Source organism: Tauraco erythrolophus, chromosome 1, assembly GCF_009769465.1.
Source record: "Tauraco erythrolophus isolate bTauEry1 chromosome 1, bTauEry1.pri, whole genome shotgun sequence".
Lineage (NCBI taxonomy): Eukaryota > Metazoa > Chordata > Aves > Musophagiformes > Musophagidae > Tauraco > Tauraco erythrolophus.
The window spans coordinates 134,854,009-135,141,134 of record NC_141465.1 but is presented as its reverse complement, the minus strand read 5'-3'; the positions used below and the strand labels follow the sequence as shown (position 1 = coordinate 135,141,134).

Genomic DNA, 287,126 nt, shown 5'->3' with positions numbered 1-287,126 from the left:
TCTGTAACGAAAATCACTGGTGTAACACAGCCAGATCTCAGAAGAAGTGATTTTGCAACAGGTAGAAGAGGAAGTAAAACCTGAAAGACTGCATTTTGAAAGAATTTGCATTAAAAAAAATAGCAGCAGGCAGAAGTGGGCTTCTGACATATCCTTGCTCTTACCCAGACCTGGGAATGGACAAAGATCAAGCTTGGTGCAATGGTATCACAAGTTTGGTGCAATGGGAAGATCCTCACCAGGGAGGACCTCACAGGGGAGATATATATATACACACTTACTGCTGGTGGAGTGATGAAACTCAGAGAAACCACTGGACAACAACCAAAAATACACCTTCAGTTTCCTTCTGATAATTTTGCCCACTGGAGGGCATATTAGGTTGGTGGGAAGCTCTAGGAGTACATCTGAATGACTGAAAGGCTTTAGAGGAAAAAAAGGGGGTTGTCTATGATTAGAAGAGAGGAGCAGTGATGTGGAGAGAGCTTCTAGCTCGTCTGCTGGGGCACTAAGTCCCATAGGGTCTATGTGTGGTGAAGCTTCAAGAAGGGACTCAACAAGGAGCCATGACCAGCTTCTTCTAGCAGGGCAGAGCAGGACAACTATGCAGTGTCCTGGCTTCCCCAGCATGTCACTGCGTTTCCCTTTGCATGTGTCCCTTCAGGTCCTGAGTTTTAGGCTTTCTCAGCCCTAATCCTGCAGTGTGGCCGGGTCTCCATGTCCTACCTGCTCCGCTCGTGAAGTCTTGAGGGAACACCCCACCACGCTGACTTGCAAAGCTTGGTGACTTACAAAGCCTGCAGCTCAGTGACTCAGGGCTTTATGGGTTCCTCCTTGTACTCAGAGATGGACATTGATCAACTGAGTTGAAAGGGTTTGTAGTCAGAGGTGGACATTGATCAACTGAGTCACAAGGGCCACTGATAAAGGGATTACAGAGGAAGACCTATTGAAGGACTAACGGAATTTAATGGTCCCAGACTAAATGCAATCCGTAGGAGATCAGATAAATGACTGTAAATACCTGAGAAGGGAAAATCCAAGGAGAACATAGTTGGAGGTGTATCACGAGCCACGTATGTGTGAAAGCCTGAGTGTGTTAGCATATAAGGAGCAATGGTAAGAAACTTACAAAAAATGGAGAAAAATGAGGTTTAAAAGCCGTGGAGGTGAGAATTAAGCTATAAGGGTAAATTGAACATCAGCAACATTTCCCAGGAGGTGTTAACATGGGACTTGCAGGGATTACTACATGGCAAATGCGGGTGATAGTCAAAAAAAGGTGCATCCATCAGCTCTAGCACTGCTTTGCAGATAGGTCTTGGTCTCATCGTGGCCAACCTCATCCTTACTAAAGCATCTTGCTACCATTGGAATATCTTTCACAACTCTTATGGGATCATTTTTGAGAACTCAAAGGAAGTATAACCAAAATCAAAAAACAGCCTCATGATGGAGCTAGGCTGATATAAAACCCATCAGGTTAAAACAGAAAGAAAGACTTCAGCTTTAGAGTGACTTCACACTGGTCTTGGCTGGAAATGGAGAGGTGAAGAGTCATCCTGTTGCATCCTGGGGGGACAAACACACCCAGTAATCCCTGGGTAGTGGGTAGGTCCTGCCATGGAGAGGTTCATCTAAGGGCCAGTGAAGTTTTCTCCACTGTTATCATTGCTCTCGAATAGCAAATCATCATCCATGTCCAGACAGGGAGAGATTGAATGACTTGCTGAGAGTTACACAGAAAGTCTGGGAATAAATCTGTATCTTCTTATTTCTTAGTAGAAGTCCTTCCCATCCCATACAATCACTTTCCCCAGAGCAGGAAAGATGGAGATTGTGATAAAACAAGGATAGATGTGATATAAAATCACAGTGTGGCTCCGTTCTAGAAGGACACTGCAAGGTGTATTGGTCCCCCCAGGATGCAACAGGATGACTCTTCACCTCTCCATTTCCAGCCTAGACCAGTGTGAAGTCACTCTAAAGCTGAAGTCTTTCTTTCTGTTTTAACCTGATGGGTTTTATATCAGCCTAGCTCCATCATGAGGTTGTTTTTTGATTTTGGTTATATTTCCTTTCAGTTCTCAAAAATGATCCCATAAGAGTTGTGAAAGATATTCCAATGGTAGCAAGACGCTTTAGTAAGGATGAGGTTGGTCACGATGAGACCGAGACCTGTCTGCAAAGCAGTGCTAGAGCTGATGGATGCACCTTTTTTTGACTATCACCCACAGTTGCCATTCCCCTGCCAGACTTTAGACAGTGGCAGGAAGAGAAAGGAAGAGGAATGGAGAAGAGCAGGACAATGTGTCTGGCAAAGAGCAAGGTGAGACCTTCAGAGATGGCTTCCTGCAGAGAAACGAGTGTGTGTCTGAGGCTTGAGTGCAGTCTGAGGTGCTAAGCTGGGCCAAAACAGGCCTTTTAAGGTCCTACCCCTCAACCCCTGCTGCTAGGTTAAAGTCTTCCTTGGAGAGGTCCCAACGCTTGCAATTTGCCTCATTCTGAGTTAAACAGCTATAATAAGTTAGATAATTCACTGTGAAGGTTTGTGTCCCCTGCTGTGGCTCTACAGGGATCCTCGGCTCCGTATCTTGGACTTCAGCATCCTACATTGAGATGCCAGAAGCCGGGTGAGATCATAGAGCGAGTTTGGTTGGAAGGGGTCTGGATCTCTGCTCCAAGCCTCTGCTCAAAGCAGGGCCAACAAGATTAGGTTGCTCATGGCCATGACCAGGTGAGGTCTGACTGTCTCCAAGGATGGAGATTCCCCCCTTGCCCTCAGAATCCTTTTCCAGGGTTTGATCACCTTGATAGGGAAAAACATCCTTCCTTCTGTCTTAGAGGAATTTCTTTTGTCCCAGTTTGGGCAGTCATCTCTTGCCCCATCACTTGGCACTTCCGAGGAGAGCCCATCTCTGTCTTCTCTGCATCATTCCAGCAGAGAGCTGCAGAGAGCTGTATAAACCCTCTTTGCCATCACTCCCGCTGCACCTTGACCTATCACTACATGACCCTGTCCAAAGCCCCTCTCCAGCTTTCTTATAGACCCTTTAGGTACTGGAAGGTGCTGGAAGGTCTCCCAGAGCCTTCTCTTCTCCAGGCTGAACAGCTCCAACTCTCTCAGCCTGTCTCCAGAGCAGAGGTGCTCCAGCCCTCGGATCATCTCCATGGCCTCCTCTGGACCTGCTCCAGCAGCTCCATGTCCTTCTTGTGTTGGGGACCCCAGAGCTGAACGCAGCACTGCAGGCGGGGGGGTCTCACGAGAGCAGAGAATCACCATCATCTCTGGACCAGGGATGTCCCTACAAGGACTTTCCCCTCCTTGATCCCACCATGCACCTCCCTGACCGTGCTGGGGCTTGCACAGCCCAGGAAGACCGAGAGCCCTGGACCTGCAGATCTCCCCACAGCATTTTGGAAATTGCTGGTGGTTTCTCACCAGGAAACATCTCGTCTCCAGGCAACAGAGTGGAAAGAGTTAAAAGCCTCCTTTGCTTCCTCAAAGTAGACAGGGCACAGACACCTGCAGCAGGAGACAAAGGATGGGGAGAGATCTGAGGGAGATCTAAGCCAGTTTCAGCTCAATTAAAGCAACCAGTGCCTTTAGGAAAGAGCCCTTGAGGTTTCACCAGAGCCGCATTGTTTCCAGTGACTCCGGAAAATGGAGTCTAACAGATGTAAATTCCTCATAGCCCCGGCATCTTCCTAGGGCCTGACAAAGAGGAGGGATTATTTTTCAGCTAACACCTCTGATTTGCTTTTCCCAGGGTTTCTTTTTTGTAGTTTAATTCTGTAATTCTTGGCCAAGCGGTGAGCTGGGGGTTTGAAATGCCCCTTTGACAAGCAGGCGCCGTTCCGCAGTGGATTGGTTTATTGTTTAATTCACTCTGTTAGGGGTATTATTCTGTATCCTGGTTACGACCAGACCCTTGGTTTTCTCAGGCCTCTCACAAGATGATTTCTTTGTTTACCTGAGCGGCTTGTCAGTTCCCTGAGGAATTTTATTTTTTTTTCCTAAAATCTCTGAATTATTTTCCATCTGGTAGATTGCAGCTCTTTGCGTGTGACTAGGCAGAGGTTCAGACCGTTCACCTGCTTGGAGGTAGAAATGCAAAAGGGAGTTAGTATTTCCTTTCTCCTACACCCACATAAATGCATGCAAGGATGCACATGGACACTTGTCTGCTCCGTCCATCCATCCATCCATCCATCCATCCATCCATCCATCCATCCGTCTCCTGGCAGAGGCATGAGGTTGCTCATGTACCCCCATGCTCAGCAGTGAACACTCTTGTGTTGTTTTCCCATCTCCTCATAGAATCATAGAATCACAGAATGGTTTGGGTTGGAAGGGACCTCAAAGATCACCCAGTTCCAACCCCCTGCCATGGGCAGCAACACCCTCCGCTACACCAGGTTATCATAGAATCATAGAATGGTTAGGGCTGGAAGGGACCTTCAAAGGTCATCTAGTCCAACCCCCCTGCAAGGAACAGGGATATCTCCAACTAGATCAGGTTGCTCAGGGCCTTGTCCAACCTGGCCTTGAACGTCTCCAGGGATGGAGCATCCACCACCTCTCCGGGCAACCTGTTCCAGTGTTCTACCACTCTCATAGTAAAAAATTTTTTCCTAATATCCAACCTGAACCTACCTCCCTCTATTTTAAAACCATTACCCCTTGTCCTATCATAACTGGCCCTCCTGAACAGCCTCTCCTCATCTTTCCTGTAGGCCCCCTTGAGGTACTGGAAGACCGCTTATGGTCACCCCGGAGCCTCCTCTTCTCCAGGCTGAACAGCCCCAACAAGGTTGCCCAAAGCCTCATCCAACCTGGCCTTGAACATTTCCATGGATGGGGCAAACCCATCTCCTTGGTTGAGACAAACCCATCTGCACCATATCACTTGCAAATACAAGCTACCTGCCCGTGTTTGTCCCTTTTGCTTGTCCCTACCTGCCGTGCACAGGATGGTTTGTAGGGGAACGGGGGAGATAAAACCTTGCTCACATGCATAAATGCCTCATCCTCTCTGAGAACATCCAAATATTGCAAAATTGGAAAGAGGCAGGCACTTGAAGGCAAGATTGGGTCCTTAAGGGAGCTTAATTCCCAGATTTGAGGGGTAAAAGCATGAAATCCTCATCGTTTAACCACGTGGTGAGTCACGTTGGCATAAAGCCAGTGACACCTCCTGGCACCCCTCCCTCTCCTCCCCATAAGGGAGGTTGGCTGCGGGCAGCCACCACCGCCACTGTAGGTTGCACAATCCCCTCTACTGTAAGACTGGGTAAATACTGACGGGTGACTTTGCACTTTGCAGTCGCCACTTGCGGAGCTTCCTTCTCCTTCCCAGACGCTCGTGCGGAGCCCAAGATGAAGATCGAGTTTGCTCCGCTCTCCGTGCCCCTGCAGAGGAGGCTTCAGACGGCGTCGGTGGTTCAATGGGTCTTCAGCTTCCTAGCTCTAGGTAAGAGACATCTCCTTGTCCTTCTCTGAGAAGCCAGAGCAGCTTTTGCCCCAACCCATTCTCTCCCCAGCCCCAAGGAAGACCTGAAGGTCTGGGACCGAAGGAAAGTGGCATTAAAGGCATCTTCTGGGAGCCTGCAGTGAATCCCAGTCCATGTTAGGACAAGTGATTAGCAGCAGATGTTGCACTTGCATGTCTCTCTTTGTCTCACTGTCTGAAGAGCAGTGTGGGAGGCTCTGTATCACTAAAGCAGAGGGTTTTTTAAAGTTTTTGGTGTTTTTTAGGGGGGTTTTATTTGTTTGTTTCTTCTTGCCGCTCAGTCTGAGCACAGATGTGTTACCTGTGCACAGGAACATTGACATGTCTTACTCAGCAGCTAAACCCATGTGGGGTTTCAGCTGCTCCTTACTCTTCAGGTGTAGTGTTTTCCTGGTCTAAGGGTCTGCCCTGCCTGGTTAGTCACTAGAAATGGTTTTCCCATGCCTGAGGAATGGTACAACGGGAAGAGCCTGAGGGACCCCACTTTGCAACCCTAGAAACAGGCACTTCACTTTATACCGATGCCCCTGCATGACACAAAAGGGTGTTTTTCCAGGAAAACCCGAGCAGGTTGGAGAAGAGACACATTAGCAAACTGGGACCCTGACAAACTCAGTACTGTGCTGATGGAAATGAGACACGTGCAGTTTTGCATAGGATGGACTAGGGAATAAGGAGATAGGAGACCCGGAGCCAGGTTATCAGAGAGCCCAGACTGTCTGGGGTGATTTACAGCCCATCAGGAGCCAAGCTGGATGGTGAGCCTGCCATTGTCATGCCAATTCTTAATCTCAGATGGGATCTATGTAAAGCTCCTGCCTTTCCCAAGGCAGGATAGTTGTTGACCAGCCCCAGTACACAGAGGGAGGGGATCTTTGTGCAGGTATGACTCCTGACACACAAGCACCTCCAAAACAAGACTGCAAAGAAAGCATAGGCTATGCTTCAAAGCCTCCTTAAGTTTCTGAGATGGCTCCATCCAAACTCTGCTGCAGATCTGAGGCTGAGTGGTCACCTCTGCTCCAGAATCGGGTGGACTGGAACACTGGGCCGTAGTGGTCCAGATGGTGTAGCTGTTTCCGTGCTTCTTGGTATAGGTTATAAGTAGCACTGTGCCAAATTATATGTTGGCATGGTCTGGGCAATGGCAGAGGCCAGGGACCATTGCTGGTAACCAGGATGTTTAAGGTTGTCCTTTATTGGAAGAGAATTAGCATCATGGACATGAATGGGATATGCTGCACATCCACTGGATAAGTAAACAGGCTTTTGATGAGTTACTTTGGAGAGTGGTAACCAGTGTGGCACCTTGGATTGCTCTGGGACAAGCTGGAGGACTTGCCTCTCCAGATGCAGGGGAAATCCGTGTGTGGCAGGGGAGGCACAGCCAGCTGAGCTGCTGCAAAGCACAGCTGTGGCATGGCAGAGTGCAGGGCACTTGCTGCCATCCTGTACTTCATCACAGAACAGTTTGGGTTGGAAGGGACCTCAAAGATCATGTAGTTCCAACCCCACTGCCACGGGCAGGGACACCGTCCACTACACCAGGTTGCCCAAAGCCTCATCCAACCTGGCCTTGAACACTTCCACGGATGGGGCAGCCACAACTGGTCCAGTGTTTCACCACCAAAGTTGTTTTCCAGTAAAAAAACTTGCACTGTAGGTTTGGCCCTTCTTGGTATCAGGTTCAAGCTGACACTTGACTTTTCAGTGGTGGAAATGACTGCTGGAGCCAGCAGAAAGCCAGAAAAAGGGCAGGAGAGAGGAAACCTCCACAGTCAGAGAGTAACATGGAGCTGCTTGAAATGCAGGATCTACCTCCTGCAGGGAAATACAGCTTACTCTGAATGAGGATGAGACCCAAATCACACCTCTTCCATGTCCAGCCTTCCACAGATCTGTTTTTCCCTGGAACAGTTTTACTTGGGTTTTTTTTGTTTGTTGGTTTGTTTTTTTGTGATACAATCTGAAACCAAAACCAGTTAAGAAACGCTATAAGAGAGGCATTAGAAAAGTGATAACTAAAGCTTGCGGAGCAATTCCAGCTGATTTGATTCATTTTACAAAGTTTCTTTAAGCCTGAAGCTTTCCAGCCAAAACCTCCTAGTTTAACAACTGAAAAAGCTTGATGCTAAGGGATACCCTTAATTCCATCCCACGAGCTGCCAAACACCCCGTGCCGCACTCAGCTATAACCCTCAGGCACAGAGATCAGACCTCGTGGGCAGGATTTGGCCACCAGCTGCTCCATTCTCTCTGAGAGTGGCTCGTGCTTCTGCTGCCAGAAAAGGGCTCCCGAAAACACACGGTCAGCCCCTGCCAAACGTTTGCACAGCCCTTTGGCTGGAGATCCCAGCAGCCACCGCTCGGCAGCGCTGGCTGCAGGCAGCTGTTGCTATGGTTAGAATCATAGAATCATAGAATGGTTAGGGCTGGAAGGGACCTTCAAAGGTCATCTAGTCCAACCCCCCTGCAAGGAACAGGGATATCTCCAACTAGATCAGGTTGCTCAGGGCCTCGTCCAACCTGGCCTTGAACGTCTCCAGGGATGGTTGTGCAAATGCATCCCCCCCGAGAAGCCAAGCACGAGGCGAGGGGGCTCATTGATTCTCCGAGGGGCTCATCCATTCTCCATGGGGCTCTGGATGAGTGCAGCAGCTTGAGCTGGTGCTGGCAGGGAGCTCTGCTGCGGCAGCGCTCGCAACAGGCAGGCGTTGTCCCCGCTGCCGGTTTTCTGGAGGGCGCTCCTGGCAGGGGCACAGACACAAAAGGTGGCATTTGCTTCGGATGCTGACAGCTGCTGGAAGGAGAGCACGCGGTGCAAGGATGGGATTTCTCCTGTGAAGACAGGCTGAGAGAGTTGGGGCTGTTCAGCCTGGAGAAGAGCAGGCTCCGGGGTGATCTTATAGCAGCTTTCCAGTGCCTAAAGGGGCTACAAGAAAGCTGGAGAGGGGCTTTGGACAATGATGCGTAGGGATAGGACACGGGGCAATGGCTTTAAACTGACAGAGGGGAGATTTAGATATAAGATTTTGGATGTAAGGAAGAAATTTTTTAAAATGAGGGTACTGAAACACTGGCACAGGTTGCCCAGAGAAGCTGTGGCTGCCCCACCCCTGGAAGTGTTCAAGGCCAGGTTGGATGGGGCTTTGGGCAGCCTGGTGTAGTGGAAGGTGTCCCTGCCCATGGCAAAGAGGTCGGACTACATGATCTTGAAGATCCCTTCCAACTCAAACCCTTCTATGATTCCATGATTGCAGGGCACAGCGTGGGGATCCCATTGCCTTCCCTTTGCAGGATCCCAGTACTGACCAGTGCCCCCTCCAAACGCATCAAAGTCAGGCTTCTGTAAGGCACCGAAACCAGTGGGCTGGTGCCCAGACCTGCTGCCCCGCTTCCCACCGCCTCTCTCATTCCTGCTCTCCATGGACTCGGGCACGGGCATCCATCCAGACGCATCACGCGGAAGCGTTAGCGTAGGGCCGAACCCATGCAAACAAACCTGTCGCAGGGGCAGGAGACCCAGTTCTGCAGATCCAGCCACGGCACCCAGCCTTTGAACCCTTCCAGTCAGCAGGGCTGGCTCAAAGGGCGTGCGGTACCAGGGTGAGTCAGGTCCCCCTGACAACTGAGCGTAGTCCACAGGCTGGCACAGCATGGCTGGGCTGCCAGGCTTGGCTGTGTCCAGAGGTACAGGATCTGTGTGGGCTGTCACTGTCAGGGTTGGCACTGGGGACCTTGGCCATGTGCATCTGGCAAACCCTCCTGATAACCGCCACGTGAGCAGCTCTGGGGCTGCTGCAATGCTGGAAATCTCTTTCCGTTGGCTGCTGTTTTCCCAATTTCAGCTGGAATGAGCAAATGCTGGGTTGCAGCAACGTTGAGCCCAGCAGCACTTTGGTGGGACATGGTCCCTGTTTTGACTTGACCAGAAAAGTCCTCCATGGACGTCTAGCCTGTGGCTCACTTGGAACCTGTCGCATATACAAGTGTGTTGTCCGTGATATGCCCATGTTTTCATCCAAGGAAGGACTTGCAGCTCACCACAAAACTACTTAACACAAGATACCCACCACCGAAGACTTTGTTTCGGCTCTGAGCTTCTTTGAGGGAGCCCAGCCCAGGAAACTGTGAAGGGATCTAAGAAAGCCATCGCATCCACACGGATGTGTTTTCTATCTGCTGACTCCCACGGAGATGTGAGATGCTGTATCTCAGATCATGAAGATCTGCTTCAGAAGCACCCCTGGTCTACAGACTGGGTACAGACCTTAACGATCCTGCAGTCCAGGAACTTTCTACAACTGCTTCATGCAGGGCCACACCTCACCACGGACAACTGCAGACAAACCTCCTGGCATCTGGTCTGAAAAGAAAGTGCAAGATTTAGAGTTGATATGGTGCTTCCCTTCTTGTCAAGGGCCCTTTGTTTTTTGTTTTAGTTTGAAGGAGTTTGGCGATGTAGAGTGTACAGCAGCTAATCTCAGCCCAATCTGAGATTCTTTGGCCATTCTCAGATAAGTGAGCTGATGCGATTGCAAAGACTTTCATGACGCCCTTAGACCTCCTCTTGAAGCCCATGGTGATGTTTGCCTTGAAAGGCCTTTGTGTAAGGTCTTAAGCCATTTTATAAGAACTAAGCTCTCACCAGTGAGCTTACTCCCATGAAGAACTTGTCCAAGCTGGGTGTTGGAACTAGTTGGTCTTTAAGATCCCTTCCAACCCAAACCTTTCTATGATTCTAAGCTGGAGATCTTGTCTGGCTTTGCAGAGCCCTGGTAGCAGATGGGGTTCAAAGGTGGGTTTGGAGAACCCACTGGAGACTTGCAGGTTTTCCCCTGCCAACATCATGATGCAGACTGACGTCTCTTCCAGTGGCATTTCCAAGACCAAATAGCCCTTTGTGGATTGCTTTGTGGGCAGAGTGTGTTGTACGTGGGCTGGAGTTTGGCCCCAGAAGGCAGATATCTGCTGAGGTTCCCTGGCCAAGAGCCTAATGCCATGTTTGTGATATCCTTTAGAGTGTTCACCTGGCAGGTAGCCCAGAAAATGACAGTTGTTTGTAGGAAAGGAGATGCTGAGGGAAACATGGCTCTCATATGGGAAGCTCTGAAGTGGTCCCCAGTCCAGGGACAGACAGGCAAGGAACTCTTGGCTTTCCTCATTTTCCTCTTAGGATTTTTCTCAAGGGAAGAAATCAATGATTATGGGGAACAGCCTCTCAACAAGCAAATATTCCTGCATGTCACTCATCCCTTCTGCCCTGTCCTGCAGAAAAGAAGGGGCAAGGAGGTGGCTTTAGGTTGTCCTTGCTGCTCTGCTTCTGGGAGATGACCTGTGGAGGAAGGGCAGTGTGTGTTCCTCTCCAGCATGGATTCAGGAAAGACTCAGGACTTGCAGGAATAGAAATAGATTTCGATTCCTGGTGCATAGTTCCTCCTTCTAGCCCTTAGCTCAAATGGACGCAGGATTTGGCCCTTTCTTGTGTGGGATGTCATTTTTCAGCGGCTTAGAGAACGAGGAGACTCTGAGATGACAAGAGTCACCTGTATAACCTAAAAGAGGCTGGTCTGTGCCTGGTGAAGGGACTCTGGAGCCAGGCTGAAGAGCATGAAGTCTTAGGCAGTGGGGCTGGCGGTGGACCCGGCCTGGGGACCTGACATGGTTTTCAGGAAGAAGCAATACAGCTCTGTGGAAAATATCTTGCCACTGGTGATCCAGAAATTCTTGGTGTCCAACCCATGGGATCGCACTGCATCTGCTATGTTTTCCCTGAAGAGCTTGAGGACGTGACACACGGATACCTGTGGGAAAGTTGGAAGGGGGACGGCAATCTCCCTTGATTCAAGCAGCCATGGTGACTACACCCAGCACACCAGGCAGTGGTACAGAGGACCACCTCCTCGCCAAAATACAGCCCATAAATAATCATGTGTCTGCCTAAGGCTGCGACAGGTTTGGATGCAAACAGTACGATTTAATTGGGTGTTTTCTGGAACTTTCCTGTCTCTTTGTTCCCATCCACAGCAACTTTCAGACTGACGATCCACGCGAGGACACAAATGTGCTCCTTTCCCCCAGCAATCAGGACGCTGTAAGATTTTACAAGCACAAAATACCAAACAATCTTAACACTGAGGGAAGGTCACTGGGTGCAAATTCTGTCCTGAAAAAAAAAAAAAAAAAAAAAAAAAAAGAGTTGAGCTGCAAACAAATCTAAGGATAAATTAATAATTATATTATTTCACGATAAAGCCTCACTTGGATGATAAGCACATGGATTTGGACCAGAACAGCTCCTTCATTTTGCAGAACGTACTTCGAGCTTTGCACGGTATGATAACAGGCATAATTTTGCAGATTTAAGATCCTGCTAGATAATTGCTTTTTTTTTTTTTTCCCCCCTCATAGGAATTATCAGTACTATCATGTCAGTGTTTTAAAATGGAGCAGGGATTTGTTTTTCCATGCGGAGCTCTGGGATCAGGGTGACTTACCTAAAAGAAAAGACTACAGACCAGTTCTGCTTATTTATCCTTAAGCAAAAGAGATCAGGAGGTACAAGGAGGTCTCAGATGACAGCATCGTAAACCTCTTGTCTGATAGACCTCAGCTGAGATGGGGTGGAATGGATAGGTGCCAGGCGACTCCCAAAGATGAAAATCCAGGTCTCAGAAGATGAGGATACGGATTCATCTATAGAATCATAGAATCATAGAATGGTTAGGGTTGGAAGGGACCTCAAAGATCATCTAGTTCCAACCCCCCAGCCATGGGCAGGGACACCCTCCACTACACCAGGTTACTCAAAGCCTCATCCAACCTCACCTTCATCCAACCTATCTCACAGCTGAAGCTGAACAGGGCATCTCCATCCTCATGTCTTTCAGCCCTGCGTGTTGGATCTGTGATGAAGACCCAGAGAAGAACAAATAATATAGTCCACCACACATAATGCAACCTATAAGCTGCAGAAGTCAAAGGGCTTGGATGAATGGGGCTTTTTGTAGTGCAGTCTCCCTCTTCTCAGACAACACCAAGGCTTCCAGAGAGGCAGATGGAGAGGCCACAGCTCTGCCCAGGCACTTTTTAGGGCATCTGCTTTACCAAGTGGCAGCTTGATGACCATCAGCACTTCCCAGTCTCTGCAGACAGACGATGTTTGGCTTGGGTGGGATTTGATGTAACAAGGGATGCTTGTTTGCACACAGACTTTTCTTCTCTTGTTCCCGTGCCGAAACACAGGGTATGAGGGAGGTGGGAGGTAGAGGGCAAAGCTGAGCACTGACTGGAAGCAGCTCAGAAAAGTCTTCAATGGCTTGGGCAAGTCCCAAGTCATTGAGGTCTTAGGGAATGAAATAGAGCATTCTTATAAAATCTGTGATGGCACTGAGTTGAAAGGACTGAAAATCCCCTGGAGGTCAGGATTAGAGTTGAGAGTGAACCTGAGAGGCAGAGGAAAAGGTCCAAAATCAATAAGCAAAAATTCAATAAAGAGTAAAATCTTATCTACGGGAAGATAAAAAATTAAAAATCCAAGACACAATTAAAATGGGGAATCGATAGCTCAGGACGAAGCTATCGGAGCCTGTACAGACAGGGCACAGTGCCCCATAGTTTGCAAAATGACAGGTGTTGTCAGGGGATTTTTGGGGTAAAACACAGGCATTATCATTGCAGAGCTCAAACTGACTCCAGAGAAAAGGCAGACAGCAAAGGGACAGAGATCTGATCAACCTGAGATTTTGAGCAAACTGATCTAATGGAAGGTGTCCCTGCCCATGGCAGGAGGGTTGGAACTGGATGATCTTAAAGGTTCCTCCCAACCCAAACCATTCTGTGATTCTCTGATCCATGAGGACCCTCTGGATCAAGTGAGGTCCATCAGTCTTGTGAGAAGAGGGGACACACAGCAACCTTTGGAGAAATAGGTGGTTGCTGCACGGATGGTGCTTGGTGCTCTCCAGGTTCTTGGGGCAGATAGGAGAAAAAACATCTCTTTACACCAAAGTTGCCTTCACGCTGATAAAATAATTCAGCAACAAGCCGAGTGAGGGCTTGGGCTCCATCCCGTGTCCAGACAGACCAATTCCCTTGAAGTGAATCATTCCTCTCCCAAAGTTCATCTAATCCAACTGCCGGCTCACTGTCTGGCTTTTCTCTCAGCACAGTGCTGCGCAGCTGTCTTCATCGCCCTCTTCTTCACCCGTTTTTGGCTGGTCAGTGTCCTCTACGCTGCATGGTGGCTCCTAGACTGGGAAAAACCCAGCAAGGGCGGGAGGCGGGTCCATGCCGTTCGGAACAGCGTCGTCTGGAGGTACATGAGGGACTATTTCCCCATCACGGTAAGTGCCACTGATCCCATCTGCTCTTAGGAGATTCAGGGAATGACTTAGTCCTTGGTGTTTGAAGGAGTCTAGGGCCAGCAGCCGTGGTGTGGGATGCTTGGAGGTCAGTGTTGAAGGCTTGAGGCAGGATTGTCTTCCCAGCTCTCAGATTACTGCAAAACCCACAAAACACATAGACCAGCATTTTCACAACTGCAACCTCTAATCATCTGCCTTTTACCCATCCATTTAATCTCTCTGCATTCCAATCATCTCCCGTTGCCTGTTTCCCATGAGTATATTGAGACACTTCTGCTCTTCAGGTTGCTCAGTGGACACAGGACCAAGTTTTGACCAAAATCCAAGAGTTTCTGGTGCCTTGCAAGATCAGCATCCCCTTCTGCTGGGGAGGAGGCTGGATGGGTAAAGCTGGGTGTGCAGTGGGCAGTCTCATAGAGTTGCTGTTCCACTGAAAGGAACTTCTGTGACTCTTCCAGGTTTACTTTAATGCATGTGACAGGCCTTTGCCCATCCTCTTTATCTGGTATTCCCTTGGCATGGCATAAACGCATGGACCAGCACGAAGTCCTGGCTTAGAGCCATCATAAGTTGGTACAAATCTGAACAATGCAGCAGAAGAGTTCATGGGCCATGCTAGGAACTCAGTTTCTAGGGTAGACCAAGCTACAGGTATTTGTAAGATAATTCCTTTAATGAAACGTTGCCTGTTGAGGGAACTCAGATGGGATATGTGGAGCTGGCCAGAGATAGCCTGGAGTCAGGAGCTGGGTGCTGCAGTCCAGGCAAAACGCAGTCGGGAGCCCAAACAGCCAAAGGACTCATCAGCCCAAAGGAAAAATAAGAGCCCAGCCTGAGCGTCCATCCTGCATAGAGTAGGGTCTGGGATAAGGATTAGGGGCAGCTGGAGCAAAGTGAGGACCAGAGATGATGTGCCCAAGGTCACCCATCAGGTTTGCTGCCCAACCAGAAGAGTCAGCTCTTTCGAATCCCAGCCCTGCACTTCAACAGCAAGACACCAGACTTCCCTCTTCAGCTTGTCAGGGAGAAAAAAACATTCATCTCCAATAAAACACACCCGAAATTTTTGAGGTTCTGGAGTGCAGACTGCAAGATTAGTGTGGAAGGGGATTAATTTAGGACTGAAGTCGAAAGCTTGGTGAAAATTCAGAACATAGGGTCTGTCTGGATCTCTCCCACCATTTCTAAGTGGATCTTACGCATACTTGTGTTATAACAGCTCACATGGGCACATCTGTCTCTCAAATTATGGTGCCTAAAATGTATTCTCTGATGTTGCATCATCCCCTTTCACAGACCACGACTCAGGGCAATATTGACCCCAGTGCTGCAGGTAAAATAGGGGCTTTGCCAAGCCACAACCTGGTTACACAGACAATGTGTCCCAGCAAACGTTGCTCCTTTCCGTCAGATTGGAAACACAGATTGATATCAAGGCAAACTTCATCAGTCCAGAAGAGCAACATCATGGATATACTTAGATCTGCCTGTAAAGCCACTTGCTCCAAAAGCAAATGTTGCACTAGAAAAATCAGGGCTTTTTTATTTCCCCTGATTTCCCCTTTCCTCACTTCAACATTTGCCTCTTCCCCAACATGTCTCTTGGGTTGGTGAAGGTGGAGGAGCAAAATGCAGTGTTGTCTGTGACCTTGTCTGGTTAGTGGCATGTGCAAGCTGAGATTGCCTCTCACAGGACCTGGGTGCAACAGGTAGAGACAGATATGATGAGTTGGACCAGACCATCACCCTCCCTTTCCACTGCTGTGGACAATTCAAGTAAACCCACTTAATTTTGTTCTGGAAGCTGGCATGTGCTAGACAAACTTCCCATGTCTCGGCTGGGTGAACTGCATCTCCAGGTTGCCTCTCTACAAGACCATTCCTCAGAGCATGTTTATCTTGTGTGTGTCCTACTGCCTTTGAGTTTCTTTGCTTAAAGGTGCGGCAGAAAGTGATGCTGAGGACCTGCAGTGAGTCATTTTATGGCTAATCTCTGAGTTTAACTTGTGATTTAAGGGCTTCTGGATGAGCTTCAAAGCACAGCCCCATAAAGGTATATTATAGTCTTCTGGGGAGGAGTGGGAACACATCCCAGGAAAGCTCGTGGTGAGTTTTACCATGAAGCACAGGCAATATTTTACAACGTTTAATAAGAAACACCGAAGGGGCTCCCAATAAACTACTCTCAAGGTTGCCTTAGAGAATGGTAGAAGTGTTATGAGCTATTTATGTGGCTGTCATGTTTATATCCAATATACATATTCTGTAAATTATTTTTGGCCATGAGCTGCTACTTGGGCAGTGTCGGACCAACCTCTCTGCTAAAACATAACTGCCAGCTAAACCCAGCGACACTTCTCCTGTCCCTTTATAAGGTCATGGAAATCTCCTACTGAATGGCACACTGCACTGTCTGTCTGTCCTTCCCACCCTGGGTGCCACTGCCAGGCAGGCAGGAGCTGGCAGGCAGACCAGTAAGACCAGTAGAAGGAGCGTGGCTACTGGGTTTGGCTCACTGGGTGAAGGCAGGGAGGGTTCGATGGAGCTGGTCTGGGAGAAGCCAGATGGGGCTCTGCAAAAGGACAGCGGAAAAGAAAAATATGATAAAAAGGGTATTATATCCCAGCAATCACACAATATTCTTATTTCCTTAAAACATTTTCTCAGTCTTCCACGCTTTGGTTGCTCAAGGACTTTCTAAGCCAGAATATAGGATTTAACAGCCCTCACTGAAGGTATCTGCTGCCTTTTGTTACTCCAAGAGCATGGAAGAACACGTGGCATCCCCAGCATCCCGCAGCAAGGAGCTCCCCAGGTGAACCACACAGTTTGAAGACCTCCCCTCCCTGGCTAACTCATGCAGATCCTGTCCCACATACCCATGCCACTCCTGGTTTTATATTCCATTATTTCCCTCATCTGCCAGCTTTTTTTCCTACCTAAAAACCCCAAATGTGTTTGCTTCCTTCCATGGAAGGTATTTCATTTCATACCCCCGAGCACAAGCTGATTTGTTCCTAGCAACGTGGAAGTTAAGCATCACAAATACTGCTTTTGCCATCCCCTACGCTGCTCTCACGAGGAGCTGAGCTGAGCTTTTGGTCTGAGTAGGCACAACTGGATGCTCCCATGGACCTCCCACTTGCCCAAAGCCCCGGCGAGAACAGAGGCACAAGGGGAGTGGGATTTGGGGAGACAGGCACGGTGGGCACTCACCTCCCTGGGCTGTACTTGTGTGTAGGCTGAGGACTAATCCCTGGAGGATTAGTCATCTGGGAAGATTAAATGCAGCTCCTAATCCTCCCAGATCCCACTGGCAAACTTAGCGTGGCCAAGCATCAGAGGCAGGAAGAGCTGACTGCTATTTTATTTTAGGAAGTGGCTTTAAATGCTGCTTTTAAAGGATCCTTGGGCATGTTTGCTGTCATAGAAGCAAAGAGAGGTCGGGATGAGCATCTGTTTTCCGGGGATCTGGGCAACGTGAATTTGCCCTTTGCTGCAGCGAGCGTCCGGCACATGGGAGCGTGCAGGAGCGGAGCTGTGTTTCCATGGAGCGTGCAAGGAGCACCCTCTGCTGATGCCACATCTGCACAAGTACCACTTTGCCGCTTATATTTTTTTCCCCTTGGACTTGGTGTATTTTATTTAGGGGGTTGGGAGTTATAGGGTCAGGTGGGACCTGAATAAGTTCGGGTGATTTTAAAAGCACTGAGGATCCAAGGGGCTGTCCAGCGCGTTGCCCAGGAAAGTTATTTCTGCCTCATCTCCCTATCTTTTAACCCTCTTCCTGTCTTTCTTTTTTATATGCCCTCATGATAGCCCTGGAATACATGGAGAGCTCAGCCGGGTCATAAAAGTGAGGAAAATATACTGTCATGGTTTAACCCCAGCCAGTAACTCAGCCCTATCCAGTCGCTCACTCACTGCCCACCTCCGGGACTGGGGAGAGAATCGGAAGGGTAAAAGTTGGAAACTCATGGGTTGAGATAAAGACAGTTTCATAGGGAAAGAAAAAGCCATGCACGCAAGCAAAGCAAAACAAGGAATTCATTCACCACTTCCCACCAGCAGGCAGATGTTCAGCCATCTCCAGCAAAGCAGGGCTCCATCACGTGTAGTGGTGACTTGGGAAGACAAATGCCATCACTCCAGAAGTCCTCCCTTTATTGTTCTTCCTTCAGCTTTACATGATGAGCACAATGTAATATGGTATGGGATATCCCTTTGGTCAGTTGGGGTCAGCTGGGGTCAGCTGTCCCAGCTGTGTCCTCTCTCAACTCCTTGTGCACCCCCAGCCTACTCGCTGGTGGGGTGGGGTGAGAAGCAGAAAAGGCTTTGACTCTGTGTGAGCACTGTTCAGCAGTAACGAAAACATCCCTGTGTTATCAACGCTGTTTCCAGCCCAAACCCAAAACACAGCCCCGTGCCAGCAACTATGAACAAAATTAACTCTACCCCAGCCAGAACCAGCACGTATAGAAAAAAGTGCAAAATTAATCTGTTTGGGTCAGGCTATGGTTGAGCAGACATCCAGCGATGCCTGCTATGGGCTGATGTTGTCTCTGGAGAGATTTTGGATGCCTGGAATTGCTCTACCTCTGTTATGTTCAATACGAAGTCAATAATCTGTCTGTGGCTACCAGGTCTCTGCCCAAACCCATATCTCCATTCGCACCATCCCTTTCCCATCATTTATCAGCGTGGCATCTTTATCATGAAGGATCCACCGTGCGTTACAGTAAACCCAAATTTCTCCATCACTTGGCCAAGTGAATGCACCTCTTCACTGCTTCTTCTCCCCAGCCCCATCCCTTTCTGCCGCTGTAAGACTGATGTCACCAACCTCCCTCATACTGCCAAGGTGCTTTGGTAACCTCAGCTGAGGAGCACCATGGAAGTGCAGAAGGTGAGGATAGGGATGAAATGGGCAAAGTGTAAGTTTGACAAGATTCATCTCTCCCATAGTGGTCAAACAGAAGTCACCATCTCTCTTACTGGCAATAAACTGGGGCTGGATGCTTGGCTTAGACAAGACATTTCACCTTTGGATAACACAACCTGGGTTATGAGTTAAATCTAGCAGCAGGAAGCTAAAATTAAGGTCTTTGAGGAACAAATATTGTCTTCAGGTGCTGTCATAATTCAGAGTGATCCCAGTGGACACCATTTTACCAGCTCTATCCAGGGCAGTCTGAAAAGTGCCTGCTGTGTGGAGAAGGTCCTTGTGGTCTTCACAGCACTGTTTTCCCCTTGTGAAGAGCCACAGGACATTTCTTATTAACCTTGGCATTACCTAAGTGCAAGTTGGACTTTATAGCAACTGGCAGAGTCCCAACCTCTGTCATTGTGCTTGGGGACTTGCTGGCCTTACTGATTTGTTTTTTTTGTTAGCATAACTAAAATAAGTTGTTGGAGAATTAGTTGAACCCTAGGACCTGTGATTTGGGATGGCTCCATCCTAGAGCTCATTCATCACACAAACCATGACGGGGTTATTTGGATGTGTCATGGTGCTGGGGAAGTACAAAGGTTTGCAGAGAGGAGGCAGCTCAAGTTCGTGTGAACCAAGCCCTGCCAAGAATGTTTTTTTTCTTTTCGAAGAAAAGTGGCATTATTCACAACTGGGGATTTTGTGTCGTGGCCCATGACGTTAAATATAATTTCTGATTTCGAGCAGTCTTGGCTGTTCACTTTGCTTCTTTTCTTGGCTGGAGGAGAGAAGAAATATTGTTAGTGCGAAAGCAAGACATGGCCAAATGGCCCAAAGCCACCCCTCTCTCCTTTTTTGAGGAACTTCTGTGTCCCATGTCTTGACCCTCTCTTCTCTGCCCTCGGGTGACCTTAAGTAAGACAGAGACCACTGCTGAGGTCAGGTCCACTGACTATGTCCCTCCATCTGCACTGCCAAGAAACATGCTAAGCCACTGGACAAGGGAGGTCCTACAAAGACCCCCAAAGCAGCACCACACAAGAACAAAGGGAAGACTCTGGTGTTTTGGAGCTGCCATCGTTATCCAGCTTTGGGACTGAGGGTGATGAAGTCCCATCCTAACTCAACTTAAACCCACCTGGCTGGTCAGACTCCCCGATACTTGCTGCAAACACAGATCTGATCTGATATTGTGGCACTTGGAGAAAACCCCAGTGCCAAAAGCCCTCTTTCTCCAACTGTCCCTCTCAGACACTTGCCATTGCTGGAACCTAAAGCCCATCTTCCTCAGCAGCTGCTGGTAGTACTCAGATATTTTCCCTTCCTTTGATCTCCCATCCAAATACCCTCGGGTGGGCTACCCGCTTCTCTTTCCCTTGGCACAATTTTTCCTCCTTTGGATCTGGCTGAGTTTCTGGATTTCTCTGCTGTGTTTCATCCCACAGAGAATCTGGTTGCATGTTTCATCCTGCAAGAAATACTCTGGGGAGGTGCTTGGGTGGACAGCAAAGGACCTGAGGATTTGCTTAGGACAAAATTGAAAGGAGGCTTATCCTACTTAAGAGCAGATTAATGAACATAACATCCTTGGAAACGGAGTATGGAGCCAGAGAAGGATAGAAATACAATAGCAATTCGATTTGAGAGACTTTAAATGAAGAAGGCAGAAGCTTGTTGACCAGCTCTCCTGACCACATCCTCCTCTGCTCTGCAAATGGCTGCAGGGGTGATGTCATGCTATTCCTTGTCTCCCACCACATGTTCATCCATCCCTAAGGATGCAATATAATGGTCTGTCAGTGCCCTCCTTGACTACGTGTGCCCCGGCACAGTAAGCACCGTACGGTGCCCATACTTATCTCAACTTGTCTTGATCTAATTCCTCTCTTAAAGCCTTTTTAATCTCTCCAGCCCTGCAAACAAAGCTGGCTGAGGACCTGGGCATCACATCATCTCCAGGATGTGCTGGAGCACCTACACCTCCAACCTGTTGGACTCAGGGAGAATTTTACTTTCCTCAAGCATTAGTGCATCAGCATTACATGAGGAATCGCCCATCTTCCTTCTTCCTGTGGTCTGAGGCAGGACAGTCCATAGGGGACAACCAAGAAACCCCAGCCACATCTCGAGAGGTGAATTAAAGCAACCTTGTTAAACCATTACTGAACTCCTGTGCTGATACAGTCACTCAGAAGCCCTAATTCCAATTAGCTTAATTCCACTTCAAAATGAATTTAAAAACCAAACCAAACCAAGTACCAAACAAAGGCCACTTTAATTCCAGCTAAGAGCATCTACTTGGGATGTTAATACTGTTTAACTAATCCAGTTCAAAATTAATTTGGATTAATTTGCTTGAGAGCCTCGCCGGTACGTGGGCTCTTATAAGAGCTCCTGAAAGTCTGCGTATGTGTTTCCCTAACGTGCTCCATGCACGGCTGATAGTGCATGGAGCAGGTCTCACCATGTCTCTGTGCGAGGTGGGGCAGAGTTTCACCCATATTTTGGACTCACATTTGAGTAGACAGAGTAAAGGGGAGTTTCTGCTACAGAGAAATCACTGTGAGCACTGAAAAACTGTAGCTATCAAGTTATTTCTCCATGAAGGAGAAGCATTAAGTAGACCTCATGCTTCAAAACACAAGTTGAAGTTCATTTGTTGGGAAGGGCGAGATCACACCAGATCTGGGATCTGGAAGGGCTCAGAATACCTTTGACAAAGGGTCATTACTGCCACCAGCAGCCAAGAAACAAGCCAGCATCCCAACCATGCCAAGGAGAAGCTCAGGGAAGCCAGCAAACTGATGGCTCAGTTTTGAGAGCTCAACCCTGAGCTAATAACAGCTCTTTGCCTTTATACCATAGGTCATACACATTAATTTGGCATCCCTCAGACATCTCTGAGATGAGAGGCTACTCTTATCTTACCAAAAAAACTTCAAGTCAAGCACGTGTCTCGCTTAGATGTTTACACACAAACCAGCTTGGCTGGACCCTTGAATCTTTTGACAATCATTAAAGGTTCAACTCACTCAGAAAGACCAGAGCAGCAGATGCCATCCAGTGGGTGTGGAAATGACAATCCAGCCAAGCCAGGAGGGAGAAGACTCCCACCCCTCTGTACCTCAACCTCAGCCCCGTTAAGCAGTTCAGGGCTGGAGCACACGAGAGAACCAGGCTGTGTGGTGTCAGATATTAACTTTCCTGGCAGATTGGGAACAGCCCGTCGTATGGAGATTGACCTCTGGCAGGAGGAGTGGGGAAGGAGCGAATGAGTAATGGGAACAAACCAGACAGGTGGATGGAGTTTCTACATCAAAGAGTTTCCAGAAGGAGAAGGATGGTTCAGAGGCCAGGGGCCTGACCTACGGCATAAGAGACTTTGCCCAAGTCTCTTCTCTGCTACATATATTCTTCTCAGTCTTTTACAAGCTCTGGTTTCTCTGTAAGTTCTGGCCAAATCATAGAATCATCGAATGGTTAGGGCTGGAAGGGACCTTCAAAGGTCATCTAGTCCAACCCCCCTGCAAGGAACAGGGATATCTCCAACTAGATCAGGTTGCTCAGGGCCTCGTCCAACCTGGCCTTGAACGTCTCCAGGGATGGAGCATCCACCACCTCCCTGGGCAACCTGTTCCAGTGTTCAAATGTGAGCAGGCAAGCAGACACTGTGACAAAATGGAGACCTTCTCTCTCCTTCTATGCTTATTTCCTGGAAAGACCCCAGTCCACAAAGCTGAAAAAGGCAAATAACTCCAGTAAGCCACTCCCTCCCTGCTCATTGCACCAAGGCAGCAGCTGGATGTCTCCTAGGGAGGCTTTTTAAGGATGTGTGTTGTCCTAGCACAGGTCACCTCTCTTCTTGAAGCAGTTTGCACGGCTCAGCAGATACCCTGGAGTTGGCTCTTCATTAGCAAGGAGGATGGTGTGACCTTGGGGTGCAGCCAGGCGTTGAGCCTGCTGCCACCGCCAGCCACCCCGCACACACACAGGTGGAGATTTAGTGGTTTCCAACACAGCCCAGCATCTCGCCTCCCTGCCTGTAAGTCACGCGGAGATGAAAGGCTGTTTGGAAGCTGAAGATGAATGCAGGAAACATTGACGCAAGCTGAAATTACTCAAAAATGAGCAAATGGTGGCAGGGGCCTTGGGCACTTAGTCATTCAGCCATCTGCCCCTCTTCCTGCCTAGGCACCTCCGCACCCGGGCAGCGGTGGGACTCTTGTTTGTCCGTTCCCCTCATTAGGAGCAGGCGCTTGAATGGGCACATGGGTACAGTCAACAGTGCCTTAGGACAGATGGAAAATGAGCTGCGATGTGAGGAAGTGAAATGCGTCCTCGTGACTAACCTTCCTGCTTCTAGGAAAACACGTGCACCGTGAGCTGCTCCCCAGGGGTGGATGGGACTGGGGTACTTGGAGGGGCCATGCACTGAAACCCACAGGGCTTTGGTTCTTCTTGTGCACAAGAGCCATTGGGCTGGCTGGAATTTAATGGTGGCTCTGTGGTGGGTAACCTTGGGAAGGTTCATCCTTCCCCGGTGCTGTGAGCATCCTCAGCATCTACAGAAAGGGGCCAGAGGCATCAGCGTTCAGCTTTGGCTGCTTCTGCCAGGGTTAGGCACATGCTGGCTGATGTTGGCATGGCAGGGTCTTTTCGATGGCATAGCTGGAGGGTGGGTTTGTCACACCCAAGTGTAACCCACAGAATCCGAATCCTGGTTGTCCCTTATCTCCTTTTAACTGTCTCCTCTTCTGCTTTGCTGCCCGTTCTCCCACGTAGCATCTCCCAGGCTCCAAACCCACTTTCAGAATGGCCGAATATTTTGGCTGGCTGCTTAGCCGAACCTCAAGGGCTGTCCGTGTGCTGCACTGTATCTGCAATCCACGTTGTCCATCTCTAAAGGCTGGACATGGACATTCTCCATTCCTTCCTCCCGCTAAAATTGCAGCAACCTTGGGCAGACAACCATCGCTCTTTGATGAACTCATGGATTACTTGGTCATCTAACACAGGCACGAGTGACCAAGTTCTTGCAGGCTTTCCCCAATAGAAAGAAAACCATCAGCTTCTTCTCTGGTAGACGTCTGGAAGCTGGGTCTCACCCCATCGTGTACGAAAGCATCCTTGAATCACCTGACATGTACTTCAGGACAGGACAAACCAACCTTGGGTTCACACCGTGATGTTGAGGGACATGTACCTGAGCCAGGCAGCAGCTTTACGTGGATCATTACTGGAGCAGTTCTGCACTCCCTTTGCTGTTCTGGTTGTGGGGAAAAAAATAATCACCCTTTTCTCACTTTTTAGCTTCTTCCCCCATATTAGAAAATGTATTGGAGAACGTTTTAAACAAAGTAGGTTCCCAACAGCACCTAGGCCAGCTCAAGGCAACATGAGAAACTGTGCCATTGGAAATGATATATTGGGTCAATGGGTGGGAGGAGATGGAAATATAGGTGATGAAATATATCTCAGTACCAAATGATTGAGTTCTACCAGTTGATGTTTTCCAACAGAAAGCATGGTAGGTGCCAGGGACTCCCCTCCAGGAATCCCCTATCTGCTCTCCATAGCCAGTGCTCCATCTCCCCAAGGTGACAGTGCTAACTCATGGCCCTGTTTTTGGCTCCATCCCTGTGTCCAGCTGGAGAAGACAGCAGAGCTGGACCCTCGGCGGAACTACCTGATGGGATTTCATCCCCACGGGGTCCTGGCAGCAGGAGCCTTTCTCAATTTCTGCACAGAGGCATCGGGCTTTTCCACGCTCTTCCCAGGCATCACCCCACACTTGATGATGCTCTCCCTGTGGTTTCGTGTCCCTTTCTTCAGAGACTACCTGATGAGCGGAGGTAAGCAGGGTGGCAGCTCAGGTAAGCAGTAGGATGGGTGGGTGAGTCAGATGCTTTTTGGGGGAGCAGAGAGTGAAAACACCAAGGGGGCTCAGGAAGAGGAGTCAAGGGTCTGTTTGTCCTCATCTGTGGCCAATCTGATACCATGCATGGACACAGCTACTGGAGATGGCACCCAAAAACTCTCTGAAGTTAAAAAAAATCACTCTCTTATCTCTGTTGTTCAACATCATAGATGGCCTCTGAGCTCAGGGCATCGCTGTGCCAGGTGCTGTGTAACAGCAAAATGCAGAGCAGATCGTGACCAGAAATGCTGAGACCAGCAGGACGGGGAGTCCTTGGCTTTAAACTGACAGAGGGGAGAATTTGATCAGATCTAAGGAAGAAATTTTTTACATTGAGGGTGGTGAGGCACTGGCACAGGTTGCCCAGAGAAGTTGTGGCTGCCCCATCTCTGAAAGTGTTCAAGGCCGGGTTGGATGGGGCTTTGGGCAACCTGGTGTAGTGGAGGGTGTCCCTGTCCATGGCAGGGGGGTTGGAACTAGATGGTCTTGAAGGTCCCTTCCAACCTAAACCATTCTACAATTCTATGATTTCTTTTTCCATGCAAATAACAGTCAGGCTTGAAATTGTGGTCGCCACTGAAAGAAGGAGAAAACATCTTTCTGAAGCTTGCAGGGAAGCGGCAGCCAGGGAGAGAGGATGCAAACAGCAGCTCATGTTGTTGCAAAACCACACGGCAGGAGAGGAAGAACAAATGAAAAGGAATAGGTAAAAATTAAACAGAGAGAGGGGAAAGAGAGTCCAGAGAGATTTTTGGAGACTGGCAGGAGATGATCTCCATCTCTTACTGGTGGGCTTGGGCAACGGCCCGTTCTCCAGCCAAATGAGCTCCTGTCGTTGGCAGGATTCAATAGACTAAACGTCGGCATCCAGCTCTGTCTGAGATACCCCAGGGCATCCATCACCCTGTTTTCCACACAAACTCTGGCTCCTGCTGCTGAAAAAATATTTACATGGAGAGCGAGGAATCATAACAGCGAGACGTGAGGGAGTTATGACCCAGGTGAAAGAAGCTTTAATCACTGTAATGTGGGAGTTCGGTGCACGGCACATTTTCAGGTCAATTGAATCCATTTGGCAAAGAGATTTTAATTTGCAAATTATTTCAGCCCCTGAAACAAGGATTTTTATTTTTTTTTTTTAAATCTAAACAACGCGGCTTTGTCATTTCTGAATTAAAGATTTCCAACTTTTTCAAGTAAGTAACATCAAGGGGGAAAATTCTGCATTAAATTCCACTTTAAATTAGCAGCATCCTCTGAAATTCGTGTGCGTTTTGACCTAAAGCAAATCTTTCACGGACTCTGGAATGGTTCAGGATTGGACACGGTTTCATTTGACAACAAACTGAAACAGATTTCCCCTCGGGCTTCAGTCCAGCTAGTTCTCAGTGTACTTTTTTCCTGTTTTTTTTCCCCCTTTCTCACTTCTGGGCCAGACAGCAAAGAGGGAATCGTATATTCACACCATGGAGTTGTGCATGAATCCAGCACCTTTCGGGAGAGCTGGGCTGAAGTTGCCAAATTATAAAAAAAACTCTGAAAATTAAGCATTTAGCACCCCTTTGGAGCTGGATAATGGGCAAAAAGGTACAGAGCGAACCACAGCAGGGTGGGTTTTAGAGATGACCATTTTTTCTTCCTCTTTGTCCCCCCCAGGCCTTGTCCCCTCTGACAAGGAGAGCGCATCCTACGTGCTGCAGAAGCCAGAGGGTGGGAACATGCTGGCCATCATCGTTGGTGGGGCTCAGGAGGCCCTGGATGCCCGGCCAGGATCCTGCACCTTGGTGCTGAAGAATAGGAAGGGATTTGTCCGCTTGGCCATCGAGCACGGGTGATGCAGGGGATGGGGTCAAGAGGCGCTTGGGGAGGGATGCTCTGATCTGTGACTGCTTAATGGGGTGTTCCTGCTGGTTTTGGAGAGGGGGAGAAGATTTTTTGAGGTGGACTTTCTAATTGCGCCCCTACATTGGGTTTGGCTTCCCGCAGCACCCCGCTGATCCCCACCTTTTCCTTCGGGGAGAACGACCTCTTCGAGCAGGTGAGAAACCCAAAGGGCTCCTGGCTGCGGCAGCTCCAGTATCGGCTCCAGCAGATCATGGGCTTCTCCCTTCCCCTCTTCCATGCACGAGGCATCTTCCAGTACAGCTTTGGGCTGCTACCTTACCGGCGGCCCATCTGCACCGTGGGTAAGTCCTTCCTCGGCATGCTGGCACGATGCCCGCCACGCTCAGCATGGCCAAAGTGGGGACCAGGGACAGTCCCTGGGTTGTGCCATCCCTCCTGCCTGGCTGGATCACCGTGCCAGAGAGCACAAGTTGTAGTGGGCTAGGGATGTGTTGGCAGAGGAGCACCTCCAACTGCTCACATGTCGTGCTGGTTTGGGACTTTGGCTTGGTCTTAAGACAGAGTCCAGGTCACCTGGGCCATGCTGAGAAAGCCCCAGAGCAAACAAGGCCACCCCATCATCCCTGTGGGACGCAGCCAACCCCAACCCCAGCGCAACCCAGGGGTACAAACCACTACAATAGTGTCGAGTTAAAGCCCATTTCACAAACACAAGTAGGACAAGACCTGCACGGTTTGCAGGTTTGCTCGGTGTCTCGCACAGTCGCAAAGCCCAACCTATTCACGCTGTTTCAACCTGAGACCATGTCCATGGGAGACCAAATCTCAAGAAAGCCTTTGGGTTTTGAAGAATTTTCACCTGGTTTTAACAGTTCCATGCTTGGCCCACCAGCGTGACTGATGCTCTGTGAATTAGTCTAATTAAAACGGCTGTTTGGAAAGGTCAGAGCTCACCCCACTGATTAAGTTTGACAGCTAGCAATTACTCCTAATTGTTTTAGAGCCTGTTTGGATTTTCTCAACGGTTTTATGAGCTGTGCAGTATCACGAGGGCTCTTCATTAGTCCAATGAGGAGCAGCATTACACGGCGATGAAACCCTCTGTCACTTGACAAACACAATTTAAGTAAGAGACCAGAGCAACAGAAGTGTCTCATGGACTTCTCTGTCTCCTGCAGGCACCTGGTCCTGCTGCTGCTGGCTCTGGGAGATGGCAAGGAGCTTCTTCTAGTGCTGGGAATCAAATTATTTAGATTTGCCCTTAAAAAAATCATGATTTTCTAAAGATAAGTGGATACTTGGTTCCTAATAAAAATCAGAGGTTTCACAGAGGCTTTGATCTGAGCAAAGTGGAAGCACCCCAATCACTATCACTATTTAGATATTTAGGTAGCCTTGGGCTCCCCCTTGCCTCAATTTCCCCATTTGCAATGATTTGCAATGCAGATTCCCATGGCCGTGTGGGAACAGCTTGGAAAGCCCAACCCAATACTAGGATGATGTTGTCTTTATCTGCAGCACATCTGAGATGTTAGGAGCTGCTGTAGGAACTGGGTTGAGATGAGGTACTTTTTGTTTCAAAGAGCTACACAGAGGGTCTTCGGCATTAACCAACTTTGCAGATGGGGAAACTGAGGCAAGGAAAGATGTGACCTTGGAGACCAGCAGCAGAGCCAGGATCTGAACCTCCATCTCCCTACCTCCTTGGTTGTTCTGCCTCCCAGACTCCAAGACATGACTGGTCATATTGATCTGTCCACTGCATCCTTGGAGAGGTAGACCTCAGCTCTGTGCTTAGATGTGCGGAGTGTTCAGAGGGACCTGATGCTGGCTCCTTCTAACATCTATACTTATTTTCCAGTTGGGAAGCCAATTCCAGTGCAGAGGAAGCACAGACCCTCCAACGAAGAGGTTGATGAAATCCATCAGAAATACCTAAACGAATTGTACAAGCTCTTTGAGGAGCACAAAGCTAAATATAACATCCCAGAAGACAGACACCTGGAATTTATATAGAGCTTCTCAAGCAAGGTGAAACCATGGAGATCAAGCTTCGAGTTTTCCCCTGTCTCTGGAACTATTTCACAACCTCAACTACAGTTAACCACAGTTAACATATGGTCTGTAGGGTGTAGAGAGAAGGACTTGACTTTCCCAGCATTTGCATGGGAGTAGGGCCAGAGTTTTCATTTTTCCTCCCTGTAGGACATAGAAAAGATATAAAGAAGAAGAAGGGAAAAAAAAAAAAAATCTGATCTGTGATCAGCACTATTGAAACTCCCCAGTAGAAAACTCACACTTCCAGTCTGGCTTGGAGGTCAGTTTTTCAAGATTTTTCCAGGCGGAGATGAATTATTGAACGTTTCCTTTGCATTATTTTCATTCGGAAATGTGATGATGAGCCATAATTTCTGCTGAATGCATATGTTTTTAAAAATAATATTCATCTAGATCAACAAATGATCATTGTTTGCTTGGTGTTCTTCATGTTTTTAGTTGCTCTGGGATCTTTTCTCACCATCAGAAAGCTCATACTCCCAGCACGGTGCTGGGCACTCCCTATAGCAACATAATGCCATACCCCATTGGGGCACAAGAAATAAAACATTTATAAAGGGCAGGGGTTCATCCAGAGGGTTCATCCTATCTGGGCTCCAGGAGTCCTGCTTTTAATTTTATTAATTTAACCCCAGACACCTTTGCACAGGAACATCTCGGATTAGTCATGAATCGTGGCAGCACTGTCACTGTGCATTTCATTTTACAAGCGAGGCTGTTTCCTATGGACAGAGCATGGCCAGGAGACAAGAGAAGGGAGAAGTGATTTGGGACAGGAAATATGGCTTATAAAGCCACATTTGGCAGGTGATCAAGGCTTTAAATAGCTGCTTCTTCTTGCTATCCCGAACTTCATTAAACTCTGCACTTAATGGGATTTCTCAGCGTGGAAGTTTTAGGTGGCAGGAAGCCATCTGTTCAGATCAGCTTTACATTGCCCCTATAGAGCCCTTACACCATCACTTTCTTCCTTCTCCCCCTTTGTTTCTCTTTCTCCTCCCCACGTCCCATTCCCCACCTGCAAGGAGCCACCAAAAATCCTGCAGAGCACGTGCACTTCTTTGCACCCTGGATTTTTGTTACTGCGGCTGCAAGAATTGCATTTAGCAAGAAAAACACACAGAACTGTTTCTGAACTGACAACACCAGGGCAATCATTGTCTTTTGTTTTCTTTTCCCTTTCCACCTGCCCTGATCAAATTACTCCATCGGATTCTTAATCTGAATGACTGGCTGCAAATCCCTCCTGTTCCCAGAAAACAAGCAGCAACAGGGAAGAATTTGGTGGAGCCCTTATTGACATTTTTAAACACTCCTGTAATCCCACACTTAATCCAGTCAAATAAAGCAGGTCACCTGCTATGATTTCTCACTTGCTTTCTATTAACAGACTTTTTCTTTTGTCTTTAATTAAGGACAGAGGTGCCTAAGCAGAAGGAAGATTTATGCACCAGGAAAATAAAAATAATTCTCTCCCACCCTCTTCTTTCGGTGTTTATCAACATCCAAGCTTTACCTTAACTCCAGTTGTTTTTTTCCTATCCTTTCCTCTGCCTTCCCTGCCATGTCACAAGCAGATCCCAGGAACTTTGCTGTGACCTTCCAAACATCTCGATGGGGGTCAGTGCTGGAGGTGAGCGATGGAGATGTTCCCAAGGGCACAGCATGGGGTGTGGTGGGGATGAGAGTGGTTTCCAGGGTCGAGGACAAGGAGCTGAGATATTGCTGTGACAGGAAAAGGAGCAAAGGTGCTGCTGTTGAAGTGGAAATCAGCAGTGTGCAAGAGCAGTGTGGGGAGGTGTCAGATGGATGGTTGGATTTGGTGATCATAGAATCATAGAATGGTTTGGGTTGGAAAGGACCTCAAAGATCATCCAGTTCCAACCCCCCTGCCATGGGCAGGGACACCTTCCACTACACCACGTTGCTGGAAGCCTCATCCAACCTGGCCTTGAACACTTCCAGGGATGGGGCAGCCACAACTTCTCTGGGCAACCTGTGCCAGTGCCTCACCACCCTGAGAGTGAAGAATTTCTTCTTCAGATCTAATCTAAATCTACCCTCTTTCATATTGTGGGGATATAGGAATATAGGTGGTGTTTTGGGGACTTAGGAAATGGGGAAGAAGCAGGATGCAAGGTCCAGTCCCTGTCATGGACAAGGATGGCAAGCATTGGTACAGACAAGAGGGGCTGGATCTGTAGGAGTGACATGACTCTGCCCCAACCTGGTGGAGAAGCCACATTAGAAGGTGTAATCCCCAATTGTCCACAGAGGCTTCAGTTTTCCCCTTTGGGGATCTGACCCAGTGACGCCTCCAATGCCAGAGACACACTTACCTAGGAGGTGGGATGGTCCATCATGTTCCTGACTGGTGATTCCATCCTGGAAGAGAGAAAAGACAGAAAATGGGTGGTCAGGAAAAATATCCTGGGGAGGAATGGGAAGGAGGACGCTGAAGCTGCCTGAAGGTTGATGGGGCAGCCAGGGGCATGCAAGACCTGAAGGCAAAGGAAGACCACAGTGCTGGAGAAGAGGGGTCAGAGGAGTGCGTTGGCTATATATAATTGGCTTCCTTCAAGGTCAGTTTTATCTCAGACTGGAATGTGTCCTTGATCCCTCAGGGACCTACATAACCCGGGAGAGGTCAGTGCCTGGGTTTATTTTAATTGTGACATTAAGAATAATAATTCATAGGCGTCCTTGCAGCCAGGGCTATTCAGGGGGTTCAGCATCATGCAAGGTCTCACCTTTTTGAGAGGCCAGAGCTGTCTCCGAGCAAAACACCGTAAGACAAGAAGCTTTTGTGCTATTTCAGCCTCGTGCAGAGCTGTCTGGAGGATTAAAACTCCTCCGATGCAACACAAGGCAGAAGAAACCTTAAGAATTAAGAGGAGTGCCCGGACCAGCCAGTCAAACCAAACTGCTTTTGGGTTTGGGCTCTGCAGCTCGGGACTGGCTCAGTTGGAGGTGCAGATGTTAGGACTGGGGGATGTCCAAGCTGCCACCTCAAAATAAGGACCATCTAAAGTGAAAACGCCACAGCGTGTTTCCTTCCAGCATGTCCACCCCTTATTTCTGCAACTGGCTTTGATTTAAGAAACGAGACCAAGGACAAGTGATAAATTCATCGCCTCGCTTGCAGAAATTTCAAATTTCAGCCTTTCTGGGACTTCTGTGGAAATTTCAAATTGGAAAATACGGTAAAAAAGAGAAGTGTAGTGACTCGGTATTCCCCTCCTGCCTGCGTCCTCCTCCGATCGCTTCCCTGATGATCCCTGCAGTGTTCCTGTTGCCAGAGGCTGTAATCTGGATTTGCCTTATTTAGCGGGTTCAGATCACGAGGCTCAGAAGAAAACCTCCGAGGACTGATGAATACAAAATACGGACTAATATCCCGAGAGGAGGAATAACAAGCAAAATGCTTTTTTGCCTTTCTGTAGCTCCAGTCCCACAAATCCTTTTACTGCCCCGGGACTGGGGTTAAAAGGTTGGTAGCTGTTGTGGCAAGCAACTAGAAAAATGTGTGGTTTTCTGCTCAGGGAAAGATTTCCTGCTTTTAATTCAATAAAGTCCCAAAATGTGGTATGTTAAACATTCCTCCCTCAAGCCACAGAGTGTTTTTCCTTTTCAAGAAAGGAAATAAAATTGCAAATGCATCTGAAACCCATCACTTTGCTTTCAAAATCATTTAAAGCATTTAAACATCAACCAAAACCACAGGTCTCCCCAGGAATATGGACACTTTTTTTTTTGGGTAATCTTCTAGTTCTCTCTGATTTGAACCCAATGCTTTTCTGCATCTCCCATTACCTGGGCTCACCTCTTGACATAACACTTTCCAGGAGGAACCATCTGTGCATGCACATTACTGGCACAGGTTGCCCAGAGAAGCTGTGGCTGCACCATCCTTGGAAGTGCTCAAGGCCAGGTTGGATGGGGCTTTGAGCAACCTGATGTAGTGGAAGGTGTCCCTGCCTATGGCAGGGGGATTGGGACTAGATGATCTTTGAGGTCCTTTCCAACCTAAACCATTCTGTGATTCTATGATCTTATACAGGATTTTGGCAGACCACTTTGTCCAGGTTATAAAAATCCACCAGCGGAGAAATAACCTGCAATGACCAACGTGCTGCACAAGGCAGGAGGGTTTATATTGGATTTAAGGAAATATAGGGTGTGATTGATCCATTTTTCAAGCTTGTGTCTACTCTTACACCTGCCCATGTCCTGTCCCCAGCCCACTCAGACCTACTAAGCCACGAACTCTGTGCTAGCAACCTACTAAGCCACCACATCTCTGTGGCAGCAAGGTCTCATGTGGTTCAGATAGGATAAGACCTTCAAAATGCAGCATGTATTTATCAGGAAGGGAAAATTTTGTAAAATCAGGTAGTCATGAGCCAGCATTTTTAAGCCAGGCTTAAAAATAATGCCTGTGAGCTAAATGGATTCATAGACTCATAGAATGGTTTGGGTTGGAAGGTACCTTTGCAGGTCATCTAATTCAACCTCCCCCCTGCCATGATGGGGCATCTACCACCTCTCTGGGCAACCTGTGCCAGTGTCTCACCACCTTCATCATAAAAAATTTCTTCCTTAGATCTAGTCTGACTCTCCCCTCTTTGAGTTTAAAGCCATTATTCCTTGTCCTATCACTTCTTAGATCCTATGAGGTCAACAAAAAGCAGCCCAAACACGCTTTTAATAAGCAGCTCAAGATGCACTGAAAATTCCATACAGAAAACACAAGGAAATCACTTGGGTTTATTAAATGCTTGTGGAAAACGCATGCACACAAAATCAGACATGCAGAGAAAAAAAAACGCAGGCACATCACAAAAAAACGCTTGCTCATTAAGAAAAATTAAACACGTACCTAATTCTTGGGGAAGACCATGGTCTGGGTTACTGGGGTGTTCTCATCACTTAAAATTGGAGTGGGACAAATGTCAGCAAGCAGTGCTTTTATCTCCACCACCGTCAGCAAGCACAGAACTTGGTTGCTTATCGTGGACAAACGGTTCATGGCCAAGGGTACGTGTGGATGTCGGAGGAATTCACCTCCACATCACGGTGCACTTTGAACTGGGAGGACAATGCTGCATTGCCAAGAGCACGCAAACTGTGCTGTAGGATTCTTCCACCGAGGAGATGCCGTAAGGTCAGGATTTCCAGAAGTGTTTACGAAGTGCTTAGCTTCTACCTTCTGAAAAGGAGATCCTTTAAGCTGCTGCACGGCGGGATCTCCTAGCAAGGCTAAGCACCTCATTTTGCTCATCAGCAACCCAAAATCTCAATTTGAGAGACTCGGTGTCACTATGTGCTCACTTGCTGGGGTCACAGGGTGTCCCTCAGATGAAGGAATGACCTGGGTTACGGGTTTTTCCATGCTGTATTTTATATCAGTCCCATGACATTACCTACAAATCCCAGGGTGTGCCTTGCTTCCAAGAACTGCCAAGCACTTTACAAGTAGATACGATCCATAATCCTCGGAGAGGTGGAGCGGGAGCTCCTTTAACCCCTTGGTTGATGCTGGGCTGCTGTCAACCTGAGACCATGAGCATCACAGAGCCAGAGAGCAAGAATAAGCATGACCCTGTGGCCCAAATCCCCAGTGCATCTGGACCCAACTGACTGCTGCAGGTCTCTGGAAGCCTGTAGCTAAGCTGAGACCTGAATCCTCCATCCCACGTCCCGGGGTCTTAACCACAGCATTGCCCTTCCTCTTAGAGCCCCCAAGACAAGATTAGGGGCAGGTATCTGACCCATTTCAACCACCAAATGCATCCTTTTAAATGTTCTCTGCTTGATGGTCCTCCTGCCCAACTGCAGCTTTAAGGTCTCATCCTGGCAGCAGCCAGACACCCTGGCTGGCTCCCGTCATTGCCAAAGGATTTGCAGGATTCAGGGGTACCCAAACTGCAAAGCTCTAAGAAATAAAGCAGAGGGATGGGATGGACACTTTTCCAGGTCCTCTGGGTCTCTGGATCTTACCCCTTTACAGGAAGAAGCCCTGAAAGAGACAAAAAGAGGTTTTATCTTCCAAGCACTCAAGCAAGTGATGATGTGTTCCAGCACCAGTCACATTAGCATCGCCAGCTCCTCCAGCTATGAATTATCCATGATCAATGCCAAGAACATCCTGGGTGTTTGTCTGTAGGTGAGGAGTGATGAGTAACCCCTAATTATAACAGGAGCTGATTGAATCAGAGGAACCACACGCTGCTTTTACTCTATCTTCAAATCGTCATCCTATCAGCAAGAAGGGACCTCTCTATAAAAATAGGCCAAACAAGGATTATTTTATACATGAAACCAGCAAATGTCTTGAGTCTTCTTAAGTCATGGTGAGACATCCTGTAGCTTTACAGGCCATGCTTTGTGGTTAAAGATGGGATGGAAATTTAGACCATATCTTCAAATCAGGTTTTGTGTAATTATTCTGAGTAGAGAGAAGATTCCTTACCAAACAATCCTGTGGAGCAAAGTATCCTAGAGGCATTTATGTAAGTCCTATAAAAAGGCAAGTGCTTGGATGTAAAGCTGGTTAGAGCAGGATCAGCAAGTCCTCTTCTCCCATGGGAGCAGCACTGTCTTTCAAGGACATCTTTGCTTCTCACATGGGGACAGTTATTCTGGCCAAGCTCCACTTGACCACTCCAAGTACATGCCCACAGAGGCAGAGCTGGAGGCAGGGAATCTGTAGTGTGCTTCATCCCAGACTGGTTGTAGTAAGCAGGGTCTGATGTTCTCTCTGGGTCATTTTGGTGTTTCAGGGCTTGGTGTCCTCTCCTGGCTCTTTTTTTCTGCCTCATTTTGTCACTGATGTTGGCTTGCTTTTGCTTTAGATTCCAATTTCCAGTCTTAGCTTGAGTTCTGCTTTAAGTCTTGGCTATGGGGCTCTAACCAGCCATTGAGCCAGATGACCATCCAGCCCCAAGACATTGAGAAATCACCTCTCCAGAGCAAAATGATCTCCTTCCATAAAAGCACAATAGAGTGGTGTCTGCACATGGTGCTTGTTCAGCCCTGGAAAGACTGGGTTAATTCACCACCTCTCATCTACAGACAAATCCAGAGGATGCTCCTGGCATTGGGCTTAGGTCAATCAACCATTGCACTACAGATCCTTAGAGGACAGAGACCATCCCACAATTGTATGTTATTGACTAAATGTGAGTCTCAGTCACTTCAAGGTAGCCAGGACAGAGGTTAATTTATGGTAATTCACTGAATAATGGGGCTTTTGTAGTAGGCTGTCCCCTGAGGTGGGAAACGCAGCTGGAGCAGCCTCTACTTCAGCTGTTCTTCACTTTCCCAGCCCTGAAGGAAAGGTTGGGAGAATGGGATGGAAATCGGAGCAAGCTCAGGGCTGTTCTAAGTGAGGGTGGGGAAGGATTTGGCTCACAAACACGCCTGAAGGAAAGAGGCAGAGCAGTACCTCGTGCACTCTCATAACCCTTTCCTGATCACTTCCCGAATCTGCCATCTGCACGTTATGTCTCAGGTCTTTTCAGTGATCTGCACATGAGAAATTTCTTGGCTAAAATGGACCAGTGTTTTGGGGATGCCCTAGAACAAACCAATGGCTTTTGAGGTATAAATGGGAAGAGGGGAAATACTCCTTTCACAGGCCAACTTCCAACAGTGCCTTTATGTTGGAAGCGCTTTCAGACTCATGACAATCTTGATAACCCCATGTTCTCCAACTCCAGAAGGTGAGATGATCATCAAAACACAGATACATGCACAGACATAAATCTGTACGTACACACCAGCACCTGTATTAGCAGAGATGAACATGGAGGTTTTGCTGGATCCAACTGAACAAATTAACATGGTATAGTCTGCAGAACTATGGATTGAGAAGACATGATGCACAAAGACATGAAGACTGATACAGAGAAGGGAATAATCTTGTCTTCATGCCCATACTGGACGCAAAAAAAAGCAATGGGCCTAATTACAGTCAGGAATATTTGGGTTAGGAATAGGTTGGCTGGAAAGGTAACGGCATTTTCAACACAGAAAGTCTTGAAGAGCACTTTAACACCATCACCGTGCCTGGTGTTTAACTGCCCGGTGACACATGACATGGATGGACTGAAAGAGGGCAGATTTAGGTTAGATATAAGAAAGAAATTCTTTACATTGAGGGTGGTGAGATACTGGAACAGGTTGCCCAGAGAAGCTGTGGATGCCCCATCCCTGGAAGTGTTCAAGGCCAGGTTGGATGAGGCTTTGGGCAACCTGGTGTAGTGGAGGGTGTCCCTGCCCATGGCAGGGGGGTTGGAACTAGATGATCTTTGAGGTCCCTTCCAACCCAAACCATTCTATGATTCTATGATTCTATGATTCTATGACTTGATCCTCCCTTGAGATAAAGGGCATGGCCCTGCAGACCTCTTAATATCCCTTCCCAGCCCTATTTCTCTATGACTGCAGTGCTGGGAATGGTAATATCATCTGCATTCTCACCTCCACTGCTCTAAGAGGATTTCCCCCAGGATGTGCCTTAGCTAATAGGCTTTGGCAGATCTTTCATGAGGCCAGCTTTGGTGTGACCTGCTAGGAAGTGATCAATACCTCTTCCTTCTTACTGACACCAGCGTCCAATGTTTTTGCCCAGTACTGGGTTTTGTTGGTTCTACTGCTCTGTGCTGGTTAATATAAAAGAAAATGAGGTGATAGGAGGCCTCTTTACCAAAACAAAGTTTTCAGTGAAGATTAAAAATTTATTTTGCGATTGAGGTCCAGAATCCAGACCCTCAGTGTGGGAGGTGAAGGCAGGTGGCTCCGAGGACTTACCGCTGTCTTCAATGCTCCAGCTCTTGGCCCTAGGATTTGGCTCTGTCTTAGGGCTTTCAAAGTTATGTCCTGGGCTCCAGCTCTCTGAAGACCACAGAGAAAGTGTCTGGGGTCCAGATCTCTTTTCTCCCCACACTGATGAGCTGTAGGTAGGCCACATTGACTCAAACCCTACTTCTCCAGTACACGCAGAGCATATCCAGCTTCAACTCTATCCTCACATATCTCCTCCCAGCCACAGGTTAAGAAGACAGAATAGTTTTATTGGTTCAGAGCAAAGGTCCAGCTACTTCAGTAGCATTTCTCTACTGGTGACTAACAGCAGATGTCCAGGAAGAATGGGATGAGGGCAGCGTAAAGGTCCTCCATAACACTTTCCCAGCTCCCAGTAGTTTGCAGTCTGGATCTTCCTGACCAGGTGATATCTTTGTATCTAACAGTAAATCCCATAAATGTTTTTTGCCCAGTTCCCTTAGAAGATTTTTTTCAAAACCTTTCGTCTTCACAGATGATATTATTTCCAAAGTTAGAAACTTTCACACATCTGGACTTTAAATTTGTTTCACCACATGGGAAAGAGATCTTGGAGTCTTTGTGGGTAGTCCTCTGAAAAGGTTGGCTCTCTCTTAGCACTGGCTAAAAAAAAGCAAATAGGATGATATGAATTATTGGGAAAGGAATAAAAAATGAAAAAGAAAGCATCTCTGTACGACTGAATAAACTAATGATGTGAGTTAATATTCAAACAATGAGTGATATTCTGGTCTGAAGAGGCCAGGTTGGATGAGGCTTTGGGCAACTTGGTGTAGTGGAGGGTGTCCCTGCCCATGGCAGGGGGTTTGGAACTAGATGATCTTTGAGGTCCCTTCCAACCCAAACCATTCTATGATTCTATGAAGAAGACATAAAAGGATACTCAGAGCTCCAAACCTCTTCCATACAAGGAGACACACTATAGGAGACCTCATCCTGGGAAAGAGATGATGGAGGGGATGGCAGCAGCAGTCTGTGAAACTCTGAATCACAGAATGTTAGGGATTGGAAGAGACCTCAAAGGATCATCTAGTCCAATCCCCCAGTGGAGAGGAGAATGGAATGGAGAGGAGAAGGTGATGAAGGAATTGTTTCTTAGCACTCAGGCAATGTGGAATATCCACAGAAATATTTGGGCAGACAGTTTTGGACTAAACCAAAAGAAGTTTTGCTTTGTTTTAACTTTGTTTTCCCTTTTTCCAGAGCACACTGTCAGCAGAACATAGGGTGGACAAAAGCATGCAGGTTCAAAAAGAGTCAGAAAAATCTGTGGAAGATAAGTCCACTGGACTCCTAAATGCAACACCTGAAATGACATATCCTGCTCTCCTGGGAGAAAAAAATTACAGCAACGTCACTCTTCTCACTTTGTAAGCACCCACTGTTGGCCATAAGTAGAGACAGGACATGGGTTGATGGACCATCAGGCTGACCCAAAACCTACATCAGTTCCCATGTCTGTCAAAATACTGAAGCAAACACATCAGCTCCTTACTCAGATCCCACCACCACTTGGCTGCTTGAGCTATGCAGGAATATGTGCCCAGAGAGGTGGTGGATGCTCCATCCCTGGAGACGTTCAAGGCCAGGTTGGACAAGGCCCTGAGCAACCTGATCTAGTTGGAGATATCCCTGTTCCTTGCAGGGGGGTTGGACTAGATGACCTTTGAAGGTCCCTTCCAGCCCTAACCATTCTATGATTCTATGTGAACAAAGAAACATCCATACTTTTGCAGGTTTTAAAAAAATGTAGCTTAAACCGCTTCCCAAGAGCAGTAGATGAAATCAAAGAGAGATGATCTAGCACCAAAACCATCTCTTAGAATTGGGGTGCAGTACGTGCAATCCCTGCACACCTGTATCAGTTTAAATTTTCAGTTTCTAGTCATCCGTCCTCTTTCTTATCCATGCAAGAGCAAACAGCTGCTTCATAGACACATGACCTCCAATAAGTAGCCTGAAATCCTACCCAAATAATGGGAAGTAGAAGAGAAGTAGCAAGTAAAATTTTAGAACCCCAGAGCAGAGCAAAGTGGAAAGAAAGCAGCTGGGCAATATCATGAAATATTGCCTATAATATCGAGAGCAGCCCTGAGGAGAAGGACTTGGGAGTACTGGTGGACGAGAAGCTCAATATGAGCCGGCAATGTGCTCTTGCGGCCCAGAAGGCCAACCGTGTCCTGGGCTGCATCAAGAGGAGCGTGGCCAGCAGGTCGAGAGAGGTGATTCTTCCCCTCTACTCTGCCCTTGTGAGACCTCACCTGGAGTACTGCGTCCAGTTCTGGAGTCCCCAACATAAGAAGGACATGGACCAGTTGGAGAGGGTCCAGAGGAGGGCCACAAAGATGATAAGAGGGCTGGAGCACCTTTCCTATGAGGACAGGCTGAAAGAGTTGGGGCTGTTCAGCCTGGAGAAGAGGAGGCTCCAGGGTGACCTTATAGCGGTCTTCCAGTACCTCAAGGGGGCCTACAGGAAAGATGGGGAGAGGCTATTCAGGAGGGCCAGTTGTGATAGGACAAGGGGTAATGGTTTTAAAATAGAGGGAGGTAGATTCAGATTGGATATTAGGAAAAAATTTTTTACCATGAGAGTTGTAGAACACTGGAACAGGTTGCCCAGAGAGGTGGTGGATGCTCCATCCCTGGAGACGTTCAAGGCCAGGTTGGACAAGGCCCTGAGCAACCTGATCTAGTTGGAGATATCCCTGTTCCTTGCAGGGGGGTTGGACTAGATGACCTTTGAAGGTCCCTTCCAGCCCTAACCATTCGATGATTCTATGAAATCCACAGACTTTATCATCCTCCACATCTCACAAGCCTTTACCTTTCACTCAGTTGTGAAATTTGTGTATTTAAATTGTGTATTTAAACTTATGATGTGCGTTTGTCTCTGAAGACCTTCCAGAAAGATTTGGGAATCCCAGAAGAAAGCTACTTCTTGTGAACTGGATCAAGTGGTTCAATCTATGGCTGGATACTGGTCTAGCAGTCTGCTGAGATCCAGTGGGAAGCAGTGGAAAGCCTTGGGTCAGGCTGGAGAATGTGGCCTTTGGTGGTTACCATGAAGGAGAGCATTTTCTGACTGTGAGGGAGAAGGAAGCCATGGCCAGAGTGAAGAGGGAAGGATCTGGTGGTGGAGAAGAGAATGTTTTCAGCAGAAAAGTCCTTTCTACTGACCCCAGCAGGGACTAGAGCCTGGCTGAGATATATGGGTGGCCACACTCTTCCTTATTTTACTGCTGTGCCACCTCTCCAGCTGCTGCTACAGCCATGCCTAGACCCAAAGTTTGGCAAGGGAGAACCAGCAGCACCTCCTGGCGTCATCAGTGTCGTGTGCCGGGGCAGCAGTGACCTCTGTGCTGCACATAGGCTCTCTAGATGTGAAATCCATCCCATCTCAGTCCTTGGCCAAAGGATGTGGACATCCTGGACACAAGGAGGTTTGATACAACAGGATCACAAATATTTCTACAAGGGAGCTGATGCGAGCTAGACTAGCAGGTGAAGAAGGAAGAGAAGGGGAAACAGAGACTAACAGAGATGGCCACCAAAAGAGAAGATGGAACTGCATGGGGCTAACATAGAGAGGACTCTTGCTTTATCTATGTTATTTACACTTTTCAAGGAAGGGAATAAGTTTTATACTAAATATCTGTCAACTCTGGTCATCACTTCTTTACTTTTCATTTTTAAGTAAAAATTTAGCAATTCTGCTTGCTTGCTTTAAAATAATTGTAATTTCGACTTGTTTGACCTGTTTTTAAAAAGGGAAAAAAGGAAGACCCAGGGAGCTACAGGCCAGTCAGTCTCACATCTGTGTCCAACAAGATCATGGAGCAGATCCTCCTGGAAACTGTGCTAAGGCACATGGGAAAAAAAGAAGTTGATTGGTGACAGCCAACATGGCTTCGCTAGGGGCAAATCCTGCCTGACTAATTTGGTGGCCTTCTATGATGAGGTTACAGCATTGATGGAAAAGGGAAGAGCAACTGACATCGTCTACCTGGACTTGTCCAAAGCATTTGATACTGTCCCACACGACATCCTTGTCTCTAAACTGGAGAGACATGGATTTGATGGATGGACCACTCGGTGGATAAGGAATTGGCTGGATGGTCGCTCTCAAAGAGTTGTGGTCAACAGCTCGACGTCCAAGTGGAGGCCAGTGACGAGTGGTGTTCCTCAGGGGTCAGTACTGGGACCAGTGCTATTTAACATCTTTGTTGGAGACATGGACAGTGGGATCAAGTGCACCCTCAGCAAGTTTGCAGATGACACCAAGTTGTGTGGTGTTGTGGACACGCTGGAGGGAAGGGATGCCATCCAGAGGGACCTTGACAGGCTGGAGAGGTGGGCCTGTGAGAACCTCATGAAGTTCAACAAGGCCAAGGGCAAGGTCCTGCATGTGGGTCGGGGTAATCCCAAGCACAAGTGCAGGCTGGGCGGAGAATGGATTCTCAGGCTCAGCAGCCCTGAGGAGAAGGACTTGGGAGTGCTGGTGGATGAGAAGCTCACCATGAGCCAGCACCGTGTGCTGGCAGCCCAGAAAGCCACCCGTGTCCTGGGCTGCATCCAGAGCAGCGTGGGCAGCAGGGCGAGGGAGGGGATTCTGCCCCTCTGCTCTGCTCTCCTGAGACCCCCCTGCAGTGCTGCCTTCAGCTCTGGGATCCCCAAAACAACAAGGACATGGAGCTGCTGGAGCGGGTCCAGAGGAGGCCACGGAGATGATGTGAGGGCTGGAGCACCTCTGCTCTGGAGACAGGCTGGGAGAGTTGGGGCTGTTCAGCCTGGAGAAGAGAAGGCTCTGGAAGACCTTCTAACAGCCTTCCTAAAGGGGCTACAGGAAAGCTGGGGAGGGACTTTTCACAAGGGCGTGTAGTGAAGGGACACGGGGCAATGGCTTTAAACTGAAAGAGGGCAGATTTAGATTAGATCCAAGGAAGAAATTCTTCACTATGAGGGTGGTGAGGCACTGGCACAGGTTGTGCAAAGGAGTTGTGGCTGCCCCATCCCTGGAAGTGTTCCAGGCCAGGTTGGATGGGGCTTTGAGCAACCTGATGTGGTGACAGGCGTTCCCACCCAAGACAGGGGGGTTGAAATGAGATGATCTTGAAGGTCCATTCCAACCCAAACCTTTCTATGATTCCACGATTTCTTCCTAGATTGATATTCTTCCTTCTCCTTCTCTCTCCCTGCATTTATACGTTTTCACAGAAATCATTCTTAGACACTCCAGCATCTCGAGATGAGATGAAGAACCATTTAAAGACTCTGCAGAGAGTAAAGACAATCTAAGGTGACCAGACTGGGTTTAGTCTTTCAGCTTGTAGATGCTTATTTTGACACCAACAACTACCACCCTTATACTGCATTTCCTGGCCTGATCCTGCAGCTGTGGGTTGCACAGAGACCGTTTGCAGAAAGAGTCTTGCTACAGTCAGAGCAACTCCCTGGGTGAGTAAAAGGTTGCAGGATTGGGTCTGTCTGGTGCCTACAGCCCACGTGCATCTGTGGAACGACTCTGCTGGAACCCGCAGGAGTTGTGAAACAAGGCTGGTACCTTTTCCCTGCAGAATTTGTTAATTCAGAGTTTTACAACCCCCTAAATACATGGCAGAAATGATGTGCTTTTCATAGCACACGAATTGCAAACTATTCTACCACCGAGGGAAGGCTCAGGTGATTGCTCAGGTTGGCTGAGCCAGGAACCTCCTGCGGGATGTCCATAAATCCTTTCTGCTGCACAGCTTGCAGAGTGCTGCGGGGATGGTTTGTTAGCTGACTTCCCGAGGGAAGGAGATGGATTTCTATTCCAAGATCCTTCTTCACTCATCAGGGGGAGGCATCTTCAACCGTGCGTGGATCCTGGAGATGTGCTCTGAAATTCAAGAGCCAATATAAAATATCCAAGCACGCATGAGAGTCAGAATGCCAGAGATAAATGATTTTAGTAGCAGAGCCCTGCCAAGCAGGGTCTTCTGCTGTCTTAGAAATAAATAGAATCATAGAATGGTTAGAGTTGGAAGGGACCTCAAAGATCACCTAGTTCCAACCCCCCTGCCATGGGCAGGGAACCCCCCTAAGGAAGAGCATGAGGAGAACTGTCAGGTAGGTCCCAGGTCTTTGCTCTAGGGATTTTAGGCTTTTCTCTTTGCAGCTGCATTTCCAATTTTGTAATCGAGAACTCAACTCTTCTCCATGCTAAAATAACCCTCAATTTTAATCGGTGCTTACTGTTAATTCACATAAACCTGGTGGCTGGTGAGCACACTTGCTCTAAAACAGCAAGCTGAAACATTGCAAACAACCCCTAAAACTTCCCTTCTGCTATTTCTGTAGTGTAGGGAAGCAAAAACTGCAGATTTTGATAAACAGAGGCACTTCAGAGCAAGAGCATTCGTGTCTTCTCCCAGACCACCAACAGCGATGCTCTCCTGCATCAAGGGTGCAGGATTCAAGGGTGCAAAACTATGTTTGCATGGCATAATCAGCCAGCACGGGTTTGATTGCAGCTTTTCTCAAAGGTAGGTGCTTCTAAGTGAGTATTTTCAGCAGATTTGGGGCCTCTTTTGGGTGTCTTGGTAAATTTAAGATCGTTATTACTCGTTTGTGTTGCAGGAGTTTCTCACTCGTGGTCCGAGGAGTGCCATAGTTAGTTATGAGTCAGTATCACAATCCTGCCTTGAAGCTGGTAGTAGAAGTTGCAGCCAGACTTAGTCTAAGTGGAAAAACCTGTGAAAATACAGAAAAAAAGGTAAAATCTCTGGTAGAAAGGGTGAACTTTGCCATAGTAAAGGAGAGCAAAGCCCTGATGCTCACATGATGATTCTCACACCCAGCCAGACCTCCAGCATGCTTGGTCCTGCATGCAAGAGCATCCTTGGAAAGGAGACTGGCCTGGTCTGAGACCCTCTTGAATTCCTTTTGGTTGGCTCCCAAGCCCTCATCAGCAGAAACCATTTGGCCCGAGATCTCAAGGGGCAGCTTGGACAGACTTACTTGAGCCTCTGAGCTATGCATAAAACACAGGTAGGTGGGTGACAGCATGTCCCTAAGCCTGTGGGCAGACCCATACCCCGTGCAATGGGGAAAATGGTGCAGCAGATGCCAGGTACTTCTCCTTTTGCACCTTTCCCCATCGCAAAGCAGCTCACACAAGCTCTGCTCCCACAGACCAAGTGTCATGGTTTGATGTGGAGGGGGGGGTGGTTCTGGTGGCAGGAGAGGGATTTTGCTCCCTGCGACCTCCCCGGTTTTGGATCCGGGTTAGGCTTAGTTCTGGCCACCGGATCAGACTGCCATCCCCCTCGGGGTTGAGCCAATAGGGCGCCTCTGCGAATTGCCCTATTTAAGTCAGGACAAGGGAACCGGAAAAGGTGCTTCGCCCAGGATCGAGCAGAGAAGGGAGGAGGGCACTGCCCCCGCTCCCTGGCTCCCGGCCGGGCGGCTGCCTGCGTCGGGCCGGCGCCGCCCACGGAGGATGGCGGCGGCGGAGCCAGCTGGGGAACTCGGGGGCACCCCACTCCCAGGGTGCCCACTGGGCTGAGTTCACCTGGAGAGGACTGAGCTCTGAGAGAAACAGCCGCATCGACAGCAGGTCAGTGAGGATGGAGCGGGAGGAGGTGCCGGAGCCGAGTTTCCCCTGCGGCTGATGGTGAGATGGCAGGCGGCCCCCCTGCAACCAGGACGGCCTCGGTGGAGCAGCGACCCACTCGCAGCCCGTGGGGAGAAGATGCCTGAGCCCGAGGATGGTCGTGATGGGGGCACGGCAAGGCAGAAAGGCATCTGGAGTCTTCGTGACGACCCACGCCGGAGCGAGTGGCTACAGCTCCCTAAGTACCCGAGACTGTGGTATAGCCCACACCGGAGCAATCTGTGGGGAAGGATTGTTTCCAGTGGGCTGGACTCACGTTGGAGAAATTTGTGGATTTTTCCTCGTGGGTAGGGGATCCATTGGAGCAGGGGAAAAGGGTGTAAGGACTCCTTCTTCTTTAAGAAAGAAGCAGCAGTAACAGCACGGAATGAACTGACCTGCACTCCCCCAGTCCCTGCCCCCTGTGCTGCTGGGGGGAGGAGGTAGAGCCGGGAGGAAAAGGAAGGTGGGGGGGGGGGGAAGGTGTCGGTTTTAAGATCTGGTTTTGTTTCTTTCTGTCCTCTCAAGTAATCGGTTTTTATTTCCCTTTGTCCTTCTAAGTAATCATTAATAAACTGTTTTGCTTTGAGAAAAGCGCTGCCTGTTTTGCCCAGGACCATGGTTGGTGGGTGCTCCCTCTGTTCTTGCCTCAACCCTCAGTCCTTTTTTTTTTCCTCTCCTCTCTACTTTATTGGAGAAGGAGAGACTGTGTGAGTTTTAGTTGCTGGATCAGCCTAAAACCACGACAGTCCTTTTGGCGCCCAACGTGGGGCTCGAACCCACGACCCTGAGATTAAGAGTCTCATGCTCTACCGACTGAGCTAGCCGGGCTCCTTTGGTTGAGCCCCAAAAGGACTGTCGTGGTTTTAGGCTGATCCAGCAACTAAAACTCACACAGTCTCTCCTTCTCCAATAAAGTAGAGAGGAGAGGAAAAAAAAAAGGACTGAGGGTTGAGGCAAGAACAGAGGGAGCACCCACCAACCATGGTCCTGGGCAAAACAGGCAGCGCTTTTCTCAAAGCAAAACAGTTTATTAATGATTACTTAGAAGGACAAAGGGAAATAAAAACCGATTACTTGAGAGGACAGAAAGAAACAAAACCAGATCTTACAACCGACACCTTCCCCCCCCCCCCACCTTCCTTTTCCTCCCGGCTCTACCTCCTCCCCCCAGCAGCACAGGGGGCAGGGACTGGGGGAGTGCAGGTCAGTTCATTCCGTGCTGTTACTGCTGCTTCTTTCTTAAAGGAGAAGGAGTCCTTACACCCTTTTCCCCTGCTCCAATGGATCCCCTACCCACGAGGAAAAATCCACAAATTTCTCCAACGTGAGTCCAGCCCACTGGAAACAATCCTCCCCACAGATTGCTCCGGTGTGGGCTTTACCACAGTCTCGGGTACTTAGGGAGCTGTAGCCACTCGCTCCGGCGTGGGTCGTCACGAAGACTCCAGATGCCTTTCTGCCTTGCCGTGCCCCCAACACGACCATCCTCGGGCTCAGGCATCTTCTCCCCACGGGCTGTGAGTGGGTCTCTGCTCCACCGAGGCCATCCTGGTTGCAGGGGGGCCGCCTGCCATCTCACCATCAGCCGCAGGGGAAACTCGGCTCCGGCACCTCCTCCCGCTCCATCCTCACTGACCTGCTGTCGATGCGGCTGTTTCTCTCAGATCTCAGTCCTCTCCAGGTGAACTCAGCCCAGTGGGCACCCTGGGAGTGGGGTGCCCCCAAGTTCCCCAGCTGGCTCCGCCGCCGCCATCCTCCGTGGGCGGCGCCGGCCCGACGCAGGCAGCCGCCCGGCTGGGAGCCAGGGAGCGGGGGCAGTGCCCTCCTCCCTTCTCTGGTCGATCCTGGGCGAAGCACCTTTTCCGGTTCCCTTGTCCTGACTTAAATAGGGCAATTCGCAGAGGCGCCCTATTGGCTCAACCCCGAGGGGGATGGCAGTCTGATCCGGTGGCCAGAACTAAGCCTAACCCGGATCCAAAACCGGGGAGGTCGCAGGGAGCAAAATCCCTCTCCTGCCACCAGAACCACCCCCCCCTCCACATCAAACCATGACACCAAGGATGGGCCAGGGCAGCTCAAGCTGGAGGAAATTCCAGCTGCAACATTTTGGGGCTGGGATCTTTGCGCTCCCAGGCACATCATCTCACTCTTTTCCTTTGAAAGCCACATGCTTGAGGTCATCCATGTGCAGTCTTCATCTTGGGCCCTCCTGCCGAGACAAATCCCTGGATATAGATATGTTCATGGTCTTAACACCAAGGCAACTTCCAGACTGACATCTCCCAGTTTGCAATCCTAAGGAGCCCTTTCTTACATCTCAGAAAGATCACAAGCATCCTCACAGTTTCTAAGAAGCATCAGTTTTTCTCCAGCCAAGGGGAGAGACAAGCAGCAGATAACATGAAGAAGAGACCCACCAGCTGGAGGGAGACAGTCTCCAAGGAAACGACCTAAAACCTCTTCTCTTAGAGCAAAGGTACCCAGAATACGTTCTGGCTAAGCCTTGAGGAACCAAACAATCACGCAGCAGTGGTTAACTCACCTCTCTGCCCTGTAGAAAAGTCACCCCTTCTCACCAGGCTACTGTGCAAGGACAGGGTGCATCTTTCCTTCTTCCCTGCTCCCCTAGTAGAAGGCATCCCATGCTCCATGCGGGGCTGAACCCTGGGATCACAGGAGTCTGGGGCAAAGGGAGGATGTCCCCAGCCTCTGCTTTTCCCTGCACATGGATGTTGCTGCCAGATGGTCCCCAAAGGACTTGGGATGATGTCCTATGGTCGGTAAAGGCTTTTGAGGATGGAAAGCACCAGAAATAGGTAAATGTAAATCCCATGAGATGACTATTGGTTACGTCTGTACAAATTGAAGGTGGTTTGTAGGGTCTTTTCTCCTTTTTTCATCCATTTTTTCTCTTGTTGTCTTGGAACTGACGAATCCTGCACAGGAGTTGGGGCTGGAGCTGTCATGCCCAGGGTGGTGGAGAACCCTCGAGAGGTCAGCCCAGCTAGAAGGTCAGGGAGGGACAGACAGCTTGGGCTAATAGCATTACAACCATCCTCACTGGCCCTGGACTAGCCCAGAGGATGGAGAGTGTAAGGGGCTTTCAACAGGGATTCTCCCAGTGTGGGAGCTGGGATGGAGGCAGGGAGGCGAGGAGGAGCGCTTGCCTTGGTCTCGTCAGAAGTGCATGGTCTGGGTTTGGATGGTCCAACTCCTCCAACTCGTGCCTCAGATTCCTGACCTGTGGTTGGAGGTTGGTGCTTTCCCAGGGCTCTCTGGTTTCAAACACAGAGGTCTGAGGAGTTCACGGGGAAGAGTTGAGGAAAATGCAGTCTTCGTCATGCAGGAGAGCTGAAAACGCTCATTTTTTTGAGATTAACATGATACTTCCTAAAAGAACATGGAAGTATCCTACCTTTCAACAAGGGGAAATTATTTTGTCCCCTATTGTATTTAACCAGCTTCCCATGTCTCATTCCCTCACGTCCTTCTTAACACAGGAAGCAAACAAAATTGAGGAAACACACTAAACTCACTTTTTTTTTATGTGTGCCAATTCTTGTTTTGCAAAAACCGTGCTATTGGATTAAAAGTGGAGCTGGTTGACTGTCTATTATTAATTCCCCAGTGCTCATTCAGCACAGGGACCAAAGTTCTTTAGCCATACAGTTAATTTTTAGGTGCTCTAATTTTGGACTGTAGCTAGGCAGCTATACCCTGACTTGCTGCCAGCAGCCAAAATCTGGCTTTGCTCAGTGACTTGCATAAATCTTCCTATCTGCCCTGTGGGGAAAAGTGAGGGTGGGTCTTTTTTTTTTTTTTAAAAAAATATTTATATGTTTTATTTTTTTTCTAATGCCCTCCAGTACAAAGCTCGCTGTGAAGTCTCTCTTGCTGTTTTGGCCTGAACTTTGCTTCCACTTGTGAAAAAAGGAGGTGTAAGTGCAGCTTACAAGACAAGAAATGGCTACGTTTCAAAACCTCTGTAATGTTAAATGACTTTTAACTTCATGAACAAAAAAAAAAAAAAAAAAGCAAACACTATGAAAAGAGCTGAGTCCAGCTTTGGGCTCCAAAGTGGTTGTACCATTAACCAGTGAGTTGCAGAGGACTTGCTCTTTGTCCCAATATTACCAAAAAGAGTTGCTGTGTCTACACTGAGCATGGGATGAGGGTTTGCAGCATTGCTGCTCCTACCCCAGACTGCACCTAATTCACGGTGAGCCATCAGAAAGAACACAAGACCAGCATCCTCCAGGTGGACAGAAGAACTGGTGGGATGCCCACTGGGGTTGGACCGTCTGCTCTTTCCTTCCCTGCACCCACGGGCTGCTCTTCAGTCAAATCCAGATGAATGCAAGCTTTACTGCACCGGCTGACTGCTTGTTCTTTCTTTGCTTCTTTCCTGGGGATGTCCAGATGAAAAAGTCCCAGGGATGAGTGGATGCGTGCCTGAACTGCCCGTACTACACACAGAAATCCCTCTGGAGGAAAGGCTTTGTAAGGCTCCGCCTTGCAACTATCCCCTTCCTAAGCAAATTCTTTGAAGGACAAACCTGATAAATACCTGTGAGATAACAAGGCTGCGTGACACGAGGTCTGGGGAGGGTGTAAAGCAAGATGTAGCTGAAAAGCAAGCTGTGGGTGGGGGCTGGGAGACATCTGGCCGCGATGAGACGGATCCAGCTCCAGATGCAAAAGCCAACCATTGCAATGACCAGGGTGGTGCTCAGACATCTGCAGGCAGCTCTGCTGAGATCTTCCAGAGAGGGAGGCATTGCTCTCTGCTCACTCAGCTCTTTCTGGCTCCGGACATGGTGGTGGATCATAGAATCATAGAATGGTTTGGGTGGAAAGGGACCTCAAAGATCATCTAGTTCCAACCCCCCTGCCATGGGCAGGGACACCTTCCACTACACCAGGTTGCCCAAAGCCTCATCCAACCTGGCCTTGAACACTTCCAGGGATGGGGCATCTACAACTTCTCTGGGCAACCTGTTCCAGTGCCTCACCACCCTCTGAGTGAAAAATTTCTTCTTTATATCTAATCTAAATCTCCCCTCTTTCAGTTTAAAGCCATTGCCCCTTGTCCTATCACTCCATGCCCTTGTCAAAAGCCCCTCTCCAGCTTTCCTGTAGGCCCTTTAAGTACTGGAAGGCTGCAATAAGATCACCCCGGAGCCTTCTCTTCCCCAGGCTGAACAGCCCCAACTCTCAGCCTGTCTTCCTAGCAGAGGTGCTCCAGCCCTCTGATCATCTTCGTGGCCTCCTCTGGACCCGCTCCAGCAGCTCCATGTCCTTCTTGTGCTGGGGACTCCAGAGCTGAACACAGTATTCCAGGTGTGGTCTCACGAGAGCTGAATAGAGGGTGCAAGGCTCTTGAAAGAGCAGAGGGTCCAAACCAGATGTCTTTGCACCTTGGCAAAATACAAGCTGGCATCATTGGACCGTGCAGATGGCCTTGCCCAGAATGACTTTATGTGTGTGTAGTACATTGTCCTGTTATGCTCCAGTCAGGAAGCATATGATCTGTGGTTGTTGATTGTGCAATGAGGGATGGGCCATGAAGAGTCTATTGATGGGTTCAGAGACACCCTGGTCGCCAGTTATTCTGTGTGTTTGAAACGTGGCTGGTTCCTGCCCACATGGAAAAGACTCCTCTGAGGATGGAGCATAGGAAAGGACCAGTCTGGGCTTCTAAAATCACAACACCTAACTCAAAAGCATGGACAGAAAATAGAGTGCAGGCACTGCTGTGTACCCGGGGTGACAAAACGTTTCCCTCTCACACGTTAACGAACAGGATATGCAGGATCCCACCAGAAGCCACAGCCAAGAAGCAGGAGAGGCCAAGAAGTGCTTTGAAGCAGATGAACTCAAGACTAAGGAAAGAGGTGAAGGACCAAGCATGAAATTCCTATAACCACCTAAATCTGCAATGCTTCTTCAGGGGAATATGACAGCTCAGTTCCACAGCAAGCTTGTGCCTCAGTTTCCCTCTCCCTACTCAGGGTTTACACAGCTTTTGGGTTTATTTGAAGGTCAATAGAGAAGCAGGCAATGTGTGGGAATGTGGGAACACATCTCTTCTCCCTTAACTCAAAATTCAGATCCATCACTCGGGCGATGTATGAGCCAACAACACACTTCCATAAATATTACCTTGACTGTGAACTGTTCCTACTGAGGCAGGAAAAAGGATGGAGAGGAAGACAAACCCTTCCATGACTTCCTGCTACCTCCATCCAACATGCTAAAAGTACCCTTGAGGAGGTGATGGATGGACTTTCATCAAGGTGCGTGCAGATGACCGAGCAACGTCTGCTTGTGAGTGCCTCCCAGCTGGCACCTTGAGGCTCAGGCTACATTTTAGGCTCATGTGAACAGTCCCTGGGCTCCCATGGCTCAGTTAACTGGCAAAAGAAGAGGACACAAGGCCTTGGAGGGAGAGCCCCAGAAGTGAGCACCATAGGCGATAAGCAACGCAAAGTAAGCTTGGCAGGTAGGAGTGAGAAAGAGTCTTCTTGTTGTTTTGCCTGCTCAGCAATTTGACAAAGCATTTCTTGCTGGCTGGCTGACCTGGGTTCAAACTCCTCGTTACATCCCAGCTCTTATCATCCAGTTTGTCACTTACATCACTGACGATAAGAATTCCATCATTCTCAGTAAGAGGATGATTATGGCTCAGAGGAAGAAGCAGGGGTGAAAGAAGCGATCTGGAGGTCCACTGGTGGGACCTCTTCGGTGAGGCACAATTTGGCAGCACAAACGTGTGATCGCAAAGTCCTCCTGCTCAATGCAAGGCTTTTCCTTTCCGTGAGGATGCTCCTCATGCACCATGAAGGGTCTGCAATGAGAGCAGACCTTATTTCCAACCTGAATTCATCGTCCTGCAGGCATCCGAAGAAATACACAGTGAGCTGGACCTGATCGCAGTACCTGAGCTACGGTGTCTGCCCCAGTGATGGCCCCATCATGTTCTTAGCAGGCTCAGGAGGAGAAATTGGGAAGAAAAGGTCCTTTTCAGATGTTGTAGTTGCAGTCTGTGCAGACAGAGATGGGTGGATCAATGGACAACCATGGCAGCTGTAAACCCTCTGTGTTTGAAGCTTGTATCAGCCCTGCAAACAAAAAGTCTACTAAAAATAGTACTGCCCGGAAAGAGAAAACTTAAAAATCCATAAACAGAGGGTTAACCACAGGCAGGGAAATGACTCTACGTTTTCAAGTCGGAAAAGGAGAATTACAAAGGCAGATAAGCCCCAGTTGAATGCACGTGTCCCGACATGCCAAATACAGGCAGTTTCACACATGCATCCAAATACCTGGCCCCTGGGTGAAGACACTGAACACTGATGCTTTGAAAATAGGGTATTTTCTGCTGCCAAAGAACTGTACAGAAACAAAGCTACAGAGCTGTACACCAACGGCTGACTCAACGTCCTGCAGACCCGCCCCGCGCCTTACAAACAGTTCTCAAGTCCTTGAATAGAAGCGGGAAGAGAAAAATAGATGTGTCCTCAAAATCTTTATTCAATAGGAATTGTAGAATCATAGAATCATAGAATGGTTTGGGTTGGAAGGGACCTTAAAGATCATCTAGTTCCAACCCCCCTGCCATGGGCAGGGACACCCTCCACTACACCAGGTTGCCCAAACCCTCATCCAACCTGGCCTTGAACACTTCCAGGGATGGGGCAGCCACAGCTTCTCTGGGCACCCTGTGCCAGTGCCTCACCATCCTCAGAGGGAAGAATTTCTTCCTTAGATCTAATCTAAATCTCTCCTCTTTCAGTTTAGTCATTGCCCCTTGTCCTATCACTACACGCCCTTGTAAAAAGTCCCTCTCCAGCTTTCCTGTAGCCCCTTTAGGCACTGGAAGGCTGCAATAAGATCACCCTGGAGCCTTCTCTTCTCCAGGCTGAACAGGCTGAATTGTCAAAAAAAAAAAAAAAGGTGTGACTGCGTAAGGCTGCGGTGCTGCTTCGCTGTGAGATTCAGTTGCTACTAAAAAAAAAAACAGAAAAAAAGGAGTGTAAAACTATTGTGAATTGTTCTTGGCTGCAGAGAGCCAGAAGACTGGCTCCTGCCCATGTTACTGCGTCCACAATCCATGTTTTTCAGGCTCAAGTGAAGCAATTCATAGATTCATAGATTCATAGATTTCTAGGTTGGAAAAGACCTTAGAGATCATCAAGTCCAACCATCCCTAATCCCCATTAAACCATATCGCTAAGTAGATCATCCACCCTATCCTTAAACACATCCAGGGATGGGGACTCAACCACCTCCCTGGGCAGCCTAAATGGTGTTTGAGAGGAAGTTATTGTTCAAGAACAATCGTGCCAGACACGCGGGTTAATAACAGACAGGGTCACGTATCTCCTGAGCCGCCGTGGGCAGCGAGCAAAACAAACCACACACGTTTCCAAAAACATCTACTGAACCCACGGAGCGTGTCTTCTCGGTGGGAAAACATATCCTCGCGGGGAACGGAGCCAAGATCTTTCTAATCTATTATTTGGGACGGTTCTCTGATTTTCAGTGAGCTGAACGAGAGAGGTGGAAAAAAATAACAAAAGAAAGAGAAAGAAAAGTTGCAGGACAAGGAGTGGTGAAACAAGTGAGACGGGAGCTGGGTGGCTGCCAGCTCCCCGTTGCTGCACAGGTCTGGAGAAGGCAGAGGCCATCCCGGGGCTCAGCTGCGTCGTCACGGATCTGGGCTCAACTTTTCCTTCCTCCCAAGAAACGTGATGTCACCATTTGCACCTCCAAGGCACGCGTTGAAGCCCCTCCGGCTGCGGTGGCGGTGGTTTTACTCCTGCAAGTTGCAATAACCCATTAAGCACTGAGGTTTTTTTTTTTTATTATTAATTTTTAAAAATTTATTTCATTCACGCGTCCTTCCAGGCTGAGAGCCCATTGCAGCGTACGGAACAAAGCGATGATCAGGATTCGGAGAATCTGCACTCAAAATGAATGAAAAGTTGGATATAGGTCAAGAGAAAGATGATGGATCTGGGCAGACGACGATCCCAGCACACTAACATTTTTCTACTTACATATTTCATGCTGTCACAACCTGGTAGTAACATTTTTTGCAGGTTTTTATTGCAATTACGACAAGAAAAGCTACCTCAGTCCTTACTTCACTTAGGTCAACAGGGAACACAGGCAGGAGACCATTCCCTTTTCCCTCAGCAGTATTTCAGTGGTTATTTATTTCTGTTCTGGGCTCCTTTTTGGAGGTCTCATCCAAGAGCTGTTGGGCAAGACCCTTTCTTCAGACAGGCTCTTGCAATTTTCCATTTTTATGCATGTTTCAACAGGCCACTACAACTGTTGGAAGACGGCCCTTTGGCCAAACGGGGAGCGGACAAGTCCTGGTGCCAGTTTGACTCAAAAAGATGGGTATGGGAATGTCTCAGAGGACTGAGAAGAAAAAATAAATCACTCTTTCACTGCTGAGTCTCTGATTTAAGCTCTCCACAGCTGAAAATACGACTGGTTTTTTTGCGAAACACACTGGTAGATGCATCTTTCCAGGCCAAAATTGGATGTTGCAGTGGTATCTCCGGGAGCAACAGGAAAAAACTGCTGGCTCAGCAAGGCACAATCCTGCTCCCACTCTAAAAGCCAGGCAAAAGTTGAAGGGGTTTTGGGAGCGTTTCGGTGGTGATTGCTACCTGTCCTCTGCACACGGGGAGTTCTCTGTGCTCGTTGCTTTCAATGGGATTTTCCTTGAGGGATCTCAAAGCGCTTCTCGAATGCAGATTCTTTTTATTTTCTCCAAATTGCAGAAGATGAAACTGAGATTAGGAAAGGAGTAGAGGCCTGATCCTTTGCCCAGGGGTGTAGTAAAATCCATCCTTTAACCACAGGGCCAGATATGACACCACTATAAAGAAACTGGTTTACTTTCATGGGAGCTGGGGCAGACCCATCTGTCCCCATCTGTAAAAATCTATAGAAATCTCTTGGCAAGTGCAGCTACAACAAAACCTTGATGCAAATCTAAATGACACCTCGTTTCTTATCATGGGTAGATCCTTAAACATCTTGTTAGAAGAAGAAAATGAGGCTTGATCAGTGGTTTGGGCATACCTATAGGCTATCTTAATAAATCATAGGGAATGGTTTGGGTTGGAAGGGACCTTCAAGATCATCCAGTTCCAACCCCCCTGCCATGGGCAGAGACACCTTCCACTACACCAGGTTGCTCAAAGCCTCATCCAACCTGGCCTTGAACACTTCCAGGGATGGGGCAGCCACAGCTTCTCTGGGCAGCCTGTGCCAGTGCCTCACCACCCTCACTGTAAAAAAATTCTTCCTTATATCTGATCCAAATCTCCCCTCTTCCAGTTTAAAGCCATTTCCCCTTGTCCTATCAGTGTGTGAAAACGAAACAACAAAACCATTAAAGCTTCTGTCCATAAAATTTCTAAAATTTTCTTTCCCACCTTTTCTCTTCATTTCATGATGCTTTTAGGAACCCAGATCTCCCACGACGAAACTAAAATCAGCCAAGAGTGAGATGGGAGAGCATCTGAGTGAGGAGACCACCACCAAACGCCCATCACTAGTGTGGACTTGTGGGGATTTTCCCCCCACCCCGCCCTGGGGAGAAGGAGAACAGGGAGAGAAACACCTGGTAGAGAGGGTGTGGGGGTGCATCCCCTGCCTTGTCCTCCACCCCCTAAAACCCCATCCCATGCAGTAAGCTGCATCCCCGGAGCTAAGAGCTTCCTCCTCCCCGCGCCGGGCTGACACGTCCTGTCGGGACCGCCCCTCCCCGCCCTCCTCTTCCTCCTCCTCCTCCTCCTCCCCGGGGCTATATAAGGATGCGCAGCCGGTGTTTCTCCCACTCACCGGCCATCCCGGGGTTGCGGAGCTCGTTGCCCTTCTCCATCCCATGGCCCTGGCCGGGACCTGACCACCCCTCCGCAATGAAGACCATCATCGCTGCCTACTCCGGGGTGCTGCGAGGTACCGGGGTGGGGGGTAGAGGAGCCGGGAGGATGCTGCGGTGGGGGACGCAGCATCCCGGGCGGTACAAGGTGCGGGATGGGGTGGTAGCAGCATGGAAAAGCTCCGTTTTATTTATAATATTCCCTTTTTTTCTTACTGCTTTGCAGGAGGGGTTGTTTAAGAGGGGGGAGGAAGGGGGGGGAAGCACTATGGAATGGCGGGGAGGCTGACTGCGGCTTTTTCTCGGGGGGGGAGGAGGATTACAGCTTTCTGCGCAGGTTTTTTTTTTGCTTTTTAGCGAGCTTGGAGGGGTCGGGCTGTGCTCCTGAAGCTGTTGTGAACGGCTGCGGTGTATCTAAGGGAGTTTGTACCCTGGTAAAACGTGGGCGTGTGGTTAAAAATGAGCCTTCCTCCCCCCCCCCCCCCCGCCTTGTGATAGTAGGAGGAAAAGCAGAGTAGCTTTATCAACACCGCATGGCTGGTAAAATTCACTGTTTGCAGCCCTGTGCTGCAATATCGTATTCCCTACAACTACATCAATAAGGGGAAAACTAAAAAAAAAATAAAAATGTTGCTATTTGTTGGTGGTTTATAATGGGGAGTTGAAGACTCGGTGTGAAAGTAAGGGTTTATGTTGGGAAGTACAGTCGAGAGTTTCCTTTTACAGCCCTCCGTGCTGTTGTAAGTCACTTCCTTGGTGAGACGAGTGGGTTGGGTGCTGGTGGCTGACACCCATGGTGGGTAGAGCTGCTGCAGGCACCTAGCGCTTCCTGCTGTAGGCTGGAACACGGCTGTTAAAAGACCTGTTGGAAAAACCATTTGGGAAATCCCAAAGTGCTTGTAGAAGCAGCTCTAGGGATCTCGCAGGAATAAATTCGACAAGTCTAAGTATTTTAATCAGTAGGGCCTCATACCTCTCCTGCCAGGGTGCTTGCCTAGAGAAGGGTCAGGACTTGCAACTAGTGGGGATCTTGCAGGAAACTGTGTTTGGACAACAATTCACCCTGTGCTTTTTGGAGGGTCCTTGAGTGATTGTTCTGTGGGTGTTGCAAAAGGCTTTCTGCCCTGAAAAAGCAAACTGCTAATTCCTCCTGGGGTGAAGAGACCTGTGAAATGGCTTGTTGATTAAGCAAATCATTAGCAGAGCTAAGAGGACCTGAACTGGGTGAATTAACCCCTAAGCTCTTGTTTTTGCACCGTGTCCTGCCCAATCCTGTGTGTAGAGCTGCTGGTGCTCATATCTCTCTGAAAGATGTGGACCTGCCAATATTGGAGATGGATCTGTAGGATCAGTTGTGAATCCATTGGGGAAAAGACCTGCTTGTGTTTCCCATGCTCAGATCTGGTCCTTAAAGTAACTTTGCTTGTTTATGCAACTAGTGAGATGCCAAGTGATGTTTTGGGTTGAGCGAGGTCATTTAAATTAACAGCATGTGACCTGTTAAATTGAGAGTGAACTGCCAGCCAAGTACCCAGAATAAATCATTCAGGAGACCTATAAAATATGTAGGGCTGACCCGAGACCTCAGTGGCCACCTTGTTGGCACCGGGGCGTTAATGATGGATCTGGGACACGTGCATAATTCAAAATGGAGTGTGGTTTAGGGACAGTGATTGGCCTCATCTCTAGATAATCCTGCTTAGGGATGGAAAGCTGCCTTAACTCTCCTCAGGTCAGTTTTCCTCTGAGGCACCTCGTGGGGGTCCTGCAGTGATATTTGTGCTTCCTTGCTCATTTCTTCATGTGCTTTTGCCTGGGGAGACGGGAGATGTTGCCTTGGTGACTGCAGCATCCACCAACGCAACCCGTTACCAGTTCTGTAGCCCGTCATGAGTGACAAAATGCAGGACCTGGTTCAAAACCTGCCTGTTGAAAGCAAAAGCCAGGCGCTTGCCAGAGGAGCTCAGATCAGGCTGGGCTTTGGGGATGATGACCTGGGACCCTAGAGGTGAAAGATGAGCAGAGGTGATGTGCGGCAGCAGTTCATGCATGGGACCTCATGTGCTGCTTAATCATGTTATATAACTTCCCCCCTGCATAGGATATTTTGAACAAACCCACTAAACTTTTTTTTCCTACCCCCCAACCATCTTTTCCAAGTATCTTGCCTGTGCAAAGAGCTGACTTCTGTGTTGAGAGTCCGTCTGGTTCGTACTGTCCTTTAGTCTCCAGTCTTCTTCCTTGCCTGGAATCTAACTTTGTCCTAGGGCTTCTGAATTTGGCTGAAAGTCTGATCCTATTTAAAAACAAGTGAAAAAAGGTACATGCATGTAGTCGTCTGCCTCTCTATCCACCCTAGTGTCTAGGAAGGGGAACTTTCTTGGGTGCTAACCCAATATTGCAAAAATCGGAGCAGACCTTGGACTGGTGCCTAGAGTTGGATGACAGAATCGTGGAATGGTTTGGGTTGTGGGTTGAAAGGGACCTTAAAGATGATCTCGTTCCAAGCACCCTGCCATGGGCAGGGACACTTTCCACTACATCTGGTTGCTGAAAGCCTGGTCCAGCCTGGCCTTGAACACCTTCAGGGATGGGGCATCTACAGCTTCTCTGAGCAACCTGTTCTACTGCTTCACCACCCTCAGAGGGAAGAATTTCTTCCTTAGATCTAACCTAAATCTCCCCTCTTTCAGTTTAAAGCCATTGTTCCTTCTATCACTACACACTCTTGCAAAAAAGCCCCTCTCCAGCTTTCTTGTAGTCCCTTTAGGTACTGCAAGGCTGCTAGAAGGTCTCCCTGGAGCCTTTCTTCTCCAGGCTGAACAACCCCAACTCTCTCAGCCTGTCTCCATAGCAGAGGTGCTCCAGCCCTTGCATTGTCTTCATGGGCTTCCTCTGGACTTGCTCCAACAGCTCCATGCCCTTCTTATGTTAGGGGCCCCAGAGAATGCTTTGAAACACTTTGAGTAGGAGGGATTGTCATCTCCTCATCTTGACCTGACCCACTTTGGCCATAGGCTGTCCAGGTCCTGTTCTCCTTGTGTTTGGCAGAGCAGCAAGGAGGTGCTTGACTCTCCTAAGGAAGGATGTTGGTGTGGCCAGAGCATTTAAAGGCTGTCCTTTGCTGAAATATCTCCTCTTATCTTGTTTCATCTTGCAGAAACTCCTCATCTTCTTTGTTTTGGCTGGATTGTGACTAAAAGCCTTAGGCAATATTGAACTTCAGCAATGTGGAAAAAAAATTGTAGAGTAGTTTGGGGTGAAGAAGATGAGTTCACTCTGGTTTACTTGCAGTTAGTCTTATGCTGCACCTGGGATTGGGCAGACCTAGTTTCTGCTTGGGATAAGACCTGGGGACTCCTCTCTTGGGAGCGTGGTGTCACTGCTAGCTGTGTTGTGGTGTCTTCTCTTGACAAAACTGCCTGGGAGGGTAGAGGTCTGGACTTGTTCATGACTGAGCCTTTCCTTTAGGCCTCCTACACTCTTTCCCTGGCCACACTGATGACATGTCATAGGATGGTTCTCTTTCTCTTGTCTAGAGCTACTAAGTCTTGCTGACTTATATCTAAAATTGGTGGCTGGTCTAGGACAGCTGGGTGTACCCTGATGGTTACCTCACTTTAACCTACGTACAGCTGTGACTGAGACCAAAGGCCAAGTTCAGTGCTGTGGGTAAATGCAGATCTAACACGAGATAATTGTCATAACAAATTTATTTGCTATGCGGAATCGCAGCTCCTTTCTGATGGGGCTGAAACAAATGTTGCTGTCCCATGTCCCTGTAAACGATGTCGTTGACCTCCAGGCGTAGGCATTCTTTGCTGCAGATAGTGAGATCATTAAGTAGTCTCCTGGGGCATGAGTAAACTTCTTGATAGCTGTGGATAGGGCAGGTTAACTATGCCCCATGCTGGCACTCCTGCTCTTGCATGGGAGGCTGGGTCCTCACAAGTATCCTAGTACTGGTCTGTTTGTCTAAAATAGCTTTAACACCTTCAGTGTCAGCTTCTCTGCCAAATAGGTAGCTCAAAATGTCCTTTTGCACCTTATGCTTTGGAGGGGCTCAGCTGTATGACATCCAGTTTGGTTTTCATCTAAAGAAGCTGTGTGATGCAGTATCATTCTTGGCCAAGAATTAATATGCTAATTATCTTGAAAAGGTAGCAGATGAAGCTTGGCTTTAACAAGCTTTCAGTCTATTTTTATCTGTAACACACTTCCTCTCAGCTAGTTTATTTGACTGCTTTTTAATTAAGTGTTGTGGATTGAGTTTTCTGGTCTCCAAATGAGAAGTCCTGTTTACTCTTCTTGAACTCTTGGATCTGACTTCCTGCCTAGGTAAATCATGGTGTTTGAGCACTCTATCTGAAATAAACTGTGCTGGAAGTGTACCAGATGCTGTTCCTTGCTGAGTCTGTTGCTGGTGTCAGTCAGATTCTTGGTCAAACCCTTCGTTGACTCCAGGATCTCCTTGGTAGCATCTCTTGTGCTTGACTCTGATGGCTGTTGAAATTAAATAAGTGTACTAAGCTCATCACTGGTTGGGGGACAGCTGGCTAATGTCACTGAGTTTCCTTGGAAGGCTGCAGGTGGCTGTTACCACTGAGCAGCAGTTAGGTCTCCTGGAGAAGTCATTTTTGGCCATCTTGGCAAGTAGCATGCTTGAGAACCATGCATGGCAGTATCCCACCAATGCTCCAAGGCATGAACTGTGGTGTGAGTTGAGGGGCTCTAGATGTCATCTAAGACCAAGAAAGCTGTTGCTAAGATCTCTACTGTGTAGGCATGGCTTCCTAAGGCTGTGACCCCAAACAGCCAGGCTGTCCAGTTCTGGAACAGGTGCCTGCAGGATTAAAAATATTTCCTTAGGAAAAGACTGATATAATGGATACTGAAGACTGGGGTATACAGTATCCTTTGCCTCAAAATTAATCATAGAAATGTCTAATGGGCCTTATTAAACTTGGTTATTAGGCTAATGTATTCCCTGAAAATTAGAGAAATTCTTTCCTATGCTTAATTCTCCTTTGAGTTTTTAATATGTGAATGATGCTTGGTGTGGGCCCACAGGTGAGCCCTTAAAAGGAAGGATTTTCTTTAAAGAACTGAACCCAAATATCACTGTTGGGTTATTCTGCTGTGGTTGAGTCCCCAAAACACGTTTCTGTTAACTTGTCAAAGCTCTTCTGTTTCTTGTCACTGGCAACCAGCCTGGTTCTCCAGAACATGGAGGATCTTCCCAAAAATGCCTTGTGGCTACTACAGCTGAAGGAGAAAGGAAGCAAAGCTTGTGTGGAGGGTTGAATACACAAGGTGTTCAGTCTGACATGATGAACAGCAAGCCCAGGACAAACTGGAAACAGCTGTCTCAGTGCTAAAATCTATAATTGCCTAGCCTGCAGTTGATGCACTGAGTCCATCTGGAATGTGCAGGTGGTTAGTGCAAAGGTAGATCACGCACAGGTAGATGCATTTGCCAGGTGACACCTCTGCCCATTCCCACAGTCCTTTCTGTTGCCACTGGACTTCCTTTATGTCCTTAACTGGGAATTAAATATTAACATTATTCAGCCCATGGTAACTACTGGCTTGTGTCGTCTTGAGAATCTTGATCTGTGAAGGATGTTTTTGCTTTCAGCAAATAATTGACCTAGGACACCACTTGTCCAAGGGCAGGTGCTCAGCTGCCTGCTCAGAGCTGTCTGCCAAACCCGTGCCTTCCCTCTGTCTGCAGTTGAACGTTGCCACAAAAAGCTTGATATGGCTTGAGAAACAAGTTGGCAGATTGACTTGTGCAACCCAATACTGGTCTATTTACAGGGCTAGCAATGCCTATGATTTGTTAAAGCATCTAGAAAATGCTGAAGTACAAATTCTCATCTGGAGGGGTAAACAGTTGCTCTCTTTGGAGGAAGAGGATAGGGATTTAGGGGATCCAAGGCTGGAGTGTTGGATTCATCAATCCAAAGATGTTTTGGTAGTGTAACTACAGGTGCTAGAAGCATAAATTACACAGGGCTGAGCTCTTATTGTGGATCACAAATCATCTCTAAGACTTTTGGCTTATTTTGAGGTCATAGAATCATAGAATGGGTTGGAAGGGACCTCAAAGATCATCTATTTCCAATCCCCCTGCCATGGGCAGGGTCACCCTCAACTACACCAGGTTGCCCAAAACCTCATCCAACCTGGCCTGGAACACTGCCAGGGATGGGGCAGCCACAGCTTCTCTGGGAAACCTGTGCCAGTGCCTCACCACCTTCTGAGTGAAAAACTTCTTCCTTATGTCTAATTGAAATCTCCCCTCTTTCAGTTTAAATCCATTGCCCCATGTCCTGTCACTACACACCCTTGGAAATAGTCCCTCTCCAGCTTTCCTGTAGGGCCCCTTTAAGTACTGGAAGGCTGCAATAAGATCACCCCAGTGGTGTCACTGGCCATATCTCCATTGCTAAAAGTTTCCTTTAAACCTAGTGCCTAGTAGTCCTCAGGCTACATGTGGTCTGTCCATATGCAATTGTGTAGACCAGGTTTTCAAGACAGCTGCAGTAGAAGCTGCCTCTAGGCTGTGGCCCCTCAGCAGGAATGAGGGATTTTTCTTATCCTTGGGCAGTTGACTCTGACTTTTGTAACAAAGGGGGTGGAGTTTATCACTCACCCCAAATTCAGGCATTTACTGTCAAGTGTGAAAAGCTGCAGCACAGGATTTCTGAATCTTCCTGCTTAGATTACTCTAACGTTTCAAATCAGTGCATGGTGGTGGTTTCACTCATCAACATGTTGCCGTGTCTCATCTCAGAAACTGGAGAGATACTTAAAGTATTAAAAGTGAACTCAGCAAGTGCTATGTTATCTTGCAAAGACCTGCCTTCAACTTGAGCTGCTGCTTCAGACTGGCTTGGTGCTGTAGGCTTCGGTTTACTGCCAGTTGTGGCGACACGGTCTGTCCTTGACCAGCACTTGGTCTGCTTGGAGCAGTTAATGCTCAACCCATCACAAGGGTTGTTCATTCAATGTAGACTCAGCAGAGCCAAGGGCCTAGGCTGGCTGGTTTGGTTCTAGATTTAGGCTGCATGGTCTGATGTGGCTCTGATGTCGTTTACTACTAGAAACACTCAGGAAGGCATGTAGCTGTTGGTCCTAGGGACCATGCTCAGGCTCAACATCAAATGGCATTTAAAAGGGGGAAGCCAAGAAGCCACAAAACTAGTGCAGTTGTTTTGTAGGTGTGGCTACTGTGCATTGATCCCATTTCTTAGACTATAAGCAAGGGCAACAGCAAAGATCGCAGAGATGCTTTGCATATTTAAAGGATGCATTAATGAAACGTGCTTTGTAGAAACCACCAAAACTATAGTACCTTCTCTATGTCTAGAGAAGAGCCTCTTCTCCATCAAACCTTCAGTTGACTAAGCATGACCACTTGCTATGGTGTCACTACTAGCAGCGTCATGTCTTGCCAGCAGCAGCAAGGACTGAGCCCTTCCTATGTATTAGCTGCTTAGCAGCATCGCAGCCCTTCTAATGACAGGTTGGTCCTTAAACAGAAAAGGAGATGTGTAAACACACCTCGTGGTTTGTTCACAGGCCAGCAGCTTGATTTGCATTTTAGCCAGTAATTATGGTGCTTGTGAAATAAAGCAGTGAAGAGAAGTGAAGGAAAACCCACTTGCAAGTGCTTCTTTCTGGAGGTGGCTGAGCGTGTCAGTGAACACCGCAGTGGGTGGTTCCTCCATATAGAAGTCAAGTCTTTCACTTCAGTTTTTTGCTTGGTTTTCTCCCTATTTGAATAGCTTGAGCTTCTAAAAGAGTGGCTTTCAACTCCTTCCTTCCTCATTTACTGCTTTAGAAACACTGATAGTTTTCCGTACCCTTGGAGCTGTAGATCCTTGGGATTGTGGGTTGAGGTCTTGCCCAACCAGCCCTGGAGCTGTGCTGTGTAAGGCTGGAGTGCAGAGCTTTCCTTGAACACGCACAGAGGAGTCGTGCAACAGACCTGGTGAAGAGCAGATGAGCAACAGTTCAGACCACAGCCTGGTGTGTGCTTGCCTGTGGTTGGGGACAGCTGGTCTAAACCTCATGGTGGACTCATGGGTTTCCCTGTTATCAAACACCACTTCCAGGAATTGGCAGTTTGAAGTGAGGGGGTGCGTTAGGACCACGTGTTAACGTCCTCTGTACTTTTATGCTCAAATGACTAGAGGCTTGCTCAGGTGAGAACTGAAGTTACTCATTAATTCCCTCCAACATCCCCAAAACAGATGGATATTTGCAGATGGCAACCCTTCCCCTTCCAGGATGCCTTAACTCCATGGGAAATTGCTCTTAGCTCTTGCATGAACACTGATTAAAACCCTCCTATTTGAAAGGAAAATACTGTTATCTTTGCTCGGTGTGTAAATGCAACTTTATTTCTTTTTTTTTTCCCCTTAGGCACAGGATCAAACATCCTTTCTGCTCTGCAGGATTTGTTCTGGCTATCTAAATCCAAAGTAGAGAAACAACTCCAAATCATCTCTGTGCTGCAATGGGTTCTCACTTTCCTTATCATGGGTAAGTAACACCTTTTGACCGAAAGCAAAGGTTTTTTTCCTTCCTTCTGGAAGACTTTTAATGCAAAAATGTTAACTTTTACATAAGCGTTGATGTGCACTGTGGCGGGACAGTTCCTGGACCGTGAGGATATTGTAGAGCACACTTGCATAGTGTGATATTTTGGCAATAAATGCCTTTACCTGGCTCTAGTGAAACGTAAGAACTATGGAAAGACCTCCTGATGTTGAGCTTGTGTCTGTGTCTACCATACAAATAAGACTGAAGCAGCTGGAAATCTCTCACCTGACTCACTCATGGGAATGCCCATGTAGAAGAAACTTAGAAGCAACTAGTGACGGATGCAACTGATGACAACAGGAGTGCCTTCCTCTTGGCTTGGTCTCCTTCCAAGAGGTACCAGAGATGGGCAAGAAGTGTTTGTGTTAGACCAGTAAAATAGCAAAGACTTTCTCTCTGGGTGCTTCCAATATGTGAGGGCTTAGGCTGTTCTGCTCCGTAGTATTGTTGATAAATAAAACATACAAAGGACATGAACCCCAATGTAAGAAGGACATGGAGCTGCTGGAGCGGGTCCAGAGGAAGTCCACGAAGATGATCTGAGGGCTGGAGCACTTCTGCTCTGGAGACAGGCCGAGAGTTGGGGCCATTCAGCCTGGAGAAGAGAAGGCTCTGGGGAGACCTTCTAGCACTTTCCAGTGCCTAAAGGGGCTACAGGAAAGCTGGAGAGGGGCTTTGGACAAGGGCGTGTAGTGACAGGACACGGGGCAATGGATTTAAACTGAAAGAGGGGAGATTTAGATGAGATGTAAGGAAGAAATTCTTCCCTCTGAGGGTGGTGAGGCACTGGAACAGGTTGCCCAGAGAAGCTGTGGCTGCCTCATCCCTGGAAGTGTCCAAGGCCAGGTTGGATGAGGCTTTGGGCAACCTGGTGTAGTGGAAGGTGTCCCTGCCCATGGCGGTGGGCTTGGAATGAGATCATGCTTCAGGTCTCTTCCAACCCAAACCATTCTGTGATTAAACTGGAGAAAGATGCTGATTGCAGTCGGTCAAGCAAGTCTAGCTGTTTCTTCCCATTTCAGTTTGTGCTAAAACGACAATATCAGTTGTGAGTGGGATGTTGTCACCCTGGTGGGATGGCTGGCTTGGAGGTGGTGTAATGTGTGGAAGATTTGTGTAGCTGTGGAAGAAACCCCCTTGGTGTGGGCCACAAATCTTGATGCTCATGGAGTCTTGCTCTTGCTTGGTGAAGCAGCTGCCCTACCTGGAGATATTATAGAAGAGAGATCTGGAGAAACCATGAAGGGGAGGTTGAGGTACTTCAAAGCAGGTAGCTTTGGAGGAAGCTGTCTCAGTCCTACATAAGGGGTTTTTAGCTAAATCCGATTTGATCGAGGATTAATGACATCAGATTGAGACTAAGACTTCAGCAGGGTCAAAAGGAAAGGGGCTCTTACTGCAAGTGTAAATGCAAACCAAAGCCTGATGCAACCTTGTTTTCTTCTCTTTCTTGGACCTACCCAGGTGTTGCTTGCACTTTAATCCTGATGTACATACTGTGCACAGATTGCTGGGCGATCGCTGCTCTATATTTAGCCTGGCTGGTATTTGACTGGAACACACCAAAGAAAGGTAAATATTGCAGAATAGATCCTTGCTGTTCAAGTGTCCCTGTCCACATATTTAGACAAAGAGGCATTTCCTTATAATGGATGACTTCCCTTCTTAGTGGGGCTTGGCTGAATCACTGACAAAAAGCATCATTCAGTGAAGTAGACAAATGTCAGCCCTTGGCATAAGCAGTGTCTGCAGGTTTTATTGATGCTGAAGGTAGCACAAGGCAATGGTCACCAATATCATGACATTGCTGGCTTTTAGCAACATGTTCGTAAGGCTTAGGTTCTTCCTGTAGGTCAGAAAGATCTACATGAAGATTCAAGATCTTGCTGTCCTCTCCAGCTCTTGCAAGGTTCAGATTATGGTGTGACTATTAAGATGTGGCTCCCCTATGGAGTCGGCGTTGCTGCAAATAAAGCAGAAAACTCTACTTCAGAGAACACCCTGTAAAAACCAGCTCTGAGACCCCACTACAGCAACAGCAACAAGCTATGGCAACTCCTTTCATAGCCACAGTAGCACAGTTCTCCATTGCTTCAAGACCACTGAAGTTGTCCAGGATCTTGACCTTTCCTAATGGACAAATCTGAGGTTAACGTGGAGCTGTTTCTAGCTTGAGTTGTCCATTGCCCAGCTGCAACAGCTTCTTGAGTCAGGTCCTACCCTGAATTTGTAGTCAGGAGAGTACCTTGAAGTCCTGAGCATAGTTGGTTTCCCATGATTTTAGAGAAAGATGCAGTGTCCCACTTTTAGAGGAATTAAATTGTTGGTTTCTCCAGTAAGACAGCAAACTACTTGGAGTCCTGTAGACTTCTTGGTGGGCACTGTGTAGAAAGAGCTTTAAAAACAGGATTTTTTTTTCTCTTCAGGTGGAAGAAGATCCCAATGGGTGAGAAACTGGGCTATATGGAGGTACTTCAGGGATTATTTTCCAATAAGAGTAAGTAATGATTTAACTCTATGCATTGGGATTTAACTGTTTTAGACTGGTTTGTAATAGCCCTCATGGAGATGATGCTGTACCTACACTGGTCTATTCATGACCTTCAACTGTAAGCAGGACATGGCTTACTTACAATTGCCATGCTAATGCTCGGATCAGTGGTGGTATCATGGTTTGTAGAAGATGCTACTTCTGATAGTTTTATCGCCAGACTTCTTGAGGCAATCAGCCCTGCAGCAGTAAGGCTACATCTCTCCAACTTCTCTTCTGTTCTCCAGGAATCCTGCGTTGTGCCTGGCCCTACCTCTGTTCCTTGCTTGTAAATCTAGCTCAGTTCTGGTTTGTTTGCCAGTTACACCCTAGGGCAGGGGTGTAATAGGTAAGAATGCTCAGGAACTCTGTGCACCAAAAGCCCTACCGCTTCACAGGGAGTGGTGAAATCGGCTCTGAAGTCCAGCTGCTTTGGGGAAGAGGGGTTCTGAGCAGTGGGAATAGCTCCAGTTCTCCATCTTGTAACTTACCTTCTGCTTGTATTTTCCCTGCTAGTGCAGACACATGGCAAACAGAGGACAGGGCTGCCAGTTTGCTCTGGGGAACTGCAGAATTAGCTGAAGGGCTTGGAAGGGAGCAGGGGCCAAATTCAGCTAGGAGGGAACTTGATCCTTTTTGGAAGGACACATAGCTGAAAGGACTACTATGTAAGGCAGTTGGCAAGTTCTATTCAGCCTGAGCAAAAGGGAGAGACCTTGCCCCTGGGCTTCTGATGAACCACCCTGCCCTAAGGCAGTCCAGCCTTGGAAGGCAGTAGGGAATCCAATTTCAGTAGGAAGCCAAAGTGCCATAGACAGGTTTTTTCCTTTGCAAAGTCTCTTGAACTCTGAAGGTGTCTGAACATGCTGTTGGTGAACACTCTTGTCATGTTCTTGCTGCTATTAACAGTTAATTCTTGGCAAATGCAGGAGTACAGGGAAAAATACACTCCAGCTGCACAAGCTGCAAGTGACTGGTCAAGCCAGGTCTCGTAGCTAATGGAGAACAGAGCATGCTCTAGTGTTGAAAGGTTTCAAATAGGTTGTCCTCTAGTACCGAGTCCTCAGTACTGCAACAAACCCTGCCTTCTTGATGTTGGTGAAGACTTAAATGGGCTGGCTTCCTCTGGGGACTTGAGTCAAGAGAGTCACCAGTCATGGCTGGTCTCCTTGTTTCACATCTCCTTTGAAGGCCTGTTTGGTCTTCATGGAAATGCACTCTGCACCAGCTATGTGGGTCAGATCCACTGTAGGTGTTATCTTGTCAAACAGCTGGGTTGTTCAAGTAGGTTTGGATACGAGGTTGGGTCAACAAACTGAACTTGTGCAGTTTTAGGTAAATACTTGCTAGTTCACGTGGTCCGTTTGTGGGAACCCTTCATGGCAGAAATTCCTTCGTCGCTAAGAGGGGTAGAGTTGTGCAAGGCTCAGAGCCCACTGGTAAATGGTGTGCAAATGCAGCACATGAGAGTGAGCACTTTCCACATGCTGTGGAGAAACAGCCAGCTGCCTGCATGTTCACCAAAACCTGCTACGGGGATCGTGGGGCTGCGAGGTGCTAGAGCTGGTTGCATGAACGTATCTCTTGTAAGGAGTGGTACCAACCACCAGAATGGCTTGGGTTTGCACTTGCTAAGAGGATGGGAATTCCTTGGATAAACAATTTACCCGTCTTCATTCAAGTGGCAGACTGGTCTACATCTACTTCTTTAAATCTTTTGTTGGCAAAATTCCCCTTGACTGGTTCCTGAATTGTCTGGGTAACAGCTTAGCAGAGCTTGGTGTATCTCCTTGGCTCATGGTTTCTGCAGCTCATCCTGTACCATGAGGGCAGATCGCACTGGTGACGATCTTACTGGTGACACTTGTGATGCTGAACTCAGATTTTGCAAGCTCCTCAGAAGCTGCAGATCTGATGGCCAAGGTTTCCTTGTACCAAGCTGGTGTGAGCTTGATCTTCAGGATGCAGGCTGGATCTAGCCAGACTGAACCACCACTGGTGTTGACCTCTGATAAAGTATGAGTCTTGCTTTATCAGAGGAGCTGCATGAGAAGCAACCTTGACTCTGACTTTTTTTGATAATTATGCTTCATCTCCACCTGAGTCAGCAGTGTCTCCTTCCTGAAACACCAGTAGGACTATTGTGCACGGATCTAGAGAAACCAGGTCATGTTTTATAATTCTAGGTGGATTTGAGAACCAGCCTGAATCTAGCTCAATTCCTCAGCATGAGCAGAGGTTGTCCACATACACTGCAGCTTCATGCAGCTTCTCTGACAGCAATAAGCTATTTTAGGGCACTAGAAGCTTAGGTTTGTCTGCTGCTTAGTGGCTGGCCTTGCAAATAGTGCCTTAAGATAAGTGGTGCATGAAGCAGCTGAGGAAGCTTCCAGTGAGCTAAATCCTGGTGCTGGACCGCCACATAAGACCTGAGCTCTTGCAGGTGTGAGCGTGGTGCTGTGTGCCTGGCTGGATTCAACCCTACTGCTGCAGAGAAAGGTCAGGTCCCAGCAGCTTCCCGAGCCCATCTTGCTGATCTGAGGATGTCATGTGGGGAGTGGCACAATCTAAAGGTCTTGTTTAGGTACAGAAGCCATCACCTGAACATGTGAGCACAGCTACTGCTTATCTCTGTAGGCAATAGCACTTCAGATAGCAATGACTGCAGACCTTTGGCTCATCTTTGTCAAGCAGTGAGCACATCAGCTGTGTGCTGAGACCTTCTTGGCCTCCTGCTGGGATGGGAGAGTTGGCAGAGTGCTGGAGCAGGGGCTGTTGCAAGACACTGACTTTGTTTTGCAGCGTTTGTCTTGCGCTCTGTGGCCTGGCTGGCTTCCCAGCAAAGCCTCTCCTTAGTTGTTGTTGTAGATGACTTACAGAATGGAAGTGGGAGTTTTGGCTTCCTACGTGTGATATAACATAGTGGTAATACAGAGAGCCTGGAGGTGTCTTCAGGTCCTGATCTGCCTTGCTGGGAAGGTGAGAACTTCTGCTGTTGGGTGTGATGCAGTAACACAGGTAATTACAATTGTTTGGTTGTTTTGCAAGACCGTGGTGCTCATGACTGCTGCCTGGAGCTGCAGAATGAGCTCTAACGTTCTGCATGCTTCTGTGGTCACTGTGCTGCTTGGGTATGCTGACCACCCACCTAGACCACTCTCTTTCATCCCGCTCTTTACTGGCTCCTGGTGCTCTGCAGTCCCCCCTATCCATACTCAAATGCACTAATTGCTCATCCTGTTCCTACAAATTAGCAATGCTGTTCTCTGAGTGTATCCAGCACTCATTAACACTAGTTATTTTTTATCATAATTGCCCAGTTTTAGTGCTTCTGTAGGCAGGCTTAGATCTGTTCAAGGAAATCTCTTGCTGCTATAGCAGACGGGTGGACCTTTGCTCCCACTGAAACAGGCTTGGTCGCAGACAGCAGCTGGGAATAAGTGTGTCAGTGCGGTGGGGTGAAGGTCCAGCTTCAGTCCCAGCACTGTAATCGTCTGGCTGGGATGTGGTGTGGACGTGCTGCCTCCGTGTCATCGTGGGAGCACGGAGCCTTCAAGGAGCTGAGGGCTGTGTGGGACTGGAGAAGACCTTGAAGGTGAAAGTAAAAAAAAAACAAAACAACAAACTGTTGGAGGTTCAGAACAGAGTTGCAAAGGTGGTGTTGTCAAAGGACAGCTACAGCAAGTCCTTAGGCCAAGCTGATGAGGCAGCCCAGCAGCTCAGTGTTTGCTTGTCAAGGGCAAAGGTGCAAGAAAACCAGTTGTGAGTGATCAGCCTCCTGAGGAAAGCGTCAGTCTTGCTTGAGACCAGAAATAAGTGTTACAGCACTTCAAAAATTCCTGCTTCTAGATTCAATTTAGGGATCCATGAAGGCCCTGCCTTTGGCGTTGGCAGGTCAGACCCTGGGCTGAGTTTGCATTAGCAGATTTAAGACCTGCACCACTAGCAGATAAGTGCACAAATTTGATGGTTTGGATTGGAAGGGACCTTAGAGATCATCTAGTTCCAAGCCCTCTGTCATGGGCAGGGACACCTTCCACTAGACCAGGTTGCTCAAAGCCTGACAGTCCTTGGTTTCCCTGGCTTGACTTGAGTGGAGGAAGCCAAGTTCACTTTCTGTGAACCCATCTGTTGTGGGACAACCTGTGGAGGACAGCAGCAGCCTGCATGGGACAAACTGGTGGGGAGGGGGGAAAGCACATGTATGTGACTACCAGGCTGACTGTCAGACCTCTAAATCCCTACTGTGAGTGTTTGATTCCCATTGGGTCTCCATTGCTGCTCAGATATTCCCCTTCTACCTCGCCATGGGTGAGCTGGTTCCTTGCACACCCCTTGCCTTGTTCCCACACTACTTGTGCAGGTGGTGTGGGTGAGTGTGGTGGGTAACACCAAGCAGGGGAAGCGTAACGCTGCAGGAGGTCTTGGAAACCAAGCAGAAGGATAGCTTGGCTGGGGCTCACACAAGGTACACAAGCAATGGGCTCCACTGGGAACTGGGTGTCTGTGTGTATGGTGGCGGGGCTGGAGCAGGATGCTTGCCATAGCTGGCAGCAGGAGAACAGCATATCTTCTGTACGAGAGGAGATGTGTGGCTCTGCCAAGCTCAGCTCATGAGTGCCTTGTACTCCAGAGTGACAAGGACAAACCCTTTGTTTCAGCTGGCCTCCTTTTAAAGCAGCTGTGCTTGGTGCAGGTGATGGATGAGGCTTGGAGCCTGGAAATCCTCACCCTGCCCTGACAAGAGCTCCAAGGAGAAGTGTCTGCCACCAGTCCAACCAAGCAGTGTGTGTCTGTAGCCACCAGGCCTTGAGTCTCTCCTACAACTGAGCAAGAGCTGACAGATGGAGGGATTGCTTACGACATAGTTGCTTTTTTAAAATTCCCCTCCAATCTTTCCTGGAGAGTGATTTCCAGTCTGTAGGCTGGGGGCCCTGTTTCACAGAATCACTGCATGTCAGGGATTGGAAGGGACCTCAAAGGATCATCTAGTCCAATCCCCCTGCTGGAGCAGGACCACCTAGATCAGATCACACAAGAACACGTCCAGGTGGGTTTTGAACATCTCCAGAGAAGGAGACTCCACAGCCTCTCTGGGCAGCCTGTTCCAGTGTTCTGTTCCCCTTACTGGGAAGAAGTTCTTCCTCATGTTTAAGCAGAACCTCCTGTGCTCCAGCTTAGATCCATTTCCCCTTGTCCCTTGTTAGTTTGTTCTAACCAGTCAAGGAACAGCCCCCCCACCTTGGGAAGTGAAAGTGAAGTCATCTCCTAATTGAGTGAGAAGAGAAGCAGGGGGTAGAAAGGATGACTTGGTATGACCCAGGCTGTTGGGGTTCTACAGAGCTGCTGCAACAGCAAGCATCCGCACGTGCTTCCTGGAGCCCTACGTGACCTCGGAGCTAGAGGAAAGTGTGGAGGAGGGAGTCAACGTGCTTAACCCGCTCCCGTGTCATGCCTGTAGCGCAGCTGCTGTCTTAAATAGCACAAGTGCCTCATCCAAGGACAGTGGTGGGAATGTGGGGAGGAGGGAATCAAATTTCTGGGCACTCTGCATCAGCGTGTCACAATGGGGCTTCAGCTCCCTGTAGCATGATTCAACAAAATGGACTTGCTTTCTTACTGCCAAAGCTCTTCTTGGCCAAGACAGCAGGGTATGTTCTGCTGATGTGACATCTTGGAAATCTGTAGGTGTTTTTTCCTATAGGAGCTGACACGGGGCGTGACCTTTGCATGTTTAGTTTGAGGGATGGGGTGCAGTCGTTTAGCACCTTGTGCTGAGGGTGCAGCTGGGGCTCGTAGATCCTGCCCCAGTCTGAGAGCTACTGGGGTGCTGCAGTCAGTGAAAACTGGCACCATTGCAGCCTGGAAAAAGTTGAGTCTGAACCCTCCTTCTGTAGGGTGATGCAGCAGTCCTGTTTATGCTTACTCGGACCAGTTGCATACTGCCAGGGAAAGATGTTCTGATGCATGAGGTGCTGCTGCTACTTATAGCATCAAAAAAAAAAATCCTCTGGCACTAGTGGTACCAGGGCATGGGCTGTAAGACAGCTTTGGAGTGGCCATACCGTGCAAACAGATGAGTAAGGGGTTAGGGATATTGCACAACCCCGAACCATGGAGCGCGTCTTGCAGAAACCAGAGCCCTGCTGTGGATGGCTTGAGATGTGTTGTTGGCCTCTTGGCATGTAGGCCAGAGTAAAACCTGAGAGGAGGGATGGTTTCCAGTGGTAAGCCACCCTTCTGCATGTTTTCCCTCTTGGAGGGTGGCCAGCTGGCATACTAAGTGGTTGGGTCTTTTTTCAGGTATTAAGCAAACTTGCTTCTGTTATGGACACTGTTTATTAATTTTTTGGTTTTTTTTCCCCTCATACTGGGATGTGAGCCACTAATGTGCTGAGAGAGGGCCTGGAAGGAGGCGTAGCTGTGGCTATAGGGCTGTGAAGAACTTGGTTGGTTTGGGCAAGAGGCTTGCAAGAATAACTTTGGGAGGAGTGGAGAAATGAAGGGCACAGGCTACTGCAACCCAACCCCTATTCCTGCTTGGCTGGCAGTCGTCTGTGTCTAAGATCAGCCTGTTTGTTCTGCTCCCTCTGCTTGGGGAGCTAAAGTCTAAGTGGCTGTTCTTACCACAGCCTCTGAAATCCAGGATAGCCCACACCCACAGTCCTTAGGCTGTTCTCCCTTGTGGGAAGAGACAAAAGCTGAGGTCTTTGACTTTTTTTCTTCCATTTGTTTCTTACTACGTGGAAATATCTGTCCTCATGTGAGCTCACTCTTTTGTTTCCTAGCTGGTTAAAACCCACAATCTGCTGACCACCAGGAATTACATTTTTGGGTACCATCCACACGGCATCATGGGCTTGGGTGCCTTTTGCAACTTCAGCACAGAGGCCACGGGTGTCGGTCAGAAATTCCCTGGGATTCGACCATACCTTGCTACCCTGGCTGGGAACTTCAGGATGCCCATTCTGAGGGACTACTTAATGTCTGGTGGTAAGTGCAAGAGCCCTTTGTTCCTCTTGCCTTTGAGCTGTCTTCCCCTCTTTCAAGTGAAAAGCTGTGGCAGAAGCTCATGTAACCAATTCTCTCTGGTAGCAACACACAAACATTTTCATATAGTTGTCAGGAGGAAGCTGTGAATAAATACCACTTGCTTGGACTATGGGGACTGTTGTCTGTCTGAGTTCATCCTTAACTCAAGGATACTCTTGTCCAGAGGCATAGTAAAGATATCTGGCATCTCTAGTTGTAGATGAGGAAGATGGAGACACGGGAGCAAGTTGTCCTAGTTATCATTAGGAGCTACTGGTAGATGGAGTCACACCAACTGAAAATATAAAGTATTTGTTAGCCTTCAAAACGTGAATACCATGGGTAGCTCTGCTGCTGGGCTCATTACCACATGAGCTGTCACACATCTAGGTTGTAATGGTGATGACAGATGCCCTCTTCACCCAACCGCATTTTTAGGTGCCTGCCAGGAGCAAAGAGTCTAGAGTATTGCATGGCTTCAGCTGTTCAGAAGAGCCCCCTAGCCTGAAAAGATGGGTCACAGGGAATAGGCAGTGATAAAACTTTGCTGGATGACATTAATGCTCTACCCAATTCCAGTATTTTAATGACAGAGGGCTTGTGGGTTATGACTGGACAGAGGAAGCAGTGTTGACAGCCTCAAGAAACAGTGCTCATGGCCTGAGCTTCCTTTTCAGAGTGAGGATGCCTGTAGAGATGAGGGGATAATGATTAAAGACCATGAACTGAACAATCCAGTGCCCTGTTTGCTGTTCCTGGAACAGATTCACCAACAAATGACTTTAAAGCAGATATCCCAATATAGCGTTTCAGCTGAATCTTGACTCACAGCTGGAAAGACGACAGGAGTAGCTGTGCTTGGCTCTGACTTGCTAGGTTTGACTGTTCCCAAGATGACTGCCCTAACTTGGTGAGGGAGAGGAAAAGTACCTGGATCTGGTGCAGAAAAGGTGTTTGTCCCTGCCTAGGAAGCTCGCTATCTCAAGCAAGCTAGTTTCTATCTTCCTGCATCATGTGGAAGTCGCTGTGTGAAGTGCATAATTCCCATAACTTGGGAATTCTGCAGGACAGCAGTGCATGAGAAGCTGGAATCTGCTTTGCAGTCTATCATGTCTGTAAACTTGGTTCATGTATTGCTTAAGTTTCCACACAGCATCAGCCTTTCTGTATTTAAAAAAAAAAAATGTTCAGTCTGTTCAAGATGAGTGGTAGGCAAATCTTGTGGCCAGCCAGAGCTGCTTCCCTCCTTTTTGGAAGGAAAGTGGGAGCAGACATTAGCAGTGTCACTGCTGACCTGGCTGGCTTGGCTGTCCTTGAGCATTATGGTGGGAAATTCTGCTTCCTCTGTACTTAGGATTTAAGCAAGACTATAGGTGTGATCTCTTGGACGAAGTTAACTTTCTGAAAGCTGTCATTGGTCTTCATTTTTCCTATATTGGAACTTCAGGGTGTCACTACAAAGGCTTTAACATCACTTGGGAAGTGCTGATAGCTCCCTCAATGCTTTGTTTTGTGGATGAACCACTTCAACAAACGTGTACCAATACACATGTTTAACTGGTTTACAACCAACTGTTGCGTATTACAATGTTTTATAGCCTACTAGAGATTAGAGCTACAGCAGGGATCCTCTAAGGCATGAGGAGATGGCTGGAAAATCCTATATACTATGTAGATGTGCTGAAGAGCACAGTTCAGCAATTGCTACTTCTGTGCATGTGTCGTTGCACTTGTCTGGAAGATGGATTTCAATGCTCCGTGCTGTGAGCAGGCGTAATCTTCTCCTGCTAACAAGTGTGGAATGGCTCAGCATAAATCTGTGCTGCCCTGGTAGCCAGGGCTGTGTAGTCAGTGAGCCTTGGTGTGGAGAATGGGAGAAGTACAAAGGCTTCTGTCCATCCTGTGGGGCAGCAAGCATAGCCTGAGCCTTTCAAAGGAAACTTGGTCAGGGAAAGCTGTAGCTGTGCTGAAAGAAATGGGGTTTTCCTCTTCAAAGCCAGCTGATCTATCTCAAGTGAGGTCTGCTCCCCTGCAGTCTGGAGCTAGGATTAGTTGATGACCTTGATATTTCAAGATACTCCTGAAGGCTTGCAGACTTGCCCGGTATAATCCCATGGGACCCATTCATCCTTTAGTTCTTGGTTCAAGTGATGACTGCCATGAGATGTGCAGAATCAGATTCTAAAATTAAGTTGTGTAACACTGCCCTTCCTAGTGCAATGACCTTAAGTACTCAACACAACTCAGACTTGTGTGGATGGGAATGTAAATGATGGCATCTCAGTTCTCCTTGGCTTGCCCCGGCCAAAAATGTGAGGCATGAGTAAGCTCTGACAACAACTAGGATAAAAGCATGAGTTTCAGGAGTAGAGAATCAAACTTCTTAGTGTTTTTAGAGCAATAGAGTAGAAATTAAAGATTCCTTTTTCGCTGGGCTGAATGATTAGATCCCTGGAGTGGAGACTGATGCTGTAGGGCAGGAAATACTCTGTAAGGCTGAAGTGCTGTGACTGGTAGTGCAGTCCTGTCCCTTCCAGTGTGGGATAGAGGGAGAGACCTTCCCAGACACTAATCCCGGTATGGACTTACCTGAGTGCTGTCCCATACATCTCTCCCTTCTCAGGAGAGCAGAGGGTTGTGCCCTTGCCATGCAGGATCTTGAGATGTTAGTTCAGAAAAATGATTTTGAAATTAATCCGTAACAGATCTGTCTCTGGAAGGCTTGCTAGTTTATTCTTTTTGCATCACTAAAGCATCCCCCCCCAAAGGAAAACTTATCCCACTAATTGGTTTTGCTGAGGAAGTGGTCAAATTCAGGCTCTCATGCATCAAAATAACACAATTGTTTTGCTTCCCCCCCCTCTAAGGATAAACCAGCCCCTACTGCAAAGTTGACTCGGAGGGAGGATGTCTTAAACAATTGTCTTTGGCATCATTAAGCGCAGAAGAAAATCTTTGCTGAAGTCTTTTGTGTTAAGGGCAACTTTTTGAGAGCTGCTGTTGGTGGAGCTTGTTTATGACCAAGTCTAGTACTGTCCAGGTCTATTAACTCCTTGTTTAGTTGAGGGTAATATACTCAACCCTCTATGACCATAGGGAAGTTGGATAACTCAACTTGCAAGCAAGGCACAAACTTCTTGCCACAAGTATGGCTGTGTCTTCCGGATCATTTTAATCTTGCAGCTTGACTCTTACGTCTGTCTCTTGGATATGCAGGTATATGTCCTGTGAACCGTGACAGCATAGACTACATCTTATCCAAGAACGGCAGCGGCAACGCCATCATCATTGTGGTCGGAGGGGCAGCGGAGTCGCTGAACTGCACCCCAGGGAAGAACTCTGTGACGCTGAAAAATCGGAAAGGATTTGTGAAACTGGCTCTACGGCATGGGTAAGAGGGAACCTCAATGCTAGAGCAGTACTGAAAGCATATGAAAGGTGCTCTCATCCCCTGAAGCAGCTCATGTCTTGGATGGACTCTTCTTGCTGTGGTCTTGCTGTGTTGTGTAGATGTATACTTAGAGCATTGGACACATGAGCCTGTCCTGTCTTCTGCCCCTGAGCAGGGGACAGGGGTAAAAAGCCACCTAAGATAGCAGGAGGCTTCCAGGGCTATGGAGAGGCAGGTGTCAGTAACCTGCACGGGGCTATTGCCTATGCAGTCCTTGTGATCTCCAGGGATCCCATGTGTCTGAAATGGGATGTCCATCAAAAATCAGAGATGAGAATAGATGGAAGCATATTCAGTGCCTGACAGGGTAGTGTTTCATGGGCCTGTTGCCAGTACAATTCTCTTATTTCATACCTTAAAATATGTGTACTATATCATGTCAAGTCTGGCTGACTTATGTCAGTACCTCATGCTGCAAACAAAGCTCTGGCCAGTAAATTCTGCAAATGTGCAGCCTGAAAAAGTACATAGCAGTGAGTGTGGGTCATAACTCTGAGGTCCCCAACATAAGAAGGACATGGAGCTGTTGGAGCACGTCCAGAGGAGGCCGTGAAGATGATCCAAGGGCTGGAGCACCTCTCTTATGAAGACAGAGTTGGGGCTGTTCAGCCTGGAGAAGAGAATGCTCTGGGGAGACCTTCCAGTACCGAAAGGGCCTACAGGAAAGCTGGAGAGGGGCTTTGGACAAGGGTGTGGAGTGATAGGACAAGGGGCAATGGCTTCAAACTGAAAGAGGGGAGATTTAGATTGGATATAAGGAAGAAATTTTTCACTCAGAGGGTGGTGAGACACTGGAACAGGTTTCCCAGAGAAGCTGTGGCTGCCCCATCCCTGGAAGTGTTCAAGGCCAGGTTGGATGGGGCTTTGGGCAACCTGGTGTAGTGGAGGGTGTCCCTGCCCATGGCAAGAGGGTTGGAACTAGATGATCTTGAAGGTCCCTTCCAACCCAAAATTTTACATGATTCTGTAGCATTGACTGTTGACTTGGGGTGCAGGTTCCTAACAGCTTTCCATCTTTGTAGTGCGGACTTGGTTCCCGTCTACTCCTTTGGTGAGAATGAAGTGTACAAGCAGGTGATCTTCGAAGAGGGTTCCTGGGGAAGATGGGTTCAGAAGAAGTTTCAGAAGCACATTGGCTTTGCTCCATGCATCTTTCATGGCCGTGGCCTCTTCTCCTCCAACACCTGGGGATTGTTACCTTACTCCAAGCCTATCACTACTGTTGGTAAGATCTTAGTATAAACATGCTGTGTGCTTCTCTAGATAATTTGAGTCTGTGCCATACCCCAACTCTAGCTTGGTCTTGAAGTCTTGACTATAAAACTCCATTTTCCCTTCTTTATAAAACATTCCAGCCCAACTGAGAATGAGCTAGGGTAGTTTGCATGGGCTGCAAGCCTCTCATCATGCTCTACTGCCAGCCAGTTTTGCAAGTGAGCTTTATTGGGGGGGTGGTGGAAAAATGCTGTAGCTGTTACCTTCTCTGGTCTGGGATGGCTAAAGTCAGAAGCAGCTTGTCCTCCCATACTCTGAGGACTGGCAGTGTGATGCTGTCTTAAAGCCAACTCTAAAATTTGCCTTTGAGACTTCCAACCCAAAGCAGCAAGGCTTTGAGGGTGAGAAAAAAGTGCTGCTTTGCTTTTGTGGTGTGTATCAGGGAATCACAAGAACTGCAGCTTTTAGTCTTGGTTCCTCTTAATGGAGAAGGTATTTAACACTCTGCTGTGAATAGAAGCAAGTGGGACTTCCCAACCACCTTGCACAGTAGAGGCTCTGCACTGCTGGAGTTTGTGTAGCTAAAATGGATCTGAGTATTGCTGCAGATGTGATGAGGGTCCTGGTGGTGGGACAGCTGTGCCTCAGAGCCTAGCAAAACTGGGAGGAATCAGTCAAACCTCTGCTATAATGGCAAGCTGTGCTATGCCAGGGTGGATGTGCTGAACTACCACAGCTGTGGCCATAGAGGACAAATTTCCAGGCTGTACAGGAGCACTCAACCTAACATGTAGATCTTTCCTTCTTTTTATCAGTTGGCGAACCCATCACCATTCCCAAAATCGATAATCCATCCCAGAGGGAAGTGGACTTCTACCACAGCATATATGTGGACTCCCTGATCAAACTCTTTGACAAATATAAGAGCAAATTTGGCCTGCCAGAGACTGAAGTCTTGGAAGTCAACTGAAGGGACTGGTTCAGCAGCACCTCCTTCTCAGAACCAACGCATCTTCTCCAGGAGTCCAAGCTGTCATCGTGTACTTGAAAGCATGTGTGGGTGTATGTGTCTTTCAAAGAAAGTGTTTAAAGTATTGCTAGACCTCTTTTAAAAATAATTAAAAAAGGGCTTTGCTTTGGATAAATCCCATTACAAACGTCTTTCTGTTCAAAAAAAAGCACAACTCCCCGTTGCTGTGAGGGTTTGGATGGGGAAGTGATTGCCTTTGGAAGCTGCTACATAATGCTGTTGGATTGCCAGCAATGGATTAGAAGCGTTCCTACAGCTTCTGTACCCACTAGCACAAGCTATTTTGGGAGAGTAGGATCCACCTGGTTTTCAGTCAAAAAAAAGCAGCAGGTTGGCTTGTCCGGGATGGCAGTACTACAGGTGTGTTGCACAAGAGCCATGTTGAGATGTGTTTATAGCACAAGGGCATTTCTGCTTTGGAAAAGCCCCTTCTGAAAGCACAAGCAGGCTGCCAAATCCCCTGGTGTGGCACCTACTGTGTGTCATGCAGGAAACCAAAAGATGAACCTGGTGGACCTTGATCAGTATAGTGTGGTGGATACTTTGGTGGCTGTAGCTTCACCGCTTGTACTTTGGAATGTCAGTTTAGAAGGGAGGTCTGTCCCAGGTGCTGCTTGCACAGAGGCATGTAGCTGGGAATGTGGGACTCCTTCACAGCCACAAAACTCCAAGGACAAGTTCTAGGAGAGGTGGGATGGTGCAATCATGTGGCCCCAGTGTTGCAGACCCTGAAGGTAGCCTGTAGGGGTAAATGCAGTGGGACTATTCATGGAAGTGTTTTAGATCCCAAAAGCATTTGGGGAAAGTTAGGAGTAACTTCTGCCCAAAGACTGCTCTTAAATATTCCGTCCAGTGAATGTAAAGGAGTAGCCTTTTCACGCATAGGACCTAAAGTGAGTGACTTTTTAAAGTGTTTATAAAATGTTTACGTGGATGTTAACACTGCTTGTAGTGAGATTTCTTCAGAGTACAGTGTGTTTATGTGTAAACCTGAAACATTGCACTACTTGCATGTCCGACCTGCCTTTTCAACTGTATCTTGAGCTCCAAAATGTGCCTTTCTTCCATGCAAGAGGATGGTACTTCACATTCCTGGAATCTTGCCTCTAAAGACAAATGTGCATCCGTCATATTTGATAGACTATTGTATTACAGAGTATCGATTTTTGTACAAATTTCTAGAAATAAACTTGGGCAAAAATAGTGGGGCTGCTTTGGTCTCTTTGGTGTTGCAGTGCTGTGTGGCTGGGTTCGTGTTGCAGCAATTGGTTGGGTGATTGCAGCTGTGCCTTGGCTTTTCTGGGGAGGAAACTGGTCTGTCTGTCCAAAACAAGACTCACGCTAATCTGTTGCCCCTGTATGGAACACCCAGGATAGGCTAAGGGAATCTTTGTTTTAAGGTGGGTTTTTGCCTGTTAATGTATGAGGAGCTAAGACAGCCTATGTTTATGGACCTCCTTTACTGACCAGGTTCAGAAAGTTCATGCTTTCTTGCTCCTTTCAGCAAATTCCTTGGAGTTTTACTGCTGCCTAGCCCATAAAGAGCTGGATTGCATCCCTGGTCCTCAGCTGAGGTGATCCTTCCAGCTCGTGTTGGAACCCCCTAGCCTTCCATCACTGCAGGTGCAAAGTGCTCCAGAAATAGCCCATGTTGCTGTAAAGTTCACAGGGACTTTTTTAGTAACAAGTAAGGGTTTATTTCATGTGTTGTCTGTTGGGCTGGGGTTGGCCTGTGAGCTGTAGAAGTGGTCTGTCAACACTGGCTGACTTTCACAGGCTGACACTGCTGCTCTTCAAGGTGAAGGCTGAACTTATTCTTTGCCCCTCTGGGGCTTGGGTGATGGACTTTGGAAGCCTCCTAGAAGCTAAACCTGGTGTCTTGCTAACCTCCCCATTTTGCCCCTGGTAAAATTGATTTGGATCTCCAGTGACTTGGTTGGAAACTACCAGCAAGGAAAGCCATGAATGCTCTTTTCTAAGCCTTTGGCACAAACTGGAGGAGATTGGCTCTTGCAGAGCTTTTTTTCCAAGCAATGTGTTCAGTTAATCACGTTTGGTGTCAAAGCACAGCTGTTGCTTGCAAATTCCCCTAAAGCAGAGGAGGCAGGGACTCCTGCCCATCATAGACCAGCTCTGAAAAAGCTGTTCTTATAGTTTGAGATTTTTTCAGAAATGGGCATCTTTGCTTTCCTGTGGATCTGTCTTGCCTTTAGGTCAGCAACCTTTCCTTCCTCTGCTGTTTTTTAGCTCAACCTTAAAGTGCATTTGCACTTCTCCAGAGCTTTAAGACCTCCCTGCCTTTCCCACATTCCTCGTTATACCTGCAAGAGTCCTGATAATCCTGTCCCTTCCCCTGCATAGGGATCTATCAGCCCTTTCTGGTTTCAGTTGTCTTGCACTCTTATACTCTTGTGAGACCGAATCTTCAGTATTATGTTCAGCTCTGGGACCCCCAACATCAGAAGGACGTGGAGCTGTTGGAGTGGGTCCAGAGGAGGGCCACAAAGATGATCAGAAGGCTCAAGCACTTCTGCTCTGGAGACAGGCTGAGAGAGTTGGGGCTGTTCAGCCTGGAGAAGAGAAGGCTCCAGGGAGACCTTCCAGCAGCCTTCAGTACCTAAAGGGGCTACAGGAAAGCTGGAGAGGGGCTTTGGACAAGGCCTGTGTAGTGACAGGACACGGGGCAATGGCTTTAAACTGAAAGAGGGGAGGTTTGGATGACATTTAAGGAAGAACTTCTTGACTGTGAGGGTGGTGAGGCACTGGAAGAGGTTTCCTAGAGAAGCTGTGGCTGCCCCATCCCTGGAAGTGTTCAAGGCCAGGTTGGATGAGGCTTTGGGCAACCTGGTGTAGTGGAAGGTGTCCCTGCCCATGGCAGGGGAGTTGGAACTGGATGATCTTTAAGGCCTCTTCCAACCCAAACCATTCTATGATATTTGCCTCTTCCTGACAGATGCATGTCTCCTGCTTTCTGGCTGGGAGTGGGCTCGCAAGCTTGCCTGTTAAAAAGGGAAGGAAAGTAGCTGAGGGGCTTTCAATGTGGTTGTGTACCTGTTTGTGCCTCCTTATAGGCTGGTAGAGGGGGACTTTCCAATGTCACCTCATGTTCCTCATGCATTTACATAGTGTATGTCCTATATTTTATCCCCTTTGCCTCAAATCAGAGCTCTCCCTCTGGCAAACAGAACTGGAGCAAGAGGGTAGATGACGAAATTTATGCAAAAACCATGGCAGTTGGGTGCAATCCATCTGCAAGGATTTATTCCTTCCTCGACTACCAGCCATAAGGCTTCTGAAGCATATTGTGTGGGTTCACTTAGCTGCTTTTTCCCTATCTGCAAAGCAGGGCAGCAGTATTTTTGATACCACCAGCACATCATGAGGTGGGATGTCACCAGCTTACTTGGAGACCCTCGTTAATTCAAGCAGCATAAGCAGAATAGTCTCATTTGTAGCACATACACAGCTTTTTTTTTTTTTTTTTTTTTTTGATTCGATCTGGAAGCAGAGCAGAGTCTGAAGAAGGAGAGGTGGAAAAAAGAACCAGAGAGGACATGCTGCCCTCATGAGGTGCCTGTCAGTAATTCCATGATAAGAAAAAACAAAAACAATTTTAGGAAATGCCAGGTAGCAATGCCGAGAAACCACTAACCCAGACTGGAACGGCCTTGAACGAGGAGGAGGCACAGAGCAAAAACGGATCGTGACCGTCTGGATAAATATTTTGTCAATTTAGCCCAAGCAGCAGTGCTGCATGGAGTAACAAATGAATTTCTACAGTGGAAACCCTGCTAAGCTTCATGTTGCAAAATGATCCTTGGGAAAAAGGTGGTGTTTGGCAACAGCTCAGTTAAATGAGGTTTTTTCCCTCTAAAAGAAAATCTGGACCATCACAAAAACGTGCCATTTCTTGCCTACTTCTACCAGGGATTTAAGGGACCACCTTTTGCAGATGAAGGGACAGGAAGAAAAATGATGACACAGAGCTTTCTCTACTCTGCTTTGTGCTTATCTTTGCTTCTTCTGGGCTGGAGGACTTGGGGGTGAGGATGTTTTAACAGGCCATAAAAGGCTGTAAGAGAAGCTTTGAACTCCATCCATGGTTTGATCATTTACCAGTTCCTTGGTTTCTCGCAGCTCTGATCCACCCTTGCGAGCTGATCTCGTGTAGGGAGTTTCACCCCAGACAGTTCCTGGCTTTGCTCTGTGATTTCTCTTGAGCGTTGATCGAGGTTACACAGTGCAGGACGGCCCTCCCATCTTGGCTGACTGAGCCAAATATCAGCCTCTTTGCCAAAACCTCATATTCTAATTGTGCGGCATCTCAAAAACACTCTTCTTGTTGGTTTCTTAATACAAACATTACTGTCTCATAAACTTCTCCAAGTCAGGCGTCAGAAAGAACTGGATCGGTATTTATTTCTATTCTTCCACCTTGAGGATGTGAGTTTTGTGGAAAATAGCTCAGTTCTCCAAATGTTAAGTTAGAATCATAGAATCACAGAATGGTTTGGGTTGGAAGGGACCTTAAAGATCATCCTGTTCCAACCCCCCTGCCATGGACAGGGAAACCCTCCACTACACCAGGTTGCCCAAAGCCTCATTCAACCTGGCCTTGAACACCTCCAGGGATGGGGCAGCCACAACTTCTCTGGGCAACCTGTTCCAGTACCTCACCACCCTCAATGTAAAGAATTTCTTCCTTAGATCTAACCTAAATCTTCCCTCTTTCAGTTTAAATCCATTGCCACTTGTCCTATCACTACACACCCTTGTAAAAAGCCCCTCTCCAGCTTTCCTGTAGCCCCTTTAGGTACTGGAAAGCTGCTATAAGATCACCCCGGAGCCTTCTCTTCTCCAGGCTGAACAGCCCCAACTCTCCCAGCCTGTCTTCATAGTAGAGGTGCTCGAGCCCTCGCATCATCTTCGTGGCCTCCTCTGGACCCGTTCCAGCAGCTCCATGTCCTTCTTGTGTTGGGGACTCCAGAGCTGAACTCAGTATTCCAGGTGGGGTCTCAGGAGAGCAGAGCAGAGGGGCAGAATCCCCTCCCTCGCCCTGCTGCCCACGCTGCTCTGGATGCAGCCCAGGACACGGTTGGCTTTCTGGGCTGCCAGCGCACGTTGCCGGCTCATGGTGAGCTTCTCATCCACCAGCACTCCCAAGTCCTTCTCCTCAGGGCTGCTCTCCATCCATTCTCCGCCCAGCCTGTACTTGTGCTTGGGATTGCCCCAACCCACGTGCAGGGCCTTGCACTTGGCATTGTTGAACTTCATGAGGTTCTCACAGGCCCATCTCTGCAGCCTGTCAAGGTCCCTCTGGATGGCATCCCTTCCCTCCAGCGTGTCCACAACACCACACAACTTGGTGTCATCTGCAAACTTGCTGAGGGTGCACTCGATCCCACTGTCCATGTCTCCAACAAAGATGTTAAATAGCACTGGTCCCAGTACCGACCCAAGTTCTCTGATTAGAGTTTGCCATAGACACCAATAGCTCCATCCAGCTATTGCTCATTTTTCTACTGTCAGATGAGCTTTTCCACCTCAAGCCCGCAATGCCAACAGAGCGTGAAGAGCTATCGACCTCCATCCTGACCACAGGTTCATCCCTGACCAAGTGACTGGGCTACTGAATGTTTTGAGAAATGTCTTGTTCAATGAGCTAATGAGAGGGTTAAGAAGTAGTATAGAGCTCTCCTGTGTGACGTGTTGGAGGTAGTAGATGGCCAACATCTTATCCAAATAAGTTGTATAGCAACAGCAACCATACTACTCATCCATTCTTCTTCCTTGTCACATCAGAGGGCCTGGATGTGCCTTCCAACAAATTATTTCTAAATAGATGCACAGGTTTCGTCAGCAAAGAGTCAATTAAAATGTAATGACCTACAAATGGTGCCAAATTAAGTCAAAGATCAAGAAAGTCTTGATGGCCTGATAGAATGGCACTATATTGTTCTGGAGGCACTTATAGCCAATAAGAGTACAAGGTTTTGGTGCAAGTGCTGTCATGAGAGGCTTCACAGTCAGTGGTCTCCCAGCCAACACGTATATTGATTTTTTTTTTTCTCCTTGTCGTGGTTTAACCCAGCTGGCAACTAAATGCCATGCAGCAGCTCACTCACTCTCCCTCACCCCTGGGGAATGGGGAAGAAAATTAAAGGGGAAAAGGAAAGGAGACTTGTGGGTTTAGATAAGAGCAATTTAATAATAATGATAAAATTAAAAGTAATAATGGTAAAATATTAATAATATGCGTGTATGTGTATATATAATGGTAAATATATATACAAACAAGCTCACTACCCAGTGACCAACACCTGTCCCATCCCAGCATGCGATCCTGAAACAGATAAGTCCTGACACCACAATCCCAGATGAGTGAGAGGCCTGAAAAGAGAGTGAGGGAGAGAGAGAGCACTCCTAGAATCCGAAAGAGCACCCTTAGACGAGAATTTCCTACTTCCTGATCAACCCTCATCTATACACTAGGCATGACGTTGCATGATATGGGATACTCCCTTGGCCAATCTGGCCCTCAATTCTAAGTCTAAGTTCAAATCACAAGGGGAGTTTTGGGCCCATCCGTGCTCCCCCCAGCCTGTTGTGCTCCTGCACACTGGCAAAACATGGGAAGTCGAGAGGTCCTTGATGTCTCAGCACCAACTATGAACATCAGTGCACCATCAGCATTCTTCTCATAACAAATCCCAGGCTAAATCCCAAATGCAAAGCTCATCCAGCTGCTGGAAAGAAAGCTAACACTGTCCCACTTGAAACCAGGACACTCCTTATGTATGCCTAGCTCTCACACTCGTCAACAGATCGTCCTGTAGAGGCTTTCCATTCCAATGCCCTTAAAGAGCTCTAAATATTCCACAGAAGGATCTACTTTGCCTGTTGGCAAAATGCAACCACTTCTGGGGTGGAAAGTAGAATCATAGAATCACAGAATGGTTTGGGTTGGAAGAGACCTTAAAGATCATCTAGTTCCAACCCCCCTGCCATGGGCAGGGACACCCTCCACTACACCAGGTTGCCCAAAGCCTCATCCAACCTGGCCTTGAACACTTCCAGGGATGGGGCAGCCACAGCTTCTCTGGGCAACCTGTGCCAGTGCCTCACCACCCTCAGAGGGAAGAATTTCTTCCTTAGATCCCATCGAAATCTCCCCTCTTTCAGTTTAAATCTGTTGCCCCGTGTCCTGTCACTACACGCCCTTGTAAAAAGCCCCTCTCCAGCTTTCCTGTAGCCCCTTTAAGTACTGGAAGGCTGCTAGAACATCACCCCGGAGCCTTCTCTTCTCCAGGCTGAACAGCCCCAACTCTCTCAGCCTGTCTCCAGAGCAGAGGTGCTCCAGCCCTCGCATCATCTCCGTGGCCTCCTCTGGACTTGTTCCAGCAGCTCCATGTCCTTCTTGTGTTGGGGACTCCAGAGCTGAACACAGTATTCCAGGTGGGGTCTCACGAGAGCAGAGCAGATGGGCAGAATCCCCTCCCTCAACCTCCCTCCTAATGCAGACATGTCCCTGAGTAAGCATACTGCAGGCTCAGGGCTTTTTTCCCAAATGTCATTTCCAGTAAACCTTTTAAAACATCTTCATCCCAAACTGTCTTGGCCTGATTCTGCCTCGGTTGTGAAACCTGGGAAGATCACAGCACAACTTCGTGTGGCAGCAATGCTCTTGTACCACACTTATAACCCATCAAGAAATGGCTCGTGTTGTTTCCAAACTGAGAAGCTTTTTGTGAGGTTCTATGAACGTTTATTGGACTTGTTAAACTTCTCCTAGTAAAAACTTTTCTTTATGCCCACAGTGATGAGGCAATAACATCCTTCCGAAGGCAGTTTTTACAACCCCCTGCCACTTGACCCCCCTTGGACAATAAGCTTTTGTTTGGATTTTTCAACAAGCTGATTCAAACGACTTCTAAACTAATTGGCAACCCTCTTGCAGGATTGAACATGCTGAAATGTCTTTTCCAAAGGAAAAAAAAATCAAGTTCACATGCTCAGGTTACACTATAACCAGAGGGTGAGATTCCTGTAGCAAAACTGAGTGTGATATCCTTAAAGTTTGCCAGTATCTTAGATACGTGCATCCATCATTCCTTGAGAATAAGACAAATAACAGCAGATTTTAAAGGCAACAGGAAAAAAACAAGCCAAAAACTATTTACTATTGAAGAAAAACTTTCTAAGAAGGTTGGAACAGATTGACTCCATCACAGGTTGGTGAAAAAGTGTCAGGGTTAATTCAGGTACAACTACTGCTGTGGCATTCATTGCTGAACTGAGTTGCATCATGATGTCTTGGCCATTTGGTAAACCTCATCCCAGGCTGGCATGACTTGATGAGGGGTTTTCTTTTGCCAGCCCTCACCATAAGCTTTGGTTTGCAAACCCTCACCAAAAACACATCAAAGATGCTAAAATTTAATCTGTTGACTTCCATGGATTTGAGATCAGCATATCTTGATCGGATGACTTCAGTCTACCAACATGTTTCTCAAGTTACCCAGAAAACATAGCAAAGCAAACAAGTCCCTTTCCCCCAAACCACCATGTGTTAGTGTATTGAAGCCTTCAAAGAAATAACACACACGTGGTTTTAAAGCCATATCGTTTAAAGCAACCCATGCTTTCCCATATTTTTTATTTTTTATTTTTTATTTCCCATGTTTTGGAATTGTGCTGTGAAGAATCTGACGAGGGAAGAGCTCAGGTGCCAAATGCTGAAGTCCACAAAGCAAAAAACTATTCAGTGCCTAAAGAAACTATCAAAATTACCAATTAATCCTTGTACAACCCAACGGTGTGGGAATAAAGCTGATTTGTACAGGCTCATGTGGGCATCACCTTCTTCTGAGAGAGTTCTGCTGTTCTCCTTCACAGCTCTATCTCATATAATTTTTTTTTCCCTATTTCATAGAATCATAGGATCATAGAATCATAGAACGGTTTGGGTTGGGAGAGACCTCAAAGATCATCCAGTTCCAACCCCCCTGCCATGGCCAGGGACACCCTCCACTACACCAGGCTGCTCAAAGCCTCATCCAACCTGGCTTTGAACACTTCCAGGAATTTCATTTAAAAGGTATACATTTGAGTCTGAGAAGGAAGTTTTTCCAAGAAAATAATAACTCTTCTAAGCACCAGGACAATAATAGATAATCTAAGCATCATTTGCATTCCAAAGTACCAGGAATCCCCTTCTATGTCTTCCATGAAAATTGTCTCCAATGGTTGTGAGCTGACTTGAAGATGTCTTCTACTGAACGAGGATCTCCTCTGTGCACATAATATGACCAGAACAGATTGAGGGTGTGTCAAAACCACCATGAAGTCTCTCTATCTGAGGTAGGGTTTATTTATATTGGGACACTCAGGAAATGAGATAAACTACTTAAATCAACTAAAAAAAAACATTTATACAGCTGACAGAAATGGTGAGGTGCAAATGTTGACCAATTTCCTTGTAAACTAATAAATTTCCCTTGGAGTTTAATATGGTGTAACTTGGGCACACGTTTTCAGTTCTCAGAAATATCACAGAATCATAGAACCATAGAATGGTTTGGGTGGAAGGGACCTCACAGACCATCTAGTTCCAACCCCCCTGCCATGGGCAGGGAAACCCTCCACTACACCAGGTTGCCCAAAGCCTCATCCAACCTGGCCTTGAACACTTCCAGGGATGGGGCAGCCACAGCTTCTCTGGGCAACCTGTTCCAGTGCCTCACCACCCTTTGAATGAAAAAATTCTTCCTTATATCTAATCTAAATCTCCCCTCTTTCAGTTTAAATCCATTGCCCCTTGACCTATCACTACACGCCCGTGTCCAAAGTTCTTCTCCAGCTTTCCTGTAGCCCCTTTAGGTACTGGAAGGCTGCAATAAGATCACCCCAGAGCCTTCTCTTCTCCAGGCTGAACAGCCCCAACTCTCTCAGCCTGTCTCCAGAGCAGAGGTGCTCCAGCCCTTGGATCACCTTCGTGGCCTCCTCTGGACCCGCTCCAACAGCTCCATGTCCTTCTTGTGCTGGGGACCCCAGAGCTGAACTCAGTATTCCAGGTGGGGTCTCAGGAGAGCAGAGCAGAGGGGCAGAATCCCCTCCCTCACCCTGCTGCCCACGCTGCTCTGGATGCAGCCCAGGACACGGTTGGCTTTCTGGGCTGCCAGCGCACGGTGCTGGCTCATGGTGAGCTTCTCACCCACCAGCACTCCCAAGTCCCTTTCCTCAGGGCTGCTCTCAATCCATTCTCCGCCCAGCCTGTCCTTGTGCTTGGGATTGCCCCGACCCATGTGCAGGACCTTGCCCTTGGCCTTGTTGAACTCCATGAGGTTCTCACAGGCCCACCTCTCCAGCCTGTCCAGGTCCCTCTGGATGGCATCCCTTCCCTCCAGCGTGTCCACAACACCACACAGTTGGTGTCATCTGCAAACGTGCTGAGGGTGCACTCAATCCCACTGTCCATGTCTCCAACAAAGATGTTAAATAGCACTGGTCTCAGTACTGACCCCTGAGGAACACCAGTCGTCACTGGCCTCCACTTGGACATTGAACTATTGACCACAACTCTTTGAGTGTGACCATCCAGCCAATTCCTTATCCACCGAGTGGTCCATCCATCAAATCCATGTCTCTCCAATTTACTGACAAGGATGTCATGCCTTTGACGTAAGAGTCCAGGGTTTAGTGCCCACTAAGCCAGTCTCTTATGCTTGAGCTTGATCTCTCCAAAGGCAAAGCTAAGGAAGCTCTTCCAACCACACATCTGTGTCTCTAAATTACATTATTTAATAAGCATTCAGTGGCAAAACTTAAGATTTTTCCTCCTCTTTAAATAGCTCACAAACTTGAAGCATTTTGCTCTGCATTTAGAGTTCTTTCATCCATCACTGAGGCATGTTTGCTTATTTGAATGATTCTGCAATGACCTCATACCCTAATAAGAAGCATATTTGACCTGATCCATGGCAAAAATAGGGATTACCCTTAGCCACAAGGTCATTGCTTCCTTTCCCGAAGCTTCTAGCATGCCAAAACTTCCAATAAAGTCTATTAAATAAACAATCTGTGTAATGACCTGCCTGCAGTATCTCTCCACCACATGTCGTTTGAAAGGACACTAGCCCACGTGTCTCAAATTCAGTGCCACCAAGCAAAAAGAGCACTGATGTAGCGGCGTTTCGAGAAATGGCACTGAAGTTTTTGGATGGCGTTTCTGACAATTCCTGAGTGATATTTCATCCAGCTTTCTCCAGAGGGTTTTCAAAAATATGCTTTATTCTGCAAGACTGTTTACCTTATTTTGTTAAAATTGCTTCTTGAAATTCTGTTAATAATAATTTTAATTATTTTCTGGCTTTGCTTTCCACAAAAAAAAATGTCCAGAAGAGACTGCTTCTGGCTTTTCATAAGGTCAAAGTGAAGAGCTGCTGCTGTGAGTTGAGACCACATGCGGACACAAGACATGCCTAGCGATCAGCTGATGTTTTTGAAAAATTATTTTTTTTTTTATTCCTGTTTGTCTGTTGGATTCACTTGAAGAGAACTGAAGATAATAGAATCATGGAATGGTTTGATTGGAAGGGAACTTGAAGATCATCTAGTTCCAACCCCCCTGCCATGGGCAGGGACACCTTCCACTACACCAGGTTGCCCAAAGCCTCATCCAACCTGGCCTTGAACACTGCCAGGGATGGGGCAGCCACAGCTTCTCTGGGAAACCTCTTCCAGTGCCTCACCACCCTTATAGCGAAGAATGTCTTCACTAGAGTATCAACCATGCCACTTAGCTTGGGCAAATGGGCAGGTCCCGGAGGTGGGAACGCTGCGTGCATCCGTGCACTTGCTGCAGCCATGGGAATTTTCATCTTTTATGATAATCAGCCACAGGAACATCCACCGGGACACAATAAAGGTCACGCTGTGATCTTTAAAACGATGCAGATAGATAACGCCGTCCTTTTTATGTGGTTAAAAAATTCAAATGCCAATTTCCTAAGGCGTCAGTAAATTACATAGGGTCCTGCGTAACGCCACGTATACAGCTGAGACCGGCAGTACTGCTCCAGCATTCCTGCTCCCGGTGTCTGTTCAGAAATCTGGGATAAAAGGAGCCACAGTCCTCCCCAGCTGCAGTTTGCAAATACTCTGATTAAAGTAAGCCACTAATCTCTACTAATTAACTCATTATTTTAAGCCCAAAAGGGATTATTGTTTTGTTGGAAATCAAGCACAATCTGAATTATTAAATGACTCTCATCGTGTCGAATGGTCACTGTGGTGAACTACGCAAGGGGTGGATTTAACCTCTCTGATGGAAATCAAATATAGATATAAAATATAAAGCTGATGAAAATCATAGAATCATAGAATCATAGAATCATAGAATGGTTAGGGCTGGAAGGGACCTTCGAAGGTCATCTAGTCCAACCCCCCTGCAAGGAACAGGGATATCTCCAACTAGATCAGGTTGCTCAGGGCCTCGTCCAACCTGGCCTTGAACGTCTCCAGGGATGGAGCATCCACCACCTCTCTGGGCAACAAAATCAAATATAAAAGTGAAACTTTATCCCCAGAAACCCCTCAACACTGTCATGGAACGGTGTTGCGTGTAACGAGCATCTTACAGCTCCTCGTCCCGCTAAGAGAGCAAAAAGCAAAGATAAATCTGAAATTTAGAATATTAAGCCAAAATCTTAGCTAGCACGAGCTGGAAATCTGCAGGGATTTCTTTGGAGCTATATCAGCTCCACTGCTATAAAATCATTAATAAATTTACATGGGATTTGGGGTCACATTTGAATTTTCCTCTGGGGGAAATTGTGTTTTTTAGTCCCTTAATTATGGGTTAGATCTCTCGATGTACACTAAGCAGCAAATTAAATGCCAGCTCCACGTACGGAGCATGCGAGCAGCTGTGTTAAATGTCAGTATTTTAAGAAAGTTTAGAGATAGTCATCTGCTCCCGTGGAAATGAAGAAAAATAGGAAAATCCTGCTACGGTAGCGCCGTGTGGATTTTAAATCCACCAAATCAGCATTAAGTTGGTCACGGAATAGTCATGTATCATCTGAGGATTGATTTTTTTTTTTTTTTGAAAATCCTTTGATATTTTGGGCAAAAAAGCAGTGACATCTTCACACTGTTTCCATAAACTATTTTTAGTAATTTATCTCAGGAATAACTGTTCTTACAACTGTGATCCTCTCTGATTTTTTGTACACGACGCTGAGCTAGAATCAGTTTTGCTCACTGGAGGAAGCAGATCTAAAGAGTTTCAAGTTCATAAAGCATATCCCAAATCTCTTGGTTTTATGATTATTTTTGTCATTCCAAGTGCGTTTTTCATGACTTGGGGGAAAAAAAACCACCACAAATTTCATCTTAAAAAGCAAGTTTCGATCCTCCAAGGTGAAGATGGGATGTTCAAAAGGAAGGAGCACATGGCTTGTAATGAACCGGAAACCAGGAGGTGAATCAAACTGATACAACGAGTCCCAAATTACTGTGTTTGAACCTCCTGATCTCCACAGCGTGGCTCAGGAGTCTGCATGCTTGAAAATAGTGCACTTTGCTACTGAAAATACTGAAACAGTAGGTTCATCTTCACAAGAAGAAAAATCAGAGATGCACTGGTTCTCAGAAGATCTTCCAAAGAAAGTTCGTTGTGTTGAAATAACTCCAAACCAGAGACAGCAACATCCGGACCTCAAGCATAACTCCAGGCTCATGATGCCTGAAACTTAAGCTCAAGGTATCGAATTTATTGGGCACCCACACGTAGAATCGCACAATTTGGTAAAAAAGGTCCATGGTGACCAGGGCTCCGTGGTGAAATGGGGAATTACCAAGGGGAAGAGTTTGGCAGCTACGTTTTCCCCTCCTAGGCAGTACTTTGGGGAAAGGGAGACCATGGTGAGCGACTGCAAGGGAGGGTGAAGATAGAAGAGGATGGAAGAGGAAGATTTCAGCAAGGATGGCCACCAAACTCCAGAAAACTTGACTTTCCACTCCACTTTTCACTATTCTTCCTCTTTTTTTTTTTTTTTTAATGAGTTCATCGTTGAACACCCAAGACCAAAACGTGTGCTGAAGGCAATGCTGGTACAATGAGCGTCAACGTAGCGTGAATCTTGCAAAACCATGAGTGCTACTGGTGAACGAAGGCTTAGTGGGCTTCCAGCGGGGAAGGTCTCCATGGTGTGGGAGCTGCACAGAGTTGAGAATGGGAGGGCAGGAGGAGAAGAGGAGAGCAGGAGAAGAGGAGAGGAGGACAGGACTTTCCAGCACTGCACGCCACACTCAACCCTTCCAGCGCCGCCCGGCCCAGTGGGAACAGGCATTTCCAGTGCCGCAGCGCGTGCCGGCGACAGGCGTTCCCAGTGCCGCTGCTGGAGCGGTGGGACGGGCATTCCCGGAGGTGCGGGGACAGGTGTTTCGGCACAACCTGTGCTGGTCCACGACAGCGTGATGGGGACGAGCGTTTCCAGCGTGGCTGCCTATGTCGGGCAGGGTGCTGTGGGGATGGGTGGCCCTGACAGGGCACCATGGGGACAGGACTGGCACTCCCAGTGCTGCGTGGTACGTGGGGATGGTCCTCCTGACCAGAGTGGGTGTTAGCTGGGTGGGGTGGGATGGAGGTGGGTGCTGAGGGGATGGCTGTGTCGGGCCTCAGCGTGTGTCAGCATCAGGGTTGGCCTGATGTGGGGTGGGTTGGCACCATGGGGGGCGAGCTGGTGTGGTGCAGGGCGGGTTGGCATGATGTGGGATGGGTGGACATGATGTGGGGTGAGTGGACATGGTGTGGGGTGGGTCAGCATGGTGTAGGGTGGGTTGGAACGATGTGGGGCGGGATGACACGGTGTGGGGTGGGTTGGAGCGATGTCGAGTTTGTTGGCATGACGCAGGGCAGGTTGGTCTGTTGTGGGGCAGGATGGCGTGACGTGGGGCAGGATGGCGCTGTGCGGGGCAGGATGGCGTGGTGCGGGGCAGGATGGTGTGGAAAGGGGCAGGATGGCGCGGTGCAGGGCAGGATGGCGTGGTGCGGGGCAGGATGGTGTGGAAAGGGGCAGGATGGCGTGGTGCAGGGCAGGATGGCGTGGACCGGGGCAGGGTGGCGCGGTGAGGGGCAGGATGGTGCGGTGCGGGGCAGGATGGCACAGTGTGGGGTGCGGTGCGGGGCAGGATGGAGCGGTGTGGGGCAGGATGGCGAGGAGTGGGGCAGGATGGCGCGGTGCGGGACAGGATGGAGTGGTGCGGGGCAGGATGGCGCGGTGCGATGCGGGGCAGGATGGCGCGGAGCGGGGAGTGGTGTGGGGCAGGGTGGCGCGGTGCGGGGCAGGATGGAGCGGTGCAGGGCAGGGTGGAGCCGTGTGGTGCAGGATGGCGAGGAGCGGGGCAGGATGGCGCGGTGCGGTGCGGTGCGGTGCAGGATGGCGCGGAGCGGGGCAGGGTGGCGAGGAGCGGGGCAGGATGGCGCGGAGCGGGGCAGGGTGGCGCGGTGAGGGGCAGAATGGTGCGGTGCGGTGGGCGGCAGGGTGGCGCGGTGAGGGGCAGGATGGTGCGGTGCGGTGGGGGGCAGGGTGGCGCGATGCGGGGCAGGATGGAGCGGTGCGGGGCAGGGTGGAGCGGTGTGGAGCAGGATGGCGCGGTGCGGTGGGGGGCAGGATGGAGCGGTGCGCGGTGCGGTGGGGGGCAGGGTGGCGCGGTGCGGTGCGGGGCAGGATGGCGGGACACGAGGGTCCCGCCGAGGGACCGCCCCCGACGCGGAGCCCCCGCCCGCCCCCGGCGCGGCGCCGCCATCCTCGCAGCACCGCGGCGCCGGGCCGCTCCCCGTTGCCATGGCGACAGCGCCCCCCCCCCCCCCCGGCTGCTCCCGTTGCCGTGACGACAGCGCCCCCCTCCCCTTCGCGCCCCCACCCAGCAACATATTTTCGTCCCACCACGTGATAAAAACAGCTTTCCCCCCCCTCACACGTGACGGAGGACCAGCGACGTCAATCCAAACCGCCTTCCTCCAATCATCTGCCGCTCCTTCAGGCGCCGTCCCGCCTTCCGGAAGTGGGCGCTCCAATCGGCGCCGGCTCCCTTTCCAACGGTTTGACAGACGCCGCGCAGAGGAGCTTTGATTGGCGGCGCTTGCAGCCAGTAGCGTCTCAACGACGCGCCCGGGCTCCTGCCTCGGTGGAGTTGGGACCAATGAGCGAGCGGGACGCTCCTTCCCTCCCGCCCCCCGGCGCCCGCCCCCCAGCACTGCGGTAATATGGCTCCGTAGCCAGCGGCCCGGGCCGGTGCTGCTGCCGCCATTAACCCCTGGGTGCCCGGCGGCGGCGGCGGCGGAGCGGGGGGAGCGGCCCGCGGGGCTCATGCGCAGGCGCTGCAGCCCACCCGTTGCCCCGCCGTGAGGATGAGCTCGGCCACCGGCCCCGCCGCCTTACCCCCGGGCTCCGCCGCCCGGGCCTGGCATGTGGAGCTGCCCTCGCAGCAGGTACGGCGGGCCCGGAGGCCTCACTGAGCTCGGGGGGTGCCCTGAGGTGAAGGAGTGGGTGCTCCCTGGCGTGTGAGGTGCTGTGAGGTGAAAGGGGTGTGCTCCCTGAGGTGGGAGGGTGCTCCCTGAGAAGAGGGGGGATACTCCCTGAGGTGGGGGGGGGTGCTGTGAGGAGAAAGGGACGGGTGCTCCCTGAGGTGGGGGGTGCTGTGAAAAGGGGGTGTTCCCTGAGGTGTAGGGCTGCCCTGAGGTGTAGGGGTGGGTGCTCCCTGAGGAGAAAGGGAAGGATGCTCTCTGAGGTGGGGGGGTGCTGTGGAAGGGGGGTGCTCCCTGAGGTGTAGGGATGCCCTGAGGTGTAGGGGTGCCCTCAGGTGAAGGGGTGAGTGCTCCCTGAGGTGTAAGGAGGGGTTCCTTGAGGTATGGGGATGCCTGAGGCAGGGTCTCTGAGCTGATGGATGGAGGGTCCCGAAGGTGAGGGGTTTTGAGCACCCTCCTCTTGGGCTGGTAGGAAGATGAGAGAGTGAGGTCCCCGTTGCATGGGGGCAGGGGTCTGTGTCCCTCCCCTGCCTGTACTGGAGAGCCAAGGAGGGGGTTCCCTCTCCCTGAGAGGCCGCTCCTGCGCCCACAGAGATACTGGGTGCAAACTGGGGTTTGCAGCAAAGATAACAACCCACATAAATTGGCCTTAAGGTTGGGTGCTTGATGAGGTGGGAGCAGCTGGGGTGCCCTCTCCTGCAGTGTTTCTTAATGGGGTGGGGGGTGAGCATGGATAAAATGTACGGTGTACTCCGAAATGTGGTGAAATGTTCCCTCCCCATCACATCCTTCCTTCAGCTAACTCCGTTTTTCCTGTTTGCCGATAGTTGGCTTTTGGTTTACTGGGCAACCGTCCCATGTTTTAATTTTGGAGAGCGTTAGAAGCAAGGTTAAGTGAGGAAGGCTGGGCTTAGCGTGGGGATTTAGCAATCCGTGTCAGACTAAGTCTGTGCCCTTTCCCCGCTTGCGTGCAGGGGCTTTTTTTGTTTGGGTCCTGTCAGCTGAAGCAGTGGTGGTGGCAGGAGGAATAACTACTTAGCACAGGCAGGCTTTTCTTTAGAAATACTCTAAGATGTGAGGCTGCACTTCAAGTTTTGGTTCATTGCCTCGGTGCAGTCGATGCTATGCAGAAGTAGACACATGATCCAGAGTTGCTTGAGCTACCAGGTGTGAAAACGGAGAGTTGCTGGAGAAAAATCAATAGATGTAAACTTGGAATGAATATACAGCTGCTCCTTGGATAAATGTGATGTACCAGATATCCATTTAGGGGCAAAGAGAGGGAATGGAGATGGTTCTTGGCCTCTGGAGCCGTGCAAATATCGACCCTAATTTGAGAGCAAGTACTTATTCTAAAATGTGGGCCTGTTCTGTGCTAAGGAACATAAACATGAACATTGTTTTGGATGAACTTTACAGGGAGCAGTGGATCGTTCAGGAGATCAAGTATGGCCTTCTGCCTGCTGAATTTATGTGGTTGTTTTTTTTTTTTTCTTTCCTAAGCTTGTGTAAGAACCAAGCTAATGCTGCAGGGAGAAGCCTTAGTTATTAGTCATTGGACGTCATTTGTGAAAGTGAGACCAAAACACAGTCTTTTTTTTCTAGGAGCAGAAAGTTTTGTAGGAGTTTGTAGAAGCAGAAACTGAATCATCAATTATAGGATGTTCCAGTCGAGTAAATATTTAGTTTAGGTTGTGTAGGATGCTTGTATGGGCGTTGAAGAAATGTTAGTGGTAGCAAGTGTAAGTCTGTGACAAAGGCTGAGGTGTTGTTTTGCTGCGTGCTCTGCAAATACACGGGCCATGTGCTGAGGCATCTGTGTGCTGTGCCAGTGCTTGTGAGCAAATCGAGAAGCTCTGCAACTACAGTCGGATATGCTGATAACAAATCCTTCTCTTTAGCTGTATTATCTGAGTTTAGAAGTCTGTCACTCAATTACAAGATATCTTACCTTGAAGGGGGCTGTCACCCTGGAGATACCTTACTGCAGAATCATGGAAAAGTCATTCCAGTCTGTTGTACCACTTCTATAATGCAGAAATTGGGCTGATCTGAGTGTGATGCTACATAACACAAGGTAATTTCCCCAACACAAGAAGGACATGGAGCTGCTGGAGCGGGTCCAGAGGAGGGTCATAAAGATGATCTGAGGCCTGGAGCACCTCTGCTCTGGAGACAGGCTGAGAGAGTTGGGGCTGTTCAGCCTGGAGAAGAGAAGGCTCCGGGGTGATCTTATAGCAGCCTTCCAGTACCTAAAGGGGCTACAAGAAAGCTGGAGAGGAACTTTGGACACGGGTGTGTAGTGATAGGACAAGGGGCAATGACTTTAAACTGAAAGAGGGGAGATTTAGATTAGATATAAGGAAGAATTTTTTCATTCAGAGGGTGGTGAAGCACTGGAAGAGGTTTGCCAGAGAAGCTGTGGCTGCCCCATCCCTGGAAGTGTTCAAGGCCAGGTTGGATGAGGCTTTGGGCAGCCTGGTGTAGTGGAGGGTGTCCCTGCCCATGGCAGGGGGGGTTGGAACAAGATGATCTTCGAGGTCCCTTCCAACCCAAACCATTCTATGATTCTATGATAATTGTTTTCTACCTGCCAGCGCAGAAGTCAGCTCGGTGATTTGTTTTAGTAGGCAGTTTTCTCTAGAACACCCAGTGCTGCATTTTTTGACTATAGGGGTGAGAGTAAGATGGTCTGAGTCACGGCTATAAATCTCTCTAAAGAACAAATTCTCAAATGTGAACTTCAGGTGAGTGCTTTTAATGTTTGAAGTGACTTTTTAATGACCGAAGTGTTGAAGGTGTAGTTTGGGTTTAGTCTAGATTTAGTTTGCCAGTGAAATTCCTACTGATTAGAAACCAAAGCTCCTGCTACTGGCACGTTTGCAGGAGTGAGAAGCCATGTCCAAAACCTTTTGCCAGAGTGACCACAGTTGTGTCAGACTGACTAGCCTATTCTTCAACTTGTTCATTGGTGGCAGGATGACCTGTCCTAGGAATGTCTTTTGCTATTGTATTCCACATTGTTAGTGGGAGAAATAGAGGATATGGCTGTAAAGAAAAATATTTGGTTAAGCATAAAATTCCAATTTGTATCCGTAAGTAGTTGTGCTAGGATGTCGTTCTCTTATGCTGGAAGAGTGGGTCTAACAGAACTGAAAACACGTGGAGGAATAATTAAACTTTGAAAGCAGAGATTCTTTAGCATTCTCTCTTCTTTTCCTTAGTTGCTCAATGCAAGAAAGCCAGGAGTGTCCTGATAACTTAGTGATTTCCAAATGCTCCAAACAAACCTTCTCAGTCCTGTCATCACAAGCAGTTCAAAGCAAGGATAGGTGGGAGAGCCAAACCTTTCAGACTCTTATGTTCTAGATGGAAGGGGATGGATGAAAAACTGCAGTCTTGACATAGAGAGCCAGTCATGCTGCAGTCAACTGATCTGTTTTATGTCATTGTGCTACTCACTGACCAAAACAGATGTCATGTGTGCATGTCTGGAGACAGGAAAGCACATCAGAACCAGTGCCTCCAGCACTTCAGACTTCTCCTTCATGCTGACATTGATAAGCTTTTACCGTCAGCTCCAACATTAGAGAGACTGAAGCTTTTAATGAACTCTGAGATTGTTTGAAGACCTGTAAGCTTCAACTGGAACTGCCTGTGCTGTTGTACAAACAGCTGTAATGGTGCACAGTTTGTAGTGAACGATTAGGGAGTTGTAAGGAAGAGAAAGAACCCATACTTTTTTTTTTTAAACAAGTGATTTCCAGTCAGTCTGTGGTTCAGGCATTCAGTCAGATCCATGTCCCTAGACTAAAGCATCCCTCTTGTCTAGATGGCTAAGCAGGGCTTGAGTAAACTGTAGGTACGATTGACTTGAGATCTTCCAGTACCTCAAGGGGGCCTACAGGAAAGATGGGGAGAGGCTGTTCAGGAGGGCCAGTTGTGATAGGACAAGGGGTAATGGTTTTAAAATAGAGGGAGGTAGATTCAGGTTGGATATTAGGAAAAAATTTTTTACCATGAGAGTTGTAGAACACTGGAACAGGTTGCCCAGAGAGGTGGTGGACGCTCCATCCCTGGAGACGTTCAAGGCCTGGTTGGATGAGGCCCTGAGCAACCTGATCTAGTTGGAGATATCCCTGTTCCTTGCAGGGGGGTTGGACTAGATGACCTTTGAAGGTCCCTTCCAGCCCTAACGATTCTATGATTCTATGACTTTGGTTTTGGGTGGAGCAGAGGAGGATCCCTCATAAATAATGGCTAGAAGCATTTTAGACTGTGACAAAGATGCCCCCTACTACTGTATTGTGACAGATGACAGAGAAACGTGTGGATTCCCCTGTAGTAGGTGAGTAGTAAGTCATACATGTAACATCTTAGCACTCGTGTGGCTTGGCTGATTGTGAAGTATTTCAACAGCTCGTTCCCCAGTGGTGTGACCGTGCACCAACTGCAGGGAAAACGCTCATCGGCTGGTTGTCTCTCTGCCACCAACACTTGCCAGTTGTAAGCTAAAAAGTTTGGTCTGCTCGTATTACTGATTTGCACTGGCTTGATTGATGATCAGCTGCAAGAAGGTTTCTTCTGAAGGTCATCCATGGCTTACTTCCAAATTACATGGGGAAAACAATATGTGATGTTTAGGGTGGTGAGGCACTGGAACAGGTTGCCCAGAGAAGCTGTGGCTGCCTCATCCCTGGCAGTGTTCAAGGCCAGGTTGGATGAGGCTTTGAGCAACCTGGTGTAGTGGAGGGTGTCCCTGCCCATGGCAGGGGGGTTGGAACTGGATGATCTTTGAGGTCGCTTCCCACCCAAACCATTCCATGATTCTGTGACTGTATATAAGGCAGCACTATAATGGGACCACAGGTCACCTCCATCTATAGCTGCTTTTTTCCCCAGGAAACTGTTCAACTCCTGGACCCGTATTATTGATACCTTGATGTAAGCCATTTTCTGCTCACTGGGGTTAGCCTTGGTAATGGGGGGAAAAAACGTAAGTATTATGGATACTGGTGATACACTAGGAGCTGTACACGGAGTTATGTCTTTTCCATCAGAAGTTTTAGTTCAGCGTCGGTTAATCGTGTTTTGGTATGCCCTGTGTAGCAGTGCCCAAGGTGGGTTTCCAAGATGAGGTGCTGGAAGACTTTGGGTGTATTGTGTGGAAGGGTGCATGTGAGGGAGTTAGATATGCTCTGGTGAATGTGGATGTGGTGGTGAGAAGGGAAGGGGTGAACTGAGCCACTGTGCACAGCTGTGAGCATGTTAGACCAAAGTCCAGGTGACCCAATATCTTCTCTGTCTTTCAGTTCATAGGCATCTGTTGTCAGATGGTGAAAGTTTCTGTGGAAAGGAGCAGCAATGAGCTTTCAGCCACAGATGGCAGAAGCAGGTGTTCAGGACAGAGCAAACATTTAGTGAAACTTCCCAAGGACACTCCGTAGCCTCTGTTCGCTTTCAGACTGGGATTTGTGAAGAATGTGTTGGAGTTGATGGATTTTTAGGAGCCTAAGAGCAACGCTTAGCAAACATGTCTCCTGTGGCTTCCATATGAGCTTAACTCTGGGGACAGTTTAACTCACATAAGGCAGGGCAAAGGTTTGAGATGATGAGGACAAGGGACCTGAACTCGTTCTGTGATGAGCCATGTGAGGTTTCTTGCACTCAGAACTTCAGCAAACTGCAGAGCATCACGTTTGTTTATCCTCAGTACTGATACAAACTTGTCAGACCAGATACATGTTGGTTTCATGAAATGCATATTGGTGTTTCCAGGAGTGGGGTAAAAGTATGGTGGGGCCAGGATAGGTTTTCTCCCATCCCTTCACTGCTCAAATGATGGGTTATCCCTGTCCTAAACCTGTTTGGCAGGGTAGGGTCCTTTGTTTTCAATACTGAAGATGAAAATCTTGTTTAGGAATTGAAAAACTTCTTTCAGCCAAACAAAGTTCTGGAGCCAGACCCCTCAGTGGCAGGAAGAAAATTCTCCAAAATCTGCTTTGAACATGAAGCCGTGCTGTAATGTTTACCTTCCATAAACTGTTTGGCTGTGTTAAAGAGATTGAATTCAAAGACCGTGAAGGCCCTTTTCAGGTTTATGCTCGTATTTATTTCAGGGGAAATGGCTTTAAACTGAAAGAGGGCAGATTTAGATGGGATCTAAGGAAGAAATTTTTCACTCTGAGGGTGGTGAGGCACTGGCACAGGTTGCCCAGAGAAGCTGTGGCTGCCCCATCCCTGAAAGTGTTCAAGGCCAGGCTGGATGAGGCTTTGGGCAACCTGGTATAGTGGAGGGTGTCCCTGCCCATGGCAGGGGGGTTGGAACTGGATGGTCTTTGAGATCCCTTCCCACCCAAACCATTCCATGACTCTGTGATTCTAACTTGGGTAACGTGGCAGAAGTGGGTGGTTCAGGGTGTGCTGGCAAATGAGTTTGCAGGATCTGGTGTGTGGGAGGAGAGAAGAAAGCTGCTGTGTGGGCTGACAGCTGCACGTGTGCTAGTTTTTCAAGTAAAACAGTGTGAAAAGAGCATCTTTGGGTTTTTTGAAATAGTTTTATATAGCTACTGTTATATATTCCCCTGAGTAATATGAAAACAAAGACTGACTCTTAAATGTCTGACTTCCTCTTTCCTACTAAATATGCTGGGGGAAATAGGAATAGCAGGTGGAAAGTGTCGCATTTGAATGCTGCTTTCACTTCTCTCTGGCATGAACTGTCTTTAAACACCGAGTGGGGAGGGAAGTGCTGCTCCAGTAAAACACCACAACGTGAGTGTTGACCTAGTGATCTTACACAGTTGTGTCCATGTCCAGCTGTATCAATGTCTAGTGTTTGTTGGAGATAATTGGGAGGAAATAGTTGTTAAAGTTACTGTAAAACCGTAATTGTAGCCCAAAACGTTGGCTGTTAATCTGGGGCTGGAATTTTACTGTCTACAATGTACTTTTTTTTTTTTTAATGAATGCAAGTGTGTTTTGCAGACTGGATGACCTGTCAATAAGTTAGAGAACTGAGTCAGCTGTAGTAAATCAGTTTTGATTCTTTATTCAGGAGATATGTGGGGAGTCAGGGAATATTCTTAAGTGACTGAAGGAAAGGTCTTGGTAGCCGGTAACTAAGAGCAACGAAACTAGTGAAGGGTTTGGAGAACTTGTCCTATGAGGAGCGGCTGAGGGAACTGGGACTGGTCAGTCTGGAGAAGAGGAGGCTCAGGGGGGACCTTACTGCTCTTTACAATTACCTGAAAGGAAGTTGTAGGGAGATGGGGGTCGGTCTCTTCTCCCACGTTAGGAATGACAGGACGAGAGGGAATGGCCTCAAGTTACACCAGGGGAAATTTAGGTTGGATGTCAGGAAAAATTTCTTTCCAGAGAGGGCTGTGAAGTATTGGAACAGGCTGCCCAGGGAGGTGGTGGAGTCCCCATCTCTGGAGGTGTTTAAAAACTGTGTGGATTTGGTGTTGAGGAACATGGTTTAGGGACCCTGACAGTGCAGGGTGAATGGTTGGACTTGATGATCTTGAGGGTCTCTTCCAACCAGATGATTCTATGATTCTATGAACTGAAGAGTCCATTCCTTATTTATGGAGAGAGGCTTACTGGTCTGCCCTTGGTTTGTCATCCAGTAACATGATAAACATCAATATTCTTCTGGTTATTAATCAGCATATGCTGTTTGCTTATGCAACTTGGTGTATACTTAAAATCAAGTAGTTCTTTAAGGTCAGAAGTGCCTTGGCTTTGATTTTCTTGATGCTTTATTCTGTAAGACCCTCTTTACTTTTCGGGTCTTTCGTTCTGAGCATCATCTTGTTTTCCCTAGCTTAATTGGTATTCCCAGGTCATTCCCATAGCTAATATGGACTAATACTCTCTTGCCTAAGGTGATGTTAAGAAGCTTAAGGGACTTCTCTGAACTGCTACAGTGTGTTATTAGTGAGGTGGGACATGCACCCTAATATTCGTTTTTCTACCCCATGGCGTGGTTCCAGTGTGTGTGAAAGAAGCAGTTATGGTTTAAGTCTTTTATCTTTCAATTAGTAAATATTTATTTAGACGAACTCAGAGGAGAACATCAATAAGGAAAGATGATGTTTCTACCTGGTCTTGATTAAACATGGAATGACTGTATATCTAGTTCCTTGTTATTTCAATCTTGTATAAACACCTTGCAAGAGAAGCTTTGTCTGGCCAGGGGTCAGTGCTTGTAAGATTTTCTTACCCTCAGTTCAGAGCAGTTTTTTAGGGTGTGCTGACAGTTTTTATTCTTCAGAGCAGTGGTGTTTGCCAGCTCCTTTGGTCTGTCACTCTTGATGTTGTAGTGACCGTACCCAAACCCAGCTGTTGAAACAATACACAGAAAGAGCTTCATTAGCCCAAGTCCCTGCAAATCGTGGGCTTACAATTTTGCTTTTGAACCCTTCCTACTAACATTACATTGAAGTAAATTCTGGTTTAAGTCTGGTTTTGTCACACCTAACCAGCTATCCTGTTTGTATCCTGAGACTGAGTAGCCGTGTATTCCGTACCTGCCCCTACCTTACGTTTTAAATAACAGGCTGTTCCAGTCTTTGTGCAGATGAGCAAAAATTTTGCATGTGGGAAGAAAGATAAGGATGCAGAGAATTAGTGAAGATTATGAACACTATGGGCTTGCATTGAATACCAGTTTTGGTCTTGGTTGTCTTACTGGTTCTGACCTCTAAAAAAGCGGTGCAGGTTTTCTGTGTATGATTGTGATATGCGAAGAGAGGATTCCTTGCTCCTGCTGAACCATTACCAGCTGTTTACATCGTTGCTCTGAGGTAGAAGTTGAGTTCTGAGTTGCTCCCCAGTGTAAATTCAGTTATTTAGTGAGGAAAGAGTTTAGTGGGCTAGCTAATAAGGGGGGTGCAAGGGAGGATAGACTAAAGGGACTTAGCTACTTTTTGAGAGTAATATATAGCTGTCTTAATTTTTTCACTTACGTAATTGTTTTCTGACACTATATTGCTATTTTAATTGGCACTAAAGGAGCAGGTTTTGCCACAGACTGACATATTTTGTTAGATACAACATTGACTTGGCATGTTGTATTCTTTAACTGAAGGGCTCTTTTGCATTCAAGTAGCTGGAGAATAGTTATACTTCTGAATAGGCCACATCAAATATAGAGATGTTCCTTATTCTTCCTCTTTCACTTTCTCCTAACCTGTCCCAAGGTGGTGAGGCACTGGAACAGATTGCCCAGAGAAGCTGTGGCTGCCCCATCCCTGGAAGTGTTCAAGGCCAGGTTGGATGGGGCTTTGAGCAACCTGGTGCAGTGGAGGGTTTCCCTGCCCATGGCAGGGGGATTGCAACTGGATGATCTTTGAGGTGCCTTCCACCCAAACCATTCTGTGATTCTATGATTCTTTCACTTTCTCCTTATATGAATTAGGGAAGACTCGATGCCTTTTGGACAACGTCTTGCATTTGCTGACTGTCCTTTTCGAAACTCTCAGTACAGCACAGAAGCAGGAGTAGTTGTGGCGGGGTACGGATTATTAGAAACTTGTGTTGAGCCTTGATGTCTTCAAGAGAAAGCTTCCTAGGTGTTTTCTGTCTGAAGTGAACCTTCCAAAAGTCTTTTGGATACCCCTAAGTGTAAAGGAAGGGAAGTACCTTGATTTAAGGAACTCTAAACTAAAATCCACAGTTGCAGGTCTGTGAAAACCTTGAGCCCATGTTGATGGAAAGTAGTTTTGACTTTTCTTGTGGTTGTTTATTCTGGGTAAGTCACACTGCACAGATTCAGTGTGTCTAATTCACAGGAAAAGGTGCAGTTGTGTTCCTACCAGGCATCTTTGAAGTGGTGTTGGCCTCAGGTATGATTTGCAGCAGGCATAACTTTTTTAAGACTGTTGCCAGAAAGTATCCAAGTCTTAGAAAGGGAAAGGAGTTACTTAACTGCTGTTGAATCCCATCACTTGACATGAGGACATTGGGATATGAAGTGCAATTATAAGGAGATCCACAAGAGATTCATTGAACTCACGATCGTTGTGTAGCTTGGAGGGCTTTGCTGTCTTCAGGTGTATGCTGAAAAGACTTTAAAATAGAATTCCTAAAATTCCTTGTGGTGTGTCCTACAAAATGGCACATCAAATGCTTCTGCTGTGCTTCTGAAGTGGATCTGAAATCACGTGTGGTTCTCTTGATGCTGAGCTGTCGAAAGCTGATCTGTGGAAAACTGGTTTATTACAAAAAATAATTAAATAAATAATATTAAATAATAATAATAATAAAATAAATAATATTAAATATTAATTAAATAAATCGTCCTAGCAAGCGTGTAAATTGGACTGCAAGCATTTTCTTGTCCTTCCTGTGGTTTTAAGTAACAACACATCCCAATAGTGTCTGAGCTTCCCACTGTACATTCCTTTGATATTAAAAGCTTTGTGTACTGCAGCAGACATGACCCAAACCTTCTATGAGGTACTTTTTTTTTTTATAGGGAAGTGTATCAAATTGGCAAACAAGGCAGCTTGAGAACTTACATAAAATTGAATTAAATACGAATTCTTGTCTGCCACTTGACTTCGAAGAACTCAGATCACACGGTTGCTACTTAATACTCAAACTGATATAGACAGGTGAAAGCAAGCAGTGAAAATCTGAGGAAGTAGGAAGTTATAATAACGAGGTGTAGAGGAGTGCTGTGATGATAAATAATGCTTATGTTGGCTAAATACAGTTCATATTTTAGAATCATGGAATGGTTTGGGTTGGAAGGGACCTCAAAGATCATCTAGTTCCATCCCCCCTGCCATGGGCAGGGACACCCTCCACTACACCAGGTTGCCCAAAGCCTCATCCAACCTGGCCTTGAACACTTCCAGGGATGGGGCATCTACAACGTCTCTTGATATATATATTTTGATAATAAATATATATTTTAGAGCTAGAGCTTTTATGCTCTTTAAGAAAAGAGTAAACCAAACCAAAACACCTCAACCTGACTTCTGTGAGGTACAAAGCACACAGAGCCCTGTGTTTTTCTGTGACTTAATTATGACAAGTATTCAGAGACCCAAACAGCTGACCTTGCAAGCTCAGTTTTAAGTTTGAAACAACTGGATTTGCTGTGGTAACGTTTGTGTTGCTAACTAATCTTTGCACCCTGCTTTAATGCTAAAATAGTTGGGAGGATTTTACTTAAATTCTTCCAGAGCCACCGTGGGTTGTAAAGCAAGTAAGCCAGAAACTCGTGTGAAAGCCAAGTAAGCCTGAAATACGTACCAGTTTGTAGAGGTCAGAGCTGATCCTCACCTGAAAAGAATTTATGGAATATTCTCCCTTGAAACCATCAGAAGGAGGGCAGCAGTCTGAAAATCAGAGGTAGTGTCTAAAGATGAAGACTATGTCTTGGTGTTTATGCTAAAAACTATCTAATAGGTAGGACACACAAGGAAAATCAGTGCTGGAATTGTAGCCGGCATTGAAAGCCTTCTGGAGAAAAACTGATTGCTTTTCAGGTAGTCAGGCCTCTGTGAGAACCCCTTTTGGCAGCTTTGGGCTTTTTAATTAACTTTTTAAGTAAGTATTAAGTACACTTAATGAGAAAAGGTGTGGGGTTTTTCTTCCCCTCCCTCCTACTCGGTCCTTGTTGAATCAGAGATGCTCTCTTGAACCTGTATGATGCTTTCCACTTTACATGGGTTGTATGAGATGTCACCAGGAATGCAAGGGTGGTGTGACGGGGGGGAAAAAAAGCCTTTTTCCAATCCAGCCACAGATTTATAAAAATTTCTGCGCAGCCAATTGAATTTGAACTTCATTCTGAAAAATATATTCAAATTTACTGAAGTTCTTTTAAAATTAGACTATTCCAACAGACTATCTGAAACTTGCTCATGGGCATGGATGCTGTAGGCCCAGGGTCATGCTAGAAGAACATCTGGAAGAGTTTTCAGCCCGAACCCTTCCTTCACAGAGAAGAAGCTGTTGGAAGAAACTGAACTGCCTCGCTTAAGTTTAAATGTTCCTTTGGCACCTTTGCAAATTGCTAATGTTTCTGCTGGGAGCAAGAATTCATGACTGGTTTTGCTGAAAGAACCAGTGCTGAAGAGGGCAGATCGTGCAGCCGGGAGAGAGGGCAGGAGAAGACAGATGTGGGACAGAAAGGAGACAGACCTCCTCCTTTTCCCAGCAGTGAGCCATTGGATCACCTCAGCTGCTGATAGCATGACAGCCTCTGTGTGATAAAGAATGGGCTGTCACCCGTGCTAATGACCCGAGCTTCACAATTCATCCTTGGAGCCTGAGCTAGGAAGTGTGGTAGGTCGGTAGCGAAGATAGAAAAATGATGTCTGACTATGTTCTCATCCAGCTTAGATATACTTACATTATTATTTGTTCCCAGGGTCATCGGATTCTTGTAGGAGAATAATAAAGTGGTTAAGATGGAAGAGGAGTCAGAACTCTCCATGCTCGTTTTTGCTACCCATTATGCGACCTTGAACAAATAATTACGAAATTCCATGAATACTTTTGGCTGTTGAAGGTAGTCACTGTTCTCCTTCTGGTTCCACGAACAGTCCAGACCTTTTGTTGACAACAGTGCACTTTTCTCCAGTGTTTTGACTTATTCCCTTTTCTTCCCTTCCTCCCCAGCCCCTGTCTCTGCAGTGATTTTTATTAATGGTGCCAGACTGTGGGACTTAACCCGACGAAAAAAACAAGTGAATATCTTTGTGACTTCAGTTTCTCAGGCTCAGAGGGAAGCAGAGCGTGGTGTCTGGATGAGTTTAAGCCATCAAGAAACTGCAGTGTTAAAAAAAACCTCTGCTGCCTTCTGCTCCTGCCTGCTCTGCCCTGCCTTTGTGGTGGACACATCTCTGTAACTGTAGTGAGCTCAACTGGAGGAACTCATATGGAAAATGAAGGTCTTTTTTTGCCACTTGTAGCTTGGATTAATTCTCTGACCCTCACCGTGAGACTGCACAAATACACAAGAAAACATTGTGTGGGATGGGAACAAGTGTCTAGATGCAGAAAAGTGGGATTTTAGGCAGAGGTAGTGGAAGATTATGGTATCTTAGTGTTGAGGGAACTAAAGTGTGAAGGAACTGGGCAGTTTCATAGAATCATAGAATGGTTCGGGTTGGAAGGGACCTCAAAGATCATCTAGTTCCAGTCCTTTAAACCTCAGAAGACTTGGTAGGCTGAAGAGTTCTGGGATCAACTGGTGAAAAAGCAAAGTATTAACAAGGCTGTTGATCAAAATACTTTATTCTGCAGCAGCCTGACTTGTTTATGGCCTGCAGTATATCTGGAGAGGTTCCCGGAAGGTCATTGTATGGGAAAACCAGATACAGTAAACAACTGATAGTAGTTCTTAAGAATGATGAAAACTGAGTGCTTTTTCTTAAATAAGAAGAAAGACTCCTGGCTCTTGAGAGAAACTGGCCGTTACTGAGCGTGGATGTCTCGCTGCACCCTGTAGTAGCTCCATCAGGATGCTGCTGTCGAGTTGTTGGAAGCTGGTTTTGTGGGTCTGCTGGTGTGAGAGGTAAAACCTGAGAGTAGGCTCTGCTCTTCTGATCTCGTCTTCAGCTTTTGTCTCAGCCTTTCTGTAGATCTGTGGGGTAGCGGTGTGCTTTTAACCTGCGATAGCTTTTACCTCCAGCAGGGTTTTTAAAATAAAAGATCTCTTCTGGTTTGTAGTTGTTTATTTTCAGGGTAGAAGGAAGCGCTGGTTTCTTTCATGTAGGTCAGCGTAGCCTTGCTATGTAGCAGTTGCTTTTACTCAATTGCATCTTTAGACTGGCAATTAAATCAACTTTAACAAGGCCTACCATGTAATTTCACTGCTCCATTGACTTTCTTGGGAATTGCAAAGGACTAGGACAATCGTGGTAATGGACTTCTGTGTCACAAACCCCCTGGAATGAGCTGTTAAACCTGCTCTGCTACTCTGCTGAGCAGTGATCCGGATACACCGTCGTTCAGGCTTCGTGCACTAAATCAGAGCTGCTGGAAAAGGGAAATGCCCTTTTAATGGTAACAGTTCTGCTGTCAGGGCTTCCCTGAATCAGTGCTCTGCTGAAAAATAACTTTTTTTTTGTTAGGAGATCCTACTAAGATGCCTGGTGTAGTGTCCAAGATCTTCAGTACTGCGTTAGTGATAGACTGTCAACTGTTTGAGGAGATAGCAGTGAAAATTATCTATACTCATTTGCATATTTTGCATATCTCTTTTAGGACAGCAGATCCTGCACCATCAGCTTGCAAAAACAGCTGGCTTTTTTTAAGTTATGTTACTTGTGAGGCTGCCAAAGCAGTTAGGTTTTTTAGCACTGGTATTTTGATTTTTAAACTGGGCTTTTTGCAGTGGCTGTTTTGGTTGCAGAGCATCCCATCTGTGAGGATCCCTCCTTGTGATGAAGAGAGCTAAAACTTACCTCTGATTAGAAGTGACTAGTTTTTTTTCCACTTCATCTAAAATAAAAAGGAAATGAAAGAACTCAGGATTATTTGCAGCTACTGTGTTCAGTGTAAAGTGTAATGAGTCACTTCTCCATAAAGAGTTACCTTCACAGTGTGAAATGCACTGGTACCTCATGGTGAACTGCTGCTCACTTTGCTTGTAGAAGTGCCAGGCTGTATGTGGCACTGCACGTATTTCATAGAACCATGGAATGGTTTGGGTTGGAAAGGACCTCAAAGATCATCCAGTTCCAACCCCCCTGCCATGGGCAGGGACACCTTCCACTACACCAGGTTGCTCAAAGCCTCATCCAAGCTGGCCTTGAACACTTCCAGGGATGGGGCATCTACAACTTCTCTGAGCAACCTGTGCCAGTGCCTCACCACCCTCAGAGTGAATAATTTCTCTCTTATATCCAATCTAAATCTCCCCTCTTTCAATTTAAAGCCATTGTCCCTTGTCCTGTCACTACACACCCTTGTCCAAAGCCCCTCTCCAGCTTTCCTGTAGCCCCTTTAGGCACTGGAAGGCTGCTGGAAGGTCTCCCTGAAGCCTTCTTTTCCCCAGACTCAGCAATCCCAACTCTCCCAGCCTGTCTTCATAGGAGAGGTGCTCCAGCCCTCGGATCACCTTCGTGGCCTCCTCTGGACCTGCTCCAACAGCTCCACATCCTTCCAAGCTGGCGATTTCATTTAAGCTGTCCTGTCTGCCTTTGGCCGCTTGTTGCTGCACCGTCCCCTCTTTTCATCAGCACAGCTGCTCGTACAGCCACGTTGCCAACCATATTGAGGAACTGGTCTGGTGAAACTAACCCAGTGAGAGAGGGAGGTGGTTAGTTTTCACCCAGGTGGGTTCCCCAGCGTGATTCACCGAGCAGCTGCACAAGTGCTTATTTATTTATGGTGGTCCAGATGAGCAGGGCGATGCAGCAGGGCAATTTGGCAACGCCTGTGATGACTGAACCATAACACAGTGGATTTTTTTTTTGTTTTGCATATTCTAATCTTGAGCAAAAGTCATACAAAACACATAGGAGGTAACACTTCATAGAGATTTGAAACTTCTCTTGAAATAATACCTGTTGTTTGTCACTGAACAGCTGCAAGTCCTTGATGAAGAATTTTAGAGCCTATTTGAGTTGTCTTTTGCATGTGTCTTTGTAGCTGGTGGTCTCCTGGCTAAAGCTAATTATCCTTGGTCAGGAGAGGTTAATTAACTTGGAATGCTGCCTCTGTAGAGTTCTGAGGAAATCTGAATAATGCCATATAATATCAGCGACGATGTAGTGGGCAAACTGAAGGTTTATTTTCAGGATCCGAGTCCCTCCGTCGTCATGACCTCGTGCTAAAGAATGCGAACAAGAAAATTGTCTGTGTAATTGGAGGCTTGTTCCCTATCAGCTCAGCTAAATGGACAAGTAATGGGAGAGAAGGGAGGTGGATATGGGATGTCTAGATACACATTACCTGTTGAGTCCTGAACTGTGTTGTGGTCTCACAGCCCCAGATTTAATGTTCTTCATACTGGTTTGGGAGAAGTGAGACTTCAGACTTCGGGATCATTCTAGACTTTAAAGGGTGCAAAGAAGTCACAAGCCATGGAGATAAAGACTCTGCTCTTGTCCCAGAGATGCAGGTGTAGGTTATGACGCTGTACAGCCTTTTCCAAACCTCCTTGCCTACCACGAAGGATGAGAAACTTGTTTGACTTTGCTTGAGGGCTACTTTGTTGTAACACTTTGCTTAGACTAGTCATGCAGTTAGCTTGCAATCCTAAAAGGACCTGGAGAAAGTTGCCCTCTTTCTTAGATGCTGTGTGGGCTATTCTTGGGTTGTATGGGATTAAAAAAAAAACAACAAAAACCCCAAAAAACCAAGCAAAAATGAAGGGGAGAATGAGCATGGTAGATGATTGATTTAATTAAAGGAGAGATATGGCACATAAAATTTGATTCCTTTTTATAGGAAGTGCAGTGTGTGTTCAAAGCTGTTTCTTAAGGAGTGTTTAAGTTGCTCCTAAAAATGGCCACCAAAACTACACAGCGTTAAGGTTGGATTTGAAATAATGTACAAGGTCCGTATAGTTTGTTTTCGGTGTGTTGTTTTTTTTTTTTAAATAAATGAGGCTTAATCTTTCTGTTGGCATTCTTGATACCAATTTCTAACAAAATAAGACCATGTAGTTCTGCAGTTAAGCAGCTGAGAAGGTTTTGAGTTTTTTATTTAACTTCGTATTGCGTGTATATAACGAGAGGTATCTGGGCATCTCATCTCAGGCTCTGTTTTTAGTCTAATTCATAAATAGACTTTGCAGGAATGAATCTGCTGGTGGTTTTGAGTCTGGCGTGTGAACAGAAATTTAATATTCCTCTTACGTATTTGCAGGAAGGAAAGCAAATATATCACTCAAGTGATACTAAATGATATCAAGTGTCACATTGTGATTCCAAAAGAGTTGATGGCCTTTCAGCTCTTGTTAAAAGCCTTTCAGGACAAGCTGCAAACAGAAATGGTGTCTTTTGGTTTTGAAAGCATTTCAAATCCACTTTTGGTCAACGTGTGAGTGTTTCTTTTCAGGTGGGTGCAGACTTAGAAACTTAACAAGCTTTTGGGGGAAAAAGCAGTATGCTGCAAAATGAAACCTGTGGTAAAAGGAGGCACTAAACCAGTTGTTGGAGGCTTGTAGGTGGTTTGTGGTGATCCAAAAAGGATTGGGAGCCGTTTGTCAACACCCTCATGGTAGATGGAGGAGACACTGGTAGGTTGAGAGATTGATTGGGAGAATTTGGTGAGAACTTCATTTCAAATGGCAGTTTGCTGAGTGCTGTGCTCATGGTAGAGCATGTTGGGGGTTTCAAAGTTAAAATAAGAACCACAGCAGAGCAATGATTTAAGAGGGATTGGGCAGTCCTACAGAATGGCTTTGTTAACTAGTTAAATTTAACAATAACGGAAATGTTAAATATTTGTCAAAGGCAAAGGGCGGAGTTTACTTTGAAGCTGAAGATTTAACCACGACTATTAAAGTGATTTGGCACTTGAGGGGTGGGGGGATTGCTTCAGTCTGATGACTTTTGTTTGAGATATAGTGTTGTAGCAAACTAACAGCATGTTGATGTCGGATGAAATCACTTAAACTAGAGATTTTAGTGACATATTCTGCTGTATTCAATCCAAGAGAAAAGAGCTCAGTTATCCCAGCAAGAGGTAGCTGACAGCACAAATTTGACTGCGCTTTTAATTTTCCCTGAAAATCTGGATAGGTCTTTATGCTGTATTTTACTTGTATTTGAGGTTGTTAACAGCAGTTTCCAGGATTACTGTGAATTCAGGAAGCTTTGTTCAGCCCCTTACGTATGACTCTGGTTTAGGTGGTGGTTTATGCTGGAGCTCTTTGTCCACTAGTCCTTGTTGGAACCACTTCCCAGCCAAAGCTATTTCCAATGTGATGATGCAGAACATCTGGGTGTTACTGCTGCTGTTTGATGCTAATAGTGTTCCCATATTTGCTTGGAACTGCTCGAGTAGTTGGGGTGATTTAGACATGTGGAATAAAAATGACACCTAGGACACGGGTAGGAATAGCTTGTGTTGTGTATCGGTGTTGCTTAATCCGAGCCCGTTGGTGTTTGGTGTTGCTTGTCCAGTCAGTTTCCCATGGCTTTGCCCAGTGCTCGTTGTTTGCATTAGCTTTCTGCCAAAAAAAAAAATGGAGTGTTTGGTGGGATTTTTTTGACAGTGGTGCTTTGGAAATCATCAAAATGCTTTAATATGAAAAAGAAAAGGGGGGAAAAAAGGGAGGGGAAAGGGGGAAAAAAGGGAGGGGAAAGGGGGAAAAAAGGGAGGGGAAAGGGGGAAAAAAGGGAGGGGAAAGGGGGAAAAAAGGGAGGGGAAAGGGGGAAAAAAGGGAGGGGAAAGGGGGAAAAAAGGGAGGGGAAAGGGGGGAAAAAAGGGAGGGGAAAGGGGGAAAAAAGGGAGGGGAAAGGGGGAAAAAAGGGAGGGGAAAGGGGGAAAAAAGGGAGGGGAAAGGGGGAAAAAAGGGAGGGGAAAGGGGGAAAAAAGGGAGGGGAAAGGGGGAAAAAAGGGAAAGGATTCAATTTCAATCTAAAAGTTCTTTAACTATTTAGGTTTCTTTCCTTATTTTCAGCGCCGGCTGCGTCACCTTCGGAATATCGCTGCGCGTAACATTATCAATAGGAACGGCTTCCGCCTCCTGGATACGTACTTCACCCTTCACTTGTGTGACAACACCAAGATTTACAAAGGTAAACCAGGCTCACATCAACTTTTTTCCTAGTTCATCTTTGAATTCCTAGGATACGGATCCTCTGTCCTGTTCTTGCCTTGACAACCTGCTGCTGTTATTCATGCCGCGTTTCCTAACAGTGGGAAAGAGTTTCCCGAATTTCATAAAAGTTTTCAGTTTTAGCAGCCAAGGAAGGAAAAAAGGTGACAGATTCCCTGAAATCAGCCTATTCTCTCCCCCCACTGGTAGTTTAAGGAACTTGGGAACTTCCAAGAGCACATAAAGCTTTTGGAGCCGTAGTTGCTTTGTGTGGGGGCGAGTGTTCCACGCTGTGTGTGCCACTTATTTTATGGAGCATAAACCAACACTGACTTTTATCAAAGTTTTCCAAAAATAGAATCATCAGCCCGTGACACAGAGCATCCTGACATCTGTTCTGCTTCTGATAACTGTGTCCGAGCGGTGGATCTCGTTTCTCTCCAATACTTTCATTCCCACTACAATGTGTAGTTCTTCGTGGTGGAGAGATGTTATTAAAAATACGTTTTTCACAGAATGTCAGGGATTGGAAGGGACCTCAAAGGATCATCTAGTCCAATCCCCCTGCCGGAGCAGGACCACCTAGATCAGATCACACAAGAACGCGTCCACGCGGGTTTGGAACATCTCCAGAGAAGGAGACTCCACAACCTCTCTGGGCAGCCTGTTCCAGTGTTCTGTTCCCCTTACTGGGAAGAAGTTCTTCCTCATGTTTAAGTGGAACCTCCTATGTTCCAGCTTAGATCCATTTCCCCTTGTCCTATCATTGGATGCCACTGAGAAGAGCCTGGCTCTGTCCTCATGATGGATGATGTTTTGTGCTTGTTTTGATGTGATCGACAGTTGGAGTTCTGCAAATGGATCTTGGTTTTCTCCTGATTTTTACTTTCAGCTAGTGTAGTCGAACCTTGCTTTTTTTCCAAGGTTGCTGTTTTAGAAGGATGAGAACACATAACTTGAACTTGCTGCCTGGGCTTTCTTGTGGTTGGTTGAATCTGCAACTGAGCACTATTTCTACAGTTTTTGGTGTACAGGACTTTTCTGCACTTCCCCAAAGCTTTGGACCCCAATGGGCTAAGGGATATTGGACAAAATCAGTATTCCAGCCTCCAGAGCTGTCTGCCTGAAGCCTTTGAGCTCTTGCTTTGGCTGGGAAAGCCAAGGTCCATGTGTCAGCAGTTGCTTGTTTCCATTTAAATCCAGGGTAATTAGGCTGGTTGCTTTCTGAGCATCTGGAGCAGGTCACTCCTCTTTGGGAAAGCAGTTGATCCGTGCTGCACTCCTCCAGGAAGATGTTGTGTGACAAACTAGTCGCTTTGCAGATGCCATCCAGATATTGTAAAGTACCAGGGCATGTTCTTTTTCCTGAGAAACCACGGCCTCAGTAAACCTCGAGGATTATCTTGGGTATAAAAATGAAATGCTGAATTTAAATAACGGCTTCTAATAATTAAGCGTGGATGAACACTTTAGTGAAAAGCGTGATGGTGTTTTGAAGTCTTTCTCACAAATCTGTTACTGATAAACTAGACCCACTAGCATTTGTCTTTCGTGAGTGTGATTTATTTTAGCTTTTATTTCAAAAAGTAAGATTTATAGCAGTGTTTAAGCTAATCTAAAGGTGTTTTTTTATTCTCTTTCTTTAGAATTTTACAAGAGTGAGGTGATCAAGAATTCTCTGGTAAGTTATTTTAATATGGAAAAACTTTCTTTTTAAAACTATGCTTTTACAGCAGTATATTGATTTCTTCGCTGAATACTGTAACTGTTAAACGTGTATTTCCACTCTTCAGTTCTGCCAGGAGCATCACTTCGTTCTCCTCCTCCTTTTCAGACCCTTTTCACAAGGGTTGGAATAGAGTGAGTTACTGAATAGTAGAAGTTCATTTTCACAGCTGTGGAACTATCATGGAATCACAGAATGGTTTGGGTTGGAAGGGACCTGGAAGGTCGTCTAGTTCCAACACCCCGCCATGGGCAGGGATACCCTCCACTACACCAGGTTGCCCAAAGCCTCATCCAAGCTGGCCTTGAACACTTCTAGGGATGGGGCACCTGCAACTTCTCTGGGAAACCTGTGCCAGTGCCTCACCACCCTCAGTGTAAAAAATTTCTTCCTTCGATCTAATCTAAATCTCCCCTCTTTTAGTTTAAATCCATTGCCCCTTGTCCTGTTACTACACGCCCTTGTAAAAAGCCCCTCTCCAGCTTTCCTGTAGGCCCCCTTTAAGTACTTGAAGGCTGCTATAAGATCACCCCGGAGCCTTCTCCAGGCTGAACAGCCCCAACTCTCCCAGCCTGTCTCCAGAGCAGAGGTGCTTCAGCCCTCGGATCATCTTCGTGGCCTCCTCTGGCCCCGCTCCAGCAGCTCCGTGTCCTTCTTGTGTTGGGGACCCCAGAGCTGAAGGCAGCACTGCAGGGGGGTCTCAGGAGAGCAGAGCAGAGGGGCAGAATCCCCTCCCTCACCCTGCTGCCCACGCTGCTCTGGATGCAGCCCAGGATATGATTGGCTTTTTTATCATCTGTTGGTGCTTTTGCAGATAGGACCAAACACTCCAAGGGCAGGGTGCTTCCATCTGCTGCTCAGTGCTCACGTTAACCTGTACAACAAACACATTTTAAATATTGAGAACACCAAATAGGTGAAATAATGTCAGCTGGATTTTTACTAGCCCGACTTCTTTCAGAATCTGAGAGTTTATGCATCATAACACAGGTTTGTTTGCATTCCATCTTTTTTGTCCTTTTTTTCCCCTCCCTTGTTCTTGCAGATGTTAGCAACAGAAGTAACTGCTTTTATTTAAATGTCTGTGAATTGCTTATTTCAGGAGTACTTGCTCTGGGGTGATCTTATTGCAGCCTTCCAGTACTTAAAGGGGGCCTACAGGAAAGCTGGAGAGGAACTTTTGACAAGGGCATGTAGTGACAGGACAAGGGGCAATGGCTTTAAACTGAAAGAGGGCAGATTTAGATTAGATCTAAGGAAGAAATTCTTCCCTTGAAGGGTGGTGAAACACTGGAAGAGGTTTCCCAGAGAAGTTGTGGCTGCCCCATCCCTGGAAGTGTTCAAGACCAGGTTGGATGGGGCTTTGAGCAACCTGGTGTAGTGGCGGGTGTCCCTGTCCATGGCAGGGGGGTTGGAACTAGATGATCTTTGAGGTCCATTCTGTGATTCTATGATTCTATATTACTTCTCTGGGTGTACAGATTCGTTAGAAGGTCGTGCTGTGCAGTTTGGCAACCTTGGTGTGAAAGCGGAGACGCTGCTTGGAACATCCCAAATAAAGGGGGATTCAAACGCTGATTTCCTTGGGCATCTTTTTGTTGTGTAGCTGAACGCTGAGGAACACCTACCTGCGTGTATAAACAAGTATATTGAAGAGCTGGTATCTTTCAGAAACTGAAGTTTGAAAACATCTTAGAGTTTCTGAATTTTCCAGTTCAGTGAAAGGAGCAGAACTGAACAGTTCATTACAACTGAGAAGGGGTAGGTCTCCTTGTGGGAGTAGGATGTTGCAAGTGTGAGGTAAGAGAGTTTGGAAACCTGCTCAACAGACTTTTTAATGTCTGCATTAACAAGGTAGAACTGCACCGTTGACAGCAAACAGGGCTGTAAAGGCTTTGGAAACCTCCTGAATGGAAGAAAAGCTGTCTGTGTCCTCAAGGCTGTTAGCATGTCCAAGAGACTTCAGGATTTTGAGTTCTGCCTATTGTAAATCAGGAAAAGGAGTAACAAAAAGGGAGTCTAATCAAAGGAAATATGAGATGGAATGACAAAAATCTAAATAAAAGATGTCTTGAGAAAAATCCATACATCATGGATTTTTATGGTTGGACTCGATGATCTCTAAGGTCTTTTCCAACCTAGAAATCTATGAATCTATGAATCATCTACGGATATTTTAGTGCCCTGGTGTTCTTGTGCCTGAATAGCTACCAAATATCCCTTCTCCTTAGGAAAACTTGATGAATGCATTCCTTCTGTAATACTTACTGGGTAACTTTGCCTCTCCCTTCTTTTTAGAGGCATTTTATTTTAAATTGCCTAATAACCAGTTCAGAGATGTTTGGCCTCTTCCAAGCTGCTTAAGCACTACAATGGAAGACTTGTTCTTTCGTGGGATGGTGGGTTCCTACCTTTTGCTTTCATTCTGGAGGAGCTAACATTTCTGTTAGCAGGCAAAGAGGGAGATGAATATAAAAAACATTTTCCCATTTCAGCATGTGGACAGTCTGTGATTTGTGGCCTGTGGAAGTCCTAAAGTTGGTATCTGGCTTTCAGCAGTAGCAGTGTTGGATTGACTTCGTTTGGTTGCAGCTTGGGCCAATCACAACAATTTCCATAAGTCTTTAATTGAAATGTTATCAGAAGCAAGTCCAAGTTCTTGGAATGCCTCATGTTTGCAAATCTGAGTTCTAGTGGAATGGATGTTTGCAGTTTAGCTTAATGTGTGCTACTTCTGTAAAGCTTGAGATGCAAATCTGATCTCTTGGAGTGAATCATACAATCATAGAATGGTTTGGGTTGGAAGGGACCTCAAAGATCATCCAGTTCCAACCCCTCTGCCATGGGCAGGGACACCCTCCACTACACCAGGTTGCTCAAAGCCTCATCCAGCCTGGCCTTGAACACTTCCAGGGATGGGGTAGCCACAACTTCATGGTGGCACTGGATCAGGTTGCCCAAAGAAGAGGAGCTCTTAGTGACAACATTTGAACATTGCTGTCAACATCAGTCAAGGAGGAGGAGAATGTGAACAAACCCGTCAATAAATTGTGCAAACTTAATTATTGGGGAATAGATCAAGGTTTTCAATTTAACTTTTGCAATGTAAGCTATACCCTGATTTTCAGAAGCTGAATTATAACTTGGAAAGGAATGTTACTTCCACTTTTAAAGTTCCTGATTTGGCTAAACTGAATTAGTAAATTCTGAAGTAAATTCTTCAATGCTTTGTGATGGAAGGAAGCAGAGCCCACTCTGACTTTCTGAAGTACTTTACAGCATGTAGCTTTTAACTCAGGAATTCTCTCTAGAAAACAGAGTAAGGAAGCAGCAGAGCCCATTAGCTTCAACTCTGTGTAAACCTTGAAATGGCTGGTGGTCGTTATTCTGAAGGTTTTCTTTAATCTTTGACATGGACCTCACTATTTTTTGAATTGTCAATTGTAGGACTACTTTCGGCTTGTTTGAGTTGGTTTTATCCCTCTTTGAATACCTACAGAATCCGACATGGAGGAGCCTGGACTTTGGAATAATGCCTGATCGTCTAGATACCTCTGTCTCGTGTTTTGTTGTGAGGATCTGGGGTGGCAAGAAGGAGCACTTCCAGCTTTTAATTGAATGGAAGGTCAATCTAGATGGGTTAAAGTACTTGGGCCAGCAGGTAATGTGAAAACGGTTTTTCTCAACTTTTTGCATAAGGGAACAAAACATCTGGATGAACAAATGTATAGAACCATAGAATGGTTTGGATTGGAAGGGACCTTAAAGATCACCTAGTTCCAACCCCCCTGCCATGGGCAGGGACACCCTCCACTGCACCAGGTTGCTGGAAGCCCCATCCAACCTGGCCTTGAACACTTCCAGGGATGGGGCAGCCACAACTTCTCTGGGCAACCTGTGCCAGTGCCTCACCACCCTCAATGTAAAAAATTTCTTCCTTAAATGTAATCGAAATCTCCCCTCTTTCAGTTTAAAGCCTTTGCCCCGTGTCCTGTCACTACACACCCTTGTCCAAAGCCCCTCTCCAGCTTTCCTGTAGCCCCTTTAGGTACTGGAAGGTGCTGGAAGGTCTCCCCGGAGCCTTCTCTTCTCCAGGCTGAACAGCCCCAACTCTCCCAGCCTGTCTCCATAGCAGAGGTGCTCCAGCCCTCAGATGATCTTCTCTAGATTGCCCACCCCCAGCCTACTCACTGTGGGGGCAGAGTGAGAAGCAGGGGAGGCCTTGATGCTGTGCAAGCACTGTTCAGCAAGAGCTGAAGCACTGGTGTGTTACCAACACTGTTTTAGACACAGATCTCAACCAGAGCACCATATGGACTGCCAGGAAGAAAATTAACTTCATCACTTCCAGACTCAATGCCCTTCAGAGTGTAGCTTTCCGTTTGTTTTTACTGGACAGAAGAAATGACTCGCTAAAGAATATTCTCTAGTGCATGGTTTTATTTGAAATAATGTTCTTTAGATTAATAGCAGGATATTAGGTATAATAATGCTGAACACTAATTTTGTGTCTACCATGACCACAAAAGCCTAATATTATCATTTTTGGTAATATCATGGGAAAGCTAATTACTCTTGGGACTTGTTTCTTTGATTAGTTTCCTGGTCTCTCAGTTATTTTTGTCAGCTGGAAGTGCAAAAGTAGGAAAGATGCTCTGGTCAGTGTTTCTGATTTCAGGGTTGAATGGCTGAACACATTCAGTGACTGTTATTAAAGCTGTGAAGCAAATGCATTTTCCATGGTTAAATTCAGTCTTCTCTGAGGTTTCATGTGCTTCTAGAATTTCAGGTGCTCAAAAAGTGCATTTGACCCTCAAGCAAAGCAATTTATGCTTACTTGGAGCATAAAGTCATAGTAACCTGACCGTAAAATCGCTTGTTTTCTTCTCTTCTTACAGATACATGCAAGAAACCCAAATGAGATTATTTTTGGTCTCAACGATGGTTATTATGGAGCTTCATTTGAACAGAAGGTAAGAGTATCTCAGAGTCGTTCTGGCTTGTTAGTACTGGTGACAAGCTGAAATTCAACTTCTAAACTTAGATTTTCACACTTGGATGCTCAGAACATTAAAGTGCTTCATTTTGAGAAGAAATACTTTTTTGACATGACAGATAAGAATCACAGACTGGTTTGGGTTGGAAGGGACCTTAAAGATCATCTAGTTCCAACCCCCCTGCCATGGGCAGGGACATCTTCCACTACACCAGGTTGCTGGAAGCCTCATCCAACCTGGCCTTGAAGACTTCCAGGGATGGGGCAGCCACAACTTCTCTGGGCAATCTGTGCCAGTGCTTTACCACCCTCATTGTAAAAAATTTCTTCCTTACATCTCATCGAAATTCCCCCTCTTTCAGTTTAAAGCCATTGCCCTGTGTCCTGTCACTGCACATCCTTGTCCAACGCCCCTCTCCAGCTTTCTTGTAGCCCCTTTAGGTACTGGAAGGTGCTGGAAGGTCTCCCCAGAGCCTTCTCTTCTCCAGGCTGAACAGCCCCAACTCTCTCAGCCTGTCTCCAGAGCAGAGGTGCTCCAGCCCTCGGATCATCTCCGTGGCCTCCTCTGGACCTGCTCCAGCAGCTCCATGTCCTTCTTGTGCTGGGGACTCCAGAGCTGAAGGCAGTATTCCAGGTGGGGTCTCATGAGAGCGCAGCAGAGGGACAGAATCACCTCTCTCGACCTGCTGCCCACGTTTTCATGGCAAATATAAAAACACATTAAGTTTTGGTTATCACCCTTGAAACCAGAGTTTATAGTTTTTATATGGGAAGCTGCTTATTTGCTCTGTGTTGCAGCTGTTTTACCCCGTGGTTTTATTTTCCAAAGACTCCACCGTAGTGTTTGTGCTTGTCCAGCCAGTACTGTGACTGCAGCCAAGTTAATTATATAGCAGTGCTAATTACTACATCAATGATGAAAAAGTTCAAACTTACCTATTGTAAATAGCACAGCTAACGAGTGGTATTCTTTTTTTTTTTTTTTAATCCCAAATTGCTGATGGCAGTACTGTGGTATAGATGGGTTGTATAAGGAGCCTGGCTGGAGAGAAAATGACTCCTTGACACACAGCTACAGTTTCTGCATTAGGCACAACCTGCAAGTCCAGTCTTGTGGGATGTGAATGGAGGCAATGGCTTTACAGGCAGCAACGTGGGAGATTGGAGCAAGGGCCAAGGGGGCCGTCTTTTACAAGGATGTGTAGTGACAGGACAAGGGGCAATGGATTTAAACTGAAAGAGGGGAGATTTAGATTGGATGTAAGGAAGAAATTTTTCACTCTGAGGGTGGTGAGGCACTGGCACAGGTTGCCCAGAGAAGCTGTGGCTGCCTCATCCCTGGAAGTGTTCAAGGCCGGGTTGGATGGGGCTTTGGGCAACCTGGTGTGGTGGAAGGTGTCCCTGCCCATGGCAGGGGGGTTGGAACTGGATGATCTTTGAGGTCTCTTCCAACCCAAACCAGTCTGTGGTTCTATGATTCTATGTGTGCTAAACTGTCTGGCTGTATGTGAGCCTCCAAACTGTGGCTGATGTTCTGAGGGTTGTCCTTCAAAGTGTAGGTGGTTTGATACGCAGCTCAGGCTCTGCCTCCTGGTGCTACTAACTCAGTTCTCCTGACGCAGGATGCAATTCTAGTTCTGTATGATTTCTGTATTAATAATCTGGGCCTGAAATCAGTGATGGTAATGCTCTTTCCTGATTGTTGTCAGGACTTGCTCCCTAACTCGTAGGGTTTAAAACTACACCTCAGTTTTGGTTCTTGTACACACTCTGTAGCTAAGTTGCAAATACAGTCGTAGCCTATGTAGAGCACAAATAATCTTCATTTTCCTTCCCTGTAATTTATTCCTTCTTCCTAGCTGCAAGAGCTCGAGATTTATTTTGTCATCTTGCTCTGTAGCTTCTGATTGCTTTCTTTGTCAGTTCCTTGACCTAAATCTCTTCTTGTCTAGTTCATACCTCCTGTATTTAAGTGTCTTGTCTGCTGTTGAAGCCAAACTAGTTGGCAGCAGCGAACTCTTCCTGTGACCTTCAGAAGCTGTGTGCACCTAAGGGGTATTTCTGCTCTTAATTCGTTTTGCTTTATAGTTTTCCTGTCAATGCTGGATATTCTAAATATTATACAGCCCCACTTTGGTTACAGTAAATATTATTGAAGATGCACCACCTGAAATCTCCTGCAGGAAGGGATCTTTGGTGTCAGGTGTGTGGCTCTGATCCTGCGGAACCTGCAATACAGTGCCTTTTCTGCTTGGTTGCGCGGGTATTTTTTAATCTCTTGAGGTGCTTTTCGAATTTGTGCTGGTGGATCTTCATGATACTTGAAGACATCTTAGTTATAAGCCTCAATTTTTAAGATGATACGTGGATGGAATAGTTTCTTTGCACTGGCACATACGAGCCCTCGTTGTGAAAGCAGATGTGTACAAATACCATGTGCACAAAGACACTTCAGTCTGCGTTGGAAGTGTCCTCTGGTTTTGCACATCTCAGTATGACCAAAGTTAAGGTATGGTCCTCATTCCCTCCCCGCCACCTCCCTTTGCTCAAAAAAATCTCCTGTTACTTTAATAGTCCATTTGACTATGAATTAAATTGCCAAAGTAGATTTATGCAGTCTTACAATAGTGTATTTTATTAGTGTATTAAATGTCTTTGTCATGGATCAAGACAACTTGTGCACCAAAATAAGAAAATTGGAAGCTGACTAAACCATTCTGGTGATGTTTCACGGACTCAGAGTCTCAAAACACGTTGTAGATGTACTTCTGAGCATGGCTTGATCCATCTGGAGCTAAATGCAAATTCCCATTTTTCTGTTGTGTGAACTTCCTGTGACGAGAGGTGGGAGCCTGAAAGCTCTTGTAGCAGAATAAACCTAAGTAGGACAGGAACATTTCCCACCTGGAATACTGCATTCAGCTCTGGGGTCCCCAGCACAAGAAGGACATGGAGCTGCTGGAGCGAGTCCAGAGGAGGACACGAAGATGATCTGATGACTGGAGCACCTCTGCTCTGGAGACAAGCTGAGAGAGTTGGGGCTGTTCAGCCTCGAGAAGACAAGGCTCCGGGGTGACCTTCCAGCACCTTCCAGTACCTAAAGGGGCTACAGGAAAGCTGGAGAGGGGCTTTGGACAAGGGTGTGTAGTGACAGGACACGGGGCAATGGCTTTAAACTGAAAGAGGGCAGATTTCAATGAGATGTAAGGAAGAAATTTTTACAGTGAGGATGGTGAGACACTGGCACAGGTTGCCCAGAGAAGCTGTGGCTGCCCCATCCCTGGAAGTCTTCAAGGCCAGGTTGGACGAAGCTTTGAGCAACCTGGTGTAGTGGAAGGTGTCTCTGCCCATGGCAGGGGGGTTGGAACTGGATGATCTTTGAGGTCCCTTCCAACCCAAACCATTCTGTGATTCTGTTAGGCCCTGTCACAACTGTTATTGATGAAAATCGTAGATTTATTGATTGAGTATCTCCCTGGTAAACAAAACCAGCAAGAGCACCATGCTCACATAGGAATATTCTAATTGCTAAATTTTTAAATTTAAAATCTGAAGCACTGGAAGCTTACAGCTTCACTAGGTAACGCACTTCAGCTGCTGTTTTAGAACCTTCAAGCCCACTTGCATGTAAGGTAACCTTCAAAATGCAGGTTTGTGCTCAAAATACTTGCTTTGTGGAAAGATCCTGTCATATAAAAGAGCAAAGTAGACAACTCTAGCAGCAATACTGGTGGAGAAATTTTAGGTAAGTGAGAGATTGTAGTATAGCAGTTATTGTCTTAACAGAATGAAAGAACCATATCAGGGGCCTCAGAGTTGTTAATGACACTTCATTTTTTTTTTTCCTGTTCAATGTCAGAAAGCCTTTAATTTCTGTGTTCTTGGTGATATTTAGGTATTTGGAATGTTACCTTCCTTCCATCTCTTCTGTCCAGCAGCATCGTGGCTGCTGCTGCTGTGCAGTGAGCAAATGGACACTTTCTTTGGGTAATACTCAAGTTGCAGTTGTCTTGCTGCAATGGAATCTTAGCTCATGGCAAAAATAAGGTTGGGAAATAAGGTTTCAGAAGCCTTCTGATCCCTGAAAGGTGTTACTGCTTTGCTGTAGGTGTCTGACAGGGCTCATGTAGCTCCTCTTCCAGCGTTCACAGCTTTTCTCCTCAGTGTAAATACAAATGTGTTCTGCCAATATAGCTGCATTCTTCTTGACCACATTTGACTTTCACATAATTGTACCTCCAATTTAGTTGTTTTTCAATTTTGTTTTTTTCATTATCCAGCAATTTTGCTGCAAGTTTTCAGCAGGATTCTGCTGCTTTTGTCACAACTATGTCCAGTTTATTTTCCTGTTTCCTTTTTGTCATGGAACCACTGAAGCACTTGTTCCTCTCTTAGTTTCATCCTCTAGTAATCATACAGTGAAACTCTGTTTGGATTTGCTTGAACTGGACCAATGTTTGAATCAGATAGATGTGAGTTTCAGAGATTTTTTTTTTTGAAGCTATCAACCTGGATTTATATTCCCAATCTTTTAGCAGTTTGGTTTTGTTTGAAACTTCATGTTTGTGTGTAAAACCACTTTTACCCAGGTTCAGCAAAATCAGTTCTGGGTGCTATACTGGCTTTTCTAAAACCAGATTTCTCCTTCTGTTTTTTTCCTAAATGCCTTTCAAATTTTCTTTCAACTATTTTTTGCTTGCTACTACTAACTGATAAGACTTGGCCTTGCTTTTGCAGTGGTAACTTTTCAGAAAATGCATTTAGGGAAACAAGTACAGCTTTTAGTTGATGACTAGCTTTCTGTTGTCTCCTTAAAGAAATAAAATGAGAACTAGTTTATACAGCTCAGAACATTTGGCTGTGGTCAGGGGTATGGGGGAATGGAAGAATAAGTTATATTCTTCAGGAATACTGAATTGTAGCTACTTTTTCAACTGTCAAACAGAAAAGACCCTTATCTTTGGAAAACTGCATCTCTCTCTTTCTGTCTCTCCCTCCAATATGTGGTCTCCATCACTGCAGGTAGTCTTTACCTGCATATGCATTTATTTTTAAATTATTTTTTTTAGCAGCTAAATCTTGGCAACTTCACACAACCGAAACCTTTTTGTGTGTTTACCAGTACACGTGCCTACATCTAAGAAATGCTGTGGCAGAGAAACAAACTCCCCTTTCAAAGAGCAAACTCTTTAATAACTAAGTCTGAAACCCTTCTGTTGCGTTTCTCCAAGTTTCCTCACAGTAGAACAGTTTGTATAGACCACTTGGTGTCTGACTCTTTGGGAATTTCCTTTCAACACCCTGTAGTACAGAGGAAAAAGAAAAGGCTAAAATGTGTTGCTGCTCCAAATTCTTTCCCTTCTGAAACTAGTTATTCCAGGCCACTCCACTTGTTCTCTGAAAAATTTCGCACTTTGCTTTCTGAAGACAGTGTTTCTTGAAACGAGATCACCTTCATGGTGTTAAGTGGTGATGCTGTAGTTGTGCGTTTTTTTTCAGTTTTCATAGAATCCCAGAATGGGTAGGGTTGGAAGGGACCTCAAAGATCATCTGGGGACCCCAGAGCTGAATGCAGCACTGCAGGGGGGTCTCAGGAGAGCAGAGCAGAGGGGCAGAATCCCCTCCCTCGCCCTGCTGCCCACGCTGCTCTGGATGCAGCCCAGGACACGGGTGGTTTTCTGGGCTGCCAGCGCACGGTGCCGGCTCATGGTGAGCTTCTCATCCACCAGCACTCCCAAGTCCTTTTCCCCCGTGCTGCTCTCACATGGATGGTGTTTTCCACCATCCTAGTTCATTCAGGCATTAAGATGTCTTTATTTTGGTATTTTTTCAGGGTATATATGTATGGATTTCAGCATGTAGGTTCCAACGTCTTGGGAATGGAAGCGAAGCACTGACACAGCTGCTGATATGGCTCCTCTGTTGCAATATGATGCATGATGTAGTATATAGATCTCACGATTATTTAGGTGAAACCTTCTTTTTGGTGAAAAGGAATGTCTGCTGCGTGGCCTGTGGCTATCACGGTTGTGTCAGTAGATGTTGGTATGTAATTCTGCATTTCAACATCTCCTGTATGGAAGCAACCTGTTGGGGCAGGAAAGAATATGTAGGCAGGGATTGTGGTACTCAGAGTACATCTGTATCAGTGTTGGGAAATCAGCTGATCACGTCTACCAGCTGGGGTACTTCATACACTAAAATAAATGCCTTTTTTCCTACAGTCCTTGAAGTTTCTGACAGTGCTGCCAGGTGGTTTGACCTACTCAGAATTCACTTTATCATTTGAAGAAGCAGTTCTGAGTTTGTGGTGTTTCTAGGAATCTGTGTGACTCTGCCTGATAGGGAAAAGCTCTGTATCTGACCTTTGCAACATGAAGAATTGCTGTTTGCCTGTTACTGTTTTGATGCCTCTTGTGCAGAATGTACACTTTGGTCTCTTAAGAATGGCATAAGGATTTTTTGGTAGCTTCCAGAAACTTGTTCACGTTGTTCAAAACTAAGATTGCTTTGATCTTTTAAACGTGTTACATGGATAAAGAATAGAACTTTATCTCAGGGGCCAGTGACGAGTGGTGTTCCTCAGGGGTCAGTACTGGGGCCAGTGCTATTTAACATCTTTCTTGGTGACACCTCTGCCATGGAGACAGGCTGAGAGAGTTGGGGCTGTTCAGCCTGGAGAAGAGAAGGCTCTGGGGAGACCTTCCAGCAGCCTTCCAGTACCTAAAGGGCTACAGGAAAGCTGGAGAGGGACTTTGGACAAGGGTGTGTAGTGATAGGACAAGGGGCAATGACTTTAAACTGAAAGAGGGGGGATTTAGATTGGATATAAGGAAGAAATTCTTCCCTCTGAGGGTGGTGAGGCACTGGACCAGGTTGCCCAGAGAAGCTGTGGCTGCCCCATCCCTGGAAGTGTTCAAGGCCAGGTTGGATGAGGCTTTGAGCAACCAGGTGTGGTGGAACGTGTCCCTGCCCATGGCAGGGGGGTTGGAACTAGATGATCTTTGAGGTCCCTTCCAACCCAAACCATTCTATGATTACTGAATAAGATCTCAGGTCACAAGCTGAAGAATGACAGTACAGTAAATTGCATCCTTCAGTATTTCTGTGCATAAAATGTGTGCAGTAATGGATTATTAAGTTCAAGACAGCAAACTCCATGTCTAGAACACAGATAAAGTGATAAGTCCTTAACATCTTCACAGGTAAGTGATGTTGCAAGCCAGACTGGAACTTGGTGTTATTGCCACCTTAAATTGTTTCTACCTACTGTACGTAAAACTGTATGAAGACAGATTTGAAGTACATGAAATGCAAGATCATTTGTTCTCCTACCAAAAGTCCATACTTTATTTTGATTCTTAAATTAACATTCTTTCTTTGCCTTAAGGATCACTCAGGTGCCCTGAAGAACAGTCTTCTCCAGGTGGATCAGAATTGTGTTCGTAACTCTTACGATGTCTTCTCTTTGCTTAGGTAAGATTTTTGAGAATATTTTGTGCGGCTATTGCAAATTCTTTCGTGTGTGTGTGGAAGGAGCCTTTCTAAATATAAACAAGCCTTCTGGACTGGAATGTGCAGAGGAGATATCTAGGTGGTGCTGATTTACTGCTGGTGGCAAGGAGATGGACCTCGATATGTGTATGTTCCTTGGTGGTCCCTAGGCTTCTGCCATGTGGACACTCGATGCTCTGAACTAGAAGGTGACTGTGGAGCTAGCTCATGGACTTGCCTTGTGAACGTTGAAACCATGGAACTTCTTTGTTGGAGAGCTTCTGTGGAAAGCCCCTACTCTGTTCTCCTCAACAAAATTATAGATTTATTTAAATAAATTAGAACAATGAGGAAATGAAAGCAACTTGCCAAAACTTAACTTGATAGAATGATGCTGTCGTTGGAACAAAGCAGCTACACACCTAAGGGTGTGTGTGAGGTTTTGTGGCTTCTTTTTAATGTTGAGCTACTGAATCGAATTTACCTTTTGCATAATTTTCCTTTGTAATTCCGAAAAGAGGCACTGCGTAGTCAGGGACCCAGTTACCCCAACACGTGTGTGGTACAAAAAGGGTATGGTAACTGCACTTCTGAGTGGTTACTTAGCTGTCTCTGGAGGTGAAAAACATGAAATGCTAAGGTAAAGAAGAAGGCCTCTTTCATATCTGCTCTAATGATAATAGTTCCCGAATTTTAGCTGTGGGAAAACTGTAACAGGGGCTTTAAACAATCAGTAGGTCGGTTTTGAGAAATTTGTATTTACAAGGCGTTTTACAAGACAGCTTGGTGACTTCAGTTCTGCAGTAATAGCAATAGATGTGCCACAAGGAAACTCTTGAAAAGGAGACGTTTTAATATGTTTTCAAAAGTCTTTGGAAAAATGTGTGTGGTTTTTTAGCAGTTGTAAAATTTGAATCCATTTGATAGTGGTAACAGTAGGTGTCACTGTTGCCTGCGTGAAGTGTTAGCCCTATAATAGTGAAGAAAACGTTGGGAAAAGTTAACTCCAGGTTGCTTATTCAGAAGTTTCATAAAATAAAGCTCTCTCAAAATATAAATGCACTGTTTCTTGTTTCTATAAAGCATATTTAAGCTAAAGGCTGCTTTCTAGATGTCTGTCTTCCGTGCTTTTAGTGGAGAACAACCAGGGCGTGTGTCACAGTCCATTGGAAGAGAACTCTTATGCTACCTAACATTAAGGTTTTTTTAAAGAAAAAGAAGAAAATGTGTGTTGGTCATCCTGATTGCTTTGTTCATGCACTTTTCCCCCTTTCCTTTGTGCTTCTTTGTAGCATGAAGCACGCTCCAGAAAAAAACTCTCAGTTATACCAGCTGGTCATCAACCCTGACCAACTGGAGCTCTGTCTAATCTGAACTGTGGTCCTTCTTCTGAAAGTTTCTGACTGTCTGTCCTAAAGCTGACAAGAAATGAAGATGTCTGCTTTGATAAAGCTCCCCTTGCTGGATGCTCACCAGTGCTGTTTTGAAACCTGGTGACTGGAGCTGTGCACTTTGCTCAGTCTTGGGAAGGTGAGAGTCCAGGCACTGTCTCTTACAGTTTCTAGGCATGCTGTTGGGTGTAGCTCCTGTTCAGCCCTGCCTCAGAGCTAGGACATCCTCCTCTCTTTTGGCTTGGTCCTAAAAGGAACAGTTTTTTCCAGTCTTCAGCACCAGACCTGCTGCTGGTTGTGTTTCAGTGAACTCTACGTACCCTATCAATATATTGCATGGTCTAGTTCCAGCAAAAGTTAATGTGTGACCATACCTAGGTGCTATTTTTACCTGTTTTCTTCCTAGCTAGGAAAGTTCTTTGGGACCTGAGGCAATGTCCTCCATGTAGTCCTGAATCCTTTCTATTGCCTCTTGTGTTAACTCTGCCTTTTTACAGGTGCCCTTTCTCTGCTGCTGCTTGCCTTTGATATCTAGCTCAAAAGACTGGTGATAGTGTTAATTTCTTTTAAAGTAATTCCTAGTCTCTTTCTGTCAGGTGTCATTTTTCTGCTACCAAGCAGCCTGGTTTGCCACCTACTCCAGGAGTCCAGACTTGATTAACCAGCCCATGAGCTCTTTTCAAAGATAGTTTTTGTAAGAGCATGTTCCACTTAAACCAGAAGAGAGAGATGGGCATAATTGGAGTTGTGATTCATTTGCCAGGACGTGTACTTTAGTAAGAAATTAATTTCTATCTGCCTGCTTCTGTCTATTTGCTCTAAAGAGAATAGGGAGGTGTCCACATCATAAAAGTTTGCATCTGGTCGCATAAATCCCACATTTTGAAGACTTTCTCATGATATGATATTTGTCTGTAGTAAAAATTCACAAGCTGCACGTGTGGTTTCCTAATGTTTTCACGAGACGTGTGAGTACGAAGAACAGCTTGTACTGGCTTTGTTTAAACTTTACAAAAAAGGAAGGAAGTCCTGGAGGTATCTGCATCCCAGTTATTCTGGTGGTACCATTCTGCCAGGTGTGGCATAGCCACTGTGATCAGCTGCACAGTGTGAAAATCGATTTGAGAGAGCAGGTTCTAGCTTAGCTCTTGAAAAACTACAAAATGAGAACTTCTGTGGTTGATCTGTCCACTATCAAAACTGCTTTTTGGGGGAAGAAATTATTTATGTTTTATTATATTTATTTTTTACTTTTCAGAAGAAGTCAATAGCTGAAACTTAGGAAGCTTGTGATTAGGCCTTAATGAACAGCATGTGCTTGGCTCAAATTATATGGATTAAAAAAATTAATTAGGAATGCCAGAGCATGTGAACAGTAGAAAATTTTTTGAGTGTTGGATTAAAAAAGTGCCTGTGTGCTCAGATGCCTAATTACATGGATTTACAAGTTAATTAAGCAGGAGGAGAAGTTGAAGCACCCAGCCAGCTTAGCTTTTACACAAGGAAGTTCTCAGCATCTCTACAGCTCATGGACCTTCTTGTTTTGGGGTAGGAACAAGATCCTCAGGCAAACATAGTCCTGCTAATAAGTTGCTCACACCATATGGAAATGACGAATGTTCTCCCAGCCATTTGTTTTAAAAAGGCTAACTAACAAAAATTAACCAGCCCAACTGGAAAGCTAAAATTTTGAGGTTTTTGTCCCTTGGCCATATTGTCAGATTTCCTGAAAAGAGGTCACTTAAAGGCTTTCTAAATATTATGTAGCTGGTGGTAATAGGTTATACAGTAACACGTTTCACCTTTCACATAACACTCAGGATGGGCCAAATTCATCTGAGGTCATATTCTGGACATGTCTCCATAATCAGGCTCTCGGCACGTTTGCAGCACTAATGGGAATAGGTTTGTATTTAGTATTCTCCTGGTTTTCAATCCTTTTCTTTAAACTTTGAAAAATAGACCTTTCGGTATTAAGTGGTGTTGGGAAAGATGGGATGTGCTGGCAATCACTAAAGAAAGGGCTTAAAATCCTGTATGTGAAGATTTTACATGGATGGCACATTCGTGCTAGTGCAAATTGAAAATGTTTGGGTTGTATTTTTGTTTAAAAAAATATTGGTTTTTAACTGATATTGGTACAATTTGAGTGCCGGAGCTGAGTAAAAGGCCAGCTGCAGGCAACTGCTGTAATATTGCTAATCTCTAACCTGGCTGAAGTTGGTTTAAATAATGCTTCCAGGTGTTAAAAGGCTTCCTCTGCTGCTGCTGTCTGACCTAGTGGACTAAATCTTGGAAACTAGAGCAACTCCAGAGACCACAGAGGCTGTGCCCTCTTTAAAAACAACAGGTTCTTTACATTGAAATTCTTTACAAAAGAAATTCTTTACATTGAGGATGGTGAAGTACTGGAACAGGTTGCCCAGAGAAGCTGTGGATGCCCCATCCCTGGAAGTCTTCAAGGCCAGGTTGGATGAGGCTTTGGGCAACCTGGTGTAGTGGAGGGTTTCCCTGTCCATGGCAGGGGGGTTGGAACTAGATGATCTTTAAGGTCCCTTCCAACTCAAACCATTCTATAATTCTTGCCGTTCTGGTGATAAGAAAATAAATCTGGCTGCAGTGCCCTGGAGAAGTAAGCATGACTTTTCGAACCAAATTATAACTGTATTTCACATCACAGCAATGATGGCCCAGGTTCAGTGACTTTAGATGGTCCAAGATTGTCAGTGACAAGACACTGCTCTGAGGAAGACCGGAGCTCAGCTTGTGAACTAGCAACTAATTACTGCTTTCTAGGTTAGGGGCTCAAAGAAACTTCCAGTGCGCTGTGGGACGTTGGGTGTGTTGATACATGACAAGTAGATGTAGAAGTTACACCTCTTCATTGCTAATTATTTAAGAATACAAATGTAGGTAGTGTTTGTCTGCAGTCTGAAACTTTGAGATGTTGGTAAAATCAACTATCTTAAATGATCAGGACTAAAACTTGGAGAAACAATATAAAAGCAGCTTTTATTTAGCTCTACCTATCTTAGGAAAGAAGCTTTTTAACAAATACATTGCTTATGTGTTTAAATTCTTTCATTTTGGCTAGTCTTATGGAACAAACAGAACTTAACACAAGTTGATCTCGGAAACTAGGAGGAGAGACAAAAGTACGGAGTCAACATAAGCAGTTGTAGTGTTGAAAAACTCATTAGTAGCTCAGAGTAGTTTTTTTCTGAGACTACAGAGTCAGTGGAATTGCACGTGCCAAATGCAGTAACTGCCTTCGGGCAGCTATTTTTAACACATGGAAATTATGCTGCACTTGAAGCTGTTTTTCATAAGCTCTTGGTGCGGGACAATGGAGTGAGCAAAGACTTCATGGGCTAAAACTGCTTTGTGTTAAGGTGTATCTTGGGGGTACGTTGACCTGTTTACAGCTAAGGAGAAGCACAAGACATGTCAGTCTTGGACAACGCTGGAGTGCCCCGTTTTGGCAGCCAGTAGCTCAGTCAGGCTTTGATGTTGTACAGTTGCTACGAGCAGCCGTTGCAAACTTCAGGCTTTCAGACATTTGGTGGGGTGAGAAGGAGGGAAAGCAGGAAGAAACCCTGCTATCAGCTGCTCTGACTCTGGGGAGTTGTGTAGTGTCTGATAACAAACCCAGAGGTAAGCTACATGAAGCTGTACTGTCTTACAAACTTCCCTTAAGTTCCTGTATTTCCATCCGCATCTGCACAAGAGAAGTGAACGGAATGGAGCTGTGCAGTCATAGAATCATAGAACGGTTTGGGTTGGAAGGGACCTTAAAGATCATCTAGTTCCAACCCCCCTGCCATGGGCAGGGACACCTCCCACTACACCAGGTTGCTCAAAGCCTCATCCAACCTGGCCTTGAACACTTCCAGGGATGGGACAGCCACAACTTCTCTGGGAAACCTGTTCCAGTGTTTCACCACCGTGAGAATGAAAAATTTCTTCCTTATATCCGATCTAAATCTCCCCTCTTTCAGTTTAAAGCCATTGCCCCGTGTCCTGTCACTCCACGCCCTTGTCCAAAGCCCCTCTCCAGCTTTCCTGTAGCCCCTTTAGGTACTGGAAGGCTGCAATAAGATCTTCCCGGAGCCTTCTCTTCTCCAGGCTGAACAGCCCCAACTCTCTCAGCCTGTCTCCAGAGCAGAGGTGCTCCAGCCCTCACATCATCTTCGTGGCCTCCTCTAGACCCACTCCAACAGCTCCATGTCCTTCTTGTGCTGGGGACCCCAGAGCTGAAGGCAGCACTGCAGGGGGCTCTCAGGAGAGCAGAGCAGAGGGGCAGAATCCCCTCCCTCGCCCTGCTGCCCACGCTGCTCTGGATGCAGCCCAGGACACGGTTGGCTTTCTGGGCTGCCAGCGCACGGTGCCGGCTCATGGTGAGCTTCTCATCCACCAGCACTCCCAAGTCCTTCTCCTCAGGGCTGCTCTCAATCCATTCTCCGCCCAGTCTGTCCTTGTGCTTGGGATTGCCCTGACCCACGTGCAGGACCTTGCCCTTGGCCTTGTTGAACTTCATGAGGTTCTTGCAGTCAGTAGGATTCAGCCTCTAAGCTCTGTATGGAAATATCGAGTCTCTCTTTGTTGCCCTCTTCCTTCTAGGGTGCTGGTAGTAGGATGTGTAGTTAGAAATACGGGGAGGTAGGAAAGTTATATTTTATTTTTCATTTTAAAATATACTCTGACAGTTACGTCGTTTGTTTCTAGCTTTTTCCTTTGCTGTTCTTTTCTCAGAGAAGGATTCCAACTCATAGCTGTGACCAAAGCCTTTCTAAATGTCGTAGTTACGGATATTCCTGCAGTAGGAACAGTGCCACATCCTGTGCAGGTGATGTGTGTGTGTGGCAGGCAAAGGCTGCCACTAATAGCCTGTTCTAGCTTTTCCTGTGAGTGTCTTAGCAATCACTTTGCTGGCTCGCGCTGCAGACCGTCAGACCTTGATGTTGCTACTGCTGCTGCCATCACCCCCTCTCAGCAGGTGTCTCCAGTGTGGAATGGGTAGTAGGGTTCCTCTTAGCCTGACTTGTGCTCTTAAATCAGTAAGTTCCTCTGCTAAAACTTCCCTTTCCTAGTGATAAGTGTGGGATGGCCAGGCTTGATGTTTCTAACTAGGAAAGATTTCCACCTGGAAGACTTGGCTCTCCATACTCTGCAGGCAGCCAAGACAAGGCAGGCATCCCCTTGGCTTCGGACATGAAAACGGAGGTGGCCTAAGGCCAGCATAAATAAACATGAGCCGTAATCGGACCTCTTGAGTGCCTCTCTACACTTTAATAAGCGGTACTGAAATGGGTGAGCAGTATAACAAGTATCATCTCCCTTGGCCTCAAAACCGCCTGGGTTGGAATTGTGAGGTGATGTCTTCCTGGGAAGTAGCGATGGAGATGGAAACTGGGATCTGAATTTTTTTTTTTTTTTTTTTTTTTTGAGAGGTTCCTTGAGGATTCTGATCTGTGGAATCAGACTTTCGGACAAGGTTCCCAGGTGTTTTAATTGTGTGGTGCTAAGCTGTATGGAAACTGAGGCTAATCAGTCATCAGAATAGTCAATTTACAAGCCTGGCTTTTGCCAAAATCTGTAGAAGAGAGCAGCATGGGTCATAGCAAGTTGAAACAGTCCATGAAGCATGAGAGAGGTGGGGTTTTTTTTTGCATGTTAACTCCAGGGTTAGTAGTCTTCTCCTGCTGCTGCTCCTATCTTCAGCTTTCCTAGTATGCCATATGGAGCTGCAGATTTTTAGCGTAAGCGTGATATGCGTGTTGCCAGCTCTTGATCAAGTTTGATTTCAGAGCACTGTTTGAGAGAGAGATTTCACAGAGCTGTGCAGAACTTCAAACCCAGCCTGATTCTGCTGCTCGATTTGTGACGGCATGTGAAAGACCATTTCAGTGAAGCAATGTTCAATTAGATTAGAAGTCATAACCCCATCCTCCTCCTTTTTCTGGTGTTTATTGGAGTTGATGAAAACCAGAGCATCTTACTCAGCTAAATGATTTTCTAACAGATACCTGAAAGTGTTTAAAAAGGAGAATTTTATGAACAGAGGCATTCATACTCTTCCTTATTTTTTATTACAATGTGTTCCAGGATATGGCTATAAGAAGGTGCTGCTAATTGCTGTGTCTTTCAGCCTGGGCAAAGATGGCAGGGAATGTGGTCATGTCTCCAAAATGCTCAGAAATACCCAACTGCATCAGGGAAAGTCAATGCTGCGTTTTGAGAACAAATAAAACGGATTAAAGATCTCGCGTTGAGGAAAAGCACAGAATCTCTGTGCTCTAATCCCTGATAATTAAAACCAGGGCAGGGTGGGGAACGTACTTGTGACTGGGAGCAGAACACTCCTGCGAGCATTACAGCCATCCCTTGCTCTGGTGGGAGATCTTGCTTCTCTGCTTCAGCTGCAGAATTCTCCTTCTCTTAGAAGTAAACTTTGATTTGAGTTTGGGGATGGTTTCCAGGAAAAAGCGCAGCGTTATGCAGCTTGGAAAAATGAGTCGCCTGAATATTGACTGGTGTTTCTCCTCCTCCTCCTCCTCCCTCCAGTGGGTAAGGCCTGTGCTCAGTTGTCACAAACACCTTATCAGTTGCGTGGACTGCAATTGGAAGAATACAATCAACTTGAGAGCAGCTGTTTCCCTTTTCGGGTGGAGCCTGTAACCCATTCAACCTGAATTTATACATCTTCCTTTCCAGTTGTGTTCCAGTCTTAGCTTTGCTCACTGTCTTGGAGCGAGAATTGAGCTTAAATGTTACGATTTTTGTGGATGCTCCATCCCTGGCAGTGTTCAAGGCCAGGTTGGATGGGGCTTTGGGCAACCTGGTGTAGTGGAGGGTTTCCCTGCCCATGGCAGGGGGATTGGAACTAGATGATCTTTAAGGTCCCTTCCAACCCTAACGATTCTAGGATTCTAGGATTTGTTGGCAAGTTACATGTCAGCAAAAGGCTGTTGGATTATACCAGTGTCACTGTCCTGGTGGGAGTCATCTTCACGTATTTATGCCCTTCAGAAATCTGTATTTGCTTATAATTTATCTTTTTGCTATGTACAACATCTTGAATGGGATTCTGTCTGTTCAGCAAGGTTTCTGTAATCACAAAGTGATAAGCACCAACATGAAGAGCAAAACTCTCACTTTATCTCATTTGCCACAAAGATGTTCGTTCTTCGAATAAAAAAATCAAACTGCAAATCCATGCCAATGTTGGAGTGAAATCTATGAATTGGGATAAGAGGACTAGAGACATCTCAGGTTCTGTGACTTCATTTCTGGAAAGAAATTGTTTGTGCTTCATGTTAAGGCTCTCCTCTTCTGCTCGTGCCCCATGTGTATTAAAGGTGATGTATATACTAGCTCGCTCCTTTAAATGTTTTTCCTACTGGAAGCCAGGACCTCCCCTGCTCCCAGTCCGTTAGACGTGTTTTTTCCTTTTCTTCTCTCGTTGCAAATAGCTCAAAGCATCCACTGTTGCAGTGTCCACATGGACTTGATTATCCAGAAACTTAATTAGAGTCTTACACGTGTAAGTCCATTCAAAACCGGTTGAGAGAACGATGGAAAATCTGTGCTTCAACAGCACTGTCTTGGAGTTTTTTACAGCACTGGCTCTTGTAGGGGTTTCATGCCATAAATGAACAAGTCAGACTTGCATTTCATTCTCTCCTTACTCCCTACTGTCTTCTCTCACCCTACATCTGCTTTTGACAAATTGTAGGTATGGATTTCTGAGGAAATTGGGAAAGGGAGTATATGAATATAAATTAGAAAAATTTTTCTTGTGGGAAAGCAGATGTAGCAAATGATGGTTTCAGGGGCTGTATAAACAAAACAAAAAGTTATAGCTGACTGGCACTCACCATAATCTAATTTTTGGACTGATGCAAAGTAGTGTGTGTTCCATTTTTTTGGTATTTAATAGGAAAGTCTTGGATTTTTTTTTTTTTATTCTTTAATAATAGGTTTGGGTATTTTACTTCCAGGATCCTACATCTCCCTTATTGCCAGAAGTGTTCTGTTCTATTTTCTAAATCTCTGGTAGTAATTTCCAGTTTAAATTTAGTCTCATTGTAAACTAAGGTCGTTCTGGCGAATAAGACCATAGGCACTTCTTTCCTTTGTGAGAAGTAGCCGTATTATGTGACTGCTGTAATTAATTGATGTATTTACGGCTTAGAATTCTGTGCATGAAAAATCCAGATGCGTCTGATAGAAGCAAACAGATATTTGGAGTGTATGATAGAACTACAAAATCAAGTACCAAATGTCTGAGAAAGCTGAGACTCTTTCATTTCTGTAAATATAAGCATGTGTTAGCTTAATAGACACAACTGTCACTGCACTCCAGCTTTCAGTTTTTTAAAAGATTGCAGTCAGGAATAAACTTGCTGTATAAACCAGTAAATCACTAGACTAATTCATGACCAAGAGGGGGTATCTCAGTGTCAGTATGCTGCGGTGTGTCTTAAAGTGCTTCGGCTGAACCTTCAAACATTGCCTCAAAGGTAGAGTACAATGGGATGAAGCCCTGGAGGGAAGAGGGGCACAAGAAAGCTGGTTAATATTCAAGGATCATGTCCTCCAAGCTCAGGAGTGGTGCATCCCAACAAAGAGAAAGTCAGGTAGGAACACCAGGAGGCCTGCATGGATGAACAAGGAGCTCCTGGACCAACTTGGGCACTAAAAGAAGGCCTATAGGGGGTGGAAGCAAGGACAGGTAGCCTGGGAAGAACACAGAGCGATTGTCCGAGCAACCAGAGATCAAGTTAGGAAAGCTAAAGTCCTGATAGAGTTAAATCTGGCCAGGGACATCAAGGGTAACAAGAAAAACTTCTATAGATATGTCAGTGATAAAAAGATATCTAGGGAAAATGTAGGCCCTCTCCAGAAGGAAACAGGGGACCTGGCTACCTGGGATATGGAGAAGACTGAGGTTCTCAATGATTTCTTTGCCTCAGTCTTCACTGGCAAAAGCTCCAGTGGCACAGCCCAAGCCACAGAAGGCAAAGGCAGGGACTGGGAGAATGAAGAACCGCCCACTGTAGGAGAAGATCAGGTTCAAGACCATCTAAGGAACCTGAAGGTGGACAAGTCCATGGGACCAGATGAGGTGCATCTGCGGATCCTGAGGGAACTGGCAGATGAAGTTGCTAAGCTGCTATCCATCATAATTCAGAAGTCGTGGCAATCTGGTGAAGCTCCCAATGACTGGAAAAGGGGAAACATAGCCCCCATCTTTAAAAAGGAAAAAAAAAGACCTAGGGAACTACAGGCCAGTCAGTCTCACCTCTGTGCCCAACAAGATCATGGAGCAGATCCTCCTGGCGACTATGCTAAGGCACGTAGAAAATAAGGAGGCGATTGGTGACAGCCACCGTGGCTTCACTAAGGGCAAATCCTGCCTGACTAATTTGGTGGCCTTCTATGATGGGGTTACAGCATTGATGGATAGGGGAAGAGCAACTGATATCGTCTACCTGGACTTATCCAAAGCATTTGATACTGTCCCACACGACATCCTTGTCTCCAAACTGGAAAGACATGGTTTTGATGGATGGACCACTCGGGGGATAAGGAATTGGCTGGCTGGTCGCACTCAAAGACTTGTGGTCAACAAGTTATGTCAGACCGCTGCACGGTGCGGACTTGGGAAGTCAGGAAACCTGGCTGATCTTGCAAACAAGGCAAGGAACGTTATTGCCAAGAAATCATTAATGGTGAAGAAGTCCAAAACTTGGCCAGTTTTGTTGTTTGGTGGGTTTTTTTTTTTTTTTCCCTCCAAGTCAGTACCCCCTTTGAATGGATTGACCGAACATTGTATGCCAGAATTGTTTCAAATCTTACAGCCGAGGTAGAAAGTAGGTTTTTTTTGGGGGGGGAAGAGGAAACAATTTTACTTCAGACTTGGAAAGCTTTGAAGAAATATCCCACATAGCCTGTATTTCAGCAACTGGAAAGCTAGCAAGTGAAGAGGAGAGATGTTGAATTTTTGCCTGCTGGTTCTTCCTGGATTGATGGTGCAGCTTTCGTTGGTCTTAGCTTACAGTACATGGCTAATGTTTTTGTGTCTCTCCCACTGTCTTTTAAGCTTGTGAAGGAAGGGAGAATATTTTATTTCAACTTAGACTTCCCTTCCAGTACCTCAAGGGGGCCTACAAGAAAGATGGGGAGAGGCTGTTCAGGAGGGCCTCTTGTGATAGGACAGGGGTAATGGTTTTAAAATAGAGGGAGGTAGATTCAGATTGGATATTAGGAAAAAATTTTTTACCATGAGAGTTGTAGAACACTGGAACAGGTTGCCCAGAGAGGTAGTGGATGCTTCATCCCTGGAGACGTTCAAGGCCAGGCTGGACGAGGCCCTGAGCAACCTGATCTAGTTGGAGATATCCCTGTTCCTTGCAGGGGGGTTGGACTAGGTGACCTTTGAAGGTCCCTTCCAGCCCTAACCATGATTCTATCTCAGATAGCAGGTGATACGAGAACGGGAGTAGAACAACAGCCTCATGGATCTCCGCCTCCAAACTATATTAGGGTGGTAAGGAATTTTACCATCTGCTTTGCTTTTCAGTTCTTTCCCAGGCAGCAGCATGCGACTCACCTGATGTCCAACAATTGCACGGCAGCTCTCGGGGCCCCGAGCAACAGCAGTAAATCTGTCAGGCTTACCCATTCGTATTGCTCTGCTCTTGGCTGCCAGTGGCTGGGAGCTGCTGCGGAGACACCAGAGCAGCCTGCAGGCGCAGGATGACGACACTGTTGGCTAAGCTGGCTCTTTAAAAAGGCTTGAGTTTCTGCTGGAACTGGCTTGGCTTTCCTGGCTGCTGAAGGAAATTTGGTAGCAGGCCAGTGGCCTCTTGAAGCCCTGAATTAGCTCTTTAAGTGTTATGGAAGTGCTAATTTTAATAATAAATAATAAAAAAAAAATAAATTATTGAACAGTGTAGGAAGAATCCTGCCTTGGCTGATAGCACATAGGTTATGCCAGGAATTGGCTCATCATTGTCAATGATTAAACCAAGGCGGATTGTGCTCAAGGCACAAATTGTGCTAACTTTAGGCTGTAGCATTGGACTTGCAGTCAGACCAGAAATGGAAACAATATGCGGCCAATTAGCGTTGAAGTTGCTCTCCATTCATTATATATAAACTTCCATCCAGATTTATGGCCTTAACTTGCCGATCTCCATTCATTGGTGCAATCATAGTTGCCTCCGCTGAAGTCTGTCTCGTGCGTGCAGAAATGATGGACAACATTTCCACGCTGATATTCTTACGGCTTAGTTCGTATTCGCGTTGTTGGATGACCAAACGCTTCCACGCGGGGGCTTTTTTGGCTGGGGAAGGGAGATTTCTGCAGATAGTTGCTGCTTTTGTGACATGAAGCCCTGAAATTTTAATCTTGGGAGGCTTAACTTTGGATGTGGTCATGATCTTGCCGTTACCATTTTAACAACGGAATGACTCCAAACTTACTGAGATTGCAAGAGAGAAAACTTGCTGATACCGGTTGACTCGATGTAAATGGCACTATTTGGCATCAAGGAAGCAGAGTTTAACTGTAGGGCTTTTTTATATTGCAAGAAATGACTGGATGATGTTTGGCTTAAAAAGAAAACCTTTTCTTATTAAAAACAGGCTTGTTTGCTGAATTACTCTCTGTAGCAGTCTTTATAGGTTAGGAGCATACTTCTAGATATAGATTCACCAAATGGAAGAAGTGTCCTTAAGGTATGGACGCGTTTGAGGAGTCAGTCTGAATAGATCTTTGTTCTTTATACTTGGACGTGGACGGAAGATCTTGAAGCTGTTAGAAAATTTGGAGGTTGTTAGCTGAGTATCACTGAGGAACTCGCATGGCAAATGACCCTTCTAACAATTTATCCTAACAATTTTTTTTTTTTAAGTTTATATTTTTTTCCGTTCAGCCTGGAGAAGAGAAGGCTCTGATCTTATTGCAGCCTTCCAGTACTTAAAGGGGACCTACAGGAAAGCTGGAGAGGGAATTTTACAAGGGTGTGTAGTGATAGGACAAGGGGCAATGGATTTAAACTGAAAGAGGGCAGATTTAGATTGGATATAAGGAAGAAATTTTTCACTCAGAGGGTGGTGAGGCACTGGAACGGGTTCCCCAGAGAAGCTGTGGCTGCCCCATTCCTGGAAGTGTTCCAGGCCAGGTTGGATGAGGCTTTCAGCAACCTGGTGTAGTGGAGGGTGTCCCTGCCCATGGCAGGGGGTTGGAACTGGACGATCTTTGAGGTCGCTTCCAACCCAAACCATTCTGTGATTCTGTGATTCTACCAGTTTCATAAATACTTTTTCAAAGAGTAAAACACTTTTCAGCAGTCAGGTGATGTGGAGACTTGTAGTATTTCTTTCTTAATCACCTAACAACAGACTAAATCTGAGTGTGTTCTTCCAGTATAAAATTAGATGAAGAGGAGAGAAGGGGAAAGGGAAATGTCGCTCGGTTATTACTCTTTACCTAAAAGTTTTAGCTTTGGGCAAGACTTCCTTACGTCTGGAAAGAAATGTTCCAGACTTTTGGAAAGAGGCTGCCTGGAAACTGTCGAAGTAGGAAACTTCGACCCTGCTGTATGACGTGACAGCAGAGCTCTGAATGATGTTCAGGATGGTCAGCAAGCCTTGGCTTTGACCTGCATAACCATATGTTACATAGCCAACAGCCTCAAGATGCGTTTGAGAAGGCAAGAGGTGTAAGTAGGAATTCCCACTGGGAAATAAGTGTTTCCAGGAGGTCTGAATACTCCATGAGGGACGTGAGACTGAGCCCTTGGGTCACCCAGTGCCCAGCACTGTTGGCCTCAGCCATCTTTTTCCACCTCCAGAAGCCTTTAGCAGCCAGCAGAGCCCTGCTGCTCTGTATGTGATTTAGATGGGGTACAGCTACCCCTAAAAAGCTCTTAGGGAAACTAAAGGAATCGATTGGTATAATTTGAAACAAAAATTTATTGCAGAGTGTCATTCAGGAGAAGCAGTAAAGGAACTAAAGGTGTCTGTTGACTTAAATGTAGTCACTTAGAATGTATAATATGTGAAAGTCTTCAATCATAATGACCTTGTTTAATATGACCAGCACTGCTTCTTCGTGTATAATCTCCTCTCTCCATATTTGTTTGCTGGGCTAGGTGGTTTAGGTGCTGTCCTCACACTGGATAAACTAGTATGCAATGGGTGCTGTTGAGTTGAGATGGGATACTGAGGGGAAACGATGTGAGGAGGAGTAGTGGTTTGTGGTTACTCACACCTGAAGCATGTAGCCTGGTTGTCTTGGTCTAACTGTGCACGCAGACCATAAAAAAAACCCCAAAAAACCAACGTACAGACCATTAAAAACCATTAGCCAAAATCTTTAAATAGCAATGCCTCAATTGCTTATAAATCATAGAGTCACAGAATGGTTTGGGTTGGAAGGGACCTCAAAGATCATCCAGTTCCAACCCCAAGATCTGGAGGAAGTCTGGAAGAGATTAGAGAATGTAAAGGAAAGGAGCTGAGCAACTTCTGTATGCTCTAGTGCTTTGGTCCTTGGCACACAGCAGGCGCGTAGCCTTGCTTTAGTAAAATTAAAAATCTCTGCCTCGTTATAGGAATGCTTAATTTTGGCAAAGTGGAGGTGGTCATTAAAGCGTTTGTTGAAACAGGCTTGGTCTTAGGGCAATGTTTCCCTGGCAAAACACTGAGTTCATCTGGTAGGGTTATCTGCCCATGTTCTGACTAGACCGTAGTCAAGTTGCCCGTAGTCAACAGGTTGCCCAGAGAAGTTGTGGCTGCCCCATCCCTGGCAGTGTTCAAGGCCAGGTTGGATGAGGCTTTGAGCAACCTGGTGTAGTGGAAGGTGTCCCTGCCCATGGCAGGGAGGTTGGAACTAGATGATCTTTGAGGTCCCTTCCCACCCAAACCATTCTGTGATTCTCAGTGCTTATCCCAGCAGCAAGCCTGAAGAATGTCCTTACAAAAGGAGAGCCCTTAATAGGGAAACTGTGAATGGGAAAAGTAAGCCTGGATTTTTCATGCCTCAAAAGACATGATCTGTGTCTTCAGACCAACTCTCATTTTTTCTAACACATTAATTTCCACTCCATGTTAATTCTGTCTAAGACAGACATTAATGCTTGTTTTTGCCGTTTCTTTCCTCAGCCTGTTTTTTTCCTCAGTAAATATGGCAAATAATCAGTTTTCCCTCTTCACCTTGAAGCCAAGGTGAATGAGCAGAAGGGCATCATCATCTTCTTTTCCCCACTTTAAACTAGTTTCAGTTAAAAACCTGTGCTTTTGTTACACAAGGGCCCATAGTGTGTTTGGGGGTACTGAAGGGTGGGTCGTGCTCTTGGCCCGAGTCGCTGGATGTTTCCTGAAGGATACTTGTGCTTTTTTGTAACTGGCCTGTGTTAACAATGCTCATGGGAACTGTCGTGTGTATCCTTGTCTTGACATCATGTTACAACTCGTTTAATTGTTGTAGGAGATCCCTGTAATTACCTCTTACCCAGAGCTTTGTCTTATTGGCATCTACTGAATTGAACAAATTTGAGGGACATCTGGAGCTGGGTTGAATTTAGAGATTTGCTGGTTTGCTTTGGGTACTCGTTTCTAAACTGTGCAAGTTATGATCCCTCTTTTATTGTTTTATTTCAATACAGAGGCTGACAACCTGAATTTGTGGTATCTCTGCTGGTTTTGAGGTGGCTGGTGCGTTCTTCTTTAGGAGACGTGTGAGGAACCTTTGCTACAGCTGTAACTTGTCTTCTCCTTGCAGGCTTCACAGAGCCCAGTGTGCAATTAAACAGACTCAGGTAACGGTTCAGAAAATAGGAAGGGAGATTGAAGAAAAGCTGAGATGTACATCTACTAGCAACGAACTGGTAAGTTTGATTATTCTACAGGCTTGCTGGTGCGCCTGGCAGATGTGTCTTGGTCATAAACTTGGGATTTTTTTTCCAACAATTGAACTTGAAATCTTTATTTAAACCTGTCATTTCGAATGGGAACTCCTCTGAGAAGTGTAACGTAATGGATTTTAGATTTATGTGTGTTATTCAGATGGATTGGTAGATTGCTTATCCTATTTTTACCTTTATTTTGCATAATTTCTTTTACGCTATAAAAGCCTAAACATTGCATGATGAGTTTTATCAGGAAAAACAAACTTTTAATGATGTAAATAAGTCGTGACAGGAACCTGTGGCGGATTTAGAGTGGGGTGAGTCTACTGGCTGTATCTCCTTGCACACTACTCCCTCTGGGTGAATAGAATCCATGCAAAAGCTGTCACTCAAGTGACACATTCATTTTAAGCAGGAATTGTATTAAATCTCGGAATAGCTTTTGACAGTTTGTTTTGCCTGTCCTTTTCCCCTCTCCAAAAAAGTGTACTGGCACTAGTTTCTACTTTCTGCTAGAAGGGCTGAGCTCTGCTCAAAGCAGTGAGTTGACAGAACGAGAGTGGCTCATGGTGACTCTGTTATGTTGGTACTCACTGGCATGTCTGGTGCCTTGTTTGGGAAAGGGCAAACTTGTGATGTGAAGTTACTTTATTGCTGTAAGGTAGATTTTGGGTTGAGAGTACTCAGCTGATTTCCGAAAGCATCAAACTGATTCAAGGGTTTGACAAAATGGAAAAATGGGAGTTTGTTTACCCACTCTAATTGCAGGGTTGCATTGTAGACAAAAGAAGCAAAAAGTCAACTCCCTTAAGGGGCAAGGTAACATTTCCTGTGAGTGATTCTTCAGGAAAGCTGGAGAGGGACTTTTTACAAGGGCGTGTAGTGATAAGACAAGGGGCAATGGCTTTAAACTGAAAGAGGGGAGATTTCGATTAGATCTAAGGAAGAAATTCTTCCCTCTGAGGTTGATGAGGCAGTGGAACAGGTTGCCCAGAGAAGCTGTGGGTGCCCCATCCCTGGAAGTGTTCAAGGCCAGACTGGATGAGGCTTTGGGCAACCTAGTGTAGTGGAGGATTTCTCTGCCCATGGCAGGGGTGTTGGAACTAGATGATCTTTGAGGTCCCTTCCAACTCTTAACCATTCTATGATTCCTTATCACGCTGAAGCTGGGAATTGGATCTCAGCTCACACATTTCCAACCTTTTTCCAGCTCCCTGCCTCAATTTAGTGTAGATTCCTCATTGCTTATCTCCCCTCTTGCTGCTGAACCCCTTTGCCGGGGGACAAATGCTCGTCATGCTGCTAGAGCTCTGCTGTCAGTCTCCATGTACTTGTCCTTCAGAAGCTTCATCCCACCTCTCCTTCCTCTCTGAATTCCTGCCCTGGGCCAAGTTGCATCATTGAGCACAGGAGAGGAGATGCATCCCACGGGAGGAGCAAGCATTGTGGGACACAGCTGAGTTTCTGTCCTTCCAAAGCAGCAAAACGACTAGGACCTTTGGTAGTCTATTGCCTGTGGTAATCGAGGAGCTCAGCCTTTAGTCTGGCAGACACTAGTCTTGTCCTATTTTTCCCTTCCCTTTGATCACCCCTTCTATTGAACTGCTTGTGTGCAAAAAACCTTTTTTTTTTTAAAAAAAAATCTTTTTTTCTTCAAATAGAAAAAGGAGAGTGAATGTTTACAGTTGAAGATCCTGGTGCTACGTAATGAACTGGAGAGGCAGAGGAAGGCCCTTGGTCAAGAAGTAGCCTTGTTGCATAAGGAAAAAAATACTTTACATGACAGAGGCAAGTCTAGAAATGTTCCTGCTTCCATTGCAGATATTCCTAATCTGCTGAGCAGAAGAGTAGTAGCCAAGCTTATGATCAGGGTGACCAACATGAAGGTGCTGTTTTGTTTGGGTTTTGGCCTGGCTCTAATGTGCTTGTTGTGTTCTTTATCTGAAGTTTGCAGCCAGATACAATCTCTTCACCCTCTGTGTCATACTGGATTCTAGACAGCAGTTTCTGGTATCCTGTCTCTAAATGACACCGCTTTAAAACAATCTTAAATCTGTGCTTAATTAAAATTCTGTGAGCAAATCAGAAGAGCTGTACTGTAAACAGTGACTTGGTGCAGACACATTATAATGTCATGAGGGATGTTATTGTCCCGGTGATTAGGATTCCGTTTTAAGACAAAAATCCCTCTTAATAGCTTATTACATAAGTGAAAGGTGAAATGCTCAGTCTTCCTGGTATTTTGTTTTACTGGGAAAGTGTCCTGTAGTAAAATGCTGCCTCACTGTCTCTTTGGAGCTCACCAGAGACCAAGCTACACCAATATTTGATCTTGTTGCAGGACTTTTGTTTTGTTTGGTTTTGTACCTAGTTGAGTCTAAAATAATTAATCACTACTAAAAATAAGGCTTTTGCCATTTACTTAATTCTGACTGTGCAAGTAGTGAGGTGTCTTCCACTACTGTGGACATGAAGGGAAGAGAATTAAAGAAGAATGAGGTTTCATTGGTTATATTTGACTGGTGGATGGTGTATAGTGCATGGAGACTTGTGATCCTCCTGCTGTCACCCCAGTTTGACATCTAAGACTAAGTGGAGGATTATTGCCAATGTTTGTGTGGGTATCTACTTTTAAAACTTCTGATAACTACATAGATATTTGATACTAATATTTTTCCTGATTCCTCCTGTTGTTTAGAAAACGCGTTTGAGACTGAATACCAGAAACTTCAAGAACATAATGAATCCCTGCAGGAATTAAGGAAGGAATGCACTGCTAAGAGGTAAAAGGACCTATGCTTTTTCTGCAATTGGAAAGGAAATGCAGGCTTGAGAGTAGGACATTTGAAGTGGGCCTCACAGTGCCAAATTCTTCCTGATGTCACCCCAAAACTTCTCTGCTACAATTTGTCGATATCTAAAGTGATAATTAACAGTGGTAAGTCTAGAAGAGAAGACAGATGCTTGGTTACGCGTGTAGGCTGTGATAGGACGTTTAGGTTTGTTTTGGTGAAACACAGCTTTGTAATTCTTAATTGTCATAGTTAAAATATGCAAATGACAAGTTAGCTTTGTGTTCTGTAGTTACCTTTGTGAAATTACCTGGCTTTTTAGGGGAAGGTAGGTGATACTTGGGAATCATTCTGTGATTCTATGATAAGATGCAGAAGGGATATGAGGGCTTGGTATCTTAAAGCTTTTGAAGAAACTAATGGGTTTGGGATTTCTTTCCCCAAAGAGAACTGTTTTTGAAGACAAACGCGCAGCAGACTATTCGATGCAAGCAATTGCTGTCAGAGCTATCCTATATCTACCCTATTGATCTGGTATGTTTTTAACATTCTAAAAATCTGAACTTCCTATTTATTACACTTCGAGCAAATACCGTGTTTTTTTTCGTGATGAAGCTGGCTCTTCACTCATGCTGTTTTTTCCAGTGTTTTCTTGGATTTGGTCTTTAGATTGCGAACCTCATGGGGAGATGATTTATGCCAGCATCTCTCAAATAGTCTCCACTATAAAAGCAAAATAGCTGTAGCTGTAATTTAATGGATACTTTCCATTTTGTTTACAATTATATAAAATAACCCTGACAGTAGGTTAGCTGAACTTTAACGGAGTGCACAGAGAGATGTCAAAATATTGAGCTCCAAAACCTTTTGTATAATGAATCGATTAAGATGAAGCTCTTCCTTCTTTAAAATGTTACATTTGTTTCTGAATTATATGAAATGTGGACTAAAACGCTATGTCAAAGTCACTCTGGATTTCGTTGAACATTTAGTTTTTTCTTTACAAAAATGCTTTGTCATCAGGTTTTGTGCAGGTTTCTGTTTTCTGGATGTTATTGTTCCATTCTCACTTTCCATATTTGATTTTAAACTTACAGAATGATCAAAAGGATTACTTTGTTTGTGGAGTCAAGCTTCCTAATTCTGAAGACTTTCAAGGTAGCTGGATATTATTGATTTAGTTGTTGTAATTGACACTGCTTCTAAACATCATGTAATTAAGCAAACTGATAGCAATGGCTTAGGATCTAAATTTCTGACTGGAAAGGTCTAGACTAGGAGAAAACTGATGCATTATTTATTCCTACTTCCTAGGTAGTACAAAGGATGTCACTGTTGATTCTTAGAAAAGTACTTCTGTATTCTAAGATTCAACGCTGGAACAGGTTACTTGGAGAGGCCGTGGAGTCTCCATCCTTGGGGATGCTCAAAACCCAATTGGACACGGTCCTGGGCAACCTACTGTAGCTGCCTGTGGTCTGAGCAGGGGGCTAGGACTACGCAGTTTCCAGAGGTGCCTTCCAAACTTAGTGATTCTAGAAAATATTTGCATTTGACCTAGAATTCCGTTGTGGCTACTTTCAGTCCATAAATCTTGGTGGGGCAATGTGCACAAATCCCCAGTTTGCTGTAGTTGCCAGTGAACTTATCAAATATCTTGCATAAGTAAGACTTGAAAATCACCAGACAGTGTGGGGTGTTTTGTAAGTCAGCTTTTACTTGGAAGTGTCTACAGTCATCCTGTAGGGAAGGGGGGTTGGAACTAGATGATTTTTAAGGCCCCTTCCAACCCAGACCATTCTATGATCCCGTTGCAGAAGCAAATACATACTGTGCCTGTCTGTATAACAGTTGTGCAGGTAACTGCATGCAAGCATCTACAAATGTTTGACATGAATTGAAACTTCATTAAAATCCTCTTGGAAAATTTCTTGCTCACGGTACTTGCTCGCTCTGCAAGGCATGCGGGTTCTTCGTCAAAAACCTCGGTTAATTGTCTAACTCTTTAAAGCCATTCCATAGGTATTAACTTGTGCTAATGACATGTATATTGGATGCTAGAATAATGGAGGAATAAACAGTAAAACAAATTAGCTTGTCAGTGTGACAAAAATCAATCTATTGCTTTGTTTTCCTGATTGCACTAATGAGCTCCGTTTGGTTATTCTTGAGAAATCAGTGGCATGCATCTTTTGGCCCATGTTCAGTTTACTGGTGTTAATTCCTTACAAAAGAACTACTAATTCTTAATCAAAGTCTCTAGAAATAGTGTATTATGAGGAAGAACTACTAAGCATTCAACTTAGGGAAATATGGAGTTAAATTTGAAAACCAGCTGGCTGAAATGTCTTATTTCAGACTCTTAGTAGATAATATTTAACAAAAAAAAAAAATCAGGTGTCTGAAGGATCAAAAAAAAATTATTCCCTAAAAAGCCAGTTTTGCTACAAATGTTGAACACTGTTTTTACAAAATCCTTCTTGAAAGGAGCGTAACTTTTAAATCCAGATATCGTGTTTTGTTCTACTAGAGTTCAGTATGATTTCATAGTTGTCATTGAACATCATTACAAGCTTTCTTAGAAGGTCCTCTGTTTAACTGATTTCCCAGGACTCCCTTGTGCCTCAGAAGGGATGACTCTGTCATGTTGTTTGTATTGGTGTGTTCACTTACAAAGAAGAAAAATAGAGAAAACAGAAAGGAAAAGCCCTTACATGGCTCAGAGGTGTAATGTGAATCACAGGACCTGTGTCTGTAGTCCCAGCAGGTGAAGCTTTAAGGTTGAAACCTTAAATGTGAAATTGAAAATGCTGCTTTAAAACAATGGGTCGATCAAAATTCTTCCAGTTATTGGCAGAGAACAGAACTCGTACCCTGGGGTCAGTCTCTTTCCAACTGATCTCACTAATGAATGAAGTTACGGAGGAATGCAGCTTTTCCCTGACCCCAGTCATACATCTCAGCTGCATCTAGAGAAATTCAGAAAGACTTGGATTTTGTCTTGGGAATTTTGTTTTGCTTTTCCCATCTCTTCTTTACCCTCCCCCACCAAGGCAAATGTTGAGACGAGTAACTTTTAGCTTTGAAAGCGTAAAATTGAGAGGAGAACAGGCTATCCCACGGTTTACACTGCCTTTTAAAGAAAGAAGCCAATCGTGAACTGCAAACAGCTGTAAAACCATCTAAATTTGGGTTAGATTTGCATCTCTTCTGAAGTTATAACTTCGGATAGCTTCATTAATTACATCATTCTCGAAGCAATAAGGATGCTGAGCCTGCAGCGAGGTCCTATCGATGAAATAATGGAATCTTCTTGTTATTGGCAGCAAAAGATGATGGAAGCATTGCTGTTGCCCTGGGCTACACCGCTCACTTGGTCTCAATGATATCCTTCTTCCTGCAAGTGCCACTCAGGTATCCCATAATTCACAAGGGCTCCCGGTCTACCATCAAAGATAACATCAATGACAAGCTGACGGAGAAAGAGCGAGAGTAAGTATGTGGTAAACACGCTTGTGTACTTCCTTCGAAACAACCAAAAAAATCTTGGAACAGTTTTGAAGTGATACGGAGTTGGAAGTTGTTTGTTACTGCTTGCAGTAGCCATGAGACAGTTGTTTGAGTTTCCCATGTTGGAATTCTGTGATCTGAGAGAGTAGCTAGTCCAGCTTGGTCATTCTAGGTCTGTTGGCGGTTGAGACTTCTCATAATGATAGAATAATTGAAGTAGTGTGTCATCTCTGCTATGGAGACAGGCTGGGAGAGTTGGGGCTGTTCAGCCTGGAGAAGAGAAGGCTCCAGGGTGATCTTATTTCAGCCTTCCAGTACTTAAAGGGCCTACAGGAAAGCTGGAGAGGGAATTTTGACAAGGGTGTGTAGTGATACGACAAGGGGCAATGGCTTTAAACTGAAAGAGGGCAGATTTAGATTGGATATAAGGAAGAAATTCTTCCCTCTGAGGGTGGTGAGACACTGGCACAGGTTGCCCAGAGAAGCTGTGGCTGCCTCATCCCTGGAAGTGTTCAAGGCCGGGTTGGATGAGGCTTTGGGCAACCTGGTGTAGTGGAGGGTGTCCCTGCCCATGGCAGGGGGGTTGGGACTAGATGCTCTTTGAGGTCCCTTCCAACCCAAACCATTCTGTGGTTCTTATAGGTAAGTTTTGGCTGCTGATTGTAAAACTTGCCCTTCGTGTTTCGACACTGGCGAGGAGAATAAACTGCAGATGGCAAGTGTAGCTTCACTGGGGAGTTACTGCCAGTACTGGAGGAGTGGTTGATGAACATGAGAAAATAAATACCTTTCTTTAACGCAGAGGATTTTAACCATTTGAGGCAGAGCACTGTGAACTGTTATCTACTATAAATCGACTTAATATTCAATGAAGAGTTTTTCATCTGGTCTGTAATCAGTCTTTCAACATGGAGCTACACTATTGTTGTTACTGTGCTGCTAAGAAACTGTTTTGCTGTCCTTGAATCTGCTCTCTGAGTGCCTTCTGTGTTTTGCCTGTCTGCCCCACTGTCTTTGCACCTGTGTGCTCTGGTATGAAAATAGTGGAAATACTGGTTCAGCTTCACTTTGTAGCCTGCAAGCACACAACTCAAAGGAATGCAACGGTGACCGGCTGTGAGAGGCCACCCGCTCCTCTGCATGTATGGGTGGCTGCAAAGTCAGCCTTGCAGCACCAGTAAAGTCAGCCTTGCAGCACCAGTACTCTGTTTTTCCGTGTGCAGGGTTTGAAAAGGGAGCAAAGGAAATGCCTGAGGGGAAATGAATTCGTGGAAAGTAGCTGTCTCTGTTGACATGAAGCCTGTAAAGAACCCTCTTCTTCTTGGAAATATGCAGTCAAAGTATTGTCATATTTTAACACTAATTCCTAATAGTCCAAATCAAGATGGAAGGGTCTTACTGTGCATAGTTGAGAGGACTGGGATGCTTGGAAGTGTCTGATTTCTCTTTGAAGTTCGGTGACTTTTGGTAGGGCAGCAGAGGTAACTTGCCTTAAGAGTTAAACTCACGGAAGTCTTCCTGTTCTGACACAATAAAATATGACCGATTACGTCTGGCAAATTAATTTTGATACCATTTTAATAACTTGTCCAAACACTTCCTCGGTGACTTAATAGAACATTAATCTGTTTTGCTTCGGTTTAGTTCTCTGAGCATGTGCTCATACTCCTTCCTGTACATCACTTTTCAGAAGGGTAGGAAACTAGAACATTTCTATCTGGAAAACAGATTTCTGAGGAGTAGAGCTGCCTGTGTGTGGGTGTATAAAGATTAAACCAATTTCCTGTTGTCTGAGACAGATTGGAAGGTTTAGTCCTCCAGGCTACAGCCTTCCAAACCCTCATGACTTAATACTTTATTTCGCAACAGATTTCTGAAAAGGAGAACGTTTAGCTAAGTATATGAATCCCTGTTGGGCCATGTACCTGTGTTCTGCAAGATTTTTTCAGGATTAGCTCCTGCCTGAGATCTTCCCTTCCCAGCTATTGGAGAGTCAATCCTACCAACTCTCAAAGGACTTCAGTTGCTGTAGAAAAACCTCAAGTGTCTTAACTTGCTGTTTTCTTTCTGTACTAATAGCTCATGTTTCTCACCTGCCCCTAACTGAACACAGCGTTTAACAAGCATTATTAATTTTTTTTATTTCAGTGATATGTCCTGTAGCAGCGTTTCAAACTCCAGTGTAAACTGTTGAGTAATTAAAGTGAGGTTTTTCTCTATACTCAGTCTTTATTATAACGCATAGCTTCATGATTGTTGACTAAGTTAACCGTTTTACTTGGCTTTGTAGTGTTTTTTTTTTTTCCTGGACTGCAGGGTTACTCTGAGATCCATCTTAAGAGCTTCTGAAAATTGTGCATTGGGGACATAGCTGGTGTTTTCACCTGAAAGCAATTCCATAAGTACATGTGTTCGTTTTTAACATTACACCATGTGAATGTGTAGAAACTTGAACACTTTCAAGTTTCTTTACCAGCTTTTTAAAGGCCTTCTAATAAGCTGGTTGAATATTTTGAGAGCTTTCAGGACGTAAGTTACGTTTGGGAGATGCTTTATGGGCTTTAGATTTGTTTACTTGGATGATCCAGTTCACTTAAATCTCAGGGTTCTTGTCCAAGTATCTGATTTTGTCTGCTGCAATTGCTGTAGGAGGCTGGGGTGAGAATTTGGCACTTGTCCGGCTGCATTACTGAATGTAAAATAATTAAACAAAAGATAAAATAAAATAAAATAAATAAAATACCTGTCAGTAGCACACAATGTATGGTCAGCTTTGTAACTCTAGAGATACTAGTATTTATAATCTATTCAATAACTGTTCTCTCTTCTTGTATTCCATAAAATAGTTTTGGTACTACTGAAAGTCTGTAAGTTTTCTCCCATAAATCTATTTTTATGACTTCCCAAACCACAAAGGTAAGGCAAGAAGATAGTTTTTTCACCAAATAGCTCACTGACACACTCCTTCAGTCGTCCCTTTCAACATCTCCAGAGTGCATCAAATATGTAGGAAGAAAGAGTACCGTTTCTCAAAAGTTCTGGAGTCTGAAGCAGATTTCCAAGGAAATGATGGATATATAACTCCCAAATATCAGCTGCTTAGGACAGCAGCATGTTCGTGTCTCCAGTGACAAACATGCTTGCTGAATAAACCACCTAAATTCCTTGGCACTGTTCGTGTGGGACTGAACCCTAGCACTTCATCGCGTTCTCGTAAACACAGTAAGAGTGCTGAGATTAAACTATTTACATCTTCTGACGCTGTCGAGCCCTGCGTTCCATGCTGGTATTAGTCTGCTCGCAGGGTTTTAAATAGGGAATAGCTTCCAGTTTCCAGTGAAGTAAGGGTTGTTATGTCTGGAGTGAGACACTCTTTGTGAAATTGCCTGTCTTGGTGTCGCTGCTGCTCTGGTCACGTTTTTTAGATAGTCTTCACTTCAGTTTTCTTCTTTCAGTGTCGATTCCTTCTAAACATCTCGCAAAGTGAATGCCTTCCTTTTGCTGGCTGGAAGCTTACTGAATCTTTTGAAACAGTATCAGTCTCCTCGTTCATTTTAAAGTGAGTACAGTGAAGCACACTTATGCCATCTGTTCAGGAGTCTTTTGGCGTCTCTGTTGACTCAAAGCTACGCTCAGTTGCTGCTTTTTCTGATTGAAACTTTGCGTGGCAGTTCTACAACCTGCCAGTTGAGTATTGAGTAGACCAGCGACTAAACTGGTCAAGGGGCTGGAAAATAAAACTTATGGGGAGCAGCTGAGGGAGTTGGGGCTGTTTAGCCTGGAGAAGAGGAGGCTGAGGGGAGACCTGATTACAGCCTACAAATACTTGAGAAGGGATGGTGGGGAGGTGGGGGAAGGGCTCTTTACATTAGTGTTGGGTGATAGAACAAGAGGAAATGGGCATAAGCTTAGTCAGGGGAGATTCAGGTTGGATGTTAGGAAGTATTTCTTCTCTGAAAGGGTTGTCAGCCAGTGGAATAGGCTGCCCAGGGAGGTGGTTGAGTCCCCATCCCTGGATGTGTTTAAGAATAGGGTGGATGATCTACTTGAGGATATGGTTTAATGGGGATTAGGGATGGTTGGACTCGATGATCTCTAAGGTCTTTTCCAACCTAGAAATCTATGAATCTATTTAAGAAGAGAATACTCGTTTAATCAAATCACATTAGACAGCTTGGAAATATGTATACTCTCCTAAGGAAAATAACTTTGGAGTTTAATCACCTTTCTGGTACGCTACATGTGTTTGGACAAGTGAAATACACACTCAGAGCAATTATTTCTGTTGTATTTTTGCATTCTCGTTCATACTGTGTCTTTTAAAGGATTTCTCAAGACCTCTTACTTCCCTGCTAGGTAATTTGGAAATGAGAATGGTTTCAAGAAATAGCTTTGCTACTTGCCTTTCATTGCCAGAGCTGTGTCTTGACTGAAATCAAGCTTCAGAAGAACTAAATATTGAGAATAATTAATTTTTGTTTTTCTGGATGAAGAGCTGTACCTGTACTTGAATTTCTGTATAAAGCAACACTATTGAGCAGCAGTGGAAGTACTTGTTAGTTTTGAAACAAATCTGTGCAAACTATTTGCATTTTTCATTTTTGAAAAAAACTACTCTATAGCATAAGAGTGGCAATAGCATTAGTAGCAATGGTAGGTAGTTTCATGATTAGTTCCCTGACTTGCCTCGTTGGAATGACTTCTTTTCTGCTTGTTTTTGTAAGTTATGCTACTTCTTGTCCTGCGTGAACACCTGAACACCTTTTCTTGTCGCTATGAAATGCCTGTCAGTTGCCCTACTTTGTTCTTGTAGAAAACAGGATCAAAAAGTTCCCTGTGTTTGCAGCTAAAAGTGATGGGTCTGATCCTGAAGTAGTTTTCAAGAAACTATTTCTGTGATGTGGGGTTATACTTCAAAATTTTGTTTTTCTGGAGCTCAGTTTCATCAGTATTGCAAACTTGAGCATGCCAGAAGACTAATTATTAGTCATTTTTTTTGTCTTGATGTTTAATTTAGGTAGGTGTTCTAGAAGTAACTCTTCTGAGCGAGGGTTATGAAGATCTGCTGGTATCAGACTTGATCTGGAATCAATGTCCAACCTCTTGTAGCACAGAAGCATGGCAGCACTTGAAACTAGCTGTAATTCTCTATGTGCCAGAACCTTAAAGGCCTGTTTCATTTCGTTGCCGTAGCCCCTGTGGGAAATGCAAAGGTATGAATAATAAAACACCAGATCATCTTTCACTGGGATGAGGCAGTCTTGTAGTAACTGAAGAGTGTATCGAGCATGAAATGCAGCTGCCCTTGTGGAATCTTCAGAATGGTTCAAGGCCAGGTTGGATGGGGCTTTGAGCAACCTGGTGTAGTGGAAGGTGTCCCTGCCCATGGCAGAGAGGTTGGAACTAGATGATCTTTGAGGTCCCTTCCAACCCAAACCATTTTATGATTCTGTGATTCTATCTGTGCTAAACTGTCTGGTTTACCAGGTTGGTTTACTCCACTTTGAGACACTTTTAATTAGTTTAGGGAGCCAATTTTCAGAGAAGTGGAAAAGTTCAGAGTCATTAGGCCAGATATACTCTTAATCTGCACATGTTCAAGCAGTTCATTTGATATCCTGGTGTTGTGTTTTAGACATTTGTTTGCACTGATAAAGAAAGCTTCCATCGTATTGTGTGGTTCACACAGTATTAAGTCCTGCAGTCTGAGTTACTGACGGAGTAATAGGTTGTGATGTAAAAAGTTTCACTTCTCAGGCCCGTGAGTAAAGCAAAGGTTGTCTCAAAGGCTGTCTCAAAGTCAGTTCTGCCACAAGACTGCTTCCAAATTACCTTTCTCAATGTGTTGTCTTTCAGTTCTTTCGGATGTGACAAGCTGGATTTGCAAATAAGTGGAGATAAGCGTTGCTGAGCAGGCATATGGATAATTTTGGAGCATTTGGAAACCACTTGTTGAATGAGCTTAGTCTAAAAGTGGTCCTCACTACTGTGGCTTTGCTCCTGTTTTGAAGAAGGGGAAAATCAGAGTTTCAGCTGTAGTGGACTTACGACAGCTGAAGGTGGTTATTACTTTGAGCCTGATAACAGATAAACCACTGGCAACAAAGTGGTCTGAAAAATCATGACACAAAGCAAGTGAAGAATAACTTTTCACTGACATTAGCATCTTCCAACTCGATCGAGAAGTCTTTCATCATATTTGGTACTCTGGCTGAGATAATAAAATGGCAGCTTGGGGAAGAAATCTTGGCAAACTCGAATCAGATGGAGGGAGATGGTTTGTTGAGAAATCTAATAGCTGTCAAAGCCAAGTTGATTCTTTGTGGTAGATTGAGTGTGTGTTAAGCGTTCAGCTCTATTGCTCAAAGAGTGCTTTTTGCCATGAACTTATCTTGAACTGCAATTTTACGTTCCACATTCTTGAGGATATTTAGCTAGAATCCTGGCTTATTTTATTCTTGATCACCAAACTAATGCTTTTGCCTTCGTTGGGTCAGCAAATATTACTGTGCATAGATTAAGAATTAGATCAGGTGTTCTTTAATAAATTTAGATGTTAATTCTAGTTCTGGGAACCAGCAGCTTTTACATGCTCCTGGCCAGTCCGAGAAAGCAGATTTTGTTTGCTGCAGTAGACGAGACCACTGACCCCAGACATCTACAGCTGAGAAATGTTTCTGTGAAGACACACTAGTCTTAATTTACTCCCATTGGAACACTATACTCCTGATGAGATTATTTTTCAAAACATTACTTCATTTTTCAATAAGTGGGGACTTGACCTGTACAAAGTGTCCTCTAGTTAAAAAATGATCCTTCGGTGGCAGGGAGATTTAAAGTTCTGATAGCAAGGTTGCCTGCTCTGTCCTTACAGATAGTCCTCGTGTTGTGATATCCGCCACGGCGTGCGTGTAGCAAGCCTCCAATTCAGGCTGGAACATGTCATGGATATGCACGATCTACAAAAAGCCATCAGTGTCACTCGCTCTGTGGAGTGCTGGCTGTGGTTTCGAGCTGTTTGAGAGTGTCATTTGCTGAACTGGTCGAATGATACCCTCTTGTATAAATTGGTGACTCTTATCAAGAACTGCCTGACTTTCCTGAGCTGGGTCTTTGCTTTTTTTTCCCCCATGTATACAGCCTGGCCATATTGAAGCTGTTGTACGTTCTCCAAGAGCAAGGTCACAGCAGATACACTTATAATAGAAAGGTGGTGGTGCTTCTGCTTTCGATTATCTTCTTGTTGAGCTATTCAGATAGGCATTTCGAAAATACATTTCATAAAGTTAAACTGCCAATATGTTTTCCTTTCCCAGTAAACTAATTATCTTTGTATTGTGCAAAGCTTGAATGAGGATATGCTTTTTTCCCTTGGCAGTCTATATTTTTGTCATCGAGTTTGTTTTACAAGTATAGCTTTTACTCTCAAGTAGAAACTAAAAACCTTATAGTAATCAAATCTGAATTCACTTGTGATTTGGGATTCATATTCATGTCTTAATCTAATCTTTAATAAAGCTAAGTGTTCACTCATAATCCTTTTTTTTTTTTTTTTTTCCCCCTGCCTTTTCATCTGATTTCAGTGTCGCTTACCAGGTGGAGTTCTTACTTTTTCATCTAAAACTTTTCCAATCATGCTGATTGTTGGCAGACTACTTAGCTGTTTCTGGTAAGCTAATAGTCACCTTAAGGTTAGTTTGTGACCTCCACCATCAACTGGTAGCTTGATCTAAGAAAGATCCGAAGTGCTCTGTGTTGCATCTCTGTAATTCAGAAGTCTGGTGGTGATGGCAGATTCATACTATCCCATTTTAGTTGTATTCCTTCCAACAAGCACTCAGCTGCTTGGGTCTGCTACTTAAGATCTGTGCCAGTCTCTGCTCTGAAGCTGATATAACTGTGGTACAGCCTATCTGAGAAGGAAACAGGTTTTAAAGCTGTGCAACCAAGGCTCCTTGTGCCTTGGTCTTCTGGTGGAGTGTTAAGAAGTTGGAAGTGCTGGGTATTTTGGTGCCTGTGGCTCTTTAGCAGCCTGCTTTTCCTAATACTCGATTCAAAGTGTCCTGGGGAATAGTGATTTCAAGTGAGCAGGCTGGACAATGGTAGTCCTTCTCACTTGAAAGGCTTTCAAGGTTTGCTTTATTCTGATTGAGAAAAGTCACGGCACTCTTAAATAGCACAAACTTTCTCCTCTGCATACAACATTCCTTCACAATGAGCAAACAGGATGTGGTTAGGTTGGAGGGAAAACACTAACTCCTTCCTCCCTTGCCTGCACCCCTCACAGCCCCCAAAAAGGGGGTGAGGTTGAAATAACTCAAACTTCATTAAATATTTAAACCGTGTTCTTGTACGCTCCTCATACTTCAGTCGTATCAAGCAACAACTTGTGACTTTTTCAGGTCATTATCTTATCTGGATTGGGCTATTTAGTTCTATCCTCATTTAAGATGTCCTGTCTGTGGGCTTAAGCTTGAAATTAATCATTTTCTAAACTGCCCTGTGTTTTGGTAGTGCTATGTGAGGCGTAGTTATTCCCTGGATCCGACGGATGACTCTCTGCTATCCCACCAGTGACTATTAGAGTCACAGAAATTACCTCGGTTCTTTATCTGTGTGATAGTGAATAATGGGGTTTCAGCTGCATTCTGCCAAGTCTGCTCTACGGTCATCTCACTGCAGCCATTCTGCTTCCTGTCCCTGAAAATAAGAAGTGAAGGAAAAACCCATGTCAAGCTTGTTCTCTTGACAAATTCGGTGAATGTAGTCAGGCAGGAGGTACCAAAGGTACTGCAAATAGTGATGTGAAAATACAGAGGGATCGGCTTCGTTTAGTCATAGAGTCAGAGAATGGTTTGGGTTGGAAGGGACCTTCAAGATCATCCAGTTCCAACCTCCTGATCTTCAGTTAACTGTTGGATAACTAAGTGTTCTTAAAACATAAATGTCCTTGCTGTCAATTTAGCTTGCAAAGCTACAAATGTTAGGGGTCCTTGAGCTTTGCATCATTCTGAAAATTAAGGTTATCTAACACAATTCCAAACTAGGTTTGGAATTTTACTCAGTTTGCTAAATGGGATGCAATATGCTATTTAAATTGCTTGGGCAAAACAGGTAGATGTGTGTGTTTTAAAAAAAAAAAAAAATCATTATTTTACTAACTTCTTCCCTAAAGAGCTTTCTGAAGTAGAGATTAAACTTTGAGACTTTAATATAATTTGGGATATGGCAGAAGTCTGAACAGAAGAGAGAATAAAAGATCTAAAACATATGGTCTAATACCAAAGTAGAAGCAGGTGAAAGCAGTTAAAAATGAAGCAATTTCTTGAGCTTTAAAAATAGTTTGTATGAAAGGCAGGCGGTTATAGACAATAAAAATCAGCCACCAATGTATTGGTACATACACGATTTTTCTGGATCCTGAAGAGTTCATAAATCACAGAACACAACAGTAAATGTATTTGGACTTGAATTCATAAGAGATACTTGAGGTCTGAAATAAACGTATGGAATAAGGATTCTTTCAGCTTTTCCTAACAGTTACCATCTGACTGAACCAAGAATCCTGCGGTGATTTATTGCACACTCATCAAACACTGAAGTTACTCTATAAAACAGCTAAAGATTAGCTGAGGATATAAAGTTAAATGAGATCTTGATGGCTGATAAGTACTTGTCTAAGGTCAGCTGAAAAAGGTAGGAGAGCGAAGAGAAGTTCTTCCCGGTTAGAGTAGAATAATCCAGAGACTTTATTTATGGGTTGTAAGAAGGGTGGTCCTAACACTTAAAACAGGGAAATTAGACTAATCACATTTTTAGCTTTGAAGCAAATCTCTCCTTTTCCAGAATCAGTATCTGTGGGCAATATAAGCAATCTTTAAAATATAAACAATCTTTTTTTTCTGGAGTCGGTTTTCTGATTTTTAAATACATCAGTATTAGGGAGCAGTTTTGGTTGGAGGCACTGCAGTAGCAAACTTCCTGCCCGTGCTGTCTTATCAAAACCAGTGATTTAATCCGTATATTCAAAAGTCAGTAAGAGCTGGGTTATATCCCTTTTATTAAGTAACAAATACTTTTTATAAGGAAAAAGCCCCACCAAACCCGATTGATCCCAACTTTAGGCATCTCACCTTAAACTGCAAATATAAAAAATGAAATTCCTTGCAAGAGGCTTTTCTCTACCATCTACCCCTGAAATTACTCAGTTACTTTCAGCAACATGTAAGCATAGTCTCCTTCATTATGCCTTGAACTGCAGAAAATAAGGCTGAAATGAACACTGGGAGGTAATTTAGACAGTCTTCCTGCCCCAAGGAGGGATGAAGTTTATTTAGAGGGAAGCGTTGCCATAGCTGAGATGCAAGGTGGTTTGAACTTGCCGTAGAGAAGATACACCAGACTTCTTTGTGCCTGTAGCTTTATGGTTATAAGATGATCTGCTTGTTTCTGGGTGACCAGGTACTTTCAGCAACGTGGAGCGATGGCTGGTGGTGTCATGGGACACGCTGCAGCTTTTGGATGGGATTGCTGCAGAGATGATGTAGAGGCAGAGTCCACTTCCAGTAGAAATGTCTTCAGGTCTCTAGACAGGTGAAGCTGGCAAAGGTGTTCACTGAAACTCCTGTCTGCTCATCCTATACACTGCTCCCAGACCACAAATGATTTTAGTCATATTCAAGACTGCATCTTGGACCGAAAATTGAAATTGACCTTGATTTAACACTGATATTTCTATTTAGCTGTTTATGGCTTAATGATTCAGCTGGAGTGGAAATGCTGGCAACCAGCCACCATTAGTTTTCCATATTGACTGGAAATATGTGTATTGAGTTTCTTTTTTTATTTTTTTTTTGGTAGAAAGACTTTTAAACCAGAGTAGACCTGATTTACTGTAGTGAGATTGTACTTATTCTTTTCAATTTCTTGAAGATGTGCGTGCTTGTTATGTGAGATGTGTGCTACTTGACTAAACATCGTGTTAGAAAAAAAATCGCATTAGACTAAAGACTGACTCCAAAGTAACAGATCCTTAAGAGTCCTGTTGATGGTACAGTTGGGTACCTGTAAGCTTGATACCCATCAGAAGGGTATTTCTTTAAATAAATGTTCAAATTGACTATTTTTTAAAAAACTTAGCATTCGTGAAGTGTTACAAGATCATTCCAGAACTCAAAATTTAATTTCATTGTTGATGGTAAAGTGCTGGTCCTGTAGTTTCAACTTGGAGAATAGGTGGACTTTCAGCCCTGTTTTTTAGATAAAAAAAAATCTAAAAGGCTGACTTCAGGTTACTTTTCCCCACCAGAGTAACTGGGAACAAAGCACCTAACCTTTGCCTTGCTTTTCCCTTTTCACAACTCCTTAGGGAGGGTTTCATGAGGCTTAATACCCTCGGAACTTTCACATGGAGTCCGCAGCGTAAAATAACACCAATGTTGACACTTCACTTAACCACACCTTTTAGCTGGGATTTCTTCCTTTTCCACCCCTGTTTGCCTGGGCAGTTTACAAGGAAATTAGAGATTCTTCCTCTTGGGTTTGCACTAATCTGTATTTAGCTGAGTGCATGCTTTGATTTGTGGATCTCACTTGAGTTTCTTACAAGTAGGTGTATTTGATTATGTAGATCAGCTGTGCTCTAAGCCTTGACCTGCCCATAGTTGCTTCCTTACTCATTGCCTATCAACGAAACCTCCTTATGTGTAAATAGACTGAAACTAAGTTGCCCAATTACTTAAAAAACCCAACCCAGTTCTTTGTTCCTAGAACTGCTCAGCAGTTAGTGGCATCCAGTTGTCTTAAACACAGGATTTCTGTGCTAAGAATAGGTTCTGATTTGAATATTAGGTGCCTTCCATGGAAGAGGAGAGTTTCTTGAGTAGCTGTTAATAATGCGCTCCCTTCCGACTTCCATGCCAGTTTTCCTTGGACCAGGTTTAAGCTGAAGAATTCTTTATCCAGCAGCTGACATCTGCTTAGGAAGTGTGGCAGTAATTAATAGGGGATAGGTTAAAATAAAGCAGTCGATGTTGACTTGTTGGAATGAAGATTGCAGGTAGAGATGAAATGCTTGTTCTTGGGAACCCCCCAAGGAGGAGAGATGGGGGAGAGGTAAGGTGGAGGCAGATCAGTTGACATCTTTAGTCTCAGCTCTGCTGAAATGAAATTAGCTAGAGATGATTAAAAGTGCCTTGTAACTGCTTCTGGGATTTTTTTTTTTTATTCTGTCACCTATGAGAGATGGCAATCAAAACCTCTTCTTGTGAGAATGGGAAAACTTGGGTCTTGAATATATTTGTGTTGGTGTAAGCTTGGTGTGTGCTTTGAGGCTGATATTGTTCTAGTTCACTGTGGAAGAAACTGTTCTGTCATTGTGGTGTCACGAGTAGAAGAACACAACTTTGTCCAAAGCAACATGCCATGAAAGGGGAGGTAAGCTCTGTGTCTAAAAATGTAACCCGTGTGTGTGTTTTGCAATTTATGATGAATTTGCCTCTGTTCCTTCATTGTGGTACAGCTGGGTAACACTGGTTGTCTGACTTGTATCCCAGTGAGTCCTATAAAATAGAACACATGACTCAAATAAATTAGTAAAAAAACTTTACATTTGTCACAGTCCCTCAGGATTAAATAAGCAAAACATAAAACTTCCAAAACAAACGTAAGCTTTTAAGATCGAGAATCCTCTTTGTGTTATCTTCGATCTTAAAGGCACGTTTTGACCATCTGGTTAAAATCAGCGTTGCGTGCAGTTTGGATAACTCTTACCCAGTGCTCTCCACTTTCTGAATTCGGAGTGGGGCTTGTTTAATTTCAGCATCTTTGGCACAATTGTCAGAGATCCTAAAGCTGCCTTTCCGCGAGCCTGCTGGCTCGTTATTCCCTTAATCACTATTAGTCCTCGTGCTTTTCCCCAGCACAGGCTCTTGTAATTGCTGACATGTCAAATGTTTTAAGTGAAGCAAGAATAGCCTTGAGGACAGTGGAAACACGAGGTGTAGAAACAACTCCAAATGGGGTTAACCTGTTACAACTTACTAAATGTGGGGTTTTTTCCTGCATCAAGTTAATGTTCCCTGAACTAAATATCTTCTTTGAGAGCCACTGTTAAAATTATTACTGCTGTATGCCAGCTGAGCAGTGTGCTCTTTATATAATAGAGTATCTATGGTAAGCTCAGGGTATATTAGGGCTGTGTTTTAAGAAGTCTACACATTATCAAAAAGTAATATTCCATAGTCATAAGAGAAATAGCAACATATTTTTACAAGGGCACACTTCGAACCTCACAGAGCAGAAGCTGTTTTGTTCATAATTACCACCTGCTGGCATGGTAAGTGTATGAATTCCTTACTGTGTGTAAGTGTACTACTCTGAGGAAGACCAGAACTCAATTTCTGAGTTCAATACTCAGAACAAGTTTCCTACTACTTGGTAACTTCTCTCAGATGATCTCTTCTGGTGATTACACAAGACACCTGTAACTTTTTCTTTTTTCTTCTTTCCACTGAACGTATCACACTCATTTCTTCGAATTTGTCATCTTAAAGTAAGTATCTGTGTTCTGCTTTACAGAAAGAGCTTAAGGATTATTTTTTCCCCCCAAACACGTCAGCAAGAATGGAAGCAAGGAAGGTACACGCTGGAGTAGAATGGGCAGGCAGATGCCGTTTTGCATTTTATTGAGTGCTTCATGATTATAAAAACACTAAACCAGTAATTTTCAAATGTATTTTTTGAGCAAGTATAACTAAAACCTTACACAGCAGACTTAACTTTTTGCAGCGTGCCAAAGGGAGAGATTTAGCTTACAGTCGTGCTTTTCTAAGGAGCAGGCAAGAACTTCACATAGGGAGCCAGCAGTTAAAGTTGCATTCAATTATGCTCAATGAAGCACTACTTAAAATGTCGTGGCTCCTCTCCCTTAGGTTTATTGCTTGCGAGCAGGCATAATGGGCAAGCAAGATAACACACAAAGGAGGAGACCTAAAAGTTGGTAATATTTTTCTCTGAGTCATAAATGTGCATACACAAAGGCATTTTTCAAGACTTTCATGTAAATGATTGTGTTACGAAAGCTGACACGACGATGTATGGAGTTTAGGGACTGTCAAGATTGATTAGTGGAAGTTAGAGGACAGAAATGTGAATATTAGCAAAGAAGCAGGCCCAACCTTGATAAACAGAAAAGCTTAATCTTTGCCACTTCAAAGAAACTGCATGTGGGAGATGGTAGCGAGCACTGTGCAACAGTTTTATCCACTTTTCTATACTGCCTGTATTGAAGAGCTCTGTCTAATGACAGAATGCATAATTCCTGCTTCTAGTGACCCAATGAAATACTATCTCCTAGTGAAACATGGCTTGTGTTCCTAATGGGGCTTTTATTGTCAAGCTTGAGTTGGTTTTATGCTGTTAATTGTAAAGGTATCCTTTAAATCTAAATCTTGCTCTATTTGGGTAGCGTAATCTTAGCTATGGAAATGAATTCCTTTTGATTTGTATTTTACACTTAGGATAATACGTCGTGGAATTTTTACAGCATGTGTTCATTTTGAAAGGTTTTATTTCCTTGCTTGGGGAACTAGTTGGATTTATAGATCTATTAAGCAAGGTGAGCTAGATATATACTATTCACGGTGATTTTTATATTCCTCAACTTGAAGTGACCTAGTGAGTATGGAAGTAGCATAAAACTTGAAGCTGACGTCTTAATATTTGATCTGCTGTGATCATGACCTGTTAACCTTGAGCTTTAATGGGGCTATATAATTCCCCTTAAAATTTGCAAATGTACTCTACTGTGGGGCTGATTGATGATAAAATACACTTTGCGTAATCGCCCCCCTCGAGCCTGTGTTGTTTCTAGTAGATAGTGATCTCCTATATTTGTTATCTTATATTTGAGAGGGACTTTGGTTTCTGATGTCATGTGGGGTTTGTGCAGATAATATGCTCAATGTCTTGGTTAGGAGCTGCAGGACATACGGTTCTTGCAAAGGCAAAAGCTCGTTGCACGGTGGAGAGTTCCCATAAACCTAAATTTTAGATTTTTACTAAGATTAAATCATTGGCCATGATGACCTCGTAGCCTCTGGCAGTAAGGAGGACTCAAAAGACACTCCTAAGAAATGCAGTGTATAAATATTAAAACTTTGAGAACTGCTTCACTTAAGCAAGGATTCTTAGAACGTATGCATAAAATTATATTCTTTAATGCAAACTGCCAAACAGTTTCAGTACTTTAGGGACTAAAGTTTTGGCTCTCTGATCTCGTGGAGCAGTTAAGACAGAAATAAACAGTGCTACTTACAGGCTATTTGCTACATCTAGGTGTTTAAAAATATGAAAATCACTATGAAATTGCTGCTCTTTCAATCACAAAATAACAATCAAAAGAGAACCCCTTTCTTAAAAGATTGTTTCTATTTGGAAATGAGCTAACAAATGGGAATGGCTGAATACAAAGGGATCACCTGGGATCTGGTATTGTGCTGTATGCTTCTTAAAACGTGCTTCGTTTGGTGAGAGGAATGTTGCAGCACTGAGAGAGTCCTAAAGCGCCTTTTAAAAACCTAAAATACTTCAGAAAATGTAATTCATTAGCTGAATTTTGACATCAGTTTTTTAAAGGCCAGTTGACTGAAGTTGCAGAGGATTCCTGAGTACATCCTCTCTGCAAGGGAGGCTTTTTAAACCTTTACTTTTTCAGGAAAGGAGGCTGTGGCTTTCTAAAGTTTGCTTAAGCATCTGAATAATTTCACCTTAAACGCTTTTTTCTTTTTTTTTTTTCTTTCCCATCAGATTTCCTTTATATCCAAAAGGAGGGGAGAAGCTTCAGTTTGAATATGGAGTTTATCTTCTCAACAAAAATATAGCACAGGTTGGTACATTGAGATTTTTAATGAACATCTACAATCTGCTTGGTGTCAATATGGGATGAGTGTGCCTCTGCTGTCTTGTGATGCTGATCTGCGTGGGGAACACCTGTGAACTAGTGGAGGCATCCTTCAAATCCTTGTCTTCACTTACCTTACTGCTTTGTGCTCCAGACTTTCTCTTGGGGTGCTTGGAGGAGGGCTCGCCAGCTAATAATGAATCTTTTCCTTTTCAAATCAGTACTGTGAGTCTGTACACGCTGTTTTGAAAATTGTAAATGTTTTCTGTTATTTTTGTTCTGTCATACTTGAAGATTCAAACGTGTTGTTCTCATTGCTGTGTCTTTAATTTTGCTGTATTTTTACTTCAGTGTTCTCCCCTTATAAGAAAACGCAACAAGCTGGAGAATCTCAAGTCTTGCCAATGCATGAGTTTATATATAAATAAAAAAAAAGTCCTCTAATCTTACTTACTTCCTTGCTTTTGTATATTTTAAATGTCATCCTTTACTTTGGCAAATGCATGAGAAAGTGTTTTAACTTTTACAACTTTACAGACTTTTATTTGAGATGGTACTAATACCTGCTGCTCCTGCAGCCTTCCAGTGCTTAAAGGGGGCCTACAGGAAAGCTGGAGAGGGACTTTTCACAAGGGCATGGAGTGACAGGACAAGGGGAAATGGATTTAAACTGAAAGAGGGGAGATTTAGATTAGAGAGAAGGAAGAAATTTTTCACTCTGAGGTTGGTGAGGCACTGGCACAGGTTGCCCAGAGAAGTTGTGGCTGCCCCATCCCTGGAAGTGTCCAAGGCCTGGTTAGATGAGGCTTTGAGCAACCTGGTGTAGTGGAGGGTTTCCCTGCCCATGGCAGGGGGGTTGGAACTAGATGATCTTTGAGGTCCCTTCCAACCCAAACCATTCTATGATTTAGATTGTTGCCTGTTCCTAGGGCAGAGTCAGTTGCATTCATGCCTTCCCTGGTAGATGTTCGTGTAACTTTCCATGAAAGAAAGCCTGTGATCTAAGTAGTCTCTTCCAGTGCTTGGCCATTAACGTCTTTTCTGTCATCTAATTGAAATCTGTCTTACTTCTTCTTATCTACATAATCACTTACAGTAATCTGTTCGTTTAATTCTCTACCTCTTTGCAAACTTTTATGCATGGAAACACAGCTTTTTCAACTGTTATCTCATGGGTCATGTCTCTTAATTTCCAAGCATGCTTATTGTCTCCTGTTCTCCATGTGAATCCACATCTTTCTTGAAGTGCAGTGCTCAAGGCTGGATACAGTGTGCAACTGGTGCCTTCAGAACACTGAGTAGGATGGGAGAAATGCCTAAAACATTGAATTTCATGATTTGGTGCAACCAGGAATCCCAAGTCTCCTCTGCACATCTACAGAATAGTCCATTGTGAATTTGTGCAGGCGACTCATTTAATTCGTGTTTTACGTGCTGTACCTCGAATGTATCCTTAAAGATGCACGTTTTTTTTTCTCAATCATGTTTCTGATTTGGTGATTTCACTCTAGAAGATGAGGAAAGGTAGGTTGAGAACTCAATCTCAGCTTTGTGCTCTCTGCATCTGAGCCTATTCTCTATCCAGCTCACCTAATTAAAATATTGAATCGAACTGGGGTAAAGCCTAGACCCAGGTGGAGCCCTGCTTCACTAGCACTTCCATTTACAGCGGTGAACCATTGTTGAACTGCACCCAAGGAGCACTTACTTGCTCTGTATTCATCCATACTTCATCAATATCCCATTTCCCCAGCATGCTTGCAAGCGTATTGCACCATAAAGTGCCAAGAGATTTATTTAAATTCCAACAGAAATAGGACATTTCAGTTTCTAACCTGTTTGTAAGGCTTGAAATTAGATTCGTCTGAAAGCTTTATTCTTGAAAAATCTGATCTTTTTATGTTCAGTTTGTAGTTGTTTGGTTTGTTTTTTCAGTTCTCTCTTCCACCACTTTTTTCCCCATTCCCTACCCTGAATTGAAGTAAAGCTTCTGGGTCTTTGTGCGTTGTTTGTTTTTTGTTTTTTTTTTTTTTAATCTGGGATTGCATTTACCATTTTCCAGACTTCTGGTATCTTGCCCGTGCGTAGTGTATTTTGGAAGATAACCTCCAATGGCTCTGAAATTACTTAAAGGCTAAAATATCTTAAGATGAAGTTAATCAAGTCCTGCTAATCTTGGAAATTCACTTAACCAAGTTGTTAATGTAACTTAGACTGTGACTCTTTGTTGCTGGTATTAATAATGGCAGCCAGCTGTTCACACTTGACTTCCATAAGGAAGACTAGTGAGAAAAAGGGATTAAATACTCTTTCCTTCAAAGGCTTTGATAGCTTTCTTTCTCCATTAGTATCAAATCAATCCTTTCCTTAATCTCTGCTTATGTAAATACATTAGTTCATTCTGTAACTTGTGAGTCGTGATGCTGCTTGCTTTGCTTCTCAGCCTTTCGTGGTTTTCTTCCTATTCTGGAGTTTGTCATTCAGTTACGTGATCGAAGCGCCCCGTGCTTCTCTTGACTGAGATTATGAACTCTTCATTGAGCCCAAACTGGTGGTCTTCCCAGTTCTTGTAGTCTGGGTTAGCTGGTGCTTGTCTGTAGTATGTTTTTTTTGTCATACAACTATCACCACTTGACTTGTTTTCCTGTTTTTCCCTTTGACTTGTCATCTCTGAATTGTTACCACTGTTGGACCTACTCAAATATCTCCTTCCCATTTTGTTCTCGCCCCGTTTCTAAAGGACTATGAACACTTGAGCACACGGTCGCTCCCCCGTGTTACCTTCCAAGTCCTCACACTTGGTTTCTGAAATCACTGGCATGTTTTTAAACTCATAAAAGTAAATGAAGACTTTAAGTACGTATTTGTATTAAAAAGTTTCCAAATTTACATGGGGTCACTGGTGCTGGTACAAGCTGAAGTAGTCGGTGGCCAAACTTTGAAGTGGTTTGTACCACACCAGTGGTTCACATGTTAATGCTTGAGATTGTATGCTGTTGAATATAAAAACATAATAAAAGTAAATTGAAATTTTTTGGGGGGGCTTCTACTAACTTAATCAGGAAAGTGTTACTGAAGTCTATATAAACTCTTGTAGTCACCGTTGTTTTGATATCCTCGGTCAAATATTGCAGCTTTTTTTAGTTCTGCCAAGGGGAAACTCCGTTGTGGAAGCAGAACAGGTAGATAACGTGCAGAAATACATCACAAAACTGTACTTGGGGCCTGACTGGTTCCAAAACCTGAGATTCTTTGAATACTTTGTGTGTACCTTTTCAGAGGCTGGAACTGTCAGATTTAAGTAGCTTTTAGAAGATCTTAAGGCTGCTCCGAGAGAAGCTTCCAGATATGCTTACTTCATGTGACTGTGTGAAAATAATTAAGTTTGGGTGGAGAATGAGCAGCTGCCTCTTTCTTGTCTCTACACCATCACAACCTGGGAGGGAATCCTTTTAAGGCTCAAAGGTGTTGGCCTTAATTCAGAGACTCAGTCCTGCAAATTATTCTGTCATGAGTAAACGTGGATCACTTGCTTAATTCCCTGTGGGTGCTGTGGGAAGACTGGAGGTGCCTGGGAGGAACTTTGCTGACTCTACTGGAGCATTAAGAGAAGAGCTTCGGTCTCCATCACTTGAATCATTCATGCAAGTCTTGATGGCTGTGGGTGAGAAACAAAGAGCCCAGAAATACTTGTATCAACTTAAAGAAATACTTGAAAGGATTTGTATAAGCTTCCCTGGTTTCACAGATTTTTTTTTTTTTTTTTTTTTTCTTTTCACAATTGCCTGGAGTTCTGGTGGCAAGGAGAAACGTGAGTGGGGAAGAGTGAGACTGGGTTGATATTAAGTAAAATTACTGAAATCAAAACTCTTCTAGAGATAAAATGGTACTGTTTTGTAAAACAGCAGGATAATAACAATGAAAACCACATCTTGCACTCAGGAGAATTCAGCTGGAATTAGAAGCAGCTCAGTGCTAGCTTGGTAGAGCATTTATTTGGAGAAACTTGCTTTGCTGTTACATTCCGAAGTCAAAACAATGTGTGTTAATTCCAAGAGTTCATAATAACTTCCATCTGTACGTGAGCACAAATTGTTTCAATCCTCATATTTTCTGTTTGTAAAATTGAATCCCTTACGAAGTTCACAGAGTAGCTTTTTCTGTTGGATGATATTAGGTAAGACCATAAATTTGCAGTTAAGATTTCAGCTCTTTGACTCTAACGCACATACAAATGTGTGATTTTTTTTTTTCAAAGGGAAATTAGTGACTTGTCTAATAATATTAAAAAAAAACCCCATACATTGTCGTTCCAGAGCATTTCTGTACAAAGAAAGAAGCTTTATTGCTGCTTTGCCTTCTCTTTCCTTTGTTCCCAGAGCCTTGATTGCTTGGGCCTGACTTCACTGTAGGTTCTTCGTTACATATGAAGAGATGATCTTATTTTAGTGACCATCCTTCTAAGTGAGTCCTTAGTGAGCACGCACAGAGTCACTGCTGGAGAATACCTGGTCCGAAGTTGTAGACAAGATGATATTACCTGGTTTCTTTCCTGTGTTGGTCATTATTTCTAACCCATGTGTGTATATGTATATGATGTGTAGCCACTGAAGAGAACATGACCACCTTGTTCATGAAACTTCCAATTCCTTTAGGTATTCAAGAGGTTGTCTCCTGCATGATACTTGACAGGCACTATTCCTTGTCCAGTTGCAGGGTTGCTTGGAGAGGAAATAATTGTGTTCTAGCTGTAGAGCTAGTTTCTTCTGGTCCTGGTCAGAGAGGGATTTACTGCAGCTGTTTTCTCGCACGAGACAATCAACTTATCATTTGATACTCAGAGTTGCAAATGATTTGGTATTTCAGTCAGCCACTGAAGGGGGTGGAAGTTAATTTGTCTCTTGATCTTCACAGGCCAGAACTACGATCACTACAAAACCCCTTTTTAGTCTTGTTGCTGCTGTGACCTTGGTCAGTACCTCCATCTGGCGTTAGTGGACGTGGCCTCAGAAGTGGTGGTGTTCTGTCCTTGTCTAAATTTCTGGCTCTCGAAAGGAGACTTGCAAAACCAGTTATCAATTAATTTGGACTGTTCTACAACTCTTTGATTTCCTAGAGCCAAGCTAAGGAGTGGATATACCTGGTCTTACCCTAGTTCCTCACTGCTGTTTGGCAGGGAGGCTTTGCAGTTGGTGGCAGTCAGAGTGTACCTTCCCAGGCATCGCTTCCAGGTTTTGTTAAATCTGTTTGGTTTGCTGTACTGCATGAGTTAAGGTGGGTTTTTTTCTGTTCAAGCTGAATGCATACTGATGATCGCCTCACAAGGCAAGGCTTCTCTTCTGATCCAGCCTTGATTTGTTTTGTCAGACAACTATTGATGTTAGACTGGTACTCCTATTCACGTTGGCATGATTTGCTCAGCCTTGGCCAAAGAATGCTTCTGCTTTCATCTGACAGTCATTAGCAACAGATGAACTTTGCTGTTTGACACGAAAAAAAAAAAAAATCACTCAAACCATCTTTTGTCAGCTCCCCCCAAGGATGTTTGTTTTCACGTCAATGCAGTGCAGATCCAAGCAAGTAACTTGGGTCTGGCTCTCCTTTCGTGTGTCCGCATGGTGGCAGGCAACATTCACGTGCTTTATGGAACCTGCTGGAGATGTTGATCAGCCAGTGCTACTCTCGTGGGAATGGGGCTTTTCCGTTCAGTTGCTTGTCTAATGCACGAAGTAAGTAACATTCACAGCAGGGCAGGAGAAAAGCAAAATACTTCTTGACATAGATGAGTTGCAGCCAAACTGGTATCTTTCTAGTAGCTGCATGGAATAATAGTTGAATGCATATGGACTAGTGCTGTATGTAAGAAACTGAACTGAGATTCAGCTCTTAAATGTGAAATGAGGCAAGATGTCCAGCTCCTGGCTCTGTTGGACTATCTAACATGTGAGAAAATCAACTTTCTAAGAGAAACTTTAAAACTTTTCCATGGGAAGTGGAATGGCAGAAATGTTAGGGCTAGAAATTTGTTTTGGCAATAAACACTACGGAGCAGCAGTGTCTTTAAGAGTTCTGTGAGTATGGGTGTAGATGCAGTGGTTATGACCTTTGGAGCGTAGGATACTGTGACTTGCACACTGCATCTTTTATGAGGCCCCTAAACTGAGATCATAAAACGCACGGTTCAGAAAGAATGCACTGTCTGAATTTGTGGCCAACTTAACTGCACAGGGAAAAGTGTTCTTGAAAGAGCACAGGTTGAAGCCAGAGCCGAGTCCTCATCTCGTGAAGTGCCAAGCATTTATTTTAATGTTAAGAGGAAGGGACTGCACCTGAAAAACCACAAAGTACCTTCTCCAGCTGCGTAGAGCCAAAAGCTTTTAGGAGAGGTTTCATTCCTGAAAGCCTCCTGGGGTAGCAATGGGCTGATACCTAGCCAGATCGTTTAGAATTGGGGAATTTACGTATGTTTTTTGCAAACTTGTTGGAAGGCTTTCTTTTTTTCCTTTCCTATCGCCCATGCCAAGACAAAATAGGTTGAAATGAGACTGGATTAGCTGTAACAAGTCACCCTTTCATTCCGATGAAAGCCTGCCTATCCTTGTCCGTAGGCAATCCGTACTGGTCAGCAAAGGCTGATGTTAACTTACTCTGTGGAGGAGGAGATCTTGGCTCTCCGACCTGTGCTGATCACCACACCTGCAGCTCGAGCCCAGCCTGTGCTTCTTGCTCTGGTTGCAAACGGTACGGAGCAGACGAGGTGGGGGTGAACAGCGTGGTTGGATGGAATAGGAGAGGTGGCACCACCGGTGGGCTGTCCCTACAGCCACTTCTCCAAAAGAATTTTGGGGAGCACCCCCCACGAGCATGCACTGTGCGTTACATCACTTGTGTACTACGGAGCTGTCGTTGTCTCTGTGTGTTAACTTTTCAGCCTGCTAAGTTGTTTTTTTTTTAAAAAAAATGAATATATGTTTAAAATAGAACCAAAATTTAGTAATCAAAAGGCAAATGGATTCCTGATATAGTTGAGCTGACATAAACGTGTGATTTGCCAAGTTAAACTGCTTTGTAGTATATATAAGCACTGCATTTTGAAATTGAAAGAGATAGGAAAGTGGGAAGTCTGTTATCAAGCCATGGCACAATGTGTTAGCGTAGGAAAAAGATGTAGAGTATAATTTTTCCTAAATAGTAGGGTGTGTGCTCTGGAGACAAAGCTTGACTTTCAGATATAAAGTGTTAACACCTGTGGAATTCATGGACCTCATTTGTGAGCCTGTCTTCCTTCAGAGGCCTTCTCACCTTCTGCCATGTTACCATCTCTTGAAGGGGAAAAAAAAAATCTTGCTAAAATGCATATTGTTTCCTGAATCCTCGCTTGCTTTAACGCATAAAAATTACTCTGATCTGTCATTAGCAGCAAGTGACAACCTGTGACTTTTTTTTTTTTGCTTAACTTCTGTTATTTTCACCTTTCCGTCCACCCACTTCCTTTGTTCTTCTGTTGTATAGTTTAAAATTTATGTTTTGCTCTCCATGGGGCAGGGTTTGTCTCCTACTTCGATGCCTGAGATTTGGCACATCAGGGCACAAACCTTGTTTGGAAAGTTTTGGGTATGACAGCAGCGTAATCATCCATAAACACCTTTCAGGCTTATTATATACTGTCGTTCGTGTTGAGAGCAAGTTGTTCTCCAACAAAAGAAATAAAAGTCTGATATGTATTGACTGATTTACATTTTGATCAGTTCAGAATGCTTGGAAATCCAGAGCTTTAAAGTATTTTGTTTTTCAAGGGACTGGAAATACTAAAGGGGCTGTTGTGTCTTTCTTTGCTGGCCTTGTGTGTAGTTCATGTGAATATTTCTTAAGTTAACATTGTGTAAATAGAAAAAACAAGCTCTGACTCAATTTAGCAAATAAAAGTTGTTTTCAGGGAGGCCGTTGCTGAACAGACCATGATTTAATGCTCCCTGACCAGCTTTTAAGTTTGAAATATCTTCCATTGTACGAGAAAAGATTTCCAGTACTGCTGTGTCTTAGTGCCATTTGGTGTTCCCTGAACGACATTGTTATCCTTATAGGAAACAAGTCTTACACAGGTTAAGCTATTGGTTCTATACCCCTGGAATGAGAGATTTTTCCCATTTGATTCCAAATCTGATCTTTTTTAGAAGTCAGTGTCCTTTGCCCACTAAAAGTAGCTTAATGGATACCCGGAAAGCAATTCAGCTTAGGTGAAACCTGGGGCTGGGAGCTGACAGTCCTCAAATTCTTCCTACGTTTAGGCTCTGTGGCTTGAGTCAAATCACTTACCCTTTGAGTAAGGCTTTCTCAAAGCCAAGAGCCTTTTCACTTGAAGGAGCAGGCTTCACAAATCTGGATGAATGCTTTAGAAAACCAGTCAAAAGCATTTTGAAACAACAGCTTTCCCAACATAGCATAAAAGGTTCTACATAAAAGGTTTACAGGTTGCCCAGAGGAGTTGTGGCCACCCCATCCCTGGAGGTGTTCAAGGCCAGGTTGGATGAGGCTTTGGGCAACCTGGTGTAGTGGAAGGTGTCCCTGCCCATGGCAGGGGGGTTGGAACTGGATGATCTTTGAGGTCCCTTCCAACCCAAATCATTCTCTGATTTTATAAGAACAAATAGCTGAAAGACTTTGTATTTGCAATACCTAATGGAGTGCACTGTTCGTGCATGCTGAAATGATTCTGCAGCTTCCTTTCCTGCAGCATCTCAAGGTATAAATTCAAGCTAGACTCATGCCAAATGAGAAAATTGCCTGGTTTTGGAGGGGATTTATCAGAATATGAAGGTAATGAATAAACGTGGGAGTGAGTAGGACCGTATGCAAATTTCCAAAAGCTTATTTGGAAACTCTGTTATATTGCTCTGAACTGTCATTGAGCGGTCACAGAATCACAAAACAGTTTGGATTGGAAGGGGCCTTTTAAAGGTCATCTAGTCTAACCTGCCTGCCATGGTCAAAGACATCTTCAACTAGACCAGGTTGCTCAGAGCCATGTCCAACCTGGCCTTGAATGTTTCCAGGGATGGAGCATCTACCACCTCTGGGGGCAACCTGTGCCAGTGTTTCACCACCCTCATCGTAAAAAATTTCTTCCTTTAATCCAGTCTGAAGCCTCATCACTAGCAGAGAGAAGTTGAGAGGCTTTTGTGTGGATGTCCATCTGCCACCTGAGCTGATGGGATATGCAGCCTGGCTGCTGAGTTTGGGATCTGTGCAATATTCACTCTGATTTCCAGCCAGGACAAAGTGAGTGAGTTCAGTGTACCTACTTGTGCGCTGCTGAGACTTTTACCTTTTTGTGGGTAAAAAGCAAGTTTCAGATGTTCTCGTGGAGTGCAAAATTACACTTGGGAAGCTAAGTACATAAAGCAAACATCACTTTTGTTAGGTACAAAATGTTACTGGTCTTTCTCCTTCTGCCTTTTGCACATCCGACCTTTTGTTCCGTGCCTGATGTCATGATTTTTAATACAAAAGCTCAGGATGAATGAGGTCATAGGAAGTAAGTGTGCCCGTGTCTTATAATCCAATAAACATCGCTTTGTGACACCGAGGCGTTTCAAGAAGTTCTGACCTGACCCTGGCAAGGTTATGCTGTGTAGTTTCATCTCATCAAGCTATAACGCAGCGAGACTACAGCCGAACAGTAAACATGGGTTTAGTTACTCGAGTGCTTCGCTGGGGAAGCTTTTTCTGAGGCCAGTAACTGCTCTATCTTCTAAATTGCCTTTTTTTAACGTTCTTTGTGTAAAACGGTCGTGGTATGTGAGAGGCACCTTTATGGGCAAGGGGGCCTCTGTGTGTTATTTTTATAACGAGCCCACTAACCGCCAAATTTTACAGGAATGCTTTACTTCTGTAAGTGGCTGTTTCCCCCAGCTCGTCTTTGCTGATGGTTTCCCGTATCCTTCCTGGGACACCAGGCTCCAACCACGAAGGTTAACGCTTGGGACCTCTCTGGAGGGGTATTGTGTTTACTCTCAGGAAGGGCTTCACAAATACAAGCGAGAGAGTCCTGGAGGAAACGTGGCTTTTGGCTCATCTAAATGTTTAGTTCTACAGTGTGTTCTGCATGTACTCAAACACGTACTCCTATTTCCTTATTTTCTTGTGGTCTATCTCCAGTAAACACTATTGCCGTGAAACCCAAATCCAGTATTAAATACTGCCTATTATCACATTTCAGTTTTAGAAATTAGAAGAAAACGACTTCATAAATGTTTGGCAGGATATTACAAGTTGCTGTGCGTTAGCATCTAGGCTGCTGCTGTGTTTGAGTCATGCTCAGATTTCGTATTTTGGTGGATGTGAGGGAAAGAAGCAGCTTAGTATAATTCTAAGGCGAATCAAAGAAGGTAGAATGGAATTTGAGCTGTTATCAGATGAGAACATAGTTTCCCTGCTCACTGCTGAATCACTCCTGTACTTAGATTTCATGCATGAATTTCCCCTGCCTTTCAGGTGGAAGAAGCAAATTAAAATTCTTCAGGCTGAGATGAGAAGAAAGGAGACAGGCTGTTCTTGGGTTAGCAAGAACCAGTGGGTGAGGAGAAAGTTACCATCAGAGGGTGGTGAGGCACTGGCACAGGTTGCCCAGAGAAGTTGTAGATGCCCCATCCCTGGAAGTGTTCAAGGCCAGGTTGGATGGGGCTTTGAGCAACCTGGTGTAGTGGAAGGTGTCCCTGCCCATGGCAGGGGGTTGGAACTAGATGATCTTTGAGGTCCCTTCCAACCCAAACCATTCTGTGATGCAGTTTGTGAGAATTTAATCAGTTAGAGCTCCAGACTAACCTAATGTGTGCAGACGCTTAGAAAACATTCATCTCTATGTTATGGCTAAGTGTGGTGTTGACTGTCTTGGATCAGTGGCTTTGCAGCATCTCAACTGTTAGATATCACCGTTACAGACTGAAGTAAGAGAAGAGGAAAGTATCTTATGGATAACAGCTTCTGCCTGGTAAACGGAGGGAGATCAGGCTGGTTTAGATTAAGCATGTTTTAAAAATAACAGTGTGATTGTAAGCTGCCTTTGAAAGGACATCATAAAACGGAGCTGTTCTCTCCTGTTACTGCTTTGATTGCTGTTTGTGTGCCTTATTTGTTGTTGCTAAATCAAAATTGGGATGGGAGTCCTTTAAGATGGTTTAATGAAGGTGTTTTTTAAGCACGCTGGGTCAGCTTGGGGAACTTTAAAGCGTGTGCCCAATGGATTAATGAAGGGCATGGGTCTCCAAGGATGTGGATGTAACTTGTTTTCCTTGTTAGTTTAGTACTCTTAGAAGAATTGCCAAGTAAATATCTGCTTTTCAGAGGTCCACCTTGAGAATCCACTTGGGAGAGCGAGGCAGATGTTGACATATCAAGATACAAGTCAGCATTTCCATGAAAATAGCTGTGTATTTGAGCTGTTTCCTCTTGTTTGGATGAGGGCTGTCACTACTGTGGCTGTCCTCCATGTGCTCCTTCTGAAAGCAAGATTGAGGACTTGAAGACTTGTTATAATGCTACGTTGCTTTTTCCTCTCCTACTTCCCCCAAGAAGCTTAAAGAGGCAAAAAAAACCCCAAAATCTTTGATTAGATTTACTTCCAAGCTGTGATAGATATATACTGACAGTCTTTTAAATATGAAAATGAATTTTAAATGTTTAGTTTTGTGATACACTATCTAAAGAGCTAATTGATACCACCACGAGTTTCACTAGTGTTGCAGCTTAAGGGTTTTTCAGTAAACCCTCGTAGCTGTTCAGAGCTAGAACAACCAGCTAGCTTTCATAAAACAAAGGCAAGCAACATGTTAAGAGTGCAAATAATCTAAAATTTTATGGTTTCCCCCAAAAGATATAAACACACACAACTGTTTATATAGCAGCAGGCATTATTTCACTGATCCCCCAAGGCTGTTTATATAGCAACGGGCATTATAACAACACTTTCTGTTTTCATTGTTGCAGTGCTTAGTCATCTGAATCCCAGCCAGTGCTCCTTCATACTCTGAAAAGTCATCCAGGATCTTGTAAAACAATTAACTATGTCATTTTATTAAGACTCACATCCTAGATTTCTGTCCCAGCATTTGACATCCTCTGAAAACCTTATGTAAATGCTTGGCTTCTGACCAGTACTGCGAACTTGATTGAAAGAACACTTTTGCTTCTATTTTTGTTTGTGGGTTTTCACATTTGTGGAGCAGATGTGCTTTTAAATGCTCGATGCTATCAAGAAAAACGCCTTGTTGAACTGCAAATAATTCAAAATTGCTCTTGACTGCCTTAACAGTGCATGAGCTTGCACAGTGGTGTAGTAGTGGGGTGGGTCCACCTCTTGTATAGACACAGATGGTGCTACAACATCGAGGACCTGCAGGAGAGACTAAGGGAAGTGCAAAAATGCTGGAGAACTCAGCGAATATTATGCATAACGTGTACTGAAGTGGCTGGTATTTTGAACTTTATTGCCATAGTCTGAGCTGTAAGACTCTTTCCATGTGTCTTAGAACAAGATGGATATGGCTGGGGAAACAATACGGTAAATGATGAACAGATGAGTTCACAATTCTGAGCTCCCAGAAAAGGATATTCCAGGGCAGGTACTCCGTGGTTTCTAGCTGGAAGTAAATGTATATGCTTGTATACCAGTAGTCATTAAGTACTGTTACAGGAATTAGTGTAGGAAATGGGCTATTCTTTGCATGTAAATGCAGGATATCGTTATTTTTCTTAAGAGGCAGCCCCTTAGCACCAAAAGCCCTAATTTTCATCTTGGGTGCAATCTGATATTACCCAGAAATAGTTTTTTTAATTATTTTCAGTTTATTTGAAAAACTTTAATAGTTTTAGTACTTTAAAATAGTTCTAGTACTTCCCTCTGGAGGGAAGGGATGCCATCCAGAGGGACCTTGACAGGCTGGAGAGGGGGGCCTGTGAGAACCTCATGAAGTTCAACAAGGCCAAATGCAAGGTCCTGCACGTGGGTCGGGGCAATCTCAAGCACATGTACAGGCTGGGCGGAGAATGGATGGAGAGCAGCCCTGAGGAAAAGGGCTTTGGGGTGTTGGGTGATGAGAAGCTCACCATGAGCCGGCACCGTGCGCTGGCAGCCCAGAAAGCCACCCGTGTCCTGGGCTGCATCCAAAGCAGCGTGGGCAGCAGGGCGAGGGAGAGGATTCTGCCCCTCTGCTCTGCTCTCCTGAGAGCCCCCCTGCAGTGCTGCCTTCAGCTCTGGGGTCCCCAACAGAAGAAGGACACGGAGCTGTTGGAGCGGGTCCAGAGGAGGCCATGGAGATGATGCGAGGGCTGGAGCACCTCTGCTCTGGAGACAGGCTGAGAGTTGGGGATATTCAGCCTGGAGAAGAGAAGGCTCCGGGGTGATCTTCTAGCAGCCTTCCAGTACCTAAAGGGGCTACAGGAAAGCTGGAGAGGGGCTTTGGACAAGGGCGTGTAGTGACAGGACACGGGGCAATGGCTTTAAACTGAAAGAGGGGAGATTTACGTTCAGACATTCATAGAATCATAGAATCGTTAGGGCTGGAAGGGACCTTCAAAGGTCATCTAGTCCAACCCCCCTGCAAGGAACAGGGATATCTCCAACTAGATCAGGTTGCTCAGGGCCTCGTCCAACCTGGCCTTGAACGTCTCCAGGGATGGAGCATCCACCACCTCTCTGGGCAACCTCTAGATTTATAGATTCATAGATTCATAGATTTCTAGGTTGGAAAAGACCTTAGAGATCATCGAGTCCAACCATCCCTAATCCCCATTAAACCATATCCTCAAGTAGCTCATCCACCCTATTCTTAAACACATCCAGGGATGGGGACTCAACCACCTCCCTGGGCAGCCTATTCCAGTGGCTGACAACCCTTTCAGAGAAGAAATACTTCCTAACATCCAACCTGAATCTCCCCTGACTAAGCTTATGCCCATTTCCTCTTGTTCAGTCACCCGTCACTAATGTAAAGAGCCCTTCCCCTACCTCCCCACCATCTTTTCTCAAGTATTTATAGGCTGTAATCAGGTCTCCCCTCAGCCTCCTCTTCTCCAGGCTAAACAGCCCCAACTCCCTCAGCCGCTCCTCATAAGTTTTATTTTCCAGCCCCTTGACCAGTTTGGTCGCCCTTCTTTGGACTCGCTCCAGGAGCTCAATATCTCTCTTAAAGCGAGGGGCCCGAAACTGGACACAGTATTCCAGGTGCGGCCTCACCAGTGCCGAGTACAGGGGCAGGATCACTTCCCTGCTCCTGCTGGTCACACTATTCTTGATACACACCAGTATCCCATTGGCCTTTTTGGCCACCTGGGCACACTGCTGGCTCATATCAAGCCGGTAGTCAACCAAGACCCCCAGGTCCTTCTCCGCCAGGCAGCTCTCCAGCCACTCCTCCCCGAGCCTATAGCGATGCTTGGGGTTTTTATACCCCAAGTGAAGGACTCTGCACTTGGCCTTATTAAAGCTCGTGCCATTGGCCTCAGCCCAACGATCCAGTCTGTTCAAATCCCTCTGAAGGGCCTCCCTACCCTCGAGCAGATCGACACAGCCTCCCAGCTTGGTGTCGTCCGCAAATTTACTGAGGGTACATTCAATCCCCTCATCCAGGTCATTGATAAAGATGTTAAACAGAACTGGACCCAGCACTGAGCCCTGGGGAACCCCACTGGTGACCGGCCTCCAGCCGGATTTAGCCCCATTTACCACCACTCTTTGGGCCCGGCCGTCCAGCCAGTTTTTAAAAAATATTTAGATTGGATCTAAGGAAGAAGTTTTTCACTCTGAGGGTGGTGAGGCACTGGAACAGGTTGCCCAGAGAAGCTGTGGCTTCCCCATCCCTGGAAGTGTTAAAGGCCAGGTTGGATGAGGCTTTGGGCAACCTGGTGTAGTGGAGGGTGTCCCTGCCCATGGCAGGGGGGTTGGAACTTAGATGATCTTTGAGGTCCCTTCCAACCCAAACCATTCTGTGATTGTACTTCTTATCTCACGGACTTTATAGGAGAGTAGCTGAACCTTTGCAGGTTTGTATTATAATTAGTTAAGAAATGAGGCAGCTACACTTGTCATGATTTGATGAATGAATGTTTTATTGTGGAATTGTTACCTTTAGGAAGGGGGTAAGCTTTTATGTTATCTGACCTGATTTCAATTAAGTATAAGAGGACTGACAACTTCCTTCCAGCAGAAGTTCAAACTGTTGCACGGAAGGAAATAAAGGTAGAAACTGGAGCAACTGAGTTGGTTGGGTATTTTTTTTTTTTCCAAAAGAGTCTAAATCAATCACACCCAGCTTGGTACAAGTTAATTTTAATTTGTTTGTCATTCCTCACCTACAGCTAATGCTGTGGTTGTGTTAGCCGGAACGAATTTCTTAGTCTTTGATGGAAATGAAATGTTTAAACTCTTTATTAGGAAGCTAATACAAGTTTTAAGAATAGACCTGCCTTCCACTCTGAGAACCGTTGTTTTAAATGCAGCATATTTCAACATTTATTGTTTTCTGTGATGTTGCAATAAATAGCAAGTATATTATAAAATACCCACTAGTATAATGGACTGGTCTTCTATAGAGGTAGATTTGGCCTTAATATAAATTTAAATCTCCTCTTTCTTCAGAATCTTCTGTACAGATACTTCCTGAAACTGTTTTAGAACAACCCAAAACTCAGATTTTACAAAAGCAGCCTAGGCAGTTACCTACTGACAGTTATAAATACTGCCTACTCTCTTTCCAAAGTCTTTTCATAATGCTGAAATTCTTAATTTTATCACACTGGATTTGCAGTGTCAGAGGTTTGGGGTACAGTTTTCTGAGTTAGGAATCAAACTGGATAAATCTAGAGCTGTTTCCTCAAAAAGTCTTGTAGAAACATGAGTATGTACTTAAATTTCATTCGACTAACTATTCTTTACATCTCTAAATAAATAACTTGGAATTATATCCATTAACACAGAAGCCAAAGTAACAAAGGACAGTAAAATGTTGCAACTTGCTCTGTTTCAGATGAATAAAAGGAATTAATCTGTGTAATTGAAAGAAATTACAAAAGTGAGATTTTTTTTTTTTTTTTCCTGAAGGAACAATCCTATTTTTAAATAAAATGCTGCTTTTGCAGGTGATACTTGGTTCCTTTGGCAACTTAGTGTGAGGTGGGTGGAGATGGGTGATGTTTGATACCAACAATTGATGGGTTTTGATGCCTTTTATTGGATGGGGTGGAGTAAATCTCCCTGCATGTGTGATGTTGGCTGTTATAAAACGTTAAACTTCAAGAAATGTATATGACAAATTCTTTACGCTTTGGGGAAAAAAAACCCCAATCTTTACTAATGATGCAGCATTGTCAGAGGTAAAAGTAGGAGGAAGAAGAGTTCTGCTCTCAAGTGAAAAGAGAAATCTCTTTTTTTTTTTTTTTTTCAATTGCCTCCATGCTCCCGTTTGCTGTGTGCTGTACGTAGAATGGGTTCTATCACTCAGTAGAGATAGAGATTTATTTTTTGGGGGTATGTCAGACTACTGCAGACCACTGCAAAGCAGGAGATAACCTCGTTGCATTAATGGGGAGGTAATTTTGGAACCAGTTACCTGACGAGTAACTCATGGCTCTGATGCTTCAACTGTTTTGGTTTTTTGTTGTTTTTTTTTTTTTTTTTTTCCTGTCACTAGAAGGCAGATGAGTTTTTTCAGCAGTTTTGTAAATACAGCAGCAGCAACTTGTATTCATACAGACACATAAGGCAAATAGAATGCTGTTTATAAAGTGAAATTTGTTTTTTTTTCTAGAGGTTTCACAAAACTTACATCCTAACTTTACTTACTGTGCATCTCTGCTAAAACACGTTTAGATTGCAAATAGCAGAAACGGAGGTTTTGCTCATGTTTTGATACCACAGTCCCTCTGATCTTGGCTGTTGGAAACAGAGATCCCTTAATCCAATTCTTTTCATGCTCTGAAACCTTAGAATTTCAGGATGACTGTAAAAAGGAGTAGTCTACGAACATTTCATTGTAGGAGGAGGAACAAATGTAATGTTTTTGATTTTGTGGTGTGGTGTTTTTTTTTTTTTTTCCTTTTTTATTTCTTTTGCCCCAGGCTAGTTCTTTGGTTAACCAAATCCACTGTAATCCCATCAGGAGAATGTGGTGATCGTTTAGTAATTTATATTGTATGGTTGTCTTAATCCAGGTTCTGTCATTGTAGCAGAAAATATGAATCCAAGCCCACCATATGACTTGTCTGTGTCCATATGGAAATAATAAACTGTGTAATAAATGACCTCCTGTTGTACAACGCAGTATTGAGGATGATTTTTTTTCCAAGGCAATTTTTCCTTCTAAAACTCATAGCATAAAAATCATTCCCAATTTCAAGAATCTTTTTCTGTGAAAAAACTGATCGGTCCAGTTTGGGAGAACGCAGAAATCTTTCTAACTTAGAGGACGCTTGCCTACACCTTACTTCCATGAATTATGGAAACAGGTGTGTGTAATTCTAAAAACCAGGTTTAGCTTGGAGTGGGATTGTTCCGTGTTTCTGCAAGTCGCAGTATCAGGTTTGTGCAGTCGCTGTGTGTGTGGCTGCTGGAGGGTGTTAACATCCACCAAGAACTGCATGTCAGGTTGATGCTGCTTCATTCCGAAAGTCTTAAAGGTATTGGAATTTAGGGATTCTTTTCTTTTTTTTTCTTTTTTTTTTTTTCATTTTAACCACATGAGAGAGAAATTTCCCTGCAAGGTTTCCCTGAAGTTTTGAGATTCAAACTTGAAAGACAGACAGACTTTTTCCTTTCCATGTGCTGTTTTCTTCAGAGGTACTTTGAGTTTGGGAACTACTTAAATAAGTAGTTTTTAAGTACCAGCAGTGACAGTTATATGTACTTCATTTGATAATTTAATAATTCATTTGCTGAGGGTAAAAGCAAGTTGTGGTTTGCATGGAGTCAGTGTATGGAATCTTTTCATTTACGTTTGCACCATGTAGGAGTTACGTCTTGGCTTAAACAAAATCAGTGTTTGTAGCCTTTCTCTTAACTACCAGCCCTTGTATTTGAATGCTGAGTTTCATAGAATCATAGAATGGCACAGGCTGAAAGGGACCTCAGAGATCATCTAATCCAACCTCCCTGTCACAGGCAGGGACGCCTCTCGACTAGACCAGGCTACTCAAGGCTCCGTCCAACCTGGCCTTGAACACCTCCAGGGAGGGGGCAGCCACAGCCTCTCTGGGCAATTTGTTCCAAAGTCTCACCACCCTCGTACTGAAGAATTTCTTCCTAAGATCTAATCTAAATCTGTTCTCCTTCAACTTAAACCCATTTCTCCTTGTCCTATCAGTGGACACTCTTGTAAAAAGTCCCTCCCCAGCCTTCCTGTAGGTTCCCTTCAGGTATTGGAAGGCAGCTATTAGGTCCCCCCAAAGTCTTCTCTTTTCAAGGCTGAACAATCCCAGCTCCCGCAACCTGTCCTCGTAGCAGAGGTGCTCCAGCCCCTGGATCATCTTTGTGGCCCTCCTCTGAACACGCTCCAACAGATCTATGTCTCTCTCATGTTAGGGCACCAGAACTGGACACAGTATTCGAGGTGGGGTCTCACAAGAGCAGAGTAAAGGGGGAGAATCACCTCTCTTGACCTGCTGCCCACGCTTCTCTTGATACATCCCAGGATGCGGTTGGCCTTCTGGGCCGCATGAGCGCACTGCCAGCTCATGTTGAGTTTCTCATCTATAAACACCCCCAAATCCTTCTCTTCAGGGCTACTCTCAACCCACTCTGTGCCCAGTTTGTATTTGTGCCTAGGATTGGCCCAACCCAGGTGAAGGACCTTGCATTTTGACTTGTTGAAGCTCATGCAGTTTGCACTGGCCCATTTCTCAAGCCTATCAGGGTCCCTCTGGATGGCATCTCTTCCCTCAAGTGAGTCCACGGCACCACACAGCTTGGTGTCATCGGCAAACTTACTGAGGGTGCACTCAATGCCATCATCCATGTCGCTGACAAAGATGTTGAACAGCACTGGACCCAGAACAGACCCCTGAGGGACACCGCGTGACACTGGTCTCCATGTAGACATCGCACCATTGACCACAACTCTTTGAGTGTGACCATCCAGCCAGTTCTTTATCCACCGAGTGGTTCATCTGTCAAATCCGTGTCTTACCATTTAGAGACAAGGATGTCATGTGGGACAGTGTCAAGCGCCTTGCACAAGTCCAGGAAAACGACATCCGTTGCTTTATCCATGTCAACCAGCGCTGTAGCTTTGTCGCAGAAGGCCACTAAATTAGTCAGGCACGACTTGCCCCTAGTGAAGCCATGTTGGCTGTCACCAACCACTTGGTTATTTTTTGTGTGCCTTAGTACAGCTGCCAGGAGAATCTGTTCCATGATTTTACCTGGCACAGAGGTAAGGCTGACTGGTCTGTAGTTTGCCAGGTTGTCCTTGTTCCCTTTTTTAAAGATGGGGGTTACGTTTGCCCTTTTCCAATCTGTAGGAACCTCACCAGACTGCCAGGACCTCTCAGATATGATGGCTAGTGGCCTAGCAACTTCAGCCGCCAGTTCCTTCAGGACCCGTGGATGTATCTCATCAGGTCCCATGGACTTGTGCACCTTCAGTTTAATTATGAGAATAATAGCAGCGGTTTTAAGTGCAGAAGGAACACAGATTTAGATCAGTTGTGTGACAGTTTTCATGTTTACTAGTTGATATTACTGTAATAATTCCACTACTGATTCCAGCATACACTGATACGCTGGGGATGATACGGCACCTGCACACAAATAAATGTTTGGAATTGGTGAATAATAGAACATTGTGTTGAAATTTGGTCTTTTTGCTGAATGGCTGTATTTTTATTAAGCTGTGAGGCTGCTCTCCCGTTACAGATAGGAAATGGAAAAAGTGTAATGAGGTTTAACAGTCAGGTTGACTGATTATGTTGTCCCTGTTCTTGGGTGGGTTTTGCTAATAAAGAGGTTATGAGTATTAAATGGAACATTTCCTTAAGGGGAATGGATTTCTTGAAACTGCTTGATTATCCTGCTCTTTCTTTGAAAACTTAGTCAATTAATGTTACCTCCATTGGAATGTGGGGTTTGGAAAGCTGTGCTAATTTTAGTTTTTCCTGTTCTTGTAGCTTAGATATCAACATGGGCTGAGTACTCCGGATCTGAGGCAAACTCTTCCTAACCTGAAAAACTTCATGGAGCTTGGGCTAATGGTTAGATGGTAAGTTGTTTTTTTTTTTTTTGTCATAATTAAAAGGAGGTGGATGCTACAAAAAATTTGCCTGTAAAAATTTTTCACAAACAAGCAGCTCCTCTCCATAAGTTAAGCATGCTTGTTGAAGATTGTGACTTCCCCAAGATACAGACCGTGGAAGATGTCCACAATTCTATTTTCTTCTGCTGTTTTAATATCATTGATGTGATGGGGCTGCAACACTTCTTGCAGGAATGGGGAAGACTGTTTGAAAAGCAATGTTTTTCACTAAAGGGAGGTGACTGTACGTTCTGTTAAGAATGTATCTAAGAGTTGGTGGTAAAGGCACCTTCTGTATTATGATTGTCCAGTAGCCTGGAAAGGCATAACAACCTCAGCAGATCAAGTCAGCCTGGTCAGTACTTGGCTTTCCATTTGCTTTGAATGTGTAATTCAGGTGAGCTGCCTGGGAATCTGTGAATTATAATCCGGAGAATTTGTGTTGAGCCGTAATTGCTGCTAATGAAAATAGTGGTGTTGCTAATGGGAAGCTATATTAATGAGTAACAGAAGGTTATAGGAACCTTCCAGGGAAATTCTGGATGCTTCTGCTCTGATGCACTCTGGAGGATTCAGACTTGCTCTCTGCTGTCTGTGCAGAAAATCAAAGCAGACTGGTTTCTGCGTTAGTAGACTGGAGTTAATGTAGGTTTATCTTGCAGCAGCAGTTTGTGCATGAGGCTTGACCAGTTCCCCTTAAATCTGCTGAGATAAACTTTAGTAAATGTGGAAGGCACAGCTCACTACCAAATGGGTGCTCTCCTGAGACCCCCCCTGCAGTGCCGCGTTCAGCTCTGGGGTCCCCAACACAAGAAGGACATGGAGCTGCTGGAGCGGGGCCAGAGGAGGCCACAGAGATGATGTGAGTGCTGAAGCACCTCTGCTCTGGAGACAGGCTGAGAGAGTTGGGGCTGTTCAGCCTGGAGAAGAGAAGGCTCCGGGGAGACCTTCCAGTGCCTAAAGGGGCTACAGGAAAGCTGGAGAGGGGCTTTGGACAAGGGTGTGTAGTGACAGGACACGGAGCAATGGTTTTAAACTGAAAGAGGGGAGATTTAGGTTAGAGATAAGGAAGAAATTCTTCCCTCAGAGGGTGGTGAGGCACTGGCACAGGTTGCCCAGAGAAGCTGTGGCTGCCCCATCCCTGGCAGTGTTCCAGGCCAGGTTGGATGAGGCTTTGGGCAACCTGGTGTAGTGGAAGGTGTCCCTGCCCATGGCAGGGGGGTTGGAACTGGATGATCTTTGAGGTCCCTTCCAACCCAAACCATTCTATGATTATGGGAAAGGTATTTCTGCAGGTGTTAGATGCTTTGTATTCTCATTTTTGAAACTTGTGGTCTTTGAATTGTCTGTGCTCGTGCAGCCTCTTACTTTAAGCAATTATTTTGTCCTGTGTTTTCATTTTCCTTCTTTGGGTGCCTGAATCCCACCCAAACATAGCATTGTGCTGTTTTAGGATCCCTAGGTTAATTACTCACTGCTCCAAAGTTACACAGGTCTTAGTGTGGTCCCTGCGTCTTCCCTGGTCCCATGCAGATGCCCTGGATACTCCACAGTATTGAAAATATCGTCCAGTCTGAGGTAACCCCACCAGGTTTTGCTGCCTGATGCTCTGATGATGGATATGGACTCCCTCCCTCCTTCAGTTGGTCTGAGAAAGAATTTCTCTGCTAAATTGAGGTGGAAAAGTACTTCCACTCATCCTAACAGAAACTGGTTATTCTTAATAAGATAATGAACTACAAAGTACTAATAACATTAACATTTTTGGTCTAGTCTATTGCTTTTAGGGGAGACTCAAATCCAGGCTTGAGCTAGTTTTTAAATCTGATGTGAAATGCATTAAACGTTGTGGCACTGGCCCCGCTTTAACAATAAAGCTTTTTAGTGCTGTTCCTGTTATACCCGAATTCCATCCGTGTTAAACTAGCAGAAGTATCAAAGCTTTTATTAGCATAGGGCAGGCTGGTCTCTCTCTTGGTGTAGAGGCTGTGGTGGATAAGGTGGATGGATTTTTGCCGTGCTGGAAATATTTGTCTGAAATGAAGGCAGAAAAAGTGGTGTGTGATAGTTTGGGGTTAAAAAATGATGATGTACAGCCTTCTCATGTACCCAGTTCTGCAACTGTTAAAGGATTTTACTATTCCAACAGCATTTTTACTGCTGTATTTTAGTAGGGTCCTAAAATGTTGCTAAGCTCTAAAAGTCTCTTCTTTTTTTTTATATTTTTCCTGCGATATGCAGAACATGGGAAGAACAACACATCCGTTCTAAAGCCAATATGTGGTCACGCATCCTTTCATGTAAAAACAAAACTAAGCTTTTTTGTTATTGCTCCCTTTGAAAATTGTAAGAGCAGGCTTCAAACAGGGTTGGTCCCTCAGAGTAAGCACAGCTCAATATATCAGACCTTTGGGACAGAAATTCTACTACGGTGGGTAACAATGATGCAAATCCTATGGGATGTCATCCTGCCACAGCTATTTCCAGCATGAAATCTGCATCCCTCTTTGCCTTCATTATCTTTCATTCCTTGCACAGAAACGCTGATCGATGTGAACACTAAGCTGGTTTCCAAATGACTTGCTTCTGGGAGGCGAGTCTTGGCGAAGGAAGACAAATATAAGAGTAGGAAAAAGTATCATCTTTGAGCAATACTGTAAAAAGTGTGGAAATTCAACTCGGCCAGCAAAACCGTCGAAGTAAATAGACCCTGAGAAAAGGAAGCTTTTCTTATCCCGTAGCAAGATGCACAAAGAAAAGCTTCCTTCACGGGGGAAATACTACCGTGAGTTGTTGTGGGGTGTCCATCACTGTGATGCACAAGTCCTAAGATGGTGTGTGGTCCCGTAAGCACATCTGAAAACAAAGGGCCAAAATACCTAAACCATGTCTTCTGTAGCACTTGTGTGTACTTATCATTAGACCGGGAGGGTTACAGGTGGTGGGTGGTCACCTTCAGTCTTGAACCAGCAAAGGTGGGATGGCTTTGTTAACTGGGAATCGTTTTCAAGGTGTGTGCTGGCTTTGAAGAACCGAGTGTGGTGAGGCACTGGCACAGGTTGCCCGAAGAAGCTGTGGCTGCCCCATCCCTGGAAGTGTTCAAGGCCAGGTTGGATGGGGCTTTGGGCAACCTGGTGTAGTGGAGGGTGTCCCTGCCCATGGCAGGGGGTTGGAACTGGATGATCTTTGAGGTCCCTTCCAACCCAACCATTCCATGATTCTATGATGATAATGGAGCCTTTAGTTACGCCTTAAAGGCTTTGCCATCGTACAACCAGGGTGGTTTGTGGTTAGGTTTTTTTTGTTGGTTTTTTTTTTTTCCATATGTGATACACAGCCATTAGCAAGACAAAACACGTTTTTTTGACTGGATAATATTTCAAAACATGTAGGAATATTTGGCAACAGTTCTCTGGGAGTATCACATTCCCTCCTTCACCCCCCATGAATGTCTATGCCTCATTTCCTTCTCACCTCCAAAACTTGTATGAATAGTTGTTCGTGTTTAACTTTTTTTTTTTGAAGGCTAATGATTCTAAACAATGCTTCTTAGTACTTCCTAATAATATAAATGGAAATGAGGCTTTACAGGGAGCCCAGCTCAAGGGGAAAACTGGCTAGACTTTCATAATCGGGCAGTGCAGTTGAGCACGTCTGTAGCAGAGCACAGATGCCCACTGTCTTGTGGATAATGTCTGATTGCATATATATAAACAAGCAGAAAAGCCACCAGCTGTTAAAATGAAGAGTGGAAGGAGTTTTTTTGATTTCAGGATACTGTAGGTGAGCCATCTGATACCCTGTAGTCAGTAAAGTATTTCCAGGTTATCCTTAATTTGCAGGATGACAGTAGGATCGTAGGAGGCAATGGTGGGGTTTTCTTACCTACAGAATCACCTGCACTGCCTGGTTTGTTTGGTTTTGTTGGTGCTGGTCTTCAGTTCCCTTCGTAGCACTGTAGCTGGATTTTGCTGTTTTGAAGTTCTGTCAAATCGTTGTCACGCTGGTAAAAAGCAATACTGACGCTGTACTTGGCTTCTCTTTGAACAGAATCATGGAGTCATAGAATGGTTTGGGTTGGGAGGGACCTCAAAGATCATCCATCAGCCATGGGCAGGGACACCCTCCACTACACCAGGTTGCCCAAAGCCTCATCCAACCTGGCCTGGAACACTTCCAGGGATGGGGCAGCCACAGCTTCTCTGGGCAACCTGTGCCAGTGCCTCACCACTCTCAAGAGTGAAAAATTTCTTCCTTAGATCCAATCTGAATCTCCCCTCTTTCAGTTTAAAGCCATTTCCTCTTGTCCTATCAACAGGACTGGTTTTAACTCCTAGCCTGTGCACCGTCCTTATTTTTATTATCTGTATTTCTGTGTGATCTGGAACGGAGCTGAATCCCCTAGTTATTCAGGGTAACTGAAACACGTAGTTATTTCAGGCTTTAACTTCTTTCTCTGATAAGCATCAGTTTAGAGTTGAGTACAAAATAGTTTCTTTACCCCTTCAGATTAAAAACAAACAAACCAACCTCCACAACTTTTGTAGAAGAGCCCACCCATTCCCTACTTCTATCAGACCCATTTTGGCAGTTGTCTTGAAAGTCTCAGCTTTGGACTTCCACGAATTCCATTGTTCTGCCTGAAGCTCTGGGGCAACCCTTGGCCCTGTCGAAGGTCTGCGGAGCCCAGAACCTTTGCAGGAAGGTTTACTGCTTGTGTTGCTGCTGGACCCCTCTGCCTGGTGAGATTTGTGTTGTTCTGGTTTCTCAGGCGTGACACTTAAGTGATTAATACGTGTTTTCACATCCCAACACGCGTGATTTATTGCAGCGAGCTTGCAGGTCTGCAGTCTCCACTTCCCCCTTCGTATCTCTCCTGGCACCTATATTCTGCCCAGTTTACTTTTCTTCCCCCTTACCCCTACTGCAAAATATTATTTGTACTATATGTAGATGAAACCAGGATAGATCAGCTGGTTCCTGCACACGCTGTTACGGAGGCTGCAGAAATGCAAAAACTTATTTTCCTGATGTGAAGTCTGGATGTTGACTCGTTAGTTGAAAGATGATGAGCCAAAATTGTTAATTTACACTGTCCCAGTTGCAGTCCCCCAAATTTGTTCTGTTTCCTTTGGGGAATAATCCTGTTTCCAGTTTTTCAGTCGGGAAGTCTCACTGGCTTCCAGAAAAGCAGCTCATTTTTCAGATTAGCTTTTGCTGATGCAAAAGGCCCCGTGCAGTTTTCCTCTTAAATTCTTTTCCTTTTGAGTAGGTGGTTTATTCCAGCTTTCGGGAGAGACCAAGTCTTTACTTACACCTAGTCTATACATTTGAACGTTGTTTTATTCCTTTTTACATGCTCAGATTTATCTTTCACAAGCCAGGCTCCTTAGATCATGGGTGCATTAAATCAAGAGACTCTTTCATTTTCTCTCCTATTCTTCAGCTGAATTTTATTTACTCTGTGTGACCTTTGAGGGATGGTATTTGTGATTTTTAACGGCAAGTAAAGAGCACACTGCAAACTCGAGCAGCCCAGCGAGAAGGAGATTTTTTTTCTTAGTGAATAGATTAGACAACAGGCTCGTCTAGTGCTGGCAAATAGGAGATATTCCTTTAGAAGGTCTCGTCTGTAGTCAAGGAGATGTCCTTTTGAGCCTGCGTTTACAGGCTTTACCCAGAAATACTTGTGTGCCAAGGCTCAGATTTGTGTTTCGAAGGTATGTCTTGATTTATGCACTGCTGGATTCAAGAAGGACCTAAAACTCAATCATAGAATCATAGAATTTCTAGGTTGGAAAAGACCTTAGAGATCATCCAGTCCAACCGTCCCTAATCCCCCATTAAACCATATCCCTAAGTAGTTCATCCACCCTTTTCTTAAACACATCCAGGGATGGGGACTCAACCACCTCCCTGGGCAGCCTGTTCCAGTGGCTGACAACCCTTTCAGAGAAGAAATTCTTTCTAACGTGTTCGAGTTAAGAAAATTCTGGTAGCTTAATTTATGAAGATTTCGGAATTTCTTAGCTGCCAAACGCCGCAATTCCACCTTAACTTCATGTCGGCAGCCTCCCTTTGCAGCCCTGTCGCTGTCGTGCCGTATTTAACTGGGAATCTCGAAGAAGGTGGGAAACTCTCAGTGCTTTTTAGCACAGTTGACATGATATTGGCTCGGAGCTTCAAACATTTCAGATGGCTGTAAACCAACTTAAACACCTTTGTTGAGCGTTCTTACTGCCATGAGGTCATAGTTTGCAACAAAAAGAAAATCAAATGGTGTTTAAGGTTTTTTTTTTTTTCTTTTTTTTTTATTTTTTTTAAAGTATTCTCATACCAAAGAGCTGTAGCTGTGGATTTTGGCTTTTGGCCAGACAATCAAGATTTAGTATTTTGACCAGCTGTGATCCAGTAATGTTCCTCAGAGGAAACGTTTTGTGGGGAGGAAAAGATACATATTTGAGCCCAGGAATTGTGTTCTGTGTCTCATACTGCTTTACGGTTTCTCTGAGCCCCTTGCAGGCAGATTAAATACTAAGTGACTCTGACTGAAGACGCTTTTTTTCTTTGTATCAAAACTGCAAATAAATTACAACCAGAATCCGTCCACTAAGAAAATAACTTTAGAAATGTCTGTGTCCTACTTCAATCGCTTTTACCTGGCTTGTTTACAGCACGGACTCTGTGTCTTGTGCCTTAGGTCCGTAAAACTGCCCAAACAGACTAATTATTGACTAGTGAAAACTAATAATTTGGGGAGAAAACAGCCACTTTGTAGATTTGCTGCCAGTAAAACTTACAACTCAAGTCAGGCTATTGTGAATTGGCTTTCGAGATTTGGATGCAATTGAAACATTGAGATCGGTGATGATGTAATTCTCTTATCTGTAGTGTCCAATAAATCTGAGGTTTCTCTTTTTTTTTTTTTTTAATTTAGAAATCCTGCTTCCTGAGAGGAACTATATGTACTCCTATACGTAACCGGTTCTAATGTGATCCAACTTGATGACTAAAAGTCATTAAGTCCTGATGACGGTTCGTCAAATCAGTTTTTATACTCCACCAGTCGCAGGCTGTTCTTTTTGGACAGGTGTCCACATCTGTTGGCTGTCTCGGAAGACTGACCAAGTAATTGTAGCTGGAAGCTGAACCAGTTCAACCCCAGTAATTCAGGTCAAGATTGTACCTCAGAGTGAAGGGCTGTGCTCCTGCAAGCCAAACTCTTCACTGATGACGATACCTTACAGTCTTTGAAGTTTCTGGGCGATTGGATGATCATTTTCTAATGTGACTTGTTTTTTGTTTGTTTGTTTGTTTTTTTCAAATATATTGTTAATTCTGTGAGCTTTGAAGCTGATAAAGCATCTCTTTCTCTGGACTTTGCCTTGACGCAGCGCTGTGAATTCTGATTAAACAGTACAGCCTTTTCCTCAAGGAACATGCAAATGGAATAAAGATCTTCCATCAGCTGCTTGTTTTGATGAAGATTAATAGCAACCTTGTTGTTCTGAGCTCTGTACCTCTCTGTAAACATTACTTTTGAACCTCAATTTGACTTCTTATCCTCACCTGGAGGGAGGTAATGGAACAGGAAAAGATCCCTTGACTTAGCTGCTTAATCCACTGTGTCTACAGCCATTTCATAGAATAATAGAACGGTTTGGGTTGGAAGGGACCTCAAAGATCATCTAGTTCCAACCCCCCTGCCATGGGCAGGGACACCCTCCACTACACCAGGTTGCCCAAAGCCTCATCCAGCCTGGCCTTGAACACTTCCAGGGATGGGGCAGCCACAGCTTCTCTGGGCAACCTGTGCCAGTGCCTCACCACCCTCTGAGTGAAAAATTTCTTCCTTAGATCCAATCTGAATCTCCCCTCTTTCAGTTTAAAGCCATTGCCCCTTGTCCTATCACTACACGCCCTTGTAAAAAGTCCCTCTCCAGCTTTCCTGTAGGCCCCGTTTAAGTGCTGGAAGGCTGCAATATCTTATTTCGGTTTTATTTTACTTGCCTGCAAGACTATGACCATTGTTCTACTTAAAAGTATACAGGGAGCTATTCATCTTCTCATGCTTGCCTTCTGGGCATTCGTCACTCAGTCTCAACTAGTTGTCTGGGTTGCCCCTGTGGTCAAGAAGAGGCATCTTGAGAGGATGCTGGTCCCACTGATCATAGATGGCTCTCAGTGGCTTCTCTCCAGTGTTCGCTTTCTTTCTCCAGTGACTGTGGAAGGAGCCTAGGCGATGAACTCTTAGATGGCTGATCTCCAAAGACCTTCATGCTTATTTACTTTTATCTAAATGCCTTAGATAATATTTGATAAGAGGTTAAGCCAGTCTGTTGACTTCATTCCTGTTTTCTCAGATTTGGGCTGTTATCCCTGTATTTTTTCCTGACTGAAGCTAAACCCATCCTATTCATATTTACTGGCAGCAATGGAAGGTTTCAGAAATCTACTTGCATATGTCTCCAGCAGCCTAAAACCTGGTTTTGCAGTCTTAAGTAAGGTCCGTTTCACTGCATATAGTTTAAGGAACCAGGCTGCAAGTGCTTTTTGTTCTAATTCATTAGTTTGAACGTTTGTATGATAAATGAAGATCATTCCTGCTTTACTGCCCTATGAGGCAGCCCTTATGTACTCTATGAGCTGGGAAGTTATTTTGTAGACAAGGGAGATTAGCTTTGTATTGCTGCTACGTTTAGGCTGTTAGATCACTTAGTATAGATCATTCTGCCAGTTCAACTTACTAAGGAAAGGAAGATTTTTATTTTTTTTTGGCTGCTGGACTGAAGAGGTATTGTTCAGGCATACATAACGTGTTAGCTCGAATAGCCTTGTCATAACAAGCTCTTTAAAAACTCTCTGGGTCCTGCAAACTAATGAATTTCTTATCCACTTGCCTGTAAGGCCTAGATTTAAAAAAGAATTTAGGCATGTTTCTTTTTAGGAGGAACTTAAATTTACATACCCACCGGAACAGTTTGTAAAGCTGCTTCTTTCGAGCTAATTAGACACCACAGTTTTCATGTTGGTTTACTCAGATGCTTAAATTTCTTCTGCTGCTGCTTCATAAAAAGGTGGTTGTTGTGCCTAGACTGGACTGATCAGCACTTGCTGAAGGTAATTTGAGGTTTGTCATTTCGGCGGACTCGTGCTGTATTTAAGACTTTGTCCTTTAAAGAGTTTAATCTAAGAAAAATGAATATAAGCAAGTTTTAAAGCACAGTCCAGCAAAACAAATAAGAGGAGCAGGTATCACTCATTCAGACGGTGAAGAGGCTTTGCCTTGGGTTTGATCTCTCCAGGAGTTCCTTGCGTTTTGCACAACGGCGTGCCTCTGCAGCTTCAGGAAGTAGGATTAAAGGTGGGATTGCTTTTGACTCGTCTTCCCCTACACGTGGTCCTCACCCGAGCTGGCTTGTGTGAGATCTTACATCTTGTGCTGCAAGGTGACACATTCAACAGGAGGGTCTGCTCCAAACCTGCCTGTGGGTTGGTGTTCAGGCCACTGTGTGTGTGGCTTGTCTGGACCCTCTTCTGACTGCTTACATTTCAGGCAAGAGCTTTTATCACTAAAATACTGTGTAAAGAGTAGATATCCTTGCGATTCTTTTGAGAAACACTCATCTGTACTTAAATCCACAAGGTACAGTTTGAAATTCTTCCTGGATTCGGTTTAATCTCTCTTTAATCTGATGCTTTGGCATCAAACTCTTCCCTCTGCAAAGGAGACTCTACAGAACAACCAACACGATGCATCTGTGCATCTATGAGGGGGAAAGAGACCCTTTTTTCCTACTGCATCTTGTGTTCCTAGTCCTGCCTTTTATTTCAGATATGTGGAGCTGTTTCTCCGGAATCTGCAGCTCTCTTGGGTTCCAGTTCAGCAGGAATACATTCCTGTTTGACTCATCCCTGACATCTTGGCAGAAACCAAGCAGAATGATTTTTATCGTTGCTGTTGCAGGGAAGGCAATACCGAAGTCAGTTCTGGGAACAGCCCATTTCTTTTGGAAAGGGATGGCAATAAGTGGCCTTTGAGTTTGAAAAGGAGCTTGCGTGAGACTGGTGTTCTCATACACCTGACCTCCTTTTTGAATTGCATACATGCTGACTGTTTTTAATGGTATTAGACAACTGGTTTGTCAAATAGGTCCAGACTTAGGAACATATTTTATACAGCTCGTTCTAGAGCTGCAAAAAGCAAGTGCTACCCTTTGGATCTTGAATTGACAATACAGTACAAACAAAACAAAGGAAACTTCACAACAGTGGTTTTTTTCAACCTAGAATACCAGACCGAGCATGGAACCCGTCTCTCCTCTTTGCCTGTCTTTCTTTTGAGCTTCCTGCATTTAGAGCCACAAAGTGATGGATCACCCCAGTGCACATATTCAAGCCCTGGTAGCACAAAGCTCATAACTCTCCTTCCATGAGGCTCCCTCTTGGACTCCTCAAGACTCGCAGGCTTAGAATCATAGAATCACAGAATGGTTTGGGTTGGAAGGGACCCCAAAGAACATCTAGTTCCAGCTCCTCTGCCATGGGCAGGGAAACCCTCCACCACACCAGGTTGCTCAAAGCCTCATCCAAGCTGGCCTTGAACACTTCCAGGGATGGGGCAGCCACAGCTTCTCTGGGCAACCTGTTCCAGTGCCTTACTGTGCTCAGAGGGAAAAATTTCTTCCTTATATTGGATCTAAATCTCCCCTTTTTCAGTTTAAAGCCATTACCCCTTGTCTTATCACTACATGCCCTTGTAAAAAGTCCGTCTCCAGCTTTTCTGTAGGCCCCTTTAGGTACTGGAAGGCTGCAATAAGATCACCCCGGAGCCTTTTCTTCTCCAGGCTGAACAGCCCCAACTCTCTCAGCCTGTCTCCAGAGCAGAGGTACTCCAGCTCTCAGATCATCTTCATGGCCTCTTCTGGACCTGCTCCAGCAGCTCCATGTCCTTCTTGTGTTGGGGACTCCAGAGCTCCAGACTCCTCTTAGCAGCAAGACTGTTCCCAGCCTGTGCTTTGGGCACAGTTTTGTAAGGAGAGGGAAGGAGGGAGGCCCTTCCTGCCCAGTTCCACAACACACAGCTGCTGCTTGCCCTCCTTTCTGTGCCTCAAGGTGGGACGTGCATCTTACCACATCTCTTTGGTAAGAGATGCAAATCACCATGTTACGTGCTATCCTGCCCAAGTAGAAGGGAGATAATTCAGCTCTGGAATGGGAAAGGCAGCAAAACTTTAGGTACCTTGTACTGGGAAGTACTGTCTGCTTGGTTGCACAGTGTCTTATAATTGGAACAGTGACCTGCAGTAATTAGCTGTCACTCGTCCATGAGGAATTGGTTCTCTCAAACATAGGATGATGCGCCTTTGGACCCAGAGAAGTGTCTTGAATGACACTTGGCTTTGTGAATATAATGCCCATCTTGGAATTTGGGTGAATTCCTAAAACTTAGCATTTAATTGTAAAGTTTCGAAGAACTCAATGCAAAGCAAAATTCCTTGTTTTGCTGCGTTTTGCTGTTAAAGCAGAAAACCTAGTGGTCTGTTTTATTTCCTGTGCTTTTTCTTAAGGAACATTCAGCAAACCTAGAGGTAACATGAAAAAGTTTCTTATCTAAGATTTAAGATAAACAGAATCGAATAAATAATAACCAAGTATTCATTTATTTATCTGAATTAAGGCTGAAAGCACTAAGTTGGGGGAAGAGGAAGGGAAAACAGACCATCCCTAATACGTCTGCGGTGCACGTTGCATGAGTTCACAAGTGTCCTGCCTGAGATTCTTTTGTTTGTCATATTACATCATTTCAAAAATAAAGGGGTGAAGTATTTTAAAGTCTCTGGCCAGTGAGGGACTTGAGGGCTGGTCTCCAAGACCACGTATACAGCACTTACTAGCATCTGTGGCACATACTGCTTTCTGCTTTGTCACCTCTGTTAAGAATGTTCCAAACTTTTGCAAACCAAGCTGTGAAGGCTGGGCAGAGTTTGCATCAAAAAGGTCTGAAACAGCAGTTGAAACCTAAGAAGAAAGTTGATCTTTTTGCTTCTATCTGGACGTGCGGCGCTTATCTCTCAGCTCCACTATCTGCAAATGTAAATTCTGAAAAGCAACTTTTCCATAAGGTAACTTGAGGTTTTTATGGAAGAGGGGGATGCCCTACACGTGTATTAAGGGGCAGCCTGGGAGGAGGTAAGATGGAAGAGGAAATTAAAGAGTAGTAGTCCTCCACACTGCCCTCCGTTGGGACTTTTTGCAATCTAGCTTATCCTGTTTACTAAGAGCAGCAAAAAAAAGAAAAATAATATGGAAAAGGATCCACGCGAGGGACTACTCGTAACTGCTATTCCAAGATTTTCCTAAAACTTATCAGGCCTTGAGTAGAAGTAGTTTCTTTTAATGGAGTTAATGAAAGAGACTCGTACTGACAGCAGTTGAATCTTGGAGTTATATATTCAACAGATCAGTAATAGCTGTATTTTGATTTTTTTTTTTTTAAAAGTTGGAAGGAAAATGGACCAGTTGCTTAAGTTAACGTACAGCATATTATTTGCATATGAGATGATCATAGAATCATAGAATGGTTAGGGCTGGAAGGGACCTTCAAAGGTCATCTAGTCCAACCCCCCTGCAAGGAACAGGGATGATGTATTTGGATGATGATGTATTTGGATAAGGATGAGGCCGATGAAGGAGAATTCACATAACACACCCCAGATGACGCAAAGCGGATATTCCAAATTACAGACCCTGAGACAGTGAAAGTGGTCTGTGGAACTGTATTAAATAGTAAAATCAAACTTGTAAATTAAGCCTGATGAGTTCATGTTCCTCAAGAAGCCGAGGCTGACACTTGTCCAAAAAGTTTTGGAACGATTGGCACAGAAAAGCAGAAGATCTGGCAAAAATCATCTTCTGCAAATAGCAACGTTAATGTGTTTTTGCTCCTTTATTCAGCTGTCAGGGAAGTCCACCGTTGGAAGAAGTAGCTCTTGGAGGATTCGGCCATTAGTACTGACTTTTGAAGAGTTTATGATGGCCCAGTATAGGCCATAAATACATGGTCAACAGTAATAATTCCTACAGTACAGCTTGGTCCTATAAAATAGTGTTAACAGTAGGAATTAACGTAATGTGGTGGTTTCTTGGGTGATTGACTCTTCAAACCATGGAGCTTTGCAAATGTTCCGACACGATCTTACTGGTTTTCAGTAAAGTTGTCCTCAGGGGTGTCTTCTGTAGTCCATACAGTGTTAAACACGTTTGGGTTTTTAGCACTTTAGGATACGGAGTAGTTGGCCAAACGGAGCCCGGAGTTGTGATAAAATAATTGCTTCAGCCTTTGGTTAAACATCTGTATTGCTCGCGAGCGTGCCTGACAGCTGTGATTTATCCTTTCCTTCTTTTATAGTGATCGACACCATACATCCAGTGCAATTCCCGTTCCAAAGAGACAGAGCTCTAGCTTCGGCAGATTGGATGTTGGCTTTTCCAGTGGGCTTCCTTCTCCAGATAAAGGACTCCGGAAGCGAGCCAGCACGGGAAACGAAAGACTGCAGTACAAAACCCCTCCTCCCAGTTACAACTCTGCTTTAACACAGCCCGTTGCCATCGCAGCCCATGTAGGGGAGTCGGAGAAAAAACCCGGATCCATATCTTCCTCCTTGGATACCTCTATGGACTCCTCGAAAGGAAACACCAAGCAAGGCGAGGACTTGTGCAGCGGTTTAAACGGAGAAAACGGGAGCCTAAACAATACCCAAGAGCGGCAGGAGTCTTTCCTGGGACATACTAGTGCAATAAACGGGGCGTTTCTGCCCGGCGAGTGCTCGGGCACTGCCAGCACCGAGCAGCCCCGTGAGTTCCGTCCCTCGCTCGGCCCCGTCCTGTGCTGCACCGTGGAGCAAGCGGAGGAGATCATGGGGATGGAAGCGACGGGGTTCGGCACGGGAGACCAGCTGGAAGACTTTAACTCCATCCCGGTGGAGCACGCCGTGGCGGTGGAGTGCGACGAACAAGTCCTGGGGGAGTTTGAGGAGTTCTCGCGAAGGATCTATGCACTGAACGAAAACGTGTCCAGCTTCCGCAGACCGCGTAAAAGTTCGGACAAGTGAGCTCGGACAGGGATTTGATAGCAGACATTGAGGTGAAATCAGTGGTCTGGAATAGAGATAAAATTGCACTTATTCTTTATATTAATTATATTAAAAAAAAAAATAATAAAAAAGCTAAAGCTATTCCTATGGTGTTAGACAAACGGACTTAAGCACGATAACACAGGATCGATCACGGTATGTTCATGGCCCAGGTAAATTTTGATTCTGCTTCCAGTCCTCTTATGTCTGGTATTTATGATCTGTTGGAATATTTTATTTTTTTTTTAGGCATTGGAATCCATTTGTAAAAGGCTTTCCTGGAAACAACTTCTAGTGCTAATCAGGCCCTTCTATGAATATTTGTGAATTTCTTAATTATTATTTAGAGTTAAATTTATTTTAATCTTTTTCAGAAGGAAAAAAAAAAAAAGTTAATTTAAAAATACATTTATGGTTAAGACCTCTTTACCTTCTCCCAGGTACTCCGGTGTTTTCCTGAGCAATGTAGTCGGTGTTACAGACATACTATGGATTTGTTCTAATTGGACAGCTTTCTCCTGGCTGTGCTCTGTAGCCTTTGAAGTTCTAGTTTGCACTGATGGGTCTTCAGTTGGTGGTGTAAACTTGCCAGAGAGTGAGCACCTGTGTGATATCTGCAGTTTCTTTGCACCTGATTAAGCAGAAATTACATTTCCCACCACTCGCCCTGCTCCTTTCCTCCATACTTACTGTTCCTACCAGTAGAAACCTTGAGGACTAAATCACCTCCAAGGTTTCTTATTAAAAAAATAAATAAAAAAACCCTCGGCCTGGCCCTTCCCCACCTTGGTTGGGCACAGACCTCATCCGTAGAGACCTAACGAAGGTGCTGCCACCCTCCGAGGTGTCTAACGGGGACGACGAGTGCTGTGAGGCACTTGAGATGCCTTCAGAAAATCCCAGGCTGGAAACACAGCCAGCGCTTTGGAATTCATTTGTGGGATCGCTCCACCCTCTGTAGGAGGGAGGCACCGAACGTTTTTCACCTGGATTAACGTCCTTTTGCCCGCCTTTTCGAAGGAAGAACCTCGGTGGTTCGCTGGAGGGGCCGTTTGCTGTTGGGTAGGTCACCACTGGCACGTGTGTTCAGCTGCACTAATGGGAAAGCAATTTGCAGCCTGCTTTGTGATTCCTGGTATTTGTTTCAGTTTGGATTTCATTGCTCTTGCTTTCTATATTGTATACCCGAAAATTTGGGCTCGGTCGGGAGCTCTCGGATATAAAAATATATAGCAGAATAAAAAACACTTCATCATGCCTGGCTTTTTTTTTTTTTTTCCTCCCTGGTCTGGGCTTCCTTTTGAACCAATGACCTCGTCTTTTTCCTGACTTCACCGTGAGGCTTGTCTAAATTTTTTTTTTTAAATTTCCACTTTTGAAAATGTGGATATGGACAACCTCAAGTATCTGTTGTCAGAACAAGACGCGTACGTGAGAACCAATATCCATAATAGCACTCTTCTAGAATGTGCATTTTTCCAGGTAACACCTTAGTGGTTGCATTAAAATCATATTCCTGTTCTTCCGCTCGCTTTTAACGGTCGTGTCTGCAGTTGAGTTGTGGAATGGAGGCTTTCTGTAGCCATCCATTATTTCTGGCCTGCCCTGGTATGATGTGCTGGATGGAAGCACTCGGAAGCACGGACCTCCATTCTGTAAGGCGTTGAACGTGATTCCAGGTGCAAACTTGAGCGTGAAGTCAGACACGTTCTGAGTATTTTCTCCCCCAAATAAGCTCCTCTGTTCCAACCTCATGGCAACCTTTCCTAAAGGAGCTGCTGCAGCAGCTTAAAGCACTGCCATCATCTTTCGTGGAATCATGGAATGGTTTGGGTTGGAAGGGACCTCAAAGGTCATCCAGTTCCAACCCCCCTGCCATGGGCAGGGACACCCTCCACTACACCAGGTTGCTCAAAGCCTCATCCAACCTGGCCTTGAACACTTCCAGGGATGGGGCAGCCACAACTTCTCTGGGCAACCTGTTCCACTGCCTCATCACCCTCAGAGTGAAAAATTTCTTCCTTATATCCAATCTAAATCTCCCCTCTTCCAGTTTAAAGCCATTTCCCCTTGTCCTATCTTTGGGAAGAGAGAGGTAGGGAGCTCTTGTCGTGCTTTGGCGTAGAGAGGGAGCAATGAACACCTGAAAGCACAGCTTTTGTTAACCAAGTGGGCATAAGATACTCTGTCCTGTGACTGCATCTGACCATCTTCTGATAGCAGTACAATTATTGGTGAAATTCGGAAATGTCGCGTCGGCCATGCACCCCGCGGGGTGGGATCTGGCATGCTTGGAGCAGCACAGACCTTCTGTTTGTAGGCACGTTGGTTTTCCTGTCTAACGGAAAGGCATTAGCTCGTGCGTGGTGGTGACTCTTCAAAGGAACCCAAAGAGTAGTCATGAGGACGCTGTGTTTCCTTGGCAAACGCAGAGCGTCTCCGTGCAACGAAGCGGCACGTGAAACTCGGTTCGTAGAGCATCAGCAGGACTTTGGATTTGGATTTCTTCTTCCTCGGTAGTTGCACGTTTTCTCAGGTTGCACCCGACCAAATGAAGTCTGGTTTTCCTCCCTGACGTTGTGTTGCTGTTCCGGTTTGAGCCCCATAACCGTTAACGTGTCAAGCACGATGGTTGATTTCCGCATCTGTCCAAAGCTTCTTCCATGGGCTTTCTACGGATGCACCTTCAGTTGGGCCATAAATTGCCCCCATGTTTCTCTTCCACTTTCATCGCTTTCTGTGTAGAAGGTGGTGTGAAGTGGGACAGCACTGTTGGGATAATTAAAGCATTGGCAAACTTCTCACTGCTGGGAGGACGGGGAATCGTACAGACTGGAGCCACCTCATGGCTTGCTTTTTTTGTGATTTTTTTTTTATTTTTTCCCTCCCCTCTGTAAATTACTTTGAAAATAGCATAGTGGGAGAGAAACAAATAGTAGGTTTGAAGGTGAGATGATCTATCACAGCGTGCTTCAAACTGTCGAGAGCCTTTCAGTTCCTGCCCAGCTGTGACACTGTTAAACATCTGCAGACGTCTTCAAGCGGAGAAAATGTTTCACTGCAATCTTTTCCCCTCACTAGGAATTCCTAAGATTTTTGAGAATATTAGTTTTGGAAGATAGTATCCCACTATATTTTTATAGCAAGCACAACGGCGTTGGCTTATCCTTGCCTGACCAGGAATTTAAAATAAGCAAACCCGGAATATCCCAGAGTAAATGACACATTACAACTTTGTTGGTGATTTGCAGGAAAGCTCATCTGTATTTATAAAATAAAACTGATTAGTGTCTCTCAACTTGTGTGTCTTCTCTTGATGGCTCCTTTGTGTTTGTTTTCTTTACAAGCCTGACGTGAACCACGGTGTCCTCCCCAGCATCCCCCCAAACTCTTTGGCTGACTGTTCCTCAAGGCCATATTGATAAAAATATCAATATTTGGGCAAGAGGGTTTGCTGCAGGACCTGGCTGCTGCCTCAGCTCCAAATCCTATCTCACACGAGATGGTACCCCAGTTGTTTTTCATGCTCCTTCCAAAAAGATGGCACACAGCTGGAAAAACAGCGTATGGTGGGGTTGGGAGACAGCTGGATTCACAAAACTTTTATGGATAGTGGAAACGCTGTGTTCCCTCATCAGGGAGGCGTCGCTACTCATCCAGCACCTTCTGTGATCCGAGCTAATGAGCAACATCTGTCTGCCTAAAAAACTTAACGTTCCTCTTGAACGGGAGTCTTGGGAGGAGGCTGTCCACGACACGGAGTCGCTGGTGGGAAGCAGTGTAATGTGAAGAGCCACAGGGACTCTCCAGGCACCATCAGAGCAACAGGGTTGGTTTTTTTTTTTTCTGTTTTGTTTTTTCTTTTCTCCCACCCAATCTGTCTGTCAGCAGAGAGTAAAATGCCAAGACGCCCACTGTACAGTCCTGGAGCTGAAGTGGGAAGATACAGGAGAGAAATTTTATTTTAAGCTGTTTCGCAACATCGAACAGCTTTATCAGAATGTGAGTTGAGGTGAAGAATGAACTCTGGATGGAAAAGGTTTGTATTGAAACGTAGCTGGAGGTGCTGCTGGAGAAAGTGAACTTTTTCTAGATAAACTTGGGGCTCTTCTGTACCTCATTTTGTCACCTTTCAAATGGCCAGAGAGGGTATTTCTCCATCGTTTGTGGATTTTGATGGAAGTGTTTGCATGTGCTCTTGTGTCCTCTGAACTTCACTTGGAGGGTGGTGAGGCACTGGAACGGGTTGTCCCAGAGAAGTTGTGGCTGCCCCATCCCTGGAAGTGTTCAAGGCCAGGTTGGATGAGGCTTTGGGCAACCTGGTGTAGTGGAGGGTGTCCCTGCCCATGGCAGGGGGGTTGGAACTAGATGATCTTTGTGGTCCCTTCCAACCCAAACCATTCCATGATTCTATGAACTGATCCGGTTTAGCCAGTATCTTTGGGTGACCGTGAGCCCCTCCTATCTGCACGTGGTCTTAACGCCAGGTGAAGAGAGGACTCAAATTTTCCAGGAAAAAAAAATAAACATCTAAGGCTTCTTTTAATCGCTGGTTATTTTGATATAATCTTGTTTTCTACATGGCAGAGTGCAACACTATTTACAATTTTTCATTAAATCGTATGAAAACTTTTTTCCACTAAGTAATTGGTTGTCAGACATCAGCACTGCTGCTGATTAAATTTGTCCTGTGTGTCTTGCACCGACTAGCTCGACGTTTAATCCGTTGGACTCTTCAATCTAACTTTATGACGTTATTTTTAATGGGTTGTTTTGATAAAACCACACTTGAAATTCCGAATTTCTGACTTCTAGAACAGCTGTATCCATTCTGTTCCGGATCGCCTTAGTTTTCCGACGGACAAAAAGTCCCTTTCTGCGTTGCACTGACTTGTTTAAAGAAATCTAAGCACTGGCCATCAAAAAAGAAATTCAAAAAGATTTTTAAAATAAAAAAAAAATGCTTTCTGGTAGTCAGGTATTACAAGGGTTTCGTTGACACGGGTCCATTTAAGCCTTGAATTGGCTCGAATAACCCATGTTACAGGAAAGCTGGAGAGGGACTTCTTACAAGGGCATGTAGTGATAGGACACGGGGCAATGGATTTAAACTGAAAGAGGGGAGATTTAGATTAGATCTAAGGAAGAAATTCTTCCCTCTGAGGGTGGTGAGGCACTGGCACAGGTTGCCCAGAGAAGCTGTGGCCGCCCCATCCCTGGAAGTGTTCAAGGCCAGGTTGGATGGGGCTTTGAGCAACCTGGTGTAGTGGAGGGTGTCCCTGCCCATGGCAGGGGGGTTGGAACTAGATGATCTTGAAGGTCCCTTCGAACCCAAACTGTTCCATAATTCCATGTGAAGTAGCACTGCTTTCCCCAGCTGCAGCAAGCAGAGGCTTTCTGCTCTTGCACAGGGGAAGTGTTCTTCTCCCAACGTCAGTGGAGGAGAATGTGACCTGTGTTTTCTGCTGTGCCTGGAAGCTTGGACAACCAGCCAGCTCTTGCAGGAGATGGGGGGGCAGCAGCCCTCAGCCTGATGCCGAGCACCTGTATTGATTACCCACGGTAACTGAAATAATTCCAGGCTGTTTATTCAGGCAAAACTAAACATAGGTTCCTCGGCTGAGCAGAGGCGAGATGGGGAATAAATCTAACACTTGCTCTAATTATTGATTTTTGGCAGCAGGGCTCTGGCTTTCCGGCCGGTGTCCACCTGCCAGCAGTGGCCCACGGTCCATGTGCCGTTGCCAGAGGCATCGTGTAATTGCAGGAACCAGCCCTCAGCTCCTGCGAGGTATCTCGTGAGCTGTCTTACCCCGTCTGGTTTTCGTGTCTCTCTTTAAAAAGGGATTTGCAGAACAAGTTGGGTGGTCATGTCTCATGCGTTAATCGGGGACGACTCCTGAAGGACAACTCCTGGAATGCCGTAGTATGTTAGTGTTGGTATAAACAGATTTATAACCTCAGAACAGTCCTAGCTGCCTAAAAATTTCGTATAAAATGGGTGTGGGGATTGCACCCTACGGACAGGACGGGCAGAAGAAAACCAGCCGTTGAGGAGAAGTTTCTCTCTCTTCGTTCTTCTTATAGAAGGTAGAAGGTCAGGGCAGTGTGGTGTGATGGTCAGGTTACCCGTGCCTATCCAGATTTTAAGCCCAGCTCTACCTCTCCGTGACCATTCTGCTTGCTTGGGCTTCTCCATTTGGGAAGGCAGTATCCCTCCAGCCGACCAGTTCATTGCTGCCGGTACTACCAGTGCCAAGTGCTCCTATTTTCAGCTGAGACTTCCACATGCTGCAAGCGAGACACTTTTTGGGGAAGAAAATATCCTTTTCCTTGCAGGATATCGCCTAATGGAGGATGTGCATGGACTTCTTTGCCCTTCTGTGGTGAGGCTCTGCAGTAGAAATCTGTCTTGTCTCTTCTTTTCAGCCCTTACTTTTCTGATTTTTCTTTCAGGAGGCTTGTTTTGGTCATTGGTCTGAAATCAGAAGGAGTCTTGATAGAGTTTGGAGTTGTCTTCTGCAGTTTCATTTGACCTGGCTAGCGCTGCTCAGAACATGGCTCCTGGGTTTGGAAATGATTTTCTGATATTAATCATCTTCTCCCTGCAAATTTGCAATGATGGTGAAATTTCACTGCAACCCGATACATCCTCGATGGTTTAATTGGAGTCGTGAGTGTGCTGGCAGCAAGACAGAGGACACTTTTGTGTATCTGGTTTCCATGGCTTCGGTTGTACGTGCCTTACGCGGAACCGAGAGGGAACGAGTCCTCGAGGAGAGATGGGGCATCTGACAGAGGCAGGGCAGATGTTTTGATATGGTAATCTCACCAACTTTCTTCTTTCTTTCCCAGATGTTTAAACTGGTGCTGGAAGGAGTGGCAATAAACCAAGTTCACCTCTAACTGGGATCCCTACAAAGTTCTCCTGTGTCTTGGTGTGAAAGACGAGGAGGATTCCCGTTGATGTGCTCCTGGCCACAGCTTAACAGCTGTCCCTCAGAGAGCTGAAATCAAATGTGCCTGGTTTTAAAGTGCCCTGGGCAGCTCTGGGTCTGGAGGACTCTGAGCTTCTAGTACTGCAGTTGCTGTTTTTATCAGCTCCAGAAGTACGTTGGGGTTCCTCTGAAATGCCAAGCGCCAGTCCTTCGCAGCAGGCAAGAGATGTTCTCTGCTGTATTGCCACATCTGCACAGCATCAGCTCCTTCACCTCAAAACCAAAACGCTGCTTGCAGTGCTGTTTGGTTCGTTTGGTTTTGGTTTGTGGGTTGTTTTTTTTTCTTCACGTGTTCACTACAGATAACTCTCCAGCAGTGAGCACAGAGCTGAGAGGCTACGGAGGAGCTGCAGGTCCATCCTTATGATCTGGCTGCAGTTGCCTTGCGGTGAGAATCGCGTTGGAGGAGCGTGTGTGGTGAGATGGGTTGGCAGGAGGAATTTTGGCTGCTGTGCTGGAATTAAAAGCACCTTTCTGGAAGCAAAGGAAGCTAATGACTAGATGACCTTTGAAGGTCCCTTCCAGCCCTAACCATTCTATGATTCTGTGATTCTAATGCCACACTGGTTGTAAGAGTAGTCAGGGCAGTGCACAAGCACATCACCTCTCGTGGTGATCAGAAATACAGGACTGTGATTCTGGCTACAGGATATTTGGTTTTCAGAGCTGGAATGTGGCTTTTCCTTGGCTGTGGGCTGTTCCACCTCTGTCATGGGTCATGTTGCGTGTTCAGGCAGGACACCTTCAGGTCCCGTGCAAGAGAGGATAAAAGCAACAGGATGGTGGTTTCCTGCAGGCCAGGAACCCCTTCTTTAAAACTGTATTGGCAGGCTGAAGGAGAGCTGGAGATCTCCCTATTTTCTGTTTCTCAGTAACATTTGTAAGGAAAAAAAAAAATTAATTTTTTTTCAAAAATAAGTTAATTTACTCAATGTATCCTCAGCCTTCAAAGGACAGAGTGCCCTATGGATTCTGTAGGGCTTCTCCACCCGTTGATGTCTGTCACCTCTCCTTTTTCTCCTGTCATTAGCACTGTTCCAGAAGAGGTGTTTGTAGCCCAATTAATTACAATCTCTGCAGTTGCTGGGCTCTGCCAGCAATTGTTAGTAACACCTACCTGGATAACGCTCTCCTCGGATGTTTGCCAAACCACAAGCCAGCAGCAAGGTTTAAGCATGTTCCCGTCAGCTGAAACCATAGGCTGAGTGATGGAATGAAAAATTATTATCACGGTTATGAAAAGCTGATTGTACACATGTAGGGCAACCACTAAATGAGGAGATCCAGCTGCCTGTGGAGAGAAGTACGGGGGTGTTCTCCTTCATAGATCTTCTGTGGAAGAGATGCTTGATGTCCGTATAACATTACACGTGTTGCCACTTCTTCCCATACGTGTTTACTAGAAGAGCTTGTGCCAACGCTGAGCTTTTAGGCTGGTCTTGCCTAACCAGTTATATGTACGGGCTACCCAGTTTCACCTTGATTTTTCAGTGTATTATTTGCAATAGAGAGAGAGAGTTGGGGCTGTTCAAGGTCCCAACTGAGAAAGTTGGGGCTGTTCAGCCTGGAGAAGAGAAGGCTCCGGGGTGATCTTACTGCAGCCTTCCAGTACGAAAAGGGGCTACAGGAAAGCTGGAGAGGAACTTTTAACAAGGGCGTGTAGTAATAAGACAAGGGGCAATGGATTTAAACTGAAAGAGGGGAGATTTAGGTTAGATATAAGAAAGAAATTTTTCACTCTGAGAGTGGTGAGGCAGTGGACCAGGTTGCCCAGAGAAGCTGTGGCTGCCCCATCCCTGGAAGTGTTCAAGGCCAGGTTGGATGAGGCTTTGAGCAACCTGGTGTAGTGGAGGGTGTCCCTGCCCATGGCAGGGGGGTTGGAACTGGATGATCTTTGAGGTGCCTTCCAACCCAAACCATTCCGTGATTCTGTATAAACTATAATATTTCATAAAAGTGCAGGTATCCTTCCTAGCATAGCAGATGGTGAGGAAAAGACAAGGACTGTTCAGAGCATTAACTTGGGCAGCTAAAAGCTCTTGTTTGCAACCACAGCATCTTCTCTTTTAATTTCCAGTTGAGCTTAAGCACGTTCAACCGTGTTCCTGATGCACCTCTTTATCACCCACCTAGTCTAGTTTTAACATCTAGCCTTAGAATTTCAGGCTCATCATCTACCAGATGGAGCCCTCCTTTTACAGATGACCTTTCTCAGCCCCTGAACGCTGATGTACAGCAAGTGCAGCTCCACAACCTGCGGCAGCAATCCTTACCTTTGCCTCCGTGTGTGTCTTTCCTAACCTTTTCCCCCGTGCTAGCAGGAAATGCTGTCATGCTGGAGTAGGTGGAGGGCCTCAGCTGGCTCAGCTCCGGCTTGTTTTCATAGCGATAACTTTGTCAACAGCGTGTGGCGTGACAGCACAAAGCGGTTGTTTGGCTACCCCTTCATCCACGGAGGAGACTTGCTAAATCGGGGTAGGATTTGTCCTGGGTGAGAAGTCCAAGATGCTGTCAGCTTTGCTGTCAGCTTTGCTGGGAACTGCAGACGGCCGAAGAGGGGAGCTTTAATCCTCCCTGCCCTGACGTTAGCCAGATATCAGACACTGGAGTACGTGGGCTGATCAACGTGGGCTTGGTCTGTGCAGCAAAGCTTCCAGCATTAATTGAAAGTTGTAGATGCCCCATCCCTGGAAGTGTTCAAGGCCAGATTGGATGGGGCTTGGAGCAACCTGGTGTAGTGGAGGGTGTCCCTGCCCATGGCAGGGGGATTGGAACTGGATGATCTTTGAGGTCCCTTCCAACCCAAACCATTCTCTGATTCTATGTGGTGTTTAGGGGCATGGTTTCATGGTCGTCTTGGTAGTGGTAGAGTAATTATTGAACTCAATGATCTTAAGGGTCATTTCTAACCTAAATGATTCTATGATCTACCTTCTTCCCCAACAAAACCAGTGTAAAGCAGGTGATGGCTTTAATCTGACCCAGTATCCCTGACTTTCATTTTGGGACTGGTGAAGTTTGCCAGAGCAGAATGAATTAGAGGCTCCAGAATACAAACCACACAAGCAGTCACCGAGACAGAGGAGGGAAAGGAGAGCATCCAGTCTCCAAGGAGGATTTTCAATTATTTGGCTGGGGCAAATGCTCCACCTTGAGCTGTTCCCAGTGACTGGAAGTCAGAGGGATGTATGGACAAAGGGATGGAGGTGACCAGCTCCTCATGTGGATAAACATTTTCAAGGAGGAAAAGAGGCTGCAAATGCCCTGCAAACCCCATCTCTGACCTCAGTAACCACACTGGGACCCATGGCTGCGGTCTCCCAGGTGACTGTGTGTGTGCAGATGCAAGGGAGAGGAAGCTCAACGTTTCCTCAAAGCAAATAAAGGTCTAATCTCATTGCCGGCTTCACAGCAAACTGACTGGATAATTATGGAGGAGAAAGGGGAGATCTGGGTTTACAAATCAAGATTTTTATTATTTTTTTTAAGAGTCCAGTCCCATGGCCTTCAGTTGGAGGAACCAAATTTGACTTCCTGGAAGTGTTCAAGGCCAGGTTGGATGAGGTTTTGGGCAACCTGGTGTAGTGGAGGGTGTCCCTGCCCATGGCAAGGGGGTTGGAACTATATGATCCTTAAGGTCCCTTCCAACCCAAACCATTCTATGATTCTATGATTCTATGACTTTCATTGTCTCCAAGTATCTTCTCCATCCAGTTAACCATAAGAAGCTGTAGAGTCTCCATGAGAAAGATTTAGGAGGAAGTCTCAGGGCATATGACATTAACTGGGGAGAACACAAAGGCTGCAGATAATTGCGTTAACACCTAGCTCATAGAAACTTTAGAAAAAAACATTTATTTAGACAAGATGTATATTTGCATCTGATTCTTGTCTTCTATTTTGGAATGACTTTAAAACCCAGAACATGACTTGTACCTGAGATTTAAACTTCCACTTGGCATCCCCTTGGTAGGGTACCTTTCCTCATCCCTGCGTGATGGTGTTACCCCTTCTGCAGAGGTTGTGCTCCCTGCTCTGCACGCCCCGTGGGTGCTGCTCTGTGGTTGCAGTGACCAATGGGCAGCAGAAGAGGATCAACTCTCACCTCAGAGTGCTTAGGATGGAGCATGAGAAACGAGCAGAGATCCTCACATTTCTGGTCCAGCTTCCATCCTTCTGCCTGCATCTGGACTGCAGAGAAAATGGGATGGATGGAAAGACAGGCACAAGCTGCCTGCAGCCCCTGAACAGGGGCAGGGCTGTGGCCACGTACCTGGAGAGGAAGGTGTAAATTATCCCTCCTGCCCCCATGCACCTCTCCTTTTGCATCCCATGCTCCGGATGAATTCCTGTGCATCTTTAGCCCAAGGCTGGGGAGCCAGAACTTGTCTTCACCTGTGCGTGCTGAGTGTCTGGGAAAATGGGAATCCTGAATGTTCCTGAGACTTCGGGAGTCCCAGAATGACACAAGTGGCCGTGATTTAGACGTGCACTAATAGAGGGATTTAGCCTCCCAACGCATCTGACTAGTCCTGAGCTCCTTGGGCAGCCCCTAATGAAGCATCTCCAGCCAAGGAAGCCCCGTGCAAAGCGGAAGAAGTCACTGGGGAGAGGAGGAGGAGGCTCATCTCCAAGATGCAGTAAGTATTCGCTCAGTCTTAACTGTTGCATTTGCACAGGGAAAAGTATAAATCAAGGCTGCACTGGTCTATATCTGGCCAGTTTCAGTCTGGAGTTCCTGACAGGTGACCCCAGGGTACGGTTGCATGCTCTCAGTGCTTATTTTTGACATCGTAATCCGAATTGACATTCAGTGCTTGAATATACAATAAGTTCATTACAGCTAAACCCTCCGGCTCAGGGATTTCCTGTTGGTAAGTCTCGGAAAAATCAGGATTCCCAGTGGTATCAGGCTGAAAACGTTTGCAGATAAAATTCAAGTTAGCAAGTTATGACAAAATGTTTTTGGAGCCCAAGAGGAGCTGTATTTTCTGTCCGGCGCGGTGATGCCTGATCCGTCCTTGTTGCTTGGGACTGGAGGTGGAGGCCCTTGCCCTGCACAGCTCCCAGGCAGGGTCTCGGTGCTGCTCTCAAGGGGAGCTCGTTAAAAAACGGTGGATGAATCCACAATCCTATGGCTAAGCACGTGTCTGAATATTTTTTTTCGGAACCTGAACTGCTGCCTCTCATCCCACTTCCAAAAGAGAAAGAAAAATCTGCTCAGCATCTTAACCAACACAGCCTGTGATCAACCAGGATAAACTCCACAAGCAGATAAGACTTTAGATATCCCCATTACCTCCGTAAGTGGGACATATCTCCCCATCTTCCCATGTCTACATGAGGGTTGCAACACAGTGGGGTTACTACTCGAGCCCTTGACCTGCCGGTTAATAAGCTGTTATGATGAGGTGTGAACTTGGCCTGGGACTTGTCCATGCCCATCTGGCACATGGACAGCATCTCTTCTGCTTCCACCTCCTCACTTTGATGAAACTGATACCTTATAAAATAGATACAGCTCTCTTCATCCGATGAGTCTCAGCTGGGATTTTCAAACTACCAGTGGAATTTGAAGCTGTTTTTCTAGTCAGATGAGGGGAAAATGTTGCTGTGTCCCACAGGAGAAATGTGAAGTGGTTCCATTTGGGGGCTGAGTGGTGGGAGAGGAGCAGAGACGTTCCCCATCACAGATGGAGCAAGAGCCAGAGGTGACACAGTTACAAATAAAACAAGGTGCATCTCCTGCAGAGCATCAACGAGATGGGATGTGAAGAAGAGAGCAGGAAAGGTCTCGTTTCTACGCATTCACTGCCATGTGGCGAGAAACAGCAAATGTGCATTTGGTATGTTTTAGGTAAAATTTTGGAACTATAGAAGTAGAAAATATCAGAGACGATCCAAGAAAACGGTAATCCCAGCTATGGGAGGGTGTGAGAACAAAGACATACAGAGTAACCAGGACTGGAAAGACCAGCTTTGAAGTTTCATCTGAGGTTTCTCGTTTTTTTTTTTTCAGGAGAGTTTTGTGTACCTTCGAAGATGGCAATTGCCCAACCTGGACCCCTGTTCCAGTGTTTGACCTCCTTCATGGGGAAAAGCTTTTCCTAATGGGAATTTCTTGTGTTCTAACTTGGGCTGTTGACTCTCTTCCCATCACTGAGCATCTCCCAGGAGAGCCTGTCTCTCGTGTCTCCACACTGTCCTAGCTGAAAGTTGTGGACAGTGATAAAAATCCCCCTTTGCCTTCTGCTCTCATTGCACACCCAGCTCTCAACCTCTCCTTGCATGTCCTGACCTCCAGCCCCAACCAGCTTGGTGGCCTCACTGGGTTCTGTCACCATCTGCCTGGTACTGGGGAGCCCAAACTGGTCCTAGTGTCCTGTTTGACAAGGGCTAAAACAGAGAGAGAATCACTGCTGGCTCCACTCCTGCCACGACCACCCATGGCATGGTTGGTCTTTACTGTCCCAGGTCCTTTCCCCAAAAGCTGTTCTCCAACCCATCAGACCCCAGCCTGTGCTACACCATCCCTGAGAGATGTCTCATACTGACGTGATCCTGGGGGTGGTCTACACAGGCTCCTGAACTCCTTTCCAGCTCCATGTTTTTGTTCATCTAAATCACGCATATCCCTAACTCCGTAAGAATTCAGTAAAAAGCTCAGGAAATGGTTGCTATTCTTTCCTCCCCCGGTGGTTTTTAAATTTTACACATCTTAAACCCCGTTAACTTGCTAGTCGCTGGAAACGTCGCATCCTATATGGCTTCTGCGAGAAGAACACGCGATAAAAGCAGGATTGTCACTTGCAAGGGCAGCTCAACGGCACAAGAACAAACATGGTAACGTTTCCTTCTGAAGCGTAGGACCTGCTGTGGAGGATCAGCCATGAGCTCTGCAGAGAAAACTATTAACCAAGGACTCGAAACCACCTCCTCGTTGTGGTCTGCTGTCTGCTTCTCTTAATAGCTTTTAGTTACGACAAATGACACACGATTGCATTTTCTACAGCCTTGTGTTTGTGTTGCACAAGTGTCTAGAAGCATCAACTGAGACGAAGAGCCTTGTTCTTCCAAGGGCTGCCTGGTCACCAAGAAGGGGATGAGGCTCTTCCTGGTGGCCACCTCTAGCCTATCCCCAGGGTTTGAGGAGCAGGAGCTGCTGTGAGGTTTGGCAGGAGATGGATCCATAGGTGAGAGATTCCTGCAAAATTTGGTCTTTAAAAATGTCCTAAAGGAGATAACAGAGACTTGCCCAACCTAGAGGCATAGACCTTCCCAGTCCAAACTATTTCTGATGACTCAGAATAGATCTAGATCTTAAAAATTCCCATTTTCAGGACTCATACATTCCCAAATTGTTCCTTCTCCATGCCCCCATGTCCTTCCTTCTCCTCCTCTTCCCCAGCCATGTGAGTGGAAGAGGCTGCCACTGCCAGGAACGGAGCACCTGACTGCTCATCTCCATAGCTTGGTTTGATGTCCAACTCCTGTTCCAGCTATCACCTTTCCTGGAGCAGGTTGTCTACAGTGTTTTACAAATTTTGTTTGAGCAAGGACAGGGCAGGACCCTCTGTCCTCATCCAGGGTGGGACTGTGGAGGTTCCTCCTGGGTGGCACTCACTGCTCAAGGAGCTGCTGCTCATCTCTGAGGAGGGGGTGAGCTGAATGGAGGGTGGTCCGGTGTGCCAGAGGGTGGCAATGATCCAGATGCTGGGTCCCTCGCTGCCTTGCCCCTCTCAGCCTAGATGGAAAGCAAGCTGTTGAGGTCAGCTGCAACCTTGCAGGGTTTTTGGTTCTGGGGAGCTGGAGCATCCCTCCCGCTTAACCAGCACGTTGCTCTTACTGGCTGCCTTCCCCATGGCTAAAGGGGAGAAAAAATAGGGGCAAGTGTCCACCCCGTTATGTTCCTCAGCAAAATGCTTGGAGCACTTTGCAGGGCAGAGCTGTTCCCAACAAGATCAGCCAGGCTTTCTGCTTGTGTGCACCATATACTAACATCTCCACCTTTCTGAGGACCACCATCCCTGTACCTTGGGGAATCCAGGACCTGCTTTTCACCCGAGGAGTGCAGTTTCTGCACTCAGCTGTAGTTTAGACCCTGACTCTGAGGAAGTCAGAGCCAAGGACGCTGGCTGGTGTCACGCTGCTCAGGTGACAGACTGGGGAGAGGGATGGGTTGGAAACAGGAATTTGGTTCAGCTCCATCGTGTTTCCATTGGGCCTCGGTTTATAAATAGTTCAGGTCAACCCTGTGTCTCTGACACTTCTGCGAGCCTGAGGACACGTTGGGTTTTATGCTTAGAAACTTTCCTTTCCTGGCTGCCCCCATCTCCCCGCCTGCCAGGAAAGTCCAACTCAAGAGTCAAAAAGGTGCCTCTGTGGATTAACCAGGAGCCTGCCCCTGGCAGCGCTGAGCTTGGCCCAGGGCATGGCCTGGGTGATACCGAGGAGCCCAAAAAGCAAGGTGGGTGCTGAGGTGCTCTCTGGGCTGGTCCCCAATCGAGGGAGAAGATGGGAGTGAGGTTTCTCCTCCATCCTCAGCAGTGGGAAGCAAGCTTGGAAGTCAGGTAAGAGTGGTGCTTGCAAAGGATTGTTAAACATATGGAAGTTATTAGCTGTGAAGTCACCAAAGCATGCAGAACTATGCTATGTTGGAATGAAATGATTTTTGCCTTCTGTCCTCATGCATTTCTCTGCTGAGCAGATGGGCATTGGAATGCCCACCAGGCTGGATGGTGGCTGCATGGCCGGACTCCGGGGCTGAGGAGTGGTATTTGCTCCAAGAGCTCTCTTCTAGCAGTATTTGGGATGTTGAAACACTGGGTGAAACGAGCATTGCAGCAGCCATCTCCTGAGGATGGGTGAGGACAGGAGTGCTGGAGGGAGCTTGCTGGTGGAGCAGTGATGCCTTTGATTTCCTCTTCTGCATAGCATGAGAGCTAGAAACACTTGGAAATACTTCATAATCTTTGGGTTGTACATACCATTCGCTTGCCTGTGGAGTGAACCTTTTTGGAAATGATGAAGTACGAGTGAGAACACAAGCTGGAACATGCCTGGAAACCCAGAGGCTGAAGCATCCTCTCCACAAATTACAGTAGAAGAAGTAATTTTGTTGATTTATAGGTTCTAATTCTTCCATTAATGGCACGATGTTTGGGTGTGATTTCTTACAACCATCCAAGTTCTCCCAGAAATCAATCTGTTTGCTGCTGGTGGTGATGGGAAAGTGAGAAGCCACATTGCTTTCCTCAAACCAGGTAGTGCAGCAGGATCAGCTTCAGGTTTTTTTCAAGCCCAGCATGTCTGAAGGGTTGAGGTCAGGGATCTGCATTCTACAACATGGCCCTCAAAGGTGAAACACGAGGGATTTGCTTGATGGGAACCTCCAGAACTTCACAGGGGCAACAGGGAGTATCTCAGGGTGCTTGCGTCCCTCTGAGGTCTGAACCATTAAAAGCTGAAACCTGATGGTCAGAGAGGTCCAAGTTGAGCTACGGTCAACTGGCTAAGTTATCTGATACAAACTTAGGAGACACTGTCCTCTGGTTCCTTTGCTTTTCTCTTGGTGTGTTGAGTTTTGGACACGATAGGAGAAAGCGTGTGCTGACTCAGTGCTTCTGAAAGCCTGCTGAGCTGTTGTGAGGGCAGAGAATCGCCATCTCTTGTTGAGCAGTACATCAGTCTGCAGCTGCTGAAGGGAGAAGGTGGAGGAAGAGAAAAAGAGACTCTTGTCAGTGAGATCTTCTTCCTGCCCTTTCTGATGTTGGAAATTGATGGAACCTTTGAGTTGCAGTTCCTCCCGGGCTTGAGTTAACGAGTCTGGATATGTGCCAAGGTTGACAAATTTATGCAGTCAGCTTGTTCCAGGCCTGTTGTTCTTCACTGTGCTGATTAGAAGGAGCATGTGAGCATCTCTGCTGAGCACAAGGTTGCATGATTCAGTGTTTCATGCTTGCTGATCACATGTATCTCTAAAATCTACATGGCTTGTCCAGACAAAACGAGGTGGGACAGTGAGATCAAGTCCTTTTCTTACAACAGATATCTATACACAGTCCCATCTTCAAGGCTGTTGCAAGGACAGTCATAGCATTAGTGGTCTGCTGAAACTCCTTCCAGATCATCGACTCTCATCCATGCTGAGCTGGGAGTCCCGAAGCAGAGATTGTGCTGACTGTTAAAAACAAAAACCCAGCTTAGTTCCTCTGCAAGGTGACACACTGGTCAGAAAACTTCTAAAGGTCGTTAATCCAACCGGTAAATGGAATTTTTCCTGAGTGCATCATGTCTTTCTTCAAGTGGAAAGGTTGTGTCCAGTTTCGTTTCAGTAGCGTGGAGACTTCAGCGCAGATGTGTAGAGTAGAAGCAACCCCTGCCCCAAAGAGCTTGAAGTCTAAATGTGAAAGAAGAAAGAGAAAGAGGATGCAGGTGGCTGAGGAAATGATGAAACAGAATAAATTAGTGAAGAGGAAAGTGTCCTCCATACTTCAGATCCTTTATGAAATCCTTGGCAAGTATCTCAACGAGTGAGTATTTTTGCAGCCCTTGCTCTGCGCTTGAGGGTTACCCTTGAATTCAGGCACTGGAACAGCCCTGGGATTGTTCTCCTCTCGTTTCTGCTTAAAAATCCAAAATCCTTGTGTCTCCTGGGATGTCAATCTGTCAGGCTGCAGAGATTATTGCTACATCAAAAGTGTGCATGGAGCACATGCAACCTTGGCTCTTTATTTTTACAGGTGTGCACCTGCACGTGGGAAGAATTTAGGAATTAAAGAGGATAATGTTACTGAACAACCTGGGAACAGTGGAACAAGCTGATTGAACAGTAGATGAGTGTGTGGTAGAGCGGCATGTTCTTCACAGCTCGGGGCCAGGAGGTACGTGGTGATCTGCTATTTGGGGGCACTCTGCACCGTGGACATCACAGTTTGCTCTCTCCAAATGAAAGCAGGGAGAAAAACAGCATTTTGTGTGAGAGCAAGACTGAGCTGAACTTGTAAGGCTGAGCAAGTCCATCTGACAGCGGAGCTGGTTCTGCTGTGAGCAGAACCAGCTGCTTGGACCACAACCTCCAGAGCTTCTCCCAGCCTCAGTTATTCTGTGATTCTGGTTCTGACTCTGACAATGAAGGGAGTCATGAGTAACTAGCCCTGCTGCAAACATCTCAGAAGGTTATGTGAAGTGGTGCAAAGTCCACCTGGCAGCCAATAACTAGGGGCATCCTTCAGGAATCAATACTGGCATTGATAATGTTGAATGTCTTCATTGATAAGCTAGGTGATAGGATGAAGTCTGCTCTCAGTGAGCTTGTGTATGGCACCAGACTTGGGTAGGGGAGCAGTCAATGTGCTGGAGGGCATGGCTGCTACTCAGAATAGGGTCCTGGGCAGGCTGGAGAAATGGGTTGAAATGAACCTGACAAAGGTCAAGAAGAGTATTTGTGAGCTGTTGCCTCTGGGATGGAATAAACCCATGAAACACTAGGGATGGGGGACTAAACCCTAGGAGACAGCTCCGCAGAAGAAGAAAGGCAAGGCTCTGTCCTCATCATCACCTTACTCAGATAGCTGAGCACTGCACTCTTCTTGCCATAAAGAAGGGGTGCAGTCCATCAGGAAGAAGTTTGAAGGCTGTCCTGGATAAACTACCAAGAAACGTACCATGGGGAGCTACTGCACAGCCAAGGAGAATAGGGCTTTTTGCATCTGTTCAGCACGTCCTGGAGCTTTCTCCAAGAATTGCATCTTCCAACCCCTGCCTTTCCACCCACAAAAATTACAAAATGATGCACTTAGCAAAGAGTGGAGGCTCTCCACCCAACCCGCTGATCTCTGCCTGTGATTATTCCTCTAAAATGATGAAAGAAGAAGACGAAGCTTGGTGGACACTTGCAAGTCCTTCATTCATATTTGTGTTCTGCCACAAAGATCTTCTCTATTAACTCTCCCTGTACAGGGGTGTCTGTAGGAGTCCTTCTCAAGTGCGTTGTGGCCCCTCAGTGGGGTGTCAAAGCACAGAAGTATTCCAGGGATATGAGTTCTCACACTCAATCAACAGCAGTGGAGCAGGGGGAATTATGTCCAAAACCAGGATAAACACACGGATCTGGGTTGCTGCTAACCTTCAGAGGTGGCTGGGGTGTTCTCCAGCCTCACTGCACTGCCAAGATGCTGCAGAGGGGTCGACTGGAGATGTTGTGTTGCTAAAACACCCAGGTTACCTTCCCGGTGCCAGGCAAAATAAAGAGCTTGGCTTCTTTTCTGTGTTGGTTGCTGGCACTGAGACCTCTCTGGGGATGGCACTGGAAGGGCCAGCGTGCAACTGCCCACCGATGGCGGGTCTGGTGGACACCTCTTTGGGCTGAAGAAGTGAAAAATGACAGTAATTTTCTACTTGTGCCAACCAAGCAGAAATGTTCTCCGGTGAAGTTTTATGAGGCTGCAGAGCGGAGAGGGAAAAACTGATTGAAAGGAAATTAATGCTGTTGAAACATTGTGGAAAAATTAGAAACTCCTCTGAAGACCTAGGGCCTCATTCTGACCCGACCCAGCGAGGCGGCAAAACCTCACCGAATCCAGCACCGCGGGTTTGCAGAGCCCTTCACAGAGACTTCGAGACGCTAAATGTGTGCAGGAACTGATGTAAAGCATGGACATGGAGTAGTTGGGTGCTAAGAGGCTGGTGTTTCCCTGCCCTGATGCTAAAAGGGGTCTGTCATAGATATCATGAGTTTTGTGGGGTCTCACAGTGTCATCAGGAGCAACCCAACCACCAGTGCTCCATGAGGGCTCCCTGCGTGTTGGTGAGCCCTTTAGGGAAAGGCATAGGAAGGAATATCTATGATTCTGTGAATGTCTCACCCAGCCCCAGGGCATATGCCTTTTTTTTCAAATGTTCTGACCTTGTTCTGGCTCTGACCCTAAGGTTGAGGCAAATGTGGGGGCACCTCCAAGCCCTGGCTCCTTCTTACACCTTCCATCCCCAGCAGCCAAAGCTGATGGCTTTCCAGGGGCTAGATCTTTTTCCAGCCATTCAAGGCAACAGGGCTCAGCTTTTCCAACCCCAGCCCCTCTCCCAGAGCCCTGTGCCCATTCTGCAGATCTAGGAACAGAAGGTCTTGGCTTGATGTGGCTTCAAGGCACCAGGTGCTTCCCATGGGCTGGACAACATGGGCTGAAGCAGCATCCTCTGTGCAAGATCCACTGGAGAAACACTGTCTCTGTAGGGTAGCTCTGTTGTGTCCTTGTTTTGCTCTTGCACCATGAGGGATTTCATAGATGCTGGGGAGTCCAAGGCAGAGGGGCGAGGGAGAATGGAAAGATGAAAAATATTGCAAAATCGAAAAAAAAAAAAGTTAAAAATTCCAATTTGCATCTAGGTTTTGGTATTTGTGGCATTCAACTTGCCAAAATGCTGCAAAATACTGTAATTGCACGGAGTGTGGTCACGCGATTTTTGGGAGGTATCGAATTAGTGACTTTTAGAATCATAGAATCATAGAATGGTTAGGGCTGGAACAGACCTTCAAAGGTCATCTAGTCCAACCCCCCTGCAAGGAACAGGGATATCTCCAACTAGATCAGGTTGCTCAGGGCCTCAAGAAGAAGAACACACCTTTCTTCTTTAGGGTTTACTGAGTTCTGATAGGAAAACCATGCTTTTTGAAGGATCCAGCTTGAGCTATGGGGAGAACATAGACATGATTTTCCAAACAGAGGGCAGCCTGGGCTTTCTGCAGTCCCACAGCAAGTTTTATGTATGAACTCACCACTAACCTTGTTGTTAACCTCATTGTTGCTGTTTCGTAGATAACATCCCTATGTCATGAATACCTTTCCCCTCTGGATCTCCAAGTACTTCTGAGACACAGGCAGGTTTATTTTTCTGCTTTAGAGATGGGGAAAACAAGACATGCAGATGGAATTGGTCTGGCTTAGTAGAGTTTTTTTACACCTGGACTAATTGCTTGAGGCTCCCTTTATTGTTGCTGGAGACAAATAGACACTTCTACTCATTTCATCCTAATATATATGATTAAAACAGGTCAGATGACCAGCTACAATGTATTTATGCAGTGTTTGTGATGGGCACCTAAGGGGGAGAGAAGAGGGGGAGCAGAGACAGCCGTGCATCTCTACGAGCTTTTTTTTTTTTCCCTTTAACTACACGTGCAAGATATAAATATCTAAATACACACAGGCTCTTTCCTGTGCTAGTATGTGATGATGGATGGATAGATAACCTTTCTCCATAAAAATATACATAGTTAAGAGTAAATTTTTCATTGTCATCTCCAGCTTGTGTTTAACAATTTCTTTTCCTCATTTTTTTTTTTCTCCCTTGGAATATTGTCGTGGGTGGAGAGATGTGACCTGTGTCTAACATAATATTCTTGGATGGGTTTTTTGAGTAATGGCACTGTTATTTTACAACCTCCAGCAAGAACAATTTGCAAAGTGTTGCAAACTTTTCAAAATGACCTGACAACAGCTCTCCAACCAAAGTGGTTTTGCAGGGATCTGTTCCAGCGTCTCAGGGCTCGGAAAGAGGGAGGCGAAAAAGGCATCGGAGCTCTGTGCAAGCTGCTCTTCACTTCAGGTTTGTAATGTTGGTAAAGGGGCTTGAGGTCTGCTGCTGCAAGCCCCACATAGAGGGGTCATTCCCTTTGGGTACAAGAGAAGCTTGATGCGCTGAATGCTTTTGGAACAGCCTTAACCTCGAGTTATAGGGTCACTTTTATGATCATCTCAGAGGGTTTCTCCTCACCCATGGCCATCTACTACGGGAGAGTAGGGGTGTGAACACGGAGCCAGCAGACTTGAGCTCAGACACTGCAGAGACCCTACAAATAAGAAGTTGTTCACACGAATGTAGATGTTGATGCCTCCTTTGAGGACTCACCATTTTGCCGGGCTACCAGCTGGCCCTGCCACTGGGACCTCACTCCAGTCTATTTTCTTCTGACATAGTGGTAAAATACAGGTCCAATTGCCATGAAATTAGGGAGAAACTGTACCTAGGAGCAACCTCAATGCAAGTTGCTGTTGTAGGAACTGAGATCTTCATGATGTAGCATGGGCTGGTCTGACACATCCAGAAGCTCTGGTGTTATTTTTGCTGTGTAAGATTTTTAGAAATCAATTTCTTCCTCACTGTGGGGTTTGGGTCCCCTGAGGGGCTGAACAGAGAAGGTGAGTGTTCGCAACCAGGCTTTAAATCTGCTGAAAGCCAATTGTTGGCCAAGATTTATTGCATGAACCTGTGGCAGACAGGTCTAATGTGGGACTCCTGTGCTTTTACAAGGGTGTGTAGTGATAGGACAAAGGGTAATGGTTTTAAATTGAAAGACAGTAGATTTAGATTAGATCTAAGGAAGAAATTTTTTGCAATGAGGATGGGGAAGTGCTGGAACAGGTTGCCCAGCTGGAAGTGTTCAAGGCCAGGTTGGATGAGGCTTTGAGCAAGTTGATCTAGTGGAAGATGTCCCTGCCCATGGCAGGGGGGTTGGAATTGCATGATCTTGAAGGTCCTTTCCAACCCAAACCATTTTATGACCCTATGATTCTATGCCATCATGCCAATATTCACAGCGATGAGAGAAATAAGATATGACATCTGGATCAGATGGGGTGGGACCCTAACATCACATCAAGGTGCTTTGATGGGTATTGAAGGATTTAAGAGGACTTTTCCTGTATGGGTGGGATGAGGAGGCTGCGTGGGAGAGAAAGAATAGATTAATCGTGTGGACAAATCTCCAGAGGTGTGGTGGGACGCAGAGAGGCAGGACCACTGATGCTGGCACCCTGCAAATGTTGGTGAGCCGATGATGGATGGATTTGCTGCCTGTAATGAAGGAGTGACTGAAAACATCAGTTGGAGACTTGTTCCTGCCTGTGCTAGGTGCTGTACAAACACCCTCTGGCATGTGCCACAGCTCTCGGGCCCCAGGGGAGGTCAGCATCTTTCCCCTGATGCTGACGGATGCTGTGGGTCCCTCACTGTGCAGATTATTAGGATCTGGCCTTCTCTCTCTCCTCACCTCTGCCAGTGGCAAGCGTCTCTCTTCAGTGTGACAAGAGTGTGGGGCCTCAGCCAGACTCTGTGGCCAGAATGCCAGGAGCTGCACAAACCCAGCAAAACTGAGACAACTGTAAAGAGGGGGAAAAGGCTGCTTTATTAATTGCAGACAGGGAATCAAGGGTAGGGATGAAGCAAGCTGCATGGGCTGTCAGACTAGATGGTTGGAAATCTCTCTGAATCATCTGAATCCTCTTAATCATGTTTTAACCATGGGAGCCCCATGCTGATGTCCTCCTCACAGCAACCTCTGCCCATGACATTGCTCCATCCAGTGAGGCACCAGATTTACTAGGATTCCCCCCAAAGATGCACGACCAACACCCCCTTGCTCCCCCCTGAACAAAGTCGCGGGCAGCCGATCTCCTGCCCGCATTCCCTTGCGATGAGCCCTTCCTCCTTTGTGCTAACAGGCTCCTCTGGAAGCAGTAAAGTTGGCTTGAACCACAATTAAAATAATAGAGAGACCCCAGAGGATCTTCAACCAGGAGATCTTTAATAATTACTACCTCCAAGACTTTTGCTACTCTGTTTGAACCAGGCTTTCTCATGCTATCCGAGTCCTGGAGCCGAGCTCAAGTCTGTTCCCACAGGGCTACGAGTGCCATGTGACTTAATTGTCCTCGATATTTTCCTAGTCACGTCAAGGGCTTCCTTGGAAATGTTATATAGCTGAGAAAGAGTTTATTATTTGCTGTCAGGGGGCAAATAACACCAGGGCATCTCTGAAGACGCCTATAACGTATCTGCGTAATGTGAAGGTTAAAATAAATCAGTAAAAGGAGCCACTCTCCTGAGGGCAATATACTGTAAAATATTTCATCAGAAGGCCTGGATATTATTGTGCTCGTAATTAATCTTCCTGGTAATAGCAGAGCTTGTTTTCTCCTGCCACGTTATCTCACTCGGTGTTCTCTCCGGCCACTAGATGTCGGGGGAAACCCTTTTGGCATCGTCTTTGAGGCAATTTCTCCCAAAGTTGGGAGTCGCTGAGTTTCTTTCATAGATTCATAGATTCATAGATTTCTAGGTTGGAAAAGACCTTGTAGATCATCAAGTCCAACCATCCCTAATCCCCATTAAACCATATCCTCAAGTAGATCATCCACCCTATTCTTAAACACATCCAGGGATGGGGACTCAACCACCTCCCTGGGCAGCCTATTCCAGTGACTGACAACCCTTTCAGAGAAGAAATACTTCCTAACATCCAACCTGAATATCCTCTGACTAAGCTCCCCTGACTAAGCTTATTAAGATTATTCTTTGTTCGTTTGAGGTCCAGGAAGGTGCCTGGTGCGATGGGGAAGTGGTGGTGCCTCAGCTGCTGCTTTCAGATGCATGTGAGCTGCAAAGATGACCTGTCCCTCAGGTTCTCCCCTCGGTTTGCAGCCGTGGATCACTTGGTACAACTGAAGAGGCTCAGCGCTGACGGAATTCTACCCGTAGCACTGACCATCTTTCACCCGCCGCATGCAAATCATCCATATTTTTATCATTACCCTTCCTGAATTTTACCTGGATTTTAAAGCCAGGCTTTCCCGAGCATTTGTAACCCTTCTGTTCTCAGATCATCACGTCGCAAGCGTGCCGTGACTTGAGCCTCGTGACCGGAGGGAGTAGTTTGTGTCTGTAAGATGAGTGATGGAGACAAACCTTGTGCAACAACTACATGTCTGCAAGGAGCCGCGACACAAAATGGACTTTGGGAGCCCGTGGTTGGGGAAAGGTGATGGGAGAAGACACTTTGTGGGTGGTTCTTGCATGCAAGGAGGCCGTCCATGTGCAGATGTTTCCCTCCGATCACGCAAACCCAGCTGAGGCATGAACCTCCTCCTCGGGAAGGGTCAGACTCCTTCACCAAAAGAATTCAGCAGGAAGGTGCCAGAGATCCACATGTCACTCCCTGTCTCCGAGAGTCATTGCAACACGTTGGTTTTCTTTTTTTTTTTTTTTTTCCCACACAGGGGTACGAATGCAAACCGTGAGTCTCACACAACGGAAATGCTATTGAAATGTTTTCTTCTTAATTAGCCTCCTCGGCCATGGACTTCCTGACTCTTGAGCAAGAGCTGATTGCTGCAAATAGCTCTGTCGCTCAAAGCGATGACCTGCTGGAGAGGGCTAGTGCTCTCGTGAAGGGTGTTGTTTGGGAAGAGGATGCTGGAAATAAAGGTTAGTGCGGGAGGGCAGAGAGGGGGTCTCTGACATTTGGAGATGGTATAAGTGCTCCTGCCTGTTGTGTCTCCTGGGAGCCCTCCCTGCCCTTGGTCTGCCTTTGCAATTTGAAAATGGGCTTTGTTCCTTGTGCTGGAAAACAAAAGTTTAGGGAAATCTCCCCTGGTCGTGGTGTGTTCTGATCCATAAATTTCATAGAATCATAGAGTCATAGAATGGTTTGGGTTGGAAGGGACCTCAAAGATCATCCAGTTCCAACCCCCCTGCCATGGGCAGGGACACCTTCCACTACACCAGGTTGCCCAAAGTCTCATCCAGCCTGGCCTTGAACACTTCCAGGGATGGGGCAGCCACAGCTTCTCTGGGCAACCTGTTCCACTGCCTCACCACCCTCGGAGGGCAAAATTTCTTCCTTATATCTAATCTAAATCTGCCCTCTTTCAGTTTAAATCCATTGCCCCTTGTCCTGTCACTCTATGCCCTTGTAAAAAGTCCCTCTCCAGCTTTCCTGTAGGCCTCCTTTAAGTACTGGAAGGTGCTGAAAGGTCTCCCTGGAGCCTTCTCTTCTCCAGGCTGAACAGCCCCAACTCTCTCAGCCTGTCTCCAGAGCAGAGGTGCTCCAGCCCTCGGATCATCTTCATGGCCCTCCTCTGGACTCGCTCCAGCAAATTTCCCCCTAATGTGCATGGTCTTTCCACGGGAGGCTGAGAAATGTGTGGCTGGATCTCCTTTGGAGTGTACGTGTTTGAATCGATGCGGTGTGAATGAGTTTTGCTACGATTGAGAGAGGCTGCAACCATGGTCATTGTGCTGGGAGTCAGAGATACTTTTTATAGACATAAATTACAGGTGTGACCCATGTTTTCTTCTTGCCAGGGTGTTTACTGCAAGCAGGCAACCCGATGCATCCTACCCCAGCTCAGGTAGTGCTCATCTGTCTCCTTCATCCAGCTGGAAAGGTTTCAACGTATTCCACTGCTGTGACGTGCTAAACAATTGCCACAAAAGAAACAAAACAATCTTTGCTCTTTTCTGTCTTCTTTTCTACTGGTGGTACTGGAATTTCCTCGACAAGGACACAATCTCATGTAAGCTGCTTGCAGAAAGACTTTATACTTAACTTTACTAAGAATGGGATTTGATTGACCACCTCCATGCTCAACCTGTTGATCTCAACCTCTTTAAACATAACCAGTCATTGGAAACTGTGGTGCTCAGAGGTAGGGTGTGGATGTATGTGGGTGGACGGATATCTCTGGCCACCAGCGTCGGTTTTGAAGACAAGACGAATGTCTCACTGCTTCTCTGCTTTCCCTTGTGGTGTAAGTCTGGGTGGTGGAGGTACAGAGACTCCTTTTTTGTGGGACATATACAGCAGAGCCTGTGCGTTTCACAGTCCTGGGCATGGAGGAAGCTTTGGGACAGAAGGAAGCTCAAGAAACCACCTAGTCTAAATGCCTACACCAGGGACCATGCTGACAGTTCCTGAAAATCCACAGCAGAAAAGAGTCTAGACCTTCTCACTGTTTCTCTTCCATAGACTTCATAGGTTTCCTTTGGAGCCAACCTAAATTTGCTTTGATGCAAATGATGCCAAGACAGTCAGCATGTTCTCTCCATGGGCTTCTTTTCTCTAGGCTGAGGAGACACCACTCCACCGGTCCTTCTTCCTAAGTCCCGTTTTCTCCAGTCTCTTATCATCCTTGTTCTGCCCTTTTTAACAGTGTTGATGGTGTTCAAAAACGTTATGTTTCATGTCTGTGGTTGGTTCCTTAAGATGAAGCTAAGATGAAAAGAGAAATGGTAAAGACGAGTGAAAAAAAGGCTTTGTCTTTCCCAGGGCTGTTCCAATTCATGTCTGTCATTCTCATCCGTTCTGGACTGAAGTTGCAGAATTTAGTTAGAAAGACATTTAGCTTTCTTTTTCCTCTCCTCAACCTGAGACATAAGAGAGTGATTCTGTCTGTTAAATGGCTTACAAGGAAGGCACAGTTGATTTTTTGCCTAAACATGAGGTGCCTTCCCCAGAGAAGCAAAGATCTGTCTCATTTCTTGAATCTCCTTTACTTTTCCTGGAAACCAAATGAAAAATCACAGTTCTGCAGAGGCTGGGAGGCTGTTGTGACAAAATGAATTGGAGCAAAAGATAATCACCTATTGTTATGCTGCAGAACCCCTTGACTGGTTGGGATTCCTCCAAGAGCCAATTGGACATGATGAATAGCGGTAATTTCAGAGCTATGCATATTCGCAGAGCCTGCAGTTTTCCACATCTACTGCATGACAGAGGGGGGGGGGCAGAAATAAGGTTTCTAATCAGCTCCAAGCCTGAGCTCTATCCTGCAGCTTCCAGCTGGTGAGGTGTTTGCAAAGGAATGACTCATGTCTGCAGCAAACATAAACCACTGCCCAGTTTTCAAAAATGCTAATTTATACAGTCTTTGCTAGAGAAGTTGGGAAGCAGGTGTCTCCTTCATCTGGATTGAAAGACATCACACTTTCGCATCATCTTCCCTACAAAAAACTGTTTCCTCCGAGGAAATTTTCTTTGCGTGTAGCAACTTTCAACATGTGGGTTTTCTTTGCTGTTATTTCTCCCCTTAAAGAACTGATACACCAAGACCCCCAGATGCACCCAGATCCCTTATTGCAGTCTCCCCTGTAAGGTAACGAGTAACACACCCAACACACTGCCCTGTCCTTGCAAAATAAATTCCCTCCATGAGTTGGACATTGAATCCCACTGTGACCAAACCGTATTTGGGCAGAGTCCATCCTAGAGCCAGAGATGTGACAATTAATGTGAAAGTGCCCTCTCGTGGCAAATAGAGTAGGTATCATTCATCATCGTTTTGGGGAAATCCATAACGTCACTGGGGTTGTGATTTGTGTATGTTTTCTAGTCCAGACACACCTTAAGAAGAGGGATAGTGTCACTGTGAGGTCTACACGTTGACCTGCTCCAAATTATTCCTCAAGGCACCCAGAGGATAGTGGGGTTGGCTTCCCTCAGGCATGCACAGCTGGAAGCTGGCAGAGGTGGGCTCAGGGTGGAAAACATGTCTTCTGGGGTTGAGAGTTAACCAGGAAAGGTGTTGGTCTTGCAGCAGAGTGGTGGGTGGGAGCCTGGCTCGTGGGAAGATGCAGCCAACAGGTCCAGGGATCTGTCAGGGTCTGGAGTTTCCAGTTTACTCTTCTGGGTAAAGCTGATGGGAATAAAGTGTTTGCAGCTGGAGAGCAGAAACCAGATTTGGGCAACCCTCCTGCCTGAAACCAAGAGCTGGCTTAAAGCACCACTGTCTCTAGAAGAGGTGATTTAATAACAAGAATACAAGAATGCAGTCTGGAGCTTTTGTTCTGCCTGTTCTCAGGCCCGTGATTCAGTGCCGCTCGCTGTATTAGTCGTTCCTGCACATTGTCTGAAGCAGTCACCCATTGCGTACCTAATTCATCAGAAGCCTGGGTAGACCTGTGTCTCTATGATACGAGCTGTAAAAGGAGAGTTTTATGGACCTTTTTCCTTCATTCCCTTTTTATTTTGAGAAGGGACATGGAGTTTTGTTTGCACTAATGATTATTCTGGAGCACTCACATCTTCCCTCCTCCTGCTTGCTCGACCACTTCCCTTGCTCCATGGAAGACAGGTGTACGGCTGGGCCAGATGGTCCTGCTTCTGAGGAACTCACCACTTAGGGAAGGCAAAAAGCAGAGCAGGAATGGGATCAGGTCTTCCAGTCCAGCTCTATCATAAGGAAACAGGCAGGTAGATGAATGCTACAGGTGCCTTGGGATATCTGCTGTTCTGCTGTCCAAAGGAGGTCAATGTGTCCCAGGTAAGATGGCTGCTACCTCAATTACCTGGCTTTGATGTGCAGCATCTCAGTATCCATGCCTCATCTTCATTTTCAATAAAGTGTTGGTTGGTACAGCTAGGATCTCATCCACTTTTGTGCTCATGTGATCGAAGGTGACGGTAAGTGCCCACCTGGAGACACATCTCTGCAGAGGGTGGACGAATGAGAGAGGGTCAAGCCATGGGGCAAATCTGAGGTTAGTCCTTCAGGACAGAAGTGAGGTTCTGGTCACCTGTTTGAGGAAGGATTGTGTTTTATATGACCTGACGTGAGGCATGCTTCACCCAGTGCTAGGATCTTAGATACTTCTGGAGTGCAAACGGCAGCGATGCTGTCAATGACATGCATTTTGCTGGGTGAAGAAAAGCAGTGATACGACTTCCTGATAACGATAAAAAAGAGTGCTGAGCGTTGTTACTACTTGCACACATCAGTGATAAAGGGCAAAACCAAGAAATGGCATGAAGCTCCTTGGCCAGGAAGCGATGGGAAAAAATACTGGTACGGCAGAGCCTTGACTGGGCAAAAACATGAGCCAGCCCCCTCACCAGCACTTGGCTTGATGTTCGTGAGATTATGCAATAACATACAGCTTTGATGGTCATGTTTTTCAGATCTTCACTGTCAGTTTGTTATGACTATGCCAATTAGCAGGCTGCTGTTTTTGTCTGGAAGCTCATGGTGGTCCAACTTTGAGTAGGAGGTTGGGCTAGAGACCTTTGCCCAGCCGCACTGCTACAATTGCACGATGCTCACGTAATCCCGCAACTCAAAGGGTAGTTGGGTTTGGTCTTACTCCCAGCTGGGAGACCTTGAACAACTCATTTCATCGCTGTGGAACCCTGCTTCCCAACAGGGTCCTTCAAGTCTTTCAGGACACCAAAAGGCTCCCTCTGAATGTGCTGGTCTCCATGGGAGCCTCAGGATGCTACTGTAGTAGTCATGATTGATAATAACATTATGTTGGGGGGCCACTTTATCAGGAAACACCATGACGGGAGTTATAATCACCATTTAAAGGCATTTTCCCCCTTCCTCTGGTGGGTTATCAGATTACAGGAAACGAGAGCAGTTTTGCTGCCTTATTATGAGAGATGGATGCTACTGTTTGGAGCCTTTGCCCATCGATCTACTTCCCCGACACCCTCACTCATCAGGGGATGCACTGCTCATTTGATGTGCAGAGGCTTCCCAAAGCTCTCTTACTTTGCTCCCTCCTCGCTGGTGGATTTCTCTCTGCTTTGCAAAGCACCAATATTTATTCCGCTGCTTCCCCGAGTTTTCCTCTCCCAGCGGCAGGCCCACTTGCATGGAAAGATGGATCTCTGTTTTCTTAAATGCTCAGGCAATTATGTTCATTCCGCAAGCGGTCCCGGAGGGGAGCTCTCCAGTCAGCCCTGTTTTTGGCTGCAAATCCTTTTCCAATATGGCAAGTGCCTGTAGCCGACCTCTCCTCAACCCGGACTGTTTGGCTAATGCTGCCAGACCCCCTGATGGCCATGCTTTCGGGGAGTTCAGCATCTCTGTAGGCCTCCAGATGGGTTTCAGCAGGGTTTGTAGCCCTCTCCTTGTGCCTTCTCCATCTCTTCCCTTGGGTGAATGCAACACCGATTGCAGCCCTGGGTGGACACAAATTCTTGGGTCCATGTCAAGCATCCAAAGGGGACTACCAAGAGGACCTTAGGTGAGACTTGTTATGGCACCCACCGCCATCCCTTCAGGTCCTGGCCAATTTTTGTGCTTTGACTAAACTCTTGCTCCTCATCTGAGCTTGGGAGGTGGGACTCAACCATACTGCTCTCAGGGACAACATGGGGGGTCTTGATAGGGAGAAAGTGCCTTGGTTTCTCCTCTTCTTTACGTTCCCATCGCTGCTCTCTGGTCTATTATCAGCACAGCTTTGCTGTGATGTCTGTGCCCCAGTGCTGTTGGATGGATGTACCCGGGGTGATTTACCCTGAACGACCAGTAGCAATTTTATTCATCTGAAGCCAAATTCTGTACTCAGCGTGCAAACACTTTGGCTGAGGCTCCGCAATCCTTATGACTGATATCACCTATATTTGCATCGTTGTTTATTTTAATTTACCCAAGAGTTACAGCTACCCTCACAGCCTGTTTCTCCTTGCACCCGCGCAATCCTCACCGCTGTGGTCTCCTTCACAGGGGTTTCTTTTCTAAGTGCATTTTGGGTTGAAGTCATCTGGCTTACTTTCTACTTGGCTTCCTAAGAAAGCACAACTTATGTGATCATGTTCTGCACGTGCCTGTGTCTGTCTGTTTATCTCTTCAAAAACCATTAAGGATGTTGTCCAGTTTAAACCAGAGAGAGGAGGAATTTCTAACATGTTTTTGTGAACCCAAGCAAGCAAGAGAAAGAAATCCTGCTAATGCTCAGTGGAAGAAAGGGCCGAGGGGTGAGTACAACCCTTGCTAGACATCAGAAAACTCAAGTTATGGGGACCAAGGTCCTTCAGTTGCACTATTATGGGAGTCAATTGTAGCGTTTATACAATCTGCTGTCCAAATATTACAGCATCTCAGAGATGTGACCGATTAACCTTGAGGTAAACTGAGGCAGGATACGGGCACTTCAAGGGTAAATAGCACAAACGTTTTCTCATAGTGTTTCCCGTCTATGTTTTACATCTAGGAAGACTGGTGTGAAGTCACCAGGCAGGTTTTTTAAATTATTATTATTACTCAAAGACCGGCTGCCGTGGCAGACATAAAAGAGATATCATGTTCATTGCTCATTCCTCGGGCTGCGCCGCACATGTTCGAGAGAGAACAGATCCTGCCGAAAAGGAATTTCCAGTCCAGTTAGAGTGATGAATTGGCACTTCCCTGCAGAGACTCCCCTTACACGTTTCGGCTTAGCGAGAGCTTGGTATCATTACAAGGATGCTTTCCACCGCCAGCGTGCGGCACGGAGTCTGCCCGGCCCGGCAGGGAAATTTGCCTGGGAGTCTTGGCAGCCTTCCATGGTGCCGCATAGTTTTCATGCTAAAATATAAGTATCTTCTCTGTTGGACGGGAAGAGACAGCAAAGGGGGAATCTGTAGTCCTCTCCGCCCGTGCCTGGAAGCAGAAATTCGGCATGGTGTGTCCCTGTGGTCTTTGGGAAAGATGGTTTCTTCTTGCTTGCCCTGACGGTTAGCATCCTATCTTTCTCCTCCTGAATCCCTGAGCTACCCCAGCTGATTCCATCTGGCATGATTTTAATAGGGCATCACAGAAAATACCCCTGGGGGCATTGTGTTTTCCATCCTGCTTTTCCGTGTGATCCGTGTTAGGGACTGAGCAGTGCCCACATGCTATGACCCTTGTTTCTGTGTGCTGCCATCCCGATGGAAGCTGATGAGATTAATCACCTCCAGATGTCTGACATTGGCTGAAATTCAGCCCTTTGCCAGGCCAGGACCCATGGACTCTTGTGCTCGTTAATGTGCGTTAATTAGGGCTGGGTTTCACCCTCAACCATTGCAAAAGGAGAAAGAGAAATGCACCTCTGTAGGAAGGATGGAGATTTGGGGTCTCCAGCCAGCTAGAAAGCACTGGGTTAGGAGCATCAACAGCAGCTCTAAGGCAATGACAGACATAGGTAAAGGCTTCGATTGCATAAGTGGCCATTTTTCAGCTCGGAAAAAGGAATAATTAACACCTTTTGTGTCTCAGGGACAGCAAAATGCAGCATGGTTACCTCAATGAAACACCCAACAAGTGAATAAGGTGCCTGCTGCTTTTTTCCCAGTAGCAGGTACCACTATGCTGGCAATATAATCTCCATGTGGCTTTCAGAAAATCCTGATATCCTTCTCCACAAGCAAAACTGGACCAGCAAGATGATTCAATTCTGTCTACGTGGGCTTGTTTCAGGATTTCTGCTTATGAAAAAACATTCTGGTCCTACCTCATCTCTTCTCTTGTTTTCTGCAGCTGATGGAAATGTGTTAAGAGATACAGGCTAAGGGAAGGCAGAGAAACAGGATGTGCTGGTTCTGGCTGGGGTAGAGTAAATTTTGTTCATAGGTGCTGGCACGGGGCTGTGTTTTGGATTTGTGCTGGAAACAGCGTTGATAACACAGGGATGTTTTCGTTATTACTGAGCAGTGCTCACACAGAGTCAGGGCCTTTGCTGCTCCTCATACCACCTCTCCAGCGAGTAGCTGGAGGGACACAAGAAGCTGGGAGGGGACACAGCTGGGACAGCTGACCCCAACTGACCAAAGGGATATCCCATACCATATTACATTGTGCTCATCATGTAAAGCTGGAGGAAGAACAATAAAGGGAGGACTTCTGGAGTGATGGCGTTTGTCTTCCCAAGTCATCACTACACGTGATGGAGCCCTGCTTTGCTGGAGATGGCTGAACATCTGCCTGCTGGTGGGAAGTGGTGAATGAATTCCTTGTTTTGCTTTGCTTTTGTGTGCAGCTTTTGTTTTACCTGTTAAACTGTCTTTGTCTCAACCTACGTATTTTCTCACTTTTACTGTTCTGATTCTCTTCTTCCCACTGTGAGGGGAGTGAGCGGGTGGCTGGGTGGGGCTCAGTTGCTGAGTGGGGTTAAATCACAACACAGGACTTTGAGGGCACAAACCACACATGCATGCAAACCTGGGGACTGATTGAAGAAACTACTCATTTTGTTTGATTGTTCACATATTTGATATTTCATAGAATGGTTTAGGTTGGAAAAGATGATTTTGTTCCAACCTCCCTGCCATGGGCAGGGACACCCTCCACTACACCAGGTTGCTCAAAGCCCCATCCAACCTGGCCTTGAACACTCCCAGGGATGGGGCAGCCACAACATCTTTGGAAAACTTGTTCCAATACTTCACTATCCTCAAATTGAAGAGTTTCTTCCATAGATCAAATCTAAATCTCCCCTCTTTCAGTTTAAAGCAATTGCCCCTGGTCCTATCACTACACACTCTTGTCAAAAGTCTCTCTCCAACTTTCTTGTAGCCCCTTTAAGTACTGGAAGGCTGCTAGAAGATTTCCCTGGAGCCTTCTCTTCTCCAGGCTGAGCAACCCTCAACTCTCTCAGCCTGTCTTCATAGCAGAGGTGCTCCAGCCCTCGCATCATCTTCATGGCCCTCCTCTGGACTCTCTCCAGCTGCTCCATCTCCTTATTATGTTGGGGATGCCAGAGCTGAATGCAACACTGCAAGGGGGGGTCTCAGGAGAGCAGAGCAGAGGGGCAGAATCCCCTCGCTCGCCCTGCTGCCCACGCTGCTCTGGATGCAGCCCAGGACATGGTTGGCTTTCTGGGCTGCCAGTGCACAGTGCCGGCTCATGTTGAGCTTCTCATCACCCAACACCCCCAAGTCCTTTTCCTCAGGGCTGCTCTCCATCCATTCTCTGCCCAGCCTGTGCTTGTGCTTGGGATTTCCCCGACCTACGTGCAGGACCTTGCACTTGGCCTTGTTGAACTTCATGAGGTTCTCACAGGCCCACCTCTCCAGCCTATCCAGGTCCCTCTGGATGGCACCCCTTCCCTCCAGCATGTCCACAACACCACACAACTTGGTGTCATCTGCAAACTTGCTGAGGGTACACTCAATCCCACTGTCCATGTCGCCAACAAAGATGTTAAACAGCACCAGACACTATACTGACCTCTGAGGAACGCTACTTGTCACTGGTCTCCATTTGGACATTGAGTCGTTGATGTGGGGTTTTGTTACATTGACCTGTTTTTTGTGGGTATTTGCTATAAACAATCAACATCCTATCAGAAAATAAGAATTGGCTTGTTTCCCTTGCTTGACCTTGTGAGTAAAATGATCCATTTTGATGTCCCAGATACTGGAAGCCTCTCAACAGCATTATATGGGGATGTTTTGCGGGTGGATCAGCAGTTAGTGTATTTCCAGAGTGGAAGAAAGAGTTAAAAATATTGAAAACTGGGAGAGAGGAAGCCAAAATCCTTAGGATAATGATATGTGGAAACCCATGGGGTTTGCGAATTTGACCTTGTAGACATGCATGACACAAATCTTTCCTGTCCCTCCATGAAGCAGGCATGACTTGGACACCATGGCTGGGGCAGGACCAGAAAAACTTGGAGCTCTCCAAGGGGAAAAAAGAGAGCAGGACACATGGATTCGCTCATCTACAAAGGCTTGGCTGGAAATGTAAGAATTTAAATGAACTCTCCAGCAGGAGAAATACACCAGGCCATCATAACAAACAGCAGGAGATACAAGTGTAAATTCACTCCAGCATTGTCCTGCCAGACTCCAGCCATAAAGCCGGGGTCGGTGAAGGGGTGGTGGACAGGAGAAGGCAGAGCACTCCTGAGGAGGAAGGCGCTGGCAGGATGAGATTAGAATGTCCTTGACTTGTGAAGGGGAAAGGGAAGAGCAAGAGGAGATACGATAAACCTACAATGCCAGCTGAGGAGACACTTAGGACTTGCTCAACCCGTTGCAATCAGCAATGGGGAATCATGGTCTCTACAAGGATTGCTGCGCTTTGAGCAATGGATAGCAATGCACCCTGATTTAAAAAGGTTTCTCTTTTGGGTTCTCCAGTGTCTACCAGCTATGAACTTTACTGAAGCTTTGACAGCGTTTGGGATGTTCACAGCTTCTCCCATGTAGATCTTCTAGAGTCTAATAAGTCCCTGCTTTTCCTCGGTGGGGACATTTATATTGTCTGCCTCTTTCTCTCCCTCCTTCACAAAACATGTTGGAACTCATGTACTTTGGAGACGGCTGTTTTTCCATCAAATTAGCTGGAAATTGGTGAAGGGGCTCAAAAATTGCTAGAAGAAAAGCAGAAGGTCCGTCAGACAGATATATGCTCCCTCCCACATGCTCCAAGAGTGACTGTACAAACTTCATCTTCTTAGGATGCAACAAATCACTCCCACCTTTGTCAGACCCTGGCAACAAAGAGAAATTGCAACGAAGAGAAATTGCAACGAAGAGAGATTGCAGCCCTCGGTATTTCTCCGCAGCGCAGTCGCTGTACTTTTAGTTTTCCTTAGCAATATCCTATTTCTGCAGAAGAAGGAGTTACAGCCCGCAATGCTGCTCGATTTTCTGTAATTCCTTTTGTGCTTGCCTCAGGGAGGCAGTGGTGATTTCTATGAAAAAAAAAATAAATTGGTAAAAAAGACTGGAAATTGGGAACGGCGTGGGTAGGAGATGCTGTGGATGCCTGTAATCTCTACTGTGACAGCTAGAGGAAAATAGAGATCCCCACGTGGAGATGTAGTATCTCTGTGTGCCCTCGAGTTCAACTGGCTGCATCATGATGGAGAGACAGGTCTACATGTGTTTGATTTGACCAGCATAGACATCTGGGATGGTCAAGTAACAGGGGACTGCTCTGCCAACAAGCTCAGTAGGCATTTGCCAACAAGCAGCAGACTCTTGATGGTTAAAAAAAGCAACCATGTGCTCCAGCTGCTGTGTCCTCAGTTGTCCTCCCCTGTCCTCCTGCAGCCCTGGAGCTCTCCCTTGCCTGTCCCCATAGCTGTCTCCTTCTCAGATTTGGGACAGCCTTGTCCCCCTGTCCAGGGGGCATCAAAACTCAACGTTACCTGTGCCACTGAGAAGCTTTGATCCAGCCGTGCCCATGCACCACACTGTTGTTGAGGAAGAGACAACTTTGGGGCCCTTTTGAGGGTGCAGGGGTATGGTCTACTTTGTCCTCCACAGGTCTTCTTCATCCAGGTCACAGGAGGAGGTGAGTAAACCACGGACTGCCTCCCTCCTGACACTCCTGCACATGTGAGCGAGTCTGACTTTGAAAGCAGAGTTTTGCCTTTTGCTTGGCTGAAAGGGTAGACTTTGGGGTACCCAGTTGGGTCTCTAATTTCACCAAGGGTCAGACAAGGGAAGAGGAGTCAGCAGACAAATCGGGCAAGACTCTGAGACATGGGGACCTATCAGCAGAGAGGATGGAGAAGCTGTGCCCTGCTCGCCATGCTGTCTCCTCTGGCCCTTCGCCTGTAATATTTACTTGAACCATAAACCTTCCAAGACACCAACGTTCTCTTACTGTGTGCCCACATGTTGCTTAGATGCAGGGGACCTTAAAATCAGCTGTAGCTCCTACTCTCTTCTATAGTAAGGCAATAACAGGTACATCAAAAGAGCATTGGACATTGTGTCTTGGTAGAGAAAAGACCAGTAGGCTTTTGATTATGGCCTGAGAAAGGGTTGCAAATAGCATCTCTCTCCAAGGTGGGGATTAGATCCATCTCTCCTTTGGATCTGGAGTCTTTGCACGTAGATTTAAATGCTCTCTGCAGGGCTGCCTTCATGCCAGTGCCTAATTATTTTCTTGGCAGATATTTTCTTGTCCATATAGCTGAGAAAATAACAATTTAACAGGAAACCACGGATCTGGGGTTGTTCTGCTGTGCTGAATGTGGCTGGAGAATCGGATTTCCAGCAAGGATTGTTGTGGCTTGGTGTTCCCCCTTCCCTTGGGGCCAGACACATTAGGCTTAGCCCTGGAAGGCCCTTCGATGGCAGTGGGTGCTTTGAGAAGGGATGTGCAGTGCTTATGTGCCCCACATCAGCAAAGAGAGGCAGAGAAATTTGGGACTGGAGATTGAAACTTGGAAAGGAGCATCACTGAATTCAGTCCCCTGCTTTGACAGACAGCTTTTTGATGAGCTCCAGTACAAAGAACATTTACTCTTTACTTTCCAACCCCAACATACCACCCTAATCATCCTATAGCGCATGTCAGTACCGACACATCAACTGTAATAGGCCACAGGACAAGGTTGAGAGAGACCAGGACATTGATAGCTTATGAAGGTTCCCACAGCAGCAGAGGCCACCAGCATGCATACCTCGTCCATCTGGAGAAAACGTGCTCGTGGAGAAGCCTGCTGCACAAATGCTCTGGTTTTGGAGTTCTACCACAGGAGGTAATTTTGCAGCTCAAAGGCACCATCAGCCAGAGGAATGCCTGAGCCCCAGGGAAAGGGACCACAGCCTTTTGTGCATCTTTGCAGCACCATCAGCTTTGTCCTGCTTGGGGTGGCCGCTAAAATGCAATCACGGTGGTCCTGGGGTCCAATAAAGGAGTTTAGTGGCTCACTCCAGCTGGAAATGGGAAGACACTGTGGGTCTTCAAGGTGGCTTGAGCTGGTACCCAGAGATGCCATTGTACCCTGAGGTGGGAGGAGAGGGCTTCTCTCTGCGTGGACCAAACAGAGGCAGTGGTGGAGCTGCTGGGTCCTGCTGTAGACTAAGGCTGTGCTTGATCCCACACTGCTGTCCAGGAGACAGGAAGTCTGGCTGGACTGGATTTCAGCATTGCGGGATACCTTCATGGTATCTCCCCAAGCTGTCTGCTCTGGAACTGCACGAAGGAGTCCACCGTGGTGTCTGGCAGGCTGGACATGATCTGTGAGATGCCAAATCAAAAGCCTGATCCCAGAGAACAGAAATAAACGCCAGAGGTGGGAGCCTTTCCTGAGAGAAGGAAGGAGACAACCAGATGGGGTTTTGGAGTTTTCTTCCTTCCTTAATTTCTATAAACATAAAAAGCAGTTGGACAAGGCCACAGGTTTACAGCCAGCCTTGGAAGAGCTGATATCCAATGTTTGGGGGGAGTTTTGGTATTACAGTTGTTTCTCAGTGGGAGACATTCCCGTAAAGCTCTCCCAGACTTGGACACGGATATCATTAAAGCAGGTGTCTTTGTTTTTATGAGATGCTGGAGCTCTGATGTTTCTTTTGTGTCTGAAACGAGTGTAAAATTGTCAGTAGGGCTCCTCTGGGCTGTTCAACTTCTCTTTATACAGACGGTCACCTCCACCGAGCCTGCCTGAGGAGGGGTGAGTGCAGGAGGACCAGAATAACCCTTGAAACCCCATACTATTTAGTAAAAACCAGTGGGGAGAAGCCCCCTTTGACTTCCAAGTAAATCTCCACCTGTACACAAACCAACCTGTGCTCGTCTCTCCTTTTTTCCTCCTTTGGACAGAGCATATTCAGCCAAAGAGACTCCCCATCAACTGCCTTTTACTGTTTGATTTAGAGTGAGCGGTAACAGGTCATTGCATCCCTGGGAGAGGACTGTCTGTTCATCTTGCTCCTCGATCCCTCCTCCTTCACCGTCCCCGAAGGAGCCTCTTTGAAGAAACAGCCCTTGGCATGTGCAGAGTAGACCATAAGAGGTAGACCTGTCTTTTGGGTCCGGGTCCCAGCAGGGCAGTTTGTTGTTCAGTCCGAATATCGCTCCACATGGACCTCAACATGACAACCCCATCATAATATTCGTGAAGAATCGCTTCCTCAGCATCTTACGTTACACTAACATCAACGCTTTAGAGTTGCAAAGGGAGAGCGGGGGTTACGTGTTGCTAGCTATAGGTCAGAAAACACAGCAATCTGAATTCCTCCTTTTTTCATTAAAAAAAAATAGCAACTTACAGTTAACAGGCTGTTCCATTACAGTGGGGGCTCAGGAAGGGAGGACTGTCATGGCTTTGAAGTAAGTGGAATGATGTTCATGAGTCTTTGCTCGCTCAGGTGTTGGCATCACTACTGGACAAAGGCAAAGGGCTGTCTCTCACGGAAGGACCTTATCGTGGGAGCTGGAAAGAGTTTCCTTCAATTCCTCGTGATCTCTGTGGAATCCAACACTATTCCAGAGCTCACAGAGCACAATCACAGCTGTTTAGGAAAGGTCTTGTCATTATCACAAACTGATGCCAACCTGCTGCTCAGTCCAGAGTGTCCCAGGTGTGGACACTTGGCTCCTGCCAGCTATTGGCATAAAGGACTCGTAAATCTGCTGGTTTGAAGGGTGTGATGCAATTCTGACCTCGACACGTAAACTTGGGTGCCTCTGCCTGTGTACTTGATGGAGATCTACTTAGCCAACCATTCCTGCAGATGATATTCAGTTGGTTAAATGTAAGCACCTGGTGGTGCTTTAGAGCCTAGAGCATGCCTGGAGTGTCCAAGATACCTGATTAAACTTGCAGATGCAACCAAAAGCTTCTGAGACACTGTTGCCCTTCTGCAGTGCCAGCTGGAGCTCTGACACTTCTGGGCAACTGGATGCTGCCCCAGACAAATAGCTCTCTCAGCTCCAGTATTCTTGACTGGCCTCTCATATAATGGAAGTTCGGGCACACAGTGAATTTGGAGATACTTTCACAAAGGCACCTGAACTACATGCCTGAATCTGGGCTTGAGGCTCGGTTGCTTTAATGTAGGTGTCTAGTGTCGTGTTAGACACTGCAGAACATGCCTGTTGGCCTCTAGATCTCAGAAAAGTTCTGCACTCCCTTTGTCCTGTACCACGGTTGCCAGCCAGATGTCCCACGAGATCTCACTAGGCTTCTGAGTTGAGGCCATTGGCTCTACACAGGATCTAAAGACTTTTGAGCATTTAGACATACACTGTCAGTATCAATAGAGACCCAGAGAACAAACCCACTGTTCAGCTGTGCCTTGTTATCTGAAAATGCCTGCTTTCTCCAGATAGTCCTGCTGCAGGACACTCGGTGCTTACTGGAGTCCTACTCTTGTATGTGTAAATGTGCTCTGGTTGAGGAGCGACAGTAGTTCCAGACACCAGACACCTTGTCTTATACTCTCTGTCCAAAAGTCTAAGTATATGCAGTTTTCACGTGTAGTCTAAGCCTACTTGTGGACACTTATAGGATCCAACCGTAAATACCTGCTGATGTACCTTGCCACACGAAGAACTCAAAACACTCAGGAGCCCACAGTGGTATGTTCTAATGTGTTGTAGATGCAATAACACTAGCGAGGGATATTGACCCTGAATTTCACACCCAGGCAGACAGCAATCCGTTAATGCTAAATCTGCCCCTACACCCCTCCTGCAGCTGCCACTGCATCTGGTGTCGGTTCTCCAACACGTGAGGTATGGATAGGCCTAAAGGACAGACGCTCTCTAATTCCAGTCCTATCTCTGCTGTGAAAGGTAGGAGTTTTCTGCCCAAATTCAGGTGTCTTCAGTGTAGCGGTTGCATCTGAGTTCATCATCTAAATGCCTGCTACAGACAGTGGAAAGCATCAGCCTCACCCTGGTGCTATTCATCAAATAGTAGGGCAAACAGCTGGGTTGGATGATCTGTGCTTCAGATCTGCCTCTTCTTTGAGCTACAGCAGGCTCCAGATGTCTAGTTTGGACCTCAAGGGCTCATCTACCTGCTTAGACATCTAGTACAAGCTGATGCCCTAGAGTATTCCCCACAGTCTGCATCTTCTAATATAGGAGGACATTTGAGACCCATAGACCTGGGGTCGTATCTACCAGCTCCAATTGTTTATAAATGTACCATGCATTGAGCTGACCATACTTCTAGTATGGCATTTCCATATTTTTTTCTCCTAATATCTTCCATTTTTTCCCCTGCATTGTAGCATTGACTGAGCCCCACTGGAGAAACAAAAGAAACCACCACTGGAGTGTCCTTTGACTTGAGTACGGGCTTACCACGGATTCAGACCTCTGTTTCCAGAAGGTAAAGAAAGGGGAATAGGTGGCAGGACTCTTGGTTGTTACTCTGGCCCCTGCCACAAGCTCCTGGAAATAACATAACCTCAATTTCCTTATCTGCTGCATGGCAAAGATAGCGTGACTTTGCCTGGGGTTAGTGGCGGTTCTAACGAATGTTTGGACAGTGTTTGGAGATACTTGGATGAAAGGCACTACAGATCTATTAAGTAGTCATGTTATTCATTGTGCTTTCCCAAGTGGGTCTCCTTAGCAATGGAGTGTGCAAGTAGTGTTATTCCAGCACCCGCGTTGACATGTAGCCTTCCGCCCTCCCCACATCCCCCTGGGACTGCATGTCCTCCATGCAACTTCACAGCACTGCAGGTAGAGCGCTCATGCTCGTCTTGTTTCATAAAACACACTCACTTGCTTTTTCACTCTCCCAGGCTGGTTTTCCCCTAGGAAATCCTTTCAGTCCAGTGAAATTTGGTCAGGACAGGACTAAAATGAAGTTCTGTTGAGCTGTATTTCTGGAATTGGACAAGACTCTTCTTTCTGACGGTCTTGAATGCCATGCTGTAAGTTCTCAATGGCAGCAGGCAATAAAGTGAGAAGACTTGGATTCTTTGCAATTTTCTCATTGGAATGATGAAATGACACTTTTTTTTTGGTGTCATTTACTTTCATTACTTTTATGTTTAGCATAGGGGAGAGAGGTGATGCAATTCATTTAACTTAATGACAAAGTCTAGTTGGAGACGAATTATGGCCTAAATGTGTGCCTGATGACATCACTGAGCAATTCAAACCTCCAATCTGGAGGAAAATGTCCTACTTTTTTTTTTTTTTTTTTTATAGACGTCACCATCAGGATGGGTGATAGTTCTGAAGTCACTACCAGTTTTAACACACCTGGCACTGGTTGCTCCAGCCTCTGTGCTGGGCTGAGCACCATTTTGAAATGATTTGCCTCCTGGTTGTGATGCACACATTGCATCTATGCGCTGCAGCATGGAAAACACAACTGGAAATCATATGAAAATATGCTTTCTGGAAGAATTTCCAAAGCTTTCTACTCAGATATTTCTAGACAGCCTGGAAATGCAAGAGGGAATTACCTTTCTAGCAGGGTTTCAGTGGACTCAAATCCAGACAGAAACTAAAAGAACAAAGAACAGCAGCAAGCGGGGTCTGGTCACTATGGATTTATGTCCCAAAGTTGATGGCTTGTTAAACTGATTTATGTTAAGATTGCCCATTGTTTTCTGTTGCACCTTTGGAATTCCCCTGGGGTCTTTGTACGATTTGTTTACTACAATCTGCTATGTACATCACCTACCCTGTAGCAATCAGCTAATAGGATAAAAATTAAGAAGAAATTGTTTAGATTGAAATCACTCATTTCTCGGAATCTTTATTTTAGTGTGGAAGTAAGAATATAATTTCTTTGGAGACCTTCAGCTGTCTGTCAAAGCTAGTTGAAAAATCAACAGGTGGAGAAATCTTTGGGGAACAGATAGATGACAGACTGAATGACCATGTAAATCTAATTTCCAAGGGGAAAAAAACAAGTTATATAATAAAATGGTAAAGTGAACTCACAAGTGGTTTCCTCACTGTATTTCCTGTATTGAAGGGAGGAGAAGCAAATTGTGGAAAAACTTAAACCGGGTCTGAATTTGAGGATTGAGGCTATCTTTAACATAAATTTAAGGTTTTTTTTAAAGGAAGTTCTGATTACACAAACGTTTCATAGATTTTGAAGAACATCCTTTAGTACATAGCGTATGTAATCTGCCCATCATGTGCTCATCACTGGAAGAAATTTGAATGAATTGTCTAAGTGGTGAGGGAAGGGAGGATATTACAAAATCTTAATCATTGAGTCTTCAGTGAATATCCTAAAGGAAAGGAATAACGCCCTAGTACATAGCAAGTGTTATCCTGGTAGAAGATGTCAGCAGTGTTTAACTTAGCAGGATTTTAGGAGGACTTGGGGACTGGGGCATGAGATTGACCACAGAAACCCACAGTACAGACGTTTCATTGCTGTGTCCCTGTGCCCGGTAGAATGAGAAAAGACTTGACTTGGGGTATGTCACCTGTTCAGTGAGATCAATGAGTGCTACTGTAGGTTGCTTCTTTGCAAGGAGGAAGATAATAAGCTAGAAGACAACCTGGGAGAGTGGGAGAAGTAACACTGCAATGGATAGAGACTTGAGACTTTTGGGTTGGAAGAGTCACCTTCTGAGATACCTTAAAGGAAACACAATTTCAGCCCAATACTGACCATCCAGAGGTGTTTCTAGCTTCTAGGGGCCAAATGGTTTAGAAGTGGAGGCAGATCCCTGCAGGGATTAGACTCCTCCAGCTGGTTGCCCTTCTTCCTGGGACCTCAGGCTTCATCTGCAGCAATGGTAAATGTATTGGGTGCAGAGAACTTTATTTAGATGCTCAGCAAAATGATATTTGGACAGATACGATTACCTTGTTGCTCCTGGTATGCGAAGATCATACCTTGCATGGCACATTTATCACCCCTTCTTCTCTCTCAGAGGAGGGGGAAGGGAACAGTAGGAGGGAAAAGAAAAGTGGAAGGCAGGAGAAGGGGGACTCAGACAAGGGAGGAGGTTGTGTGAGGTGCGTCTTCCCAGCTTGAGTGATTTATTTTTCTTCTGGGAAACATTGAAACTTCCAAGTCAAAATTAATGGGACAAAACCACTTTCCAGGTGCTCAGAAGTGCAAAAGTACAATAAATCAAAAGGGTAGTCTAAAGGAGGAAGCTCGCGGCTGAGGGAGAGAAGAACAGGCAGAAGAACAGACTCCTGAAGCTGTGTCTCCTCTGACATGTCAGACGGTCTCCAAGCTCCTGTGGTGTCATGAAGACATGTTCTGGGCTGCACAAGGGGCTTTCTTGGGCTGCTCCAGCCTGACAGTGGACAAACCTGATGTAGGAGCTCGTTGTCTGAGTCTGAATTGTGATGAGTAAGATGTGACACATCTGGAGACAGCCAGAGGGCCAGGAAGGACTGAGAGGAAAAACCGGCAAAGGCAGATGACAGATTCACTGGTTCTTTCCCAGTTTTCACCCTGGGACCCAAAAGCTGTAGGCCAGCTCTCTGCTGACATCCTAATATCCTCCAAAATAACATCTACTCAACTCTTCTTGAGGAAGTACAGACCCGACCTTAGGGCAGATGGCCCCAACGTGAGATCTGGCTCTGACTTCCTAATAGTCCTCCTGGTGGTGAGGAGGATGAGGAGTTGCACCAAGCTTAGGCTTTCTACCCTTGTGCAGGGAAGCACAGCTCCATTCTGCTTTGCTGATGAACCCATGTCAGGCTACATGTGGCTTCATCTCCTGTGGGGATGCAACATCTTTGACATCAGCAAAGTGCTTTGGAGCATGCTCAATTTCAAGCTCATAGATGTCACTGCCCCATGTCATCCAGCATTGGATATATGTTTGAAGTCATTGTCAATGTGTTGAGGGGATGGCTTGGCTGTCAGGTTGTGAACGGTTTCCTCTGCTGCAGGCTTCTGGGCAGCGTGGTTAGCTCACTTGTTACTGATCACCAAAGGGACTCCTGGTCCAGGGCAATGCTGGCCTTTTACATCTGTAGCATTCACTTCACAAGAGCTCCCTCAGTGCCCATCATCCCAACAATGCTGACCTTGTTCTGACATCTTCATTAATTATTTTTTTTATTATTTTTTTTAACCAAAGAACACATATCTCCAGTACAACTGGGGTTTTCATTAGAAGAATTTGCAATGTCGTGTGGAAAACGGGTCCTCCGAAGGCTCGGAAAACAGAAGCAGCTAGACTGTGTTTTTGTGGAAACATTTCCCCATCTTTTTTGTGCATAGCCTCTGCCGTTTATTCCTATTTATTATTATTGATTATTTTTATGGATTATTTTTCCTATTATGTTAACCCCTAGCAACTTTGGGACAGCTCTGGCCTGTGCTGGGTGCTGTGCAAACATACAGGAGAAATCCAGTCTCAACTTTCTTTTCTATTTACCTCCAGCTGTCCTGGGCTTGGCCCCAGCCAGCGTATTATCAATTAGTCGACTCGCTGACAGCTGTAGTGCACAATGAGTCAGTTCCCTACTTGAGATGAGCCATTGGGCAATTAAAATAATGGTGAAAATCTCTGGGCATAAGAAAGGAAACATTTATGAGCTAATGTTAAGTGTGAGAGGGCTGAGGGAAATAAAAGCCCTCTACAATTATAACAGGGGAAAATGAGAACCCAGGATCATTAATAAACAAAGAGCAGGATGTAATTAATAAATGCCTCCAAACCCACCAGAATATGGAATTCTTTTCTAAATATGTCATTAGCAAGAAAAATAAAGAGAAAAATTAAGCTGATAAGGACGGGCTTGGAAACTTTGAAAGTATACAAATCATGGGATCTGGCTGACATTTATCCTGCTTGTTAAAGGGATTTAACTAAGGAGTTAAGGAATCACTATGGAGCAGTGGAAGTATGGCCACAGGATAGAAAAGTAAATGGTTGTAGTTTGGTTTTATAGAATTGTTCTGCTGTGCCGGTCATGATACAAACTCAGCAGAGAGAGGTGGTTCCTGGTCAGAGGGGGGCATGTCACTGGTTCTGGTCTGTGACATGATCCCAGACTGAAATTTGTCATGTGCAAGAAAAAGATTGACCTGCCAGTCTTTTGTGAAAAAAAAAACAACCAACAAACCACAAAACCAACTGTGCTACAAAGCGACCATACTGGTCATATTTGTAGTGGGGAATAACGATGCAGGGAAAGGAATCATAGAATCATGGAATCATAGAATCATAGAATCATAGAATGGTTAGGGCTGGAAGGGACCTTCAAAGGTCATCTAGTCCAACCCCCCTGCAAGGAACAGGGATATCTCCAACAAGGAAGCCCATTATGGCCTAAAACTACTTCTATCTATCTGCAGGCCAGTAGTTTCACAACTTTTTCATGTCTTGGACTTCGTGTTCACATTCAGTTATGGTGTCCCTTTGCTGCATGGGCCCCAAAAGATCTCCTTTTTATCATCTTGAGATGCAATTCAGGAGGGGCGTGGAAAGACCCCACCAGCCCCAGATGTCAAAACACTTGAGTAGTCTTGTGTCCTGAACTTCATTTGCTCATGTGCCTTGATGAATCCAAGCTCTGGCCAAGAGAGAGGCATACATCTGACAAACCTGAAATGGGCAGCAGATGCTAAACCTGGCATGGGAGAACGCCTGATGCCGACTGAGGGATGACGAGCTTTGAAACGGAGGAGACGGGGCTCACGTCGGATGCGGCACAGATGGGGGAGTCCGAGGAGAGCTGCTTGGGTGGGGGGAAGAGACATGATCAAAGAGATGCTCTCTCAGGATGAATATCAGCAGGATGGGTTGACGTTTGTCAAGATCAGAGGAAAAGAGGTTCGGTGCTGCAGATGGGTTGGAAAGGGCAGGCTGCAGAGGCAGCGTGTGTAAAGCAACAAGCCAGAATTGTTAAACATATTTAAATCAAGCAGTTATTTTCCCCTTCAAAAGACATGCTCTTCCTCGACCACGAATTATCAATCAGTGGCATAGTGGTCTGCAGTAAGATTGCATGAGCGGAGAAACCAACCTCTGGACTGCAAATCTATGCATTTGCTGAAGGTCAATGCTCTGCTTTAGTCCTCCCTGGATTTTTTTCCCTCTTTTCTTTTCACTGGGAGCAGAATCAGCCCCACAACTGTCTACTCCAGCTTTTTCCCAGTACACAACACAAGTGACAATATTTTGGCAACCTATCTGGGATATTTTTTTAGCAGTCTTGTTCTCTTTCTTTTCTGGCCTTTAATATGTATTTCAAATCTTCACTGCAAAATGCAAAAAGTAAATAAAGAGACAATTTAGACGGGTAATATACAAACCTAGCAGAAGATGGAGAGGAGAAACAGTAAGAAATAAACCTAAATAAAGAGTCAAACTCTTAATAAATTACATCCGACCATCAGACAACTGTAGCAAAGCAGCCAAATGAGCTGCCATACCCTGATGCTGATAGTCGAGATAAAATATTACAACAAATCTGAACCAAAGAGAGACTCTCAGCAATGGTACAACAGTTTGCTTTCTAGCCCGGGCAAAAATAGCATGTAATCATTTAATACAATTTCTTCAAATAAACTTCATTTTGAGATAATGACTTCCAGATGGATGAAGGTTTATAAACATCTCTGCCACATGATATGTTCCCACTGAGTAACGGAGAGGGTAAGAGAGCGATTTAGTCGCTGGGCCTATACCAGTAAATTAAATGTGCCCAGTGCTGATCTCCAGCCCCGAGGCCAAACAGCAAGGAAGGGCATGTGTCCCTATTGCTGTTCCTTCTTGCCATTCAAAACCAGGTGGCTGCTCCCAAACTGCCTGCTGGGAAGAGTCCCTGGCTTGTGCTACCTCCTAAGTTGTGCCTGGGAGGTGTCCATGAAGCAGTCTGGTGGTCCAGACCTGACTGGTGCCAAAAGCATCCTGAAAATTAAACCATTTGGAGAAAGGAACTCTCATGCCTGGGAATAATCCCAGGTACTGTTTGATTTACTCATATGGACACGGCCTAAGGGAAACTTTGCAGAAGACCTCACAACACTTTCTGCATCAACCAATACCCTCCTAGAAACTACTTTGGAAGCTCATCTAAGGCTTCAGGGCTGGATTATCATGGCCAGCTTTGAAAACACGGAAGCCCACATAAAAGATCAAGTCACAAATGGTCATACTCAAGGCGGAGGCAAGAACCTGTTCAAGATGTCCATACAGTTCGTCGACTAATAGCCCAGCAACTTTTTGGATGAAATACTAGCTTTGAGCTCCTTGGAGCCAAAGCTGCTAGTCAGGCTGTCAGTGTCACACATGTATTTGATTGCTTTGTTGGGTTGGGGCCCTGCAGAATCAGCATGAGGAATGCGAAGGAAACAATGGCACTTCACGCTTAGCGTGGAGAATTTTGAGTGTTATTAATTATTTTTCGTTTTACTGGTTAACATTAAGAGACAGAGAGCTGAAACAAATCCAGGCAGAAATCAGCCACAGTTATTAGTGTCTCAAATCTTTGTCTTGTAGGCTTCAGTCTGGTTAAAACAACAGGAAAAAAAAAAAAAAAAAGCTAGACATGTTTCAGATGAAGGCCCCCAAGGTATGTGGGATTTTAGATAAATGACCTGGGTGGGATCCAGCGCTAATTATTTCCCTTCAAATCCTCAGATATTGTTTTTTTTTTTCCTTGTTTACAGGGAATTGCTAATTTGTTTCTTTTTCTTCAGTTTTATCCATACCTCCCGCCACGACAATACCTACATAGATCCCACAGCTGAAATCTAAATGATCCATGGAGACAGTTGGATTTCATCAAGGATCTGATGGAAAGTTGGCATGTTTCTAGCTTGTCTTGCTTAGTTTTTCACCTCATGGGTTGGGAGGGGAATCCTCAGCTTCCATTATCCCACGTCTTGGGCAAACGTGCTGCTGTGGAGCTGGGACCAGAGGAGCCCCAGTTCCTAAGTTCCTCTCCTCCTCAGAAGTCCCTGCAGCCATGGGTGTCTACAAGGACTCCTGTGTTGCCAGATCCCCTACAACCAGGCTGCTTTGAGCCTTTCAAAGCAAGAGTTGTGAGAGAGATGTAGCAATGTCTTGAAGCCCCAAAGTTTGCCAGTCTCTCATGGCTACAAGTTTCTGGGGCTCTGGGGCAGCCCCTTGGTGGTGAAGGGGCTCCAAGGACTCTTTTTCCCTGTTGCCTATAAGGGCATGAAATTCAGCACGTTTTGAGGTGCTCAGGTGATCATTGAAAGAGGAGATAAGCTCTGGGATTATATTTCTAACTTCGTGAACAGACATTAAAAAAAACAGATCTTGAAATGAAGGATTATTGGTGGATTACAACCCTAACTGGGTGTGATGAGACAGTGATACCCAATGTGACTCCTCCTAGGATGCTCCTAGAAGATGGCATCACTGCAGAGGTTGGCTGAGAGAACATCAGAAACTCATTTTAATATATTTCATGTAAGTAGAAAACAAATTAAAGGACAAGAAAGGGTAGGCTTTTGCTAAAGGCCTTGCACAGCCTAAAGGACTGCAAGGTTATTGAATGCAATGGTCTTTGGGCAGGAATGAAGATCTGATGGTCTTTGGGCAGGACTGAAGACCTGACTTCATCCCATATGAAATAGGGCTAAACCTGAAGTTACACTGTTTCCTTGCTCAAAATTAGGAATACGGTAGGCTTCATAGGACGTTGATGCAAAGGATATAGGTGCCACAGTGGGTGCCATGTTTTTAATTTAACTGTCTCAGCTCCAAACCTGAAGTTTGGTGGGCCTGACAGCAGAGAAAAGGGAGAGAGTGTTTTTTCATAGCCAGCAACATTTGCCTATTCCATGGCAAAGGATGTCAATCCAAAGGCAGCTGGAGGTTCCTGGACATCCGAAGGGAGACTCTAATCAAGATTTTCAATGACTGAATCTCCTCTCTGCCAGCTTTCAGGAGCAGCTCCAAAGGCTGCAGGTCTGGAGCACCTAACAAAGATCTGCTGTGCTCTCCTCTTCTCAACTTCAAGAGAAAACAGAGGCTGGGCCAGCTCATCTAGGGCAAGGTGGGAGCTGTGTTTCCAGTCTGGAGAGCAGAACATCACCAGTTCTCAGTCTGACCTCATGCTGAAATTCAGATTGTTTCTCAAAAATGTTTAACTTTGACTGTAAGAACAACCATGGATGAGTCTCTGTTGCTGGTTAGACATCAATCTGTTTCTCATCAGTTCATATTCCAGATACATTTAATAACCATCTCATTAAATGTTATATCCAGTGTATTTTCATCTCAAATTCTTCGTTAGACTATCAGCTCCATGACTGCCAAGCTGGATGCCAGGTCTTAGGTAGGTAGGAGAAACCACAAGCCTATTGTTCTGCCCTTGAACTATATATCCCAGCAGCACCGTCGAAGTTTGCTCAACCAGCTCTGCATGCCAAAATCTCCCCAAGCTTCCTCCTTCCCCCTCCATTGACACGGCAGATGCTTTTGGACACCTTCCCAGTTTCATCAGGTCAGTTCTCAGAAGGCTGGAAATCTCCGTTTCCCACATAGTCCCCCCAAAATATAAACAAATATCATCTGTGCTGGAGCTGAGCGGTGGAAGTGTGTATGTCCTGTTATAGATTTGTGTTTACGTTATTACTGGGAGCAGATTCGGTGGTTTCATCATTTTACAGTTTTTTTTAGTTTTCTTGCATGTCCCACAGTGCTGCAACACAGAGTAAATACCGAGACTCCTTTTGGAAAGGAGAAATGGCTTAGAAGGGCCTCAAACCTCCTCTACTCTCTCTGGATTTTGCAAGCCAAAGGTTATCTATCTTCCACCCCAACATCTTTTCCATGACCAGGGTTTCTCTTTCACATCCTTCTCTCCAGCTCTACCTCTGCGAGGTGTTCAGCCCCATTGTGTCCTAGCATAACAAGGGTGAGTACTGAGATCGATTACACTGAATGAACTCTTTTCTATGTGTCTTACACTGCTCCAGTCTGTCATGAGAGACTTCACTGTCCCAGCAGTAAAGAGCAAGAACGTGAAGACACGGCTTAACGAGTATACAACCAGCCCCATGCACTTGCTAATCAAGCCAGCGTCCCAAGAGCTGGCAGAAGAACTGAATGCTCTTGCTGAGTCAGCATGTGGGCCATAAATATTACTTTCCATCGAAAGCGTACTTAACTGCTGCCAAGTCTGGGCCAACCCTTCAGCACTGCTGAAACCAGATGAGTATCTGGATTAAGGTTCCGGTTGGAGGGGAGAGTCCTGCAGACCTTCTCGCTTGTTTGTTTTGTTTTTCACCAGTGAACCACTAAGCCCCAGCAGTGATCTTTCCAGTGGAAAAAGACTCAACTGATCCAGTTTGTGCAAGAACCTTTCATCCTAGGAACTGATGCATCTTCTGCCTGCTGAGTTAAGCTTGTTGCAGAGCGGAGCCTGTTGTGCTGTTGCACAGACGGTGGAAAGGGGAGGGTTAAACTCTGCAGGGCTGCTGTGACCTTTGGAGAACCTGGGAGCAGGGAATGGATGACTTGGCTTTGTTTTATTTTCATTGGAGAGGATGGGACGTGATTTTGGTCTTGACAGTCACCATGCTACCGAAAGGGTCAGAAAGTCATGAGCCAAACTTCACTGGAGACCAAGAGGGGGATAAAAAAAGCTGTGTCTTCTGACATAGACCAGCATGTGAGGTTTGCAGCTAGGTGATGGAACCTAGAGAGAGGGCGTGCATGGAAGAGGAGGTATGGCCAGGTCATGCTCCAAGACTGACTTTTATGGCTGCCAACTAATCTCTCTTTGAGGAGCTCTAGCTCGTGTTACCAGCAGTAGGAGGTGAGAATGACCTGTAACTGGAGGCAGACCATGGCCCACAAACTGGATCTCCTGACAGCTTGCTGGAGTCAGTCCCTTGAAAGGATGCACCTTGAGGCGGCTTCTTCTTGAGCCAAGTGCCTCTGTTGCCTTTTTGGAAGAGGGAGGCACACAAAGATGCTGCATCTGCAGTGTTAGAACCTGCTCTGTGTTTTACCCATAAATGCTTTTCATCAGAAAATTCTACTGTGCCCAAAACATTCCATCAAACTCAACCTTTTTTCTTTCGATGAAAATTTGCCTCTTTTATTGAAGCTTCATGATTTGTCAACTCCACAGAACAATATACTCCCAAAACCGAAGACAGACAAATATCAGCCCTAGAGTAGGTGATCAACTCAAGCCTGGGGAGGGAAGGGAAGGGGATAATCCTGCTTTACCAGGCTCTAATGGGACCCTTGTTTTCAGTTTCCCACAGTGCAGATGGTTACCATTCCCACTAATCCAGGGTAGCTTTTCTTGTTCTCTTTCTAAGGGTGTTTCATAACATATAGGGAAATATTCATTGGAGCAGGACGAATGGAAAATTTCTTGAACGATCAGATAAATTCTCCACAAAAAAATTATCACAGAGAATGTTAACAAGGGGAAATTTAATGAAAAATGTTTCATTTGGGGAGAAAATTTTATAACTGACATAGTAAAAAATATTCCTACGCCTTTCCCTGCCTCTGTTGCTGGTGCTTCTGCATAAGCCCACTGGAATCTATTCATCCAAAACACCTTCTTTTTTCAGCCTTGTGCACATCCATCCTCAGGATCAACAAGGATGGCACCTTTGAAGTCTGTACCCCACAGTCACCATGGGTAGGAAAGTTGCTTCTCTCCTTCTGGGGAACATCATATGTGGGTGGGGGTGACCCAAAGTTGATCCTTTCTCGTGGATATGCAAACCATACGGGTCTGCCATGCCTTGGCATGAGGGAACGAGAGTGTGTGACCATAGACCTTGGAGTATGGCTCCACTTGGCAGCGGTCCTTGGCAAGGCTGTGCCATCTCTTGAGCCCAGTCTGCTTTTAGGCAAGCTGTTGCTCAGGTAGGACTTTTAGCTGAGCTTTGGGGTGCACCAGGGAACAAGTTTGGTTCATGCTACCCCTTGTGTCCTTCTCATATGGGGAACAGGGGTGACATACTGTGTCCAGCCACCAACATGTGCTCCCAAGAGCCCTTGGGTATTGTATGGTTGATGCTCAGCAGTGAGTTGGTCATAAAGTCTTTGGAAGGTCCACGGTCCTGGGACCATGGATATGATCTGATACTACATATTTGGTAGAGCTGATGAAACAGGAAGGACATTTCAGTCTGCGTACACCAGTGCGGCCATGCCTGCTAAGCTACACCAATATGGTGGTAAAGGAGCAGCACACTGCAGTTGAGTTTGTGCTTTGGCATGGGCTCTGTCAGGATTATAGGATGCAGCCCCTCCTTCTGTCCTAGCTTTGATGTTAGCTTTCTGTGTGACCCTGGACTACCCTTCTCAGCTTTTTCATCCATCAGATTGGGACTGGCTACCTCACAAGTAGAGTTTACAAGTTCACCTCCAGACCCATTGTCCCAGTAGAGTGTTATGGGGTGGTTGGGGTCATTAAAGATCTGATGGACTTGGTTTTGCGTTTTGCCTTTGCAAGAGTACATGGGGCATTACCCCGGGCGTCTTGGCAAACCTTCCAGCTTCCTTTCTGCTGTTGTGATGAAAGGGGACATGTCAGCCCTAGAAAATGCGTGTTAAGCAAGAAAGAGGAGACTTTTGGGAAAGGACTTCTTTTCTGCAAAATTAGTTTTGCTGGGTTTACAAGGTGTCGAAGGCTATTAATACTGCATGCTTTGGTACCATGAGATTGTAAACAAAGTTTCAATATGCCTTTCTACAGAGCCATTTATCAGCCTCCATCTTTTTCCTTCTGGCTTTTTTCCACCTTTTTTTTTTTTTTTCCGCTCTCATTTTTTTACTTTGTCTCCTGGATTTATTCCCATTCTCTAGGTTGTCTTATTAATTTTCCTTTTTCTCAAAGAAAAAAACAGGCTTGTGGGCTGGAGACTTTACAACATTCTCTCATAGTCCTGGATTTAAAACGCCTAGCCGGGGGTCTATAATGTACTGACATGGAAAGACTAGACTTATTATTAAACTAATAATCTAGGAATTTTTATGAACTTCAGAGCTCTGCAATCTTTTCTAACCATATGGCATGAGTTGCTGAGGTATTAGCAGCCATCGGTGAAAAGCTACTGTGGCTGGACACGCCAGCTTTGTCAACACCTGGGAGCAGGGCTGCAAAGATGAATGAGCTGAGGAGGTGGGTGGATAGAAATGGGATGCATGCAACAGCACTAGGTGAGACCTTCCTGCTTCCTCCCAGGTTTGTCCCTGGTGCGTTAGTCAGGTTGTAGCCCCTAAACTATAAATTGGGGCATCAGAAAATATCTTGAATAAAATGGGATTGCTAGGAGTTGGAGGTGCAACTCTATACTTGCCTTATTCTCTGCTTTGGCCTCTGCTAGATGCCAAGTTACATAGATCCTTGACCCAAACCAACATTGTTATGCTTGTGTTCTTACAACAGACTGAGCTCGTTAAGATGAGATGGTGCTACACCTCTCATTTTAACATATTTTTTCATGATAAAGACTAAAATGCAGCATTTTAGATATGCCTGATGATTGGGAGTACTTGTCTTGAAGGCCTTATAAGGAATGGTCTTTTAAGGGTGTTTATGTTGGGTTGGTTTAAGGATCCATCCAATGTGGTATCTAGGAGTACACACAGTCTCTTCCAGCATCTGCAACACGTGAAGATGCCTTGTTGCTTACAAATGTCTTCACTAGGCACTTTAAATTTGGTATGAAGTGTATTCAGCTGGCATTCAGAACCACTGCATTGCTCACTTCACTACCCAGTAAAATGCAATCCCTCGGCTTGACACTGCTCATTTCAATCCCAAAGCAGAATTTCAAATGGTATGTGAAACATTTTGCTCCTTGCTCTGGACATCTGGGCAGCCGTGTGGTTTGGTGCTAGGCTGCCCTGCATTTCATCTGGGAGGTGGAGGTACCTTCATGGTGATCTCTGCATGGTTTTGCAAAGTTTTTTAACGTCCTTGAGGGTGAAAGCTGCCAGTGGAAAGAAAGATACACAATTTTTCGAGTCGTGGTTTGAGGCAGACGGTTGACCTCCTGTAATGTGATTTATATCATTGTGTGAGCTGCCATCGCGTGAGATGTTTTTTTCCACTGCAAGGCATTTGAGAGACCTCCACCTCTCACATTTTTCGCCTGCCTGTCAATCTACTTATCTTTCCGTTTTATTTAATTAGAAACACTGGTTTTGACAACGCCTCTCCTCGGAGACTGAGCACACCAGGCTAGTCTCCATGTAGCTCAGGTGGTAGAAGTTCATTGGCTGCCCTGAAGTCACCTGGGGGGAAACAAAGAGGAGTAAAAGCTCGCTATCTCCCTGTGATGGATTACTAACCCATCCCTAGGATATTCCAGAGAGAACAGACACGCAGCCCATGCTGAGGATGAATTACTGGATCCTATTATAATGGGATGAACTAAAAAAAAAAGAACTTCTGTGGGTAATCAGCACCAGCTGCCATTTGTAGGGTACCCCCATCCTCCAGGCAAGCCACAGCTGTGATTCATGCCACGTCCCACGTTGTTTCCTGCCCTTAACATCTAAACAATACGACATGTTCTGCTTTAGTACATGCATATTTCTTCCTTACGCGTGAGTTTCCGGCTGCTCACCAAAGATGTAACTCATCCTCGAGGAGGATGATGGCTGAAGGTGAAGGGGGTGAAAGTTTCTGGTGAGTCTCCGGATGGGAGACATGGATGTTCTTTTCTGTTTCAGCTACGTGTCAGGGTAATTGGAAGCAACAAGGCAGCCCTGGAAAAGGCTGTCATGGATCTTAAGCCTTTGTGGGAGTCACTCCTCGTAATATATGGAGTGCTTACAAGAAGCCGTGACAACTCCGGCGCACGGCTGACATGCTGAGTCTTTCACCTAAGCCAGTGAGGCAGGAAAAGAAGCTGAAAAGTTTCGTGCAGTCACAGGGAGAAAAGTCCCAGGGTTGTTTTAGAGGATTAGAGGGCAGAGAGGGCAACGGAGTGATGGTAGTTTCTAACTGGGGAGGCCAAAATTCATTTGTGAAACTTAGCATCCGCTTGCTAAGATAGCAGCAGATAGAGTTTAGGAGGTCTTTCTCAGTCCCGTGTGCTTGAGATGCTCCCCACTATTGGCACGAAGGAAACAGGCATAGCCAACGTCAACCGCAGGAGTCGTGCTTCTGCAGGGGCACAGCAGGAGCTCCTGGAGAAGTACAGCATACTCACAGCTCCTGCCAAGAGCTGGTAAGTACACAGGTGCCACTCCACACCTATCCTCACAGGCTGCCTCTGTTCCCCCTGCAACATCCCATGGACCGATGTTAAACTTCCCGGGTATTGATGGAGTTTTCTTTCCCATTCCCTTTTTCCATTCTTGGAAGAGTAGTCTCAGCTGATGCGTGTTTTTCCTATGTTTCTGCCACTAGCAGACATCAGTCTAGACCCTGCTGCAGTCTGCTTCACACCCAGAAATCTTGTAAAGTGCCAGGCACATAGTCTTCACCTTCCAGGAGAAAACGAACTCGTGAAGGGTGTTTTTTCTGCCAAGGAAATCCCACTTGCAGACTCAGGAGCCCTAAAACCATCCCAGGGAGTCATCCCTTTCCACCCAGTTACTGTATAAGAGTGGCCATAGAGGACCAGTGCCTGGCATCCTCTTGCCTGGCGGCCAGAACCACCCAACACAAATGAGATGCCATGAGACAGAAGTAGTGTGTGCTTGTGTTAATCAGTCTAAGTAGAATTCTTCTGCTGTAAAGTCTTCTGAACGCTGTTTGGTCTCACCACACCTTTAAACCTTCTGTAGAGTTTTGGACTTGAACATTGCATTTGATATACGTTTGTTCCTGTGTAAGGACAGCTGCTGCAGAAGGTAAGCCCTACGCACCAGCAGTTTGCTGCAGGCTTTTGGGCTGGAAGTTGCACTGTGTCCTTCTCCAAAATCATCCCTACTGCACTTCCCATGAGCACTGGGTGCTGCGCACTGTGAGAGGGAATTTAAAATGAACCCGTTCCAGGGGGATGAAAAGGAGGATCTCTCAAACAGTGTTGTGTGCTCTGGCTGGGTTGTAATCTCATCCAGGAAAGTTTATGCCATTCCCAATCTCATCCTTTGATCACTTCAGGAAAGGCAGTGGATCTGGGGCCTCTGTCAATGACCTGCCGCCGGGGCCCAGCAGGGTGGATGGACAATGATGAATTGGTCTGGGGTAAGATGTCCTACTGCAAAACACATGTGTTACACACCTTCCCGCCCTCCTGTTCCTTGAAAACTGTTGTAGGAACTCGGTTTCTTCTCATTTTGGCTTGGAACCGGTTAAAAAAACCCAAACACTCCAGGACAGTGTGTGATTGTGCCGGTGTGCTGGAGCGATGCTCATCAGAATCAGTCCCTGCATGGGTGTGCAGCAGGTGAGTCATTCTCAGGAATTGCAGCTTCACTCTTCACGGAACTATGTCTTGACCACTGCAAGAACAAGAGATTTCTTCCTGACTACTGCCAAGCACCTTCATTTTTGTAGGGAAAAAGGAGTACTTGCACCTTCGCTCATTTATCTCCATGCTATGATAGACTGATGCTCTGACTCCAAGGGGTTCATCTCATGGCCAGAGGTAGAGATGCGAGCAGAAGTCCATACCAAGGGAATCTGTACAAAGGTGCTTCTGTCTGACTAGAGTGACTCTATTTTTGCTGTAATCAAACCTGTCAGGTACAAACAAGGTCAAGATGTCACTGTGTTAAGTGTTAGATGTGTAAGCCGAGACCTGCTAAGCTTGTTGTCTAGAGAGATATGACAGACAAGAGTAGGGAAAGGAAATATTACCATAGGAAAATGAGACACAGAGAAACTGGATTTCTTGAATGAAAGCTTTAAGATTTGAGTAGTCTAGGTCTCCAGTGCCTCCCTCTGGTACTCGTTGTCCTGAAATTATTTCTTTCTACTAATGGGTTTCCATAATCTCTCATGTTATTGCAGTTTGATGCGTTCTCTCACTGTGGTGCGTGGAGGCTTAGACTTTTGCTGTTGAGCCATGAAAATATGAGCAAGGGAGACTGGAAACAGATAGAGGAGCTGAAGAAATGCTCTTTGGGCATACGTGGAGAAGTGGGCTGTGTTATGCAGGAGTCTGAAAGTGGTGGAAAAGTGCTACAGTCATGGAAAGCAGTGCAGAGCTTCGGGATGCAGAGGAAGGAGTACGCTGCAGAAGGGCAGTGAGGAGACGGGCACCCTTTCCAAGCCCCAAAAGCTGTCATCTCCTATGGAGAAGAAGCAGCAGCAGACCCCACGCAGGCGCCTTTCTGGCAGGCAGATGTTTGTATTGCGTGTTTGGCAACCATCAAGCGCCCAGGTTTTGGCAGGGGGATGAGTGGAGAGAAAGAGGCTGAGTGAGAGCAGAAGATGCATCCAAAGCCTGGTGAGGCTCAAGTGTCCATGAGCACTCTGGAGATGTGAATCCCACCTCAGAGCACATGGCTATAACACAATTGGCACGCACATCCACACATGAACACGCACACCCCTCACCTCCAATGGTAGATGGCTTCAGAAGAATTGCCCTGGTCTGATAGGTAACACAACTAATAATCATAAAATCATAGACTCACAGAATGGTTTGGGTTGGAAGGGACCTCAAAGATCATGTAGTTCCAACCTAATCGTGTTAGGCACTTACTGTCTTCCATGTATCTTCCACTAACTTCAATGCCACTTTGTAAAACCTCTTCAGGGTAAGGACTGTTGGTTTATTACATGCCTGTGCCTTGTCAAGCATGGTGAGACCTTTGGTCGTGAGTGAGGCATTTACATCATGACCACTGATTCATGGGATTTGAACAAAAGTCCCTTGAAAAGGTAGGGATAAGTCTGAAGATCCTGGCCCTTGATGTGGTTTGAGCTATCCCAGAAGGAAACCGCCAACCCCCTGCTCAAAATGGAGAGAAGGTCAGTGTCAGAAGAGCAATGTTTCAGGTTTTTGTGGGGTATTTTTAATCACTTTTAGCCTTTAGGCTACTAGAAAGCTGCATTGATACGAATACCAGATCTACCATAACATGCTCAAAGCAAAGCTAAATAGCGTAAACTTGTATACTGATATTAAAGCTTTGCTCCTTGAAATAATTCACACTAATTTCTTTCTAGCAAAGGATGCAAAGGACTGTTAAGAAGTTTACAGAGGTCTTACCAGTCGACCAACCTTCTTATGGAAACCTTGGGCTCCTGAGCTCAATATATTCCTGAGAAAGATTGTATGACATGGTACCTGAAATAATGAGGGCTGACTCGATGTCTGTGTCTGTGCAAATAAATGAAATGTGCTCAAGATTGTCCTGTGACCCTGAGGACATCTGGCATGGAAGAGCTTGGGTCTGTGCTTTTAAATTTGAGTAGCCCGTGAATCTAAGTAACTTCATCCAAACTGCTTGTTGGGAAAGGTTCTTGGCCTCTTTTAGATCCCAAACCACAGGTGAAAATGTTTACATGACCAGAAACATTCTCCAACACTGTTCATGAGCTAGTACAGAAATTGGCATTGACTCTAGAAGCTCCTTAATGAATTATGTCCTATTTAAACTCCGAAGTGACTGAACTCTTGGACAACACTCAATAACATGATGCTCGCTTTCTTGGCTCGGTAGAGCTTCTGCGCTTATAGCACAAGGTACCACATATGCCGTGTCTCAGTGCATGGGGTGGTGTATCAACACAGCACAGAGCATCACTGGTAACGTTTATTAACCCAATTCCATAGAGTGGGTGTCATGGGAATGTCTTGCTTTTCAGTAGGAGTAGGAACAAAACTTTCATCCATTTCAAACTAGAAGGAAACACGAGAAAACCAATGGCAGTGGGAAAGTGCTTGTGATGGAACGATGCAATGACTTCCCTTCCCTTCTCATTTCAGTCTGATTTGAGAAGAACATCCGTGGCACCTACATTCTTCCTGGCAAGTTAGTGCTGGACCTGTTAAATGAATTCCAGTTGCATCAGCTAGACGGTAAAAGCAGGTAATTCAAAAGTACTGCCTCTCTTAGCTATAAGCTCCAGAAGAAGAACAGGTGTCTTACAATGCATTACAAATGCATGCATGGGCTTTGTCCTTGCACGAGAGGCAGAAATCTTTGGAACCTTTGTTACGTATTCACAGTGAACCTTCTTGAATTGCTGTGGACAAAACAAGATGGTTTCATCTCCATGCACTGAGTTACAATCCAACGGAATTTTACTAGAGGAGTCTCAGAAACTGGATTATCTGAGTGGTGTCTTTTTGTCCCAGGTTTGTATTTGGATCTCATGGTTTATTTTCTCATACCAGGACCTCAGGAATTTCCCATTCCGAGCACTTTGCAGAAACACTAGCTTTTCTTCTCGGATTGTTCCAGGCACAGTGATGAGCTGTAGTGCAGACGTAATCAAGGGTAGCTGGGACAGGCTTTTAATTCCTGCTAAAGAGTCTAAAGCCTACATCACCTAGGAGACTGTGGTCACCTTTCCTGGGTACGACATGCTCTTGTTTTCTGTTCTGGAGCCACTTTGTATGCCCAAGTGCAAGATGAGGGCTTGGAGAGGGCTGCCGGTACCCCTAACAGGGATAACTTTGTGACAACTGGGCTGCAAGGCAAACAAATTGCAGGAGTGTGGCCTTTGCTGTGCTTCCCACTCCCTGCTGGCCTTTGAAGTGAAGAAGCAGTCTGGGAGCTGGAGGGAAGCCCCCTGCGCAGCAATGTGGGCTGATATCAAAGGCTACCATACTCTTGATAAGAGAGGAGCGGGGTAGAAAAGGGGTTACATTCACTGTGAGACAATACTCCATGGCTGCTCAGAAAGATGACAGCTACAGCAAGTTATTTATAATTTGTCGGAAATGTCTCCTTGCAGAGAGGAGGAACGGGAGCAGCTGTTGGCCTCAACCCATCTCATATATTATCTGTCTTCGGGACCTGCTAGCAAGCCTTGGTTGTTTTTTCCAGCATGAAATGTAATGAGATTCCTCAAGGTTTTGCTAACTCTGTCTTTCATCACAGAAGGAGATGTGACTATGGGCAAATGAGCTGGAATTTTGTTGAGGGAATTTGTATGTGCTCAGAGAGACAGGACAAGAAATGAAACGATAGATACGGGATGCTGCCTTGTAAGAGTCAAATTATGGCCACTCCAGAATGAGTATTGAGGGTAGGAAGAGAAAGAGGGAACTGTGGAACCAACTACTCTTGCTGGATGTACCCACCAGCCATGCTGCAAGCCTTCAGGTCTCTAGACCACCTCGGGCTGACACCCGAGCTCTCTAGTGGAGAAGACTTTGAGCAGGTTTGGTAGCCTACCTGGAGGACTGCTCGTATTTTTGTATGCTAAACATACCTTGCATGAGTGAAGCTAAACCCACTGGGCCACTCAGGTCCCCAGTGGATGTCACTTAGATCTGGAGCCACTGCATGGGCTGATGGGCAGTGGTGTTGGGCAAGAAGCACAAAGGCCATGTTAAAACTCGATCTTCACTTCGTGTGGTGGACACAGCTGGCAAAGACAGTCTTCACGGGGCATCAATTCAGAAGTGAGAATAAAGCTCCAAGGATGGGGAATCACAACTGAGGCTATCACCGGGGCAAACACTGTCTCTGGGGAGGGTATAGGTGATGTTAGCACTGTCATAGTCTGGCAACGTAGAGCTGAGAGCAACTATAACCACCCCAAGAGGACCACCTGCTTATGTATACTTGCACAAGCCTTTCACAGTCCCCCTCTGTCACAACCCCTTGGGCAGCAAGACTTCCCTGCCACCCTGATGTTGCTGAGCAGAGACCTAACAGCTTTTGTGCCATCCTTGCTGGCCAGGAGTGACAGTGGAAGGACTGAATTTAGCCGTCCCATAACCAAGGAGCTCATCCCACAGCTGAGGTTAGCCAGCAGCATGGACATCAAATAATGAGCAAGAGGGGATTATCCAGGGTTCCCCCTCAGCAGTCTTTAAGTATATAAAAAAGGCTGTAAAGAGGAAGGGAATAAGCTCTTCTCCGTATCCTCAGGGAAGAAGTCATGAAGTCATGGTCTTAAACGGAGCCCTGGGAGAGCTCTGTTAAACTTGAGAGTCAAGTTGCTAACAGTAAAGCCAGTTAAGCACTGGTGTGGGCTGCCTGAGGAGCCTGTGATTCTTGAACCAGTTGAGGTCTTTAAATACAGATTAGACAAGCATTAGTCAGGAATGGCTTAGGAACAGCTGGTCCTGCCTCGGGGCAAAGAAAAGGCCTTGATGTCCTCTCCTCATCATTCCAGCCCTCTTTTTTTATGATTCTGTGACTTGGCTTTCCTGCTAATCTGTACGATATTTCATGCTCAAGAAATATACCAGTCTCTGAGGACTGAAGAGATGAGTGTCTTACTGCACAGGTGGGCAGCAAAGGTGTTCGGCAAAAACCTTCTGCAGAAGTTTTTTCATCACTAACATGCTCTTTGCATCATTCTCTGAAAGAAGCATCTTGATGCTTTGGCATTGTTGGCACGATGTTTCGATAAAGCCAGTTGCATAGGGCTGTGCTATCAGCATTCCTTTATGAGGACAAGATTATGGCCAAGCTGTTCCACTTCTACTATTATGAGACCACATCCTCCTTACTAGGAATAGTTAAGGATGTTCCCAAAAGCTCCTCACTGAACAGTAGCTTGAACCTAAAGACACTACACTCTGTTTTCGGTCACTGTTAGCTCAAATCACCTTTGTGATTTGAACCTGGATGAAGGCAGGCCAAGGTATCAGTGTGAATTATAAGGCATATCTTCCATCATCATTTTTAGAATCATAGAATGGTTTGGGTTGGAAGGGACCTCCAAGATCATCTAGTTCCAACCCCCCTGCCATGGGCAGGGACACCCTCCACTACACCAGGTTGCTCAAAGCCTCATCCAGTCTGGCCTTGAACACTTCCAGGGATGGAGCATCCACAGCTTCTCTGGGAAACCTGTTCCTGTGCCTCACCACCCACAGAGGGAAAAATTTCTTCCTTATATCTAATCTAAATCTCCCTTCTTTCAGTTTAAAGCCATTGCCCCTTGTCCTATCAGTACATGCCCTTGTAAAAAGCCCCTCTCCAGCTTTCCTGTAGGCCCCCTTTAAGTACTTGAAAGCTGCTATAAGATCACCCCAGAGCCTTCTCTTCTCCAGGCTGAACAGCCCCAACTCTCTCAGCCTGTCTTCATAGCAAAAGAATGGTCTTAGACAAGAAGCTGGTAACCTGAATGAAGGTTGAGGTCATGGTATGCAAGGAACTATAAGCTGAAAAAAAGGAGAATAGCACTGATAGATATGACAGGCAGGGGAGGGGAGAAAGAAAGCCTTATCAGCCTTATTTTACAAATGAGGCTCTTATGCACAACAGGTTTTCTTGTTATTCGGCCTTCGTTTTGAACTACAGTGGATCTCAGAAAGAGCTTGGACTGGGACTAAAGGTAACATTAATAATATCTAAGTTTCCATGTGTAGAGGATAGTTTGTAGTCTGAACTGCACACAATAAACTCCTTTCATTGTCCATGGAGACAAAGAGGCAATTCTAGAGTACCCGTGATCTGATTATTTTCATATACTCATATTAGCAAACTGATGGTAGAATTTTTTAGTCATCTACTTGAAAATGACATAGATAGTCTTGAAGTACCTATTTGTGTCTATGGACCTCCACAGGTCAGCTACGAATGTAGAGAGACCAGATATACTATTAATGGAGTGATTATTTCCCCCCCTGGTTTCTATTTCCCCAGACTGAGGAACCTCTGAAACTGCTTATATTGCTTATGTAGGGGTGTCTGGCATCTAAAATCTGAAGGGGAAAGAAGAGTGAAGACAAAATGTGGAAAAAATGGTAGTTGTCGGTCATTTTACACGTGGTGGGTCCCACAAATGGGGGATTCATGGTTCTCCTGAAGGTCAGGTACACAATCAAGTAGAGGTGGTTCCCAGCTATCCCAAGCCCAGTGATGAAGCAAAAAACTATTCTTTTTTTTTTTTTCTTCCATCTCTTGGTGGTGAAACTGTCCAAGCTAAGACTTAGAAGAAAGCCAGGATGTTTTCAGGAATGATGTCGGTTGGCCATCGTTTGGGGGACAGGACTGTTTGATATTAAAGGATACTGTGAGCAGGAGATCTCTAATTCCAGACCACCCCACACCAGAGCCGTGCTCCAGCACGTTTGTTGTGTCTCTGCCCGTGATCAGTACCAGATGCCACGAAAATAACTACAAGAAACTCTGAAGTAGGCAATGATAAAAAAAAGAGACATCTGAAGAAAGTTACTTAACCACCATGCTATGGCTTGTATAAAAAAAAAATATAATAAAGAAGACTGAAACAAGGTGAAAAGGAGCCAACATTTGTAGGATCTTCGAGCGTCCTGCCTGAGGCGTGGCGAAGGGATGGAGTTCATAACATGGAGTTGAAAACATCTTCAAGTGACCTCAGAATGGGCACCTTAAAACTCTGAGGTGTCCAAAATTGCTCTGCATTCTTACAAATCGTGGCCTGTGCTTTTTAATCCCTGAGGTCTAGTTTTCTTTCTGCTTTCTCACACATACTTATAATTCAGCAAGTGGAGAAGAGCTAGGCAGGGCCATCAGAGCATAAGCAGATCTCCAGTTGGGGAAAGAAACTGGATTTTCGGTGTATTCAGCTTCTGCCTACTAGGTAGTATTTCTTTTTCCTTTTTCTTTTTCTTTTTTTTTTTTTTTGTAGTTGAATTGGGCCGATATGAAAGAAAACATCAGCAAACCCCTCACTGATGTACGTCTTGGTGAGCTTGAAATGGCAGCTCCCATTTCCTATGTTTACTGTTGCTTTTGATGTTACCTAATGAACGTAGATCCTCTAAAAGATTCTCTTTAGGGGCTTTAAATCTGGAAACCATTTGACAATTAAGCCAGAAGACGCAACGGGGTGTGTTTTATGGGCCCCATTAATGCATGCCTGGGGCAGGGGATGCTGCAGTGTGGCCTCTGCCTTCACCCACCCATGCTGTGTATTAATGGTCTGATAAAACTCACTTTGGAGTGCTTAATTGCTGTGATATCATTCAAAAAAAAAAAAGAAAAAGGGGGGAAAGGGACAACGGTTTGTTGTTCTAAGGGAAAGCCCAGCCAAGATTAGAAGACAAATTATTGCAAATAAGCATCCCCCTGATCACTCCGTTAACGTGCACAGGAAATAGCAAGCCTTCTACTTTGGGGTGGCCATCGTGCTTGGCAGCGTGAGCTATCTGCAAGGCAGCAGCAAGGCTGTCTCTGCTTGCACTATGGGCTAAACATGTCCAAAAGTCATCAGCATGGAGGGCATGCTTGGTGTCCCTCAGTGTTTTGCCTTATGTCTTCCCTGAGTGCCACTTCTGTCTGACATGGACTATGGCAGGAAAGTGTTTTTGAGGACTTCGAATGGGTAGCTTTGGGACTAATCTGCTTCAAGGTGTTGAGTAGTCTCAGTTTCTGCTTCGGCAGCTGCTGAGGGCATGGGGACCATGCAGACCCTGAGTTTTTTTTGTTAAACTGCTTGCTGCTGTTGATCAGTTTGGAAAGGAGGTCAACACCAGCTGAAGGACACATCTGCCAGTAGCATCCTGCGTGCGGAGATTAAGAAAGTCATGCAATGTTTCTGAGAGCTGTCCTACAGACGAGGACAAGGTAGGTGAGTCAAGCAGTTCCATCACTTGTTAAGTTACTATACTACCCTCTTTTTGAGAGAGCCCAGCTCTCCAGGTGAAATCCATGTAGTGGTCCTGAATACACTGTGGACTCAGCTCATGATGTGGGTAGTGAAGTGTCTCCTTAGCAAAAATAACGAGAAGATCAGGCTGAGGCTGCTAAATTCAGAGATGTGAGGACTTGACTCTCCAGGGACCTTCTACTGGCATCACTTTCAAACCCTGTGTTCCTCCAGAATACTATTTCCATGAAAAAAAAACACAGTGGGAAGGCGGACAGGACCTTTTCCAATCCAGTCCACTCTGCTTTATGGCTCCTAAGGTACATGGATGTAGACTGTTACTCATCTCAGAGTCGAGGACATGAATGAGCTTTCTGTTTGGAAAGCTTTCAGAGACGTGCTGAAGCTGGTTCTTATACAGCCAGCAAAGGGAACCATCAGGGCAAAACATGTCTGAAAGAAGAAATTGAAAACAGCCTTGGAAGAAAATGTGTATACATGTGGCATGACATTTATTTATTATCCTGTGCTGCAGAGCTCTTGCCCAAGCAGAGTTGAAAGCTTAGTGAAAACGGTGGATTTTTCTAAGCTCTACCAGGATTTAGACCCTCCAGCGAATGTATAAACAAGGAACATTTTCAAAGTCTTCTCCTACTAATGGTTATTCATAACTATTTTAGGGACCTGCTGTTCCATCTGACTGACAGCACTGAAAAGAAAAAGGATCCCAAATGCGGTCTTTCTGCTCCGTGATTTGCCTAACAGCTGGACATAATGCAAAGCCCATTTTCTGCTCCTGCCACAGCTGGTTTGACATCTGTGTAACGGAGGAGAAGCAATGAGGATTGATTGGGCTTGGGAGATTAAAGGTAATTGCTTTTGCTTCCCACGGCTCTGAGAAAGAGAGTGATGGACCAGGTCTTGCTACAGGAGACAAACTCATTTCGCTGCTCTCGTTGGCACAAACGAAATCCTTGGTAGCAAATTAGAAAAAACACACTGATGCCTGACTTCAGAGAGGAATAGATATAAGGAGACACTGAATACCAGGACCTGGCATCTCCACCTTTGGCTAAGTGGACATCTCTGTGAAAAATCCCTTCATTTTCCTACACTTTCATCTCCCTCCATCATTTTTCATCACCTTCAAAGGAAGGCTGCAATTCACAGGCCGTCAATATTGGTTAACCAGCAGCCTGGTATGAGGGAGAGCTGATCTTGCCTCAGGACAGTGGGATGGACTGGGCAAAACTTGATGTTTCCTCCATCCCTATCTTTTGTGATACCATGAAAATATCTAGAGTTGGAAGATTTTCAAGATTTGACCTTTCAGGGCAGCTTTGAAAGGTTGCCATGGGTTTTCCTTTCACTCTTTGTGGGCACTTTAACTTCCCAGGCTGGAAGTCCAGCACATTTTGAGTTGTTCAGGGGTTATTCAGAGTCAAGTGCCAAATTTTGTAAATATAATGAGTCTGATTTTGAGAATGGGTTCAAAACATCCCTCCAAAATTACTTCATGATGTACCATGAAGTCTAACCAAGGTGTTAGGACCTACCTGCACATCTCTGTATAATCAGAGCCTCAATACGCTGGTTCCAGCAGTCTGTGAAAACCTTGTAACAGTACATGTTTTTGCATTCCCCAGCCAAACTCAAGACTGGGAACATGAAGGGAGGATCTGCAGTTAACTCCTGAGGCATCACATCCTACTTTATCAGCCTGTGGTAAGCCCGTGAGCTTATGAACCTCATGATGTCAAACAGGGCCAAATGCAAGGTCTTGTACATGGGTTAGGGCAATGCCAAGCACAAGTACAGGCTGGATGGAGAATGGATTGAGAGCAGCCCTGAGGAAAAGGACTTGGGAGTGCTGGTGGATGAGAAGCTCAACATGAGCCGGCACCGTGCGCTGGCAGCCCAGAAAGCCAACCGTGTTCTGGGCTGTATCAAAAGGAGCATGGGCAGCAGGTCGAGGGAGGGGATTCTGCCCCTCTGCTCTGCTCTCCTGAGACCCCCCTGCAGTGCTGGGTTCAGCTCTGGGGTCCCCAACATCAGAAGGACATGGAGCTGCTGGAGTGGGTCCAGAGGAGGCCACGGAGATGATCTGAGGGCTGGAGCACCTCTGCTCTGGAGACAGACTGGGAGAGTTGGGGCTGTTCAGCCTGGAGAAGAGAAGGCTCCAGGGTGATCTTATTGCAGCCTTCCAATACCTACAGGGGCTACAGGGAAGCTGGAAAGGGGCTTTTGACAAGGGTGTGTAGTGACATGACAAGAGGCAATGGCTTTAAACTGAAAGAGGGGAGATTTTAGATTAGATCTAAGGAAGAAATTCTTTCCTCTGAGGGTGGTGAAACACTGGCACAGGTTGCCCAGAGAAGTTGTGGCTGCCCCATCCCTGGAAGTGTTCAAGGCCAGGCTGGATGGGGCTTTGGGCAACCTGGTGTAGTGGAGAGTGTCCCTGCCCATGGCAGGGGAGTTGGAATGAGATGATCTTTAAGTCCCTTCTAACCCTAACCATTCTATGATTCTATGATTCTATGAGCGATGACTGTTTTGTACCCTGATGTTCAGCTGTCTCTGCTCCACTACACTCTTCTGTGTTTGATGCCTTCTAGTTAATTCTTGCAATACATTTGAAGTCTGTGATACAGGACATCTCTGCCCTGTCCTTCACCTCGCTTCTTACTTCTAGCAAGAAGAGCATGTATCCACCTTGCTTGCCCTGTATTTGCTGCTGAAGAATCTCTTTTATCATCAAAGGTTTAGCTTTGCTGGAAATTGAGAAGAATCATCCTCCTGTGATGTGCCCCAAATGCTTTCAAACAAACTTGGATCCAGACCCCTCAAAGTCCCCAAAGCCCCCTCTCTTCTATGTCCTTTTCCTGATCCTCTCCTAGTTATTGTCCCACCTACTCTTTCAAGCTTCATCCCCACAAAGAAAGACACAGTTGCTTTTTCTAGTGAGCTCAAAAGATCTTTGGATCAAAATTTATGTGCTGGCATTCATTGTCAGCTCTCAGTATGGGTACTATGGCATGCCAGGCACATCTCAGGGTGACAGATCTAGAGAAACAAGGCAAACATTTCCCAGCCTCTTTCCTGCCTTTTTTTTAGTCAAAAGCAACCAGTGGGCATCTTGAATTTACTTATTTATTTATTTTTAACAGGGAAAAAAAAAAAACCAAAAACAACAAACCATGCAACTCTGCACAAGGGAGGGAGAACATTTGAAATGAATTTCACAGAGGTTTCCTTCTCTGCCCTTGACTCCACCCCAGGAGAATGCTTGGCTGAGATGATGTGAATGCAAGATTTTATTAAAAGTAAACCAGCATTATAGGAAAGGAAGCCACGAGTTGTTGTTAATGCCAACCAAACAAACCTGAGCATTAGGCAATATAAATATAATCTACGTGATGATTCACATATGTTTTCTGTCTATCTGCTATAAACTGCAACACCCCACTCAGGGTATAAAACAAAGCACCTTTTTCTGTTTATATGCAGCAAATGTTTGGGTTTCTTTTCTTTTCTTTTTTTTTTTCTTTTTTTTTAATTATTATTGCCAAATCAGATGTGCTCATGTGGCTTTCAGCGGATATTTCCTTGACCCAATCAAACCTGCTAGGTTGTCAGGGCTGATCCATCAGCCCCATGAATTGTGCCTGGGGTTTCAGATTAGCACAACTTTTTCTCTGGTTTTCTGTAAGAAAGGTATGAATATGAAACCATACAGCCACGGCTTAAGAAGGAATGTCCTGTGGCCTATGACTTTGTACTGAAATACCTCCAATCTGGTGTTCAAACCTCTGGCATTTGTGCCTTGGAGATATGTGTGCTTCATACTGCGCTTCTCATCAAATGGATTTTCAGACGAGTCTTCACAGAGTGTCTAAAAGTAGAAAGATGCATTTGGCTCGATCCAACTGTCTGACCACAGTTGTCTCAAGTGACTCAGGAGCATGTGCCTGCCCAGCAGTGACTGTGGAGGTGATGGAACCAGAAGCAGGAGTGATGCTAACATAAAGCCTTGCCCGAGTCAAGATCTGGATGACCTAAAGCCTTCAGTCAGGAGATCCAGCCATGGCTGTGTGTGCTGCTTGCCTTCCCAATGCAAAGTAGAAATGGCTTGAGTCACAGCAATCCAAAACAAAGCCTTCAACTTCATAATTCACCCCCTAGACAGGCAGTTACCATGTCTCAACTGAGATCATGCTAATTAATACTGAAAAGATGTTTTGCCATCATCTGAAGCCATTGTCTGGCCATCAGGTCTATTGCCAAAATCTGTGAACTTTCTAAACATCCCATACCCTGCTGGGGCCAGATTTTTCCAACATCAGTCTTTGTACATCAAATCTCCAAGGAAATCTGAAACTCCTTAAGAACTTGGAACTATTTCTCATCAGCTGCAGCACAGCAAAGGCAACCCAGCATGACGCTCCAGGAGTTTGTACTGTCGGAGATGCCATTTTTACCTCTTCTGAGTTAGGAGGCAAAATCAGTGTGTGGACCACGCTTGGCCATTAAAACATAGTATGGGATGTAGGTCACGTCGGTGTGCCCTAGGGAAAAAATGCCATCTTATTGTGGGGATCCATCTCACCTAACTTTAGGAATGGGATTAATCTCAAATAACTGCAAGTGTTTTCAATGCAGATGTTCATCCTTCAGTTGAGCATTCAGGCTTTTATGACAGTAAATGGACATCTAGTGAGTAGTGAGAATAAAGAGCAATAATACATCAAGTAAATAATAAATAATACGTATGAAATCTCTATCTGTTTGGCTGGGTTGCCCCCTAAAGCTCCATTGGCTCTATTGACCAGATTTTGCACCATTGACTTGAGTGGAAACCTAGATTTCTGTCTCAGAGGGAAACACGTGCTTTGTAAACACAAAATACATCATATAAATCCCACCCTAGATGTTTACGTTGCATGTAATTATTTGTTCGGACTCTTTGCAGTCAACGGCGGGAAGCAGGCAGTTGTAGGATATGATTCATCTTATCTCAAGTAGATATTTAAAACAAATTAAATGATCCCCATGCTACACACTGCCATTTCTTTCCCTCAACTAAAATGAGAGCTCAGGGTGTCCAGCTGCGATGGAGACGTCTACACTGCAGACATCCAAACATGGGTGAGATGAATCCCACCCAATTTACGTTCTCAAAGCTCGGTTGCTTTTTTATTAAATTTCACCCTGTACTTGCATTCCTTCCTGAAAATGGCTGTGTTACCAACACGGCTTGGCTACTGCCCTCTTCCCCAGCTGAATTATGAAAGAAAATCATAGACCAAGTCATAAACCACTTCAGGATATAAAATGCAGTATGAATTTAAGTTATGAGATGATATCGCCGGGAGCCACTGTTATTGGACTTGACAGATCTTTCTGTCTTTCAACATCTACCTCTCTTGGATTGCGTCTCCTCAACCTCATGATCCAAAAGAATTTTCCAGCTTCCTTTGCTCATTCTTTGGCATCAGGAGAGACCCATAAAGTAATGTTAAATACGGCATTCCTGTGCGAGCATCTGTGTGGGCGTGCGTGAGTGTTCGTACGTGAAATATTTAATAAGCCACTGAAAGATATGGTAAATGAAGATGCTTTGCATGCCAGCTTTGATTTCTTTTGAGTTGTTTGGGCTTGGCAGTAATAGTTACAGAAATCTTTGCTTTCAGCTTAGAGTTGAGAGGGGGTGTGAACAGGAAGGAAGGGAACAGAACTTCTATAATTATACTAATAAGAAAACGATCTAGTTTTATGTGTCATTATGTTACGAGCTACTGCCAGTTTGGTCAACAATGACCTATAGTCATATCTATGTATTTTTTTTATTAGGCACCAAATATGAGGTTCTTGAATAGTACGGAGACTAAAGTCCTAAAAAGGGGTTGTCATGGTTTTTGGACTGAGGGTCGAGACAAGAACCGAAAGGGAGCACCCACCAACCATGGTCCCGGGCAAAACATGACTCAGGCTTTCTTCATAAAACAAAATAATTTATTAACAGTTACTTAACAGGAGACATAAGGGAACGAAACCGGTTACTTGAGAGGAGAAAAGAGAAAACAAAGCCCGATCTTAAAACAACACCTCCCCACCCCCTATTTTCTTTCCTTCCTGGCTCTACCTCCCCCCCGGCGGCACAGGGGGACAGGGAATGGGAGAGTGCAGGTCAGTTCATCCATGTTGTTCACTGCCGCTCCTTTCTTAAAGGAGGGAGTCTTTACACCATTTTTCCCTTGCTTCGGTGGATCCCCTACTCACGAAGAAAAAAAAGTCCCCAAACTTTTCCAACGTGAGCCCTGCCCGCAGGATTGCAATCCTTCCCCATGGATTGTACCAGTTCGGGCTTTACCAGTCTCGGCCTCTTAGGGAGCTGCTGCCACTCGCGTCGGCGTGGGTCATCCCACGGTCTCCAGATGCCTCCACGACCTCGTCGTGCATTCCATGCCCCATTATCAACAGTACCTGGTCGCGCATCCCCTGCTCCACGACCTCTCCCGGGCTCAGGCATCTCCTTTCCGACGTGGGTTTCTCCACGGGCCACGAGTGGGTTTCTGCTCCGCCGAGCACACCTTGGCTGCAGGGGGGCCACCTGCCATCTTCACACCGATTGCAAGGGAAACCTCAGCTCCAGCACACCTCCTCCTGCTCCATCCTGACTGACCCGGTCGTTGTGGTTGTCTTCTCTTAGCTCTTAATCCTCTCTGGGGAAGCTCGGCCCGGCGGGCATCCCGGGAGTGGGGCGCTTACCGAGTCCCCCATGCGGCTCCCCCGGCGCCATCTTGAGCACATGGCGCCGGCCCGGGCCCGGGCAGCCGCCCGGCCGGGAGCCGGGAGCGAGGGCAGCGCCCTCCTGCTCTCTCCTCGCTCCTGAGCAAAAAGCCCTTTCCCGCCCCTTTGTCCCAACTTAAATAGGGCAATTCGCAGAGGCGCCGATTTGGCTCAACCTCCCCCGGGGGGGGGATGGGACTCAGATCTGGTGGCACAGGGAGCAAATCCCCTCCCCTGCCACCAGAACACCCCCCCCATCAAACTATCACAGGGGTGAATAGGAGAGGTGAGCTTTCTATGGTGTGCATGGTAAAGATCCAGGAGAGAGAAAGTGGTATTCACGTTTCAGGTCTCTGTTGGCACTAGTATAAATGGATGTAAATTAGGCTATGGCTACTTTTGAAGTGTAAAAATTAGCAGATGGCTTTGAAGCGTCAGAGGAATGCAGTTCTGGAAAAGCCTTTCAATGGCATTAAAGCTGTGAATGGGAACATATGGCAGGGTACCTGTGACAGCAACATTTTGGTCAGATGACTCAAGAGGTTCCTCAGTCTCCACAGTCTTCTTTCATACACTGAATTACAGCATAATGATTTTCCTTTCCTCTTGGCTCCTCCATTAGCAATTTCAAAGGGACTCTGTGAGACATAATGCCAAGATCTCGGTTTTTTTTTTCCTGTGCTGGGATCTGAAGCTGTAGACCCTTGGCATTTCCTTAGCGTTGGAAGGGAGAAAATGGCTGTTGCAGTCATGCAGCGCATCTGCTGTCACACTAAGCTCATGAGCACTATGGCCCTTGAGCTCATCACCGAGACCTCTGCATGCACAAGGATTGCTCTGTAGGAGGATCACCTGTACAGAGGATACATCTGGTCTTGACATGCTCTTCAGAAAACAAAATAGAGAATTCTCATTCTCACAAGTTCAACTAGACTTCTGAAAAGAGCAGCGTATGTTCATGCACTCTTCTATGGGAGAAGTCAAGGCTACATGCTAGCCTCAAAGACGATTTGTGAAAAACAAAACTGAAAGGCGTCTTGAAGCATTACTTGGCTTGTCTTTCTGGGCCAAGAAAGGACCAACTATAACTGTGCCATTCCCAGCAAAGACTTACCTTAAATGTCTAGTTAAAGACATGGTACTTGGCCTGCAGTGTTGGAGACTACAGAGACCTCAGACAATCGATTCCAGCGTCCTGCTCTCTGCCAGCAAGATTTTCTTAATGTCTAACCTGAATCGTCCTTGTTTCAAAACGTCATGATTTTTTGCCATCCCTACTCAGTAGCTTCACTATGCAATGCTAAAGGGAAGATATTGTTGTCTCTACTATAAAATAAAGCCTTTATTGGTTTATTTGGGCCAGAGTAGGACATAATACAGATCCTGGGCCAAGGTTTCATCTTGAGAAGTCATTATAAGCAACCATTAATACCCAGCGAACAAATTACAGCTGTGTGGAAGGTGGTGCAGAGAAAGGAACAGTGTTGGTGTTGGGCACCAAAGATCAGACTGTGATGGCCTTTATGCCATAGATGGGCTCAGCCTCTTGTCCTCTGCAGACATTTCAGTTAGTGCTGTTGATCAACATAGAAGCCCATGGTGGATTTTTTCCTGGAATTGCTTCCCTTTATGCCTCAGACAGGAGAAGGCTGAGCACTCAGTTTTGAAAACCCTTTTGCTCAGTGGCCATTCTAGAGGACTTGAGATTTGTAGGTCATTCCAAGGATGGCTGGTTAAAGATAGCGACACCCCATCTTTCCTACTTAGAGGCATTTGTGAATGCTGAACATCACCCAGCCAAGCCTTAAGTTAATTTTAAAATATTTTTTAAAACCAATGTATCCATTCTTGAATTTATCACTTGAATGTGTCGAAAGACATTGTGGTTTAACTCCAGCCGGCAACTAAGCACCACGCAGCTACTCACTCACTCCTTCCCAGTGGGATGGGGGAGAGAATTGGAAGGATAAAGGTGAGAAAACTCGTGAGTTGAGATAAACACAGTTTAATAGGTAAAACAAAAGCCGCATGCACCAGCAAAGCAAAACAAGGAATTCCTTCACCACTTCCCATGGGCAGGCAGGTGTTCAGCCATCTCCAGCAAAGCAGGGCTCCATCACACGTAATGGTGACTTGGGAAGACAAATGCCATCACTCCAAATGTCCCCCCCTTCCTTCTTCTTTCCCCAGCTTTACATGCTGAGCATGATGTCAAATGGTCTGGAATATCCCTTTGGTCAGTTAGGGTCAACTGTCCCAGCGTGTCCCCTCCCAACTTGTGCACCCCCAGCCTACTCACTGGTGAGGTGATGTGAGGAGCAGAAAAGGCTTTGACTCTGTGTGAGCACTGCTCAGCAATAACAAAAACATCTCTGTGTTATCAACACTGTTTCCAGCACAAATCCAAAACACAGCCCCACACCAGCTACTATGAAGAAGATTAACTCTACCTCAGCCAAAACCAGTACAGACATCGAGGAGGGGGAAAGGGGGTTGCCTTGCACTGGGGCTTGTGCAGAATTTGTGGACCACTTTTTTAATGAATGAGATGCAGACTGGGTGGCAGACCTGGGATTGCCTCCTTCTGGGCCAGGACTTTTTTTATTCACTTGTTTTTGAGGAAGAGGGATTCAAAAAAAACAACCTGTCACACCTTCAGAGAGGGATTGGGATTCAACATACTGGCCAGACTTTGCTCTGCAGTAATCCTCAGGTTCAGGCAAAACTATGGACAGGGAGGATGGAAATGCTGAATCCCAGGCCTCGGCCACAGTGAACAAGGCACAACAACACAAATGTGCTGGGGCTTCGTACACAGCTCTTGAACTAGCATCCAGCTCCTTCTCCATCCCACCCACCCTGAGCTCCTTCCCTATCCCCTGTAGGAAGCAGGGTCCTTTTCATAGTCCCTTTCTTCTTGTCCTTTCTTCCTCCACTTGCTTTGGAGCTTGGGAGAATGCCTCTCCTCACTCCAATGACACGGAGAAGTGTGTCCTTAATCAAGCCCAAACCTGTCTGCTCAGATGAAAGCATAGCACGAGGAGCATGACAAATCCTTCTTCTCAGCTGGTGCAAATCCATACTTCTCCTGGTTTCCCAGAAAGTGCCCAGAGAGGCTGTGTGTGAAAGATAAGCCAAAAGTCGACACTGGAAGCTTGCAGAGGAATTTTTGGACAGAGCACAAACAATCTGGTTCACGTCAGCCCTCTAGCTTACTCATTCCCCTATCAACAACCAGATGTTCTACGCAGAGTGCAGAGGCTGGTGAGTGACTTCGTCTTCCTGGCTTACAGGAGCTGCTGTCTGTTTGTCCTGTGGTAGTGAGCGAAGTGTTGTAGGTCAATGGGGAGGCAATCAGAGCAATGGTGTTTTCAGGGACCCTTTGCAGAAGCTCTCTCGGGAGGTATTTTATGTGCTGTACCTATCATGCATCCCTGAAGAGCTCAGCTGCAGTCGAGAAGGACCATGTCCATGTGGGAGAAGGGGTTTTCAAGCTCCAGGGCAGTCTAATTAATCAGTGGTTTTGCAAGGAGATTGAAGAGAGCCCAGCCATGACTCTCAAGCCAATGAGAAATTTCAGTCTCAGGAGACTGGCCCAGCAAGTTGGGACCCAGCACCAGGATACCTGAAATAGGAGGTAAGAAAGTTCAGCTGAATGGACACAAAACATGCTGTGCCAATCATGCTCAGGGTTGGAAAATTGTCCCTAGCTTATTTCATGGAGCCAAACAGCTGTAACTATTGGATTGTTCAGTGTGGAGCTATAAATCCTGCAGCACGTGGGCTGTGGAAGTGGGATGCTGCTAGGAAGCATCTATCCCACAGCCAGCCCTTTGGGTTGAGACACTCTCCAGTCAACATTTAGAAGTAGTTTCCCTAATTTTATTTATGTATTTAATTTTCATAGAATCATAGAATGGTTTGGGTTGGAAGTGACTTTAAAAATCTCTAGTTCCAGCCCCCCTGCCATGGGCAGGGACACCTTCCACTACACCAGGTTGCTCAAAGCCTCATCCAACCTGGCCTTGAACATCTCAAGCAATGGGGCATCCACAGCTTCTCTGGGCAACCTGTTCCAGTGCCTCACCACTCTCATTGTAAAAAATTTCTTCCTTGTATCTCATCAAAATGTCCCCTCTTTCAGTTTAAATCCATTGCCCCGTGTCCTATCACTACACATCCTTTTCAAAAGTCCCTCTCCAGCTTTCTTGTAGCCCCTTTAGGTACTGGAAGGCTGCCAGAAGGTCTCCGCAGAGCCTTCTCTTCTCCAGGCTGAACAACCCCAACTCTCTCAGCCTGTCTTCATAGCAGAGGTGCTCCAGCCCTTGGATCATCTTTGTGGCCCTTCTCTAGACCTGCTCCAAGAGCTCCATGTCCTTCTTATGTCAGGGGCATACCATCCTATGAGGTCATTTCAGTGACCTATCTGATTTCTTATCTCCAATTCTTTCTGTCCTCTCCTTATCCCTATTATTGTGTTCCAAATTCAGGGCCTATACTTCATGCTTCCCTGCCTTCTTCCCTTCACCAGTGCACACCAACACTCTCTGGAATCCTTGCATAAGCTGATGTCTCCTACAAGGGTATTTGTGCACGCTCTTAGCTCAAAGTTTATGGGAAACCGTGGGGTAGTCACTGTAGAATGGTTGGTATGCAGTCGTTTGATGAGTAGAAGGGTTCCCTGGACCTTAGAGATGTGAACCTCCAAGCTGTGTCTTGGACTCTTTATGCTGAAGGCCAGTGCTGTGTTGTGGGGCTGTGCACAACTGCAAGAAGGCAGAACAGTTCCAGAACTATCTGGAACTTTTTTCTAGGGGTTAGTTACTGAAGAGGTCCTGAGCAGAAAGATGCCAAGGTGGTTCTGCCCACAGTTGCTTGTGGACTAGGTGGGCCCCAGGCCAGAGTGGATCAGAAGTGGAGGCTTTGGTCTTCAGACAAGTCTGATGACTAAGAGATATGTTATCTGGACTTAGGGCTGTATTAATGGGCTCCCTCCCTCATTAAGTGCTGGAGAACAACCTGTTTCATTTCTGAGATAGCTTTTTCTCTCCCTGGCTTAACAAGCACAATCCCTTGCAGAGAGAAGAATGTCCCCAGGGACTGCGGTTTTTGGAAATGTGTCTGAACTGCCCAAGTGAACATGTGGGAAGGCCATAGCCCTCTGACATCCGTTTGCCTCTTGCACTCAGTATATTTGTGTTGGATACAAGCCCTTGCACCAGAAAGCCTGAACCTGCTCCTGAAGAACTACTGGACTACATGTTGGATAACATACAACAGAGGAGTGAATCCCACAGAAGAAGAAAAGCTTTTCCGGTCAGGTCCTGAGACACTGCTACTGACATTGCTGATGTTTTAACCATACAGAGGTGTGGTTTTGTTTATTTGGTTTTGCACTGGAGATTGGAGAGTGCAGAAGGAGCAGGAGACAATGCTCTAGGTAGGTGTCACCAAGCTTTCCGTGCACTCTCCAGATGACTTAGTCTCACCCCAGCGTGTTCATTCCTCTTCGTCTGACCACTGCGATTGCAGGAATGCAGAACAGCCTACCTAATTCTAACAGGGTCCTGAAATTGGGACTCACCATCTAAAACATAGAGTGGAAATGTTTCTAGGGATGGAGGAGGTAAACCCATATCCCAGTGACCTTTTGGAGAGCACCGGATGATGGCTTATGTCATGATACCCGTTTACTGTATCCCCCAATATCTAGCCAGCATTGTACAATCTCAGCACAGTGTCTCGGTCCAGACCCAGGGCTTTGAAATCTTCAGCTCAGCCTCATGGGCTTGTGAGCAGCCATATATTGTGGCAATGATGCATTCACTTGGCACTGGTCTTCTTGTTTCACTGCTGGGATAGCCAAATATGAAGGCTGTTTTCTCAAGGTGGAGTGGAAGCATCAAGTCTTTCTGTGTTGTCCAAACTCCAGTAAATGATAATCACAGATTCTCACTTGAGTTTCCATGTGGTGAACACAAAATAAAAAGCAGGATGACCCAGGAAATGAGATACACAAAGCTTGTTTCCAGACAGGCTGTGCTGGCACAGCTATGAGAAATACTTTGTGTTCTTGGGAAGTCTGAACACATTGAACCTTCTCTTTGTCATGCAAAGTAGCCCTGAAGACACCTTAACAAAATATCCAAACACCACCATGTCAGTCCTGTCCACAAGTGGTGTGGAAAGACTTTCAGCTACCAGGGGCTCTTGCAGCTTTCACAGCCCAGAGGTCTGCAGCAATCGAGCCATGCAAATTGCTCCACAGCCAGAGACTATTGCTTTCACAGCCTTGGGGCCTGTTGGCTTCCCCAAGTTGAAGGGATGAGGAGAGCAGTGTGGGAAGTCTCGTGGTAGCAGATTGTTTAGAAAACCCGAATCCAGATCCATTTCCAAAGTCCCATTTACACAATTCTTGAAGCCTCAAAAGTTTTGCCTTGTGTTAGCTGGGATACTCCAAGCAATGCTAAGGATGTTCCTGAAGTCAGCATGGATCATGGACTGCCCAGTCAGCAGAATAGATATAACTGCCCTGGACATGGTTTATTCCTTCCTGGTGGACCTCAGCATCAGAGAACCGTCTTGGGAATGTTTAAATTACTAGTATAGATGTAGTTTATGAATCTACTTGTTTTCCTCAGCTGAATAAACCAGGATCTTTAGCTGCTCTTCATGAGACGCACTTTGTTGTCCCTTTGCACCTCTTTGACTTTCAACTCATTTTGCTTGAATTTAGGTGACTAGAACTTTACAGCAGTTTAGATGATGCCTCAGCTGCTCTCTGTGCAATGGTATGAACATTTCCCTTTACTGGAAACGTTTCGCCTGGGATACATTATGGCTGCAGTTGTTCTTTTGAAGATCTCTGTGCTCAGATAGACTAATTCAGGTCCTTCTTCCTCTACACCTCCAACCGATGACCTTCCGTAGTCTCTAAGTGTAGTCTCTTACTCTTCATTACTGTCAAAACTCACCCCTTTCTCTCACTCAGTCTTCCTTCAAGGCCATCCAGCTCTTCCCATATCGTATTCCGATCCTCCTCTGCAATAGCAATACAATCACTCAAGTTTGTGTCATCAACAGATCTCACGACCAGGCGCTTACCTTTTTCTGCCAAATTCATTAAGGAAAGTATTTAATAAGATTGGTCCCAGGACTGATTATTACAGAACACGACGGAGTTTCTCTGGATTTACTCAGAAGTAACAGACAGCAAATGTTGGTCCCAGATGGTATTTTGTTCAAAACAAAATAATGACTTCCATCTGTCTCATCACTTTCCAAACTGAGGTCTGTGGAGCACTTGCTGGTGGTCTGTGCAGTGCTGGCTCTTTGCAAGGTGCTGGCTCCTCCTTGTTATTTCCAGCTGCTAAATTCTACTAAATTAAGCTAAAGCATACAGTAAATGTTTTCCTAATATTATTTTCATGTGTAAGTAGTTGGCGGGACCATATGTGATTGGAAGGAGAGCTCACCTGTGAGATAATTCCTGAACTGGGATATAGTCCAAGTAAACTAAGACCTTCTTATCTGTTTATCAATAAAGAGTGTATTATTTATGTCACAGTAGCACCAAATGCTCCTAAGCAGGGATATGACTCCAAATAGGCTGAGCCTTCCACAGACTCCTGCTAAAGACAGTCTTCATCTCAGAAAGATTACAAGCTGGTTTACCAAAGGGAGGAAAAACAGAGAATATGTGAACAGAGAAGGAGGAAACATCCATCCAGGCGCAGTTGCCTTATCACAGTGAGACTGCTTGTTTCTGCTGCAGCTGACACATAGCTATCGTGCCATGTAGCTGTGGGTTTGTCCAAATGTTCTTATGCCACAGTAACAAGCATTGGAGATTTCACATTGTTCGTAGCATCTTTGAACATAGAACCATAGAATGGTTTGGGTTGGAATGGACCTCAAAGATCACCTAGTTCCAACCCCCTGCCATGGGCAGGGACACCCTCCAATACGCCAGGTTGCCCAAAGCCCCATCCAACCTGGCCTTGAACACTTCCAGGGATGGGGCAGCCACAACCACTTTGGACAATCTGTGCCAGTGCCTCACCACCCTCAATGTAAAAAATTTCTTCCTTATATCTAATCGAAATCTATCCTCTTTCCATTTAGAGCCATTGCCTCTTGTCTTATCATATACTCTTGAGGGCTCAGTTTGGAAACCCACAGGAATTCACTCTGTAGAGCAGATCCAGGCACCTGAGGATGTAAAGATAATAACTGGCCTGCCTGTGGTAGATGTAAACTCTTGGTCAGAACTTATAATAATGAGTTTGAAAAGCATCTGACAGAATACAAGGCATGGAGATGAGTCTGGGGCAAAGGAGTGAGCAGATGAAGCCCTGTCCCTCTTATTTCTTTGATTGTAAGGTTGTGGAATGGGCACTGACTTGGTACAGAATATGTCACAGTGTTTACATGGTAAATAAAGGGATCTTCTTCATGGTCAGGATTACAAGTATTGACTTCAATGACTGAACCATTCCGACAGTGCAGTGGAAGGGGATTGCTCCGTTCATGTAGATCTGCTCCTTGCTCTACATGTGCAACTGCTTCTCTTGAGCCGAAGTCTCTGACTTTGGTTATTCCAGTGGAGTCTGTGCACTTTCAGCACAAGGACAGCCAGCTCTCTGGTTTCTCCTTTAGTGTCAATGAGTGTTCAGCTAATGGTTATGGACTTAAAAATCAACTTACTGCCATTCCATTCAGTGTGGAAACAAAATGCCACAGTCCCAAGGGAAATATGCTGCTCTCATTGCTACTAATCCACCTTGCAACACCAATGGCAGCATCTGAAAGCCTAGAGGAAAGAAAATGTGACTTTTACTATGTCTTAATGGTTTGCAAGTCAATGGTGAAGGGACAAAGAAATTTGAAAAACAAACAGCAAGGATTTACAGTACAGGTGTTCCCTTCCTCTGCTTTACCCGTGCCTTGCACTGAGGTCCGACAGCAGCGTGCAATTGGTTTTCTAACATCTGAAGCAAGAGTTGGTTGCTGCAACTTCAGAATGAGGTATTTCTCAGGTTTTTTTTTCTATTTGAGTATGTAAGTTCTTGATTTTTACATGCCACTTTTGTTTGGAAATGTGAGCTGAGATCAGGGCTTTGTGGTCCCTGAACTTACTCAGGTAAGAAGAGAGTCCTCATCCTGCAGAACCTGCAATTGCCTAGACAGACAGAGTTCCCTTCACTTTGCAAAGAGGGAACTGAGAAATAGAATGATTAATTGACTTCTCCAAGGGTCGACAAGAAGCCTGATGCAGAAGCCAGATTGACTTCTTAACTGTAGGACTGTGCTAGCATCATTTCAAGCTTTTTTCCCATATTTCTCGCTACCCCGGAGAACTTTCTGTCCACATAGGGTTTACTTATCAGTGATTGTTTGGATACCTTTTTAGCTGTCCTTACTCTTCTGGGAGAGGGGATCAAGGTCTAGAAAATTTCTGCCTTAATGAGTTACTTTCATCTTACTGGCACTGTTGTCAAAGTCCCAGGCAGAAGAGCCAACACAATCACTCTAAGGTTGAACCAAATAATTGACTAACCAAGGACTAAAATCCCACTGAGCTTCTCCAGACCTGTCTACAACCACCAGCAAAGGCAAACACTTTAGACTTCTGGAAAAAAGATAAAAAAATTATTCCCAAGAAGAAAGACCCATCACGATCCCCTGGGCAGTTCCCTCTAACTAGATCCCTCAAATTTTATCTTTCATTCCTGACAGAAAAAGCTGCCATATGGAAAAAGCCTTAAATTGTCCAGCATTTTCTCATGGATTACTTAGAGTTGCACACTCCTGGGCCTCTGTACTTAAGAGGGGATGACTAAGATGTCTAAATGCAGGTTGAGCTGGTTTCCTTATAGAAAACTGAGACAAGCAAGCAATTCTTCAAGGAAATTTATCTTCTCCGGAAGCAGAAACCTAAAATAGGCTAGACAATTCATGGACTAAAAGTGCTGACTGCTCTCCACAGCGGGTCATACCAGTGTAGGCTCTAAGAACTGATCCAGTGACCAACTCTGAGAGTGTCCTCTTCTCTCCACTGTCTCTAGCAACAGTCCCAAGCGACCACTTCCACAGTAAGTAGCTGAAGTTGGATGGGATGAACCCAAATCTCCATGTCCATGTGCGTTAGAACAGGGGTTGTGTTTTGTAAACACCATGCAGAAAGGTGGCCAGAAGAGAGAGACAAAATAAACTGCTCAGTCTGCTGTACATGACAATTTTCTCGACCATATAGCAGGGTATCCACTGCATGTTACCAACAAGGATGCTGCCGCATCATTTCCAAATCCTGCTGGTCTCCTAACCAAGTTCTTCCCTTCTAGAAGCTTTTTCCTGACTTGAAGTTGCAATGGTTGTACTGGGGAACACTCGTGATCTCTGACAAGGGGGAAGACCTGGAAGAACAGCATGAAAAAAGGAAAGACAGGAAGACTGATGAGTCAAAAGTAGTGGGAAGAGGGAAGTAATAGCCAATTAATCTTCTCTGTCTAGAATATTTTTTTACTCTGGAATCCTAGAACACTTTGATCAAATGGCAGCCAGTGGATCTGAATTGATGAAAGACCTGTCTCTGGCAGCAAAGGACTTTCTTCTACAGAAAAGGGAAGTCAACTGCTATCTGAGTTGTCATGGAGTGATTTTGGCAGGATGACTTGAATTCAGACTGGTTCTTGCATATGTCTTTAGCTGATGATATCCTCAGTCACAACCCTTCAGACTATCATCTGTGCAGGATACTCAGCATCACTCTAGGAAATATTCCCTGGTTAACCTTGGGTGAGAAATACCCGACTGCAATTCGCAAGTGAAAACACAATCCTGGAGCATCAGTTTTGTCTCTGTGCAGCACCAGGGCTGGCGTGAAGCGGGTTTCATAGATTCATAGATTCATAGATTTCTAGGTTGGAAAAGACCTTAGAGATCATCGAGTCCAACCATCCCTAATCCCCATTAAACCATATCCTCAAGTAGCTCATCCACCCTATTCTTAAACACATCCAGGGATGGGGACTCAACCACTTCCCTGGGCAGCCAGTTTGTTTCAGTGGGAGTCTTTTTGGCTCGATGGGAGTCTTTTTGGCTCTGCAGGCAATCTGTGCTGAATGTGTTAAATGGCTGCACGCTCTCCAGTTGGTGAAATCTCACCCTGAGAGCCTTTCCCAGTCTTTGTGATGCACAAAATTAGGCATGCTCAATTTTAGTTGGCTGCCTAGGAATGGGCAGGTTTCATTGACATCCTTCATCAAGTCTGAAACTAAAAATCTTAGGCATCAGTGCAAATACTACTCGTGACTTCAACTTCAGGCAAGGCATCTCATGGACAAATGTCCGGCTTAGAGGAAACACGGATGCACCAACCAGCATGTGGGTTTTGACATGCAGATGCAAACTGGCTATGCAGAGTCTCTGGGATAGATAGATGTTAAGTCCACTGTGAACCAGAAACTAGCCCAATTAAGAGCCCAGTTAAAGTGGAACCAAATCCTAAATAGTAAGTCCTACTGGATGTATTTGCTATATGTTCCTAAAGCCATGTGTCTTCTAGGTAGTAGAGGCATCACTTGGGTCTAAACATGTGTCCTTGCATGGGAGTGTTAAGAAAAGGGCTTCTGAGCAGAGGTGCTGGTGAACCCCATCAGTCCTATATGACCTACACCACAGTTCAGGAGGGGGCACATGTATCAGAGACTTAGATCAAGATGACATATATGCTCACATTAAACACCCTTTCATGGTCGTTCCCTTGTATGCTATTTCATCACCAAGAGAAGATGAGATGTTTTACTGTACCAGTCAGACCTGCTGGACGAGCAGCACTGGGAGAGACGGACTGCTGTCCTCCATAGCTAACCAGTGACTATCAGTCTCTCGTTTTCTGAATATCAACCAAGTTCAAAAGAGCTGGATGTCATCCACATTCCCGCTCATTCTCTGGACATGTTTGAAGCTAGATTTCCTCGCTTAATTTCCATGAGCCAAATTGTTTGCACTGAACTGGCAAAAGATGAATCCCAGAGCTCATACTTTGTTTTGACATCTGCATTAGCAGCGTGGTGGTGTTTTGGTTTACCGCTGTGCGTCTACAGATTTTACTCTGCCTGTGTCTTCTCATTGTTCTTCCATTTGGTTTCTGCAGGCCACTGGAGCTACACTAAAAACCCCGGAACTTCGTGGTCCAGGTTGCCAACATTTGCACC

The 287,126-nt window shown here is 45.7% G+C and overlaps 3 protein-coding genes and 1 non-coding gene across 7 annotated transcripts; 3 read left to right on the top strand and 1 right to left on the bottom strand.

The window, feature by feature from the left end:
- The first annotated feature begins 5,380 nt into the window (after positions 1-5,380).
- MOGAT2 (monoacylglycerol O-acyltransferase 2) lies at positions 5,381-28,587 on the top strand. The gene is made up of 6 exons (XM_009986333.2): positions 5,381-5,474; positions 13,680-13,858; positions 24,457-24,661; positions 26,383-26,557; positions 26,713-26,912; positions 28,433-28,587. The coding sequence occupies exons 1-6, from the start codon at positions 5,381-5,383 to the stop codon at positions 28,585-28,587; spliced, it is 1,008 nt and encodes a 335-aa protein (XP_009984635.2).
- Positions 28,588-45,867: 17,280 nt separating this feature from the next.
- On the bottom strand, positions 45,868-45,940 carry TRNAK-CUU (transfer RNA lysine (anticodon CUU)). Its single transcript has one exon. It is a non-coding gene; the product is annotated as a tRNA-Lys (tRNA).
- A 10,118-nt stretch (positions 45,941-56,058) lies between these two features.
- Positions 56,059-79,880, top strand: DGAT2 (diacylglycerol O-acyltransferase 2). Its single transcript, XM_086615045.1, has 8 exons — positions 56,059-56,098; positions 64,455-64,574; positions 66,099-66,206; positions 67,061-67,131; positions 73,953-74,157; positions 77,413-77,587; positions 78,670-78,872; positions 79,678-79,880. The coding sequence occupies exons 1-8, from the start codon at positions 56,059-56,061 to the stop codon at positions 79,830-79,832; spliced, it is 1,077 nt and encodes a 358-aa protein (XP_086471171.1). The 3' UTR covers positions 79,833-79,880.
- Positions 79,881-94,373: 14,493 nt separating this feature from the next.
- Positions 94,374-203,551, top strand: UVRAG (UV radiation resistance associated). 4 transcript variants are annotated; one of them, XM_086622300.1, is made up of 15 exons: positions 94,374-94,484; positions 115,031-115,148; positions 116,815-116,849; positions 120,394-120,555; positions 121,793-121,867; positions 129,281-129,366; positions 145,570-145,675; positions 147,358-147,484; positions 148,395-148,479; positions 148,935-149,022; positions 149,586-149,646; positions 151,815-151,980; positions 167,806-167,884; positions 188,054-188,145; positions 201,590-203,551. In XM_086622300.1, the coding sequence occupies exons 1-15, from the start codon at positions 94,374-94,376 to the stop codon at positions 202,290-202,292; spliced, it is 2,094 nt and encodes a 697-aa protein (XP_086478426.1). In that variant the 3' UTR covers positions 202,293-203,551. The 4 variants fall into 4 exon arrangements, with proteins under 4 accessions (XP_086478426.1, XP_086478432.1, XP_086478442.1 ...); XM_086622306.1 differs by lacking the exon at positions 94,374-94,484 and adding an exon at positions 96,310-96,390; XM_086622316.1 differs by lacking the exon at positions 94,374-94,484 and adding an exon at positions 109,252-109,340.
- Positions 203,552-287,126: the final 83,575 nt, after the last annotated feature.

Coding starts and splice junctions, on each gene's coding strand:
- DGAT2 (XM_086615045.1), top strand. CDS start 56,059: ATGAAGACCATCATCGCTGCCTACTCCGGGGTGCTGCGAG. Junction 64,575..66,098: donor TCTCACTTTCCTTATCATGG/GTAAGTAACACC, acceptor GGACCTACCCAG/GTGTTGCTTGCACTTTAATC. Junction 78,873..79,677: donor CAAGCCTATCACTACTGTTG/GTAAGATCTTAG, acceptor TCTTTTTATCAG/TTGGCGAACCCATCACCATT.
- UVRAG (XM_086622300.1), top strand. CDS start 94,374: ATGGGGACGAGCGTTTCCAGCGTGGCTGCCTATGTCGGGCAGGGTGCT. Junction 148,480..148,934: donor AAGGAATGCACTGCTAAGAG/GTAAAAGGACCT, acceptor CTTTCCCCAAAG/AGAACTGTTTTTGAAGACAA. Junction 188,146..201,589: donor CTTGGGCTAATGGTTAGATG/GTAAGTTGTTTT, acceptor CTTCTTTTATAG/TGATCGACACCATACATCCA.
- MOGAT2 (XM_009986333.2), top strand. CDS start 5,381: ATGAAGATCGAGTTTGCTCCGCTCTCCGTGCCCCTGCAGAGGAGGCTT. Junction 5,475..13,679: donor CTTCAGCTTCCTAGCTCTAG/GTAAGAGACATC, acceptor CTTTTCTCTCAG/CACAGTGCTGCGCAGCTGTC. Junction 26,913..28,432: donor GCGGCCCATCTGCACCGTGG/GTAAGTCCTTCC, acceptor CTTATTTTCCAG/TTGGGAAGCCAATTCCAGTG.